The following is a 219527-nucleotide window of genomic DNA, read 5'->3' as shown; positions in this document are numbered from 1 at the left end:
CTACAATTCTCAAATATATCATCAATAATCAAATTCTTAAGCCAGTATAAAATAGACAGAACCCCAAAGGTGATTTACTCATGTATAGGCCCTGACAAGTTTTCTCATAAAAATTAAATTATATACTTGCTTTTAAAAAATTTAAAGACACTTAGCTTGTATGGATTATACATTCAAGATATTTTATTATGCATATATTACATAATGACTGCAGCAATAAATTAATAATCTATTGTTATGCATCCCTCATGCTGTGCCGTTAGATTCTGTGAACTGTAACTTAGTTTGTATATTTGGATTAGTATTTACATATCTCCTCACCGGTCACTAAGTAGTAAATACTGCTTTATTCTTCTGTTGTGCTTTCCTGGAAACCCCAGGGCTTAGCAGGAGAATTTCATTTACTGTTGATTTTTAAAAATCTTTTTCTAATATCATACAGTAACTATTCTTAACAAATAGGATACAAATACTTGGATTAGGTCATTATGGTGATAACAAGCAATAGTGATAATATGAGCTACTCTCTGCCAACAATAGAGCAAACATTTCATATTCATGTCATTCAACCATCATAATAATCATGCAAGGTTTGCTTACAACATAGGAACTTAGTAGTTCTTCCAAATGTTTTTAGTAATGAGACAGAAAGTGGACCCAGGTCCAAATCCAAATGTCATGACTAAGAAACAGGAAAGACTGCTTCCAAACAGGGATACCATAGTAGAATGACATAGAATACTGTCAAGCTCAAGAAGAAAATTCTGATTCAACACTATTTAGAACAGGGAACCCCCTTCATTTACAGTTCCTATCTAGCTGAAACCTTTCTGTACATTAACTTTAGTGTTAAAGCCACTGATTTCAATGACTTACAAACACCAGGGAAGAATGACAAGCTACTACGGAGGTGTAGTGGTATTATGTTCCCTGAAATATTGTGTGTTCCCCAAAATAAACTTATCTGGGGTCAGAGAACAGGACAGCCACAATATTAAACATGAGGATAGGCAGTGGTAGCACATGCCTTTAATCCCAGAACTCTGGGAGGCAGAACCAGGCAGATCTCTGTGAGTTCAACTCCACATTGGAAACACCTAGGCATGGCAACACAAGCCTTTAATCTCAGAAATCAAGCCTTTAATCCAAGGAAGTGATGGCAGAAAGTCGAAAGATATATAAGGTGTGAAGACCAGAAACTAGAAGCATTTGACTAGTTAAGCATTTTGGCTGGTTAAGCTTTTAGGCTTTGGAGCAGCACAGTTCAGCTATGATTCATTCTGGATTAAGACTCAGAAGCTTGCAGTCTGAGGAAACAAGACCAGCTGAGGAACTGGCCAGGTGAGGAAACTGTGGCTTGTTCTGCTTCTCTGATCTTTCAGCATTCACCCCACTAACTGGCCTCAGGTTTGAGTTAATTAATAAGACCTTTTAAGATTCCAACAACACGGAGGGGAAGATCAGCGCTGACAGTGGGCTATTTTTTTTCTTCTATTGCTTTTCATTGCACTAACACTTAAATTGTTAATTTAAAGCCACTTAATTGTGTCTTTATTGATTTGAGGTATAACTATAATGCGACAAGATGCTCTTTAAAATGAAAAACCTTACATATCTATACTGGTTCAATAATGAGAATACCTCTCATGGCAAATTATTTTTGTCTACTTAAATAGTTCTTATAAGATCTTGAATTTAATAGCAAGTACTGTTTATCATCTCCGTGGAATTCATATTCCCTAACACCAAATTTAAAGAAAATTTCCCAAAACCCTAGGTGGGAACTGGGCAAGGTTGAACGACAACACCAAGAAAATTAGTTCTAGTCCAATAACACCTTTTCTTGTTATAACGAGCAAGGGCAACCTTTGGCTTCTTGTAAGGGCAAGGCCAAAGAGCCTTGCCTATAGGAAGGGATGCAAAAAATAGCACAAAGTGGGGCTGCTTCTTGCTGTCTCCAGGCACTTTCATTTTTCTTTGTGATCTCCAGCCGTACAGGTGGGCAGTCAGGGCCGGTCTTGCCCGCTGCTGCCACTGGGCTCCAGACTGACCAGCGAGCCTCTGCGCACAAAAGCTCCTCGCTTGACAGTAAAGCACAGAAGTTGCACACTCTGGTGTACATCTCGAGCAGGATATTCCGAATTTGGAATCCGGAAGGAAGCAACACACTCCAAGAGGCTGGACTGTCAGAGCCCTTAGTCCGAGTTGGGAAAGGGGCCAGGCACCCTTTAAAGGGGCCTGCTTCCTCTCTGTGCTCGAAGGCGAAGCCCGGGACCTCGGTGCTGGGAACCGGGGTGGGGGCCGAACCCTCACACAGCCAGCAGCTCAGGGTCCTTCCAGCCGCAGTACCAAGGGGACCCGAGTCCCGCACTTCCCGCCTAAAGCTACTTTGTCCGCAGACCTGACCGCTGACGCCCGATCCTCCACTCCGGCGGCTGAGAATCAACCCGCGCGTCCCCAGACAAGGTGCCCACCTCACTCACCTAGAAGAACCATCCGCAACAACTTGGCAGAGTCGGCTTCCAGGCGCTTCAAGTGCGGCCACAAATTCAAACCCAAGCCAGATCCCTCAGCTGCCCTTATCATTGGCTGCCGTCCTGGTGACGTCACCACGTTGGACGTTGCCCCGGCGTCTCGTAGTTTGGCGCCAGAGGCTGGGCCTCACAGGCAGGAGGGGGGGGGAGGAGAAGCTGCTTTGCTGGGCGTCGCCGTGGCAACGTGCGCGGTCGTTTCCGGGAGCCCTGGCTGAGGTGGGCGGAGCTAGGGCGGAGGTGCAAGTGGGAAACAGTCACCTGGGATCCTTAGTGTGGTCGCAGACCTTGGGTGTGGTGCGTTCTGGCCTTGGGTCCGGTGTTTCTCTTGAGGGGAAAGGCGGGGTCTGTGGGCATGTTTAAGGGCTTGGGTTATTTTCTTTTTCCCTTTCTGATTTTCAGGCTTCCAAGGATTAGGTTGCTATGGGAGGTATCGGGCCTCCACCTGAATTAATTTTAAGTTCAAGTTTGTGGCTCCAAATCCCCAGTCTCCTTGTCAGGGCTTCCCGGCCTGTTCCTGTTATGGCTGACTGAAAATATTTGGTATTTGGCGGCTTTTTACGTGCTCCAAGGATGACAGGACAAAATAAAATCCCTTAGTGATACTGGCTTAGTACATTATTCAATCAGGTGATTATTGTTTTCAGATTGTACTATTTATGAATGTATACTAGAGAAAGAAAAATGCATGGAAACATGGGAAATATTTTTCTTAAGATAACTCATTCTTTTCATTTGGCAAGCCTTCTATCAGTGAGTTGACATCCTCAGCCCTTCAGATAAATTTAGTATTCTGATCTTAATTTCATTGCTGTTATTTATATGACTGTCCATTTATTTAGCAATTATTACTTGAAGGTTTTAGGAACACATTAGTACACAATGAATCAAACCCTGCTCTCCTGGAGTTTAGATTCCAGTTGATGGAATATCACTGCAAAATTATGAATGTTTCAGTGTAGTGCTCCCTCCCTCCATCCATCCATCCATTTTTTATTTTGAGACAGACTCTTGCTAGGTAGTGTTGGCTGGCCTGGAACTTGCTATATAGATAAGGAACTCACTCAGCCAGGGTGTGGTGGCACGCGCCTTTAATCCCAGCACTCGGGAGGCAAAGCTAGGTGGATCTCTGTGAGTTCGAGGCCAGCCTGGGCTACCAAGTCAGTTCCAGGAAAGGCGCAAAGCTACATAGAGAAACCCTGTCTTGGGGGAAAAAAAAAAAAAAAGGCATGGGCCACCATACCCAGCTATGCAGGGTATTAGAGGAATTTTGTGTTGAAAACTCAATGGACATTTCCTATTTCTATTGAAGAAAATCAGGAGCATTGCAAACTTTATATCATGCATGTTCTCTGAATGTTCTGAGTCCTAGATAGTCCAGCAATAAAGTGACTACTTATTTCTGGTTGAATTAAATGTGCCAACTAATGACGTCACTTGTGTTGTACTGGGTTTGGCAATAAAATTGAGAAGAGTTAATTTTATTTTAAATATTCCCTTACTATATAGTACTTGACCTTTGGTGTCCCAGGCATATTTTTAACTACTTACATACTACTTCACTTTATTCTCAAAACAGTCAATAAGATGTAGACATGTTGTTTTGATTTTATTTTGAGAAAACTGAAGTTTTAGAAAAATATAAGAAAGTATTTGTCTTGTTAAATGAATTCAAAATTTAGCCATATAAAATGCTTTCTATGTCAAGTGACTATAAAGTGATATTTTAATCTAATTTGAAAATATGTTTATCTTGCCATCTTGCAAAATTATGTTGGTAAATGAATAAGATGCACAAATTTCATATATCTGTCTTTGTTTTTCACATCCAAACTGTGTAGGCTATACATTTAATTTCAGCTCCGAATTGCACTTGCTTTATAATAGTTTTCCAATTATGAAAACTATGCTCTTGAGGAATCATGCATTTGATTAAAACAGAACTTTTGGCAATAGAATCAATGCCATTGTTGTGCGGCTGGCAACTCTTGAGTTTGGCAGAAGTAATATCAGGACGAGAGAAACTCATGCTTTCCAACGAAATGAAAGGGGGGAAACAAAACTTTCCAAACGCACAGAGCTAAGAAGGTTGAAATTTTCATCTTTGGTTAGAAATTGGACGTTGTATGGAGCCATTACAAAATTAATGTGTTTTTATAGTCGACCAAAGAGCAAAGTGAAAGTTAGATTTAAACTTGCGTCCGACATTAAACCACTTTGTTTTTAAACCGTTAAAGGTGTATTTAAACTTGGCAATGGTGAGATCTTACTTTCCTAGGAAGTCTTTTGGAAACCTTTGACCCACAGCACCCTCTCACAGCAGGTGCTGGGAGCAGCGGAACGAAAGGCGGACAGACCTCTGTTGCCCAGACGGACTTGAGCCCATCAGTCCGTTCTTACAAGTTTCCCCCACCCCGACCTAGGTGCTTGCAAGTTCAGGTTCTTCTGCTTCGTGCCGTGGCTGGCCCATCTTAGAGGCTGACTGAGGACTCTACTTTCCTCAGGTGAGGGGAAGGTTGTGAGTGGCTAGTTCGGGGTTGGAGACAGTGCTCTCGGTGTAGGGGTTGTGGGGAGCGGACCCCTACCCTGAAAGGAAGTAGAATCCCCTCCCCCAACTTCCCCGGGTCTACTTGTCAGTCTGACTTTGAAGATTCCCAGCCTTCCCAATGCTCCCTTTGAAGATTGCCCTGGACAGACTGGAATCCTCTCTGTTCCACTTTTCTCTAAGGTCCTGTCAGCCTGCAGGTCCTGTTTCCAGCATTAGAATTACATTTGTAACATTTCCTCTTAGGGCAGACTAATCATAGTAATGGTCAGCAGTCCGAGTTTGTATTCCCACAATTAAAAGAGTAACCTGGCCAATTTTGTGGTCTCCACAGTTTAAGGGAACATTGCCTGTGTGGAAAAGTTAAAAGGTTTACCTACCACACATTGCAGGCTACTTTAGAGGCTAGGTTTACTGACTGGCAGTAAATTACAATCTTAATTACAATGCGGGAGGGATCTGGTTTCTTTGGTAGGAGACTAGGCTACAAAGACAGAATTCCCTTTACAGTTTGCACTCAATAATTTTAAGGGCACCATCCCAACAGTGTGATACTACAAATAATCTAAAGACTACAAAGACTATGAACAATCCTTTATTTGTAACGCCTTCTCCATGTTTGCCTGGGTTATAAGCTAGTTTAGTTCATTAAAAAAAAAAAGCCAATGCAAATAATTTCTCTGCCTCCCGAGTGCTGGGATTAAAGGCCTGCGCCACCACTGCCGGGCTTGTTTGAGTTTTTGAGTTGTTTGTTTTTTTGTTGGCAGCAGTGCTTTTTAAAAAAAGAAGTCATAATCTGCACGTGGGGCTGGGGCTATGGCTCAGTGGTTAAATGTGTGTACCCTGGAAGACCTTAGTTCAGTTCTCAGCCCTCACATCGTTCTACTCACTACTGCCTGTAACTCCAGCTTTGGCCATACAATGCCTCTGGCCTCTACTGGTACCTGCATTCATGTGTACCCTCAAAGACAAAAATAAGTTAAAACTGTCAGGACATAGAGTATAGGTTTTTAATTACTCCAGATTTCATTCTTTTGCTTGATGCATTTAGTGCCTTTTATTGGTGATCCAACAACACTGTTACTTCCAAGTAGAGCAAAGCCAATATATAGGAGGCAGTTTCCTCTAAAAATATAATTTGTGAGATACTACATGTACATAGTCAATGTAGTGTACCATTCAATTAAATGAGTTCATTAAAATAGTTCCACTGGGTTGTGTTTATAACACGGAAGGTAAAGATCTGAGGCTCTGAAGATAGACCATTGAATTATAGTTACAGTTATGGCTCTGGCTAAGTGGCAATCAGTTTAGTTCCTTCGATGTAGGAATGATTACCCTTAACTCCAATAATTATGATAAAGATTTCAAGAGGTAGAACATGGATTTTGCTTAGAATTGTTGGCACTTAGTGCTGAATAAAAATTAGCTATTATTTTGAAAAAAAAAAGATACATTAAACTAAAGGGTAGTTGTGCATTTTTTTAAAGTTATCTGTAGAACTTAAAGAATAATTAACAAGTTGGTTAATTTGTCAATGCTTATGGTCTAGAAATTCACTTTAGAGTTTCATTTCTACTCTCTGCCACCTTTATCCTTTCACTATTTCTCATTGGCACATAAGTCAGTGGATTACTTCTAAAGCAAATTTGATGTGTTATCTTTTAACACCGTATTAATGTTCTATTTATATAACATGTATATACATTTGTATTCTCTTTTGTTTTATTCAGTACATTTGAATTATTTTACTTTCTATTGCGAAAGGAAAGGGAGACATTTATATGGGTTTTGGGGATTTGTTTCTTCAAGTAATTTGAAGATGTGAATTAGTGGGTGCAATCAGACTGGACTGATAAAAACGTTTATATTGTGAAGTCTGGCATGTATCCACTGGTCTGTGTGGTCTCCTTCTCCCTCCACTGAACACATGTTAAGCACTTACCATTCATTTGTTTTTTGTGGATGTGGGATCATAGGACTTCTTTTTTTTTTTTTCTTTTTTCTTTTTTTTTTTGGTTTTTCGAGACAGGGTATCTCTGTAGCTTTGTGCCTTTCCTGGAACTCACTTGGTAGCCCAGGCTGGCCTGGAACTCACAGAGATCCGCCTGGCTCTGCCTCCCGAGTGCTGGGATTAAAGGCGTGCGCCACCAGCACCTGGCTTGACTTATTCTTAAATAACTCTTAATTCATGAGGAAGGAAGAGAAGTGCCAGTTGGGTATTTACTATGGAAGTATTACAAACATTGTTTGAAGCCAATTGGGTGAAACACCAATGCTTTCAGTGTTTCTCTGTTAATATGTTGATGTAAGTATCCTTTTCCCCTTCTTCATTAGAAGAATTTCAGATTGCAGAAGAAGACGAGAAAGTTTGAGAAACTCATTGGTTATCCTATCTATTTGCTTGGTTTTAGGTCACAGGGCATATACATTCCAAAATAGGGATCTGGGAGGCAGTCTAGAGTTAGAGAGTGGGCTTAGTGTACACAGTCCCTGTGTTCAGTATCTAACAGCCAAGAAGCAACACATACACACACACACACACACACACACACACACACACACACACATTCACCCCAGACAAACCAACCCACAATGGTAGCTATGAAATTCTAAAGTATACTAAGGTGTCATGGCATTAGCTTTAATTGCAGTATTTGGGAGGCCAAGGTAGATAGGAAGTGTGAGATTATCCTGGTTTCCATAGCAAGACCTATCTCAGTTAGAAAAAAGGAATGAAAATTTATCTCAGGGTTTGGTTGTTTATGTGGTATGAGTAAGCTGGGTTTGATCTTCAGGACAGTAGGGGGAAAAATGACGACTCCAACGTGCCCAGTTGAGTGTGAGCTTGTAGCTTAATTCAGTGTGTGCTGCAGGGATGCAGGTAGTGCTGTACATCTAGTCTGAGACTCTTGGCAATCTGCAAGATGTTCACAAAGTGATCACGTTTTCTTGTCTGGTGTCCGTGTGTACTCTTTTACACTCCCTGTGTTCTCCAAGCTGAGTTGAACATGTTAATTTGGCACCATGAGAACAATAAATAGAACATGAAATAAAGGATGAACCGAACCTAAAATAAAATATTTATATTCTCTTTCGAGCTCTAGCTTACTCTTTAGACAAGATTGAGTGAGCCCTAGGTGCTCTGGCCATAGACCAAGTTTAATTTTTTTTTAAAGATTTATTTATTTATTATGTATACAGTGTTGTTTGCTTGTATCCCTGTAGGTCAGAAGAGGGAGCCAGATCTCATTATAGATGGTTGTGAGCCACCATGTGGGTTCTGGGAATTGAACTCAGGACCTCTGGAAGAACAGCCAGTGCTCTTAACCTCTGAGCCATTTCTCCAGTCCCCACCCCCCAGTTTAATTTTAAAATAAATGTTTTAAATTTTTGACTCTACTCTTTAGAGCTAATTAAATTAATAAATATATTACAGAAAATTAGTTACTAATTTTCATATTGATGAGGGTTAAAATAGATGATTTTAGAGTTCATAAAGCCACTCCAAAATTTTAATTAAATTAATTAATTAATTAAGTTGTTTTGCAGTTCCGATTGTCCTCCTCAGACATTCCTCCTGCTCGAGTTCTGGAATTGTAGATGTAGTCTTCATGCCTAGTGAGAAATTATATTTGAATTATGTTTGTGTGTTCACTTAGGTTTCTTGTTTCATGTCAGCCATCTTGTTTAGATGATGAGGCTTAAATTTTTTATTTTTGTATTAAACATTTCATGTTAATGAGCTTTCTCCCAAGTATTGTGTTTTTAAAAGAAAAAAAAAATTAGAAACTGGGCTAGAGAGATAGCTCAGCAGTTAAGAGCACTGGCTGCTCTTCCAGAGGACCAGGGTTCAATTCCCAGCACCCACATGGCAGCTCAAAACTGTCTATAACTCCTGATCCAGGCAATCTGACATCATCACACAAACATACAAGCATGGAAAACATCAATACACATGAAAAAGATTAGAAGCCCCAAATCATTATATTTTAACTTTCTCTTCTAGATTTGTTGATCTACAGAATGCTTCGATACTTGTATTTTTGTAGAACGCACAAAGGACTGTTTTACTGCTGGGTGGAGTCTGGTGCATTTAATTTGGGTGTCTGTCCTCAAGCAATGCACACTACAGCAGCAGTGCATACTGAATGTGAATCCCTGGGAAAGACAGCTCTGTTTGGCACTAGGGAGGTACATAGATCTGCAGAGAAAGATACGGAAGCCATGGCTAAACTACATATTCCAGTAATGGTGGATGAAGTTGTTCATTGCTTGACACCACAAAAGGGACAGGTGAGTTGACTTTTTAAAATCATTTTAACTTTTTATTGAATTGCAATTCACTGTTTGAAAATATGTAATTGTGTGTTCTTTAGTATATTGATATGCTTGTGAAGTGACCACTATCATTTAGGTTGGGAGCCTTTTAGGACATGGATAATCCTCATAATATATCCATTGGCTGTTGGTTTCTTATTTGCTTTTGTCTGGACCTTGAAAACCACTAAGCTATTTTATGTCATTTTGGATTTGCCTAAAGTGTGATTTATGCTTACATTCTTTTACTTAGTGTGTTTTAAAGACTAACCCATGTTGTAGCATGTGCTTTTAAAAATTTTATCCATATGTATGTATACATGCATGTGATTTTAGGCATCAAATCCAGAGTGTCACACACATTAGTCAGTGCTTTCTCACTGAGCTCCAACCACAGTCCCACTTCGTTCCTTTGTACTGCAGCTTTCTCCATGGTATGGGAGAAATAATACGTTTTGTTTAGCCATTTGTCTTTGGATCTGTTTACTATTTTGTGGTTATCATGGAAGTGAGTTTTATGAACATTTGTGCCCAAGATTTTGTGTAGCAGTATGATTTCAGTTCTCTTATGTATACACCAATAGACAGAATGCTTTAGTGATTGGCAGTTTAGAATCTGAGGAATTATTTACCTGAGTTGATTAGTGTTACCAAATCACAGCTGTCAGAATGATACACACTTGCTGAGAGGTTGAGTATGAAAACTCAATTCCAGAACAGTTTCTTGAGAATTTTAAAATCTTTTTAGGAGTGATTAGAGACAAAATCAGTATCTGAATCCCTGTTCCTAGTTCCTTCACTCTATATTTCGAGTACACATCTGTGTTATTCAGATATCTCCAGAGATTCCAAACCAATTGTGTGTGTGTGTGTGTATAATAATGCCATCAATTTGCAGAAGATGTGTTCGAGACTTGTTGTATGCTTGGAAATGTGGTGTCAGACTATATAAAACTATATAAAATTTCTTTCTATATATAATTTCTGTCTATATATGTATATAGTATGTGTGTATATCTGTATCTAATAATTCTTACTACAGATTTTGGCAACTTAGGCAATCATGTTTTGTCTTTCCTTATTAAGTCATGATTTTTTATCCCTTCACTTAATTTTTGACTTTCCTTTGGCATGTCTGAATTGCCAGTATCACAATACTCAAATTTAGAAGCCATTATTTAGTACATCAAAGTTTTCTTAATTATAAGCAGTGTAGATAATGAAGGTTGATGATAAACAATCAACAGGTAGCCTGTATAATGTGGATACACTGGACAGAAAGATAATTCATGTCTTAGACAGGATGAGAAGAGTAGGCTGGCATGAGATTTTCATCATTCTATTTAATGGCTGGTGAATTTAAAACTTAATAATCCTGACATCTGGAAAAAGGTTTCTGTGTAACTGAAATGATAGAAAGTGAAATGGCAGATAAGTGAAGACTGATATGTGTTTGTCTTTGTGGATGTACGTGCATGTGGAGTAGGGGAGGGAAGAGGGTAGGAGAGAAAGGGAGAGTGCTAAGGGGAGAGGGACAGAGACAAGGGGGGGCGTGGAAGACAGACAGATATTAAAGAATTGACATATACAAATTATAGAGTACTTTATCTACAGGCGTGGTTGACAGGCTGGAGACCTAGGGAAGAAACTGCTTGAGTACAATAGAACTGAAGTATTTCGTATTTAGTAGAATCACTCTTCTATGAAGGGTTTTCTTTTCTGTCAATATTATTTTTGCTTTGCTTAGAGCTTGTCAATTCAAATATTACTATTTTTCTAAAACCACCTTCATAGAAATTTCTAGACTAATGTTTGATGACATTTTGTACACTTTGACCTGATTATATTCATGAAATTAACTATCATCCCTATCTTACTAACAGTTTTGTAGGCAGGATTAACTGAAATTTTGTATGAAATATATTAATATATAGGGAGATTACATAAATCTTACACATATAGTATTCAAAAAGAAAAAAGTATAACCTGATAATTTTGTATATTGATTAAAGGTAAAATTTCCTATCATAGTAAAATCATCCATTGTCAGCTTATAATATTGATAATGTCTTTTATGTATTGACTTCAGAAATGCTATCTCTTATCTTTGTTACTGAATCTATCAATTAATCTATCTATCTATCTATCTATCTATCTATCTCTTTATCTCTATCTCTATCAAATTAGTCCTTTCATTTTAAAAGCACTCGTAGGGCTGGGCCTACTGGCTTATTCCTTTAATCCCAGCATTTGGGAGGTAGAACCAGGTAGATCTCTGTGAGTTTGTGGCCAGCCAGGTCTCCATAGTGAGACCCTGTTTCAGTAATAACAGTAATCAAATGGGAAGAAAATCACACATTGCCTCTTCCAGTATATGGGAGACATGTTGATTTGTGGTTAAGAGCAAAGATCCTAGAATTAAGTCTCACTTGGACAGTACATGCGTAAACAGAAATCCTTGCTTTATTTAATTTATTTTTCTAGAGATTTCTTTAAGTGGGATCAAGTAAACTAGACAAATTGGATATTGCTCACTTAACAGTGATAGGGGTTATATATGTTTTATCATGAAAGTATTTTTTGCCTCACCCCAGGCAATATATAATTAACACAATTTATCTGGCCTTTTCAAAAGAGTTCATGTGTGTAAGGCCTTTGATGAATGCTGTCAGGTAGTAGGGACTCTAAATAGATGTAAATGTAGATTTAAATACATTCACAAAGGGTGAAACTTAGTGTTGCATAAAACTTCATCACCCCATACAGACTGATAATGGAAAGATAACAAAACCCATGTTAAAGTGCAAGTTATGCATCATCTTACCTAAAGGGCTGGAAAGTAATTCTAAATATACGTAAAATATTAAAATACATATGTTGTGTTTTATGCACACATATACACAATCAAAAGTATAAGGTGTAAGATGAATCTTAAAAGATCTTGTTAATAAAACACCCGGAGCTAGGTATTGGGTGAATGCTCAAAGATCAGAGAAGTAGAACAAGCCTCACCAACTTCTCAGCCAATCCGGTTTCCTCAAACTGGAAGCCTCTGAGTCCTCACCTGAAAGGAGTTCCTGGTCCTCATGCTTTACATACCTTTCTGCTCCCTGCCACTTCTTGGGATTAAAGGTGTGTCTCACTATGCCTGGCTGTTTTCAGTGTGGCCTTGAACTCACCGAGATCTGGATGGATCTCTGCCTCCCAAGTGATAGGATTAAAGGTGTGTGTGCCACCATTTTCTGGCCTCTGTGTCTATCTAGTGGCTGTTCTGTTCTCTGATCCCAGATAAGTTCATTAGGGTGCACAATATATTGGAGGACACAATATCACCACATTACGTGGGAACTGTGTCTGAGTAGCTTCTAATTGATTTCTGGACCTCAACAATGAAAGCACATTTTGTCAATTTGCTGATCTCTCCTGGGAGTACTAACATTTTTTTTTTTTTTTTTGTAATTACCCATATAGTAGAAAAAGAAACAAAAAGAACCCCTACTGTCTTCCCTAGTAAATCTTTACTATATTTCCTTTTTTTTCTGAAATCAAGTGGAACAAATGTAGGTGATTTACAACTTGACCTACACTGTTGTTTCATTTTGTTCAGATTCTTGGGAAAAATCTAGTCCTAGTTTATTTGGACATTTTCATTGTTCTCATTTCAGTTTGACACTCCAGGAACTTTTAATGGAAAGCTTAATTTTATGAATGTTATTTCTGAATATTTTCAAGTGAGGCATACATAGAGATAATGTTATTTTTACCTTTCCAGCTGTCTGGCAGGCGGCGTTATTCACCATTCCCTTAATCCTCAAGTAATAAAGAACTGGTGACAGTCCTTGGACACGAAAGGTCTTCATTTCATCCAGAATCCTTTATTTGCTCCTCTCTTTCCGGTGCCTCTCCCCAAATCATTTTACTTTGTGAACTATGAGTCAGACATTCACTTGTACCTTGCACCTACTTAATTATTTTTTCCACATCTCCTTCAGTGGTGAATTTAGAAATGAAACTTTTGATCATAACAGGAACTTACAAAAACACCTTGTTTTAAAGTCTAGTGTAACAAGTCTTTCTCTGTACTTCCAGTCAGCTCTCAAATGGAGACTTATTAATTCTGAAAGCTTGGCCTATAACTTAGACTTGTTTCTATCTAGCTGTTATAACTTAAATTAACCCATTTATATTAACCTACATTCTATCCCTTGGCGTTACCTCTCTTCCATCTTGCACCTCCTGTTTCCTTTCCAGGTCTCCTGGTGTCTCCTGTGCACCTAGATTCCTCCTCTTCTCTTCCTGGAAATCCTGCCTGCTTATACCTCCTGCCTAGCTATTGGCTGTTCAGCTTTTTATTACACCAATCACAGCAAATACATCTTCACACGGTGTACAAATATCCCACAACAGTTTAGGGAATGTTACAGTTCCTTCTTTTTATTTAATGTTTAAAAGGTTGTAACCTAAAGAAGCTATTGAGTTTAGAAATTTGTTTAGAATTGTGGCTATTTTTGCAAAATATAATGAATATATTTAATAGTGTGAATTTTAAGAAAAAGAACTGCTTGTCTTCTACTGCTTAAGTTTTGTCTATTCATTTATTTGATTCTGGAAATTAATCCCAGGGCCTGATACTTTCTAGGTGAACACCACTACTTTTTGTAAGGATATAGTAGTTACCTAGAAATATTTTTCCTGTTTCAGAAATATCTTATTCTAGGCTACATTGATCAATTTTTTATTATCTGAAATCTGTAAATAGTATTGTCTTACCTACTTGGTAATAGGATAGCAAATTAGAGGTTATTAGGAACTTAGAAGTCCTTGATTACTAGTAGTCTTAATTTGGTTTGGCATCTTATGACTTCTGTCAGAGCTTTTATTTAATTTTTAAAATATTGAATTAACAATGATACTTAGAAACATCGTGTAACTGCTTACTAGAATGTCATTTTTTAAAGTATGTATATGTTGATGTAAAGATAATTTATGATGGTTTTCCATTTTATAAACAATGAATAATTGGTTTTATATGATAATTGGAGACATTGGTTTTTCTTTAAAATTTCTACATTTTTATTCTGGGTAAAATTATTCTACTTATTTATTTAATGTATCCATTAACAAATTTATATTAATATTTATAATGTTTATTAAAAGTTTATTTTGATGATCAGAAATGAAAATCTGATGCAGAATAAGTTTTGGTAATCTTCAGATTTTATTTATTTTTAATCTATCTATTATATAACTATCTATCTTCCTATATATAAATGTATATATATATGTTTATTGTTAAGTGAGCTACTGGGCTATGGCCATGGTGTTAGTATTTTTGTTTTTATAATTTAATTTGTTTTTTGAAAATTTCATACATGTATACAATGAATCTTGATCATACCTAGCATTTACTTCCCCTCTTCAATTCTCTCCAGGACCTTGCTATCATCTTTGTCCACTTTTTTGACCTCCTTTTATAAATGTTTATTTATTTGCTCACTAAGTCCATTTAGTGCTGCTAATATGTATATGAGCATAGGGCCATTTAGTGGGATATGTGACTCTCCCTTTTTCAATAGCTTTCTACTGCCAACAGCTCCTCGGCTAGGAATGGGGCCTTAGGAGCCCCTCTGCATTCTATGTTAGAATTTTGAACTGGCTTGATGTTTAGTAGATAACCATTGCTGCTGGAAGTTCATGTATACAGTAGCCAGGTCCTTTTCCAGGATAGCATTTCACATCATTCCTCTCATCCATCAGCTTTTATGTTCTTCCAGCTTATTTTTCTTTAAAGTACCTAAGTCTTAAGTAGGGGATGTTGCTGTAGATGTTCCAGATAGGTGGAACACACTACATAGTAATGCATCTTTGAATTAACTGATACTCACTGCAATAAGAAGTTTCTTTAACAAGGCTGGAACAGCACAGATCTTTGGATATAAACACAGTGTATTTAGGAGGCAGTTAGATGACATGACACTTTACAAAAACAATGTCTATAGGTTTTCCTCTTTGAGTATGACTTTCCTAGCCATGGATTTTGGACATTTTTATAGTACCAGACATGACTAATCCTCTCTAGAGCAGGTTTCAAGACCAATTTATAGAGTGTTTGATTAACCCCACCAACTGTGTTACTACTGTTGTACCAGTGGACACATCTGTAAACATCATTGGTCTACGTATGAAAAGTTGGTGTTGATAATACATCCCCAGGATAAAGAATTTTAGTATAAAGGAAAATGTATTAGTCAGGGTCCTCTTGAATAACAGAATTTATAGAAGGAATCTCTATATTTAGAAAGGGGGTTTATCAGAATGACTTACAGACTATAAACCAGCTAATCCAACAATGGCTAGATATGAACAGGAAGTCCAAAAATCCAGTACTTGCTCAGTCCACTAGACTGGATGCCTCAGGTGGTCTTCATTATATGCTGGAATCCTGAAGAAGTAGGCTCTCATGCCAGTGAAAAAATGGACTTGCTAGCAAGGCAAGGACAAGCAGGCTAAGAACAAAAGCCGCCTTCTTGCATGACCTTAGATAGGCTTCCAGAAAGGAGGTGTGGTCCAGATCAAAGATCTGACTTCTTGCCTCAAGATCCAGATTAGAAGTGGATCTTCCTACTTCAAATTAAGAAAAAAAAAAAATCCCTTGCTGTGGAATGTCATTCAGTATGCTTTAAATGTGTGTTGCTCTGATTGGTTGACAAATAAAATACTCTTTGGTCAGTAGCCAGGCAGGAAATATAAGCAGGATAAGTAGATAAGGAGAATTCTGGGAAGAGGAAGAGCTGAGTGAGGAGTCACCAGACAGACACAGAGGAAGCAAGATGACAAGACAGAACTGAGAAAAGTTACCAAGCCACGTGGCTAAACATAGATAAGAATTATGGTTTAATTTAAGTATAAGAGCTAGTCCAGCTGGGTGGTGGTGGCGCACACCTGTAATCCCAACACTTGGGAGGCAGAGGCAGGTGGATCTCTGTCAGTTCGAGGCCACCCTGGTCTACAGAGCTCCAAAGCTACGAAGAAACCCTGTCTCAAAAAACCAAAAAAAAAAAAAAAAGCTAGTCCAGCAATAAGCCTGAGCTAATGGCCAAACACTTATAATTAATATAAGCTCCTGAGTGATTATTTTATAAGTGGGCCATGAGACTGTGGGAGCTTGGCAGGACCCGAGAAACATCCGACTACAATCCCTCACTGGAGTGTCCTTTATTTTTGGATTTTAGTTAATCCAGATGCAGTCAGGTTGACAACTATGAATATCTGTCACAGAAAAGGAATAATTAAAAAAAAAAAAAAACTTTAAAATTATAGCTTATTTAGAGTTTTCACAGTTATGAGGTTTTACAATAATTTTTTCTTTACCAGTTAATGTAAACAAATGTATTTGATATCCTTAAATATCAATGAGTGGTAAAACTGTTTACATTGGATTTAACAATTACTTTTTAGATACAACACCAAAGGCATGGGCAATAACAAAAAGAAGTCGTCATTTGAACTTAAATAAAATTATAATTTCTTCTCCATGAAAGAAACTGCCAGGAAATGTAATGACATGCGACATACTGGGAGAAAGTATTTGCAAAAGATATCTATGGTAAAAGTCTGTGTTCCCCAAAACATGCAACACATCCTCAAAACTCAGCAAGGGGGCAGCCTAGGACCTCAATGTACATGTCATCAGAGAAAACAGATCATAAATAAGCCTGTGAATAGGTAGTCCCACACCATATATCATCAAGGAAAGGCTAAATAAAATAGTAGTGAGAGCCACGCAGTTGTAGTGCATGCCTTTAATCCCAGGACTCAGGAGGCAGAGGCAGGCAGATCTCTGTGAGTTCGAGGCCAGCCTGGGCTACAGAGTGAGTTCCAGGACAGGCTCCAAAGTTACACAGAGAAACCCTGTCTCGAAAAACCAAAATAGATAGATAGATAGATAGATAGATAGATAAATAAATAAAAAAAATAAAACCAGTAGGGAGATACCACTGCATCCCTGCTTTTGAAGTAGTAACTATTAACACGATGTTGAGTATCAGGGACTCTAGTGCTTTGGAAATTTACAAAGATAATTGTACTCTTGCTATACAATTTGGTGGTCACTCTTATTGGTATTTTCCCTAAAGAATAAAAACAAGGTCACATAGAAATCTGCACAATGGTATTTGTAGCCGCTTTATCCATAGCTACCCAAATTCTAAGGAACAAAATATCCATCAATAAGTTATTCAGTATACTGTGCTACATCTAGATAATATAATATTTTTCAGTGCTAAAAGTAATAATGAAGTAATGAAGAGAAGAAACTCAAGTTCATGTTACTCCATATAGGAACTAATCAGATAACATTAGGTAATCCTAATGTAATCTGTGTTTGTTGTGTGAGAAATACATTTACAATGTAAATTCATCAGTTGTAATGAATGTACCAATCTGTGCAGCTGCTATTGGGATTACCTATACATTATGAAGATAGAGAATGTGTGTTTTCCTCTTAATTTTCCTGTGGATACAAAATTGCTTGGAAAATGTGTTTAAAAATCAGTGGTCTGAACAGAACAAATGATAATGGTGAGAAAACTGATATCCTTCTATTCTAAAAGTCATATATATGTTCTTAAGTCGATTATTTAAGGGCCATTCTGTTTCAGTAGAGATTTCCCAAGAAAATAGAAGTCTGTTTTCTATGGGAAGCCCATAGAAAAGAAGAAAGAAACAAGTGAGGTTGTTCTGTCCTCAGACATTTATGAGTCATCCTGGAGACTGGTTACTGTCTATTTAGGTCAACACTGGACCCTGATCAATAGTCTAATCATAGCTTGTGCATGAGGCGAGCTGCAGTGGTCCTCTCCTCCCCGTTCTTCTGATTTCCATATTGTGTTTGTGAAGAGTGGTAGGAAGTGTACCATGACCTTTTGAGTTTTCATAACATTTTACTTTACTTTCTTCTACTGCCTTCTCATAACAAAACTACCAGGCTTTGAGTAGCATACTTAAAATGTTATTTTATAATGAACAAAGTTGCAGAACCTACAGTGACTCATCTTGTAATGTTCTCTGGACCCTCTTTGTCTTTTTTCTTTTGTGATTGAGTGTTAGTGACTTTCTCCTTTACGTAAAACAAATGCCATGCATTTAAAGATTTTTTGTTTTGCTTCCTGAATCCTGTTTCAGAAAGTATTTACATGCAGTTTTGTAGCTACTTATTTTGTCTCTCATTCAAAAACTGGCTTAGTTAGTCTTCAATATTTGGAAAGTCATTGTAGTACATTATACAAATTTAAGCATTTATTTTTCTTTGTTTTTTATATTGTATATATCTATTAAATTTCCAGGCAAAGTAATTTTTATACATTTTTAAATTCACAGTATAAATTGTAGATACTGAATATATTTATAAAGATGGAATATTTTTCACTTGTGGCCAACATATGCTGTTAAGACTATTATTAATAATAGTATAGTATCATATAAGATCTTACTATTGCAGAGCACATTCACATATTATTGTCTGTGCTTTTTATTAACACTGATTGCAGAAGCATTTTGTAAAAATTATATGAATTGTAGAAAGGGAGCTACCGTTTTCTGTGCTTCTGTTGGTTTAGAACTGTATAGTAGTAAATGATATCACTTGGATGTCAGTACTTCTGTTTGACTACACGGTGTGCTGTTTTTCCCCCCACTATGAGTATTAGTCCTTAAATTCTAATGGTCTGCTTATAATATTTTCAGGGCCTGTGTCATGTTCCTTAGTCACTTAAGACAGCCAATTTGACCCAATATCTCTTGAGAAGAGCTTACCGACCTACTGAGCGTGTGAGAAAATGGCTGCGCAGTTGTTTGAAGCCAGTTTTGTCTTGCTTTCAGAGCCCTCCTAGAGAATTCTAGGCCTGCCTCATTGGTCAGCTCGCTAGGTTTTTCAGGTCTGAACTCTAGATTGATCTCTTGTGAGGAAACCTTTTATTTGTAATGACAAATTAAGATGAGAAATTGTTTAAGGAAAGTTTTATAAAAATTAATGCAGTACTGTAACAGGTTGAGAAATGAAGATAAAAAGTGTGATGTGGGCAGGACACTTTAAAAGAATGATTTGAAGGAACAATATTAATAGTTTGAGGGGGAAGCTACTTTATGAATTTCTGTTACCTTCTTTTCTTTGATTGTGTGTGTGTATATGTGAATCTATCATAGTTCTGTGGTCAATTTTACTGTTAGTTTGTTGAAGAAATAATGGAGCAATTAAACTTGGTCTTCTATCTCACCCACTTTTAAATAAATAATATGCATATTTTAATATTTTGAATTATTCGTATTAAACCGACATTTTATCTCCTAGGAGAAAAGTGTGGTTTTTTTTTTTTTTTTTTCTAAATTAAAGTGATCAGTAGAAGCTTACTGAACAAATGGTAGAACACATACTTTTACAAGGTCTATCCAAACAGCGAGGTAAATAAATGAAGTACTTGACTACTTTTATGAGCTAAAATGAATCAGTTTGTTCATTGGGACTTTATTATATTTACTTAGAGTGCTATATAACCCAGGGTGTCCTTGAACTTATTATGTTGCTGAGATAACTTTGAACTTCTGATCTTCCTGCTTCCAACTCTGAAGTGCTGGAACCACAGCTGTGTGCTACCATGCCAGGTTTATGTTGTACTGGTGATTGACCTTAGGGTATGGCCTCATGCATGCTACTCAAATGCTTACCAATTTATTCTGATACCTGACCCACCCTCTAGGGAATTTATAACTTAAATGTAGACTGGGAACTTAATGTAAATATAAGAAATGTTTCAGGTTTTTATTTAGTAACAACATGTAGTAGTAGCTTTTGCTAAAATTAAAACTTCTCCAGAGGAACTTTCACTTAAAGGTATGGTTTGGAGGCACATGCTGTGAATTCAAGAGCAGGCAAGTTCCCCATTCAGATGTTAATAGTGTTTGGAGTTGGTGCTTCTGGAGGTAATTAGAATGAGATGGAATCAATGATAACATTAGTGTCTTTATGAGAAAAGAGAGAGCCAAGCTAATATGCTTGCTGTGTGTCACCATGGTTTTGTTAATACCTCAGGTAAAATAAAATTTATTTATATTGTCCTTACTAATTAGTGTTTCTACAATATTTATAATTAACCTTTTCCTTGCTGTTGTTACCATTTCATACCTAATGCTGAAACAATTGCTTTCTGGTCTAATGGTTTTTTATGTTTTATCTAAAACTGTATCTGTAAAATGATCTTAATTTATTTGAAAGAAGATTTACAGTTATTACTATTAAACCTGGCAGATTTATCTACATAAACAGATACTAATGAAATTGTTCAGATAGTTCAGTTTGCCACCTTCTTACATAGAAAGTAGCTCATCTCTGGCTACTATTTGGATTTTGGTGTATTTCGTATTATAAATTTTCCCTTTATTGCCTTGGGCTAATGTTCATTCTATTAGCTCATGACCTTTCAGAGCCTGTCTTGTATTTTGTCTGATTTAAGTGACTAGGAGGACTCACTGGAGTTATGAATGGGATTTCTTAATTACATTTTTTCTTATCCACTAGGTGAATTATATTTCCTACCTAGTAGGGAAGAAGGAAGGACCTCCTTGTATGCAAGCTTCTGGTGAATGCTATGTGGGACTTTTCTTATGTTGCAGTTTTAATCAAGGAATAAGTCTTGCTTTCATATTTATATATTAATGGTATTGCGAAGCTTAGATTAAAAGTAGATTGAGTAGAAATATAATTAACCCATTTTCTCTACTACTTTTAGTTACTACTTTGATATGTTAGGACAGTACTTACATGTTGGAAAGTTAGATGCAGATTTGATGGTGTAAAGGTGTTGGAGACTTTAAGATTTGTTAACCTAGTAGAGGTCCTTGAGTTACTGAGGCCTAGCCCCCAAAAGGATTAAGGTAGTTCTTTGTGGGAACTTGAGGGGAAAGTCTGGCTCATCTCTCTATGATTAAACGATTAAGAAGAGAATAATTGTTACCTAAAGATTATATTTGAAGTAAAGACTCTTTTTCTTTGTAGAATACTGCTACAAAAAGACTGTGCACATAGTTTAAGTATCTAAATCTAGAGTCGATGGAGAAGTTGCCAGGGTGATCATCAGCTTGTGAACTCATGTACATTCTCATATATAAATGACATGCCAGTCAGTACTCAGGAGGCTAGGGATGGAATATTGCTTGAGGCCAGGAATTTGACACCAACCTGGGTAATACAGTAAGACCTAGACCTAGTCTCAAGAACTAGACAGATAGATAAGCAGATCGATAGAAAGAATAGGAGTAATACAGACTGTGCCACTTTGAAAGCCTTAATTTATATACTAGGTGTATTTAAATGTCTACTTGGCCTTGCAGTTCAGTAGATGAGAATGCTCCCTGTCTTGGTTTCTCTTCCCAATGCTTTGAAAAGCAACAAGGGGAGAAAAGGCCTGTTTGGCTCACAGTTCCAGATTATAGACCATCATTACAGGGAGTCAAGGTGGTGGGAACTTAAAGGAGCTGTCACCTCATACCCACACACAAGGGCAGGGAGTTCACAGTTCCCTTCTCACTGAGTCTAATATCTCCTTCATATGGAATGATGCCATGTATAGTGGTGGGTCCTCCCGCCTGAATTCACATTGTCAAGATGATCTTGACTCTGGCCAGGGAAACAAGTAGGCTAACTGCAGATCTTCACCTCTCCTTCAGCTCCTCCAAAACCAGTCCCCCAGTCATATCCCAGCTCTGTAGCAGACTACTTGCAGCAGCCTCCCTTCTTACCCTATGCTTCCTTCTCTGGTGGATCACACAGATCTTTCTCTCTAAACTTCCTTCACCCCATTTATTTATTTATCCCAGCTCCCAACTCCAACAGACATTCCCCAGGAACCAGCAGAATACTCTGGCTGGCAAAGTAGGTGATCTAAATGCAGATCTTCACCTCTCTCTCAATTCCTTCAAGTTCAGCCCCCCAGTCTTATCCCTACCTCTGTAGCAGACCACCTGCTGTAGCCTTTACTCACTATCTGTTCCCATTCCCAGGGGACGAAACAGATCCTGGTGGAACATCCTGCTTCCCTCTCTTCTGTGGACCCCCTCAAGCCCTTTCATTACTAGCCTATCCCTATCTCTAAGTCTCTGCTTCAATACTTAGAAACATTTTACCTAGACCCCCAATGCCCAAGCCTATCAATATCCCAGAAAAATTTCCTACCAAGCAACATATAGTCACCAAAGTCTCCTAAGAATCAAGGGAACAGAAACTTAGGAAAAAACACCCACCCAACAAAGACAAGACCAAATATCAACACCTAGAATTACAATCTTCTAAAACCCAGGTACTTAGATACTAGCATAAAAAACAATAGCAGCCAAGACAATATATCTCCATAAGAGCCTGGTAACCCTCCCACAGCAGGCCCTGAGCAACATAGCTGAAATGCAAGAAAAAGACCTTAAAATAACCTTTATGGACATGATAGTGGTCCTTAAAGAAGATAATGAACAAATCCCTTAAAGAAATATATGAAAACACACAAACAGTGGAAGGATGAATAAAACAGTTCAAGACCTAAAAGTGGAAGTAAAATCAATAAAGAGAACCCAAACTGAAAGAAATGGAAATTTAGGAGCTTGAACAGGAACCTCAGAGGCAAGCTTCACTAACAGAGTACAAGATAGGGGAGAGACAATCTCAGGCATTGAAGGCAAGATAGAAGAAATGGAAATGAAAGAAAATTCAGTAAAAGAAAATGTTAGATCCCAAAATGTCCTGACACAATACATGCAGAAAATCTGGGGTAGTATAAAAAGACCAAAGCTAAGAAAAATAGGAATAGAGTAAGGAGAAGAAATCTAGATCAAAGGCACAGAAAATATTTTCAACAAAATCATAGAAGAAAGCATCCCTACCCTAATGAAGGTGATAGATGTCAAGATACAAAAAGCATACAGAACACGAAATAGACTGAACCAGAAAAGAAAGCCCCCTTGGAACATAAGAAACAGAACACCAAACATATAAAACAGAGAAAGAATATAAAAAACTGCAAGACAAAAAATACCAAATAACATCTAAAGGCTGACCTATTAGAATAACATCTGACCTTTCAGTGGAGACTCTAAAATCCAGAAGAGCCTAAACTTACGTTCTGTAGATTCTAAGAGACTACAGAAGCCAACCCACATTACTATACCCAACAGAATTTTCAATCACAATGGGTGGAGAAAATAAGACATTTCACCATAAAACCATATTTAAGACTATCTATCTACAAATCCAGCCCTTCAGAAGGCACTAGACAAACAACCCAGATGGTTGCTAAGTTTTTTTCCTACAAACTGATGATAAGGGTCTTTTGCTAAAGACAACACCTACACAACTTATTGAACATGGGGAAGTCATTGTGGTGCCTACATAGAAACCTCTATGCTCTAGTGTCTTTGGTGCAGGAAGATACTGTGCACACTAACAAAGAAGAAATGTAAACACCATAAACACTTAATGTGTAATAATGTTCTGTCTGCCAGATATGCTAGTGCAATGGTGGCACAAAGTTTGTGGAAGTAACCAACCACTGTCTGATTTGTCAGAAAATCCACTCCATGAGATAACATTTTCTTGATTAATGATTGATGTGGAAAGGCCCAGCTCACTGCTGACTGGTCTCAGCCTACTGTTGGTAGTGCCTTCCCTGAGCATGTGGTTTTGGGTTGTATAAGAAAGCTAACGAAGCAGGCCATGGAGACAAGCCAGTCATCAGTGTTTGTCCATGTTTTCTATATCTGTTCCTGCCTTGGCTTTCCCTTAAGATGTAGGATGAAATAAACTCTTTGCCCCTCTCTGCCACCCACCAAGTTGCTTTTGATCATAGTGTTTATTACAGCAACAGAAGAGGAAACTAGGACATCAGGTGATTTTAAATTATGTCAGGGTTGACTCTTAAAACTCAGCATTATAGTCCTGATACAATTGACTACACTAGTAATATTAATTGAAAAAGTAAGTATTATGAAAGGAATATTATTCATATTAGAGATTACTATTACATCAAGTTAGGAGCATTAGAAAATACAATATTTGAAGCTGACACTTGTAAATGACTTATTTTCTTGAGGACTTAGGCATTTTATTAATGTAAGCTTCATGAAGAGGCATGATGTATAATGGAAATGGTAACCTGACCTGGCCTTTACCTGTGTACTGTCACCATTGATACGACCTTGAAAATGCTACTTTATTTGTGCACATCTTAGTTCTTAATATGGAAAATGAAAAATTTGAAACTATATCCTTCTCAGAGGCCTTTAGAATAACAACAGATTATTTGTAATGTTTACAATAGACTTTATAAATACGCTGAATAACTTTCTGGAAGCACTTTCTACTTCTCAGTGTACACCAAAGTTAGTCTTGGGGAACTAACTTTGGCCTCTGGTTCAGTAAGACCATTGGATAATACCAGCCAGCAGAAGACATGCTGTTTATGATAATGTGAAGTAACACTAATGAGTCCATGATGCCTTCCTTATGTTGCTTTGAATTGGAGTTCTCTCTTGAAGACTGTATGTACCACTATAGGAAAGACCTTAGTATGGAGAATACTCCATGTCTAGATTATGTTAATCACTTCTTTTGTTTTGGAGACTTTGAAATGTCAATGTCTTTTCCCAGTAGACCTCCAGTGTACTATCCCACCACTTCTCTAGTCTGTCCACATCTTAGTAACTAACTACTTAAACTGTCTTCATATAACCAAGTTTGTGCATGTACCATCCTCTTTTTCCAGGACTTTTGACTGAATATATTTGATTCTCTTGGAGTGGCTTGTCACTTTTCTGTCCAGAGTCCTTATTGACTTTAGTGTGTCATCAGAAGTCTGTTTAAACTGGAAATATTCTTGGAAGAGTGCTGGGGGATGTCTTTTGGTATGCTGTGAATATGTGTTGTTCCCATTGCTTAATAAATAAGCTGCTTTGGCCTATGGCAAGGAAGCTTAGAGGCAGGTGGGAAATCGAAGGAGACAGGAAAGAGAAAGGTGGAGTCTGGGGAGATGCCAGCCTGCTGCCCAAGGAGCACCATCCAGCAGACTGGTAATGCCATAGCCAAGTGGCAATACAGTGATTAATATAAATGAGTTAATTTAAGATATAAGAGTTAGCTAGTCAGAAGTTTGAGCCATAGGCCTTCCAGTTGGTAAATAATACAAGCCTCTGTGTAATTATTTATAAGCAGCTTTGGGACCCCAGTGGGAGAGATTCATTCCAACTGTGGGAGCTGGCAGGACCAGAGAAACTTCTGGCTACAGAAGGGACTGACTCCTATCCAATATTTGGATTATCAGTAATCACGATTAGCTTTTAGTGTATTTTATTTATAGGCATGCATAGATGAATATATGCATGTACCTTTTCTCACCTTATGATTAATGAGAGCTCAGTAATAGCTGACTCATTTTATTACTTAAGTCATCCTCTCGCAGATTAGTATCTGGCCAATCAACTCAAGATTCATGGAGGGTTTTTAATTTTTATTTATTTGTTTTTTGCTGTTGCTCTTTCTGTTTTTGCCTTTTCCTTTGCAGCAATGAGGACTCTTGGAGGAGTTTTAAGATAAGGGATGGCATTGTTCAATTTCCATTCCTGTATGTCACTTAAATGGCAGAAGTTGGTTCTGTCTTCCATCATGTTGTTTTCTAGGATCAAACTCAGTCATCAGGTGGACAGGCTTGGTGGTAAGTGCCATTACCAGCTGAGCCATTTTACCAGCTCATGACTTGATGTTTTGAAATGGAGAGATAATCTTGGTATAGATTTGCCGGCTATGCACAGTAATTGTAGTACTATAAAATTCATGTATTAAGTATCACACCACATGCATAAATATATACCATTATTACAGATCAATTAAATGCATTTCATGCTATGAATAATACTGTCTGACTTCAGACTTAATTGTTTCTGTTCCCTTCCTTCATAAATAGACACTACAACTCATATAGAATTTAGGCCATTTATTTTGTGGCTGTGCATTTATGCTCTCCAGTGTATCAAGTATTCTTTTACCTCATGTGATGGTTTGAAAGAAAATGGACCCCAAAGGGAGTAGCACTATTAGGAGGTATGGTCTTGTTGGAGGAAGAGTATTACTGTGGAGGTGATTTTTGGTCTTTTTTGCTCAAGCTTCCCTCAGTGTGACTGTCAGTTGACTTCTTGTTGCCTGCAAGCCAAGATGTAGCCAGCACCATGTCTTCCTGCATGCCTCCATGCTCCTTGCCATGCTCCCCACCATGATGATAATGGACTGAATCTCAGAAACTGTAAGTGAACCATGCCAATTAAATGTTTTCTTCATAAGAATCACTGAGGTCATGGTATCTCTTCACAGCAATAGAAACCCTAAGACCTGTTATATACCAGTGGCATCCTATTGGTGAAATTATTAAGGCCACTCCACGTAGTTGAAAGGGAGGTTTATTTTGTGGGGTAACTTACAAATGAAGGGATAGGTTGTAGGGTCTGGCAAAGGTATGGCGCAGTCTGGCGGTGATCTCTGGAGAACTCTGCTCGGTCTGCTCGGTCTACCTCCTGTGTCCAGGGTCCCAGAACCAAGAGAGAGCCCTCCTCTTGATCCTGGGTCTTCAGCTCCCTCCTCCGCCCCACCTTGTGGGCGTGACCATTCCCGAAGTGACCATTCCCGAAGCCTCAATGGGGGTTGGAACTTCCAGGCCAATGCTGGATGGCTATCCACTACAGCATCCTCAGGTTCTTTTGTTACACACAGCCCAAACACATTTTCAGAATGTCCCCATTGAGCTTTGTGAGGTAGATGAAGGAAGGCACAGAGCACTGTGTGGGTTAGACCTATGGAGAAGGTTTGTGTTTTGTGGTGACTAGTGTGATAGAAATATGAAGCTGAGAATTTTATGGCAACTATATTTGAAGGAAGAATCCTGAATATGAAGTAGTCTACAGTTGCATAAAATGAGTGTGGTATGAGGAGTGAGGTTTTCTTTCCCTCTCCCTACTTGTCCACATTGCCTTTTGTCCTAAGTTACCCTCCTTGGAGTCATGTGGTTCCCTGGTTATGGTAAAAATTAGTGGCTTAACTGAGAATTCTTGGTTGGATTTGGTAAACAGTGTGATTTAAGAATAAATTTTCTTTTCACTAATTAGCATGTCTTTAATCTCTATTGTATTTCCATGCATTTTTCCTTCATTTAAATGCAGGCACAAAAGCCTACCATTTCCCATGTGAATGTTTATTTCTCTATTTTTTTCTTGCTATAAATAAATCTGTTTCATGAGCAAAATCAAACACACTGATTCCAGTGTGGTTGGTAAAGATGATGATGCCATCTTTTTTTCAACATGATAAACATTCTTTAAAAATTAAAATTTTATTCCAAGTGTGTGTGTGTGTGTGTGTGTGTGTATTTGTGTGTATTTATGTATGTGTGTATGTGTTCATATATCATGACATATATAAGGGCAGTCTGAGGACAACGTTGTGGAATTAGTTGATTCTCCTCTTCCCCATTTACATGGGTTTCAATAATTAATTCAGGTCACTTGGCTTCAAATGATAAGTGCTATAGCTGCTGAGCCATCCCACCAGCCCCCAATCATCTTTAGCTAATTTAAAATATTTTGTTGTTTTGAAAGAACCATCTCATTGGTAGCAGTTTACTTCATGTGACCTAAATCAATACAAGTATCACTTTTAAAATACAAATGCTATAAAATCTAGCCTAATGGGGCTAGATACTGTACTTTATTTAAATTAGGTTCCCCCTATAACATGGAACAGGATACTTGATTTGAAAGAACAATTTGGAATGGTAAAAGAATTGGTCATTTATCCTAAGATTTAAACAAGGACTCATTTTTTTAGCTTCATTTGTAAAATAAAACCCATAATAAAGATTAGTAGTTCCTTAAGTATGCAGTCTGCATGAAATATATTCTGTTTTAATCTCTTTCCTAGAAGAAATGCCTCTGCATTGGAAATCACTGTGGAAAGCATTGTTATGCTCCTTGGATTACTGAGTAGGGAAGCCAGAGTTGTTAAAATGAAATCTCCTTTTTATTCTCTAAAGGTCATAGCAAAAGATATGGTCTTGAAATAGAACACTGTAATACTGGTCACATAACTCATTTAGATAGTTCTGTGTAATTGTATCACAATTATATGTATGGGTGGCATGTCTTCATTAAGTTACTTTTCTTCCATATTAAAATGTATATTATTATGTGAGAAAAATTACATATTTCACAAAATCCAATTTATTCTTGTTCTTTAGCATTAGAACATTAGTCAATGTTAAAGAAGTAGAAAACATCATTTTCTTTTATCATATTCTTAAAAATAAACAGTTCTATCAATTATATTAATTGATGTAATCCTGTAAGTTAATTAATTTTAATGCTTTTTCCCCTTCTGCTGTATGAAGGTTCAAGTCCAGTTTTTGTATAGGTTATGCAAAAGATTTTCCATGCAGCTATATCTCTCCTGGTTCAGCTGCCTTTAAATTCACCCAGTGCAAGATTCTCCTGTAAGATTTTCATAAATTATAATTGAGTTTATATTTACCATTGAAAGGAGTTTTTTAGTGATCTGAGGATTCACTTTGGTGCCCATATGGAATATTTCAGCATTTTCTTTATCTCTGGTACATGATTTGGTTGTTCTGAACAGGATCATGAAAAGCTCTGTCAGAGCTTAGAAACTTGTGTTTGTGCTGGTGAGATGGCTCAGTGGCTAACAACACCTGTTTTGGAAGCCCAGTGTCCTGAGTACAATCCCCAACACCCATTTATAGGTAGAGGAAGTGAAGCTACTCCACATTGTTGTCCTCTGGACTCCATACATGTAGCAGGACATATCACTCACACTCCATCCGGCATGTAAAGACACACAAAAATTAGTAAAAATGAATAATTAGATAGATGGATAAATGAACGTACATTCTGTCTCTGCTGCTGTATATAGTAATCTGATTAGATTTACTTAAATCGGAAGCTCTAAATTAATATTTCTTCATAAGGATTGTTATGCTTGAAGAGAGGCATTTTTTAACTCAATGCTCATCTCAAATTTGTAAACTGAGAGACTTCTTATAATGACAATGCATATGGAATTTAATTACAGTTTATTATAAGTAAGTCCTACTAAATAAAAAGTTTTAATTAGTGATAATTTTAAAATCATGTCATGAAGAATGCCATCCTACCTGGGGGTATTACTTAAAATTAATCTAACACAAAAACAAAATTAAGATGTGAGAATGTACCAATTTTGTAGCTTTTTCTTTTAAAGAATATTTTAGAATATTTACAATATCTCTTGAAGTAACTGGGTTTGAAATGGTGTTTGAAAAGCTTAAAGTAAAGCTGGGAGGTGGTGGCACATGCCTTTAATCTCAGCACTTGGGAGGTAGAGGCAGGTGGATCTCTGTGAGTTCAAGGCCAGCCAGTGAAATCCAGGACAGGCATCAAAACTACACAGAGAAACCTTGTCCCCAAAAACCAAAAAGAAAAGAAAAAAAAAAAACAAACAAAAAACAAAGCAAAGTAGCTGTAGATTGTTTTAGGAAAAAACGCCTTAAATGGCTGGAAATACAGTGCCTTGACCTTGGGGATGGGTGTTCTGATGCAGGTACAACATTATAAGGCAGTCTCAGGCCCTCTGTAGTCATGTAAGTATAGCTCCCAGAGTTTAATCTGTCAGAGGAATATTTTGAGAAGGTTCGGAGAGTAGTGTAAGTATGGGGAGAGATTGGTGGGTTTAAAAAGTTGAAAAAATTTTTTATTAACACATCATGGTAACTATTTTGCAAGAATCTGTCCTTTTATTTCTATCTCCTGTTGTAGATTTATAATTTAATCAGTATAATTAATTAAATATTTGTATAAATGATGTTTGACTTTTATGGGTGAGTCAAAATTCTCATGCTGTCTCTTGGAGGACAGCTGCCGTGCCACTATAGTTCTTAGGAAGCTGAGGAAAGGCCTTCTAAAAAAGGAAGCCAGGGCATTACTTTACCGTTTAATCTCAGTCTAAATCCGTTCATAATAATTACAAGACGGAACGAAGAATCCAAACTGGGCACCAGTTGCTATGCCATCACTGATGCCTCCGTCACCACTTCTTTGTCCCCAAGGAGGATGGGGCACCCGAACCAACCACCAGCCACGTTTCCTCCCATGGCTCACTGCATGTTTTTCCGCTTTTTATTCCTGTCACATACCCTCTAATAAAACTCTGCCCTGAGCTGGTTCAGTGGTTAAGAGCATGGATTGTTCCTCTAGAGGACCCAGGTTCAATTCCCAGCACCCATAAGGCAGCTCACACCCATCCAGTACTCTTCTGGAAAAACAACAAGGAAATTAAAATAAAAGTAAATTATATATTAAAAAAAAAAAGAAGCCAGTGGTGACACATGCCTTTAATCCCAGCACTCAGGAGGCAGAAGCAGGCGGATCTCTCCAGGATAGCAAGGACTAAACAGAGAAACCCTGTCTTGAAAAAACGAAAACAAAAATAAAAAAAAAAACCTCTGCTCTTTGGGCCAAGCAGCTGCTTCCAATTGGCTAACCAACAGATGATAGAATTCCCATAACAGCCTTCTGTATCTCCTCCCTCCCTCCCTTCCCTTCCTTCCTTCCTTCCTTCCTTCCTTCCTTCCTTCCTTCCTCCCTCCCTCCCTCCCTCCCTCCCTCCCTCCCTCCCTCCCTCCCTTTTTGTGTGGTGATGGACATTTAACCTGAAGGGCCTGTGTACTTTAAGTGAATCCTCAATCACTGAACTGTCTCCCATAAGGTAGAAGAGAGTTCCTCCTAAGGTCTCCAGCCCTTCATGGGAGATGTTGATCTTTTAGTTTCAAACAGACTACATGAATACATCTATAGCTCACAGTGACTTGCCACCATGAGAGTCACTTATGAAAATCATCTGATTAAGCTGCTTCTGAGTTCCTGATTCAGAAACTCTGGGGTAATTAAATCTTTGTTATAACATTTAAATCTGAGAGTGCAGATAGAAAAGTTGTACATACTGAATTCAAAGTAAACTTTCAACTGTAATGACTGTAATTAAAGAATGGATGTGCCGTTATGAGAGTGGCTAACAAGACTCTCAGTTTAATATGTGTATTTTGGCCAGTCTTGTGAGCTGAGAGTCAAGGAACAGGAACGGACTATTCTGATGAAGGGAATCACATGTAAAATGGCCCCATGTGGCAAAAGGCAGGGCACTTTTGAGAAACTGAAAAACCAATGTGGTTTAAATGTACACAGCAAAGAAGAGATGGAGGAAGGTCAGAACATACAATGCCTGAGGTCACATTATTTATTTATTGAAAGGTGACAGTTTGCACTGGAGTAGTAGGCCTTTTAAATGGCAAGAGATGGGAAGATTTGAAAGGATGCAAAAGAAACTGCATGTGGGGAGGAGATGATAAATGAGGAAAAGTGTTATTAAGTTTAAGGTACTTTAGGCCTTATTATTCATGGGATGAATGGGTGGAAATGTTTTTATTTTTTAATTTATTTTACTTTGTATTTTGTTGGGGATGGGATCTCCTATATTGCTTTAGACATCATTTTAGCTTTATGGATACCCTCATTAGAGTTTCAGGAGTCAGATATATAATTAGGACCTAGATGAGAAATCTTATCACAAGACAGTTTGTCAGAGTGGATTTTTATTACCATAATGCATGTGATACATTCCTTCACAAACCTTAGGCTAAAAAAACAGAGTCCACTGAAGCAAAACTCATTTCAAATTAGCACATATTATTTATGTATATTTCTCCAAAACAAAGAGAATGCTCGATTCCCAGCAGTAATTTTGAATGTTGCTCTTATTCCCTTCCTTATCTTCTATCTTTAAGAAGTGCTGTGTTTTTTTCTTCTCGTTCCTTCCTTCTCTCCCTGCCTCTTTTCCTCTTTCTTCTTTTCCTTTTGTAAAACTCCTAGAGATGTTACCCCTACTCACATCGAATCATTCTCCTTCTAGTCTTTGTTCTGTATTATTTTAATTGGCACTAATTAATTGTGCCCTCTTTGACAACATTGGGATTTCCTTGCATTGGAGGATAAGAGCAATCAGGGGACCCAAGCCAGATACGCTCTAGATGACTTAAGGACAAAAGAGTCAGAGAACACTGCTGACAGGGTACAGTAATGATTTCTGTCATGTAACTGAGTTGAAATTTTTCTTCTCATTTAGTAGATGAAATCATATTCTGATTGTTAATGACCGGGTTGAGGAGGGTAAGCCAATTTGGGATATTAAAATCTGTTGACTTCTGACTGGAAATTCTGAACTGACTTTTTTTTTTATTTTTTATTTTTAAAGATTCATTTATTTATTATGTATACACTATTCCATCTACACATATCTCTGCAGGCCAGAAGACGGCACCAGATCTCATTACAGATGGTTGTGGGCCACCGTGTGGTTGCTGGGAATTGAACTCAGGACCTTCGGAAGAGCAAATAGTGCTCTTAACCTCTGAGCTGACTTTTATGTTGGTCCGCAGCAGATTTCTATGCAAAACCTCTACTGACATTTCAGTTCCAGGTTAGGTTCTTCTGTAGCAGGACCTGATATGCTATTATCATCTTTCCTACTGCTGCGATAATTCAATTGAAATGAGGTCCCTAATGCACTCCAACCTCCAGAAGCCTGGGAGGCAAGTTAAACACTATGTCTCCAGTAAGTACTAGCTTACTGTTTAAGTAATGGTATTCAGTAAATACTTTTTAATTAATTCAGACAGGTATTCTCATTAGGCTCATTAGGTTACATTAGTATATAGCAACATTTCTTGCTTAGCTTATTGTCAAAATATATACACATAGTCATTAGCAAATAGCATAAAGTCTCTAAACTCAAGATCCTTCTCTGAGGTTATGACTTTCAACTCTGTGTCACTTAATGTCTATAAAAAACTCAGGGGGAGACAAAGTGGATGAAGGACTACAGAGTTCTTGTACTGTATCAGGCTGATGTTCCTGAATTGTTTCCCCTGAACTATGCTTCATTGTTACGCTATAGCTCACACTGATGGCCACTAAAGCTAATGCAACTCTTGAACCCACTGTTGTGTTTACTGCTTTTATCACAAGGCATAACCATTTTGTGTCGTATGCTTTGAGTAATAATCATACCATTGATTAGTCATACCATTGATTTTGATTATACTTTTTAAAATTTGCCTGACTTCATTGCCATCTCTTTCTTTTTTGCCATTCTCATTTCTTTACCATTTTACTTTGTACTAAACTATCCTTGAATATTATCTCAATTTTCAAGAAAGATTTCTACTACCAAAAAATTGATATGAATTATGAGGAAATAAGTATTTTTATCTAGTCTTAGACATGTTTTAGTATCATCAGAATGGTGAGGAGGGTTTACGTTTTTGAACCTGATGTTGCGATATCCTTTTTTTCCCTTTAAAAAATTACCAATAATAAGTTTTAACGATAATGCTGCCAGACAACATGGAAATGTCCAAAATGATAGAGTGACCTATATCTCTTCCTTAACATTAGTAGCTCAAAGATAAAAAGCTAATTCACATCAAGAAATTACCTTACCCATGTCAATTTATAAAAACTTCTCTACCCTTGGTACAAGTTATTTCTAAAAATAATTTAAAATTTTATGATTGCTATAGAAGTAAGAATACTTTACTTTGGGCATTATTACTTTATTATCAAGAATGTTAGGCATACATGTGACATGTAGACATACCTGCAAGTAAAACATCCATACACATAACAAAATAAATAAATAAAACTAAACACAAAGAGGGTGTTAGATACTAGTTCTGAAATTTTAATGTCTTTTATTCTTTGAGCTTTTAATTTCATATTAAGGAATTCATGTTGATAAAATGACTTTTACAATGTTAAGGGAATTTCAAATCTGCTTTAATAGGTAAAAGATCACAATTTATTTGAATGTAAAAATATAAAGTAATATAACATGTTATAATTAATAATTTATAGTTTGAATCTTAACCATCTTCAACATTTTTCATTGAATATGTTGTATTTTCATTGCTGATTTTGTTTTTTGTTTTGATTATATTGTTGGAATGTTCATTTGCATACATTTTTCTTTTTGTAAAAATCTAGATACTGGAAAATAGTCATATGACATAAAATTAAATTGTTTGTAGATTTAGTGTTAACCTTACTTCTCACCTGATTTTCTAGATTCTCCAATATGTTAAATTGTGGCTTCTCCAGTACCTTATATTTCCAAAAACCAGGATCCTTTTTATTTTCCTTTTAGACAGTGAACATTTCTTCTTCTTCTTTTTTAACCAAGGTGTCTTCAGTCTATTCTCTCAACTCCAAAGCATTTTAAAACCTCGAAAATAATTTCCTATATATTTTTGTGCTTTTATAAAGTGAATTTGGTGAAATCACATTTTATAGAAAAAGCAGATAATACTATAAAGCAGGAAATGGTTGGAGATTCAATTAGGCAGAGAAAGAGAGATGCCAATATGGAGAAGAAATGACTCTAAGGGTGTTTGGAAAAGACATAGGGAAATATATTTTATGTCTGATTAAAATACATATATAACACGTTTTTGTAAATGTGTATACACACACAGTTTGAATTAAGTTGTACTACTTAGAGTCATGATTCTCTCCATAAGAGCCGTAGAGTATCTGTTTTTCTTTTTTCTTTAAAACTTTTTTTTTCATTGTACATACCAACCACAGTTCCTCCCTCCCCTCCTTATATTCCCCCTCCCTCCCCTCACCCCAGCTGCTGTCCAGTCCTCAGAGAGGGTAAAGCATCCCATCCTGTGAGAAGTCAACAAAGTCTGGCATATCAAGTTGAGGCAGAACCAAGCCCCTCCCCCCTGTATCAAGGCTGAGCGAAGTATCTCTCCATAAGGAATAGGCTCCAAAAAATCAGTTCTTGCACTAGGGATAAATCCTGTTTCCATTGCCAGTGACCTCACAAACTGCCCAAGCCACAAGACTGTCACCCATAGTCAGAGCACCTAGTTCAGTACCATGCAGGCTCGATAGCTGTTGTTGACCTAGCGTCCCTGAGCTCCCACTATCTCAGGTCAGTTATCTGTGGTTTTCTCCATCATGATCTTGACTATCCTTGCTCATAAAATTCACTTCCCTCTCTTCAACTGGACTCCCAGAGCTCTGCCTGGTGCTTGGCTGTGGATCTCTGCATCTGCTTCTATCAAGCTCTGTGGTAATAATTAGGTTAGCTACCAATCTGATTTCAGGAGAATGCCAGTTCAAGCACCCTCTCCACTATTGCTAGGAGTCTTAGCTGGGGTCATCCTTGTGGATTCTTGATAATTTCCCTTAGCATCAGATTTCTTCCTAACTCCATAATAGCTCCCTCTATCAAGATATCTCTTTCCTTGCTCTCCCTGTCTGTCCTCCCCCAACTAGACCATCCAGTTTTATCAGGTTCTCCTCCCCATCCCTTTCCACCTCTCCCCTCCCCCTCCCCTGTTTACCCAGGAGATCTTATCTATTACCCCTTCCTAGGGCAATTCATGTATGTCCCTCTTAGGGTCCTTCATGTTATCTAGCTTCTCTGAGATTGTGGATGGTAGCCTGTTTATCCTTTGCTTAATGCTTAATATCCACTTATGAGTGAGTACATAAGGTGTTGTGTTTGTCTTTCTGGGTCAGGGTTACCTAGCATCTTAAAAACAAAAATAAAAACAAAAAATTCACTGTCAGAATTGGAAACTACTCCCAGAATTTTTGGTCAAAGGAGTTGAAATGATTCCCCAAATAATATAAACTATTCCCTTTGCCCTTTTGCCTTCCAGAACTTGAGTGTAGGATCCTATTGCTGAAGACTCCACACATGTTTGACATAGGACTTGGAGGAATCCTGCTGTAATTGCTTTGGAAACTTCCTCCCTGAAGAATGGCTCTCATAGTATTGAATAGTGCTATGCAAAATGCCAAAGGAGAAAAGCAATCATCTATATTCCCCCCCTACCCCCCTTAAGCCTATGAAACAAGGCAAAATATCTTCAAGGGTATAATAGTGGCACTTTTATCTTGGGAGTGCCAACATCTAATTAATTGGACTTAAGGCCACTCCATTGGAAAAAATTCATGTCTAGTTTTATAAAACTAGCCAGCTCCTGTTGCTGGTGAGACCAAAGATCCCGGCAGAGAACTGAACATGGCCACTTTTCTTAATTGATATAATTTCTAGCTGCATTCCAAATATTATCCTTTTACCTACAGATGAGTTTAGATCTCATATGCTTCTTTTTGTAGCAGATAGGGACAATTACAGAACTACCACTCTTCAAAATGACCATTGTGTGCCCAACCCTGGTTGATACAACCACAATACAAATCCTATATCTAAAGCTCAAGGAATATCACAGGAAAGAGGATGGAAGGATTGAAAGAGCCAGAGAATCAGGACATCTGATGTGAGATATAGTCTTCTCTATATGACAGGGAAGCTACATCCATGAAATCTCAGCAATATACTCACCTAAACAAGACATGTGTAATGACTCCATTTCGCATGCCAATGTGAATGGGAGATACCTTACAAGGACCTATCCCTAGATGAAGAGTTACAGGTAACTAATGGATACTGGGAATGGAAGAATCAGGCTTGTCCAGGGCCTAGTCCTGATAGGTTATTCATTCTCTAGTAGTCAGCCCTAAGTACCTTCACCTATGAGCAAAATAGAAAGGACTGAGCAGGACACACAGACACATAGACATGCTTGAACATACACACATGTATATGTGTAATTAGGAAGGGATTGTGAGTGTGCGAGGGAGTAGGATGAGTTGGAGGGGGGAAGGGTGGGTTGTCAGTGATTTAACTAATATGGTACTCATGTGTGATATTCTCAAAGGAAAATAAAACTGACTGACCGACCAACCAACCAACCAACCAACCAACCAACCAACCAACTAACCAGCCAGCCAACCAACCAACCAGCCAGCCAGCCAGCCAGCCAGCCAGCCAGCCAGCCAGCCAAATGAAACCCTTAAGTTAAAACAAGACCAAACTCCCATTTATTGGTTGATCTTTTTTATTTTCTTTAAGGAATCATTTAAAACATTTAGATTACTTCTAGCATAGTAATCTTGGATCGTACTGAGAATAAACTAAATGTTAAATCAATATATGAAAAATTACAGTTGATAGTTTTAGGCTTTTGCTCATGTTTAAATTTTATTTCCACTGCTATTTTAAGAAGCCAGTTATTTTATACTATTTTTAATACGATGACTAGGTAACATTAAATAAACCCTTTAATATTATGCTATTTATACCCTCTATGTAACTTTAAAACAACTAGTAGTTTTATAGTTGTATTTGCAAAACTTAATACTAAGCAATGAGGTTTTTATTGTTTTGTTAACAAATCAAACATCTCAAGCTATTTTTGACTGATGAAACTTTCTGGAAAGTTGTTTCATACCCTCCTGGTCATCTAAATTTATCACAGTGCTTTAACTGAGAAGGCTGGCGAACCCTTTTTCCTTTTGATCTTGTGTCCTGGCGGGTGCTTGGATATTTCTTGTGTAGGAAAAGTTTTGGTGCATGAGTCAGTGCACTGAGTCATAGGCAGCATGAAGCCTCTAGTGTTCTATACTAACTAATTGGAAACAGTTTCAAAATTAATTAAGGCACAGTTGTCAGCTCAGTGTTACTGATTGACATCCCACCTAAGTATTTTGTCTTTTGGCAACTTGCTTAATTGTTCTTTGAAATTTAGTGTTTTGTTTTGCTTCATGGATTTTAAAAAATGTGTTTAATGTACCTATACTTACCATGTGGCTTTCTTCAGTGCCCTTTATGATGCTTGTGTTGTTCACATTTAATTTTTTGATGCTTTTTTTCCCTTAAAAATACTCAATACAATTCATTTTCTTTCATCTTGTTAATTTATCAGTCTATAAGAGAAATCTTTTGTGCACCACAGAAACTAGTTCATACAATAATAGTATATTGATTTGTCTTACAAGAGTCCACTCTCCAACTATCACTGTGTATTTTATTTGATAAGACTAAATGGATTACTATGATTCCTTTACATTATGGTGATTTAATAAAGTCATTAAAAATGACATGTGTTTGAAAGAGTATTTCTTCATTTGCATTGCATTTGTTTGAAGGAAGGTATTTTGTGTACTTATAAGATTTCATGAAGAGGACTGAGTAGCAACAACAGGAAGGTATTTTGGCAAAGGGGAGCAAGTAACTTCTGGCAAGATGATACAATACTAGAGTGAATTACTGAGGGAAATATGAATAAAGAGAAGAAAACTCACAAGTCAGGGCCTAGAAGTTTTCAGGTACTTTATACATCATTTCTGTAGCTCTTCCCACTATCTCTCAGTGATGGAAATTATGTGCCCAATATAAAATACAATACTCAACTCTTAGCAAGTTAATGCGTTAGCACATCTATTTAAACACTTTTAGCAGTCTATTATAACATTTAGTGTGTAGTTCAAGCCAATTCCTAGCATTTTATCAAAGGAAAATTTTGGAAGAACATTGCTCTTGAAATACAATATACTAAGACTAATTCTCTCTCCTCCCTCTCAGTGTCTTTGTGGACTGCCCCCCCCCCCCCCAACTCTCCTTTTTTGTGCTGGAGATCAAAGCCATGGGAATGCTAGGAAATTTTCTCCCACCAAGCCTTATCTTCAGCTATTTATTTATTTATTTATTTCCAGATTTATTAAACTCTATGTAACCCAGGCTAGCCCAGGCAGGTTTTTCTTTTTCTTTTTCATTTGTCTTTGTTAAGAAATTTTCTACTCACTCCACATGCTATCTGCAGACCCCCCCTCCTCCCTTCTCTCACCCTCCAGCCTTCTTTCCCAAGCCACCTCGCATCCCCACATCCCCCAATTCGAGGTCTCCCATGGGAAGTCAGCAGAGCCCAGCACACTGAGCCTAGGCAGGTCCAAGCCCCTTCCCACTGCACCAAGGCTGTGCAAGGCATTACACCACAGGCACTGGATTCCAGAAGCCTGCCCGTAGACCAGGAACAGATCCCGATCCCCCTGCCTGGGTGCCCCACAAATGGTTCGAGCCAAACAACCGTCTTCTGTATCCAGAGGGCCTAGTCCAGTCCCATGCGGGCTCCACAGCCACCAGTCCACAGTTCCTGGGCTTCCACTAGTGTGGCCGGTCATCTCCAGGCAGGTTTTTCACTCTCCCTACTTGTGCTTCTGTATACTGGATAATATCATTACAGCTGTGTGCTACCGTGCTTTTTTTTGACTATAATGATCTTATTATATTCATTTGCAACTATTTTTGAAGTAGTCATTTGAAATTAAGATAATTTCACAATTGGTGACATATCACAAATTAATTGGTAGGCAGCATCTTCATGGCCTTTAATATTAATGCTGGAATATATTTTACAACTATCTCATCATAATATTTTCAAGTTACAGATTAGCCTCAACTAAATAATTCTGTATCATTTGTCTTGGTATATATTTTTTCTTCATTTATTAGCAAAATTGCTGTTTTAAACTTAATAACTATGTGTGCTGGCTAGCTTTATGTCATCTTGACACAAACTAGAATCATCTAAGAGGAGGAAGCTACAATTGAGAAAATGCCTTTATGAGATTGGTCTGTAGGCCTGCTTGTAGGGTATTTTTTAAATTAATGATTGACGTGGGAGGGCCCAGGCCATTGTGGGTGGTGCCACCCTTGGGCTGGACATCTTGGGTGCTCTAAGACAGCTAACTGAGAAGCCATGGAAGAAAAGCCAGTAAGCAATATTCTTCCATGGACTCTGAATCAGCTCCTGCCTCCAGATTCCTGCCATTTTGAGTTCCTGCCTTGGCCGCCCTTAACGATGCACTGTGATATGGAAATATAGTAGAAACAAATCACTTCCTCCCCAAGTTGCTTTTGGTCATGATGTTTTATCACTGTAATAGAAAACCTAACTAATATACTAGGTCTCTGGAGTTTTTCTTTCTTTTTTAAGATAGTAAACAATTTGAGAATTTTGTTTGAAATATAAATTGTAAAGGACAAATAATCCATTTCTGGCATATTGTAACATCTAAAGATCAAGAAAGGTGATACCAGGCAGAATAGCCTGTCCTGTGGACTAGAGTAGATCCACATATTTTCTTTCACTAAAAGGCAGTCTTTTAATGTTAATCCTGTGTTTGCAAATGTCCGTAAGGTCTCTGAATTGCCATCCTGAAATATGCCAAAGAAGTATTTGTCTGTGTGAGTCCATGGTGGCTCATGGAGAATACAAGTGGGATCATTGGTTTTATCTCACTGCACTGTTTCTAATGGATTTCCCAAACTGAATTGGTAAATGTCTATTTCAGATTTATCTGTTTCCAACAGGGCAATTGGTTTCTCTACAGAAGAATCTATATGAGATTGCAGTGTAACAAAACAGTGAATAGAGAGCATTTAAGTAGATTGACATTTTTCAAATTCAGTCAATGGAGAAAAATGAAAGGCAAGAAAACATCTCTGAGTTACTGTGCAATTAGAAACAACTTGTTGCTTCCTTCAGGCAGACCCATCATTCTGATAGGGACATTGAGAACTGTAAGTTTTACTCTGGACATACCAGTTAGTGTCAGTGTGCTCTCCTTACTTTCTCACAAGACACAGACTGGAGAGCCAGCCTTAGTCAGGGTGCATCTCTCAGGCAGACAGTCCTAAAGTCCTGGCCAGATTGGACTTGAAGCATTTGGTTACTCCCTCATGCCCCCTCACTTACAGTCTTCCATAATACCCTTCCTGCTTGATTGCTGGAACAATGCTAAGACCATTTTAAAGATACTTTCTGAGATGATATAAAAGTGATTTTTATTTGACTTAGTCTCAGTGGTTTTTTGATTTGTTTGTTTTGTTTTTTGAGACAGAGTTTCTATGTATAATAGTCTTGGCTGTCCTGAAACTCACTTTGTAGACCAGGCTGGCCTCAAACTCACAGAGATCCACCTGTCTTTGCCTCTTGAGTGTTGGGATTAAAGGCATGCACCACCACTGCCATCAGCCTCAATTGTATTCTTAATTATTCCTCTGTCTTCTCTTTCCCTGTGTTGCCTGTTTTCATAGTTTGTTTGTTTGTTTGTTTGTTTGTTTTTTCTCTACATTTTTCTAGTTGGGCCAAGACACAGATAGATTTCTGTTGAAGCTATCAGGAGAACAAAGGAGTTGACTTGAAATCTTCATATTCTTCTTTGGGTAAACACAAATAAGCATGTCTATTATTTTTTATTGCTAAGGGGAAGGAAACAGGAAAAAAACAATAAAAGGCAAGGTGGTGACAACGTTATGTTTTAAAGGGTGAGATGCTTTTTTAAAATGAATGTATGCTTTCCCAGAGCAGGGAAAAGGTAGTCAGAAGTCTCATTCAGTTCAAGAACATGGGGATATGTTCCTATCACTGCTTGTTATTGGCAATTTGGAAATCCTGCCCATTAGGCTGGGAATGTTGAAAGCATCAATTACTGCTGTTTATTTAACTTGGGACTCTAGTTTTGTTTTCCAATGGGGCATTTTTTTTTTTTTTTTTTTTAAATCATAGGTAGTCTCTGATAGTGACGTGTGGTATGTGCTGAAATCCTCCCACACTGTGTTTCAGGAGAGGATAATCAGCCTTTGTAAACCACTGCCAGAAACTTTTTCCCCACTTCAAGTTTCTGACCTCGGTTGGATTAGAAGGAGGAATTTCCCATATGTTCAGGTGGAAGAGCAGTGATCAAAAATTAGGTAGTACTAGAAGATTCCCTGCTGAGATATGCTTTTTGTGAAATTCATTGAAATGAATTGTTTTCTTATGACAAATATTTGGAACTGATGTTTAAAACAAGCATTTAGTCCTGAATTAAATCCAGATTTATAGCTCTAAATATATTGTATAATTTGTTTTTGGGTTAAACTTGATTCAAAATCCTGTTGGCATTTTTTGACTATTGAATATCTTACCTCTTCTGTATCCCCTATACATGTCCTTTCTCATAACATGATTACTTGCAAGGACATTTTACTTGTTCACTTAAAAGTACATCTTTCTACTTTTTTGTTTTATGTATACTGACCTTAGACCTAGTAATCTCACTTTCTAGCTTAATGGTTTATAATTTGTATAAAATGTTTAAGTTCCTGTATACCACTAGTTTCTTTCTATGTCTTCAACCTCCTCTTCTGTCACCATATCTTGTTTGCCAATACATCATACAGATGATGCAGTTTTAGAAGGCAATGGGCTTGCATCTTGTTAAGAGACTACAGAAGAGTTTGATGCTTGGGACAAATGTGAAGAACATTGGAGTTACTTGCAAAGTACTTCTACCCTTGAATAAAGAAAGTATGGGGGAACTTACTCATATTTGTATTATGTTATATATATTACATTGTCTTGTATGCTCATTTTAAAGTGTGCGTTTATGAGCATTTTCAGTGGAAAAACAATTCACATGATTAAAAAGAAAGATGGTGGACAGATTTTTCAGCATGTTCAACTTAAAATCTTAGATCACATCTTCTTAGAGGAAAGATAAAGTCTGGTGTAGAGTGCCATGTCTGTTAATACAGTATCTTGAACATTGGGATGCAAGGATTCTGAGTTTAACCCAGTGTGCACTACACGGGTACATATCAGTACCCTTTGAACAAAGGAGAAAAAAACACGTTTCATAGGGCTTAGTGTCATAATAGGCATTATGAAAAAATGACTCAATGCTGGTTCTTCCCAACATGTCTCCAAAGAGGTTTAGCTGAAAGAAAAAGAAAGAACAGCTCTGAGGTCACGTTAGCAGTATCACAAAGGGGCAGTAGCACCCCTTCATGAATGTGTAGTGCTTGCTTTCATTGTACTTGCCCTACCTACTTCATAGTTCTTTCAGGGCTCGGGGCCTTGGCTTCTGCTTCTGCCATGCACTGCATTGTTTATTGCAGTGTTTAAGTATGGTATCATTGTACAACCTGAAAATTATATTTCAGTTCACAGCTGGAAAACATAGTCCGTTATGGTAGGAGTCCGAGGTGGCTTGCCACATTACATCATGGTATAGTTAGGAAGAAGAAAGCTGAATCCTGGTGCTCAGTCTCCATTTGCTCCTCCCTCTATCTCTCTTTCCTTCCCTCCCTCCTCACACTCCCCACTCTCCCCCTCCTCCTAACTCTCAGTCTTGCCCCTCTTCTATTTATTCATTGACAATTTCATATATGTATAAAGTGTATCTTGATTATACCTACCTCCTCATTACATAATTTTAGTAATCTCTTGAGTAGATTCAGTAATCTAAATATTTCTTTTATTTTTTAATCATAAAATAATTAAAATAATTTCTCCTTCCTTTTCTTCCTCTTAAGTCTTTCATATACTCCTCCTTGCACTTTCATATTCATGGTCTCTTAATAAATTGTTGTTACATGCACATATGTATGTACATATATATTCCTAAATATGTAAATACAACCTACTCTGTCTGTATAATGTTTTTTTGTCTGTATGTTTTCAGATAACCTCAACCCTACACAAGGAACTACCAGCAGCTAAGGAGTGACATGCTTTTGTACATATTTCTTGTAAAATACCTATAAAATCAACAGTGCTGTTGCCAACATCTCCTTTTTATAAACACTGACACATGAACTTCCCATATTTCTTAAGGGATTGCTAAATTCTTTTGTTCTTGTGGTAGCAGTAAGAAGAGGAAAATGTTTGTTATGCAGGGATTTGCATTAGGGTTAAGAGCTGAGAAGGCCCAGGTTCAGTGTGATATAGCAACTGCTGCAGTTTTCATATAGCTGTGGAAGAAGCCACAGGGTTTGCTGATTAGGGAGCCCTTGTAAAAGTCAGTAACCACCACTGGGACTGTAGAAATCTCCAATATTCTGTTTGTCTATTAATATCTTGAACTATAACAAACTCTCAAATTTTGAGCCTCTGCAAATGGGGCGTAGCCATTCTTTTTAATAAACCTTGATGGCATTCTCCAAGGAAATCTTAGAAATAGAAAACCTGAGTTTGAATTTGTTTACGACAGTGGAGCCTATTGAAAACACCAAAAGCAATGATGTAATTACTTTTAGATGAAAAGACAAAAATTGCAGAAAAGTTTAGTGTGAAAATGGAAAAAAAAGTTATGATTTGTATTATGTAGTCAAAGAAGCAGCGACTCATCATTTTTGAGTGTGATAATGAGGAAAGAAATATTCATGTGGGTGTTTGATGATTAATAGTTGATGTGTGTTAAATGCTCAAAGGAAAAAAAGTATGGTAAAAATTCCAAATATTATTATTTTATTCCCAGAATGCTGTCAGGCTTCATGGCTGCTTTCCCATGTGCCCATCTTTCTGCACCTGTTCCTAGAACTTCTATCCACAGCAGCATGGCTTTCACTGTCACTGAAAATCTGTTCCCAAAATTTGTCTTCTGAGTCTCTCCACATGCTCTTACCCTGGGTTATCTAACTCTTTACAGATCTTTTTAAATATAGGACACAGTTTCTTAAAGAATTAAATATACTTCTGTACCTTCAATAACTTGTCAAATAATTCTCTATATACATTTCCCTAGAATTAATTTCCCTGAGTTGTTTATACCCTGAAAATATACCATGCAACATTTTAGTAAACCTTGGTGAGCTGCTTTCATAATGATTGCTCCTTTCCCCCGTTATCTTCTTTTTTGTTATCTTCTGCTTTTTCCCTGTTATCTACTCGCATGAGCAAAGGTAAAGTTGTCTTTACCTATGCTCATGCAAGTAGAAACCTTAATTTGCAAATCCACTACAACTGAACAATTATCTGTTTTTTTATTAAAGAGAATTATAAAGTTGACACATTTTATAAATTTTAATTTATCTGCGGGAGAATTCTTTTGTTTGTTTTGAAAAACTAAACCAGCACTTTTTGCTCTAAAATTAGTAGAATTAAATTTAAGCAAAATTAACCTGGGTGGTTTTGGTTCACGCCTTTAATCCCAGCACTCAGGAGGCAGAGGTAGGCGGATCTCTGTGAGTTCGAGGCCATCCTGGTCTACAGAGCAAGATCCAGGACAGGCACCAAAACAACACAGAGAAACCCTGTCTTGAAAAAACAAAATAGAACAAAACAAAAAATAAGCAAAATTAAATATGAACTTAGAAGTTGAAATTCATAAGAAAATGCCAGCTTCAAAAATACTACCTATGTAGGTCCTTAACATGAATGTTAATTATATTTGGAACTCTCACTATATGTCTGCTGCTTTTTCATGAATATTCATATATCATGCTTTGTTATTATAAAATTGAAATATACATTTAAAAAGTGCTTAGCTGTGTGTAATTCCTTATTCATGAGGGAGTATTGTCAGAATGGCCTGATCTTTTCACTGGATGTCATAAAAAAGAAACACTGAGCAATTGTTTTGGGTGATTGATTACACAGAACCAGTGCTTGAAGTCTCAGGAAATACATTGATTGAAGGTTTTTGTACAGTAAGTCAACTGACATTGTGATACAGTCCATAACTTTCAAATTTAGCCATATATAAATCTCACTTTAAAAGTTACTTTATGATATCTCAGTATGCTATTTTTAATTCCTTAGATTTTTTGTTTTTAACTTTCAAAAAATATTTAAAATTTTAATTTCATATTTAAATAAGTATGAAATTACATGGCTTCCCCTTCTCTCTTCTCCTTTCAACCCCTTACATGTCCCCTTTCCTCTCTCTCATTAATGGACTTTATTTCTTTAGTTTTTATTGTCACACTCACGCAGGCACACGCATATAGTCAATACATATTTAAATATATATATAAATAAATATATAGATATATTCAAACATACATAAATAGATATTGCTGAGTCTATTTAGTGTTGCTTGTGTTTATATGTTTTCAGTGATGAAAACTTGGTATTAATTAATTTTAGTGTTTCGGATCTGAGATTTAAGCATTGGACTTGTGCTTGCTGTTCAGGTGCCCTATCTCTGAGGAACACTTACAACTACTTAAATATTTGCTTTGAAAATGATAGTTTAATTGGCCAGTTGTGGTGATATGTTATTTGTGCTCTAACAAATAAAGCTTGCCTGGAAATCGAGGAAATAACCAGCCATTGTAAGTAAACACAAAAGTCATGCGATGTTAGCACACGCCTTTAATCCCATCACTTGGGAGGCAGGGATCTGTCTAGATCTCTGTAAGTTCAAGGCAACAGTGGGAACAGAGCCAGGTGTGGTGGTACATGCCTTAAATTCCAACACTAGTTAACCTTGGACTTCTAGCGGTCTGTACAGACAGGAAGTGACAGAGCTGGGCAGGGAGAGGAAGTGATGTAGCTGGACAAAGAGAGCAAATCAGATGGCAGAACAGCAAGGCATATAGGTGGGGGTAGACAGGAAGTATCTCACTTTTGGAAGCTGTGGAGTTGGTGAGGTGAGGTTAGTATGTGGCTCTTCCTATTCCTCTAATCTGTCAAGTGTTCAGCCCTATATCTGGCTCTGTGTTTTCTATTAATAAGAGCATTTATAAATTCGGATGGGGGAATTTAGCTCAGTGGTAGAGCACTTGCCTAGCAAGCGCAAGGCCCTGGGTTTGATCCTCAGCTTAAGAAAAAAAAAATTCGTCTACGGCCAATCAGAAATACATTCATTTCTATGTTTGGCTGTGTATATCTAGCATAGAATGATTAAAGATAACATCATTTCACTTTTGATGTTAAGCTGTTTAAAATTTACTCTCATAGGTGCTTATTAATATAAATGTCACGATCAATATGAATTAATAGTGACATATATATATGCCTGTGCTTAAAAGTTTTTTATTTCCCCTTGGAATTGTCTTGAATATTCAATAATCTGGTAGCTCCTTTGTACTATTATTCTCCTGTTGATAGAATGTTGACATTTCTTATCTGTCAGAGGACAGGGAAGCCTGTTAGGGATCGTAAAGTAAACTTTATGATTAAAATTGAAGGAAAGAGAAAAATTAGAAAATGTAGGCTATTGTTTTTGCCCTTGGTTGCTTCCTAGGAGGTTGAAGGTAAGTCCCTATTGCTTACATCACATACTTTGGACACAAGACTTACAAGATTCAAGGTGTATCTAACTTGAAAGCCTCCTTCCTCTCTGGGGTCTCGCTTTCATTGAAGCTTCTCTTTGCAGCAAATAGAGACCATTGTTGAAAACCACACCTAGGCTAAGGGAACATTGGAGATCAGGAGGTGCAAAAACTAAGAACCAGAGGACCAGTGTGCCTGCTGTGAGATTGTGTTTTCCAGAAATGGCTGTGTTACCACAACAAAATGGCTGCCTAAATAAAACCTGAACAATGATAACACCAATAGAAATGCTAAGGTGGAAGGAAAATATCATGGGGTCTCAACCCTAGATTAAGATACAAGCAACTAATGACTGCTGAGAGAGGGATGAGTCCCCCAATTGGTTATCCAATACCAAGTGGTCAACTTCGAAACCATACACACACAAGTACTAAATAGACTCAAGACTATATTACACATTTATGTTTATACACACATACATATGCATAAGGATAATAATAAAAAGATGTCATCAATTTTAGAGTTGGAGGGAGTTGGAGGGAGGGGAGGGAAGGTGGACATGATGTAGTTATAGATAGCTTTATTGAATTTTTTTGAAAAGTAAATTATTATTATACAATTCCAAGATAAATAAGACCCTCTGACTCAGAATATATTCAGTAAACATTGCCTGTTATGTCAATGTGGGGATAGTTGGGAAATGATTACCAAAATTCTAAATTTTTAAATGATATATTCAAAAGGGAAGGTATTAATTTGGTAAATTTCTGACTATTCTTTCATAAATATAAAAGTTCAAGCTTGGATGGTTTACCAAAAATATATATCAAAAATTAAATTTCATATGTTCTTATTTTTGAAACTTCTGTTTACATAATCACATGTTCATTTATTTAGAAGCACATACTAGGCAAATACTGTGGAGTTACTTACACTCTCAGTACTCATTTGTAAATTAATGTATTTGGTATGTCTTTTAAGAAATGTAACACACTGATAATGTCAGAAACAAATATATATTCTGAAAATATTTTAAGTAACCACTATGTTTTATAAATAATAATTGTAATTTATTTTAGAGGGAAAAAAATGACCAAACTCTACCTTCTGAGTCTAACTTTCTGGCAGTGATTGGAGCTCTCTGCTGAGGTTTAGTAGACACAAGTGTTTTTCAAGTGCTTGGCCTAGGGAAAAAAAAGGGGTGGGCTTCTTGAATTAGGAATGAAACAAATATCTTCAAATTGGAAACATTTGCTGGCAAAGCAGATGTTTCATTTGAGACAAGTGTTTTAGAGTGTGTGAAGATGCCAAGCAAAATGTCTATGTGCGTAAAAAGCTATATTTAACATGAAATATGGCAATGTAGGCCCAACACTTGAGTTGTATGTATTAAGTATGAAAAAGTGATTGGTTTTTATTTATTTAGTTAGTTAGTTAGTTTTGTAATTCTCTTGGTCTCAATGATTTCCTCATCTGACGTGATTTAAAAGTGATGAAGGCTGTTGGAATTTGGATTTCTTAGCCTCCTTTGGTCTTGAGAGAGAACATGGAAGGTTACAACTTTTCAGCTTCTCTTTTATCCTTCTCTACCATCAATCCATCCTCCCCACTGTCCTCTTTGTGTGTGTGTGGGCTCTGCAGATAAACAGAGATGTATGAAAAACAGAAACGGAGTCCAGCACTGTGTGATGTACCTGTGATTCTAGTTACATGGGAGGCAGGGGCAGATGGATCTTGAGTTGGAGGCTAGCCTGGGAAACATAGTGAGCTGCCTTTTCAAACCACAAAATGGTGATTAACCTTTTATCACTATATAGTAAGCACATTGAAGGGATTTAAAGAAACATCAGTATAAGGAAAGACTCTGCTCATTTTCTGAGTGGGTTTGTATATATGTACATGAGTATAATCATGGCTGTCTGTGCTTGTGCATGAGGATACTGGAGACCATTGCTGTTCTTTGGTGATCACTCTCCACCTTTAGGAGAAAGGGTCTTACTGAAATTGACAGTCAGTGACTGCGTAGACTGAGGGCCAGAGAGCTCTCAGAATAGGCCTGTGTCTCCAAACCCATTGTAAGTTGACAGGTCCCAGCACACATGAACAATTTATGTGGGTGCTGGAAATAGAAAATCTGAGTATACAAACAGGAACTTCAGAGGCAAGTATAACCAGCAGAATGCAAGAGATGGAACAGAGGATCTCTGGTGTTGAAGATACTTTAGAAGAAATAGATTCATCAGTCAAAAAAAACACTAAAACCAACAAAGTCATGACCCAAAATGTCCAAGAAATTTGGGACACCATGAAAAGACCAAACCTACAAATAATAGGGATAGAGGAAGGAGAAGAATACCAACTCAAAGGCACAGAAAATATATTTAACAAGATCATAGAAGAAAACTTTCCCAACTTAAAGAAGGAAATGCCGATGAAGATACAAGAAGCCTATAGAAAACCAAACAGACTAGACCCCCCAAAAAAGTCCCCTTGCCACATAATAATTAAACAACTAAACATACAGAATAAAGAAAGAATATTAAGGGGAGCAAAGGAAAAAGGCCAAGTGACTTATAAAGGCAAACCCATCAGAATAACACCTGATATCTTATGGAGACTTTGAAAGGCAGAAGGACCTGGACAGATATAATGCAGACACTAAGAGACCATGGATGCCAGCCTAGACTAATATACCCAGCAAAACTTTCAATCATCATAGATGGAGTGAACAAGACCTTCCAAGACAAAGCCACATTTAAACAATACTTATCCACAAACCCAGCCCTACAGAAAGCACTAGAAGGAAAATTCCAACCTAAGGAAGGCAGATACACCCATGAAAACACAGGCAATAGATAACACCACAGCAGTAAACCCCAAAGAAGAGAAGTACACACACACTACCACCAAAAAATGAAAATAACAACAGGAACGAACAATCACTGGTCATTAATATCCCTTAATATCAATGGACTTAATTCACCTATAAAAAGACACAGACTAACAGAATGGATACAAAAACAGGACCCATCTTTCTGCTGCATACAAGAAACACACCTCAAATTCAAAGACAGACAACTCCTAAGAATAAAAGGCTGGGAAAAGATGTTCCAATCAAATGGTCTTAAGCAAGCTGGTGTAGCTATCCTAATATCCAGCAAAATAGACTTCAAACTAAAATCAATACAAACAGATGATGAAGGACATTACATACTCATTGGAGGAAAGATCCACCAAGATGAAGTCTCAATTCTGAACATTTATGCCCCAAACACAAGGGCACCCACATATGTAAAAGAAATATTACTAAAGCTTAAATCACATATAAAACCCCACACATTAATAGTGGGAGACATCAACACCCCACTTTCATCTCTGGACAGATCGGCCAAATTGAAACTTAACAGAGACATAATGGACTTAACTGATATTATGGCTCAAATGGACTTAATCGATATCTAAAGAACATTCCACCCAAACAAAAAAGAATATACCTTCTTCTCAGCACCCCATGGAACCTTCTCTAAAATCAACCACATACTTGGCCACAAAGCAAATCTCAACAGATACAAAACAATTGGAATAACCTCCTGTGTTCTATCAGACCACCATGGTTTAAAGTTAGATTTCAACAACAGGAAAAACTACAGAAATCCTACAATCTCATGGAAACTGAATAATGCTCAACTGAATCACCAATGGGTAAAGGAAGAAATAAAGACAGAAATGAAAGACTTCCTAGAGATCAATGAAAATGAATACACCACATACCCAAACTTATGGGATACTATGAAAGCAGTGCTAAGAGGGAAATTCATAGCACTGAATGCCTACATAAAGAAGCTGGAGGAATCTCACGCTAGTGACTTGACAGCACACCTGAAAGCCCTTGAAGAGGAAGAAGCAAAGTCTCCCAGGAGGAACACACGCCAGGAAATTATCAAATTGAGAGCTGAAATCAATAAAATAGAAATAAAGAGAACAATACAAAGGATTAATGAAATAAAGAGTTGGTTCATTGAGAAGATCAACAAGATAGACAAGCCCTTATCCAAACTAACCAAAAGACAGAGAGAGAGCATCCAAATTAACAAAATCAGAAATGAAAAGGGGGACATAACAACAGACAATGAGGAAATCCAGAGAATCATCAGGTCATACTTCAAAAACCTCTACTCCACAAAACTGGAAAATCTAAAAGAAATGGGTAATTTTCTGGATAGGTACCACATACCTAAGTTAAATCAAGACCAGATAAACCATTTAAATAGTCCAATAACCCCTAAGGAAATAGAATCAGTCATTAAAAGTCTCCCAACCAAAAAAAGCCCTGGACCTAATGGTTTCACTGTAGAATTCTACCAGATCTTCAAAGAAGACTTAATACCAATACTCTTTAAATTGTTCCACACAATAGAAGCAGAAATTATATTACCAAACTCCTTCTATGAGGCTACAATTACCCTGATCCCTAAACCAAACAAAGATGCAACAAAGAAAGAGAACTACAGACCGATCTCCCTCATGAACATTGCTGCAAAAATACTCAATAAAGTTCTGGCAAACAGACTCCAAGAACACATCAAAACAATTATCCACCATGATCAAGTAGGCTTCATCCCAAGATGCAAGGCTGGTGCAACATACGAAAGTCCGTCAATGTAATACACCATATAAACAAACTCAAAGAAAGAAAACCACATAATCATCTCACTAGATGCAGAAAAGGCATTTGACAAAATCCAACACCCCTTCATGATAAAGGTCTTGGAGCGATCGGGAATACAGGGAACATACCTAAACATAATAAAGGCAATCTACAGCAAGCCAACAGCCAACATCGAGTTAAATGGAGAGAAACTCAAAGCAATACCACTAAAATCAGGAACAAGGCAAGGCTGTCCCCTCTCCCCCTACTTATTCAATATAGTACTTGAAGTTCTAGCCAGAGCTATAAGATAACACAAAGAGATTAAGGGGATACAAACTGGAAAGGAAGAAGTCAAGCTCTCCCTATTTGCAGATGACATGTTAATATACATGAGTGACCCCAAAAATTCAACCAAGGAATTGATACAGCTAATAAAAAAACTTCAGCAACATTGAAGGATACAAGATCAACTCAAAGAAATCAGTAGCCCTCCTATATACAGTAGACAAACAGGCTGAGAAGGAAATCAGAGATACATCACCCTTTACAATAGCCACAAATGATATAAAATACCTTGGGGTTACGCTAACTAAGCACGTGAAGGACCTATATGACAAGAACTTTAAGTCCCTGAAAAAAGAAATTGAAGAAGATGTCAGAAAATGAAAAGATCTCCCATGCTCATGGATAGGCAGGATTAACATAGTAAAAATGGCGATCTTACCAAAAGCAATCTACAGATTCAACACAATTCCCATCAAATTACCAACACAATTCTTCACAGATCTGGAAAGATTAATACTCAACTCATATAGAACAACAAAAAACCCAGGATAGCCAAAAGAATCCTGTACAATGAAACAACCTCTGGAGGCATCACAATCCCCAACCTCAAGCTCTACTATAGAGCTACTCTAGTAAAAACAGCTTGGTACTGGCATAAAAACAGACATGTGGACCAATGGAATCAAATTGAAGACCCTGACATTAACCCGCACACCTATGAACATATAATTTTTGACAAAGAAGCCAAAAATGTACAATGGAAAAAAGAAAGCATCTTCAACAAATGGTGCTGGCATAACTGGATGTGAATGTGTAGAAGGCTGCAAATAGATCCATATCTGTCACTGCACAAAACTTAAATCCAAGTGGTCCAAAGTCCTCAACATAAATCCAGCTACTCTGAACCTGATAGTAAAGAAAGTAGGAAGTACTCTTGAACACATTGGTACCAGAGATCAATTTCTAAATATAACACCAGTAGCACAGACACTGAGAGAAACAATCAATCAATGGGACCTGTTGAAACTGAGAAGATTTTGTAGAGCAAAGGACACAGTCAACAAGACAAAGCGACAGCCTACAGAATGGGAAAAGGTCTTCACCAACCCCACATCTGACAGAGGGCTGATATCCAGAATATATAAAGAACTCAAGAAATTAGACATCAAAATGCCCAACAGTCCAATTAAGAAATGGGCTATAGAACTAAACAGAGAATTCTCCACAGAGGAAGTTCAAATGGCTGAAAGACATTTAAGGAATTGTTCAACATCCCTAATTATCTGGGAAATGCAAATCAACACGACTCTGAGATACCACCTTACACCTGTCAGAATGGCTAAGATCAAAAGCACAGAAGACAGCTTATGCTGGAGAGGATGTGGAGCAAGTGGAACTCTCCTCCACTGTTGATGGGAATGCAAGCTTGTACAGCCACTTTGGAAATCAAATATGGCGCTTCCTTAGAAAATTGTGAATTCATCTTCCCCAAGACCCAGCTATAGCACTCTTGGGCATATACCCAAGGAATGCTCAATCATACCACAATGGCATTTGCTCAGCTATGTTTGTATCAGCTTTGTAATAGCCAGCACCTGGAAACAACCTAGAGGCCCTTCAACTGAAGAATGGATAAAGAAAATATGGTACATATACACAATGGAGTACTAGTCAGCAGAGAAAAACAATGACATCATGAGGTTTGCAGGCAAATGGATGAATTTAGAAAAAATCATCCTGAGTGAGGTAACCCAGATTCAGAATGACAAACACGGTATGTACTCACTCATTGGAGGATACTAGATGTAAAACAAAGATGACTAGACTGCTACACGACTCCAGGGAGGCTACCTAGAAAACTGGACCCTAGGAGAGACCCAGGGATCACCCAATGACAGAGAAATGGATGAGATCTACACGAACAACCTGGACGACAGTGGGAGTAATGAAGGGCAAGATTTGAGGGAAAGAAAGCTTAGGGGAGCAGGAGATGCCAGCTGGATCAAGTACAGAAAGGGAGAATGAGGAATAACAGACCATGATAAATGAAGACCACATGAGAACAGGAATAGGCAGAGTGCTGGAGAGGTCCCCAGAAATCCACAATGTTATATCCTCTGTAGTCTGCGTGAAATGGTCGAGGGAAAGCCTGATCTGATCTAGTCTGGTGATCAGATGACTAAACACCCTAACAGTAGTTTTGGAACTCTCATCCAATAACTGATGGAAGTGGATGCAGAGATCCTCAGCCAGGCACCAGGTGGAGCTCCAGGTGTCCAACTCTCGAGAGAAAAGGGTCTGCAAGAGAGTGAGTTGTTAAATCCAAGACTGCAAAAAGCACAGGGACAAATAGCCAAACGAATGGAAGCACATGAATTATGAACCAAAGGCTGTGGAGCCCCCAGCTGGATCAGGCCCTCTGGATAAGTGAGACAATTGAATAGCTTGATCTGCTTGGCAGGCACCCAGTCTGTGGGACCAGAATCTGTCCTTAGTGCATGAGCTGGCTGTTTGAAACCTTGGGCTTACACAGGGATACTTTGCTCAGTCTGGAAGGAGGTGACAGGACCTTTCTGTACTGAATCCACCAAGTTAAAATGAATCCCCAGGGGTGCCTGGATTCTGGAGGCCATGGGAATGGAGGGGAGGGGCTGGGGGGAATTGGGGGTGGCGGTGGGAGGGGAGAAGACAGGGGAACCCATGGCTGATGTATAAAATTTAAAACACATAATAATAGAGAAAAAATTACAAAACAAAAAACAAACAAAAAATATTAAGATCTCAAAACCAAACAAAAACTGAAATTAAAATTTTTAAATTTGAAAAAAAATAAAAAACTCAGGTGCTAATTCTTTTATCATTTTGACAAAAACTTAATATTGTCTCCATGAATACTTTCAAATTATATCCATTGCAAACAATTAAAGCACAATGTATAAACCTTTGTATATTTTCTCTATTAGTATTAGAAAAATTCTCATGAGTCATAGTGTTTTTCATTTATTTGAAGATACAGTTTTGCATTGTATTTTATACTAATGTAGACATTCTTTATTCCATAATTACATTGATATTTGTTTATTTTTCTTCTGTACTTTAAGTATTTCACCTTTGTGGAGAGAGAGAGAGAAAAAATACACTTTGAGAGTGGTAGCTGAGTATAGGAGAAAGGAAAATCAATCTCTCTCTCTCTCTCTCTCTCTCTCTCTCTCTCTCTCTCTCTCTCTCTGTGTGTGTGTGTGTGTGTGTATGTGTGTGTGTGTATTTAAATGTATTATTATAACTTGGTCAGTCTTTCCAATGTTATTTGCATGCATGTTTTCAGGGCTGACCATTTATTATTGGTTAACCAGCTAGTGTTCCTTAGTTGCCTGTAGTTCTTTATGTAGGATTGAGACCCTATGAGCTTTTCCCCCATCTATGTTATCATGTCTCTTGGTGTCATCTTTGTTCAGCTCATGTTCAGGCAGCCATGTTGGTGAGAATTTCTGGGTGTAACTTCTGATGTTCTTAAGGGACACAATCTCACAGTTAACTCTCTGTTCTTTGACTCCTCCAATCTTTCTGACCACTCTTCTTCAATAATCCCTGAGCCTTAGGTATAGGAGTTGTGTTTTAGATATATCAGTTGGATTTGGGCCCCATAATTCTGTATTTTGATTTTGGTTTGTTCTTATGGAATGGTCTCTTTTCCAAAGAGAAGTTTCCTTGAGGAAGGAGGAGTACCACTCTTATCTGCAAATTTCTGATACCATTCTTTTGAATTTCTTTTCTGGAAGATGTTCAAGGCCATTCTTGTTGGTCTTCATTTCTACAGGATTAGTGTTTTCTGTGCTCTCACATGTTGTCTTTCCTTAATTAATTTTGTTAGCATTTAAAAATTGTCATTTACTTTTTTGTTTTGTTTTGTTTGGTTGGTTTTGTTTTTGTTTCTTCTTCTAAATTTTGTTTTGTTTTGAGGGGGATATTGCAAGGGTTGAGGGTGGATGTGAGGGGGCAGGAAGATAAATGGCATCAGGGAGATCAGTGGAATTGGAAAGCATGATGTGAACGCCACAAAGAGTCAATAGAAGTTAAAAGAATTGAAAAATGTAAAAAAAAAAAAATGAAAATAATCTTAACACAATCTTATCTAGTTACCTTTTAAATGTGAAGACACTCAAAGATATAGCATACAAATCAGAAATCACTAATATTACTGCCAGAATTTGATTCATTAGACGATGCAGATACATGGATGACTTTTTCTCTCTGTATATGTTTTTTTCCTGCTGGGAATTAAAACCAATTGTCTTGCATGTTACACATACATGTGTTCTACCATTTCCAACCCCTAGAAAGATATTTAATGCTCTGACAAACTCTTAAACAAGTGCATAAATTCATTTTAATTTTTAGCAATAAAAGTTAAACTTTGATCTTTTTGGATTTATTTAGTATGGAAATATGTCATCTCAGATGTTGTTCATTTACTGAGATTCTGTTCCTATTAAGAGTTAATGCTGTAGTGGTATTTAGCAAATGCTTAAAAAATTATTCTATAGCAGAGTGTAGAGCTACATATTAGGTGTGTACTTCAGGTGTACAGGACCCTGTGTTTAATCCCCATGCTAAATAAGATTCATGTTCACAGTTATTCTGTAATTGGTGTGTTGTATATGTGTGAGATGGTGCATTTGCCTCTGCATACACATATGGAGGCCATGTTGACATTGTCTTCCTCTGTTGATGTCTGCCTTATTTTTTTGAGACAGGATATCTCACTGAATCTTCCCAATGGTTCTTTTCATCTATACTGGCTGGCCAATGAGCTCCCAGAATCTCCCTGTCTTTGACTCACTACCTTACAAGAGTTAGAGGGTTACACAGCTGCACTCAGTTTTTGTGTGGGTGGTTAAAATCTAAACTTGATCCTCATGTTTGGACAGAAAGATCTTTGCCTACTGATCTATTGCCCTGGCTCCCCAGTGTTAACCTTCTAGGTTATTTCCTTACCAGTAAGTAGTTACGTGATAATTTCACAGAAGAAACAGAGTAATATATGAGGTCTCCTCTGAAGTTTTGGTCAGCTACTTTGTTTCAGGGTCCTGCTACCTCCATACTCACTATGCCTGGTAAATTTTCATTTTACACTATAGTGTTTAATAGTCCGCTCTTATAATTTCCTGATGCTCAGTGTAAATTAGATAATTATGGATGCCAGTTCTTCGGTTTCTATTTTTAATAATGAAAAAATCCTTTCTATATAAAAAATTCATTTTATATAGAATAATCATTTCTTAAAAGAAACTGCTCATTTATTTAAATGATAGTATTAAATGTACACATTTATTTCTTATCAATTCATTTATCTTACCTAATTTTTACTGTTAAATTTGTGATATAGAATTTACCATAATTTGTTTAATGTGTAATTTAGGTATATAGCTTATTTTATTATTGACTTATTTCCAAGATACCATTTCAGCTCATAATAAAACAAATACACATGACATTATAAACTGAAACACTGTACCAATAAATATATTGTTGAATTTTTATATTCCTCAGAAGCACAAAGGAAATGGTAAATAATTTAGTGTTGGTTCATAATTCTAAGTTTCATATCTTTCTTTAACATTTGATTTGGAAATTTGGGGCATATAAAATGTTGCAAAGCCAATGATAACTTCAAGTACAAAATGAAATTTTTGTCTGTTTAATTTAATAGTATTCTCTCCTGTGCACCATTATTTTTTATTTCACAAAGAAAGCCTACAGAATAGCATAATAGATAAGCACAGGAGTATACCTAAAGTCAGTGTCAAATATTGTTTTTGAAGAAAGATGCCATGAAAAACCTCTGAAGAATCTTCCAAAAACTTTAATTTAAATTTCATACAGTTTTATGGATGAACTACTTATATGGATTCCTTGAGTTCTTATTTTGACAAATACAAGCATATTAGTGTTCATTTTCTCAGCCTCAATTAGCCATGGAACAAGTGAGAGGACATGACAGAGTTTAAGATCCGATTTCATTAGGGATCCAGTTGAATGTAACCCTGATAAACAGGAACAAGGGCAAGCTTCTGTGAGGGAATACTTTGTATTTGATGGTTCCCTGTGGTGATTAGCTTGCCAGAACATTAAACTTCACTTCCCAGTTTATAAACTATCACTAGATACCGTACAAGAGTGATTTATGATTTGTTCAAATAACACTTTGACAGAAACTTCAGTAAAGTAGAAGACCCAAATTGATCACAATGAGCTGTGTTGTCAACGTAAAGGCACTTAGTTATAAAATCATTACTGATAGTGTTCTTTGAAACAAAGTGTATATATAGTGTCCATGATTTACAATGTCGCTTTTCAGGGTTTTTACTAGAATACTGTGAAATTGGTCTGTTTTCTGAGATAATGCTATTGATCTGCCCTTAAATGTTGATTTTACTTTATCTACTGATTCATTTTTTTCATGACCAACTATAATTCAAAATTAATTTAGTGCCATATATACTGGTGATTTTAAGATTACTTCTCCCAGAGAGTGACTTGCCCCTTCTGGTTCCTCCTGTGTGACTGCTCACATTCATTCAGAACAGGCACAAGTGGCTTTTTTTTTTTTATTATTTATCTTAGAACATTGATGAAATGTCTTGCTTGTGTAGGCCTACTTTTTAATCCTATGGCTAGCAACATAGCAAACTTATAGTTTCATAAATAGTGAATGAAGATCAACTGTTATGTTCATGAGTTACAGCAGAACCAACCTTTCAAACCTTTATCAGTCTTAATTACTCAGCTCATTATGTCTCAGAGACACTAAGTATCTTCCCTAACTTTTGTGATGATTAAATTATAATATTCCAACCACAAAATTAGATATTTTGACTTTCAATCCCTCTTTCCCCCTTGATGCCTCATTTATATCTTGTTTAATAGTCATATAATGTTTGTAAAGCATAAAATTGCTGCTACTAAAACTAGACATTTTGTTGAAATTGTCTCATTTTCACTGTTTTAATTATTAAGAAAACACTATCTTGATTGATTTCTCCCTTTACTAACTTATTAAACTTTATTTTCTCAACTTTTACTTTGAAACATCTGCTCTATGCAAGAGCATCCTGATGCTGCAGTGTGCAATATTAGTGTGCAGTATTACATACTTTGGGTCACATCATTGTATAAGTTTAGGAGTATTGAAAGTCCTAATCATCCTACCTAATATACATACATATGCGTGTTCACCTATGGATGGGACATTGATATTTGGATATAGTAATCTCTGTGTGTGTGTGTGTGTGTGTGTGTGTGTGTGTGTGTGTGTGTGTTGGAAAATTTTCACCATCATTTATTTTTAATTTAATGCTAATATTAGAAGTTAATCTTCTAGGAGGGGTGGGGATATAGCTCAGTTAATAGAATATAGCTAAGCTTCCAGCTACAATAGACTTTTTCTAACCTATGCAAAGTGCAGGGTTTAATACACAGTATCACATAATCCTGACTAGAGCATGCATACTTGCAGTCCCAGTAACTCAGAATGTGGAGATAGTAGATCAGAAGTTCAAGGTACTCCTCAATACTACGAGCAATCTACATGCTTGATAATTTTTAAAGAAAACACACCTAACTTCTCTGTATTTATATATGTTTATAAAATTTTATGTGATATGAATTTCTTGATGATGTAGGTAAAACTATTACTTTTACATAAAAACAGAAAAATAGCAGTGATAGGGTGAGAAGTCAGTAAAGTACTTGCCTTATAAGCATGTGGTCTTGAGTTTGATTTCTGATACCCTCCGCAAACCTGGGCATGGTGGTGTGCACTGGTAATACCAACACTGAGAGCATGAGAACAGAGGATTACTTCTGGCTCACTAAGCAGCCAGCCTAGCCTCATTGGTGCGGCCACTGGCAAATGCAAGGCATATCACATAAAGTTGTCATTCAGCCTACACACACACACACACACACACACACACACACACACACACACACACACACACGTTCCTGAGAGAATAACATTTTCTTTTTCTGGCCAGAGACTTGTATGAAAGATGCTTACTGTGACTACCCACACCATAGTATTTTTAGCGATTTGCATTAGCTCTCCTGTTCTCTGTACAAAGAAGGTAAGCCAGTTGTGTGAATGTGGTTGAAATCTAAACCATGTTACAGATAAGAGTAGAAACTATAGATCACAATGAAGAATGAATTGTCTAATAATTTAGTAAAATATAATTGAAGAACATATTTTTTAAATTGGCAAAATTATCTGGTTTGCTACAACAAATAACGATTTCATTGTAAATAGGGTACACTTGAAGCTACCAGATGAAATGTTTGGAGAATTTGTGTATTATGAGTCATCATTTTGACACTGACACTCTTGCTAAAATGGGAAAAGGGATAAATTTATGAAATGCATTGATTGTTTTGTTTGTAATATAAATTATGTTCTTTTTGTTTGTTTGTTAGTTTTTGAGATAGGGTTTCTCTGTTTAACAGACCAAGCTGTCCTGGAACTCACTTTGTAGAACAGGCTATCCTTGATTTCACAAGATCTGCCTGCCTCTGCATCCTGTTATATTCTTCTGAGAGATTTTCCCCTTCTTTATAAGGCTGTGTGATAGTTACAAATGAAACAAAATAAGTGCTTACCAGATAGCCATGATTCAGGAGCGATGATGTAGTAGTATCCATTGTGGCTGGCTTCCTCACGATCCACTGATCTGTAAATTGTATCTACTTATGATTTTCTGTGTTGGTCTCCATTTGCTTCAAAGAGAGGCTTCTTTGATGAGGGGTGATAGTTAAACTTATTTTTGTGTATAAGGATATATATGATTTAGAATGTAGGTAGGAACTGTGCCTATCTAGCAAAATTTGGATTAGTGGATTCTCTTCTTAGACCAATGACCTCATTTGCCCTGGGAAACTGGCAATATTTCTAGTACCAGGGATGAATTCACTCCTGTTGAGTGAGCCTTGAGTCTGGTTAGACAGCTGTTGGCTGCTACCGATATGTGAGTGCCCCTTGTTACACCTTTAGGGGTATTTTGCCATTTGGTCATTTTTGTTGCTCATAGCTATCACTGCTGGGTAGGACTACTGATTGTTCCCCTCCCTTGGCCATTGCATTGTATTTTCTGCTTTAATGGAAACAAGACTCTGAGAAGGAGACTTTCAAGTTAGTTCCACCTTGAATGATCCAAGTCCTGTGACATAGGTGTGTGGCATCTTAAAATATTAGGAGCTTATTTTCAGCCTCTGAGAGGCAACCAAGGGCAAAAGCAATAGTCTTTATTGTTTTGGGAATCACATGGACTACACTGACTTACCATTTGAAAGGAAATTTCTCATGCTTGATACTAGGGTTTTGTTAGTCTATGCTTCTTGGGGAATGTATTGTCAGCCTAAGTAGAATAAATCCCTATAAGGTTTTTTTTTTTTTTTTTTTTTTTTTGTGTGTGTGTGTGTGTGTGTGTGTGTGTGTGTGTGTGTACATTTCTGTGTATTGTGTATAATTATAGGTAAATATTAAATAATAAAATTCCTTGAGGAATTATGAAAAATAAAAACATTTTCTACTTCATATCACCTGTATCATATTATTAACCTGTCATCTGTCCTCCATGGTTCCTTTATATTTTCCTGATTTTGGTGGATGCTCCATTATATACTCACATCTGAGGATTTTGAGCTAGGGATGATAGATGAGAAAGAATATTCAGTATCAGTCTTTCTTGATATGAGTTACTTCACTCAATATAATCTTTTCTAGGTTTATCCATTTACCCACCAAGTTTATGATTTTATTTGCTTCACTGCTATATAGTATTCCATTGTGTGTATGTAATGCATTTCATTATCTATTTATCTGGCAGAGGGCAGTTGGGTTGTTTCCATTATTGAGCTATTGTGAATAGAGTAGCAATGAGTGTTGCTGAGCAAGTATCTGTAAATTAAGATATCAAGTCCTTTGGATGTTGCTAAGTAGTGCTATAGCTGGGTCATATGGGAATTTTAGTTTTAGACATGGAGAATTCTCTGTGCAGATTTCCCGAGTAGCTGAGCCACTTTGTAGTCCACCAACAGTGAACACAGGTCTTTTTTTTCTATCCTAGCATTTGTTGTTAGTTGTTCTTTGGCCTTAGCCAGAATAGGGTAAGATGAAATCTCAAAGTTGTTTTAGTTTGCATTTTTCTAACTTCTAAGGATGATGAACAGTTTTTGAGGTATTTCTTAGCCATTTTTATTACTTCTATTGAGAGCTTCCTATTTAGATCCCTAGCACATTTTTTAATTGGGTCATTTGTTTCCTTGACTTATTTTATTTTTTTGATTGATTTGTATATTCTGGATATTAGTTTTCTGGCAGCTGTTTATCTGACAATGTCTTTCACATTCTGGGAGTTCCTTCGTCATTGGATTGTTTCCTTATTTGAACAGAAGCATTCTAGTTTTATGATGTCATGTTGTTGATTGTGAGATTTAATTCCTGAGCAAATGGGAGTCCTATTCAGAAAGTCTTTTTCAACTCTTATGTTTTGTAGACGTCTGCCTTTGTTTTCTTCCAGCAGTTTTAGCATTGCAGGTGTCAAATTGAGGTCTTAGACCCACTAGGCCTGATCTTTGTGCAGGTTGTTAGATTTGATTCTATTTTCATTGTTCTGCTTGTGATCATCTCTTATTTCAGTTCCATTTGATGAAGATGCTGTTTTTTCACCAGTATGTATTTATGGCATCTTTGTCAAACTTCAAGTGGCTGTAATCAAGTATCCATGTCTGGCTTGCTGTTTTACTCATTAGTCTCCATGTCTGATTTGTGCCACTACTAATTTGTTTGTATTTCTGTAGCTCTGTAATACATCTTGAATTATGGGATGTCAGTCTCTGAAGTGTTAGTCTTTTGCTCAGTATTTCTTTAGTATTCTTGGGTCTTTCCTAATTCTATATGAATTTTCAGGTTTTTTTCTTTTTCTGTGAAGAATATTGGTGGTATTTTATTGGGATTACATTGAATATGTAAAATGTTTTTTTTAAGTTGCTTATTTTCACAATAGTCCACCAATCCATGAACATGGGACATCTTTCCATTTTCTAGCATATGTCCCAATATTCTTCTTCAGAGATTTGAAGTTTTAACTGAACATGATTTCTACCTTCTTGGACAGGCTTATTCTAATATAGTTTTTTGTCCTTTATGCAATTATAAATAGGATTGTGTCCATGATCTCTTTCACAGTGTGTTTGCTGTTGGTGTAGAAAGCCAGCTGATTTTGTACCCGACTATTTTGCTGAAATTGTTGATTATTCCTAGAATTTTTCAGGTTGATTTTTTGCAATACCTTATGTATAATATCATATCATCTGCAAATAGTGTTAATTTGACTTTTCTTTTTCTATTTGTATCTCTTTCATTTCCTTCTCTTGCCTTATTGCTCCAGGGAGTGCTGCCTGCACTATGTTGAAAGGGACTAGTGGATAGCCCTTCTTGTTCCCTATTTTAATGGGATTTTTTTATCTTTAAGTCCATTTATATGATTCATTATACTTACTGATTACCTATGCTAAAACAATGGTGTATTTCTAGTATAAAGCCAATTTGATCATGTGCCTATGTTAGGTTTCCTAGGAGATATCCATCTAAGGCCTGTAAACATAAAGGATGGCAATGAGAGTAGGGAACTGTGGGAGTGGAAAGGAGAGCCTTCCCAGTCAAAGGTGGCTCTTGAACCAAGCAAGTTCTAAGTCCTCCAGTCTGGACCTGGGCTCGTGTAGAAGGGGATGGAAAGGGAAGAAGCAGCTTACCTGTCATAGTGGTCACATAACAAAGAAGGGTCACTAGGTTTGGAAGTAGGCTCATGCATTGGCCTTCTCAGTAGGATGTGGGGAGAGACAAGGAAGAGAAGAAATAACTGACCAAGCAAAGGTGGCTCAGCATTATCAGCAGCAAGTCTGGAACTGGCCACACACATTATTTTTATCAGAGTGTCTGAATAACCTTGTCAGAAAGCCCATTTTTCACCAATTACATCTGAGATTCTCTTCTGTATTTCATGTTGCAAATGTGTGCTTTGTCACTCCAGGGCCCTGGTCCTCCCTGAGGCTGCTTCATAGTGTGTGTGTTTGTAATCAAAGTAATTCAGCATTTTTACATGCATCGAGGTTTTTAGGATGTGTTTTGAAAGTGTAATTAGAGTATGATTTTCTTAAGTGTTGTTAGAAAATAAGCTTCTTTGCTAATCTGATGCATTACTGAACTATTATAGCTGTAATTTTTCATTTTTTAGTATTCTTTTCAAAATCTTTCCCCAGAAGTGTCCCTCACATTACTGCTTCAAGTTTACAACACAAAAATGATTAGATTTACACAGCTAAATTCCTTTTGTAAGATTCTTTTTTTATATTTTTTATTAAATTGCCAGTGAAAAGAGCCTTTCACTAGAGTTAAAGAATACACACATAAAGGTTGAGAACTGCTGCTCTAGAGGAGTAACATCATCTCTGATCTAGAATGACTGAACTGGTTTGCCAGATCAGAGTATAGCTGTGTAATTACTGTTGTTAACACTACTCTTCCTACATAGCTGATTGAATGCCTGTAAGTTATTTATTATTATTATTATTATTATTATTATTATTATTATAATTTCTTTGGTTTTTTGAGACATGGTCCACAGCGAAATTCTTAAGATGCTTTGCTTTTTCTATCAGGATACCTGCATCTTCTCATGCTTTCTATTTTCTTCTGGTGTAAAAAGATTATCCCATTTCCATTTTTATTTTTAAAGTTGGGTCATCATTTTGTTATGTCTAGAACTGAAGATATTCCTCTTTCAACTTCCCAAGTACTGGGTACTGAGATTACAGATGCCTGTCACTATGCCTACCTTAAGGCATAGAGAGCAATTATGAAAGGAACAGAGAAGAAACAATTTTCTTAGCTAGAGACATGGCTTAGTGGGTAAAGTGCTTGTTGCACAGACATGAGGACTTGAGTACAAATTCTGTTACCGGGACATAAAAGCATGGGATGGTGCAGCATTCCTTTATCCCCAGTAACTAAGTTAGAGATGGCTAGGTTCTAGGGGCTGGATGCCGAGGCACTCTAGCCAAAACACTAAGGTCCAGACCAGTCTCATGAACTGAGGCAGAGAAAACACCCAAAGTTGACTTCTGCCCTGTACATACACATGTATGCTTGGCTGAGCACACCCGCACATAAGCACATACATCTCCCTCACACAAGACATGTTTATCTCTTTTCTGCTCCTGTCCTAATTGTGCCTCCAAGTCTTATTTTCTGCAGGTACCTCATTATACACTTTTGTGAGATGAGAATTTTTTTGAGGATTTATAAGAATTATATGAACTATTAAAATATAGAGACTCTTGTATCTCTCTTGTGCTCTATGGGTCCGGTGAGTTCTCTCCAGGAGGGTATGTTAGGTAGCCCAATCTTGTGAGGGGATTTCTTTTGAGTAATGACAGCTTTGCTTAGTTCAAGATAGAAACAATTATTCCTTAACCAGACAGAAGTGTTCTGTAATATTTAATTGTGAAATAAGTCATTTTTATAATCTTTCAGTACCCCGATGCCATACTTTATGACTAGTTTTCATTTCTCAAAGTTTCCACCCACCACATCCAATTAGTCTATTCTTGATATAAAAGCAAAGTAAATCATAGTATAGGTTCAGGAAACAATAGTGTTTATATAATATGTACCTGACATTCACTGTGATTAGACATTTTTTTAACCCTTTCTTAACTTTTTTTAATCCTCTGGAGACCATTACTAATTAAGACATGCCAGAATTTGAGAATTATTTGGTTACATGTGGTTTTATACTCACTTTTCAATGAATAAATAATAGAAATGAAATGTTAGGGGTTGTTCTTGACATGAAGGAAACATACACTTTGCTATGTTCTTGTAATAAGCCTTCCTCCCATCAGACTATTCAACATCTTCTTGCATGCTATCTAGTTACTGTAGAAATAGAAACATCTAAACCATGATTTCTTGCATCTTACTATCTATTTAATGCTATTGTGTCTTAAGAATTATTTGGGAAGGGCTTATACTTCTAAAATTCCTAAATGCTTGCCTGACATGCAGGAGGCCGTGGGTTCTTTCCTCACCATTACTGATAAGAATAATGCTCAAAGTGCTCCATTTTTAGCAAAAATAATGTAAATTCTTTGCTTCAGTCTTTCAATAGCAACATAATTTGACGTGATACCATCTTTTCAACATATTTCCTAAGTTTTCTGGTTCAAAATGCTAACATATGGACTAAGGAGGGAATAAGTTTCAGTAAACTGCAAAACATTTGAAAATACCTGAAGATAGTTCATTTTTTCTGTTTCTCTTTTTTCCTTTCTGATATTATAGATTCAATTTTATTGATGTTAGAATTATTTCTTTGCATGCTCAAATCCCCACATCAGACTGGAGAGCCTGTACACAATATTTGTATTGCCTCCTATGGCTCTTTCAGTGCAAATTACTCAATTAATGTACAGAATGTGGATGAATGCCTTACAAAATGTGTCTGTTTCCTAAAAATTCTCTAAAGTTCAGTATGTGTTTTATGTATTTCAGTAAGTCAGGTTAGAATTTATTGTTGACAAGTGAAATGTAACTGTAAATATTTTAAGGCACTTTATTTCTTTTTGAGGGGGTACATGTCTCATTTTAATTTATTTATTCATCTATTTTTTCTTTATTATTATGTGTTTTAAATTTTATACATCAGCCATGGGTTCCCCTGTCCTACCCCCTCCCGCCCCCACCCCCACCTTCCCCCCACCACCTCCCCTCCATTCCCATGTCCTCCAGGATCAAGGCACCCCTGGGGATTCATGTAAACCTGCTGGATTCAGTACAGGCAGGTCCTGTCACCTCCTTCCAGACTGAGCTAAGTGTCCCTGTGTAAGTCCAAGGTTTCAAACAGCCAGCTCATGCACTAAGGACAGATCCTGGTCCCACAGACTGGGTGCCTCCCAAGCAGATCAAGCTATTCAATTGTCTCACTTATCCAGAGGGCCTGATCCAGCTGGGGGCTTCACAACCTTTGGTTCATAATTCATGTGCTTCCATTCATTTGGCTATTTGTCCCTGTGCTTTTTGCAATCTTGGATTCAACAATTCACGCTCTTGCAGACCCTCCTCTTTCTCGAGAGTTGGACACCTGGAGCTCCACCTGGTGCCTGGCTGAGGATCTCTGCATCCACTTCCATCAGTTATTGGATGAAAGTTTCAGCTCAACTGGTAGGGTGTTTGGCAATCTGATCACCAGACTAGGTCAGATCAGGCTTTCTATCAACCATTTCACGCAGACTACAGAGGATATATCATTGTGGATTTCTGGGGACCTCTCCAGCACTCTGCCTATTCCTGTTCTCATGTGGTCTTCATTTATCATGGTCTGTTATTCCTTGTTCTCCCTTTCTGTTCTTGATCCAGCTGGGATCTCCTGTTCCCCTAAGCTTTCTTTCCCTCGAACCTTGACCTTCATTACTCCCACTGTCGTCCAGGTTGTTCATGTAGATCTCATCCATTTCTCTGTCATTGGATGATCCTTGGGTCTCTCCTAGGGTCCAGTTTTCTAGGTAGCCTCCCTGGAGTCGTGTAGCAGTCTAGTCATCTTTGTTTTACATCTAGTATCCTCCAATGAGTGAGTACATACCGTGTTTGTCATTCTGAGTCTGGGTTACCTCACTCAGGATGATTTTTTCTAAATCCATCCATTTGCCTGCAAACCTCATGATGTCATTGTTTGTCTCTGCTGGGTAGTACTCCACTGTGTATATGTACCATATTTTCTTTATCCATTCTTCAGTTGAAGGGCATCTAGGTTGTTTCCAGGTTCTGGCTATTACAAACAATGCTGATATGAACATAGCTGAGCAAATGCCCTTGTGGTATGATTGAGCATTCCTTGGGTATATGCCCAAGAGTGGTATAGCTGGGTCTTGTGGGAGATGGATTCCCAATTTTCTAAGGAAATGCCATATTGATTTCCAAAGTGGCTGTACAAGCTTGCATTCCCACCAGCAGTGGAGGAGAGTTCCCCTTGCTCCACATCCTCTCCAGCATAAGCTGTCTTCTGTGCTTTTGATCTTAGCCATTCTGACAGGTGTAAGGTGGTATCATAGAGTCGTGTTGATTTGCATTTCCCAGATAATTAGGGATGTTGAGCAATTCCTTAAATGTCTTTCAGCCTTTTGAACTTCCTCTGTGGAGAATTCTCTGTTTAGTTCTATAGCCCATTTCTTAATTGGACTGTTGGGCATTTTGATGTCTAATTTCTTGAGTTCTTTATATATTCTGGATATCAGCCCTCTGTCAGATGTGGGGTTGGTGAAGACCTTTTCCCATTCTATAGGCTGTCGCTTTGTCTTGTTGACCATGTCCTTTGCTCTACAAAATCTTCTCAGTTTCAACAGGTCCCATTGATTGATTGTTTCTCTCAGTGTCTGTGCTACTGGTGTTATATTTAGAAAGTGATCTCTGGTGCCAATCTATTCAAGAGTACTTCCTACTTTCTCTACTATCAGGTTCAGAGTAGCTGGATTTATGTTGAGGACTTTGGACCACTTGGATTTAAGTTTTGTGCATAGTAACAGATATGAATCTATTTGCAGCCTTCTACACATTGATATCCAGTTATGCCAGCACCATTTGTTGAAGATGCTTTCTTTTTTCCATTGTACATTTTTGGCTTCTTTGTCAAAAATTATATGTTCATAGGTGTGCGGGTTAATGTCAGGGTCTTCAATTTGATTCCATTGGTCCACATGTCTGTTTTTATGCCAGTACCAAGCTGTTTTTATTAGAGTAGCTCTATAGTAGAGCTTGAGGTTGGGGATTGTGATGCCTCCAGAGGTTGTTTCATTGTACAGGATTCTTTTGGCTATCCTGGGTTTTTTGTTGTTCCATATGAACTTGAGTATTAATCTTTCCAGATCTGTGAAGAATTGTGTTGGTAATTTGATGGGAATTGTGTTGAATCTGTAGATTGCTTTTGGTAAGATCGCCATTTTTACTATGTTAATCCTGCCTATCCATGAGCATGGGAGATCTTTTCATTTTCTGACATCTTCTTCAATTTCTTTTTTCAGGGACTTAAAGTTCTTGTCATATAGGTCCTTCACGTGCTTAGTTAGCGTAACCCCAAGGTATTTTATATCATTTGTGGCTATTGTAAAGGGTGATGTATCTCTGATTTCCTTCTCAGCCTGTTTGTCTACTGTATATAGTAGGCTACTGATTTTTTTGAGTTGATCTTGTATCCTTCAATGTTGCTGAAGGTTTTTATTAGCTGTATCAATTCCTTGGTTGAATTTTTGGGGTCACTCATGTATACTAGCATGTCATTTGAAATAGGGAGAGCTTGACTTCTTCCTTTCCAATTTGTATCCCCTTAATCTCTTTATGTTGTCATATAGCTCTGGCTGGAAGTTCAAGTGCTATATTGAATAAGTAGGGGGAGAGGGGACAGTCTTGCCTTGTTCCTGATTTTAGTGGTATTGCTTTGAGTTTCTCTCAGATTAATTTGATTTTGGCTGTTGGCTTGCTGTAAATTGCCTTTACTGTGTTTAGGTATGTTCCCTGTATTCCTGATCGCTCCAAGACCTTTATCATGAAGGGGTGTTGGATTTTGTCAAATGCCTTTTCTGCATCTAGTGAGATGATCATGTGGTTTTTTTTTCTTTGAGTTTGTTTATATGGTGTATTACATTGACAGACTTTCGTATTTTGAACCAGCCTTGCATCCCTGGGATGAAGCCTACTTGGTCATGGTGGATAATTGTTTTGATGTGTTCTTGGAGTCTGTTTGCCAGAACTTTATTGAGTATTTTTGCAGCAATGTTCATGAGGGAGATCGGTCTGTAGTTCTCTTTCTTTGTTGCATCTTTGTTTGGTTTAAGGATCAGGGTAATTGTAGTCTCATAGAAGGAGTTTGGTAATATACCTTCTGCTTCTATTGCGTGGAACAATTTAAAGAGTATTGGTATTAAGTCTTCTTTGAAGATCTGGTAGAATTCTGCAGTGAAACCATCAGGTCCAGGGCTTTTTTTGGTTGGGAGACTTTTAATGACTGTTTCTATTTCCTTAGGGGTTATTGGACTATTTAAATGGTTTATCTGGTCTTGATTTAACTTAGGTATATGGTACCTATCCAGAAAATTACCCATTTCTTTTAGATTTTCCAGTTTTGTGGAGTAGAGGTTTTTGAAGTATGACCTGATGATTCTCTGGATTTCCTCATTGTCTGTTGTTATGTCCCCCTTTTCATTTCTGATTTTGTTAATTTGGATGCTCTCTCTCTGTCTTTTGGTTAGTTTGGATAAGGGCTTGTCTATCTTGTTGATCTTCTCAATGAACCAACTCTTTATTTCATTAATCCTTTGTATTGTTCTCTTTATTTCTATTTTATTGATTTCAGCTCTCAATTTGATAATTTCCTGGCGTGTGTTCCTCCTGGGAGACTTTGCTTCTTCCTCTTCAAGGGCTTTCAGGTGTGCTGTCAAGTCACTAGCATGAGATTTCTCCAGCTTCTTTATGTGGGCATTCAGTGCTATGAATTTCCCTCTTAGCACTGCTTTCATAGTATCCCATAAGTTTGGTTATGTGGTGTGTTCATTTTCATTGATCTCTAGGAAGTCTTTCATTTCTGTCTTTCTTTCTTTACCCCTTGGTGATTCAGTTGAGCATTATTCAGTTTCCATGAGATTGTAGGATTTCTGTAGTTTTTCCTGTTGTTGAAATCTAACTTTAAACCATGGTGGTCTGATAGAACACAGGAGGTTATTCCAATTGTTTTGTATCTGTTGAGATTTGCTTTGTGGCCAAGTATGTGGTTGATTTTAGAGAAGGTTCCATGCGGTGCTGAGAAGAAGGTATATTCTTTTTTGTGGAATGTTCTGTAGATATTAAGTCCATTTGAGCCATAACATAAGTCCATTATGTCTCTGTTAAGTTTCAATTTGGCCTATCTGTCCAGAAGTGAAAGTGGGGTGTTGATGTCTCCCACTATTAATGTGTGGGGTTTTATATGTGATTTAAACTTTAGTAATGTTTCTTTTACATATGTGGGTACCCTTGTGTTTGGGGCATAAATGTTCAGAATTGAGACTTCATCTTGGTGGACCTTTCCTCCGATGAGTATGTAATGTCCTTCATCATCTGTTTGTATTGATTTTAGTTTGAAGTCTATTTTGCTGGATATTAGGATGGTTACACCAGCTTGCTTCTTAAGACCATTTGATTGGAACATCTTTTCCCAGCCTTTTATTCTTAGGAGTTGTCTGTCTTTGAATTTGAGGTGTGTTTCTTGTATGCAGCAGAAAGATGGGTCCTGTTTTTGTATCCATTCTGTTAGTCTGTGTCTTTTTATAGGTGAATTAAGTCTGTTCATATTAAGGGATATTAATGACCAGTGATTGTTCGTTCCTGTTGTTATTTTCATTTTTTGGTGGTAGTGTGTGTGTACTTCTCTTCTTTGGGGTTTACTGCTGTGGTGTTATCTATTGCCTGTGTTTTCATGGGTGTATCTGCCTTCCTTAGGTTGGAATTTTCCTTCTAGTGCTTTCTGTAGGGCTGGGTTTGTGGATAAGTATTGTTTAAATGTGGCTTTGTCTTGGAAGGTCTTGTTCACTCCCTCTATGATGATTGAAAGTTTTGCTGGGTATATTAGTCTAGGCTGGCATCCATGGTCTCTTAGTGTCTACATTATATCTGTCCAGGTCCTTCTGGCTTTCAAAGTCAACATTGAGAAATCGGATGTTATTCTGATAGGTTTGCCTTTATAAGTCACTTGGCCTTTTTCCTTTGCTGCCCTTAATATTCTTTCTTCATTCATCTATTTATTTCATATCCCAGCTGCCATCTCCCCCCAATACTGCCCTCCCAGTCCTGCTTCCTGTCCCTTCCACTCCTGTGCCTCAATCCCCTCCTCTTCTGGCTCCATAAAGGAAAGTGCAGGCCTCCTATTAGGTCAATCAAACATGGCATATCAAGTTGCAGTAAGACTAAGCACTTCACCATGTGTTAAGCCTGGGCAAGGATCCAGTATGAGGAATAGGGTCTCAAAAGCCAGCAAAAGAGTCAGAGACAGCCCCTGTTTCCACTGTTAGGAGTCCATAGAGGACCAGGCTACAAAACTGTACCATATATGCAGAGTACCTAGGTCAGTCTCATACAGGCTTCGTAGTTGTAAGTTCAGTCTCTGCAAGCCTGTATAAGCCCAGGTTAGTTGATTGTATGAGCCTTCCCATGGTGCCCTTGACCAATATTCTGGTTCTTATACACCTTTCTCCTCTCATGGAACTAGAAAATATCATCCTGAGTGAGGTAACCCAGACCAATAAAGACTAACATGAATGAGTACTCATAAGTGGATATTAGCTGTAAAATAAAGGATAACTTTATTACCATCCACAGACCTAGAGAGACTAGGATACAAGGAGTTTTCAAGGGGGGACACCCATATCTCCCTGGGAAAGGGAAATAGAAGAGATTTCATGAATAGACTTAGGGCAGGTAAAGAAGAGAACATGAGCAATCAGGTTGGGAGTCCCAGAGGGGGAGAGCGCTGAGGGGGCATTTTGGGGTTGTTCGGAAGCCTGGCTCATGGAATCCCCCAGAAGTCTATGGCAATGAGCCCAGGTTAGACTTCCAGCAATAGTAGATAAGTAGCCTGAACTAGACATTTCCTATAAACACATTGGTACCTAACTCAATTGTAGTCAGAGAGGCATCATCCAGCAACCGTTGGTGGCATATGCAGAGACCCACAGCCAAATATTAGGCAGAGTTCAGGCATCCAGCACTTTATAAATTTCTTTTAAAAAAGTCAAAATTAAAAATTATCAGGAAAATAATTCTTAGGAAGAACGTGAAGCCAGGCCATATTCTTTCCAAATTCAGATGGTAACTTACTATTAAAAATCTTGCACAGATTGGAAATGACTAATCAACATTAGGAAAATGTAATTGGGAGATCTGCCCTCATGCTGTTCATGGCTAAAAATTTCTTCATGCCCAATTTTAGCAATGGTGTTCCAATGTGAATTTTTTAATGATTAGAGCTGCTGTATTGAAAAGAAATCATTTTATCAATTTCCTAGTCTCTGTTGATGATTTCAGGTATACTGGTCTCTTATCACTTTCCATCTTCAGTAAGGAGCATTACCATAGTCTCAGAGACTTCCAGACATAAGAAGCATGCAAATATAGGGGCTAAGGATAGTCCAGAAAAATGAAAATTTGTATGAGTAGAGAATAATATTAAATTTATTTGGGATTATTAGATTTATCCATACATGATTTTGTGGTTTTAATGTTTTATTTTAATTTTGGTTACTATTTTTAAATAATAAAAAAAAAACCTTAAAGCCATAACTTGTGAGTACATCTGTCTTAATCAGATCCTGTGACAAAAGGAAGCAATATTTATACCAGGCATCATGCAAAACAGTTGTTTGTTCTTGGAATCTTTTCAGCCAGCCTATCTTCATAAACAGTCAGAACAAATGAAATGATAAAATAGTAGTTGCTTTTAAGTATCATGAAGACCTATGAAGCAGAGCTCATACTTATTCCCATGTCTTTAATCCTAAGACTGGGGAGGCACAGGCAGGTGTCTCTTGAGTTCAAGGCCAGCCTGCTCTATAGAGAGAGTTCCAGAACAGCCAGAACTACCCAGAGAAATCCTGTGTTGAACAATGAAATGAAATGAAAGAAAGAAAAAGAAAAAAATCATTTGCATTTCAGTGATATCATATAACTTTAATAGGGGAATATTATTGGATGACAGATTTAATATTAACATTGCCTTTAACCAGCTTCCTCTGGACCTTCCTCTCTCTTCATAAATTGAAGGATTTGAATATTCAGTCATATCACTTTTTGCTCTGAAATTTTTCTTTCCCATATCCAAATCAGATGTACAGCTGTGGTTCAATTGTTAATTCACTGCAAAGAAATAGGTGGAGCAGGATAATTTCTTTGATTTTAGGTGATTATGGAGATAAAATATTAATTATTATATCAAAAACAGTTAATTGAAAGCAAAAATACTTTTTTCATTTTAAATGTAAAGATTACCAACCAACAAACAAAACATGTTGTTACAGAATTAAACATTACAATGAATTATAAATTATTATTGGTCTCCAAGAGTTCTCTTTTTTAATGAATCAATTTACTTGTCGATAACAGTTTGATGGTCTGGAGCAGTGGACGGCTTTTGCTGTACTCTTAGAGTAATGAGGCCTCCATTTGGGCAGCTCTTTCTTGACTGATGCATGCTCCTTAGCATCTCCCAATTCTGTGAGGTGACCGTGGGATCCTAAGCTCTTTTGTTCACATCATATCAACAAGGACACATTAATGTACTATTGATCTGTCCTCATTCCACCAAATAAGTGGGAAGTAGTTTATTTCTTCTTTAAACCATTTTTATTTTTATTCTGAGAAGAAACTGTCTTCCATCCTCCTCACATGCCCCCTCATCTTGAAGTGTGCATGTGCTTGCATGCCATTACTCATGTCATGCCCCAGTGCATTTTTCTGAGTCCTTTTGTTCTTTTTATACATACTCATCAAAACCAGAAGTGATGCTTCTGTGTGCCATAGAGGGACACAAACATCCCAAGAACTACTGGCACTCCATAACCGACAGGTCACCCTTTCAGTCGTAATCTACAGTACTGCTCTCATTGTATACGAGTCAACTCATGACTTGTCCATCTTTTCTCTTTCCTCTATCCAATGTCAGAGAAGTGTCTCTTCCTAAGTTCTCTGCTGCTTAACCAGCGTTTCCCATTTATTTTTGCCAAAAGATGCAGTGCTTCTTTGCAATAAAATGCTTTTGGTGGTCTCCAAACGATAGGAAATATAAAACATTTTTTTCTTTTTGCTCTGTGCCAACCCCGCCCCCCACCAGGAATATATTCTAAAAAAACACCTGCCTAAAAAGAGAAGGAGGAGTGCAGGAGATAACTAAGCACGCCTCAGAACTCATCCTGGCACAAGGATTGGGAAGGAGGGAAGGAGGAAGAAGACTTAGAACCTGAGAGGAGAGGAAGAGAAGGAGCAGGTTGAAAGACATTTTCCCTACGACCTAATGGATCCCAGTGGGGATGGCTGATGCACAGTTAGACTTCATTGTCTGACGTCTATAGTGCCATCTCTGCTGTGATTCATGTTAGCTATTCACAGTTTTATTTGTTCTCCTCCTCGGTCCCTCCCTGTCCTTTTAATTTGTTTAGGAAGAACACTGGAGGAGTTGGTGCTGATCAAAGAGCCTTGGTGTCATCTCAGTTGCTGACATCATCTTTTGCCTTTTTCTTTTGTAAAAACCTGACTATTTCCACTTGTCCATTTTCCTTCACTGTGTTTTCCTTAAAGCAGGCAGGATAACCCTCATGCTTGGTAAACTGTAAAATCACTTCGATTTCTTCCTGGAGAAACTCCTGGAGCTCAGAGAACTAAGATGGTGTAGTCAGGGCTATGTAGTTAATAAGTGAATTATCCAGAACAAATTCAATATTAACAGTAAGTTTGATTTTTTTTTTAAATTAAGTAAGTTGTAGTAGGTAACATGAGATTACATTTGTGACATATTTATAGAGGAGGCTTATGAAAAGAGTCCTTTGAAACATGTTGATTTGTTTTGTAAATTACTAAGACAAGGATGCATCAATGATAGTTTCCTACTATATTATCAACTTGTGAGAATGAAAAATGTTGCCTAATGTCATATTAACTGTCCATGAGAATGAAAAAAGTATGCATATTCTAATTTTAAAAGTGAAAAGTGATGGCTCAGGTCACCCATTCCCCCAGGATGTGTGCTAGTGTTCACTTCTTGTTTCATAAATCCCATTTATCTCCCACTTTTTGCCTGCTGTGTTACATTTGTCTAGTAATGAATGATTTTTCTTCTCATGCAGAAACTTTCTTGATTGATAGTACATCTCAAGGAGAGAGATGACTCAGCGGTTAAGAGCACTGACTGATGTTCTAGAGGACCCAGGTTCAATTCCCAGGCCATATGGTGTCCAATCGTACAAGTACAAACAAACAAACAAACAAACAAAGAAAACAAAAAAGGAAGATAGTACATCTCCAAGAACATAATCATGATATATTTAAAAATTAATAGTGTAAATATATTTTAACTCTGGTTGATAATTCTCATTGTATCCAACATTACTACATTGTCTTTATTTTACATTACCAGTACTTTATTGAAATAGTCCATTAAACTAAACACATGACTTTGGGAGGGAGTTCAGATTTGCCTAACTTCCAAATCAGTACTAACCAACGCTCACTGTTTCTTATGGTCTAGATCTGGGGTCTTGCTCAACTGTAATTTTACAATTCTGTTTACAGTGTGGCCAAGTAAGATGACTAAGAAGATTGAGATCTAGTTCCTACATTGTATTTCTGGGAAGAACCACACATTTAAAGATATGCATCTAAATATATTCTAGTCTTCTGGTAGAATTATTGGCAAATCTTTCACTCTCCAAAGAGTCATGGTTTGGATGAGAAATAATATTCGATTTAGGCAGTATGGAATGGCATATTCTTTGTATTTTCTTTCTAAAAATTATTTCTTTCATTTTTGAGATTATAGTATAACTAAGTCATTCCTTCTTTCTCTTCTCTCCCTCCAAACTTTGCAGTATACCTCTCCTTGCTCTCCTTCAAATTCATGGCCTCCTTTTTTCATTAATTGATATTACATATATATTTATATACATGAATATAAACTGCTCAGTCTGTATAGTTTCTTTTGTCTTCTATTCTTGCTTTTGAACAATAGAGACATTTAAAGTATTAGAATTGTATAACTTTGGTGGTTATTTTCAAAGATATGTACCTAATTTAATGACAAGCTTAAAATTTGTCTCAGGTATTTAGACATAAGAAGCCTTTGACTTTTTTGTCTTGTATCTGTTAAGTTTTTTATTTTTCAGATTGTATTTTATTTGTTTTGTGACTGTTTTTAGGAATATCTATTCTCATTACCACTTTCATGAATATATCTAGATTTCATTGCAAGAATTTAATGAAATCAGTATGATGTGAGCCACTCCAATTTTAAGCCATCTCCAATAATGCACCATTATTAGAAATAGTACTAGTTTTACTAGCTATAAAGCACTAAAGCTTGCATCATGGCAGAGTGGCCAGTTTGACCTCATGGGGAATATTAATATAACTTGGTTTTCTAGTATATTTTATTGATATCTTGATGAGGTTTCCTTTTTTAAAACACTTAAAGCTCAAAATAAAGCCAAGTCTCATTTCTGAAAATTTGAATTCAAGGCAAACAATACTATTTTTATATTTGTTCCTATCTCTAAAGTTGTCTACTTCTGCAAATTGAAGGAGTTAAAAACAATGTCTTTATGTTCATACTAAAGAGTAATTTTCTTTTTCTATGTTGGTAAGGTTTTTCTAGATATGACATTTGGTTCAGGAGGACACACAGAAGCCATTCTGCAGAAGGAACCCGACATTACTGTCTATGCTTTAGACCGAGACCCGACAGCTTATGCACTTGCTGAACAGCTCTCAGAAGTGTATCCGTAAGTAATGCTGTATTTAACTTGGGTGCCCACTTTTACCAGGTTTGGTTTATCTCCCTGGAATTCATTCTACCTTGAATATTGTACTATTTTTTCCTAATTGGCTATTTCACTGTTCACAAACACCCCTGCAGAAGAAAGAATTAATGTAAACAATGTCTACAGTGCCACATAAATTAATGACATTAGTGCACATATACTTTCTAAATCTGTGGGAATAAAATGCAAAGCAATGACTCCAGTAATTAAGATTAAATATATGTTGAAATTTTCCAGAAACATTGTTTTGATAGTTATTATACTGTCAGGAAATCATTCTTATTAGCTGTATTTAGTGATGTTTACTTCTAGTATGTACTGCTCACCAAGCAGAGGCACATGGATCTCAATCTTGAGACCAGAAATGTAAGGCCTACCTGGGCAAGATATCAAGACATCTTCTCAAAATATTACACAATGAAATACAATGAAAAACTTTAGTAGTTACTTTCTAGAAATTAAGCTGAATAAAGTAGGATATCTCACGGAGTATTTATATCTGACAATAATACACTTGTTTTCTCTCAATTTTCGAAATTCGCATGCAGACAGTGATTTATTCTTTTGCTAGAGCTAGTGAGCTCTTACACTGCCACTTTTAAAATAAATAAATAGGATCACAGAGATGGTTCATCAGGTAAGTGTTCATGCTTCCAAGCCTGACTACCTGAGTTCAGTCCATGAGTCTCTTGTGGTGGGAGGACAGAGCCAAAGTCTGCATGTTGTTCGGTGATCTCTGATCTCCCCATACTGCAATGGCTTGAATACTCACATGTACCCACACTCGTGGGCAAACACACACACATACACACACACACACACACACACACACACACACACACACACACTAAATATTGTCTTAATAAGCAATCATTAGAGAATCGTGTGAATCATATAGTAAAATCTACATCATATGGTGTTTATAATATTTTATTCTAGAAGAGAAAGTGTCATGGAACTTAGGTGACTCTTTCCCAGTTTAAGGACTATTTTCAGGAATAGAGATTTTTATTCTCTCATACTCAGCACCTGGAATCAGAAAAACAGACTGGAATTTGACTTTATCTGAACTCATTATTACTTACCACTGTCTAACAATGAAATGGTATCTTTGGTCAAATAGCACAGTATGGCCACAGGGAAGTTCATCCAGAGTCTAAGAGTAGAATCATTCCACATTAAGATGGAGAATTTTTCCCATGCTTTCAACAGATTGTGCCGATCTAAAGAGGAAGATTCATGCTCTCAATGAAATTTTCAGTAATGAACATTCTTCTGAAAGTTCGTCAGCTTGATCTCATTTTCTCATTTTTTTCTAGAAATAATATGAAAATGTGGTTCAGCAACATGGTGCTTTAAAAAAATTTTAAGTCTTTCTCATTTCTTCAATGTAACATAGATGTATTTATTTTAAGTACATTTTATTTTAGCAAGCATAGTATTTTTTATTTTGTAGATGTGGAAGCTATTAGTGTTAGACATATAAAAGTTTGAAAGAAATAAAAATCATCTAGCTGTTTTTATTAAAAATTTCTAGTTAAGCAAAAGAATATAAGGGAAATAATTTACATTTATTTGATTATTCCTTCGTGCATATGTGTGCCACAGTGCGCTTGTAGAGTTCAGAGAACAACCTATGGGAGTTCTCTCTTTTAACAATGTGAGGCCTCTTGTAAAGGATCCATTTTCAGTTCCTGGACCCATGTAGGGCAGCCCACAGCCACCTCCAACACAGGCTCCAGAGGATCCGATACTTCTCTATTCTGCTGAGAGCTGCACTCACTCATGTACCTGACTCCCACCCCTGTACATATTCACACACACACACATACACACACACACACACACCCATGCACATCATTAAAAATAAAAACCCAACAACTGATATGATAAAATAGCTACCTGTAAATTTAAATATCCATGTAAATTTAAATACCTGTTATAGGAAATGATATTAAAACTCTATTCACAAGAGGTCCTAAAAGTAAATAAAACTGTTAATAATAAGTTAATCAATTTTTCTCTTTCAGATAAAGTGTAACTTTATTAAATGCAGTACAAGATCTGAAGGAAGGGAAACATATTTGTTTGGGGTGGAAGAAATTGTTCTTTGTGAAAACCTTTTTTTTTCCCTGAAAAATATTTAGCTGTGAAATGCACCTCCAGAAAGCACCTCAATTTCATCTTAACTGATATTTTGTTTTTTATTTGAATGATGTGATATTTTATTTATAATAGATAGAAAGGACATCTTTTTGAATAAAAAGCAGATGAAGCTTCTATTGCCAGAAGTCAGGTAATACTGTGAAATGATGATAATTAATCAGTATGGCATTGTCATGAGAATAGGCCCAGTGAGATTTCAGAGATTCTGGAAACAGATTCCACTAAGTAAAATAATTTAAAGAATGACAAAAATACCTATACTTATTATTAATAGAATAGCACATTATTAATAAATAGGACTGATGTGCCTTTCAACTTTATAGAAAAAAATGGACCTCTATGTTTATATTACATTAAAAAGTGACTTCCAACATAGAGAAAATGTGTGAAAAAATGGTAATAAAGTTTCTAATAGTAAACTGAAGGAACAACATAGTTAATTTCAGTTTGAGAAATTTCCCTAATCACACTCACAGATCTATACATCATAATTTAGAAATCATAAAACAAAATCCTGATTATAAAATGATACACCAATTTTTAAACAGTAAATTTGAGAATGAAGTATGGTATATATTAATATAGAATGAGTATTTAAAAATTGGTAAGAAGAGCACAAAATCCAACTGTCAAAATGGATGTAAAAATTCTTGTTAGATTTCTTCACAGAACACTTTGAAAAGATGATCCAACTTAGTAGTGGTAATGAAGGTCATGAAATTATAATGGTACACTTTGAGAAGTATCATTTTGCTAATGAAGATATAGGGAACAAATACATAATAATTTTAAAGGCTATTTATGATATTAATATAAATATATACTTTTTGTCTAAATAAAAGAGGCAGTGCCAAACAAGATACCTCCTTGGGCTTAAACATTGTATATAAACACACACACACACACACACACACACACACACACACACATATATTCTGCATAGGTCCTTATTGAGGACTTGGTGACAGGAGGCTTTGGAGAAGAAAACAGCAGTTAAAAGAAGTTATATTTGTATGACCACATCTATGCATATTTGTGTAAATTATTATATATAGTGTATTATTGTATAGTATATATATATATACACACATACATATATAGATACTTTATTATATCAGTACTATAAAATGGGCACAAGAAAAATTTGAATGAAAGTCATTTCTGGGAATACTGGATATTTAATGAAATATCTTCTTGAAACCAGGAATTTGTGTTAGAGAACACAATGAAATGATTAGTTTGTTACTTTAATATGAACATCTTTTGAGAAAATAATTACTTTTCTTCATGTATTTATGTTGCTGTTATTTTAAAATGCTTTACACTTCTGAAATTTTTCATATTATTTACCCTGTCAAAACTAAGTTAGGAACCAGCATTTTTCTGAAAACTGAACAATTCAGGCAAACACTGACTTTTCTGTTAACCAATTTTAGCTCTTTCAGAAAAGAAGACATGTTAGATTTCCTGCTGTTTGAAAACTCTACCTTTCCCCGCTGCCTCTAAAGACTATGCCATGGAAACACATTTAAATTGGAGCATCAGGGCATGCAGTTTAGTCTTAGCTTACTGGAAGATGGATGCTCAAGGCAATTTAAAAACATATAGGATCCTTTCTAATGACTTGAGGAATAATATACATTCCATATAATAATTTCAGAAGAGGGAAATAGAAATTATGCAGATTTCATTATTGGATTTTTTAAAGCAGATTTTTAAAAGCTAGGCATTTATTGCTTTCAGCATTTATCTGTGTGATGCAATATATCCATAATTATGTATGTATTATCTTTACATTAGATGTTTGACATTTACCTTTTCTTCTTATTAAGCTAAATAAATTTCTCAAATTTTGTCAGATTTGCATATGAAGTCAAAAAAGGGAAAAAGTCTTTAATTCATGGCTTCATGTTGCTTCATATGCACTTTCCACCAAATGACAGTGACTAGAAGTAATTTACTTATATTCTCTGGCAAAGCCAAACAGGTGAGTCTGATTTTTGCATAGCAGCTCAGGTTATGTTCTCCAGGAAGCAGAAAATGAGTATGCCAACACTTTCTAAAAAAACTCTGTTTATTCCATCGGGCCCCTGGGCTATAGGATGGTACTCACTGCATTCAGGGCAGGTTCTCCCCCATTATTTAATAAACTACCTAGAAATGTGCCTCACTAACTTAGATGATCCTCAATTCCATTAAGTTGGTAAGATTAGCCATCTTACATGATATCGCTAGACAATGGTAGTTCCTAGTCTTCTAACTTTCCAATTTTTTCTCTATTAACTTAAACAGCATGTACAGTTTTTTTTTTTTTGTTTTTTTTTTGTTGTTGTTGTTGTTGTTGTTGTTTTCGAGACAGGGTTTCCCTGGAGCCTGTCCTGGACTAGCTCTCTAGACCAGGCTAGTCTCAAACTCACAGAGATCCGCCTGCCTCTGCCTACCGAGTGCTGGGACTAAAGGCGTGAGCCACCACCGCCTGGAACAGTTTTGAAAATATTATTAAAATAGTTCCCTGATTTAAGTACACTCGTGCCTTTCCATTGCTCCTTTTTTTTTTGTTTTGTTTTTTGTTTTTTTTTTGTTTGTTTGTTTGTTTTTTGGTTTTTTTTTTTGGTTTTTTGAGACAGGGTTTCTCTGTGTAGCTTTGCGCCTTTCCTGGAACTCACTTGATAGCCCAGTCTGGCCTCAAACTCACAGAGATCCTCCTGTCTCTGCCTCCCGAGTGGTGGAATTAAAGGCGTGCACCACCACTGCCTGGCTCCATTGTTTAAAGTACAAGATCTTGAACAAGATCATACATGGTCTGCCCTAGCTTAACTCTTTTGCATGTCTCTTCTTTTCTATCTGTTGTGATGACTTGTTTCATAGTTCCTTTCAATGTGCTATTCTCTTTACTATTAGGGATCCTTGAATATTCTGTTCTCACCACTTATAAACAAACATTCTCTCCTGTTGTAAATTTCCTACTTCCTTCACCAAGATAACATTCATCTGGTCATGGCTGGAATTCATTTCCTCCGGAAATCATCACAGATGTTCTAGACTAGAATAATACTGAAACCATGTTACCTTAGAACATACTGTCTTATTAACTGTCATGATCACAACCAAAATTAAATATTTGTGAAATTATCTGATTCCTATCTGTTTTGTAATACTGTAAGCTTAGTAATGATATAAGATACATGTCTTAATTTCTTTATAGCTCTCAGGACTTAGAAATTTCATGAAAACTAGTTAGTATGATACATGCTTATGAAATAAACATATTCATTAAGCCTTGGGAAATTTAAACCAGAGTTCAGTGGTTTTACTTTCCCAAAAAATAACACCATCCTGTAATGTTGATTACCATGGGCAAAGGTTATATTTACAACATTCTTTTTTTTTTAGCCAACTCTGTGTTATCAAAAATATGTGAAAAGATAATAGACCACCATCTGTAGTTCAAAGATTTGTCATATAGTTGGCTGTGCAGGATTGTGGGGAGGTTCTGGAAGGAGTTGGGGAAGGAGAAACATGATCAAAATACATTATGTGAAAAAATTTTAGGTTAAAAATATTTATAAAACAAAAAATGTACATTTTGAACAAATTCATAGAATGTAGCCAAATATGTGAATGAATTTAAGAAAATTGTTTCATTAGAGGTAATCTTAATTTAACTTTATGTAATAATTAATATTCCTATTCTCTTCCATTCCATTTCAGAAAATGCTGATTAAGAATGGGTCTTAATCATGGGAAAATAATGGCTTATTAAAAAGACATACTGAGTAGCTTTCTGGGCCTGATTGTCTCAGGATTTATAACGGCAGATATTGTATTCATTTCTTTTGTGTCACTGTCATGAAATGCATGACAGAAACAAGAGGCTAGATTTGTTTTGACTCATGATTCTGGCACATTTAGTCCACGGTGTAGTGGCTAAGTTCTTGGCATCAGAATTTAGGCTCAGCAACATTCCAAGAAGCAGAGAGAGAGGCCAGAACTACAGTTTGGCTAACTCCTTCAAATGCTTGCTCATGGTGATCCACTTCTGTCACTTTGGCCCTACCTTCTGAAGGAAATAAGCTTCCCAATACAGTACTACCAGATGAAGCCTAAGTCTTCAACCCCTGAGCCTGGAAGGGATAGTTCAGACTGTATCAGGTACCATTGTTACCTCTATTTAAAGATGAGAAACTTTGAAACAAAAGGTTAAGTTCCTGACTCACTTTTTCTCTTTAGTAGATGATAGAGCTAGGACTATAAAGAAGGTGCAGTCTTGCCCTGGAGTTATACATGACGAAGGAAAAGAGATATATGTTAAATTTGGAAAGATTTGAGGTTTGTGTGACAAAATTTTACTGCTATACACAGAAGGATGAACAGGGAGTAGATAAATGATATGGACTGCTTGAGCTCATAAACCGGTGAACAAATGTATGTTTCCAAGATCAAGTCCTTTTCCCAAGAGGAAGAACATGAAGTGGAAGATTCTGGGTAAAATTTCTGAAAGGCTTGTGTTTGCCTTTCAATTAGAAGCTAGCAAACTATTCCACATGACTTGGTGATATAATAGGGTTGGACTACTTTTTTTATACTTGCTAAGTCATATGACTAAGAATTCATTCAAGTTACCAAAAAGAAAAAAAATTACATCTCATCATTTTTAAATTAATTTTATGATTTTGAATAGGGATGCATTGATAGCTACTTTGGTATAAATTTGTTAGAACTTTTAGAGTTCCATTAAAAATGGGAAGATAGAGACCATTAACTGAAAGTAGACTTTTTTATTGTTTTTTTTTTTGTTGTTGTCCTTTGTTTTTTGAGGTAGGATTTCTTTGTGTATGCTTGGCTGTCCTAGAACTAGCTCTGTAGCCGAGGGTGGCCTCAAACCCACAAAGATCCACCTGCCTCTGCCTTCAGAGTACTGACACTAAAGCCATGCGCCACTACGGCCCAGCAAAAGTAGAAGTTCTAATGGGTGATTAAAAAATGAAAATCTTTTCAGTCTGTTGTATGGTTGTTAGTTACCTTTCTGTCTCTATGACCAATGTATCCAAACAGAATAATTTAGAAGGAGAAGAATAATAAAAAGCCCACAAAAAACAAACAAACAAACAAACAAAAAACAGAAACTAAACCATGGCATTCATTTTGTGTTGGCCAACTTCTAACATTCAGCCTACCCTGGAGTGTGTTGATATACCCACTGGAAAAAAAACGCATGTTCCCTTTGCCAGGAGGTAAGAATTGCAAATAGCTTTTTGGTTGGGGTTAGAAGAGATAGCCCAAACCTAAAAAGACAAATACATGTTTTCTCCTCTATTGTGAATGTTATTTACATTCATAGGTATTTTGTCTTTATGTATATCTGTGTGAAGGTGTACAGTAGTAAGCTGCCATGTGGGTGCTGGGAACTGAACCCATGTTTTCTGGAAGATCAGCATGCTCTTAACTACTGAGCCATCACTCCAGCCCCTGGATATTAATTTTTAAGCTTTCAGTTATGTGTTCTACAATCCAAATAAGCACAGAGAGTATCTACCTAGTAAGGGAGTGGGGTAGGGGCAGAGTGGAGAGGATTCCCAAAGGAAGAGAAAATAGATGATAGTGTTATGGACAGATAAGGGTGAAACCAGAATAGGAGGATTAAATAGGAAGAGTGATGGAAGAGAGGGGTAAGGGATGGACTGTAGGGAGAGACAATTAACAAACACTAAAGACCATTTGAAAAACTATGTCAAAACCTACTACTGTAGAAGCTTCCTAAAATACATGCATATAAGAAAAGAATCTAAATTAAGCCTCCATATAGTAGGGTATATAATACACCACCAAGGAATGCACCTCTAGTGCCAGGAATAGGTTACATCTTGTTGAGTCATTGGCCAAAGATGTCCCATGGAGCCCCCCAAATACCACAGGCTATTGCCAAGGCTATTGGTTGCTTTCTACAACATGATGATAAAGCCCTGTTGCTGAAGACAATACTTACTATGTTATCCAACAGAGTGATGTTAAGCTGATGCCTAACTAGAAGCTTGAGCCCAATGACTAGCTTTCATGGTACTAGAAGGAACATTTCATGCTACCAGAGGAGAAAAGTAGTCATCAATATCACTCAGCTACAAGTTCTGCAACCTAAAGCAGCGACCTGCCCGCAAGGTATACTGGTGTAGTGGTGGCACAAATGTTATGGGAGTAGTCAGTTACTTTTTTATTGTATTTAAGGCCCACTCTGTGAGGTAGAACCCATGCCTGACACTGTTTAAGTGGCCAAGAACCTGAGACTCAGTATGTCCTGGACTGAGAGGTTTATTTACTTCCTGAATCTCATGGTCCTTCCTTTCCCTCCTCCTAGGAAGTAATATCTCAGTTCAGAAAAAAGTTGCTACACAATATTCCTTCCCTTTCTCTGGCTCTTAAATAATTGCTGTCCATTCTTCCTGGATGTTCTCTGAGCCGTGGAAGGGATGATTTGATTCCTCTTTCTATGAGTCTACAATTACCCTGATCCCTAAACCAAACAAAGATGCAACAAAGAAAGAGAACTACAGACCAATCTCCCTCATGAACATTGATGCAAAAATACTCAATAAAATACTGGCAAATAGACTCCAAGAACACATCAAAACAATTATCTACCATGATCAAGTAGGCTTCATCCCAGGGATGCAAGGGTGGTTCAACATACGAAAGTCCATCAATGTAATACACCATATAAACAAACTTAAAGAAAAAAACCACATGATCATCTCACTAGACGCAGAAAAGGCATTTGACAAAATCCAACACCCCTTCATGATAAAGGTCTTGGAGCGATCAGGAATACAGGGAATATACCTAAACACAGTAAAGGCAATTTACAGCAAGCCAACAGCCAACATCAAAATAATTTTTGAGAAACTCAAAGCAATACCACTAAAATCAGGAACAAGGCAAGGCTGTCCCCTCTCCCCATACTTATTCAATATAGTACTTGAAATTCTAGCCACAGCTATAAGACAACATAAGGCGATTAAGGGGATACAAACTGGAAAGGAAGAAGTCAGATTTGCAGATGACATGATAGTATACATTAGTGACTCCAAAAATTCAACCAAGGAACTGATACAGCTAATAGAACCCTTTAGCAACATGGCAGGGTACAAGATCAACTCAAAAAAATCAGTAGCCCTCCTATATACAGTAGACAAACAGGCTGAGAAGGAAATCAGAGATATATCACCCTGTCTTTGGTAGCACTGGGCATAACATTGGCTTTTCATTCTTAGTAAAGGGTTTGAATTTCTTAAGGTCAGTGATGACATACTTTTAAGTGTTTTTTTTGTTGTTGTTGTTGTTGTTTTGTTTTGTTTTGTTTTTTTAAATGCATTTATTTTATTTTTTTCATATGGATATTGTGTTTTAATTTTACATATTAGCCATGGGTTCCCCTGTCCCCCAGCCCCTCCCCTCCATTCCCATCTCCTCCAGGGCAAAGACTCCCCTGGGGATTCAGCTCAACCTGGTAGATTCAGTCCAGGCAGGTCCAGTCCCCTCTTTCCAGGCTAAGCAAAGTGTCCCCACATAAGCCCCAGGTTCCAAACAGCCAGCTCATGCACTAAGGACCAGTCCAGGTCCCACTGCCTGGGTGCCTCCCAAACAGGTCAAGCTATTCAATTGTCTCATTTATCCAGAGGGCCTGATCCAGTTGGGGGCTCCACAGCTTTTGTTTTTTTAATTTTATAATTTAATTTAATTTTATATATCAGCCATGGATTCCCCTGTCCTCCCTCCTCCCCCCCCCCCCCCCAACTCACTCCCCATTTCCATCTTCTCCAGGGCAAGGACTCCCCTGGGGATTCAGCTCAACCTGGTAGATTTGGTGGAGGCAGGTCCAGTCTCCTCCTCCCATGCTGAGCAAAGTGCCCCTGCATAGCACTTTGCTTCTTCCTATTCCCATGGGGGTCTTCATTTATGCTGGTCCCATTTTCCTTGTTCTCTCTCTCTGTTCTTGATCCAGCTGGGATCTTCCACTCCCCTAAGCTCTCTTTCCCTCAATCCTTGCCCTTCATTATTCCCCACCCCCATGTCCAGTTTGCTGATGTAGATCTCATCCATTACTCTGTTGTTGGGGGATCCATGTGTCTTTCTTAGGGTCCTATTTTCTCGGTAGCCTCCCTCGAGTTGTGACTAGCAGTCTAGTCATCCTCTGTTTTACATCTAGTATCCTCCTATGAGTGAGTACATACCATGTTTGTCTTTCTGAGTCTGGGTTACCTCACTCAGGATGATTTTTTTTCTAGATCCATCCATTTGCCTTCAAAAGTCATGGTGTCATCGTTTTTCTCTGCTGAGTAGTACTCCATTGTATATAAGTACCACAGTTATTTATCCATTCTTCATTTGAAGGGCATCTAGGTTGTTTCCAGGTTCTAGCTATTACAAACTATGCTGCTATGAACATAGCTGAGCATGTGCCCTTGTGGTATGATTGAGCATTCCTTGGGTATATGCCCAAGAGTGGTACAGCTGGGTCTTGGGGAAAATTGGTTCCCAGTTTTCTAAGGAAGCGCCATATTGTTTTCCAAAGTGGCTGTACTAGCTTGCCAACAGTGGAGGAGAGTTCCCCCTTGCTTCACATCCTCTCCAGCATAAGCTGTCTTCAGTGGTTTTGATCTTAGCCATTCAGACAGGTGAAAGGTGGTGTCTCAGAGTCATTTTGATTTTCATTTCCCTGATGATTAGGGATGCTGAGCAATGTCTTTCAGCCATTTGTGCTTCCTCTGTTGAGAATTCTCTGTTTAGCTCTATAGCCCATTTCTTAATTGGACTGTTGGGAATTTTGATGTCTAATTTCTTGAGTTCTTTATATATTCTGGAAATCAGCCCTCTGTCAGATGTGGGGTTGGTGAAGATCTTTTCCCATTCTGTAGACTGTCACTTTGTCTTGTTGACCATGTCCTTTGCTCTACAAAAGCTTCTCAATTTCAACAGGTCCCATTGATTGATTGTTTCTCTCACTGTCTGTGCTACTGGTGTTATATTTGGAAAGTGATCTCCGGTGTCAATGCATTCAAGAGTACTTCCTACTTGCTCTTCTATCAGGGTCAGAGTAACTGGATTTATGTTGAGATCTTTGATCTACTTGGACTTAAGTTTTGTGCATAGTGATCTAATTGCAGCCTTCTACACATTGACATCCAGTTATGCCAGCACCATTTGTTGATGATGCTTTCTTTTTTCATTGTACATTTTTGGCTTCTTTGTCAAAAATTATATGTTCATAGGTGTGCGGATTAATGTCAGGGTCTTCAATTCCATTCCATTGGTCCACGTGTTGGTTTTTATGCCAGTACCAAGCTGTTTTTACTAGAGTAGCTCTATAGTAGAGCTTGAGGTTGGGGATTGTGATGCCTCCAGAGGTTGTTTTATTGCACAGGACTCATTTGGCTATCCTGTTTTTTTTTTTTTTTGTTTTTCAGTATGAAATTGAGTGTTGTTCTTTTCATGTCTCTGAAGAATTGTGTTGGTATTTTGATGGGGATTGCTTTGAATCTGTAGATAGCTTTTGGCAAGATTGCCATTTTTACTGTGTTAATCCTGCCTATCCATGAGCATGGGAGTTATTTCCATTTTTTGACTTCTTCAATGTCTTTTTTCAGGGACTTAAAGTTCTTTTTTGTTGTTGTTGTTGTTTTGTTTGCTTGTTTGTTTGTTTTTTGTTTTTTGAGACAGGTTTTCTCTGTGTAGCTTTGTGCCTTTCCTGGTACTCACTTGGTAGCCCAGGCTGGCCTGGAACTCACAGAGATCCTCCTGGCTCTGCCTTCTGAGTGCTGGGATTAAAGGCGTGTGCCACCACTGTCCGGCTAAAGTTCTTGTCATATAGGTCCTTCACTTGCTTAGTTAGAGTTACTCCAAGGTATTATAAAGGGTGATGTATCTCTGATTTCCTTCTCAGCCTGTTTGTCAATTGTATATAGGAGGGCTACTGATTTTTTTGAGTTAATCTTGTATCCTGCTATGTTGCTGAAGGTTTTTATAAGCTGTATGAATTCCTAGGTCGAATTTTGGGGTCACTCATGTATACTATCATGTCATCTGCAAATAGGGAGAGCTTGACTTCTTCCTTTCCAATTTGTATCCCCTTAATCTCCTTATGTTGTCTTATTGCTCTGGCTAGAACTTCAAGTACTATTGAATAACTATGGGGAGAGCAGACAGAATGTTTGGCTAATTCTTTGTTTTTTTAATTTTTAATTTATTATGTATACAGTGTTCTGCCTTCATGTTTGCCTGCAGTCTAGAAGAGGGCACCGGATATCATTGTAGATGGTTGTGAGCCACCATGTGCATGCTGGGACTTGAACTCAGGACCTCTGGCAGAGCATCCAGTGCTCTTAACCTCTGAGCCATCTCTCCACCCCATTAGTCTAATTCTTGACTCACATTTATTGTACATATTACAATGATGAATATTTTGCTCATTATTAAATACAAGAGAGCATGCTTTGCTTATTGCAGATAAATTATGGGTTTTATTTTCTAACAAATGCAAATTTCATTGTAGACTTACATTTTAATACATCTACACTGGTTCCCAATTAGTGTTATAGATTTATTCATTGAATAGTGCCTTAAAAGTTTAGAAACTGATTCATGGAATTTAACATGCATATTTAAAATGCAAATTATATTTATATTATAACTATGAGAAAATGAATTACCTCCTCACCAAATTGAGATAATCCATTTTCATTGCCTACGTCATTTTAACATACCCATATGGTAGAAGATTAGAATAGCAGCAGCTTGCTCGTTATAACACTTGCTATACCTAGAAAGACTTCATTTTATCTTGGGTAAACAGTATATATTTAGAGGCATATTTTATTACATGAGAAGATTTTAGTAGAACTCTTTATGTTTTCACTTCTAAGCTATTAAAAGAATGAAAACAATAGTTATATTTTCTCAAACATCATAGGCTAATTAAATTAAAATGAGTGTACTCTAATTGTATGTGCAATCCTCTTGTTCTTTCTACTCCCAGTTTTTGCCTGATATTTAAAGTAAAACTGGAACCAACAGCTGCTAGATTGGATTATCTAGTTTAGTATTGTGGCTGGGTTTTTTTTTTCTTCTCTCTGGGAAACCAGAATGTATGTTTAATGCACTGTTCAGTGTCCATTTTATTGCCTGCTCACTATTTGCTCATCGCATTGGCCTAGGGAATGTTCACAAGCCCAAGATCAGATGATCATAGGACAGGGAGAGCTCATTATCTAATAGATGAGTAAACTTTTATAAGGCTCATAGTGTCAATCTATGTGGGGAGAAGTCCCAAGAATATTCTAAAGCTAAATATAATGTATACTCTCATTTTCTCCAGTACTTATTTAGTTCATTTCAAGCAACTGTGTTTTGGGGCACATATTAAAGCATCTTTTGGGCTTTCACCTAGAGAAAAAGAGCAACATAATCCCTTCTTACTGCATCAGGAAATACAAATATTAAATAAGTTTTTACAAGAGAGTAACAGGCTTTAGGGCCCAGAAATCTTATGTGTTAAGGGAATAGTATAGAGTTGGTTGATAATGGAGCACCCGTATCATTGCAACAAATGTTCATGAAATAAGTCCTTTTTTTAGATGTCGTATTGTGAACATTTCATTGTGTAAGTAAAATATTCAATAACTAGATACCATTTGTCCATTAAATATGTCACTGATTTCTTTAAATTAATGTTGAAATAATATTCTGTACAACATACTTTATGTATTATAAAATCTACAGAGATTTTTCCATGGTGCAGTGATGTTTTCAGAGTGAGATGAAATATTTCCACTGACCAGAGGAGTCCACTGAATCTGGCCTATGTTTTTTCAAGAAAGTCCTCTGAATTCATTGCAGTCCCTTCATCATCCTTATAATACAATAAACTACGTTCACATTTTTTGATAACATTGCATCCTAACTCTCACTGTCTACATTCTGTCCATTTACTCCATCTATCTTTCAAAAACAGTTGTCATGCCTTCTGTGAGATTATCCAGAAAATTCCAGTTTAATTTAAATGTCCCTCCACTATTCTGTTTCATAAATTATGCAACATTTATTCAAGATCTTACAGTACTCTTTTTAATTTCATATGTTATATGATCTTTAAAGTATGGCTGTGTCTTAAATGACTTCTAACTTCAAAACTTTGTATAATCTATGGCATATAGTACTTGCTCATTATCAAATGTGTGTCTATCTGGATGAGACAATGAATGATGATTTCTATTTTTGATATCTAACTTGTACAAGTAGACTAACGTGCACTAAGTTTACCTTGTCTTCCATTTCACGATGTAATAGAACTCTCCTAAATCTTCAAAGTGTAGGTTTCTCTAGAAAGAAAAAGGGGCTAACATCAGATACAATTTTTCATTAAATATTCATTTAGAAGTATTATATGACACACTTGTTAGTATTGCCTGCATTCCAAAGGTCCCAAACTGTGGTCAATACTACAAACTAGTATTTTGATGGTCAATACTACAAATTAATATTTTGGAGAAACTAGTTATCACTGCTCTTTTGCCTTATGCTTTTTTTAAATGGAGACTCTTGTCTATGCGTATCTTTTTGTATGTATGTATGTATGTATGTGTGTATATTCATTAGAAAATGTTTTAGAACATATTATAAAGAAATTTTATTTTAATCCCCAGTACTGCTAATCTTTTATATTTTTACATAATTGAAAAACATTAAAATTTAACATATCAAATTCCTATAGATAAAATTAATAAGTTATTTGAAATAAAAAGAAAGTCAATATTATATGGTACTTTATTATCACTTAGTAATTTAAATATGACAGAATTAATAAAGTTATTTATAAAGCACATTTCATATTAACATTCTAACATAATTTCAGCAAGTATATTTACATGATTATATTATGCTCAATGTGTAGGCTCAGCATTGGGTTTTCTGCATTAAAACGTTGTAATGATATTGGTTAATTACTATACTTTAGGAAGTTTTCTAACCTTACTTTTAATGGGAATGAAAGGGTTTATTTGTAAGAGGTAGAGCTACTGAGAAAATTTTATCTTTTTCTCCTGATATCTCAACACCAATTCCCATGTTAGAGGCATCCCCAGAAAGTTTGTCAAAGGATTTCCACCCACACTGTGAATACCTAACAAGGCTTGACCTATTTTTTTCCCTTATTAATGTAGCCGAGCCACATCATTGGGGAAAAATAGAATAAGAGCTATCCTGAGCTTGAAATCTTACGTTTATTTAATGTATCCAAGGAATTGGAGTGTAAACCACAGTCAATCTTTACTTCTAAGTGAACCATCTAAATATAACACACCAAGAACTCACGTCTGGCTTAATCACTGTGTGATGCCAGACTTAGTGGTCTTTTCCCTTACTTCATCTTACATAAAGCCCCAGTGCCTTGTGACACAGTGGATCATACCCTCCTTCTTTCATATCTCTATTATCTGTCTTTCTTCCTGAACCACATTTCTATACTCCTTACTGGCCACTTTTTTTTTTCTCTTCTCCTTCTATTTTTTTCTTTGGGGCTCATTTTACAGGACTATTTCCCTCAGTAATCTTTCCAATCCTCAGCATTATAATGTATCTAAACATTGATGATTATCATCCCCTTCCCCAACACTGCCCATAATAAATGCCCTGCATTCTTTTATCTCCTTCTTATGTTCAGTTGCTATGTTCTCAATAAAATGCAGACTCACTGTTAACTTTGTTCTATGTACCCATATGAATAATAACAAATCCTAGGATAGATGTCTTTGGTATGAATTGTACTACCAAGCAATAGCTAAAATAATAATATATCAAATAATTATCAAAACTTCATTAGATCATCATGTTGACTGTGTGAGACATAGAATTAATATTCTTTTTTGGGTTTAAAGTAAGAGTATAAAGATCCATATTCATACATCAAATTTTTTTCTATGATGGAACTTAAAACTTGAATTGTGGCCTAGAGAATGTAGCTATTTGCTAGCATTCATGCCTAGCAAGCCCGAGACCTAGGGTTTGATCTCAGCACTGTGGACAGAACCGAACTAAAATCTTAAATTTATGCTTAAGAGTTCAGTAGCTCATGCTGCAGCCAGTACTTTATCTTTGTTCTTGTCCTGTGTTCCTCTTACTCCCTCTTCTCTTCTAAAACAAAAGCTATGTTCTATCATGTCTTAGTTTTTCAAAATTGTACTTAACTAATAACAATCAGAAATTGAAGGGATAGAGGAAAGGAAAAAGAAGATAGCTAAAAGTTAGAGACACATAGATATAATGAAACCTATGTGAAATATTAGATAAAGGAGAACTCTTCAAAGTAGCCAGTGTTCTAACTCAAAAGAAGGAAGGAAGCAAAAACTTTGCACATTGGAAATGGAACATTTACTTTTTGTTTTGTTTTGTTTTTCGAGACAGGATTTCTCTGTGTAGCTTTGTGCCTTTTCCTGGAACTCACTTCGTAGCCCAGGCTGGCCTGGAACTCACAGAGATCCTCCTGGCTCTGCCTCCCTAGTGCTGGGATTAAAGGCGTATGCCACCACCGCCCAGCAAAATATTTACTTTTAAGGTGCTTATATTAACAAAAATAAATCATACACTAGGGAAAATTTATTAAATACTATTTTATTCTTGGGAACATGATTATTTTCACTGATCAACATGTCTTTTGTTAGGCACTGTTCATCATCTTTGAATAGTCAGTGAAAAAAATCAAAAAAAGCCCTGTTTCTACCCAATGAAAGTGATTCCTAGGTATTTGAACCCAAAGCACTTGAGAAAGTGTTACCTGCTGTAGGAAACAAAGCCAAGAGAGGCTGATAATATGTCTGAGGGATGTAGAGACAAGCTAGCCAGTGTTTACAATAGGTTAAATAGTCTCAGAAAATGTTCACCCTTGAAAACATATATACTAGTAACAATATATAGACTGAATTAGTTAGATTTAGAATGTATATGTGTATACTCACACATATATGCACACCATATCTGTGTATGTGTGTGTGTGTGTGTGTGTGTGTGTGTGTGTGTATATATATATATATATATATAAAACAGCAATTAATGAAAAAGAGTCATGGAATTGGAAGAGAACAAGGAAATATTATATTTTCAGGGAAGAATGGGAATAGAGAAATGGTGTAAATTATAATCTCAAAAAGAAAGAAAAATATGTCAGCAAATACAAGGCATTTTAGCATAGACTTAGGAAATGTAAGGGATTACCTAGTATTAATTTTAAAATTATGGCACTGGAGGCAGGGTAAAGACATGACACGTAACCAAATTTTTAGCTTGCATTCTAATTGAAATGGGAAATTATTGCAGATCTTAGGAATCTATGACGTTATCTGACTTCTTTTAAAATATTACTCTGGCTTCTATGTAAAGAAGTCTCATGGGGCCAAAGGCAGAACAGGGAGACATAATCTTGACTGGAAATTTAAGACTGTCAAAACTATGCATTTGATAAAAGAGCTGTGCATATGTTTGCATGTTTTTAGCACACCCTCATTTGTCAGTTGTTTGTAAGTATTCAGGTTTTCTTTTCAATTACTATTTTTAGGTTGATTTCCTCTCGTGCTTGGTGCCATTTCTATTGTGGAGTATGAGCTCCTTAAACACAAGACTGGCATTGATATCTTTCGTCTGTGTTCAAATTCTATTTCTTGAATTAAATTAGAATAGCCTTAATACTCTGCATGAACAAAGATCATAGAAACAGTAAGTCAAAGAATGGGCTTCAAATAGCAAACTTTAATTCTAATTCAGAGGGAATAATTCCTAGAATGAAGTAAACCCTTGCTTTAAAAGCAGATTACTTTGCCTTGAGGTAGTTTCCTTTATTCTGTGTTATCTTATCTACAATTGACTCTAACATTTACCAATGACTTCCCTTTGCTTAAACTATAAAACTCCAGTTTTCCTTTATATAGATTTCTGCATTTTCTTTGATTTTAAATAATTACAAATATTAACATTTGGTTGATTTTGTTTAAATGGTAGCACAAATATTAGCATGTTGAAGAATTGGAAAGAAGGACCTTAGAATTCATCTGCTCTGTTGTAGCTGGAAAATTTCTACGGTCCTGCCAAGTCCCTGCAGTCCCAAGGCCCACTTGTAAAATAATCACTCAGAAGCTTATATTAATTATAACTGCTTGGCCATTAGCTCAGGCTTATTACTGACTAGCTCTTACACTTAAATTAACCCATCATAATTCTTATTTATGTTTAGCCTCGTGGCTTGGTACCTGTTCTCAGTTCTGCCTTGTTATCTTGCTTCCTCTGTGTCTGGCTGGTGACTCCTCACTCAGCCCTTCCTCTTCCCAGAATTCTCCTCATTTGCTTGTCCCACCTATACTTCCTGCCTGCCTATCAACATTTTATTTGTGGACCAACCAAAGCAACACACATCCACAGCATACAAAACAACATTCCACAGCACTCTGTGCTTTTGTCAAGGGTTCAGCCAGGAGTCTTAGAGGGTTTGTATTGTTGCTCTCAGGGAGGCCATCCTATGCTACTGTGGTTCAATAATCCTATAGAGCAGCCTAACCTCTGCAAGACATGGCTGGCTGCACTTCCTCAGTTTTTCCCATTCTTTTCCAGGCATCTTTTCACTTTTGTAATTTCTGTAGTATAAGTTTTTGTTATTAAATGAATACTTTATGTTTTGAAAGATAATTGTGTAAGTTAAAATTTATGACCCAGTTGGCACTATCATCACCTTAATAAATTTGCAGACAAAATACCTGGATGTCAACACCAGTTTCAGATGATTAGAGTCAGCTCCATGTTTTCTCTTGCTGGAACATTTTCTCTTAGCAACAAAAAGACATTTGTTTTTGTTAAAATTATCAAAGTTGAAAAATACCTGAAAATCAGATATGTTATTTGCCTGTATTTCTTTCATTTAAGCTCTTTTTGTGTTTATACCTGATTTGACTACGTGATATTATTTAATAAAATTGTATTAGTTGGGGGAGTTGAGAGGTGGTCCAGCAGTTAAGAGCACTTGGTGATCTTGCAAAAGACCTAGATTTGGTTCCCAGCACACATACATCCTGGTTCACAACCATCCCTAACTCCAGTTACTTGGCATTCAATTTTCTCTTCTGATCTCTGAGGGTATCAGGCATGCATATGGCATGCATACATGTGTATAGACAAAACAATCATGGATGTAATCTAAAATTTTTTAACTATATTATTTGCGAGAAAACCATTTTATTCTGTTTTTCTTTTTCCCCCCCTTTTGCTAGTGTTAACAGTATTCTACTCCCTAAGCTAAAATGTTAGTATAAAAGCTTAGTTCAAATTAAGCATTACATTTTAGAATCTCTGCTGACCTTTGAAAGCCCTTCCTGACTATTCAGTATACCCCTGTGTGTGTGCATGTTAATATAGACTAGAAGCTGGAGTTTGACACTGGCTGTTGTCTTCCTCTATATATTTTCAAGACAGAGTTTCTCTTTTTTTTTATTTTGGTTTTTCGAGATAGGGTTTCTCTGAGTCGTTTTGGAGCCTTTCCTGGACCTTGCTCTGTAAAACAGGCTGGCCTAGAACTCAACAGAGATCCGCCTAGCTCTGCTTCCTGAGTGCTGCGATTAAAGGCATGTGCCACCACCACCAGCTCTCTCCCTTATATTTTGAGACAGAGTTTCTCATTCAACCTGAAGCTCATTAATTTGGCTAAACTTATTGACCAGTGAGTTCCAGAAATCACCCTGTCTCTGCTTCCCTGGTGTAGGACCTTAGACATACTGTCTTGTACAATACTTACAAGGGTGCTTTGGGTCTAAACTCAGTCCTCATACCCCTATGGCAAGCACTTTACCTGCTGAATCTCTTTCTATGTCTGTAAACTGCAGTGAGGCCACCTCTCATTTAGATACTACTGATTTATATTTTTTCTCTTTATTTGATTAGTCTAGATAGAGCTTTCTTATTTTTGTTATTGTTCTGTCAAGAAATTTGCTTTGTTCCACTAATTTTTAAGTTGTTTTTTATGTTCTATTTTGTGAATCTGGTCACAGTTCCCTCAATGTTGGGATTAGGGTATACACAGCCATGCCCAGCAGCAGTTGGATTTGTTCAATAAGGTAAGTGCTTTCATGTTTACCTCCACACGTAGTATAGGCTGTATTTACTGTATAATATACACTGTATGGATTCCTTGTGCGCATGATGATTTCCATCTGCTGCTGGCTTTCTTCTCCCTGACACACCTCCTTTCATCTTCTCTCCTTCTCAGTTCATTTGGTAAAAAAGATCTCTCAATCGTTGCGTATTCTGCAGTGAGTTTATCTGTGATGTGTTTTGAAAGATCCTCTCACCAAGTATAAGATTCTGGGTTGACAGGTTTTTTTCTTCCATCCTTCCAACATGTTTTTCCAACTGTCTTGTAGATTACATTATATCTGACAAGAAACATTTCATTATTTTTATATTTGTTATACTATACATAATGCACTTTAAGATTTTTGTTTATGACTATTTATTTAATGTCATTATGATAAGCCCTGGTAGAGTTTTCTTTCTGTCTCCTGTGCCAACATCTGTAAGTTGAGCACCTTTGGCTGTCATCCAGAAGTGTCACCCATTTCCTTTAGGTGTTTACTGTATATGTTTGGTAGCTTCACATTGTCTTTTCATTCATCAGTGTCTTCCTTTTCACATCTCTCCTGGATGTGCAGTATGTTGGGATGTTTTCTTTTCCTGTGTCTTGTTCAATAATTTTTTCTTTTATATTGTGTAATCTCTAGCGTATTTTATCATATAATATTCATCTCAAAATTATGATTATCAACCTTAGTATCATGACTTTTTAAATAATCTCCATCACTTTAATTAAAGCAGTATTTCTTCTGGTTTCTGGTATAAATGTTGTTCTCGTGTGACTATAGCAGTAACTTTAGTCGTCTTTGGATTCTGTGGGTCCCTGGCTATTGGTTTTAAGTTTTTTCTTCATTCTAAGCTGTCACTGACAACTTCTTTCTGTCCCTAGAGTTTCTTTGTTAGATGTCTATCATGAACTTTGTTGTGTTGTTTACATTTTTCTGGTGTTATGTGTCTCTTGCATGTTGTTCTGGTAAGTATGTAAGGTACTTTGAAAAAGTTTGGTACTTTTGAGTCTTGATTTAGGCTTCTTAGGGTAAAAGAGCACCCTTTAATCTAGAACTAGTTTTGCTCAATATTTGCCTTAAGACTTGATAAAATTCAAGTTTTCCTACCATAATTCTTGAGGAAATGAATACACACAACTATATGTGTATCTGGGCTTAATTCACATTATCAACCAACCCTAAGCAGCCCGTAAGTGAGTCTCTAGAACGTTCTTGTTTGTTTCTTGTTGAATATCCTTTTTTCCTCATGGACAGAAAAGCTTCTTTCACTCTTATTTTTTTCAGTCAGGGTTTTACCTTACAGTCTATGCTGACCTCAGACTTCAGAGTCCCAGTTGTGCAATTTCCCTTACTTGTATACCTGCCCAGTCTCTACAATAACAGAAATTGTCGAAAAAAAATTTTATGTCTGACCTCATGGAATTCCCCTTTACTAGAGATGCCCATTCTGTTATGGTAATCTTTCAGTGTAAAATCCTTTATCTTATGCATTCTATTTTCCTTTTTTTATTTTTGAGATTACAATATAATTACATCACTTCTCTCTTTTCATTCCTATCTTCAAATTTTCCCATATACCTTCTCATTGCTCTCTTTCAAATTCATTAACTGTTGTCACATGAATATATGTATATGTGTGATATATACATAAATAGATATGTTTGTATATATCACACATATACATACATTTAGAAATATATATTTTTCTAAATACACAAATACAACCTGCTAAATCTATATAATGTGCTTGTTTTCAGGGTTGACAACTTGGTATTGGATAACTAATTGGTGAGCCCCTCCCTGGGAAAGACTTTTTTCCACTCTCATCATCCCTTAGTTGCCTATAGTTCTTTGTGTAGGATTGAGGTCTCCTAGCCTTCCCTCTTCCTTGGCAGCATGTCCACTATTACTGTCCTTGTTCAGCTCCTGTTTGGGCAGACATTTTTGGTGATATTTTGTGGGTGTAACTTTGACATTCCTAGGAGACACAGTCTCACAGAAAACTCCATGACCCCCTGGCTCTTAAAATTTTCCCAGCCCCATTTCTACAATGTTCCCTGAACCTTAGGTGAGGGAGTTATTTTGTTGATGTGACCTTTTAGACTGGGCTCCACAATTCTGCATTGTGATTGGTTGTGGTTTTCTGTAATGGTCTCCATCTGTTGCAAAGAGAAGTTTCCTTGATGAAGGGTGAGGACAACACTTACCTATGGGTGTAAGGACAAACATTTAGGGTACAGGTAACAATAACTCTGACTTCTGTTTCTACATTTTGTATGAAGTGCAAAATTCTTCCTTTTATTTTGCCAATTTTAATAGTCTTGTGAGTAGAATTTTAATATTTATTAACAGTTTAAACCACTTGTTTTAAACTGTATTGGGTCTTCACTTGCCTCTCTTTTTTGGTGCAGTTTACTTTTATTTTTGTTTCTTGAGAATGTAAAGCAACACTCAGAAAGAAAAAAAATATGTATTGTTTTTGGGCTCCATGTAATGGAAATTACTTTTTAATGTAATTTATAATTTATTTTAGTAAACTTCACAGTACAAATATATATTTGGTATTTTTATTTTTTCTCATTTTACTACTGCGGTGGTTAGTACCAAGTTCATATAATGTGTCTCTTTTTTTTTTCATATAAAATAAAAGCCTGTTAGTACCTTTAAAGCAGTCTTCAACACAGATAGTGATCGATAATGCCTTTCACACAGGCCTTCCCATCTGCTCTTCTCTGCTTTCATCCCATTATTTCTGCAGTTGAGTTCTAAGAAACACACCACTCTTGGAGGTCAGCTATGAGCAGTAGAAAGACCCTTTTTAATGGCACTCTTACCTGCCTACCATTTGACTGGATTAATGAGAAAGTGTAAGGTAATAAATAGCCTTTAACCAACCATAAACTAAAGAATTAGACTGACCACCCTGCAGAGTAATGTGCAGAACCTTAGGTAAATTAGTCTTCATCAACTTTTTTGCATTTGAAAATAAAGCTAAACTACCTTTATAAGCATTTTCTGAAATTTAATATCTAAAATGTTGAGCCAAAGCTTTATACATGTTGCTCAGTCAATGAACTATACTTTAAATAATGATGATGATGATTATTTCTTGTTCATCCTCATACCTTTAGGTACTTAGGTGCTTACAGTACCCAGTATTATATGTAAATATACCACTTCTTAGATTTTCTACCCTGTTATTGGAAAGTTTAAGCTTCTTAAATCCAACCATTTCCTTGTCATCGCTTGTATTCTGTAGGTGACTTAATTGTGTTTACTAATGGTGAAGTGATTTAAGTCATTAAGTCAGTGATACTCATAGTTATGTACATTATGGTTAATAATTTTGCTTTCTAGCACAAGTGCACAGATAATGTTGCTTTTGATGTTTACTAATTTAGCACTACTCGAATAAGGCATTTTAGGAGTGATATGTTTTAAGAACTGATATTTTTCCTGAAAAAAATAGAGGCAGAATAGCCTAATTTAATAACTTTCTTGACTGTATTCATAAGAGTTAGCAAAATTATTGATTGAAAGACCAAAGCAACCTTCTGTTACTTAATTTTACTTGTTCAAAAGTCATCTTCAGTTGTTTTTCAGCTGTCAGAGAAGCATCTTCTCCCTTGTTGCCAGTGACCTTTGACTTGTCAGGAGCACTCTAAACATTATTATCTCTGCATTACTAATAAAATACATCAGGTCAGCCACCTTGTCAATTTCAGCTTTCACTTTCCTAGCCCACTGGCATTTTTTGTAGTTGGAGGTTTAAGGGAAGAATTTCAGGGATACCTGCTGATATTTTTGGAAAAGAATGATTCTTGAATCAATTCCATCAGATTTGTGTTTGTCTTTCCTCTTTTAACAGAGCATTCATTTCCTTAGTCACCTCACAATGTATACCTTATTCTGTGAGGGTCTGTGACTGTCCAGCCTCCCATTTCCTTGTTGGTACTGCATATATATTTTAGTCTTGGAGATAATTATTGCTTTTCTCCTTTGCATCACACACTTGCCACAACGGACAAGAATTATCCCTGTGAGGACCAACCTACTGCTGAAGGAGAAACTCCCTGTTTTTGATAGAATTTTTTTTCATTCTTCACAAATAACCCTCTTAGCAGTAAATGTTATAATTAGTAAAGTTTCTGGCTTTGGGTTAACCAAGGATTTTAACTAACTTCAAATTTACAGACTTCTCTATTAAACAAATGTCTGGGACAGTGAGATGACTCAGCACATAAAGGCTTTTGCCACCAAGCCTGATGACTAGTTCTGTCACCTGTTCTGTGGTATTTTGTTTGTGTTCTGACAAATAAAGATTGCCTGGAGATCAGAGTGGGAGCTACCCCTAGTTAACCATAGATGGCAGGCATTGGTGGTTCATGCCTTTAATCCCAGCACTTGGGAGGCTCAGCTTTTAATCCCAGCACAATCGGGAGGTGGAGGCAGGATCTTGGTCCCTTTTGGTCCAAGGATTAAGAGAGGTAAGAAGTCTCTGGTGACTGTGGCCCTGCTTCTCTGATCTTTCAGTTTTTACCCCATTGTCTGACACCTGGTTTTTATTGATATAACTAATTAGGATCATGCCTCAGTCACCCAGACCCACATGATGCTAGGAGATCACCACCACCAGTAAGTCGTCCTCTGATTTCACATGTTAGTCATTGCATGTTTTCAACTCCTCCCAAAAGACTAAAGTAACTAAGAAGTGTAAATACAAAAATAGCTACACATCAAATTTACTTTTGGCAAAGCCATCAGTTTTCTATAAACCAGTCTTTACTATAGGTGTTTAAGATTACCAATGGCTTGTATTAATCGAGGTGGGACAGCCTGCTCACTGTGAGTGCACCATTCATGTCTGGGGTCCTGGACTATGCAATGGCTTGTATTAATTGAGGTGGGACAACCTGCTCACTGTGAGTGCACCATTCATGTCTGGGGTCCTGGACTATGCAATGGCTTGTATTAATCGAGGTGGGACAGCCTGCTCACTGTGAGTGCACCATTCATGTCTGGGGTCCTGGACTATGCAATGGCTTGTATTAATTGAGGTGGGACAGCCTGCTCACTGTGAGTGCACCATTCATGTCTGGGGTCCTGGACTATGCAATGGCTTGTATTAATTGAGGTGGGACAGCCTGCTCACTGTGAGTGCACCATTCATGTCTGGGGTCCTGGACTATGCAATGGCTTGTATTAATTGAGGTGGGACAGCCTGCTCACTATGAGTGCACCATTCATGTCTGGGGTCCTGGACTATGCAATGGCTTGTATTAATTGAGGTGGGACAGCCTGCTCACTGTGAGTGCACCGTTCATTTCTGGGTCCTGGACTATGGAAGTGGAGAAAGGGAGTTGAGCAGTAGCATGCATTCACTACTCTTGGTTTGTTGTTGTTGTTTGCTTGTTTGTTTTATTTATTTTTTTGGTTTTTTTTATTGTAGATATGATGTGACCAATTGTTTCTTTCTTACTTTCTCCTCCACGATAGACTGTATCTTGAATTCAAAGGCAAAATAAACCTTTACTTCCTTAAATGGGGGTAAATTGTCTGAAAAGAAAAGAAAACTCTGAGCAGTCCACGTTCTCTGTGTGTATGTGTGTGTGTAAGTGTGTGTGTGTACATTCATGTCAGGCTTTCCTAACAATTCTGTGCCATCTACGTTGTGTGTGTGCATGCACATGTGTACATTCATTCATGTCAGGTTTTCCTCCTAACAACTCTCACAACCCTAAATGTTTGGAATACACTGAGTTCCAGGTTCTCCACAAAGCAATATTGGTATTATATCACTAACCAGTCCTCATACTTTATTTCTATGACAAGCTGCTCTCTTGGTGCCTGGTTTTCTTACTGTTCTACCTCGGCCATTCACTTATATAGAAATACCCAGGCTCTAAAATTCCAGTCTAAAATATTTCTTTCGCATTTCTTCTTCCTGTTCTTTTAGATTTACCAAAATACTCATCCTCTATAGTCAAGGTCCTTGAGGACATCCAACATCTGTTCAGTCTTCAGTTACTATAGTATTTTTTTCCTCTCCATCACTTCCCCGTTTCTGCTGTTGCTTACCTTTTAACCCTACTGTATTTTGTATGCCAACGTGAGTGTATTAATGAAGAAAAACATCCAAATTGAGTAAGTATAAACTATATATTATTAGGAAGTGCTAAGGAGATTATAGAGTAAGGAAAGGGAATGGGCCATACTACCTTGGGAGGGTGGGGGCTAGCATTGTAACCTACAAGGAAAGCATCTCTAGTTTGAAAGAGATTTTTATTATTACCAATATTATTTCTACTTCCATTCACCTATGCAGGTATTTCATTCTACATTTTCATCAAATTGCTAATTCCCTTTCCCTTTCCTTTCCTCCTCCTCAAAAAAAAAAAAAAAATGACTTTACCACCTACTTACTTCACAGAGAGTTGAGATCCAACAAGATATGAATGGTCCTATATATTCATTCATATGATATTCTTCCTCTTCCCCCCACTCGTCCCTCACTCATCTCCCCCCAAACCCCGCCTGTGCATTGTTCTCTAGGCTCTGGCCTCAGAGTCTTCACCTTCTCATTAGTGATACTTCCCAGTTTCCACTAATGTACTCCTGGTTGTGATGTGTTTCAAGCCTTTGCCCTTGGCCTTTTTTGTCTAGATATCCTTTTCCAAATTTGATACATTGGTAGTTGAGGCTATTGCTTTATTGGTCACTCTAGAATTTATATACTCAGCCCTAACCTTTTCTCTAAGCTCAGATCAGATTTAGTTTAATTAGCTGCTTAAAAATTGCTATTTAACATGTTCCAAATGAAAAGATGTTTTGTTCCTCAGCAAAGCATCCCTTCTTTCCTACCTCACTAATAGATACCTTGTTGCTTCTGGCATCCTGTCCTCTGCTCACTCCAAACCCCAGCTTCTCAGTATGCATTCTGTAAGCTTAGGGAGAGGCTCAAGATGTTGCCAGCTTTGTTTTATTCCAGAAATCTGATTTTGGTTTGCTTTTTTGAGCTTGTTTTTCTATTCAACTTCATCTTCCTTGAAGTTTCTTCCAGTGTCTTAGGTATAGTGTCTATTCTGTATTGCGGATTTATCGGGTTTCTAGTCCATATCAAGTACTTGTTTGTGTTTTGCTATTTTTTTTTTTTTTTTTGGTTTTTTTGGTTTTTCAAGACAGAGTTTCTCTGTGTAGCTTTGTGCCTTTCCTGGAACTCACTCTGTAGCCCAGGTTGGTCTCAAACTCACAGAGATCCACCTGGTTCTGCCTCCCTAGTGCTGGGATTAAAGGCATGCACCACCACTGCCCCGCTTGCTACTACTTCTTAAAAAATTCTTCCCTGCATGACTCCTGCATTTTCATTTGGAATCAAATATTTACTGTTTTAGTTAAAAGCTATTTCTGCATATTATGGCTGAAATAGCCACTTTCCTGATTTCCCCCCTCTCATTGTAATCCATTTATCCTTTTTTTTTTTTTTTTCTTTCAGACAGAGTTTCTCTATATAGCCTTGGCCAGCATGGAACTCTCTCTGTAGACCAGGCTGGCCTCAAACCCATCCACCTGTCTCTGCCTCCCATGTGCTGGGATTAAAGTCTTGTGCCACCATGCTCATCTTCTTTATGGTTTTTAAATTTTAAATGTTTGAGAATTTTTACATGAGTAATGTATTTACATAATTTCCACTGCTTCTTCTCCCCCTTCAACTCCTCCTGTACTCCCAAATACTTGGTTTCTTCTTTAGTTATTGTTTTAAAGACACACACACACACACACACACACAGACAGAGAGAGAGAGAGAGAGAGAGAGAGAGAGAGAGAGAGAGAGAGAGGAGAGAGGGAGAGGGAGGAGTGAGTCCATTTAGTAAATCTCATTTGTTCAAATGTTTAGAAATGATCCCTTGGAATCAGATAACCTGTGGGGGCTCAGAGAAAACTGGTTGTTCTTCCCTCTGAAGCCATTGACTGCCTGGAGCTTTTTATCCACCACATTTTCTTTATTCACCTCCGTTTGGACACCTAAATTTGTTTCTTAGCTCTGTTTTTGTGCATATTATGTTGTTTAACAACTTCCTCTGGGATGAAAACTTTCCATTCTTCAGGGAAGCTCATTACATCAGGAAGTAAACAACTCAGAATAGCTTCATGTAGGCCCTGAAACTGATCAGATTTACTAGACCCTTTCCTTCTCAAGAGTATATGAGCAATAAAGACTCCTAAGAGTCACTTTCAGACCAAGCAGCCTGGAAGAAACAGAGAGCCACCAAGAAGTGGCAAATTAAGAAGCTTGAAAGAACAGAGGCCATCTGAACTTCCTAAAGCAAGAAGACTGACAATAAGATGCATGGAAGGGGTTCTGACCAACTGGGCCACCAGGATAACATCCAAGCCACTGAGCTGCCTGCAGGTTGTGCAGTGTGCTCCAGGTTTCCAGCTATGATGAGCTGTCATGCATGCTGGGTTGGGCTTTGATGATGCAGCTGTGAGTGTCTGCAACTGTAAGTAGCCCCTCACCTACATTCCTATAAGTAACCCTAATAAAACTAATTGGTTCACCAAGTTGGACTTTGGTTGTATTGATACTTTGGTCTGTCATCAGTTCCCTGTCTGGGGAGAGTAGAGGTTACTTCCAGTCTCCACAAGAATAGTGTTATACAAGAGTATTAAAGTTTCTCTGTGACTTTTTGATATAAAGTCTTTTGGGTAAATCCCAGGAGTGTTGTAGTTGAGTCATATAGGATGTTATTATCAGTTGCTTCTTTTGTTTATTTGTTTAGGTTTTGTTGCTTTTGTTTATTTGACATTGACTCCATACCAATATCCATACTGGCTGAAGTATTTTACATTCCTATCAACAGTATGTATAGAGTTCCTTATTGCCTACATCCTGACTGTCCTTGGTACTTGTTTTCTTAATGTCAAATTGGGGTGAGATGTAATCTCAGTGAAGTTTTAACTTACAATTCTCTGGTGGCTAGTGAGGTTGAACTTTTTTTTTCTTGTTTATTGGTGATTATGTTTGATCATTTGAGGACACTGTTCTTTTCAGCTGCTGATCGATTTGTCTGATTTCTTGTTTAGGTTTTGTTTTATTTGTTTCATTTTTTGTTCTTTAATTATCATACATAATAATCCTCTGTAAAATACAGTTAGCAAAACTTTTCCTATTATGCAGATTGTACCTTCACTTGACGGTTTCCTTTGCTGGAAACCATCAAGGTCTCACCAGTTATTGACATCATTTCCTGAGACTATAACTCTATTCAGAAGGTCTTTAACTTTACTAGTATCTTAGAAGTATTTTTCCTCCAAAGGCTTCAGAGTTTGGGATCACACACTAGGGTCTTTCTAGCTCTGTTATTTCTTTTGTTAATATGTTTTGAATTTGTAATCTTTTCCAATTTTGACTTTATCAGACATAGTAGTAACTACTACTTTGTTTCATCTGTCCTTTCATTCTTAGGCCCTGCACATCTCTTCCACTGAGGCGCCTTTCTTGCAAAAAAATAGTTGGATCTTTTTTTTTTAAAATAAATCAAACTAGTCTGTGTCTTTTAATTGAAGAATTAAGACCATTTGCAATTAGTGTAATTACTCAGAAGTGTTTGCAGATTCCTGTAATTTTGTTATTTTCATGTTTGGTTCAGCTATTGTTTGGCCTTTTCTTTCTTAGTGGTTTGTTGATTTACTGAATTAGATGTTACTGACTTTTCCCATAGTTCTCTTTTGTTCATATTTTCCTTTCATAAAATTAATTCAATTTTTCTACAGTCATACTTGAATCTGTTCTTACTCCACTTCTATATGTATGATTACTTTGGGTAGCTTCTGCAGTAGCCTTTTGGTGGTCATGGATTCCTTAGTTTGTATATTTCTTGAAATGTCTTTATGTAGCTTCTCAAAAGACAGTTTTTAAAGGTATTTTTAAAGGATAGCTTTGTGGGTATGGTATTGGCAACAGTTATTTACTTTCAGAGCTTGAAATATATCATTAATGCTTTCTTGGATTTTAATGTTTGTTTCAAGGTGTCTAATGGTTTTCCTTTTATGAGTGAGTTGGCATTTTTCCCTTGCAGCATTTCATGTTGTTTCTTTGTTGTTTTAGTGCCCTGAAGATAATATTGGAGTTGAAGGGCTGTATGCTGGTCATGTCTATTTGGTGTTCTACATGTCTCCCTAGATTTTGGAAATTTTCTGATATAATTTCATTGGCAAATTTTTCTTTACCTTTAGTTCCTATTTCAGTTCATTTTTCTCTAGTGTGACATCTTAAATCTGTTTTCTTGATCATGTCCCAGAACATAAAAGTTTTGGTAGTGGTTGTGCGTGTGTAATTTATTTTTGATACGTTTTAGGCCTCCTGAAGGCCTCTCTGCTGTCACAACGAACCAAAACAGACACAGTTGGAAAGCTCAGATTTGATGAGTAAAGTGTTCCCGGACAGTTCCCTGGCCTCACAGAGAGGAGACAGGAATGCGAGACCAGAAGATCCACCAGTCTGTTTTCCCGGGATGCTGCTTATATATCCCCTGTGGGAGTCATCCTGAGCCTCTCTGGGGGAAGAACTGTGTTTGGTGGGCTCTGAAGGGGTGAGTTTGGGGAGGAGCTGTGTGAGGTGGAGCTCCTACCCAAACATTCCAGACTCTGGGTATATGGATGCCAGGGTGCCAGAGGTTGAGGTGGAGCTCCCATCCAAACAATTTTCTTTACTGATATCTTAATGTTATATTTCCTTGACCTTGTCTTCTGGCTCAGATATTTTCTTCTCTTAGTGGTATTTTCTACTTTGTTTTTATTTGATTTATTGAATTTTACCCTTCAATATATGCTTTTTAAAAAAAATTCAGAAATCTTAATTTCCTTCTGCTTTTCTCATCCATGTTTCTGATTTTTGTCATTTAGACTGCTGAATTTCTTATCAAATCCAGCATTAATTTCCTTCTTTCATTCAGATGCTTGTTTATATCCAATTTGAAGACATTAACATTTTTATAACAATCCTTTTGAACGTATTGCCTTGCACTTACTCCTTTTAGTGTCTTTGGATTCAGTAAATAGAGAGTTATGATACTGGAAAGGAGCTGTGTTGCCTTACATATTTCTTGTGTTTGTTTCCTTTTTCTTGGGGTGGGGGGATACTGGGGATTTATGTTTCTGGACTGTGATTTATACATCTATTGAACTGTATATCTTCTCTGAGTTTATTTGATACTGTTAGTAAGACGCCTTCTGTGAAAGTCCCAACCATCAGTCTTCTCCAAGAATAGAAAATAGGATAGAGTAACAGGTATAAAAATCAAACAAAATGCAAATGTATACTTAAAATTGATTAAAAACTATTAATCTATTTCCAATGAGCATAGTACAGAAAATGTAAAAAACAGTGTAAAAGGGCTAGAGAAGTGGTAGTTAAGAACACTGCCTTCTAGAGGACCAATTTCCAACATCCACATGGCAGTTCAGAACAGCCAATAAGTTTAGTTCTTGGGAATCCAGTTCCTTCCTCTGGAGTCAGAGCACACACATGGCATACAGGCAAAGCAACCTACACATAAAATAAAAATTATAAATCTTTTTACAAAGTCTAGTATTTTGTGAAGCTAAAATTTATTTAGAGTCAAAGTAAAAGTAATGGATGGAATTAAGGAAGAGGGTAGGAATAAAGACAAGGACAGATGGTTGAGTAAGGGAAATGAAAGAACAGTAGAAAAAAGAGAAACAGTTAAGACATAATACATTCAATGAAGAAAAGATATATAAACAAAATTTGTACCAATAAAATTAAAATATAAAATCATAAAATATTTTACTTGAGTATTTCATATATGAGTACATTAAATTTACATAACTTTTATCCTACCCTATTCTTCTGACTCCTGTATCTCCCTAACTATCCCTCTCTTTAGTTCATGACTTGTAGATTTATTTTGTTGTTTGAGTGTGTATGTATATATGTATATATATATATATATATATATATATATATATGTGTGTGTGTGTGTGTGTGTGTGCATATCTATACATATATATGTATACATACACATACACACATACATATTTTATATTAATCAGTGTTTCCTCTTACTTGAATGTGTTTAGGGATGGCCACTTAGAATTGAATTCTCATTTCTGAAAATCAAAACAAAGAAGATAAAAAACCTAGTTCTTTTTCCTTCAATCACCATTGACCAACTGGCTGTAGTTCTTCATCTAGTGGTGGTACCTTATGAAATTTTTCTCCCATCTATATTGGCATGTTGCTTGGTGTGGTCTTTCCAGGTCTTATAAGATAGTCATATTGTTCATGGAAACCACATCCCTTTCATGTTCACAAGAAATTTCATGTAACTGTCATCCCACTTCTCTGGCTCTTAAAATATTTCTACCCCCTCTTCCATGTTTTTCCCCAAGTCTTATGTAGGGGTTGTATAATAAATGTTCTTTTTGGGGTTACATTCCCCACAGTCACTTATTCTCTGCATTTTAACAGATTTTTGATTCTCTCTGCTTTTCTCCATTTGCTGCAACCAGAAGCTTCTTTGAGACGTGCAGCCTGCAGGTTGAGAATTTAGAAGACAGCAGGAAACTATATTACATAGTAATGTGGCATCAGTGGGTTCTTCTATAGGAATTGCATTCTTGGCTAGGTTTTCAGTAGCAGCCATGCATACCCACTCATTGAGCAGCCATTAGGTCCAATTACACCTAACTCTTGGTGTTCCTCCCAAGATATAAGTGCCACCGTCGCACCTGCCATTGTTCTAGCTCCCGGGTTTTCTTTCTGGGTAGGGCTATTGACAACTCTGCTCCCTTGGCAGCTTGTGTAACATCTTCTGACACACAAGAGCTAGTCTTTAGGAAGGATGCTACCAGGTTCAAGACTTGTTTAAGACTTGTGTCTGAAGTGTGTGTTATGTTTAGCAGTAGGGTCTTATCTAGATGTTCTGACAGGCAACCAAGTATAATATCTATAATCTGTATTGTGGGGGAGTGTCTTGGAAACCTCTCCCACTCAACTAACAACTCAAAGGGAGGAATCCCTTTGCCCAACTCTGATTTTTTTTTAAATCTACGTCTCCTGAGTATATTTTTCTCCCTAGTGTGCAGTAATGGCATTAAAATTCTCTCTCACTCTTACTTTCTCTCTCCCTTCCCCCTCTCTCTCCCTCGCTCTTTCTCTCCCTCTTTCCCTGTGTGTGTATGTGTATGCAACCTGTATATTTTTAAGTAAGCTTATAAGCAATAGGTCTCCTTGGCTTTTCCAAACATCCTTTGTATTATTTATTCCACTTACTTTCCTTTCCTGTATATTAACCTTATACTTCCTAGTTAAGTCCCCCCCAAGTCCCCCTCTTTCCCAATCATAGCAACTTTGTCTGTTATTCCTCTTTCTGGTGCGCTTTCTCACCACCATCCCAATGGTTCCTGTCTTCCTTCTTGACTCTTAGGATTGCTCTAGATTATGCACACAAATCTAAAGATTCGGATATGGGATTCACATATAAGAACAAACATTCTGCATTGGCTTTCTGTATCTGTGATTGATTCATTCATATATTTTCCAGTTGCACCCATTTACATCCAGATTTCATTGTTTTGTTTTTCTTTAAAACTGAATAGAATTCCATTGTGTGTTTATAACTCATTTTCATTATCCCATTCATCATTGATGGACATCTAGGCTATCCATCTTCTTTCTATTGTGAATAGAGTGGCAAAGAACATGGGCAAGCAAGTATCTCTGGAGTACAATGTTGAGTTCATGGGGTGTATACCAAGGAGTGGTATAATTGGTGGTGGTGGATCTATTTTCAGCACTTTGAGGATGCTCCACACCGATGTCCATAGTAGCTGCACCAGTTTGCAGTCCCGCCAAGAGTAAATGAATGTTCCATTTACCCACATCCTCACCATCATTTATTGCCAGTTAATCTTAATGATGCTTATTGGTCTAAGATGAAATCTCAAAGTGGTTTTAATTTTCATCTCATTAATTGCTAAGGATTTTGAACATTTTTTTAGATACTTCTTAACCATATTTATGAAAGGTGTCATTTTTATGGTAAAAAACCAATAATAATTTAGTAATGCAAAAATATAAAGAAACTAAGAAAAATACATTTTATTATATAAAATAATGCTTGTTAAGTGTGATATTAAGAACAGAAAGTTAAACACATATTGCATCTATATGGATGGATAAATGATAAGGCAAATTAAATGAAAAGAAAAAATACCTTTATTTTTCTTTTTTTGGCAAAACAATAAGTCACATGTTCAAACAATTTGCTATTGATGGTGTAATCAGGCCAATGTCTCTTCAGTAACAGCGGGACATTCTTTCCCCATCGTGTGAACACTGTAGAGTACTTGTATTTGTGCTACCAATAAATAATGATGCACAAAGCAATCAATGAATGCTTAGAGGGTTTGTGTAATATCATCTGTCATTCATTCTCAATATAATTCCAGATCCTGTGGATGGATATTAGATCTTAAGAAAACAACATTTGATTAGCTTGATGAGAATAAAAATGAACGTAGAACCATACCTGAAAGCAGACCTGAAACATATATGCTGCAGGAATATAAATTTGCAGCTGAAAACAGTCAACTCTAAAATACTACTAATTCCTTCCTTTCTTTTCCTTGGTTAAAGAAATGAAAAGCCAAAACACACTGAACATATTAAAAATGTATAATATTCCTGGAGGTTGTACAGTAGAGGAATCCGGTGGAGCTGGTCTACGTCTAAGACTAAAGCTGTAGGTTCTATGGAATGCATAGTTGGAGAAGTGGGATATCCTAAACCTTTTGGAATCAGAAGAATGAATGAAAAAATGAGTCCCAGACACCAGACATTAAGCTACAGTGCGTGTTTTTGGCATCTTTGTCAAATATCAGATGGTTATATTTATAAGTACTCAAGTTTGGGTCTTCTGTTCTGTTCCATTGATCTACATGGCAGTTTTTGCACCAGTATCATGTTAGTTTATTACTAGGAATCTATAATATAATTTTAAATACCATTGAAAAATCTATCTAGTAATATTTGTTTTGTTCACAATTGCTGTAACTACATGGTATCTTTTCATATGAAATTTAGGATGTCTGTGTTTTTGCTATTTCTGTGAAGAATGTCATGGAATTGCATTGAATCTATAGATTGCTTTTAGTAAGAGAGTCATTTTCAAAATACCAGGTTACTCAACCATAATCGTGGGAAATCTTCCATCTTCCTCAATTTCTTCAGAGACTTAAAATTTTCATTGTAGGGCTCTTTAACCTCTTTAGTTAGACTTATTCCTGGATATGTATTTATTTGCTTCATTATGAGTCTTACTTATTTAAATTAAATTGGAGCGTGTCCATGATCTTTTTCATCATGTTTGTTATTAGTGTATAAAGAGGCTGTGAAAAATCATAAAAACATTTTAAAATAAAAATACATCAAGACAGTAATACTTAACATATAGTGTCTTAGCTAGGACACTACTCTCCCCACCCTGCTGCCCTGCTGCCATTGATGACTAATTTAGAAATTTCCTTACAATGGGATCTCATGGAGGCATTTCCTCAACTGAGTCTCCTTCCTCTTTGATGACTTTGCCTTGTGTCAAGTTGTCTCAGAAAACCAACCAGTGCCTATAGTAAAAACAAAAAGTCAAAAAGTTGCCAAAAATGAAAGAAAAGGACCTGAAACAGTATTCCATTTACTTCTTCTTGGTCATGCAATATGAGCATCTGCAGAGTATGCGGGTTATTCAGTTGAAGTTGTACTAGTTTGCATTTCCTTCTGTTTGAACTGGTAGTGTTTCCAAACTTGTCAAGGGTCAAAGATCAGACAGGGCTGCCCTTTCTCCAGATCCTGTAGGCATGTACAGCCTGAAGCACGTGAGTTGTATATGGCCCTGGTGTCTATGAATTCTGTTCAAACCAAAATTTTAAACTTAAAACAGTGTGACTTGGGGTTTTGTTTTTTGTTGTCTTTTTTGTTTGTTGATTTTGTCATTGGATTGTACTGTGTGGCAGTGTGAACTTCATAGATGACAACATAGTGTCACAAGAGCAGAAGGTTGAACGCTGTTGCTACGATGCTACTTTCTTAGCCTGCTGTGAACCTTTGCTGGCTGTGCCTGTTTTTACAGCCTAATGGCCATACTGATTCTCTTATGCTTCAGTGATCCCCTAGGTTTTGTTCTCTGGAAAGGCTGATGTCCAAGACAAAGTTTGGCAGCAGTCAGAGCACTGAGGCCTGTGGTGGAGTTCCACTCTGTGCTTTTGTGTCTCACTCAGCAGCAAGCACTGTGAGAGACAGGAGCTGGCAGGAACCTTGCTTCAGAGTTAATTCCTTAGGCAATGAACTACATGACAGATATGTCACTCTGCAGGTCCAGCCACCCTCTGACCTCAGGCTTGGGGCTATGATTACCAGCAGTTATGCTTTAGTGGTGAGGTCTGTCCCATGCTACTCAGGGCAAGGTGACTAAGTACTATGCTCCTTCTGATTCTCCTGCTGCCTGAACTCAGTGTGTCAGCTTCGGGCCATTTCCCAGCTGTCCTGCCACCTTCCTTATTACAGTTGGAACTCTTCCCGTCTTTCTGTATCTGTCATAGTCTATACCTTGTTATTCTGAGTCTTTTCATTCACTATGTCAGAGAGTAGCAGCTTCTAACCCATTTTCCTTGAGTAGCCACCTTTGTTCTTCTACAGTATTCTCTACCTAGTCGTCCTGTCTCCTATTAATGCTGAAAATGACATCCATGAAGTGATCTTTCTAGGCTGTGTTTGATGACCCCACTTGCTTGCTCTAAACTCTGTAATGGTTACGGTCTTACAGAAAATGAATTGTTTCCTGTGACTCTCAATTCCCTACCATGTACAGCTTCATTTTTTTTTCTTTGCCCCTTGATCACTGTGATTATTGGCTTCTTTGTTATTCCTGGCATGAAAGTACAAAGGGGACTATGAGATGAGAGAACAGACCTAAAGGCACACAAAATGGGGATGGGGTAATTAAATACATGTGACAGTAAAGCTAAGAGAAGGATAAATAAGGGAAAGAAAAGAGCCCACCAAGGATGGCGAGGAAGATGGAGGACAGTGGAGGTGAACAGGAAAGAATGAGAGTAAAGCACAGTGGCACATGTGGGTGCATGTGCCATGATGAAACCTATTAGTATGCATGCTTATTTTAAAAGGTAACAAAACTCAGGTATGTAGAACAAGGTGTATATACTGTTGGGCATACCTCTCAATTAAGTCTGTGCATTACATGCCTTTTCTGTCTGGAATGTTCTTTTCTCACCTGTTTATGGAGTCTTGCTATGTTGCTAAAACTGCTGGGTTGCTAAGAGCTTTCTCTGAGTAGCCAGTACTATATATGGGCAAGAGCCATCATATCCAGCACCTTCTCAAAAATCTGTTTGACCATCACACACTCAATTTATCCTACCATCCACCCTGTTAAAATGACAGTTGAGATTTTGGTCTATCCACCTTATATTACTCTGCATTTCGGATTTTATATGCCATCCATTGAAGTACATAATTTAAATAATTTTTAACGCATACCTAGCCCCAACCCTATTAGCATTCCAACTCCACAATGGCAATCATCTTTATTTCCTAATAACTCTCAGTAGCCTTGCATAGTACATGGAGGGCTGCATTCAGTAAGCACTGTCCTGGAGACGTTACACAGATATTTCATTTCACTTAAGTCTCTGAATGTTCATTGAAGAGCTAGGAGTCATTCAGGAGATCTAAGTAGGCTAAAGTCACTGTCTAGAGAGATGAGAAAATGGGATCTGTATGGTGAAACTCAATTCCTGCCCTTACTCTCCTTGAAACAAGAGTGTGAAGTCAAGGAACAGAGTAGTGCCTATGTATGCTTGGATTTATGTTTTATGGTTAACACACACACACACACACACACACACACACACACACACACGAATAAAATACTTGTGTAGAAACATTTATGTAGAAATGTTAACTAAATAATACTGTGACTTATTTTCTCATAGAAATTGTTTTATCAATGACTTCCATCACTTTTGGCATTAGTTAAATAAGTATTATTGCCAAGAAAATGATTTTTCTCTGTCCTGTATGAACACATATTCTATCCAGTTCACATCATGAACTGTCATGGAGAGATTACTGTCCTGAGAGTGCACTGTTTAGTTAGTAGGTGGCTGAATCCTCAAAAGATTTAATTGCATCCCCTTTATCATGATACAGATTATATATCCTGGTTTTTTTTTTTTCAGTACAAATTATCATTTGTGATTGAAACAGATCTTTCAAGGTTTTTCAACTAATAGTTTCAAGTCTAGTTCTAAGCACAATTGTTATTTAAATAACAAATTACTATGTATATTTAAGCAACAACCTTTTTGAAAAACAACTGATATCCTTACAGATATAGCAACCTATCTTTTGAATTCTCTGCACATTTCATACCTTACTACTTCATGTACCAAATTAGACTATTATCATACCTATCTAGGTGTATTTAGCAGGATAAAAATTGTTTCATCTTTGAGGTGTGTGAGTATTTCTATCAATACAATACCAGCATTGGATAACTCAGTTAAATATCTCTTCAGAAAAGGAGTAAAATACAGTATTTTATTATTTGAAATGTGAGAATCTGGGACTCTTAAACCACCAGATACTATTTTGGTATAATCTATCACCTTTGTTAATGTTTTATTGGACATAAATCTTATTGTATCAGGTTGCATAGCGACACTATGGTTCACCAGCCTTTCTATTTTTATAACTTTATTTAAAACTGACATGTAGCTTGCTGTACTGAAACTTCAAGCGAGCCAGTTATTGGAGTGTAACAAAGTTTTGACGTCAGAGGAGCTATTTATTCTACTGGAAGCCATTAGCAATGCATTACTCTTTGGCACTGCTGTTTTTTGCGGAAGCATGGTTAAAATTTTATGACTGATTTTGACCAATTACATTTTTTTCCTTCTTAGAACTAAGAAGATTATGTATAACACACAATTATATTTTGCATATGTATAACATACATTCTTAAATATATATGTACATATATGGAAATTATACATATTGAAAAATTCTTTCTAAATAGCTGTGTATTATAATTTTATTTTTTATTTCAAGCCTAATTAGTACTTTATAAAAGAGTTAGGTGATAATATTATTGGATATGATTTGCTGAATAGTCCTGCAATTTTTGCTAGTGTTATTGCTGTTAGTATTAATTTTAAAGTACTCCTTTAATTTTGTTAGTTTACCATTAGCAATAAATTATTTGGAAGTTTGTGGGTGTGGTGATGTTACTACAGATATAATAAGACCAAGTACAGACAGGTTTACCTTTGTTGTAGCTCCATCTGTATGTCTTTGACTCTGCTTAAGTACAGAGATGTGCATAAGGTAGCCATGCATGGGGTTGAAGTCCCTTGACTTCCTAGCTTTCCAGATGCAAACTTACCTTGATATCTGTCAGAGCATTTTAAATTAGATCTGATGGGACCACCATTTGGAATTAAGTAGAAGAAAACATTTTTTTTTTTTTTATCAAGTAAATAGGATACTTGCTCTTAAAGCCTTATGTCATAGCTTTGTCAGACCTTAATTGTAAAATAACGTCATGGCATCACCTGAATAAATGCTGTGTTTAAGGAGATAAAATCAAATCTCTAAATTTCCAGTGTGACACTAGGAATTTACAAACATTACATTTTCTTCCTATTTGTGAGATCAAGCTCTCAGTAGTGCAGGCTAATCTGGACTTTACTAGGAAGCCAAGGTTGGCCTGCAGTTTGTGATCTTCTTGTTTTAGTCTCCATTGGGGCTAAGGTCTCCATGATCCATTGATCTTTATAAACAGTTGTGGTTTTCTGTAATCTGAAATTTGCTGGAAAGAGAAGCTCCTTTGATGAGGGGTGAGAGCTACCTTTAACTGTGGATGTGAAGATAGGCTTTGGCATGTAGGAAGAATTTATGTTGGCCTAGTAGAGTGGCTGTAGTAGGTTCTCTTCTGAGATCCATAACCTATCTAGCCCTGGGTAGTTGGCTAGGCTTCTACTGCCATGATTTACCTCCTTTTGAGTGGGCCTTAGTATTTTAGATATTCTTCAGCTCTGTTCCTGACATTTTATAGTTTCACATACAGAGAAATTATTATCTCACATACAGAAATTATTTGCCCAAGTCCATAGAATTTCTGGATGCTGTGATACCTACCTTAGAGATCCCAGATCCTTCAATTAGTATTTTTTGGGAATCTCATTTGAGTATGAATGAAATCACCAAAGTTATTGAACTAAATGATAGAAAAATTTGAATGATTCAGTTTAATAATTTTATAATTCAAGTCTCAGATTGTATTATAGCTTCTTTGAAGTTCAGATACATGATCTCTTTATAGAGATTATTAAACCAGTATTGCACTAATCTAGTAAATTTAATTAAAGACTAATATTTGGATTATTTCTATTTTTACTATGTTTATTTATTTATTTGTGTGTGATAGTGGGTACCATGTTTTCTGTGGAACCATTTCTCTTCATCTTCCATGTGACTCCCAGGATCAAGCTCAGGTTTCCAGCTTGGTGGCAAACTGCTCACTGAGCCATCTTCCAGCTTTGACTGTTTCTCTTCTTAAGCATACAATAGGCTTATGGCCAGGCAAGTGGTTTCTCTAACCCTCCCAGTGCACAGGTCTCTGTAATTCATTGTCTTTGCTGCTCTCTGTTCCCTGAGTAGATGCTAGAAGTAGAGCCCTGGGTAGATTGGCCCCACCATCTTCTTCCTGTTGAAAAAGAGTGTATGCAGTTAACATGTCTTACTCAGTTAATGTTACCTGACTGGAACTTTTAGTCTTAATGCTACTACCTGTGTGACCTTGAGCAGAATTTTATTCACTTATTATTAAATATTTATTAAGGACTCATTCTCTTTCCTTTGGGTCTGCTAGCCTGTCTGCTTCAAACATAAGTAAGAAAAAGTGTTTTTGTTTTGTTTTCTTAGTACAATTAGTTGTTATAATTGTGATGTGAGGGAAAATGTTTATATAATGTATACAGCTATGATGAAAATGAAAATATGATTATCATAGTTAATTATTTGTGAATCATGAACTTGTGTGTAGTGTTAGTCACTGTGAGATTTTCAAGAACGGGCAATATATCTTTCTTTGTTATGGTATATGGTATGGAAGTATTCACAAAGTCTGCAGTTGATTTGCTGATTTTCTTAAGCATCTGAAAACAATTTATATATATACAGATGAATACAGTGTGAAAATATAAAACTACAAGTGTAGATGGTTTGGTCCTTTATTTCTTTTAATTGTATTACATCTATATTTGGGGTTATGTGGAACATTCCTATTAGATTTCCTGAAAGTTACTGTGGTCTTTGATAAAATCTTGAGCTTCTTGTGGGCTTTTATTCTTTTCATTTTTATTAGTTTTTTAAGAATTTCATGTAATACGTTTTAATCATATTCACCCCCACAACTTTTCTCAGATTCTCCCTGCCTTCTCTAATTACCAAACTTTGTGTGAGGTGTTTTTTTTTTTTTTTTTTCCCAATAAAGACCAATTTGTGTGGCACAAATATTTTCAGATGTGTGGCTTTCTACTGAAGGGTGGTCAACTTACTTCTCTCTCTTATTTTTTGTGCCTTGGCCAGTTGGGGGAGGGCAGCTCTGTGTTCACCATTTACTAAAAACAGAAGCCCTGATGAGGGTTGAGAAATGCATTGATCTATGGTTACAACGATGAATCATTAAGAATGAGTTTAATACTATGTTTATTTTAAAAAATAATAGTTACATGTTATTGATTATGGCCTCTGACCTATCTAGCCATAGATTCCTGGCCCAATAATGGTGCCAGGGTGCAGTTTCATCTTGTGGAAAAAGACTTAAATTAAATCAGAAAGTGGTTGGTCACTCCCATGACACTTTTGTCACTATTGCACTGTAGACCTGTCTTGCCAGGCCAGTCGTGACTATAGCGTGTAGGGTGCACAGCTGGATACAATTGATCATTACTTTTCTCCTCCAATGGTATGCATACCATCTTTGAGCACTGTGAAAGTTACCCAGTAGGAATATAGCTGCCAGGTCAGGACCTGCTTGATTTCTCTGTGTTCTATGACTCAAGTATGTGGTGCCTTCAGCAATAGGGTTTTATCATCAAGTTTGGGATGAGCATTGGTAGTCTCTTATATCTAGTAGGGATATTGTTGCCCTGATATAATGTAGTTGCATTTTAACTTCATGTGTGTGTGTGTGTGTGTGTGTGTGTGTGTGTGTGTGTGTGTATGTGTGTAAGCTTCTACAGTAGTGGTTTCATATGACTTTTTCAAATACCTTTAGTATATTGAGCACCCCCATATTCCCTCCTCTGTCCTGCCTTCTACCCCCCCCCACCCTAATTTAACCCTTCCTGTTACATTGTTCCATTTTAAGCCTTTGCACCAGGATGTTCTAGCTACCCTCTCTTGAAAGCCCCTCCCAAAGCCCCTTAGTAGTTTTCTGACCCTTGTGTATATTCTAAATGAAGTACATATAGCTGAAGATTCAAAGAACATCCACAAAGCTGAATAGAGACCTACCACATGATCCAGATATACTACCCTTAAGCAATACCCAAAGGACTCAATATCCTACTATAGAGATATCTAGTCATCCATGTTCTTTGATGCTGTACTCACAATAACCAGATGGGAATAGCATATCTGTCAACTGATAAATATATAATGAAAATGTGGTGTATTTACATAATGTAATATTCAGCAGTTACAAAAAGTAAATTATGAAATTTGCAGGTAAATGAATGGAGCTGGAAACAATCATTCTGAGTGACATAACCCAGACACCAGACCCTGAAATCAAATGTCACATTCTACTTTTAGTTTTCCTTTTTTTTTTTTGAGAAAGGTTGAGACAGGGTCTCATTTGGTAGCTGTGGCTGTCATGGAACTCACTCTGTAGACCAGACTAGCCTCAAACTCACAGAAATCTGTCTGCTTCTGCCTCACAAAGACTGGGATTAAAGATGTGCATTTGCTGTTTTGAATTAAGGGTTTGTAGCCCATATTGACCTTAAATTTGTGATCTTTCTGCCTCCTGCCTCAGTTTTTGAACCAGGTTCTAGTTATGCACTGCCACACCCAATTCTTCTTATATTTTCAGTATTCTCAACAGAGCTATTTGCAGTGTAATATAAAACATAAAAAAATTTCATACAATCAACTAAACCTATTATGACTAGTTACTTGTTCTGTTTGGATAAATCTAGACCCACTGCCTTCAGACTTTTGAATGATTAATTTCATGTCATATGCAACATATTTAAAGTTGGATAATATATATATATATACATATATATATGCTTTACTCATATTTAGCAGACTTTGAATAACTATAGTAATAAATGTTCATTACTGCAGTTAACTCCTTTTCCTAGTTACTTTTCTATTGCTGTGATAAAAGCCCACATGACCAAGGGAACTCCTAGAAGAAAGAACTTGGACTTAGAATTTCAGAGAGTTAGAATCATTGATAGCTGAACAAAGACATCTCATGGTGGGGGGAACAACTAGGAGTCGCACTTACCTATAAAGTTGAAGCAGACAGAGACACAGGACTAGTGCAGGTCATTTGAAACCTCAAAGCCCACTCCCTGTAACACACCTCCTCCAACGAAACTCCACAGTTCCACCAGCTAAGGACCAAGTATTCAAACATAGGAGCCTAAGGGAGCCATTCTCATTCAAAGCCCCAAAACATTGAATGTTACTAATATACGAACTGGCTTATAGGCTGTAAAATAATGAAAAATAGAAGCCTGATGCCTCACCACTGCCAAAATGTCAGATCCTGAAGGCTATCCTTGCATTGCGCTTCATGTAGCCTAATAACTGGTACCCTTCTTTGCATGATAATATAATTCTGATATAAATTCACTGTTGGTTTGAGAAATTATTTGGTTTTCATATCTATTTACATATTCTGTTAGAATAGAGAAAGATGGATGGTAGTCATAGGACGAAAATTCAGCAACCATACTTTACAGGAACCTCTTTCAGAGATGGCACTGGAAAATAGTGTGGCTAAAACAAATTTTCTTCTGAAACACATCTAGATAATTTAATTTGCATTTTCAGAGGAATGAATTTGTCTTACTCCCACTGAACTTTAAAAATAAAGAAGTCAAATCTCAGTAGAACTCATATTGCCTATTTTAAATTTTAAGAAATTTTTTTTCAAGAGGTCAGAAGACCTGCAGTTTTATTCCATTAGATTAAAGCCATTAACTATTTGTGATAATCGTCACATGTATTTTGCAGTACCCACACTAGATTGTGAGCTAATGAGAACCACCAGCACAAGGAATGGGTTGTAGGTTTTCTTTTCTTCTCTGGATGCCTGGTTGTGGTACTGCTAGTAGTTCACAGCAGCATTGCTCCTGCATTCAAAACTTCAAGGGAAATGTGGTCTCTCTTTGGAGTATCTCATTGGTTAACAAATAATCATTTTGTATTTTTTGTAGAGAGAGAAAGAGACCTGCCCTGGGACTCACTGCATAGCTTATGCTCATGTTGAATTAATAGCATCTTTCTTTCCTGCCTTATATCCCCTAGTGCTAGGGTTACAGACATGTACATCATGCCTGGTCATAGATTAATTTTTTTAAAGAAAGAATGTAGACACAGACTAGAATAAAAATATGCATATTGATTTTAAAATCCCAGATGTCATGTGCTATAATTTTGATCTTTTCATTTGAAAGTTAGACTTCCATTATGTCTCCCTTTCATATTTAAACATTTAATACTAAATGTATGTTGTCTTTTTCTTTATTTAACTGCCATTTTAAAGACCAACTGTAGTTGTTTAAATGAGAATATCTGCTATAGGACCATATGTTTGAACGATTGGTCCCCAGTTGGTGGCAGTTTGGAGAGGTTATGGGAATCTTAGGTCATGGATTCTGGATGGAGGAAGTGTGCTACAGGAGGCAAGCTTGGAAAGTTCATGACTCTCCCACTTTCAGCCCCGCTCTCTGCTTCTCATATGTAGTTGATATGTGATCTTTCAGCTTCCTACTCATGTGGCCCCTCCCTCTCTTCCATTGTGGACATCTAGATGCCTGGAACAATAGCCAAAATAAACTCATATTGAAATTGCTTTCAGTTATGGTATTTTCTTACAGCAGCAGTCAGTAAAGTGTTTGGACCAAACTTCAATCCCATAACTCACATACAAAACCTGGACATGGGGATGCACACTTGAAGTTCCAAGGTGGAAAAGTAAGAGAGAGCCCTGCTATCAAGCCAATCTAGCCTGTCTCAAAAACAAAACAAACAAACAAATAAAACACTAACAACAACAAAACACACACAGTGCCTAAAAGTATATAGGACATCTGGGCTGCCATCTGGCTTCCACATGTACTTACTCACATGTGCAAATAAACCTCCATGTTTATGTGCACCTGTACACATGAGCATTCATATGTACACATATAAAATATTTTTATTGAACAGTCAATATATTTAAGTGCTAATGGATGTGTTTATATATATATATATATATATATATATATATATATATATATACACACACACACACACACACACATATATAAATATATTTGTACTGTATAACATGGTGAATAGGACCTTAAGGGACATACGTACTAGCAACAGAAGCAGTAAGATACATATGTAAATCTTAAGGAACTCCGTGAAGTACAATGTACTGAGTACCAAATGAATCCTCAGTAAGCTTAAGAGTTGCTAAAATAAGAAATTACCACCGACCATTAGAGTGGTACAGCCTTTTATATTTAATCTTCATGGCCAATCGACTGGAATGGGACTCACTGAGGAGGCACACCATTGGGTGTGTCTGTAAGGAATTTTCCATGGAAAATTAACTGAGGAGGGATGACCCACCATACATGTATGGAGGACCATCCCCTGCACTGAGTAAAAGTGGGGAAAGGGTGCAAGAAAGACCAAGGAGCACCAACATCCATGTCTCTGCTTCCTGACTATGGAGAACATGTGACCAGCTGTTTCTGGTCAGGCCCCCAAGCCCACAATGCTTTGTGCCACCATGCCTTCCCCCAAATTAGAGACTGTCAGCTAAAATCAATCCTTCTTTAAATTGCCTTCATCAGGTATCTTGTCAAGACAGTGAGGAATGTAACAGAGAGCACTCAGAAGACAAGGCCATTGCTGAGATAAAACTGGCCATGTCATCTGTAGCTCTTCAAAAACGCTCTACATGAGGAATATGAAAGAATTTTGAGATTTGGTTTGGAATATCCCTGGAGTTCTTTAAGCAGGTCTTAATGAGTTATTTGGTGGGAGTGTTGAAGAGCAGAATTCTGAATGAAAGTCCACCAATGATGACTGTGTTTGAGTATTCAGAGAAGAATAAAACCTGTTTTAGGAATTAGACTTAAGGCTGGTTTGTTTCACCTGGCTGTTGTCTCCCCGCGTGGAGAAAAGATCAAGGGAGCTAAATTCAAAATAATGGACTAAGTTGTTTGCTGGAGGAAATTTCGAGACAGTGAGACTTCCAGGTTGTGCCGTGGTTATTATTTGATGGAGTTAATCAGATATTCAGTGGGAAAGATCAGAAATATATTGGAAGTGTGTAATTTTGTGAGGAGTGGGTGGTGAGTGAATTTATGTTTACAGATAAAATGGATGCCCACAAAGCAGCTGAACTTGTAAAGATGTTGCATCATTAGAGAAACCTCAGCCTCTTCACTGAGTCTTTGTATTTTAATGGTGCTCTACAGGTAAGACTTATTGAAGGCTCCAGCTTGTATAAATGCAAATTGATTTGAAAGGAGAGAGCCCGAATGGAGAATACTGATGAACAAGTTCTCTGCTCTAAAGCAGCCACCTATAGAAAAAGTTTTTCCCAGGTTTGTCAGCCAATGTGTAGAAACATCATGACAGCTGTGACAGAAAGGAGATAGACTACATATTGAATGGTTGTCAGAACTCATCAACATCTCCATGTTGCATGTTTTTCAAGCATGCAAAATTCAAGAATTATGTGCCTATGAAGGCTTGGTCTGAATATTCTAGAAATTGGCTGAAACCAGCTGATGTATGGCAGGGTGGGCTTCTCTTGAAAAAAGCAATTGCGAAGACATTGCATGAAACTATAGAGACATCGGGATGTTGGGGGTCCAGAATCATGAGAAGTCCACTAAGAAAGTGGTGCACAGCATGGAGCTGGCTCAAGAGAGAGACTCTATGTGTGATACAAGTGTCAGAAATAGAGAGGTAGTGATCTGAAAACACACTGGAGCCCAAATGATGCTATCACAAGCCCCAGGTGGAGAAGGTGGGGTTAATGTTTGCCCTTCTGAGTCTGGATCTGCCCTTTCCTTACCATCCTCCCAGCCCTTCAATTATGAATAGAATGTTTCTGTGTGCTATTACTGGAGGTATGCAATGTTAGGATTTTTTTCTTTTCTTCTTTTATTTTTATTTTTTAATTCACAAGGCCTCTCAATTAAGAGATTACTATGAGTCTCAGAAGAGACTTTCGACTTTACGCTTTTGAAAACTGAAAGACCATAAGGACTTTTAAAATTGAACTGAATGCATTGTGTTTTAAAGATAGACATCAGCCTTTGAGGACCAGGCATGGAATGTGATGGTTTAACTATTGGGTTGACAAACTATCAACTTTGTGTTGGTTAACCGTCATTGTCACATTGACTGGGTTTGGAATCACCTATGAGGTACACCACTCTGCATGTCAGTGTGGGCATTTCCAGAGGAGGTTAACTGAGGGAAAACTCACCCTGAATGTAAGTAATGCCACTCAATGCATTGGAGTCCCAGGCTATGTAAAAAAAAAGGGGGGGGCGAGAAGCAGGAAAGCCCAAGGAGTGCCAGCATTCATCTTTCTTTGCAGACTCTTAAGTGAATGTGACTTGTGCCTCACGGTTCTGCCTCCACTGCCCCAGCCGTTCTCACCGTCTCTCCTACCCCACTGTGATACACTATATCCTCAAACTCTCAGCCGGAGTAAACCCTTCCTTACGTTGCTTTGTCACACTAACAGGAAGAGTAACTCATCCAAGGCTCTAATGTGCTATCAGCACAGAGGAAATGGGCATTTTTTGTCAAAATTATGAGTTATCTGTTCAGGATTTGAACGTCTTATTAAGAGTCAAGTGGGCTATCAAGTAAAACAACGCAGAACAGTTATCTCAAAGAAAGTGTCTGTTATTTCTTGCTGATTTTCTCATTTCTTTCCTAATAGTTGATATTAAAGAATTTAAAGGAAAAGAAAAGGACAGTGTTGGGTAGGTAGAGAAGGAAAACATAAATCGGATAATGGTGGGGTCTGATCAAACTGTATTGTAGGAAAGTGCAGAACTATTTTTTTTTAAGTAAATAAACTTACATGAGTGAGACCATGTTAAGGAGATCATTTCTGGCCTACATATTAGAGGAGGTTGAATCTCTGTTTTGTGTTGCTTTTGGAATCAGATATCTAGGGACTGGAGAGGTGGCTTAGCAGTTAAGAACACTGACAGTTCTTCCAGAGGACCTGTGCCCGGAGCCATCCATGGCAGTGGATGGGTCCTGTAGAGGGTGTAAGGAGTCAGCAGGGAAGGAAGTGAGCCAGGCCATGGTGGTTGGGAGAATCTCCCAGCCTGACTGACTAGCAGCCAGAGTGTTTCTTTATTTATACAGAATTTAGTAAGCAGGGATACATTCATGATGTTCCAAAACATAGATCATATCATTTTTTTGTTTTGGACATGTGTTTTCACTTCCTTTTGCTCATCTTTTAGTCATCATTAATAAATTATGACAGAACAGAATTCTCATTATCAATCATTTTCCCTCAAGTTTTGACATCATTAAGAAACAGAGTTATCATTCTTACACATTAATCCCATAACCCAATTTTTGAGAATCTAGAGGCATATGACAGTCTCTTCTCAGGCTGGTAGCTTTGGTTGCTTCAATGGCACTAGACCAAAACAAAATCTTCAACAACCCTGGGCATTTTGTCATGTCCCAAGCAGTGTCCAGGCTTAGTGGTCAGAGTGTCTAGGAAAAATCCTCAGGCCAAAGCTGCTGCAGTCATTTTTAAAATCTTGGCATAATACAATGTTCATATTTATATTTTTATAGAATTTGTCTATATGTCTAATCTATCATTCTTTTGTTCCTTGGTCGTACGTTTCCATAGTGGCTCTGCATGAGCTAACTTTTCTAAGATAGGTAGATCCTGATAACTCATACTTTATCATCTTTCCACTCCATACATGGCTCATCAATATGTCTCTGTGTAGGGCAGAGTTGTACGCCATGTAATTGTCTGAGTGTACAGTGGGAGGAGGTTTGTAATCTGACCTGTGACTAACTCCTCTAGCCCACTGAGTCTTGTTGACCTTTTTGAGTTTACTTTGTTTTGAATATCTCGTTCCTGTATAAGTACAGGAACAGATGTTTCAAGAATGTTTCATAGCCTCATGAAGAGACCTCTGGCTTCTTTATTTGTCACAACCTCCATGGCATAAAGAAGACTTTCAAGTAGATAAGGATATTTCCCTAAAAGCAGGAGGGTGGCGGAGAATAGTCACCCCCCCCCCCCCGCCTTCCCCACAGCCTACCCCCCCATTCGCCTCTCCTCCAGGGCAAAGACTCCCCTGGGGATTCAGCTCAACCTGGTAGATTCAGTCCAGGCAGGTCCAGTCCCCTCCTCCCAGGCTGAGCAAAGTATCCCTGCATAAGCCCCAGGTTCCAAACAGCCAGCTCATGCACTAAGGACAGGTCCAGGTCCCACTGCCTGGGTGCCTCCCAAACAGTTCAAGCTATTCAATTGTCTCTCTTATCCAGATGGCCTGATTCAGTTGGGGGCTCCTCAGCTATTGGTTCATAATTCATGTGTTTCCATTAGTTTGGCTGTTTGTACCTGTGCTTTTTCCAAACTTGGTCTCGACAATTCTCACTCATACAAAACCTCCTCTTTCTCACTGATTGGACTCCTGGAGCTCCACCTGGGGCCTGGCCATGGCTCTTTGCATCTGCTTCCCTCAGTGATTGGATGAGTTCTAGTACGACAGTTATGTACTCACTCATAGGAGGATGCTAGATGTAAAACAAAGATGACTAGACTGCTGCTCACAACTCCAGGGAGGCTGCCTAGTAAAGAGGACCCTAGGAAAGACACAGGGATCGCCCAATGACAGAGAAATGGATGAGATCTACATGAACAACCTGGACATGAGGGGGTGTAATGAAGGGCAATGTTCGAGGGAAAGAGAGCTTAGGGGAGCGGGAGATCCCAGCTAGATCAAGAACAGAGAGGGAGAACAAGGAATAACAGACCATGATAAATGAAAACATGAGAATAGGAAGAAGCAACATGCTAGAGAGGTCCCCAGAAATCCACTATGATACCTCCACTGTAGACTACTGGCAATGGTCAAGAGAAAGCCCGAACTGACCTACTCTGGTGATCTGATGGCCAAACACTCTATCTTTATTCTTGATGGTTTCCTTCTAATTCCTAATTCTCTCATTCTTGTTTCCTTTCAACTCTCATTCTTGATGTTTTCCTTCTAACCTATTTTAACTCTATTCTTTCCCTTGCATGTTATGTACCCCAGTAGACTCTTTCAGACAATATAAAAATTACAATGTGGTTATATTCTGTTTTTCAAATGAATGATTATAATGAATACAAGTAAAAATCAGCATGTTTTGTAATTGTATGTGTGTGTGTGTGTGTGTGTGTGTGTGTGTGTGTGTGTGTACATACATAAGCAGCTTTAATAACTTTCACTAAGACTCTGATATCCTAAGGCAACTACAAAGGCTTTCTCCTGCAGTTGGAAGTTTTCTCCGGGTCCCACCAGCCGCCTCAGTCCCCAGGCCCACTTATAAAATAATCACTCAGAAGCTTATTAATTAAACTGCTTGGCTATTAGCTCAGACCTACCACTGACTAGCTCTTACATCTAAACTCAGCCCATTTCTGTTACTCTATATGTTGCCACGTGTTCCTTGGCTTTACCTGTATGTTGTTACATGCTGCTCCCTGGATGGCGGGCTGGCATCTCCTGACTCAGCCTTCCTCTTCCCAGAATTCTCCTTCTCTGCTTATCCCACCTATACTTCCTGCCTGGCTACTAGCCAATCAGTGTTTCATTAAACCAGTGTACAAAAGCACTATTCCACAGTATTCTCCATCCACACACTATCCTCAACCTAGAGAGATCTTTTTTTATATGTATTTGTCTTGATTTTATCTGCTTGTATTTTTGTTGTGTTTGTTATTTTGTCCATTGGATAAATTAGCATTTATAACATTGCCTTTTTTTTTGGTTTTTGTTTTGTTTTGTTCTTAAGCTAGTTAATTTTTTCTTTTGATTAAAAATAGGGTTTTTTTCTCATAGTATATATCCTGATTATGGTTTCCCCTACATCCACTCCTCCCAGTTCCTTCCCTACTCCCCTCTCATCTGCATCCATTCCCTTTCTCTCTTTAAAAAAACAAAACAAACAAACAAACAAAAAACATGCTTCTAAGGGATTGCTTCTAAGGGATAATAAAATAAATTATAATAAGATAAAACAAAACAAAGACCACTGATTTCCACAACCAAAAGTCCAATAAAAACACTAAATTGAAAGCCATCTTATATACACAAATAACCTAGAATGGACCTGTTCAGGCTCTGTGCATGCTGCCTCAATCTCTTAGAGTTCATATGTATGTTAATCATGTTCATTTAGAAGGCCTTGTTTTCTTGGTGTCCTCCATTCCCTTTGGCTCTCACACTCTTTCTGCTTTCTCTTCTGTAGGGTTCCCTGAGCCTTGAGGGGAGAGATTTGATGAAGACATCCCATTTAGGGCTGAGTGTTCCAAGGTCTCTCACTCAGCATAATTTCTGGCTGTGGGTCTCTGTATTTGTTCCCTTCTGCTTCAGGAGTAAACTTTTCTGATGATGGCTGAGCAAGGCATTGATCTATGAGAATAGAATAATGTCATTAGGAGTCATTAATTGCTGCATTCTTTTAGTGTAACAGTATTATTTAGGTTTATTCTTTTCCTGAGCTATCTAGTCTCTGGTTCTTTGTGACCCAAGAAGTGTCAGGTGTTGGTTCCATGTCATGGAATAAACCTTCACTCAAATCAAATATTGGTTGATTACTCACATAAGTTTTGTATCACCATTGCCCCAGCATTTCTTGCAGATAGGACACCATTGTAGACCAAAGGTTTGTGGCTGAGTTTATACTTACGTTTTTCTTTTGGTAGCCTGCAGAATATTTTCCTGTAACAAAGATGCTAGCATGTACACGTGAAGGCTCTCTGCAGGCACCAGCTTGACTTCCCCATGCTCAATGAGCTGTGCAGGTGTTATCTTAAGCAATGGGACCTTACCATCAGTTTGTAGAGAGCAACATATAGTCTTGACAAGAGTTTGGGTTGTTGGTTCCCATGGAACCTCTCTGGCCAATGACTCAATTAGATGTAACCAAATCTCCATACTAGAAAACTTCATTTGGTGACAAGAGATGTAAAGTGGGAGCTCTTCCCTCCACCCCCATTATTTGACAGTTTCATTTAGATTGCCTTCCTATATTTTTAGGAAACTTCCAGTGTATTAGGTTTCCATGGTACTCCTCAAATGGCCCTTAATATTAGCTGTCTCTCCCATATTGACCCCCCACTTCCTCCTCTCTTCTCCCTGCTCCCCACTTGACCCTCTAGTTCCTGTCCTTCCCACCCCCATCCATTCTTAACTGTTTAATTCTATTCCCTTTCATAATGGGGTTTAACTGCCCCCACACACAAAGTCTCTTACTGTATACCTTGATCTTCCCATTCAAGACTCCCCATCCAGTATGCCTGCCTGGTGATTTGAGATGAAAAAGCTGTCTCGTTTTTATTTTCTGAAAGATTTTATTATAATATCAATGTTATTTTGTTTATATAATATTAGAGTTACTTAAATAGCTAAATATTTAAATATTTGGGTGAATACATGGTGGAGCCACCTGTGCATGTCTTTTTCTCTGTGGGAGACTTTATAATTACAGATTAAATTTCTAACTGATTTCAGGACTGTATTTTACATTTATTATGTCAGGTTTAAAAAGTTATAGTTTCCCAAGAATATTTTCATTCACTCTAAATCTCTAATTTACTAGTATAACATTGTTAAATATTTCCTCTTGTGATATATTTGATGTCTTTTTGGGTCTAAAGTGGTATTTCCCTCTTCATCTCTCATATTGGTAAACATCCTTATGGGTTGCTAATCAATTTTCTTAAAGTCTTTTAAAAGAACATATTTTAACTCATTGTATAAAATGCTTCTTTCCATTTTTAAATTTTGCTTCTTTTATTTATTTAATTCTTTTAATATTTTCTTTTATTTTTGCTTTCTTTTATTATGGGATTTGAATGTGCTGTTGTGTTAAATTATGAAAATAAATTTATTGTCCACTACTTCCCCTTTATAGTATGTGCACACATGTGGAGTTTTTCCAGAGCATGGCATTAGCAGCATACTCTAAGTCTTAGTGCTTTGCCTTTGCACTGGGATGTTTTGTTATTGCTTTGTTTAATTCATTCCTTATGTCCTTTTATGATTCATTTTGTTTATTGATATTTAGAAGTATATAACTGTTAAAACATTTTCCGGCTTTCAAGTTATCTCTTTGTTTCTGGCTGCCAGTTAAATCCTGTGGCTTGGTCTGTGGCTATAATTCTACCACCCAAGAGAAAAGAATATTTGAGTATAATTGCCACAATAGTTGGGATGTTATTTGTTTTTGTGTGCATGTACATCCATACATAGACACCTTTAGTAGACCTTTAATAAGTCCCTCCTATCCTAAGACAACTATGAATGAAGGCTTTCTGCTGTCATGTGCTCTATCTTCAACCTAGAGAGATCATTGTTTATATTTATTTGACTCAATTTGATCTGCTAGTAACTTTTGTGTTGTTATTTTGTATATATGTATACATGAAGAAAGAGAACCTTTTCCTAAGTTCCTAGGAAATATTTCTTATATCTTACTGGTCAAAATTGTATGCATGTTGATCTCCCTAAACAAATTGTGGTGGCCATGAGGATGATGTGTGTAAAGCAATTAACAGAAATCTACCCCCAAGAACATATATATATATATATATATATATATATATAAATATGTATATGTATATGAATATATAAACATGTACATGTATATAAATATATATATATATATGTATTTGTGTGTGTGTGTTATGTATGATATGTAATTTAAGACATATACACAGGGTGTGGTTTAGTATATAGAAATTTATGTAAAAATATAAATGAGTTGAATGCTTTTTATTTTTTGATATTAACTCTATTTTTAATTACACATATGTGTTTTTGTAGGGTTATGGATACTTGAATGTGTATATGAGTGCAGGTGCCCACAGAGGCCAGAAGAAGGTGTCAGACCACTTTGGGCTGCAGTTAAAGATGGTTGTGAGCTGCTCTGTGGGTGCTGTAAATCAAACTTGGATCCTCAGCAAAAACAAGTGGTCTTAACCACTGAGCCATCTCTCCAATCCCACACAAAATGTAGCTCACTCACCCCCATTCCCAACAGTGCATTTGTGTGTGGGGGGGTGCAGGGTGAAGAAGTAGAGAGAATATTGGTGGGGGTTGGATTACTTCAAGGAATTTGCTCACGTAACTATGAGGTCTGTCAGGTCTGTTGTGTGTGAAATCTGTTTGGCAGCAGGCTGGAAAGTCTCAGGTAGAAAGTAATGTTAGCCTTAAGGCAAAATACCTTCATCCCCTGAGAAACATGATTCTTTGCTTTTAAGACATTGTAGCTGAGTGGTTGGGGCACACTTTCATTCTTAAAGTCAATGTTCTTTACCTAAAACTCAGTCATTGAAAAGTATCTGATAGCAATACTCATACTACTGTCTGTTTAAATAGCCGGCCTGTCACATATATCATGAAATTGATGGCAGTTGTTTAAAAATCTGTAGCTGAACTTTTGAGGTCCTATTGGAATGAAGAGTTTGGCAACTTGGCAGAGGCTAAAAGTGTCCCTAGAGTAGGCAGAGCTTCATGTGTGGGAAGGCTGCTGTGCAACATGGGTTCGGAACTTGAGTCACATATGCTGATACGAAAGAGAAAAGTTACAGAAGGGACTGCTTAATTGAAAAGTACTAATGATTTTTTCCTTGGTTTTTGCTTTTTATTTTATTTGGGCTTTCATGTGGTTTGGAAGATTTAATGTATAGGGTAACCCATGTTTTCACTCTGAGCTACCTCTCCAACTCTAACTAATAATAATATTCAATATATTATTGAATTATGAATCTAATATGAATTAGATTACTGGTGCTTACTGTAAATTGTTTCAGTATTATAAGTTCCTTGACATCTGGTGTAAATAACATATTGTAAAACAAAATTTTACTCACATGGAGTTCAGTAGATAATAAGCATATTTTTCTACATTTACATTAAACATTGAATAGTAATTGAGATATGATAGCATCAGGATTCCTTAGAGAAGCAAAGTACATAGTATTTGAATTAATGATATTGGATTATATTTATATCTCTGTGTAGATACATGCATATTGTTTCTTACATTTAAATACATGGTAATTACTTTAGTACATAAAAAAAAAAACACTTGTTTCTTAAATGTCCTAGCCACAAATTTCCCTTGCTACTGTTCTCTTGAAGGTAGGATTCACTGGTTGAACATCTTCTGTTCTTTGCGAAGGGATCTCTTTTTCTGCTTCTACTTGATCAACAGGTTCAGTTTCCTGTGATTTTGTGCAGTTGTTCAAACAAGCCAATCACATTCTTCTGTAGCAACAAGGAATCACTTTTGACAACATACAGTCTTCTTCCTATATACTTGTTCACTTTTCTCCTGCATGAACCCACACATGCTCTAGCATGGCTTTGTTTCCTTGTATACAAAACTGTGAGTAGAAGTGACTAACTTACTTTACAATCTCACCCATATCCAGTGACGAGTGTTGATTGTTTGGCTATCTGTATAGCCTAAGGTTGGGATCCAGAGGTGATTCAAACAGAATTCTTCCCTTTTCTTAGCTCCCATTCATGATATTGGAGTAGGGAAAGATTAAAATATCAGCTGTTGGCATACATGACTTATGAAATGTGTTCCAATCCTGAAATTTCATTTATTGTTTTTGCTTTTCCAATACTATTTTGTTAGCATTTATATTTTCCAAAACTGGGGCAGGGGCATTTATTTATCTCTCTATCATTAGCTCCAGCCACATTGTTCTGTAAATTTTTTCCTCCTAGCTGCTAACTCAAGCAACATGATTTACCAGTTTTCCATCCCCTTGCTATATTCACCAAATAGCATAATCACTGGCCACGACAGATATGCATTAAATATTTGGCATGCAATCCAAAAGAGTAATCCAGAAATCACTCTTTCATCCAGAATTGAGAAAAATTACCAGTGAGCTGTGAATGTCCCCTTAAATGGCCTAAGACCTCAGTAAATGCCCTAAATGTAAATTGCCAAATGTTAAAATACAAGCTTATTCCATTCCACTTGAGAGGTAGAGTAAAAGCTTCTGTATGTTGCCCAGTTTCTCTTTCCTCTCTCTTCTTCCAAAAGGAATTTTAGTTGTCTTAAGGTCTGAAGAAACCACCAGCTGAAGACAGCAGCTCACTTTGTATAGGAAGGAGAATTGGGATAGCAACATAGTAACCTAAAAGTCTTCCTGTCTGTTGATTCTGAATGCTTCATGCACAATTTGAAATTCTTGCTAGAAGCGGAAACAGTGCTTCTTCAGCTGTTTAGCCTTGTCTTTATTTTATTCCTCAAGTATATGGTTATATAATGTCCCTATCCTAAGTACAGAATAAACATTCACAGCAGTAAAATACTGGGAGTGAACACATTTAACAAATTTTTCTTAGTTCTTTTCATTGATTAGATTTATTTTTAATAGGTACATTAAGAACTACACATGTAAGTGGGGTAGTATGGAATGCCTGCATTGTGCAGTGTTTAAATCTAGATACAATAGCACATTGAAAATTCTTATCTTCTCTTTACCTGTGATTTTTTTCTTCTTTCCCCAACTCTCTTCTCATCACTACAAGAAACCATACTACCCTCAACTTTGAGATAAGTATATTAATATTATGAGTGCAAGTTACATATTGCCTGTATTCCTGTGCATTCTTAATTCACTTAACGTAATGATCTCCAGTTCCATGTAACTGGATTTCATTCCCTTTATATGACTGAATAGTATTCATGATGTGTATACATGTTTTATTTATATTCTTTTTGTTTTTATGCCTACTGTATTTGGATTTCCTTCGAAGTTAAGTAACTCTTTTGTAAGAATGTCATGTGGTACTTTTTCTTACTCATAAATTTAAAAAATTTTCTTAGAGAAAAGAGTGAAAAACTTAGTTTGACAAAGGAATATTTCTGACTTATAAATATATACTTTCTCAAAGTATATGCTAAGTAAGTACATGACACTTAGTGTATTTACTTCAGGTAAATCGTTCCCTGACAGGATGTGCCCCCTTCCATTGGCCAGAAACTTGAAGAAAAACTAATATAGCGGGTCTTCTCTCTGTCTGTTGGGTTTATTTACAGGAAACAAATCCAAGCTATGTTGGGACAATTCAGCGAGGCAGAGGCTTTGTTAATAAAAGCTGGAGTGCAGCCAGGGACTGTTGATGGAGTTCTTTTGGATCTGGGGTGTTCCTCCATGCAACTTGATGCTCCTGAGCGAGGTTTCTCCCTTCGGAGGGATGGCCCCTTGGACATGAGGATGGATGGAGACAGGTGGGTATTGAAAAAGCATTTCTTCTTACCACAAGAAAATCAATTCCTTAGAAACATTCTGAATTTAATTTCCTTGAAGACTGAAAAATTCCCAGCACACTCCCACATCCAGAGCTGTCCATATATAGTAAATCAGCTGTGTTTGGTACTCATTAGTATTTCTTTGGCTTGGTATTCTAAAAGGAAAATATTTACTGTGAGAAGGTATTCAGAACGGGGAAATCAACTTTTATGTTTTTTTTTTTCACTGACAATATGGCTTTTTAGTAGTAATTTGGAAAATTTTGATGCTGAAAACAATAGCTTCATTTTTGTGCATGTCCAGTTCTGTCTCTGTAAGAAGCAAGAGGAGCTGTATTTAATTGATATTCTTTTATAATGCTGCAAAACCAAATCTTGAAGGATGCCCATGGTCAGCAATTCTGTTTTTGTTCTGTCCCTTATGCAGTCACCCTAGTTGTACCTTCTCCAAAAGATCTGCAATGCATGGCACTGCATCTCACACCACTACATAGCCGCCGTACATCTCTACAGGGAGTATCACCAGTGACTCCTTCGTTCTTCAGCGCTGTAGAAATACTAATGCTTGTTTACCAGTTCAAATAGACACACAATCCATTTAATAGCATTATGTTGTACTATAGGAAAGAGTAGGAAAATTTCCTTTTTTCTACATAAATTTTCAAAGCTTAAATTAGGACCTGGCAGTGGTACCAAGCCAGAGTAACCTATGTCTGCAAGGCTTACCCTTACTTTTCATGTGCACATTGTGTCGTGCCATGAATATTCTGTGCTAAATACTCATCTGTAGTCTCCTACCTTGATATATGATGTGACTGCTTAATTTGCATTGTGACATATTTACTAGAATCTTATTGATTCTTAATCCTTTGCCGCCTTCTGCTTGCATTATTGGCATTCATAGAATGAAGAATATCGCAATAAAATAAAATAATAACATCCTTTAACAACTTGTGATTAATAGTGAAGGTCAGATATTCTCAACTTTCGAAATTAAGGTGGTTATATAGAAATAAAATGTTGAATAAATTTATACTCTTGCTGTGTAAGATACTTTATGTAATACAATGAACAAAACTTCTAATTAATAGTGAATTACCATATTCTTAATGTAAAATCTTCTTGGGCAGTTTTTAATTTGTAAATCTGCATCCATGAGTTTCTCCTCAAGAACTGCAATGTAGCACGAATTGTTAGAAGGTCTTATTAAATCAAACCCGGAGCCAGGTATTCGGTTAAATCTGGAAGATCAGAGAAGCAGAACAAGCCACAGCCTTCTCACCTCACCAATTCCTCAGCCAATCCTGTTTCCTCAGACTAGAAGCCTCTGAGTCCTCATCTGAATGAATCTCAGCTGAACTGCTGCTCAAAAGCCTAAAAGCTTAACCAGTTCTAGTTCTTGGTTTTTATACCTCATATACCTTTCTGCCATCACTTCCTGGGTTTAAAGGCTCTTGTTACCACACCTAGCTGTTTCCAGTGTGGCTTTGAACTCACAGAGATTCAGACGTATTTCTGCCTCTGGAATGCTAGGATTAAAGGTGTGAGTGCCACCATTTTCTGTCTAGCCTCCATGTCTGTCTAGTGGCTGTTCTGTTCTCTGACCCCAGATAGATTTATTAAGGTGTACAATATTTTGGGGAACAAAATATCACCACACTTCAAAATAAAATTATTCCTGAGAATTAAGCCCTTAAGTCAATACCTTATGTTTCAACTTATATTTGAAATAATATATATATTTAAAATTTGAAGATCTTCCAGGTAAACAATATGAATTATAACCTGTTTGAGATATTGAGAATATGGAATTTGATTCACAAGTAGAAGGGTAGGCCATGGGAAAAAATACATATGTATATGTGTGTGTGTGTGTGTGCGTGCACACACACACACAGAGTTGTGATCTGTCAGTCCCCAAAGAGTGATCGATCCCTAGGATAAAAACACACAGGAGACATTTTCACACTGGAGTCTCAACTCTATGCTGACCCCAATTACAACAACCACTGCTTTTAGATTATATTATCTTCTCATGTAACAGAGATGAGTTCCAAGCATCAATGACTTGAAAGGAGGCTAGTTCAGTGAGCAGATATCCTCTTTATTGAGAGATAATAAATTGGCACTCAAGTTAAGCCTTTCTCTTATGATGTTAAGTTACAATAAGTCAGGGAAATCTTTCGGCTGACAAGGGTAAACCTCATGTTTTCTTAGAGTAGCAGTTCTTCCTGGTCATCATATCAATGCCCATTCTAATGCAGATTTCTAGCCTGCTAGCCCTCAGAGTTATATTCCTTTTGTCTTCTAGCATTATAGAAACTTCTATACAACTATTTCATATTAATGTAACAGTAAAATAATACCATACCTGGTGTCCATTGGATACCACCTGATCAAAATGCTACTTTAATTTTTGTGCTTAAAAGTATGTTTTGAAAACTAAATCCTTCATCCTATCTTATAATTGCCTTGATAGAACTAAGGGTCTGAATTTACCATCATTAACAATAATTGTCCCAGTGAGCAGTGGCTTGGGTAACTGAATTCATAGGTATGTAAGATAAAGCAGGGTTTTGTCTTTTATGCTCAAAATGATGACTGGCAAATATATAAATTGGAAAAATCCGGAGGACATGAACGTTTATTGCCCAGTCCTTATGTTGTCTGTATTTACTATTTCATTTGTGCCTCCTTTCCCAACAATTCTGATCATTGAGATAAGCATTATTATATTCATTTCCCAGATTAAAATTGAGAGTCTATTGCATTCAAAACTTTATCCAATGTAACAAGGCTTTAATTCTTATACAGGCCATACAACTGTAAAAGAAAGGATCTTCATTTCATAAGCTAAAAAAGCAACCCACTGAGATCAAGTTAAGGCTACCATATAAGACATTGGTTGGTACAAGATATCAAAAGAAAATGAGACTGTCAATTTGAGGGGGTGGGAGGAGCTGGAGGGAGAAAAGGTGGAGTGATATAATTTATTTCATATATAATATAATTATATTTTATTTATTTAATTATAATGTAACCATATTTCAATTCAAAGCATACATAAGTAAATAAAAGTAAGCCAAAACCAAAAAATTAAATAAAACTACCATACATAGAACAAGATGTTTCCTCCTCCTTAAAACAATCAGAAAGATTTCAAAGACAGACTGACAGACAAACAGACATGCAAAATGGAATATAAGTCAAGGATGAAAATTACTCCTGAATGCACAAGCATGTTAAAAAAGTAATAATTTTCAAAAAGAATTTTAGATGTTTTTGCAACCCCACTCTGGCTTAAATCTCAGGTCTTAATGCCCCCTTATCTTTGGAACTCATAACTATTCACAGTATGAAACTAATAATCAAACATATTTATGTGGGAGTATTAACTGTACTACTAGCAGATGTTCCTAATAAGTCGAGTCATGACTAGCTCATCCGTTGGAATACTTTGACCCATTTCTCTAAATGGAAATAAACTAGAATGCTCTGACAGTGAATGCTATTTTATGCTAGTATAATTTGGTCTATGTGGTCAGAACTTAGATTTTCTTTTTGTGCTCATCTTGAAAGTAATATGTAGCCTTCTTCAATCAGAACTGTTTGTTTTGAAGCTTTAATCCATGATGACCTTTGCCACTGATGACTGAGCTAATATCAAATATCCAATACATGCTCAATTAACATTAGGTCTTTTTAGTTCTTGTGAGGGGAACCTGCCCAGTGTCTTCTTCTGTAGATTTTCTAAGTTGGATTTTGTTGTTATTGTTCCACACGTGGGTTCTTTGCTGGCATAGATTGATTTACTCACTAGCATTCAACTTGGTCAACTATCATTTGTCAGCATCATGTCTCCTACTCAAGAAAGGAGTAATTCATTTAGTAATGTAAATTTTGAACAAGTTAAATCTAAACATTCCTCTATCATTTTATCTTAAGAGAAAGCCACAAGATCAATATTAATTTTTTATGAATGAAAGTTAAAGGTTAACAAAATACTGTAACTTCCCATTACCTTGACCTCAATGAATATTTCAGGTTCCTCTTGCCTTAATGATTCCTATATAAAACAAAAACTCTCTTTCATTTGTGTCTGTTTGAGAATTTCTTCCAGACAATGTGTTGAGAATTCCCAGTACTCTGAAATATCAACTCTTGTCAATAAAAATGGTGTCAGGAAACTGATTGGCTCTTTTTTATACAGGTATCCTGACATGCCCACTGCTGCTGATGTTGTGAATGCTTTAGATCAACAAGCACTTGCATCCATCCTAAGAGCATATGGAGAGGAGAAGCATGCCAAGAAAATTGCTTCTGCCATCATTCAAGCACGCAGCATATACCCTATCTCTAGAACCCAGCAGCTTGCCAGCATTGTTGCAGGTACCCTCATTAATTCTCCTTAATCTCTAAGAGTAAAAAATTAAATTAACATCTGTTACATATATATGTATGTGTGTTTGTACTATAAGTGTGTGTGTGAGTGTGTGTGAGTGTGTGTGTGTGTGTGTGTGTGTGTGTGTGTGTGTGTGTGTGTGTGTGTTCCTCCCTGTCTGGCTCCCAGAAGGATTCATTTGTACGTGAAATCATTCAGAACAGCGTTCTTTATAGCCTTCTCAAATGTCTGGTTTCTTTTGGTGTTGTTTGTTTGTTTGTTTGTTTGTTTGTATTAAGCTTTCTCTCCAACAACTTTAATACCATTCACAATTTTTAAAGATTATGTGCCATAGGTGGCTGATTAATATAATAGAAATTTCATAAGTGGCAATTTATCATTTGTGCTGACCAAGGTGAAAGATGGAATGACAAGGTTTAAGGAATGGCTTGATCCATCCCAGTGGCTGATAAACATCCCATATGAGATTTGAAATTACCTCTCATAGTTTCATATTTCTACGTTTTCATATTTCAGGCAAAAGGAGAATTGCATTGCCTGACTGCTAAAATAAAACTCAGTGACTCATACATCTATTCTAAACAATCAGCTAACAAAGGGTATGTGATGTATAGGTTATTCCACTTTGTGGATGCTAACTAAATCAGCATAGGGACTTATTGAAACATTTCATCTTTTCTGCTGTTCGCCACCATGAACCTCTTGAACTGGATTCTAGCAAGGAGGAGCTTTTTTGTACCGTTTACATTTGAAGCCAATGCTGTTTCACAGCTATGTTTTAATGAAAGTTTCTCAAAGTAAAAATATAACTCCTGTAGTTACTTAACAGAATTACAGTGGTAAATTATTCATCTTGTTGGACCAACAAAAACACTATATCATTTTTATATACCAAAAATATATTAAGATGTTTTCATTGTTTCTTATTAAATTATGTAAGTAACAAGTAAGTAAAGTACCCAGTATTGGCTAAGGCTATCATAATACTAGATGGAGTTTAAGGAATAAAACTTAATTATAAATTCACTCAAATCATTAAGCTGTCTTATAATAATTGCTTATGGCATAATTAAATATAATTAAATAATATATTTTATTTAATGTGATAAAGTATAAAGAATTGACTAAGTTTTTAATATTTCAAGCTGCCTTTGTCAGGCCCTTCACAACTTAATACCTTTTGTTGATGTTGGAGTAGAATTCATGTGGGTTTTGTAAACGGAAAGTATTTTACAATTTTTCCCCCGCAAGAAAAAGAGTTTATACTAGCATATTATCAAGCAATAGATTCACCTTCTCTTTATATACATTGCCCTTCTTGTTCTTTACTCACCAGGAACTCTGCTTGTCCTTGCTGTCTTTAAGAAGTACTACATGCCATATTCTGTGAGAAATCATATTATTTATTCATAAGAAAATGCAGTTTTGTCTGGTACTGAATGAGGGTTTGTAGCTAACGAGCACCCTAGAGATTGTTCTGTTGAAACCTTTATCCAGTAACTTGTGTACCAATTCTAAAGAGGACCAGTGGTTTGTTCAAGACCACAGCCTGATTAAGGACAGTTAGTACTCATTAAAATTTAGGAGATGATGAATTTGAGACATAATTGGGAGTATAGATTTAAGAAATTAAATTAGCTGTTTTGTTTCTGGATCTTAATCTGTGAAATTGGGGATATACTAATCTGGTATAAGATAGAAATTATGTGAACATATACCACAGGAACAATGTAACTAATCCTAGGAATATTGTAATACATTGGGGCTATGTTAACAGTGAAGTAAAAGTGAGAATATTCACATATAGGCAAGGAAAAAATTGTGAATGTCTGTTTTTATGTCTTTAATATCAGTCAATAGAAATACAACTTTATTGAGAGCAATATAAGTTTTTGAAAAAGAGAAAGACATGATATTTCAGAAAAGAGAAAACTATGACCTACCAGAATTGAACCAGAAGACCAGAAAGCTTAATAGATCAATAGCAAGCAATGAAATTGGAGTTTTCTAACTAAAACAGCTCAAGTACATATGTATTCTCTACTGAGTCCTATGAAATCTTTGAAGAACTCAGCAACTCTCCACAAAACTCTCCATAAAATAGAAATAACACCAAGCTCATTTTATGAAGCTAGTATTATCCTAATACCAAAGCTGAATACGGATACAAGAACAGCAACAAATTATGAGCCACTCTCCCTGATCATGCTTGCCACGTGATTTTTTATTATTCTTTATGTTTTTAGATTGTAATATAATTATATACTTTCTTCCCTCTAAGCCCTCCCATATATCCTTTCTTGATCTCTTTCAAACTCATGGCTCCTTTTTCCATTAATTGTTGCTCGTGTGTGTGTGTGTGTGTGTGTGTGTGTGTGTGTTTCTAAGTACATAACTACAACCTACTCAATATGTATAATGTTACTTGCATGCATGTTTTCAGGGATGACAATTTGATATTGAATAACCAGTTGCTGTCCTATCCTTGGGGATGATGTTTCCCACACCCAGTATTCCTTAGTTGTCTGTAGTGTTTTGGTATAAGGTTGAGGCCTCCTGGGCTTTCTTCCTCCACATTAGCATGTATGCTGTTGTCCTTATTCAGATCATGTTTAGGCAGTCATGTTGGTAAGACTATATGGGTGTAGCACTTCTGTTATTACTAGGAGACACAATCTTACTGCAAACACCCTTTTCCTCTGCCTCTTAAAATCACTCAACCCCCCTCTTCCACAAGGATCACTGAGCCTTAAATGTGGAGTTGTATTGTAGATATATCCATTAGAGCTGGGCTCACAACTCTGCATTTTGAGTAGTTGTGTTTTTCTTTAATGGTCTTTGCTTGTTGCAAAAAGAATTTTCCTTGACGAGGTCTGAGGACAACCTTTTTGTGGGGATAAGGACATATATTTAGAATGTATAGGGGATTATGCTCATTTAGTAAAGTGGTAGTTGTAGGTTCTCAGATCCAGGACTTCACCAGCCCTGTTTAGTTGGCTAGGTTTCCAATGAAGAATTTGCAAACCAAATTCAACAACACATTCAACTTTGTAGTTGTAACATAAAGTCTTGCTTCAATCAAAAGAGCTCCATGTTCATAGCATTTACTACTGTCATTAGGGAACTGAGTTAAACATTACATAAAATGATGAAATATTGATTATGAAAGAAAATACATTCGGAGTAGGCTGTTTCTTCACAGAATTGTTTCCTTGGCTATGCAGAAGCCTTTTTATTTCATGTAATCCAGTTTATCAATTCTTGACACTATTTCTGAGCATGGCTGAGTCTTTTTCAGAAAGTCAATTCTTACCAGGACCAAATGGGCTTTATTTCAAAGATGCAAGGATTGCTCAACAACACAAATCAATCAATATAATGCATCTTATGACTACACTCAATGACTGAAATCACATAAATATCTCAATAGATGCAGAAAGGTCGTTGATGAAAACTAACATCCCTATTGATAAAAGCCCTAAAGAAAATAATAATAGAAGAAACATAGCTCAACATAGTAAGAGTATATATACCACATCTATAGTCAGCATTTACTCAGAGGAGAAAACTTGTGAACATTTTCACTACAATGAGGAATCAGACAAGGATGTCTTCTTTCTCCACTAATCCAGTGTTGTCACTGAAATTTTAGTAATAATACAAAAGAAATAATTAAAGGCATATAAGTAGGAAAGGAAGAAGTAAATTGTTCTTGTTAAAGATGATATGATCCTATATGTAAAAATTTGAATATCCTACCAGAAAACTCTGAGCTGATTAACAAAATGACAGTATACAGTATTAACATATAAACCAATTGCCTATATACTGATAACAAATCATCTGAGGAAGAAGTGAAGAAAATGAGCACTTCGATAATAACTACAAAAAAATGAAATAAAACAGGGTTGGAGAAAGTACTTGCTCAGTTTGTAAAGTACTTGCTGCACAGTATGAAGACATATTTGATCCCAGAATTCACTTAAAAATGATTAGCATGATGGCACACATGTGTTATCCCAATACTGGGAAGGTGGAGTCAGGTGGAACCCTGATTAGCCTGCCTAGCCAGCTAGGCAGGATTGAGACCTTGTTTAAGGAAAAAAAAAAAAGCAGTGGGGTGGACAGGATGCTGTAAAGGTGGCTCAATAGCTAAGGGTACTTTCTCATCTTGCAGAGGACTCAGGTTTATTTCTCATCATCCCTGTAGTAGACAGATTCACAGAGTCTCACAAATAGACATGTAAGTAAAAAATGAATTCTTTAAAAAAAATAATAACTAGTGGGGACAGCACCTGAAGAATGGCACCTGAAGTTGACCTCTGGCATCTCACACTCATGGACTGGCAAAATTAACATTGTCAAAACTACGGTGCTTCTAAAAGTCATGTTATGTTGCTAATTCTTACAAGTTGAAACATTCCCTCCTAGAAGAATGGAAAGCCATAAGACTCAGGGAGCTACAAAACTCACAAGATTCCGGAATCTTATGAAACTTACCAGGCTTAGGAGGCTCAGAGGGTTACAAGATTTCCAGGGCACTCTCGCAATTATAAAAGCAGTGACTAACTATTGAATAGAAAAGATTCTACATGGAGCTTCCTACAGTTAGTCAGGTACCTGCTGTGGGATGTTTTGTATGCTTTGAATATGTTTTGCTCTTATTGGTTGATAAATAAAATGCTGATTGGCCAGTAGCCAGTCAGGAAGTATACGTAGGATAAACAGACAAGGAAAATTCTGGGAAGAGGAAGGCTGAGTCAGGAAATGCCAGCCTGCCATCCAGGGAGCAGCATGTAATTGCACACAGGTAAAGCCACTGAACACATGGCAACATATAGATGAGCAGAAATGGGCTGAGTTTAAGTGTAAGAGCTAGTCAGTGGTAGGCCTGAGCTAATGGCTGAGTAGTTTTAATTAATATAAGCAAGTCTCTGTGTGTTTACTTGGGTCCAAGCAGCTACAGGACCAGCAGGTGAGGGAGATTTGTCCTGACCTTGGGGCCACAGGGGCCAGGCAGGACCAGAAAAACTTCAGCTACAGGTAGCTACAGGTTTGCAGTTTTCATGAGTTGTCACCATTATTAGGGTTTATGATAATGATGCTGCTTTGAGGGCTCCTGTAAATAATGCTAATAAACTCATGTCATCAGGCTACATTTGGGTAGAATAAACACTAGTTTATTTAGTCTTTTATTGTTACCCTACATCAAGTGAGTAGATGTGTTTTCATGTATCGTCAAGAACAGTCATATAACAGTGATCTACAAAGTCAGTGCAAGCCAACCAAATTTTCAGTGACATTTTTCACTGAACTTGAGAAATCAATCCTAAACTTCACATAGAAGCACAAAATATCCCAGATAATCAAAACAATCCTGAGCAAAAAATAATAATACTGGAGCTACCGCAATTTCTGATCGCAAATTATACTATAGAACTGTAGTAGAAAAAAAAAAAAAATAGCACGGTGATGTCTCAAAAGTGAACATGAAAATTAATGGAATAAGATAGGGGATCCCTCTCCTATCTCTGATTTGTACATAAAATGAATAAAAAAAACCTTAATAAAAAAAGAAAGAAAGATAGCATATCCAAGAATATACACAATACCTTTGGCTCAACTGATTTCTGACAGCTATCAAAGACATTCTTTATAGAAGAAATAGCATCTTCCAAAAACAGTGCTATGAAAACGATGTCCACATGTAGAAGAATGAGACTAGATCCACCTCTCATCTTTCTTAAAATTCAATTGATATGGATCAAAGACCATAATGTAAGACTTGAGACTTTAAAATGGTTGGAGTTAATTAGAGAGAAAACATTTGACGATAGAGGGTTGAGAATTGACTTTCTAAAAAAGATTCAACTATGCTCAGAAATAATGTCAAGAATTGATAAATTGGATTACATGAACTTAAAAGCCTTCTCCACAGCCAGGGAAACAATGTTGTAAAGAAACAGCCTACTCTGTCTTTTCTATCATAGTAAATATTTAGTAATTTTATGTAATATTTCATTCAGTTCCCTAATGACAGTAGTAAATGCTATGAACATGGAGCTCTTTGATTGAAGCACGACTTTAGGTTAACACTACAAAGTAGAATACCTCAAAACAGTTTCTTGAACAGAAAAAAGGGGCTTGTTTGTAAGCTGACAAGTGAGAATGTGTTATGAGAGCTGCTTCTTGAAGGAAGCAGCGACAGGATGACACCTGCATCACTTCCTAGAGCTGTCATTACAAAGTTCCGCTGCCTGGGGGGCTTCAACCAATAGAAATGAGTTTTTCCCGTTTCAAGACTTGAGCTGAAATGGAGATAGTAGCAGGACACTGACCAAGATTCTTCCTTAACTTTTCCTAGAACTTACTGGTTGCCAGCAGAACATGGCATGTTCTGTGTCTTGTAGAAGTCCCTGTCTCTGACTCCACAATCATTTGACATTGTCCCTCTGCTTCTGTTTTTGTTCTGAATTTCCTACTTTTATTAGACACCACTCATCTGTGTTTCAGGACCCATATGTATCCAGTATGTACTTGACTTAACTTTCTAACATCTACAAAGATCCTTTTTCCTTGGCAGAGCACAATCACAGGTTCTGGGTAGATACAAATAACGGGAGACAGATACTCTTCCAAACAGTGTCATTCCTAAGCAACAATTCTATTCAAGAAACAAGTATTTTTGTCAAGCTAAGTGTATAAAAGGTTTATTTAAGTGCCTTTCTGCTTCTAATAAATACACATTAATGTCTTTAAACCTGCATACACACACACACACACACACACACACACACACACACACACACACACAGACATAAATACATATACACATGATATATTGGGATATAGCCTATTCAATTCCTGACACATCTTAAACCTATGTTTTTATGGAAATATAAATCACTTCCTTTTCTTTTCAAAAACTTACAATCCAAGAGGCTAAGGAATACCAAGAACCACTCCTGGAGTCATAATATCCATCAGATCAATGTGCAGTAGAGCCTATGCCCTTTTTGTTTGTTCGTTTGTTTTTTGGGTTTTGTTTTTATTTTTTAAGACAGAGTTTCTCTGTGTAGCCTTGGCTCTCCTGGAACTCACTCTGTAGCCCAGGCTGGCCTCGAACTCACAGAGACTCGCCTGCCTCTGCCTCCCAAGTGCTGGGATTAAAAGTGTGTGCCACCACTGCCTGGCAAGCCTATGCCTTTTTCCGGCACTAGAACTATCATGGAGGTTCCCAAAGTCACAAGCCATGCTGTGAGTTGGAACTCTCCTTATCACCATTGTTATATATTTTATAAATCATAAAATATAATTTATAATCATTTTACAATTTCCCAAATTGCCTCTGGAACTTGACTGTTGATGTTCTTATACATATTTTGAAAAATACCCATGTGTTTTAATATATTTAACATACATATAATAAGTATTGTGAACAGTTTATACAGTATTCCCTCCAAAAATAATTTATAAATAATAATTCATATTTAAGCATAACTTTTATTCTCATATACTTATAAATGAAGAAGTAAGTCATAAAGTTTAAGAATTAAAAATGACTATAAGTCATTTACTAAAGAAGTAGCCTGTTGGTCACCTCTGCTAAGTTATTGTGTGGCTGTAGCCTTTGTATTCCAGGCATAATGACATTCTTGCAGTCTGTCGGACATATATTTATCTTCCCACAGGCCTTAAACACACTTGCAGCCAGAATTGTGGCCTTCCTGCCCCTTCTCTCATGTCCACTTCCTCTGATTAATTCTGGCTTATCCTGTGGGAGTACTTGAAATAGCTAAGATGTTTGCCCATGTGCCTCTGTAGTTCTGCGTGGACAAAAGTTCATGGTACAGATATGGTACATCTGCTTTTTTACGTTGTCTTCTACAGTTGGATTGTTCAATATAGTTGTCAATAGTTACATTAGTCATGCATTTGACATGTGGCTACTCCAAAACAAGAATATAGTATTTGCATGTTCACACACACACGCACACGCACACGCACATGCACACATGCATATATGTACTAAAATTAAAGAAAAAGAAGCCATGGATTTGAGAGAACTAGAAGGGTACAAGAGAGGGATTTAAGAAGGAAAGGCTAATGGGCACTGATATAATTATATTTTAATTTCAAAACATAAAAAAAATACAAAATCAGTGCCATAAATGTAAAATATTTCCATATTTTAAGACTGTACAAATATAAAATAATTTTGTCTTAATTATATGCTGAAATGGCAATATAAATGGCATCAGTGTTATCTATGGTTTTACAAAAATTAACTTTCCCTCTTTAGTATTTTTAAATGTAGAAAAGCTTTACATACTATGTGTAATACCACATTTTATTTTATTGGACATGTGCAGTAGCCTTAGGTACCCTGAGACAATAGATAGCATTGTCTTATCTTGGTGTTTGAACCTTGGGAGACATTTTCTAATGTTAAGGCATGAAATTAACAAATGCACATTAAATCAGGGAATATTGACTCTAAAATAACATCACATGATTAAAAACAAAAGGATTCCTGATTTCATGTGTCATAAGAATGTAAATGCTCTAACAACACTGAAATAGCATTTGCTGGCAAGCTAAAAAAAAAACCCACAATGCTTCTCAGTGTTTTGATTTTTTCACTTTTAGGATAAAATTATTTATATTCCTATGTTTCTAATAAAATACTGAAGAAAAATAACTCTCAGACAAAATATTTTATTGATATAGAACCTTTAAAATGACAGATAACATACAATAAACACACTCTTTATGGAGGAAAACACTTAATTTGGAAAGAAGTGACTGTATCTAGAATTTTGCAGAATGTCTGTAATTTTACTTAGTCTTAAAAAGAAGGTAGATTGTCAATCTGGTTCCTTTTGAGAAATTTATGTCCAACCAACCAAGGCTGGTTGTCATCGTTTTGTCCTGGAGCTCTCCAAATTCTAGTGTCTTTTCTCTTCTTTGGCCACAACTGGTGATCACTAATTAAATGCTAATCTTGTGGAAGAAAAGACTTAGTTCAAGACCTTGTCCTCCATCTTGCTTCCTACATAAACTAAAACAGCTCTAGACCTATTCTTTCTTATCTTGGAATAGAAATGAATAGCAGCTATGATGACAAGTTGGCATTATTTTTGCTAAGCAGACATAATCATACTAATTATATTTTACTTAAACCAATATAAGTATTCATTTCTAGTCTAAAACCTTTTGCCAAATTCAAAATACACCTAAAGAACTATATGTTCTCAAGTTAGACAGTTGATCTATCCATAGTCAGAACTTGGTAGGTGATTCATCACACTATTTGAATAGAAAAAATAAAGGCAGTGAAGCTTTGTTTGTTCTTATGATTCATGTAGATTAAATGTATATGCTTATTACCTGACTAGAATTTTATGTAACCTTTATTCTGACTCATAAACTAGATTCAAGGACAGGGCTTAATGTAAGCTTGTTGGACAAATAAATCCATGAGATTTTGTGTACATTTATAACCAAAGTAAAATGAGAATTCAAGGAGAAATTATAGATGCCTAGGTGTTAACTGAGAATCATTTGTAAGGAGTCATAGACCATCAAAGGGATCAAGAAGCTTAAGGAAAGGTAACAAAAACCTCCTTAAACCGGGCTGTAGATCACAGTGCCACACAAGATGGAGGACCTGAGATTGAGCCCTAGATCTGATGTAAAAAGAAATAGCCAGGATGCTGACATATAATTGTGATTCCTGTGCTGAAATTACAGGGAGAAGCAGGCAGATCTTAGTGGTTCTCTGGCTAGCCAGTCTAGCCTAATTGGTGAGCTGTAGGCCAGTGAGAGACCTTGTTTCAAAACAAACCAAAACCAAAACCAAACAAGGCAGATGACACCTGAGTAACAACATTGAGGATGATCTTTAGCCTCCATACACATTCATACAGACATATGTGCATACACAGAGAGAGGGGTGGGGGCAGGCAGGCATCCTCAAACCTATTCTTTGTCTGTATTTGCTCTGTAAACTTGAGTGAGTGATGAATCTTCTTAGGCCTGAATTATCTTTTTTTGAGGATGAAAAATGACCTGCCAATGAGATGGCATCTAAGAATATTTTCTGTGAGAGTTAAGGTCCAGGTGTACTTATACACATTTCCTGCCCTTTCTATCCAAATCCAGGGTAAGTCAGAGAGCAAACGAATGCACTGCACAGAACTCCTGTGTGGCCTTTTACCAACCTGTACTTTGCTAAGCAGTATGATCTGTGATAAGTTGATCACTTTATTTCAACCTTTCTTCCTGTAGGGATGATATGACTTTTAGGAAAAAGAAAAATAATCATCTTTTCCTGCATTGGGACATGTAAAGCATATCTTTCCACAGAAATAAATTTACTGCTGAAATGTCAATTGATACTTTAAGTAACAAGAGTTGCTATAGTAATACAGTGCTTATTAGGATGAAGTTAGAAAATAAGGTAATTTACATTAATGACATATGCCCTTACTTATTTTTGAAATCATCTTTTATTAGCAGTGTTTTAAGGCAAAGGGAGATTTTCAAAAATAAATAAGACATTTATCAAAAAATAATTGTTGCCATCAGACTTTAATATGAACATAATTTTTTCCTAAAGCAGTTAGTCAAGGTAGTTTTTTATCACTATATTGTATGCTTCCTCTTTCTTTTAAAAAAGTGTTCTTTATACTAACATTGAACAAGAAATAAAGTATTTGGTTGTTTCATTACCATATAGATTTAAAAAATGGTATTGGTAAACCCACAATTGAATTTTGATGTTATGCTAACATGTCATGGCTGTACCTCATATCTGTGATTATACATTGTTATTCTTACATGTGAAATTTATTGAATTAAAACTATTGCTTACCATATTTGTTAATGTACTATTTTTGAAACTGGATTATCAAATAGCATTTCATGAATAAACAGATTTCCTATACAAAAAGTCCAGCTTTGAGGAGAATGAAAGGTAGGAAGAAAACCTAAAAATCTTCCTTCTTCAAAAGAAAATATAGCTTCTGGCTGGAGAGACAACTCACTGCTCTTGCAGAAGATCCAAGTTCAGTTCCCAGCACCCACGTGGGGGAAATCACAATTTCCTTTAACTTCAGCTCCAGGTGATCCAGCATATTCTTCTGGCCTCCACACCTGCACACATGGCATACACTTGCACAGACACACGCACACATATTGAATAATGTTTAGCTAGTCTTAATCATTAGTTCTAACCAGGAAGGAGAGATGTTCCAAAACCAGCTGACCAAGACCAAGCACTAGTTTAATGGTGGTAATAATAATGATAAGTAATACTAATGTTTATTAGGCAAATGCTAGGAACTAAAATTATTCTTATAAATAAACTCACAGATCCTTACAACAGCCCACAAGACCTGTGTGTTATTCCCATTTGTAGACCTCAGCTGCTCATAGTGAAATCATGTTATCGTCAGAATTAACCTGGTAGAAATTAGAGATTAGATGAGACTTTAAAGAAGTTTAAAAAGAACCTCACTGAGTAAAGCCAATTTTATCCAGAATCGTTCTGTTTCACAGATTTTAATTAACAGTTTGAAATTTGTAATATTACTTGAATTTCAGACTGGTGAAAATTGAACACTGTATTAAAGGATCCCAGGCGAAAGGACACGAGTTGCGTCACAGAGACTTATTAAATGTGATGGAAACGCAACAGATGAATACCGGCAAACAGGTGCAAGAGCTCAATTAATTTTTAAACCCTATGACTCAGGAAGATTGCAATGCATCGTGTTGACAGCCGCAGCACATTGCTAATTTCATCCACGAGCTTAAAAATCTCAATACATTAGAGCATGTCAATGTATTAAATTTTAAAAGTGTGAGTAGTACTAGGGTATCCTAAAACTAAAAATGTTAATTTCTCTATGGGACTTGAAATCATTTATCTAGTGAAAAGATGGTGGTTTTTTTTATTACTATATTCTGACTGCTTTCATGTACAAATTGAGTTCCATTATTATGTGTTATGTAGACTGCTGTTACTAAGTACAGCTTTGTAAATCAGAAAAACAAAAAACAAAACAACAACAACAAATCCAACTAACAGTTCATGAAGTATCCAGCTTCTTTGGTGACGTGTGAAAAAGTTTGCAACCCATGCAGTGGTGGTATTAGGTGCCAAGGGAATGCTGAAGTCTTTTTGCATGACATGATTGAAAATGATAAATTAGGAACTAAAAGTTGAGCTAACATAGTTTGCTTTCACCAGGAATTAACCTTATGTGGGTTCTGGGACCATTTCAGCATGTGATGGAGATGAGGGTTGGTCATCTCCACATAACCTTGCACACATGAACAGCCTTGGGAAGAGATGAGTACCACTTTTTGTACACCACTATCTCTGACTCAGATTGGTAAGATATCTCTTACCCAGTGGGTTTTCCTCTTTGTCACCTATCACTAACCTGTCTGTGTGCCTGGGATTGGTAAATAAGAGTTAGTTCCTGGGCTTTTTACAACTTAGTATGAGCTGAAACCTATAGTGCAGAGTACTAGGTTGAAATATGTGGTGAAAAAATAGGGCATCTTGGTGAGTATTAAGGGTAAGTAGATAAAAAACTTCAAGAAGAAAGAAAAGGCATCCTTAGTCAAAGGAAGGGGTTTTGCAGGGGCTGGAGAAGAAAGCCAGGCATGCTACCCTCTTGCTGTTAAAAATCATGTGTTTATGATGAATGTGAAACAACAAGTGTTTGGAAAACATTTTATCTTCTCTGTCAAGATTTCTGAAGAAGCATTAAAGAAAATAAAAGGAGCTGGGCTTAATTCTTTCAAGATTTTTGCCAGAAAAAAAAAAAACTATTCTGTTTTGTATATAAACTTACTTTTCCCTATTTTTGGCTTAACTGGAGCATATTTAACAATCCTATTTAAAACATAAAAACAACTGTAATGTACTTCCTTGCTAACAGGTGAATTGAGTACATTTTGATTCTTAATCAGATACGTGTAATCTGCACCTACCCAAACATCTAGATAATGGCACCAGTCACATCTGTTCCTTTTATAACCCCACTATCAAGGAAGCGAATGAAAAGGGGAGACAAGTGTGCAGTCTAATAACCTGAGCTAACAATACATTATTTTCAATAGAATGAAAAGAACAAAAACCAAAGAGATTCATTTCCATCCCCAGGTTATGAGACCAGGGAAGTTGCTGCTTTCACCAGATGCACAGTCTTTAGGGTTGACAATGCACATCTCCCCCAGGGACATGCAGAGAGAAAGCCAAACTCTTGCAACTTGATGCAGAGCGATTTGACATCCATTAAAACATCTCTCAATAACAAGCTATTCAGGTGTAGAGTAAAGATTCTATACTTTTTTTTCCCCCCAGAAAATGAGATTGTTGCATAAAACACCTGACATGGAATCAGAGCCTGTGTAAACCATGCTGAACCTGGTGCTATCATTTCGGCTTCCTTCCTCCTAGCCAGGAAAGAGGAGATGAGGAGATTTGCTGAACATACCATCTTAAAATTCCTGCCTTATTTTGAGCACATTTAAGTCCAAGATGATCCTAAAGACAATGAATTATATTCAAACTGCTATGGCAAACTTTAACAACAACAAACAGCACTGATCTGGACTTCTCTAAGTGTCCAATAAACTGCTCAGAAATCTTCATTTTATTTTAGAGTATTTAGATACACTATTTTTTACCATCAAGGTAGATTAGTGGTGTTTAAAGTCATGCAGTTCATCTGCATACAATACGTGCAAACTTTGGAGGCAACATTTGACCCTTCGGTTCTTTTGTTTGTTTGTTTTTTGTTTTGTTTGTTGTGGTTTAGCTTTAATCGAATATAAGGATTATTGCTTCTTATCTCATAATTTGAGTAAGGATTTATTGATATAATTAAAGTACATAAACATGATTAACAGAAAGTCTGCTTTCAGCGTTTCCCAATAGTATTACCTGTAAAATAAATGATATGGAGTAATTAGTTTTTGAAAATAAAAGCAGCTGGAGAGATGGCTTGGTGGATTAAGTGTTTGCCATGCAAACCAAGTACTGGAGTTTGGCTCCCCAATATCCACATAAAAGCCAGGTGTCTCCATCCTGAAGGCAGAGACAGAATCAAGGCCAAGATGACTAGTTAGACTAGCCTGAACTGGTGAGCTTCGTGTTCAGGAAGAGACCCTGCCTTAATATAAAGAGTGAAAAGTTCTTGAGGAAAACACTTAATTTCAGCTCCTCCACTTAATGCTTACACACAGGTGCATACAAACATGTACACACACACACACACACACACACACACACACACACACACACACACATTCACAGAGTCTCCTATATATGTGAACACACATGTATACCCTTGAAGAACACTGAGTAATAAAGAACTTTTAAATAGTTATACTTGAGACTTTACCATGGTCATTGTGACTTTGCAGAGGAAAGTGGCATCTTGCATTTTTTATACACATGTGAGAGAAACATTCTGTTGTTTGGGTGGGATTTGAGGGTGTTACATTTTACTATGCCACTTTCCTGAAAACATCAGTTTAGAAAATGTAGGTAGACAACTAGGAATCTTCTTTCTCTTTTTGTTCTGTGTTAGTGTGTACCATGTCTTTGGTAGCACTCAGCATAACATTGGCTTTTCATTCTTAGTAAAGGGTTTGAATTTCTTAAGGTCAGTGATGATATACTTTTAAGTGTTTTAATCCTCGATATTTAGCCTATAAAAGATTTTAAATATTGGCTAAATGAATGATTAGTGTATTGTTAAGTGTATGCATTTATATGGTTTTACAGAATATTTTTTTGTGACATTCTGGACTGTAATTGTTTTAGTCTAGAGATTTTCTACTAGTAATTTTAGATGCACATCACCTAATAGTCAGACTACATAAATGGACCAGCAGAGCAAGACTGTGAAGACAAAGGTGGATTAAAATGACTCACAATCTATTTTATTGTTGTGGAACTATGCTTAAGAAAGAAGATACCTGTGTAAAAAGATATCCTATGAAAGCTACAGAAAAAAATATATAATTAAAAAATAAAAATGTTGTACTCTTAAAATAACAGAATATAAGTTGTATAATTTATATTGCAAGAGAAATCTAGAAGTTTAATTATGGAAAATAATTTACTGGCCAGATGGTTGAAACATAATCTGGATGGTTTATGTTAATGAAGCTCAGGTTCTTCTTCATAGCACCAGTTACTAAATAGTCAACATCAAGTGTAATAAGAATTCGAAATCCTCATCTTTTAAATTTGTATAAGCAATACTTTGTAAATTTGGTGATATATCATTAATTTGTGCATTAGAGACATTTTGTACTTTCTTTTGGATGCTGACCTCTCCTATTATACTATAATAAGTGTTTGGCAAATCCTTAATGTCTAATACCCACTCTGTTTTACAACTGAGAATAAGAGAAAAGTAAATGTATGAATGGTATCCACCAGGGACTTTTTTTTCCTAAATGTACACTAAATACTCCTTGAATGCTTCTAATATTTCATATTCACAATAATCCATGTTCCAGAGTTATAAATGTGACATCTTACCACTGATTGACAAACTCAGTGTATTACTTCACACCCACAGAAGTTAGGACCATTTCTGTTATCCAATGCTGTCTTTCTAGAAGCGTGACCATTCCTATGCTTTTCCTTGGTAAGATGTGTTTGTGTAAATGGTATACTTACAGATGCTTGACCATGACCTAGATGACCACAGCTATTAAGCTATAGTGACAACATGTAAAATATTAACAGAAATACTGTGTTCTTTAGATGGATTAGTTTAATATTAAGGTAATGTTAATTATTATTCAAGTTAGCCTAGAAAGTTACTGCAGTCCTAATTATACTACTGTTTCTGTATATGCTTCATTAATTATTTATTTAATTTGGAGTGACAAATGCAAGAGAAATATCCAACACAACTTTGAAAAGAAGGTTAATTATGGACTAGTACAATTACCAGTAGGTTACCCCAAGTGACAAAAGCTAGCATAAGGAAGTAATAATGAGTATTTAAAATAGTTTTCTATTGGTAAAAAATAGAGAAATGCATAAATGTGCAACAGTTGAGAGTGCTGGAGTACTTTCATCTGTAACTTGAAATGTAATTTATCATCAGAATGATGTGGTAAATCAATAGGAGAAATGTAGCATTTATAAAACAGCAGTATGCTAAACCTCATACTATAACAAAAGTTATTTTTCATGTGAATCAAATACTTAAGCATATAAACAAAACCAGAAATATATATCCAGAATAAAGCTGATAATGTTGGAGAGGAATAAGTGTTCTTCATTGTGGTATAACCTAAATAAACCAATAAATCAATGGGGAAAAATGGGGTGACGTGAGGGGGTGGGGTTTGGTGGCATGATGAGATAATTCAGTGGATGAGAGTGTTTGCTTTGCAAACTTGGGAACTTGAATCTGAATCTTCAGCAACCACTTAAAAAGTCAGGCCTGGCTAGCCTGCAATTATTGTGGAGTGAAGACCATGGACATTCTCTGTCAAGGCAGCCTAGCCCAGAAATGCTCTGAGACATTGTCTTGAGGCATGTGAGACAGAGAGCTAAAGGGGAAGACATCTTGTGCCCTCCTTTAGCTTCCTCATGAGCATGCACAAGCACTCACTCATTACTGCATACACAAATATAAATACTGCCACCCCATGCCAACACACACACAAATCACCACTCATAGAATTTTCTGGGTTGGGATTTAGTCCACACACCATGAAAACCTTGACTTCTGTATAGTAGAAAATCTACAAAATTGAGGTCATAGTCTAAAAAAATAATTTATATATGGGAGAATAAGGGTTATTATTATTTTATAAACAAGCCTTCCAAATCAATAAAGGAAAAAAGTAATATCACATTAAGGACATGAACATAAGATTTATTCAAGCAATTTACAGCCAGAATCAAATGGCTATTAGATTTGAAAAGATGCCCAAACCTACTAATTGCCAAAGAATGCAAATTAAAACAACAGCACACTTTCATTTGCCTGCTATTAGACTAGTCAGGGCTGAGAAGTGATCATTCCTCATACTGGCAAGGATGTGGGAAGATTGACTCTATAATATACTATTGATGTAAGTAAATTGGTGCAATCTACTTAGAGGGTAAATTTAGAAGTATTGATTTAATTGTCTCACTTATCCAGAGGGCCTGATCCAGCTGGGGGCTCCACAGCCTTTGCGGGACCTGTCCTTAGTGCATGAGCTGGCTGTTTGGAACCTTGGGCTTACACAGGGGCACATTGCTCAGCCTGAAAGGAGGGGACTGGGCCTTCCTGTACTGAATCCACCAGGTTTAAATGAATCCCCAGGGGAGTCTTGGCCCTGGAGGAGATGGGAATGGAGGGGAGGCTATGGGAGAAAGGTGGGGGTGGGTGTGGGAGGATGGAGGACAGGGGAACCCATGGCTGATGTGTAAAATTAAAACACAAATATAATAATAAAAAATTATACTAAAAAAAACTGATACAAAAAAAAAGTATTGGTTTAAATTTAAATGGCAAAAATACCCCTTGACCTAAACAGTTCCAGTTCTGTGGACATCCAAGGTTCTCATACAGGGCTAAAGATTTTGCTCAGATTTTGAGTGCCATTATGCTCTGTACAGCTTTTGTGCTGTATAGAAACCTAAAGTGTGTAATTTACATATTTACTACAGGTCCTCTGTGATAACAATAGGGAATATCTTACATGTTCCTGTTATAGTGGCAACATGAACTTCACCTGAGTAAAACCACTTTTATCTTATTTACAATTGTATTCTGAACTACTGGTATGTTCTTATTAATATAAATACTTGATAAGTGAACAAACAAAATAAATCATAGACCATTTATATAGCTGAAGTTATTTTTCAAAGTAAGGTAAGTTAAACAAAGCATGTAATAAACTATTTTGCTACTCATTCTCTTATATATACATATGCATAAGTTCATATAAGTGTGATTATATATATGTATCAAGACACAAGAAAGAGTGCTTTGGGTTGATTTCTGGAAATAACAATATTGACAGTTTATTTCATGTACAACAGTGTTTCCTTTAGCTTTTACATTTTAAACAGTGGCTATGTTTATGCTGTTTAAATTGCATAAGATCTTAATGACTTTTAAATGTAAATTTCTAATTTTTTTTTGCAAAATAATTATGTGAACATTGCAAACACATACATTGTCAACATACAAGTATCATACAGTAAGAGTTTGCAGTTTTGCATTTCCTGAAGTGCAAATTATCTGCAGGTGCTCCATTGCATGTGCAAATGCTCGATGAATTAAGGACAAGCACAGTCATTATGCAATATAATTAAATCCATGCAATCACGTGTGTTGAGACAATGAAATTGCTAGCAAATTTGAGAGCTCAATTGCCCCATTAACATCATAATTTTGTGCCCACAATCACATTTGACACAGTCGTCTGGATCTCTATCATTATTTTAATAGTTGTCATGCTTTTTGTGACTAATAATGTTTTGCTTTTCATTTGGTCACTCATTCCTATCAAAGTCCTACTATTTATAATTCACTGAATGATATAAAGAAAACCTGGGCTGGAGAGATGGCTCAGCCGTTAAAGGCTAGGCTCACAACCAAAAATATAAGAAAACCTAATAGTCTTGGAATTTTATTCACTCATTCATTCATTTGTTTCTTCACATTCATTATGTATTCATTATCTCATCAATATACATTTATTAAGTAAACACTTGGCTGCATGCCAGACATGTCTGGCATGAACTCACAGGCACTATGGAAGCACACATAAGACCTACAAAGGTACAAGCTAGGTGGGGTCCCAGCAATGAGATGGAGAAGTAGACAGAGTCCACAAAAGACATTGCCAGTTGATACCCACTGTCAAAGAGAAAATCAGTTTTCTCTAATGGAGTGTCAATGGGTATATTAACCACACTCCTCAGAGTAGGTCCAAGCCCATGAGTAGGTGACCAACATCAAATTAACTCTGTCTTTTGTTTGTTTGTTTATTTGTTTGGGGTTTTTTTGAGAATCACTTGGTAGCCCAGGCCTCGAACTCACAGAGATCCACCTGGCTCTGCCTCCCAAGTGCTGGGATTAAAGATGTGCGCCACCAACACCCAGCAACTCTGTCATTTTGTGGGCTTTTTGCTTCATTTGGTTTGGTTTGAGCAATTTTTGGCTTATGGTTTGTTTTGATTTTCATTTTTATAATGTTTTGTTTGGTTGGTTTTGAGAGACAGAGAAACATAAGATTGGGTGAGTAGAGGAGTAGGGAAGATCTGGGAGTAGTTAGGGGAAGGATAATCATGATTAAAATATATTATATAAAAAAGAATTAAGTTTTCTTAAAAAAAAAAAAAAAAAGGTTTGTTCCTTGACCTAAAAGGAAAACAAAAACAAAAACAAAAACAACGCTCTTTTCAAGTAGTGGCATGTAGGCAATGAACCCTAAACATGACTCATTCAGTCTAGAGTAGAGCTAGTCATTTCCATTTTTGTCAGAAGTACTATAGGTAACTGATAATGTGCCAAAAGTTAAGAATTACAGGCTTATCTCTCAAAGGTTAGGGGTTTAGGAGTAAACAGGAAACTGTTCCTGTTCTCAGGAACATTAGAGACAAATTAATGAGTTGGGCAAATAAGGGGGTAATTGTGAAGAGTTTGTTGTGATGAGTTCTACCTGGGTTAAGGATACCTTTTCCCCACATAAAACTAATATTCATTGTCCTATTTCAGCCAAGTCTGTTAATGGATTATAAAATACAAAAAGAGAATTTTCTGCCTTCAAAAACCAAACCACCCAAATTGTGGTTGAGACCATATTTTCTGTCTTAGTTACTCTATTCCATAATTGAATGAATTAGGTATACTAGACTCTGTGATTAACCTCAGGGAATGGAAAAGCAGACAGACAAATTCTGCTTCTGATCAAAAGCCTGTGGGAGATTAAGAAGAGGTGAAGGGTTGCAAAACTGAGCTCCTTTAAGGCACAGACACGTCTCACTTTTATCAATGTTTTCTTCCCTATGGCTTAATCCAGAGCCCAGCATCTGAATCTGGTATGGGTTTTGAATCCTTTTTTTTTTGTAAGTCAGTGTTTCTACCTAAGCTCTGATATCCATGGGAAGTCTGTCCTAGTACTCTAACCAATGACTCCAACAAGGAAACCCATTTGACGGCTTTTACAATGACAGGGTGTTTTCTTGTTTCTCAGCTTAACAATTAAAAACAACAACAACAACAAAAAAAAAAAAAACCTTGACTAATCCTTCATGTTGTGTGGACTTTTTCTTTTCTATTTTTTTTAATTTGTATTATTGCTAGTTGTCGCTTTGTTCATACTGCTTTGAACTCCATTCTCGTGTGTGTGTGTGTGTGTGTGTGTGTGTGTGTGTGTGTGTATACACATGTGTGCTTGCTTATATGTAGAATCTAGAGATTTATGTCTTCCTCAGTTGCTCTTCTTCTTGCTTTTTGAGACAGGGTCTCTCAGTGGACCTGAAGAACATTGATTTGACTAAGCTATCTGGCCAGTGAAGCCCTGGCTTCCAACTGTCTCTAGCTCTGAATTGCTAGGACAACAATCTTGCACCACTGTGCCAGGCTCTTACTGGACACTCAGTGTCTGAACTCAGGTCTCATTCCTGCACAGCAAGCTTTTCATTGACTGAGCCATATTCCCAACCCCCCTTTTTTTCCCTTTTAATTTTATTTTATACAATCTGAATTATCTACCTTTCTTAATTTCTGTAATCTACAAAAACAAAGCACTGGTACTAATGAAAAGAAACCTTGGAAATTTCTTTATCCAAAATAAAGGAGGATGTGTGACAGGTACTCTGAGCAACACCAAAATGCTTCCCAGAACCCAACACATCTTGTTCTCTAACGATAGGACAGGAAGTCATTGGACCATATTTAACAATCTTCTCTAGGAAATCCATTGAATACAGTCCACATCAGAATTCCATAAACAATAGTCACCAAGGCCCAGAATGAAAACTTATTGGATAATATCCTAGATACAATTGAAAGATTTTGTGTTCATTTTCTGTGACTGCATGGCATTGCAAAGGTCAAATGGGACCTTCCCAAAGTAAAACTTGGCTCATTACAGGGGTCTCCATTTGTTTCTCTGCAGTGTGGATCTATCTAATGTGAATATAGACTTTATCAACTTGAAATTGTGTTATATAGGACATTAACATAATTTTACTTTATGTTATTATTTTGAAATAAAAATAGATTTCTTCAGAGTAAAAGAATTGTTGAAGATCCTCATAGTTTTACAGCTACCTGACTGTCAAAATTATAAACTGTGTCTATTTTGATGCATAGAAAGGTGCCATTTATCTGGAAAATGGAAATGTCTTTCATATTTTAGGATTATTCTAGAAATTAGTTGATAATTCCTATTATTTTGTTATAAAACATTCTTTTGTTTTCAAGAACATATTCACTGACAGTAGCCAGAAAACATATATTATGCTCTTTGCTTTTCTCTATTTGATGAATTTAGTGATAAAGTCATTTGTGGATAATTTAGTAGTATGTTTAAAACTATATCCTCAAATGAATATCTTTGAAATGAAAATTCTGTTATAAAATATCAAGTTAAGTGATTACTATGTATAACCATGCTCTTAATTTCTGCAAAATCTTAAATATAATGGTAAGAAAACATTTTAAGCATTTAAAAGCATCCTGCAATATTTTTTAATTCATTGGCTGTATTATTTTACACTAAAATGCATGTCTTGAAACTATTTTACATGGCATTTCTCTTTTGAACATTGATATTGTATTCTGTAAAGTCAGAAGTAGCTAGGAATCCATTCTTGTTCAAGCTTCCTCCCAGTCTGAGCCTCAAATAATAACTCATTACATTTTGTTTAGATCCTTAGAATTCTGTAAAACACATTTCTTAGTGATCAAACTATTTTTCTTAAAAATGTGAGAAATCAGTTAACAAATTGAAAGAAATTGACCTACCTTTTCTGTTTAGACAATGACATCTTGTTTCTGAGAGACTCATCAGGTTGGAGGATAAATTTCTAGAGTCTAACCTTTTCTAGCATGTAGGTTTTACAAGGGACAAAGGGAGCTCATTGTAACAATTGTTTATTTAGATACCCACGTTATTCATGCTTGGGTATGTTACTTTCCTCTTCTCTGTTGTAGTTCCCAGAGAAAGTTCATATACAGCACTGGTTGTACCCATGCTATGTAAACAGCATGAAATCTGATCTAAGCATACATATCCTCTTGTGATTTGCCTTTTTTTTTTTTTTGCAAGAAACATACCTAAGATAATAAAATACTTTTATTCCAATCATTCTCTCGATATTCATTCGTAAGAAATCGAGAATGGAAATATAATTTCTCAGGAATATTTACTAATAACATGCTCTTAAAAGTAGAATTCTCATATAAATTCATTGACATTTGTAAGATACATTAACATCGTATTTCCTAATGTAAGCTTGTGTGAAATTCATCACTTCTACTCATCCCAATCCTTGAACTGTAGAACAAGTTTGGTCTTACGTGCATGCTGCAGAGTATTATGAAGACAGTATCTTCTGTCATTCTGTAGTGTGCTTCTTTTCTGTTCAAGTCTCATTAGATTTGTGATCTGATTTTTTTTTCCCTTCCTGTGGATTTTTTAGTACCTCTTGAAGCAAAGCTTTTTATGTTTTAATAGACTTCCAACTTATCACACTTTCCTTCTTATCATTCATGGTGTGTGTGTGTGTGTGTGTGTGTGTGTGTGTGTGTGTGTGTATTTAAACAGTATTTTTATTCTTTGAGAATTTCATGACTAACTCCTCTGCCTTCTCATCCTTTTCCACCAAACACTGAGCATTCTTCTCCTTTGCCCCCAGAAGGCTAGTTTCTGTTGGCCAAGGAGTCTTGGGAGTGGGGCCTGCCCTGGCCTGTGTCAACCTACTAGGGATCAGATCCTTAAAGAAACCCAACTCTGCCTCTTCCAACAGTGCTCACAGGCCAGTAGCTTCTCAGCAAGGGGTAGGACTTGATGCTCACCTGGCCTCCTCTGTGCTGGGATTTTGTTTGACCTGAGCTTGCATGGGTCTTATGTATGCTGCCATAATCACTGCTGAGGTAGGAAAACAGTTTCCTTGAAGTCAAATACCACTACCACTACCACCTCCCCCTCCTTTTCCTCCTCCAGAAGATCCTTGTGCCTTGAGAGGAGGAGTGTGGGATGTAGGTCCTATTTAAGGCTGAGCTCTCCCAGGCTCTTATTCTCTGTTCATTGACCCTTTGAGGATCTGTTATTTTCTTTGTTGCTTTTATGACTTTTCTTACTGTCTTTAGCTTGTAGCAGTTCACTTATGATGCACTAAGATGTGGTTTTCTTTATTTTATTTGCAGCACATTACATTTTTTATTACTGTAAGTTAATGGTTTTTGCAAAGTTGTTAAATCTTATATTAATATCTTCAAAATGTTGTCTACTCCTTCTATTTCTCTTTTTTTGTTTGACTACAGTTGTTGTTGAATTATAAAAGATAATAATGACATGTAGTTTAATCCATAAAGAAAAATTAAAATAAGAGGGAATTATAAATGAAATGTCACAATTTCTCAGAAAATTTAGTTTTTTAAACATGGGTAAATAGGACATTTACATAGCAAATGTTAATGTTACTTGTCTTCTTTCCTTATTCTTACAAAATCTCTCTAGGTGCCTTTCCTCCCTCAGCTGTCTATGCAAGAAAAGACTTGCTGCAAAGATCTACCCACATTGCTACCAAGACTTTCCAAGCTCTTCGCATCTTTGTGAACAATGAGCTCAATGAACTCTACATGGGACTGAAAACAGCCCAGAAATTTCTGAAAACTGGTGGTCGTCTTGTGGCCCTCTCCTTCCATTCTTTAGAAGATCGCATTGTCAAACGATTTTTGCTTGGGATAAGTATGACAGAAAGGTTTAACCTAAGCATTAGACAGAAGGTGAAGCAGGGTTCCCTCCTGGATTCAGACCCTGAGATTGAGGGGAGCAGTGCTGTCAAAGCTCCTCTGATGTGGGAGCTGATTCACAAGAAGGCACTTACTCCAGAAGATCAAGATGTCCAAGATAACCCCAGAGGGCGCTCAGCCAAGCTCAGGGCAGCTATCAAGTTATGAGGATCTTATTATCTGATCCTCAATTTTTCCTTCTATACTATAAATTGTTTTCTAATTTAAAATAGTGTTTCTCAACAGTTTAATGCAATGTAAAGTATGGGGCAGTCTAGAAATTAGTGGTATTTAGTATTTTTTTTTTATCTAAAGATAGTGTAGGAAGTTTTAACATGACATAAAAACTTCCACTCAGAGAGCAGAGTCTCAATACTGGAAAACTTGTTGATTTCTACATTGTATTTGAATTATAAAATTCATTTCTCCTTATAATGAGGAAATGGAAAAACTGACATTGTATTAATCTAGATTTGTAAACTAAAGCTTCAAAGAGAAAGATAATCATATCTGTATGCTCTAAATTCCAAATTGAGATACTCACATTTGCAACAGACTTTCTATGGCTCAAATAATTCATGATGATTATGGGAACAAAGTATAGTTTCACTTACTGTAGCTTTATCAAACGTAAGCTTTTTACAAATTTTAATTTTCTAGTATTATGTAAAATATGCCACACTGATGATTTTCACTAGTGAATTCCTAGTTCATTGCTTTGAGGGCATTTCTCAGTATGATCCATGTTTCATGTTTTGCAAAGTAAATACATTTCCCTAACAGCCCTCATAGAAAATTTGAAGTACAGAGCCTCTATTTGATATCAGTTGTATCTGTTGCAATAATGTACAATAACTTCAGTGAGCAATGTAATCCCTCATTTGCATCTTGAGATTTTTTTTAAATTAATTTGTAGATATTATACAAAGTAATAAGTTTCATTATGGCATTTCCATAAAAATAAAGCATGGTACTGATTCTCATCACCCCCACTACTCTTCTCTTTCCCTCCCCTAATTCCCTCCTTCGTTATTGGTCTCTCCCTTCCCTACAATTTTCTCCTACTCTGTGTCATGTCACAGGTACTCTGTTATCCTCTGAGATAGCTCCTCCCCTCTCTTAGCCCTCTTTCTACTTATGTATACGTAGAATATCCATGTATATATTTATACATATATGTACACACATGTAAGTTTAAATCTAGTTTCTTTCTGCATGTGAGAAGAGACATGCAATATTTGTCCTTCTGAATCTGGCTGTTTTTGCTTGACATAATGATATCCAATTTTACCCCCTTTTTTGAAGATGAACAATAAAAGAACATCATTTTATATGACTGAATAAAATTCCACTGATTATAAGTGCTGTATTTTATATTTGTGTGTGTGTGTGTGTGTGTGTGTGTGTGTGTGTGTGTATGTGTGTGTGTGTGTGTGTATTTGTGTGTACAGGTGCTCATACATGTGTTTGTTTATGTGTAGGTCAGAGATCAATGGCAGGTGTCTTCCTCATTCATTTTTTTATCTTATTTATTTTAGATAGGGTCTCTTAATTAGCTTCGCGTTCACTGATTGCTTTCACTGTATTGCCAGTTACCTCCAGGGATCTACCAATTCCCACCTTCTCATACTGGAATCACAGATGTTGCCATTGTAACCCAGTAGTTAAGGAAATGATACCAAAAACTGACAATGGATTCTATGAAATTAAAATCAATAAAAAGAGACTGTGACTGTGATGAATAAATGGGCTAATGAATAGATAATTCTTAAAAGATGAAGTATAAATGTGCAGTATTCATATAAATGGTTAGCATCTTTATCCATGAGGAAATAGAAGTTGAAACTGCATTGAGAGTCTGTTTCATCCATTCACAGAAAACGAATTCTGGCATGGATGAAAATAAAAGGAAATGCTTATATATTCCTAGTGAAAGTGTGACTTAGTCTAGTCACTATGGAGATCCATATGAAATTTCATCAAAAAAACAAAAGCTAAAGATAATCTGGTAAGAATGGATAGTACATTTAACCTTAGCCAAGGAAGAGGGATAGAAGATGGTATAAAGGAAGAAAAGTGAGAACTGGAACAAGGTCGGCTAAGCAGAGTAGTTGTGAGAGTAGAATAGAAGAAGTTATATGGAAATATAACTCATAGTTAGAGTTTTATTCCTGTGAAGAGACGCTATGACCATTTCCTCTTACAAAGGAAAACATTTCATTGGGACTTGCTTATAGTTCAGACATTTAGTCTAGTATGGTCATGGTGGGGAGCATGGTGACATGCAGGTAGACATGTGCTGGAGAGGTTTCTGAGAGTTATACATCTGGATCCACAGACATCAGGAAGAGCGAGCCACTAAGCCTGGCTTGAGCTTCTGAAACTTCAGTGCCCACCCCATAGTGACACACTTTCTCCAACAAGGCCACACTTTCAAAAATGCTACTTCGTAAGAGTCTATGGGGGCCATTTTCTTTTTTCCTTAATTTTACTTTTTTATTAAGGAATTTTTTTATTCAGTTTACATACCAACCATAGATCTCCCTCTCTTCCCTCCTCCTGCCCCCTCCCAGTCTTTCCCCCCAACCCCTCCTCCAGTTCCCTCCAGAAAGGTACGGCCTCCCATGGGGAGTCAGCAGAGCCTGGTACTTTCAGTAGAAGCAGGTCCAAGACCCTCCTCCCTGCATCAAGGCTATGCAAGGTGTCCCACCATAGGTATTGAACTCCAAAAGCCAGCTCATACACCAGGAGTGGACTCTGATCCTACTGTCAGGGGGCCTCTTAAGCAAATCAAGCTTCACAACTATCTCGCTATGCAGAGGGCCTAGTCCAGTCCCATAGAGTCTCCAAGACTGTTAGTCTAAAGTTCATGAGTTTCCACTATCTTGGTTTGGTTGTCTCTGTATGTTTTCCCATCAAGATCTTGATGCCTCTTGCTCATAGACTCCCTCTTCCCTCTCTTCAACTGGACTCATGCAGGTCTACCTGGTGCTTGGCTGTGAATCTTTGTACCTGCTTCCACCAGTTACTGGATGAAGGCTTTATGATGACAGTTAGGGTATTCACTGATCCGATTACTGGGGTAAGCTAGTTCAGGCATCTATCCACTATTGCTAGTAGTCTGAGCTGGGGTCATCCTTGTGGATTCCTGGGAATTTCCCTAGCACCTGATTTCTCCCTATCCCCATGATGTCTCCTTCTTTCATGGTATCTCTCTCATTGCTCTCTATGGGGGCCATATTCATAAACATAACCACAATAACCTATACTAAAGACTTTTGAAAAAGACAAGGAAACCTACTACTGTAGGTGCTTCCTACTATGAGTGTAAATACTTCCAAAGTAATACACATACATGAATTTAAGGGGAGCTGCTTTATGTGGTGTGGGAGAAATGTATCCCTGACACCATAGGCTATCAAAAAGCTCAGTGCCATGTATGAGTCATGTCCCTTTGAATAGTTGATTGGTGGGAGTACTATTGCTTCCCAAACAATAGAGGCTATTGCCATTGCTCTTGATTAACCTCTAGATCTTGAAAGGAACATCCTATTGTTGAAGATACCACATTACCTAAGTCATAGGACATGGAGAAGTCAAACTGATATTGACATGGAAGCTTCATTCCTACTGACTAGTTTTCATGCTGTTGGGAGGTACTATTTGGGCTTCTGGTGGAGAAAGGTGATCAACAGTCTGAACTATGTGAGCTGCGATAATTACTAGACTGATAAAATATGCTCTCTGGTGCAATAATTGTATGAAGGCTCTGGGAGTAATGAATTACTTTCTGATTAGACTTAATACCTACTCCACTAGATAGAACCCATGTCTACGACTGTTAATTGATCCAGGAATCCATGACTGGGTAGGTCATAAACCCTAGGAGAAAGCCTACCACTATTCTATTAAATTGACACAGAATAAACTGCCCCCCTAAATACTTGTCAACCACCACTTCACTAAAGTAGCAAAGTGCCCAACTACATTCTAAACATGTGTCCCTAAATGCCCACAGACAAATGTAATCCTCACCCCTAATCAAGGAAACTTCTCTTTGCAACAGGTGGACACCACAAAACAAATCAACCAATCAAAATGCAGTGTTGTAAAGCTCAGTCCCAGTGGATAAATGTACAAAACTTCTCCTGTTTTTAACCCACTGAGTTGCTGACAACTTGGTACAACCACCATGGGAATATAACACACTAACAGGAAAATATTGTATAATATGTATAAGAAAGATCCTTCAATAAACACAGCATTTATTTTTAAAATCACACACACACACACACACACACATACACCTATGTACCATATTCTGTTACTAGGCTTTTGTTGCAGGATTCATAATAAAATACATGAATGTATTTATGAATGTATAATGAAATACATGAATGTATTTTAAAACCTTAACTCTAGAGAATATACATAGGGACTCCAGTAGCACAGTCAGTTACTCGGAGGTACTTACACAAAAATAAAAACTAGTCTTTACAATTGAAATTCAGGCTTTGCCAACTGAATGTCTTTGCTGACTGCTTTCTCAGATTTGTTGGGCATAGACTCCATTTAATATAGCAAATGAAAATGGGTAGAAAGTTGCAGTTTATGACTTGCATAATGATAGTGAATCATAACATTTTGTGGCTATATAGTTTGTTTTTATTTTATAAATTATTCATTACATTCTCTTTGGAGATGCATTTTTTAAGTATCTTTTGTATTTTATATAGCATTTGTATATAATTTGTATAAGTTCATTTATATATGTTATATATGTGTGTATTATATATGTATAGTATCTACTTATAGCGAGTAGTTTATAAGTGAATACATTATGCCAATTAAGTGTTTGTAATTAATGTATTTGTAAAAATCACTTGAAATAATGCAAGTGTTTGAAAACGTATTTCCTTCAGTCTCTGCAGAATGTTATATATTTCCAAAGTATTTAAAAAATCATATTATTTTTGTTTTGAAATAATAAACAGATAATTATTGTTCTGTACACTTTTAAGGATAATTCCAAATTCCTTCCCCAAAAATTATGATAATATTCTTAATGGTAATTAAACACACACATGCACGCGCGCACACACACACACTCACTCATTACTTCTCATTCAGTGAGCATGTAGAAAAAGCTAACCACTTAGGAAAAATGTCTAAACTTACACTTCTTCTTTTTTTGCTCACTGCTGCCATTATCATATAAAAATATGCCAAATCAGCCAGGCAGTGGTGGCGCACGCCTTTAATCCCAGCACTTGGGAGGCAGAGGCAGGTGGATCTTTGTGAGTTCGAGGCCAACATGGTCTATCAAATGAGATCCAGGAAAGGTGCAAAGCTACACAGAGAAACCCTGTCTCAAAAAAAAAAAAAAAAAAAAAAGGCAAATCAGATGATATTAACTCATATTGTAACTTAACTCTGGGCAAATAAATATGAAGAGAAATTGGAAAACTAGGTTATACATTTTTATGATTGCTGAAATATTTTAGTAGATATTTTGTATATTCAGCATTCTACAGTTGAACAAGATAATTATTCAAATAAGAAGGATGTTTTGTGAATTCTTGATAAATATAAATTGGTGACAGAAATCCCATATTAGAACTTTTTTTTTCAGAACTACAATGCCATGTGCTTAATATCAAAAGGAGCATTGTTTGCAAATCCACGCATATCTCAAGAGCCTGGGTTATGCAACCAAAATATTTTTATTTTCAAATTGTATATTTTGTCTAGTTTTATTTGTTGGTTGATGCTATTTTCGGCTCATGTTTAGTAATACAAAGTGATCTGACAGAATTTTTAGAGAATGTGTAAATATAAATTATTTTTTTAAAGTCTCATTGCATTACACTATAAATTTTTAAAATTAAAGATTTAATAGAATGATTTATGCAAGGTAACAGTGGACGTAGTTCATATTACTTACCACAAAGTTCTTCAAAAACTTTGGTCACTTTTCATCTCAGAAATCCAATCAAGTTATTAGACAAAAATGCAGAAAAATGTAATGTTTTGATGTATGAAGTAAAAGAATTGTCCCTTTGGTAACAGTGTATCCCCTTATGCAATATGTTGCTTTAATTACTGAACAAATCATTTACCTGTAACAGTATGTTATGTTTCTGATTACTGAAATGATTATATACAAAACTAAATTCAAACAGGGGCATGAGATATCTGTGATCCTTGAGTAACTGTGTCCCTTGATCTCCATCTTATATTTACCAATTAATTCTGCTCTACTCAAGTGAGGGCTTATATCTAAAAAATTAGCATGAGCCCCATCATTCTCTCAAGGAATGTGTTACTGGTACTAACATTAGGAATATCGTAAATAAATAACAACTATTGATGATAGAGAAAATAAAAACATGAATTTTAATTTCAGGTCTACATGTGATTGCTGAATATGTGAATTTAGGTATGCTATTTGGTTTCTAGAATTCTTGTTTATTTCACTTTAAAACAAGAATGTTATTTAGACTTTTTAATGAAGTTACTATGAGTGAAACTGAGGATAATATGTATGCATGAAATCACAACTAAGAATGAAAATCAGATAATGAATGTGTCTAGAAATATAGTGAATACTCAGTGGTGCAGTTATTTTGCTGACAAAGATTTATCAAACTCTGCTTTATGTTTGTGCACACCGTGATTAAGGATGTGTCTACTTTATCCTGGAAGCTGGGAGTATAGCCCCTGTGTCTCTCACAGCAGCTGATGGAGGTGTAATCCATTTATTTGGAAATTTTATTCCCAGTTACTGTTTATTTAAGGCCCTTGGTGTTTGTCATACCTTGAGAAGGTATTTAAGAGATACAGCTGTTGTCTTTGTGGAATTTCTGTTTATGAAAAAACAAGATGCCATTAAAAGAGCCAGCTCTTAAAGTTGTTTGACATTTCTTTAGATTGGAAAAAGTAACCTTGTATTCCTCCATATCAGTGCCTATGCTGCTAGAAGCCTAGGTAGGATGCTTCAGCATATTCTATTAAGAAAGAAAGGATAAATTATTTTTGAGATATTAAGAGGAAGATTGTTACAGGGCTATAAAACACAAGCACAGAAAGACAAATGTGATACTTTTCCCACATGAGGAAACTAGAATTGTTAAAAATAAAAAGATAGCCTGACAGCAATGAAGCAGTTGGTAAAGCCAAAAGAAGTAGGGGAAAGAAGACAGTTAGGGGAGTGGTTATGGAATTGTCATTGGGAAACACATTGATACAATTTTAATAGAGCTTTAACACCTGTGTAAGTGTCTACTTCAAAAAACCAGAGAAGACCAAGAGAGCAGTTGAATGAGTATGTTGTGAACTTTATAGGGGCAGTAACTAGTGAAAGGGCTATTGATACTTTTAGTGAACTGATTATCTTTGATTTCACAGACCCAGAAAGATAGTTTATTAGAATGGAACACCTCTAAGCCCTGCCCCTTTCTTCATCTAAGTGTTTGTAATCTCACCTCGCATATTTTGTACCCACCCATAATTTATAACAAAACTAATCCTTGCTTTTCTCCCCACATTTTACCTTTATTATTATTATTATTATTATTATTATTATTATTATTATTATTATTATTTAAACTGCTTGACCATTAGCTCAGGCCTACCATTGTCTAGCTCTTACTCTTATATTTAGGCCATTTCTGTTAGTCTATACTTTGCCACATGGCTTGTGGCTTACCGGTGCCTTACATCTTGTCATGGCAGTGGCTGGCAGCATCTCTCTCCCCAGCCTTCCACCTCCCAGAATTCTCTTCTCTCTAGTCCCACCTATACTTCCTGCCTGGCCACTGGCCAATCACTGTTTTATTTACTTTAACCAATCAGAGCAACACATTTGACATACAGAACATCCCACAGCACTTCCCCTTTTCTTTTTTTTTTAAAGCAAGGTTTTAATTTCTATATAGTAAAATTTTAGATAATAAAACAATTATCAAGCAAGAATTATAGTTACAATATTAAAGAAGATATCCTGTCTATCTTATATTTGTGAGTTTAAGGTTTTATATCTAACTTATCTTTGATCATAATTGAAGAAATTATAACTATCTAGTCTTCAACCACATCAAAGACCTCAGAAGGATATATTACCTGAGAACCGGGAGAAAGATGCAAGCATTTTTTAGGAGTCTTGCAAGAGTAGACAGAGACAGCTGGCAGCCTGGACAGTCACCTAAAGTTTCTTTGTAAAGTTGGGGCATTTGTCTTCAGCCCACAGGGCTAGAGTCTCTTGGTCACCTTTTTCAGTGTCCTGTAGAATGTCTGGCAGTTTCCTCTGCAAAGCAGGAACCTGAAGGACCATTTTGTCAAGCAAAGTTCAGTGGTCACCTTTCTATAGTTCCTGCATGTCCAATTATTCAAGCAGTCTAGGCAAGAATAGTTTCTTGCCCAAATGACTGTTTTTGCCAGTGTGACGATAAATTCCATATGAAGTGTCTTCGATGCCCATCCTCTTCTCTGAAGTAAATTGGTGCTGCCAGGAGCCGACATGTCTCACTGTCCAAAAAGTCTAAATTATAAAAATATTTTAAATGACATATTCTGTAGACCTTTGAAGTGTTTGAAGATTACCTGTCTATCTGAAATATATCTATGTATACCTAGAGAACTTAACTAACATGGCTACAAGTATGATTATCATAGATGACTAATTATTAATCTATTTTTAATTATCTATTAAAATTTTAAATGAGCTGTATAAACATAATACCTTAAACAAGAGTAGAAATATACATACAGTATAACAAAATTAACTTTGTTTGTATCAATAGACTAAAATCTATACCAATGTAAAACATTTTAAACAAGTTGTTGCTCTTTAGAAGTAAGTTCCTTAATCTACCTTTCATCCTATTATATCTATATCTTATCCCCTTTTCTTCTTTAGAAAGAGATCGTACTTATAATCAACCTGCTTTAAATAAAAATATTGTTGTTTTTTTTTTCTGTCCCACACAAGAGGGCTCTTCTGATTTGGGATACAAATATCACTTAACCTTTTTTTTTTTTTTTTTTTTTTTAGCAGTATGTCTGGGTTTAGAAAAAGAGTGAGCCAATTCCATCTCCAAAACCAGCTTGATAATTTTGGGAAATTGGGCGTAGTTTTTCTTACTACTTCCTGCTGGATGGGGGGTGCTGTATCTTATGGGGACACAAAGAAAATTTAGGATTATGGAGTAGTCAGTGAGGGTGAACTTCTGAGCCAGTTGCCTTGAAACCATTCTGGATGTTGGATCATCTGGGCCATGGTGTCATCGGAGACCTTTCAGGTGGTCTTGGCTGATGAAACCTGATGTATCTTTATCTGTAACAAATCCACAGCCTCTGACTTTCTGTGGAAACAAAAGCAGAGACTCTTTTCCAAAGCAACATATCCTTATAACCAAATTTTGAAGTCAAGGTACCTTTAAAAATTACATATTTGTTTAACTCAACAGCTTTTATGATCAAATCTTTTTCTGTAGTTAAAAATCTCAAAGACAACATAAACCAGATTCTCTGTGTAATATCCATCTTTGTAAGACTGAAATGGCAGCTATGGCTGCTGACTCCACCCACCTCAGCTTCCCAACATGGAGGTGGTACAGTTTACTGCCAGCTCTGGGTCTGGAGCCATGTGTACCATCAACTATTAGAAGCAGTTCTATCAAAGCAGTGCAGAGCCCAAAAACCTTTTTTTTTTTTCTTCTTTAAACTAGCAAAGGCTAAATTCACCATGCAGCATAGTAAAGTGCCTCTTGTAGACTCCTCATTCCTGCCACACTGCAGGTCAGACACACACGCCAGGAACCCACCATAGTAGCTCAAACAGGCAGGCTGCCACTAACTTGAGAGAGACAACTAGGAAGCTGTTTTTAGCTCCGTTTTAGAATCTTTTTTCTCAGGTTTTAGGTGGAAACTCTTGTCAACACATTGGGCGCCATTTGTAGTTGGAGAGCTTCTCTCCAGGTTCCATCAAGCCCTGGCGGTCCCATAATCTACATATAAAATAATCATACAGACACTTATATTATTTAAACTGCTTGACCATTAGCTCAGGCCTACCATTGTCTAGCTCTTACTCTTATATTTAGCCCATTTCTGTTAGTCTATACTTTGCCACATGGCTTGTGGCTTACCGGTGCCTTACATCTTGTCATGGCGGTAGCTGGCAGCATCTCCCACGTTTCACCTTTTTTCCAAGATTTGGTTCAATCAATTTTGCTTGCCTCCTCAGTATCTACTTCTTCAGAGTACAGTCTTAAAATGGCCATATGCTAAAACCAAGCGATAAGGAATACAGGGAACATACCTAAAGATAATAAAGGCAATCTACAGCAAGCCAACAGCCAACATCAATTTAAATGGAGAGAAACTCAAAGCAATACCACTAAATCAAGAACAAGGCAAGGCTGTCCCCTCTCCCCATACTTATTCAATATAGTACTTGAAGTTCTAGCCACAGCTATAAGACAACATAAGGAGATTAAGGGGTTACAAATTGGAAAGTAAGAAGTCAAGTTCCCTGTTTGCAGATGACATGATAGTATACATGAGTGACCCCAAAAATTCAACCAAGAAACTGATACAGCTAATAAAAACTTTCAGCAACATAGCAGGATACAAGATCAACTCAAAAAAATCAGTAGCCCTCCTATATACAATAGACAAATAGGCTGAGAAGGAAGCCAGAGATACATCACCCTTTACAATAGCCACAAATGATATAAAATACCTTGGGGTTACGCTAACTAAGCATGTGAAGGACCTATATGACAAGAACTTTAAGTCCCTGAAAAAAGAAATTGAAGAAGATGTCAGAAAATGGAAAGACCTCCCATGCTCATGGATAGGCAGGAATAACATAGTAAAAATGGTGATCTTACCAAAAGCAATCTACATCCCTACTAGTTAAGAATAACTAATTTGCAATGAGAACATTAGAAGTCACATACAAGAGTACCTGACCCAACTTGTTCTTGTCTCTAACCATGACTTGGCTCTACAACACATTTTTGATTTCTATGCACTAATAATTCTTACTTACTCTTTATTTCTGGTCTTGCTTCTTTGAAAAATCAAATCGTGCCTGGGGTGATAGCCAGAGAAGCAACTGCCCCTGGGTCCCACCACTGGACACAGGCCATTCCCCGAAAACCTGACCAATTTGGCCCCAGTTTCCAGCCAAATGGCGGGCCCTGGGGGAAGGCTCCCCTTTTCCAAGACTGCAGACAGCATTCTCCATACCCTGCCCCCACACCCATCTGCTGGAGACCCCAGCCACTTCCTGAGAATCAGAGACCAGCGCCCAGCTTCCATCCTGCCCTGGAACACCCATCTGGACCAGAGACCAGAGGAACTCCCAACTGGACAAGAGGAGCTCCCATCTGGACAAAATAAGGAGATCCCAGGGACTTCCCGAGACTGAGAGTTGAGCCCCCCAGCTCCTATCCGGCCAGCACTCACATCTGGACCAGCACTCCCATCTGGACCAGTGCCCCCATCTGGACCAGAGAGAGGCTCCCTAAAACTGTCAGTTCTCTCTGGACCAAGTACACTGATAAGACCAAGAACGAACCCAAGAGGAGATGGGCAGACGCCAAGGCAGAAGTACATACAACAAAATAAAGATCAATACAGCATCACCAGAACCTAGCCCTTCTCCAACAGCTAGACCTGAACATCACAGAATGGAAGAAGAAGAAGAAAACAACCTTATAAGTAACATCATGAAAAGGCTAGAGCCTTATATAGAAGAAATCAAAAATAAAGTAGAGGAACAGACAAACAAAAAAATGGGAAGAATGCTATAAAAAACTAGAGGAAAGGACAATTAAAGCAGAAGAAAACAATAAGTCCCTGAAAGAAAATCATGAAAAAGCAAGAGCGACAGTCCAAGACCTGAAGAGGGAAATAGAAAAAATGAAGAAGATGATAGCAGAAGGAATGTTGGAAATAGAAAAATCTGAGTAAACTAACAGGAACTTCAGAGGCAAGTATAACCAACAGAATGCAAGAGATGGAAGAGAGGATCTCTGGTGTTGAAGATACGGTAGAAGAAATAGATTCAACAGTCAAAGAAAACACTAAAACCAACAAAGTCATGACCCAAAAGGTGCAAGAAATTTGCAACACCATGAAAAGACCAAACCTACAAATAATAGGGATAGAGGAAGGAGAAGAATACCAACTCAAAGGCACAGAAAATATATTTAAAAGACCATAGAAGAAAACTTTCCCAACTTAAAGAAGGAAATGCCTATGAAGATACAAGAAGCCTATAGAACACCAAACAGACTAGACCCCCCAAAAAAGTCCCCTTGCCACATAATAATTAAACAACTAAACATACAGAATAAAGAAAGAATATTAAGGGCAGCAAAGGAAAAAGGCCAAGTGACTTATAAAGGCAAACCCATCAGAATAACACCTGATATCTTATGGAGACTTTGAAAGGCAGAAGGACCTGGACAGATATAATGCAGACACTAAGAGACTATGGATGCTAGCCTAGACTAATATATGAAGGAAAACTTTCAATCATCATAGATGGAGTGAACAAGACCTTCCAAGACAAAGCCACATTTAAACAATACTTATCCACAAACCCAGCCCTACCGAAATCACTAGAAGGAAAATTACAACTTAAGGAAGGCAGATACACCCATGAAAACACAGGCAATAGATAACACCACAGCAGTAAACCCCAAAGAAGAGAAGTACACACAAACTACCACCAAAAAATGAAAATAACAACAGGAATGAACAATCACTGGTCATTGATATCCCTTAATGTCTATGGAATTAATTCACCTATAAAAAGACACAGACTAACAGAATGGATACAAAAACAGGACCCATCTTTCTGCTGCATACAAGAAACACACCTCAAATTCAAAGACAGACACCTCCTAAAAATAAAAGGCTGGGAAAAGACTTTCCAATCAAATGGTCTTAAGAAGCAAGCTGGTGTAGCCATCCTAATATCCAGCAAAATAGACTTCAAACTAAAATCAATCTAAAGAGATGATAAAGGACATTACATACTCATCGCAGGAAAGATCCACCAAGATGAAGTTTCAATTCTGAACATTTATGCCCCCAACACAAGGGCACCCACATATGTAAAAGAAACATTACTAAAGCTTAAATCACATATAAAACCCCACACATTAATAGTGGGAGACTTCAACACCCCACTTTCACCTCTGAACAGATCGGCCAAATTGAAACTTAACAGAGACATAATGGACTTAACTGATATTATGGCTCAAATGGACTTAATTGATATCTACAGAACATTCCACCCACCCAAACAAAAAAGAATATACCTTCTTCTCAGCACCCCATGTAACCTTCTCTAAAATCGACCACATACTTGGCCACAAAGCAAATCTCAACAGATACAAAACAACTGGAATAACTTCCTGTGTTTTATCGCACCACCATGGTTTAAAGTTAGATTTCAACAACAGAAAAAACTACAGAAATCCTACAATCTCATGGAAACTGAATAATGCTCAACTGAATCACCAATGGGTTAAGGAAGAAAGAAAGAAAGAAATGAAAGACTTCCTAGAGATCAATGAAAATGAATACACCACATACCCAAACTTACGGGATACTATGAAGGCAGTGCTAAGAGGGAAATTCATAGCACTGAATGCACACATAAAAAAGCTGGAACACCCCTTCATGATAAAGGTCTTGGAGTGATCAGGAATACAGGGAACATACATAAACATAATAAAGGCAATCTACAGCAAGCCAACAGCCAACATCAAATTAAATGGAGAGAAACTCAAAGCAATACCACTAAAATCAGGAACAAGGCAAGGCTGTCCCCTCTCCCCATACTTATTCAATATAGTACTTGAAGTTCTAGCCACAGCTATAAGACAACATAAAGAGATTAAGGGGATACAAATTGGAAAGTAAGAAGTCAAGTTTTCCCTATTTGCAGATGACATGTTAGATACATGAGTGACCCCAAAAATTCAACCAAGGAACTGATACAGCTAATAAAAACTTTCAGCAACATAGCAGGATACAAGATCAACTCAAAAATATCAGTAGCTCTCCTATATACAATAGACAAACAGGCTGAGAAGGGAATCAGAGATACATCACCCTTTACAATAGCCACGAATGATATAAAATACCTGGGGATTACTCTAACTAAGCATGTGAAGGACAAGAACTTTAAGTCCCTGAAAAAAGAAATTGAAGAAGATGTCAGAAAATGGAAAGATCTCCATGCTCATAGATAGGCAGGATTAACATAGTAAAAATGGTGATCTTACCAAAAGCAATCTACAGATTCAACACAATCCCCATCAAATTACCAACACAATTCTTCACAGATCTGGAAAGAATATTACTCAACTTTATATGGAAAAACAAAAAACCCAGGATAGCCAAAAGAATCCTGTACAATAAAACAACCTCTGGAGGCATTACGATCCCCGGCCTCAAGCTCTACTATAAAGCTACTGTAATAAAAACCGCTTGGTACTGGCATAAAATCCAACATGTGGACCAATGGAATCGAATTGAAGACCCTGACATTAACCCGCACATCTATGAACATATAATTTTTGACAAAGAAGCCAAAAATGTACAATGGAAAAAAGAAAGCATCTTCAACAAATGGTGCTGGCATAACTGTATGTGAATGTGCAGAAGGCTGCAAATAGATCCTTATTTGTCACCGTGCACAAACTTAAATCCAAGTGGATCAAAGACCTCAACATAAATCCAGCTACTCTGAACCTGATAGTAGAGAAAGTAGGAAGTACTCTTGAATGCATTGGCACCGGAGATCACTTTCTAAATATAACACCAGTAGCACAGACACTGAGAGAAACAATCAATCAATGGGACCTGTTGAAACTGAGAAGATTTTGTAGAGCAAAGGACACGGTCAACAAGACAAAACGACAGCTTACAGAATGGGAAAAGGTCTTCACCAACCCCACATCTGACAGAGGGCTGATATCCAGAATATATAAAGAACTCAAGAAATTAGACATCAAAATGCCCAACAGTCCAATTAAGAAATGGGGTATAGAACTAAACAGAGAATTCTCCACAGAGGAAGTTCAAATGGCTGAAAGACATTTAAGGAATTGCTCAACATCCCTAATTATCCAGGAAATACAAATCAAAACGACTCTATGATACCACCTTACACCTGTCAGAATGGCTAAGATCAAAAGCACAGAAGACAGCTTATGCTGGAGAGGATGTGGAGCAAGGGGAACTCTCCTCCACTGCTGGTGGGAATGCAAGCTTGTACAGCCACTTTGGAAATCAATATGGTGTTTCCTTAGAAAATTGGGAATCCATCTCCCCCAAGACCCAGCTATAGCACTCTTGGGCATATACCCAAGGAATGCTCAATCATACCACAAGGGCATTTGCTAAGCTATGTTCATATCAGCATTGTTTGTAATAGCCAGAACCTGGAAACAATCTAGATGCCCTTCAACTGAAGAATGGATAAAGAAAATATGGTACATATACATAGTGGAGTACTACCCAGCAGAGAAAAAGAATGACATAATGAGGTTTGCAGGCAAATGGATGTATCTAGAAAAAATCATCCTGAGTGAGGTAGCCCAGCCTCAGAAAGACAAACATGGTATGTACTCACTCATAGGAGGACACTAGATGTAAAGCAGACATGACTAGACTGCTAAACAACTCCAGGGAGGCTACCTAGAAACCACGACCCTAGCAAAGACCCAGGGATCACCCAGTGACAGAGAAATGGGTGAGATCTACATGAACAACCTGGACGACAGTGGGAGTAATGAAGGGCAAGATTTGAGGGAAAGAAAGCTTAGGGGAGCAGGAGATCTCAGCTGGATCAAGAACAGAAAGGGAGAATGAGGAATAACAGACCATGATAAATGAAGACCACATGAGAACAGGAATAGGCAGAGTGCTGGAGAGGTCCCCAAAAATCCACATCCTCTATAGACTGCTGGCAATGGTCGAGAGAAAGCCTGATCTGACCTAGTCCAGTGATCAGATGGCTGAGCACCCTAATAGTTGTGCTGGACTCTCATCCAATAACTGATGGAAGTGGATGCAGAGATCCTCAGCCAGGCCACAGGTAGAGCTCCAGGTGTCCAACTGTCAAGAAACAGGAGGGACTGCAAGAGAGTGAATCGTTGAATCCAAGATTGCCAAAAGCCCAGGGACAAATAGCCAATGGAAAGAAAGCACATGAATTATGAACCAATGGCTGTGGAGCTCCCAGCTAGATCAGGCCCTCTGGATAAGTGAGACAACTGAATAGCTTGATCTGTTTGGGAGGCACCCAGTCTGTGGGACCAGGACCTGTCCTTAGTGTATGAGCTGGCTGTTTGGAACCCTGGGCTTACACAGGGACACATGCTCAGCCTGGAAGGAGGGGACAGGACCTGCCTGTACTGAATCCACCAGTTTTAAATGAATCCCCAGGGGTGTCTTGGTTCTGGAGGACTTGGGAATGGAGGGGAGGGCCTGTGGGGTAGGTGGTGGTGGGAGAGGGGAGGACAGGGGAACCCATGGCTGATGTAAAAATTAAAGCACATAATAATAATAAAAAATATAATACAATTAATTAAATGTTATTTTAAGTAAAATTAAAAAAAAGAAAAATCAAATCACTTCATGTTGGATTTCCATTATTTTAAAACAAACCAGTAATAAATTTAAGTAGATGATTTTTAAGGATTATTTCATTTGAATTTAATTATTTAAATAAAATCCTTTAACTTGTTAACTGATCATATAAGTGATTTTTTCATGATTTTTATAAATATTTGTGAGTTGTGTAATATGTACAATTGAACAGTGAACATTCTACTTCCTAAGCAATAAAATATGCTCCTCAAACTTTCTAGTTAAGTTTAACATATCTTTGTCACTCATCTCCCTAACCACATCTGGTAACATACATTTGAAAAAACATCAGACTTTCAAAACTCTAACTTAAATGATGGCCAACATCTTACACTTCTGAAGCAATGTTTTCTAAGAATAAAAATGTAACATTCTCTTCCTGGATGTATATGAATTCTTTATGCTGCTGTTTTCTTTTGAATGACACTGTACCTACTTCTGACTCTGTAAAGTAATTGTTTGCTCAAAGAAATCCTTTTGATGATTAAAACCATGTTTAAGATCCAACCAGATGGCTTCCATATTTACACACACACACACACACACACACACACACACACACACACACACACATCCACACACATTTTTCCCCATGGGAGGAGAAAGTGTCAGGAGTGAGATAAAAAGAAACCTCCAGTGACCATTGAAATCATCTAATTCTATAATTGGTCATTGCTTCTTTAAGAAAAATCAGCATCTGTCTTGAAACAAAGACTGAACATCCGCTGGTAGGGAAGTCTCTTGAATTTCAAAATCCCTTTGAAATCATGTCCCATTAACCAGTTTAGATTTCTCTTCTTTAAAGTATCTAACATTTCTAATGATCCCCAGATCTCCAGTTCTCTACATTTCTTTAGCTTAGAGAGTATTTCCTTCATTTTCAAATGCAAACTAGTGGAGAAGGCCTAGCAGCTTTTGGGTGTGGGGAGAAGGGAATCATAGCTGATGTACATTGGATATTTATTTGGCAGATCTGCCCAGTTATGAACATCTCACATTGCTCTCCTGATAAATCTGGTTGCTTTTTCTAGGATGCTATAGTGTTGCCCTATACCTAGCTTTTCTTTAACTTTTAATTTTTAACGTTATGTTTTTTTACAGCTTATCTTTTATTGGGGGATATATAGGAATCATAACTACACATCAACTCACTACTGTACTCAACTATAACTATTGTATTTATTGGCTAGGTGGGAAGGGTAAAGGAGTGAAAAGAAGTGTGCTTTTAGTTCTTCAGGAATAACATTATAGAACAGTAGGAGAAAAGTAAACTTGGAAATGTTAGAACATAATGGAGTACATTCTGTAACAAAGCTTGAAGTACTGTGGGACCTTGAAGGTTAGAAGAAGTGCAGTTTTCTTACAAGCATAATTGAATTTACAGCAGTTGTTTATGATAAAAGCTTCAGGAATTTTGAAATAAACATCATTTGTAGCTGAAAGTTTTTCTTATCCTATCCGGCTCCTGTGGCCTGTAGCCTCTCAGACCAAAGTAAACACACACAGGCTTATATTAATTAAAACTGAACAGCCAAGCCAGACGGTGATGGCATACTCCTTTAATCCCAGCACTCAGGAGGCAAAGCTAGGTGGATCTCTGTGAGTTCGAGGCCTGCCTGGTCTACAAAGCGAGTTCCAGGAAAGGCACAAAGCTACACAGAGAAACCCTATCTCGGGGAGGGTGGGGAGAGAAAAGAAAAGAAAAAAAAAAAAGAACGAAACAAAACAAAATAGCACAGCCATTAGCTCAGGCCTACCACTGACTAGCTCTGACACTTAAACTCAGCCTACTTTTGTTAATCTGTATTTTGCCAGGTGTTCCATGGATTTACCTGTGTGCCATTACATGCTGCTCCCTGGATGGTAGACTGGCATTTCCTTACTCAGTCTTCCTCATTCCAGAATTCTCCTTGTCTGTTTATCCCACCTATACTTCCTGCCTGGCTACTGGCCAATCAGCATTTTATTTATCAACCATTCAAAGCAACACATTCACAGCATACATAGTGATATCCACAGCACATCAATAATTTGGTTTCTTGAGATATAATCAATAATCACTATCAGGTAGATTTTTTTCTGTAATGTCATTGGGAGTCTTTGTCTTTTGCTGATATTTATTCTGTTTACTTATACCCAAATTTTTCCATTTCCAGAATGATATCCAAAGAATGACTCTTCAACCCCCTTTTGAGTTCTACAATATAAGCACAGAATCATATTATAAAGAATACTAATCTTCACAGAATAGATTATTTGAATAGCAGTAATTATGAAATGATAAATTTTCTGAATGTCATTTCCTCCTAGAATTGAGATTCTTGCTATTTTTTCAAAACAAAGTGTCCTTTGAAAAAATCTAATTAAAATTACAGCTTCTTAAAAGAAAAAAATCACACATACATACTTTTTAAAAATGTAACATCATGGGTTTTATGGAGATGCCTAAGTTCTCTCATGGGCCCAAAGATGTCAACATTATAGGAATGTCACTCTCACCAAGTCATCTTTCTCAGATATAATGTTATGGTATGTCAAAAGATAAGGCTAAGCATTTCTCTCTGGTTCCTTTCTATCCAAGTGTTACAAGGTCCATACAGTCTCAAAGGATCTCAGTTTTGATATCAGTCAAAATATCAGTATTCTAGTAAGGTTGCCCTGGGTTGCTAGAGTGATTTTGTACATACACATGCAAACACACACACACACACACACACACACACACACACACACACACACACACACACACACCATCTCCACCCCCAGAGGATTGAGTAGACTGGCACTGTCCAGTGGAAATATAGAAAACTATAAATCCAAGCCACATTGTAATTTAAAAGTTTTGAGAATTTCATGATGAAAAACAAAATATAAGACATTGACTGATTTTAATGGTATAGTCTATTTAAATTGGTGTATTTAAAATATTTGTACATGCAATAAATATTTGTGTTTTGTTCCTCAGATTCTATTTTTTTCTTTTATTTTGACATATTATTCATGTACAGTCTGGTGTACAATTTCAAAGCTTGATCTCAATGAGTTTATAACATTCATGTATATATTTCTTTCATCATCATAAAAAGCATTTCAGAACCCCACATCTTCTCTATCCCCTTCTCAGCCAATAATTCACCTGTTCCTAAGGCCCAGTATAATTAATATCCTTAAGCACACAGCCTCTAGGGTAGATGACCTCAGCTTAAATTGCAGTTGGGCCAAATTTGAAAATTTCAAGGAATTGTTGGAGACCTCCCATTCATACTCTTTCTCCACATTATGTCTGGCCATGGGTCTCTGTATCTGTTCTCATCTGCTGCCAGAGGAAGCCTCCCAGATGGCTAATGGATAAGGCACTGATCTATGGATATAGCAGAATATCATTAAGAATAAGTTTATTGATACATTTTTTTTTTTTAGATCAGTTGTATTTGGTTCACACGATGCCTTTGGGCTATCTAGTTTCTGACTCTCGGTTACCCAAGCAATGTTGGTATGGATTCCTTCTCGTGGAGTTAGCCTTCATCCAAATCAGAAATTGGTTGGCTACTCGCATAAGTTCTGTGCCATGATTGCCCTAGCATATTTGGCAGGCAGGATAGATTGTAGGTCAGATATTTTGTGGCTGGATCAGTGTCCATATTTCTCTTTTGGTAGCCTGCAGAGTATGTTCCTACACCGAAGAAACTAGAATTAAGGGGAGAGGCTTCATGTGGACACCAGCTGAGCTACTCCATGTTCAATGAAATCAAGGGGATTCAAATTGGATAAGAAGTCAAAATATCATTATTTGTAGATGATATGATAGTATATATAAGTGACCCTAAAAATTCCACTGTGGGACTCCTACATATTCAGCAAAATAAATGAATCAAAATTAACTAAACAAAAACCAGTAGCCCTTCTAAACACCAATGACAAATGGACTGAGGAAGAAACCAGGGGACCAACACCTTTTACAACTGCCTCAAATAATATAAAATATCTTGGGGTAACTCTAGCCAAACAAGTGAAAGAGTTGTATAATAAAAATATCAACTTTTTGAAGAAAGAGATTGAAGATGATGTCAGAACATGGAAAGATCTTCCATACTTATGGATCAGTAGGATTAATGTAGTAAATATGACCATCGAATTCTAATACAATCTTTTACAGACTTTGAAAGGGCAATTCTCAACTTCATATGGAAAAACAAAAAACTGAGCATAGCTCAAACAATCCTGTACAATAAAAGAACTAGGGGAGGTATCACAATTTCTAATTTCAAACTGTACTACAGAGCTATAGTAATAATAATATTAAAAAAACAGTATGGTATTGATTCAAAACACACACTTTGATAAATTGAATTGAATGGAAGACACAGACATAAATCCACATAAATATGAGCAACTTAATTTTGATAAAGAAGCAAGATACACTCTGGAAAAAAGAAATCATCTTCAACAAATGGTGCTGGCAAAACTGTGTGTTTGCATATGGAAGAATAAAAATAAATTCATACTCATCACCTTGCACAAAATGCAAGTCCAAGTGGATCAAAGACCTCAACATAAAACCAGATATACTGAACCTTATAGAAGAATAAGTGGATAATAACCTTGAATGCGTTGACACAGGAGACAACTTCCTGAACAAAACACTGATAGAACAGCCACTAAGATCAACAATTAATAAATGGGACTTCACGAAATGGAAAAGCTTCTGTAAGGCAAATGATACCATCAATAGGACAAAGCAGCAGCCTATAGAAACAACAAATTTGATGGAGGACTAGTATCCAGAATATATTAAGAACTCAAGAAACTAGATATCAAAAAACCTAAACAATCCAATTTTAAAATGGGGTACAGATATAAATAAAGAATTCCCAATACAGGAAGCTCAAATGGCTGTGGAACAGTTAAAAGAAGATTCAACATCCTTAACCATCAGGGAAATGCAAATCAAAATGACTTTGAGATTCCATCTTATACCCATCAGAATGGCTCATATCAATAACGCAGTGACAGCTCATGCTGGTGAGAATGTGCAGCAAAGGGAACAGTCCTGCATTGCTGGTAGGAGTGCAAATATGTACAGCCACTATGGAAGTCAATATTGCAAGTTGTCAGAAGATTGAGAATTTATCTACCCCAAGATCTAGCTATACTATCTTGGGCATTTACCCAAAGGACACTCTATGCTACCACAAGGACATTTGCTCAACCATGTTCACTGTGGCTTTATTCATAATAACCAGAAACTGAACAAAACAACAACTAGATGATCCCCAACAGAATAACAGATAAAGAAAATGTGGTACATTTACACAATAAATTACTACACACAGCTGTTAAAAATAATAAAATCATGAAATTTTCAGACAAATAGGTGGAACTAGAAAAAAAAAATCATCCTATGTGACATAATCAAGACCCAGAAAGAAAATATAGCATGTGTTTGCTTATAAGTAGATGTTAGCCATTAAGTAAATGATATCCAAACTGCAATCCATAGATCCAAAGAGGTTAAGTAAAGAGGAAGAATCTAGGTGAGGATACATGTATATCCCTAAGAGGGTGGAATAGAATATATTTTACAGTTAGACTGCAGGCATTTGGGGACCAGAGCTGGGGGATCAGGTGTGGAGAAAGATGGAGTGGAGGGAGAGAGTGAGGAGAAAAAAATGGCTAGAATTCCAGGCATTTGGGGGTGGTGTGGAAACTTCCTGGAATACATGAAGATTATCCTAATGAGGATTCCTAATAATGGGGAATATAGAGTCTCAACTAGCCATCTTTTGTCACCAGGCAGGGCTTCCAGTGGCAGAGTTGTGTTGCATTCAATTGAGTTGTTGGCCAAATGACCAAGGCTATTTCTCTTAAAGAGAGGGCTGCTCTTTGAAAACTGACAGCATGGCCCCATTGCCAAGAACAACATCCACAGAACATAGAAGAAATATAAAATGAGATGTTTCACATTTTTTTCACTGAAGTCTTAAAAATCTTCTATATGACTTACAATTAGGTCTTATCTCAGTTTAACTTCACTTAAAGAACACAGTACTGTAGGTATGTGCAGCTTTGTATAGACATGGTCATAGATTTTGTTGCATTTTTTTTTTGGTTATGTTTTGTTTAGTATTTGAGACAAAACCCCTACTACAGAATTATACACTCAGCTCTTTCATATCTTAGCTTTCAGTTTTTCTGATGGGGTCTTGCTGAATTAAATAGTTTGACCTTAAACTTACTCTATAGCCCAGACAAGTCTTGAACTAGCAGTCCTCCTGCCTCAGCCTCCGAGTACCTATGATTATAGGCCATTTCCAGGCTCCTCTAGCTGTGATAAAGTTTTCACTAACTTTAAAATATACTTCCTTACAATAATTCAAGGATGCCACAGATAATTCTGGGAAATACAAGCCTGGCTTGAAAAAGATGTATAATATTTTGATGTGTCATACACATGGAAGAAAATAGGACGATCATGCTCTGCAGTGGAAAGCAGTCGACGTAGTCCATGAATACACTATAGCCTTTAGTCTGTCAAGAGCCAAAGGATATCCCTGCCTTAAAGCAGATAGACAAAACAAAATCAAATCTTCACTTAAGACCAGGCCAGAGCTGGCTTTCAGATCAAAATTAAAAGACAAGTATACACTGTGGTTAAATCCAACATCATAACCAGGAATGTGACCCCCAGGATGTAAGAAGCCAGGAATCGCATTTAGAAGGACGGACAGGAATTTAAAACAAATGTGTGTGTGTGTGTGTGTGTGTGTGTGTGTGTGTGTGTGTGTGTGTGTGTGTGTGTGTGTGTGTGTGTGTGTGTGTGTGTGTGTGTGTGTGTGTATACATCTGTCCTTGTGCATCTAAGCACAGGGACATGTGTGCATGGAGATCATGAATTCTCCTGCTCCATTACTAGGCATTATTTCATTGCCTCACTGAACCTGGAACTCAGCATTTTTGCCTAAACTGGCTGGCCATCAAGCCTCAGCATTCCTGCTGACTCTGTTCCATGCTTCCTAGAGCACTTGAGTTTCAGGAATCTTTGCATCCACATCTGGGTTTTACAAGGATTCTGGGGACCTGAACTCAGATCTCATGCTTGTATAATTGTGATCACCCACTGAGCCATGTTTCTAACCCTGTTTCATGTTTCAGTTCTTCACTTCTCATCAAGTACCAAATTCCCTCTCTCTCCCTCCCTCCTTCTGTCTCTCTTTCTCTATCTCATATATGTGTGTATGTCTTTGTGTGTGTGTGTATATATATACATATATGCATATATGTGTGTATATATTGAGTGTGTGTTTATACATGTGTACTATTCAGACATTGTATTATATTTAATGAGATAATCTTAACAAATAACAAGAGTATAGCTCATTTAGAGTATCTAATGTCTATTTCATAAATCATGTCTTCAGCATGATTGCTCAGCTAGGCTGTCCTTTATATCTACTTTAATTATTGAATAGAACTTTTCTTGTCCTGAATTAAAAGATGGTCCCCAAATCCTTTGAGTCACCCATTTTTTAATGCAGTGAGCTCTTCTCTATTGTTTTAAGTGGCATCTTTTGGAACAGACACATCATCCTTTGAGGAAAGGGCGCATTGCATTGTGAAGCTTTGTAAAAGCTGTACTTGGAATCTTGAATATTTTGCTCACAGTTTTTTTTTTTAATTCAGTGTTAGATGTTAATAAGATTTTTAATAGTGACTACAATATCACAGTGTCCATTGCATTACTCATTGAAAAATGCAATAGCTCAATTTTATAGTTGTTTCTTATATGCAGTCTAGAGAACTGCTCAGGGACTTGATAAAAAAGAAGATTCCAAATCTTATAAAAATGAGTCTATAATGATCATTTTGTTTCTCTAATAGGGTTTAAAATAATTGTAATTAAGAATAGACCAAAGTAACTCCAAAATATATTATGAATTTAAAGACCTTCTAAGATCAACAGGATCTCAACCTTCCCCAAACTTTGCAAAATTGAGAATACATGTGTCCCTTACTTCCAACTTCTGTATTCAACATTAGCCCAGCATTTGAGAGATAGTTAATAGACTTGCCAAGTAGAAACAAAATGTATTTCACTTTTTCATTAAAGGTATATCCAGTTATTAACCAGCTTCTGTATGTTCAGTATGTATCAACTTGTGTTCCCTCATGACTCAAGTAACTTTGGAGATATGATAATTATGCAATAACTGGTGTCCCAAAGGCTAAGGGAAGAACTTAACCAGAAGATAAGGCTGGTTCAAATCTGAATGCTCTCTTGGATTACATTTAATGAACTTTAGATTGGCAAATGTGTTCTCAGCTCTGCTGACAAATGCCTCTGTAACTCAAACAAAATGGTTTTAGAAATAAAATGCTAACCAAACATGCGTAATGCATGCTTGAGTTTAAACCCCTCCACATCCCTCCCTGGATTTTCCCACATCTTTTGAAAACTAAACCTTCATCTCTCCAAATCAAGTTGATGTTGTTAAGAGCCAACCTTGCTGCTTTCCTGGGACAGGGAGTCTTGCTAACCATGTTGCTGCACACTGAGGCCCGTGTATGTGCCTTCAACAACCATCCCTACTATAGGTTATTCCCTCCAGATGATCAAGTAAGGCATAAATACTACTAAAAGCCCATTTTTGATCAATGGACTAGTTTCTAGAATCCAGGTCAAGTACTTACAATGGCTGTGCTGATGTTTAAATTCACCTCTCCTTACACAGCTCCTTCACTAAGAGTCAGGCTTCCATCTCAAGATTATGATGCTCTGAAGCTTCAACTTCATCCTTCCTATTTTCTTCCATGTAGGCATTGTTCTTAATAAACTCTTATGTGTTTAATACTTGGTATCTGCTTCTCAGGAGATTTTGGGTGACATATTGTCTTAGTTAGGGTTTCTGTTGCTGTGAGGAGACACCATGATCCACAGAAACTCTTATAAAGGAAAAACATTTAATTGTGTGGCTTACAGTTTAGAGATTCAATCCATTGTCATCATGGTGGGACATAATGGTATGCAGGTAAACATGGTGCTGGGGAAGTAGGTGTGGGGAAAAAAGAAAGTAGGAATAAGGTTAAAGTGATTGTGCAGTATGATCTAAGGTTCTAGAAACTTCTGAGCAGGGAAGAAAGTATATTACATGAATGCAGGATTAAGCAAGATTTGACATGCAACCATGAACAGTCATATTCTGGGACAATGGTGAAAGGGTTGTTTCTGTAGTTCTACTCAAGCCCTATGTGCATGAAAAAAAGTGGTGACTGGTTTCAGCAGAAAGTGAAAGGGTCATTTATGTTGATGCTTCATTTCTTTTTTCTTTTCTTTTTTTTTTTTTTGGTGTTTCAAGACAGGATTTCTCTGCATAGGCCTGGCTGTCCTGGGATTAAAGGCATGTACCACCATGTCCAGCTGTTGCTCCATTTCTTAAAAATGCCTGGTAAAAGTCTTGATGTCTTGACAAACATCATTCTGAATAATATCATGAAAATATAGGAGAAAGAGATACACGTGGAAACCTGTGGTAGAGCTATAGTTTACTACTAATTTGAAAAGTGTGCTTTTGGATTTTAATCAATATGCAATTATATTCTGCTCTAATAGAGGTTCACAATGACTAGCATAAAAACAAGAGATTCCTTTGTCCATTTTTCTATTGCACATAATTATAATATACCATTACAGAGAGGGCAACTTATAAGGGGAAGAAATTTATTTCAGCTCACATTTTGGCACAAGGTTAAGAGGTTGGTGGTGGCATTCTTGCTGGCAGAGTGCCAAAGTGGTGCAGTTAACAAGAAACAGGGAAGACATATGTCTTCTTGTTTTCCAGTTTTCCTCCCATTTTTAGCCATGGACACTTTACTCTGTAGACCTTTCTAATCATAATTACCTTGCAAGGCACCACATGTAAGTACCATAGTTGGTTTACATTTCCATACAAATGGAATTGAAACATAATTCAAATTTCACATGAATTTTAGAAGAGGCAAATCGTGTCAAATTATGGTGCCTTTGGGTTGGGAAGTAAATGGCTACTGGACTTGGATAAGACAGTGACATGGGTTTAAAGAAGACAGAGTGCTTTTGGAGATGAAAGATGAAAGAGAACTTTATCTTGTCAATATGTAAAATAATAAAATAGTAATAAGATAGTGATTAATGTATCAAAATACAATGACAACTGAGACTTTTACTGTTTTGGAGTTGTGACTGAGGATAATGGGAGAAAGTTGCTTCCATATTTGGTTTTTGGTTGTTTGGTTGGTTTGTTGGTTGGTTGTCTTTGGTTTTTTGTTTTTGTTTTTTCTTTTTTGAGACAGGGTCTGGCTATGTAACTCTGGCTGGCTTAACTTGCTATAAAGACTGTGCTGGCCTCAAACTCACAGAGATCCACTTGCTAGCCTTCTGCCTGAGTGTTGGGATTGAATGTTTGAATAACCATGGCCAATGCTCTATATTTTAAAGAAATCTGCTGGACATATGACTAGCAATGTAAAAGATAGCAAAGGATCCATGCTACAAGGGCTATACAACTTATACTATGTTGAGCAGGATATGAGATGAAAGCTGAGGGAAGTATCTGTGTCTGAGATCTGGAAGAGTTTCACCATGCAACCTGTGAAGAAACCTGTAAGCAGTTCTAGAGAACAGCAGAACATCAGTGAAGAGGATATTGCTTCCCTCAGTCTCTTTTCCCTCCTGTGTTCTAACTGAATGTTGCTAACACTGAGAGCAAAGGGAGTGGGAATGTTATGCTGGAGAAGTGAAGTGGGCTTTGTCATTTTCTCAATGTTAGTCCTGTAAGATTCTTGAGTCACATCACATCACACTGAGGACAGGAGAAGGCTAAAAGTGGATGAGAGATTGGATGTTGTTTTAGATTTTTTTCTTAAATAGAAGACAGCACTAGTCTATTATTCCCCAGAAATGGCTAACAAAGCTATAGACTTTGTTTGAGGACAGAGAAGAGAGAGTCGGTAGAATGGCTGGAGGGTAGCGATGAAAAAAAAAAAAAAAAAACAAACCCTGACTTTATTGTATTGTTCTTGGCTGAGCTTGTTCAACAAATAGACGCAAGATAGGTCAGGGCAATAAATATTTTTGCTCATACAGTGACATAAAGCTGAAGAGAAATACGTGAGTGGTGCTATAATTGGGTGATTCTCTTTTCCAATTTTACAGAACTTATTTTAAAATCAGAATTCAGTTTCTACTACCTTCAGGTATGCTCCGAGAATATACAACTGTGCTGCTTAAAGAAATTGAAAACCCCTATGGGAGAGAGCAGGAACCATGGAACTGAAATTTCAAGGGGCTGAAATTTGTAGTCATCAAGATAGAAGTGCCTGAGATGACATAAGTACCTGTTCCTGGGCCACCCTAGTGCATCTGCCTGCCACTCCACAGAGACAAGACTGCACACCATCATCTTGCTTTGCCTTGGCTTGTAGGAACTATTCTCAGGACTAAGTAGTCATGTAAATTCCTCCCCAGTTCACTGTCCCAAAGCTGGCATTTTTGAAAAACATTGTCAAAATCCTCACTTTTTAACAATAACAGACTTTTATAGGCTCTGAAGATCTAAGGGCCTGGAAGGGAACTTGCATTTGTAGAAGGCCACCTGTATGCTGATTTGAAACTCTTTTCTGATCTTCATAGACTCTGCAAAGCGTAGCTTTCTTGGTCTTGGAAAAAATCCAACTAAAAGTTCACTAACTTCCTGGAGATTTGGTTTCTTCATTTTTTTTTTCTAGAAAAGACACACTTAACAGGTTTGTGAGAAAATCAAATAAAAGAGTGGAAGGCTCTGGAGATTTGAATTCCCCATGCCTTCAGCTCAGTAATCTTTTTCCTAGCATACTTTTTTCTCAACTACACCATATAGTTTCCCCTCTATACAATTGTACGTCCTCCTCTAGATACAAGCAATGTTATGCTTCCATCTCTTTTCCTGTTCTTACCTTTTAGGTGTCAACTCAAATATTACCATTTCAGAAATACGTTTTCTCATTTCTACCCAGTGCTCCTTCTGCTGCATATTTGCATAGAATAATCTTGCTCCTGTGTCTCATATCACAACCTAAGTATTTTGTGCATTTATCTTCCACCTTCTCCAAGGGGTTCCAAGATATTTGAGATAATACTTTGCCAATCTTATTGACTGAAGTAGTCAAAGAGAATGATTTCTGGCATACTAAAGTAGACACTGAGAAGATATCTGTTGAATGAATGATATGAGAATTGTGTGAATGAAAGTTTCTAAGAAGCTTAGACTGAACATTCTGAAATAACAAAACAATAAAGAAATATTGTAGAAGAATTGCTTGACTATATTTTTATGAAGGCACCAAGAAAAATCTCTATGCAAAAAGAGGTCCCAAAAGCTGGCACATCTAAAAACAAAGAGAACCAAGAGCTGTAGTTGGACAAAACAGTAGCCCCATGTTCTCTGACACCAAACACGGCCCCTGTGAAGGCATGGAATAAATTTTCATTTGGCAGAATGTTTTCAGACCAGTTGAACCATGCCAAGCCAAAGGCCCGGGCACAAAACCAGTATTTAAATATCATTTTTCAGGGTAAGTTGGAATGATCTTACAGACTAAATAACAGTGTTTTTTGGATATTTACAGCTAACCTGCAATTAATATTTTTCTTCATTTTAAAATTAATCAGTGACCCAAATGGCACTGTACTTGAGCCATACTGTGCTCCTGAAAAAAGAGAGAGAGAGAGAGAGAGAGAGAGAGAGAGAGAGAGAGAGAGAGAGAGAGAGAGACATTCTTTGGAGTTGCTGTGGCTATGTGCACTGGATTCAGGGCTCATTTCTTGGGGATACTAGATACATTTAGTATGACACTTGGGTCTAAATCTATGAACATGGTCCAAACCTTCACAATTGCCAATAGCAATTTTTCTCTACTATACACAGATTGATCCTTCTAATTGCATTTCTTGCTTTCAGCAAGCAAAACACTGCCTTTTGCTTTTGAAAGGATATACTACTTGCAGGAATGATATGACAGACCGGAAGAAACAGTCTTTCGATTTACATTTGATTCCTCCATTTTAAAATTTCCAAATTAAATTTCAAAAATTGCTCTGAATGTCAATATCTTGATTGATAAATGGAAAATGAAAGCCCTTGAGTTTGAGGTTTAAGGGGGACACTGATATTGATTGTCCCTTTAAGTAAGAACACATCTTTAAATACTACTTTTGGGTTTAGTGTATCATCTTTCCAAAGCCTTGGCCACTTTTTTGTCATGAATCAAAGGACAAGAATGAATAAAGGAAAAAAGAGCAATATATACATACCAGAGGCTATGAACAGCATTTGGGCTCTCATGACCTTTTTCTTTTCTGATATTATACCAAGAATATGCTATGTTCTATGGGAAAAGGGAGTATCCAGATTTAACTAAGGTTGATAAGCATCAAACCTCACCAGAAAGAAATCACATGACCTTTCTGGAACACAGGAGAAATCCTAGATAGTAAAACCACATAAAATATGTGTTATTAGTTTAAATATGGAAACTACATATCAAGGAAATTGAGTCATCAGATAATAGAGTGTTGTAATTCCTGGTGTCCCTGGACTAAATAAACTTGATCATTGTGATTGAGCAATCAATGTAGTCTTCAGTTTGATTTGCAAGAATTTTATTGAGAATTTTTGCAACTATTTGATTAGATAAATTAGTTTAATGCTTTTCTTTTTTCTTCTTTTCTTATATCTTTAGTCAATTTTGGTATCAGAAATGGTGGCTTCATGAAATGAGTTTGGCATTGTTATTTGCCTTTTTATTTCAGGTAATAGTTCAAGGAACACTGACATTAACTCTTCATTAAAGGCTTTGTAGAGCAGGTGGCATTTATGTCTTTAGGAGTGAGTGAAGGTGTGGGAGGGTGTAACAACAATTAAAGAAAAAGAGGCCATGAATTTGTAAGAGAGCAGGGTAGGGGTTGGTGGATATGTGAGAAGATTTGGAAGGAGGAGAGGAAAAGTAGAAATGACATAATTATAATCTCAAATTTGGCAATGAATTTATTGCAATTCTAGGCTTTTATTTATAGGAAACTTTTATTTACTGCCTTAATGTTGTTGCTTGTCATAGATCTATATTCTTGATTTAACTCTGTTAGGCTGTGTTTGTCCAGGAATTTATTTATCCATCTCTTCTAAATTCTGCAGTTAATGGGAATACAGATTATCAAAGTAGTGTCCATTGTCCTTTGGATTTTACCAGAATCTGTTGTACCTTCTCACTTATCATCTCTAATTTTTTCAACTTAGGTCTTCTCTCTCTTCTCTTCATTGTATTGGCCAGGATCTTATCAGTCTTTTCCAGATTTTAAAGAAACAACTCTTCATTTGCTGTGTTGTTCTTTGAATCTCATATTTGTAATTTCCTTCTCCCTACCACTTTGGTGATGGTTTGTCTTGTTTTTCTAATCATCAGGTATGTCAGTAGGTTATTTATTAGAGATTTTTGCCTCCCACCTTAATGTAGGTGCCCATAGCTATAAATGTTCTCCAAATATAACCTCCCATATGCTCCAAAGGATCTGGTAAATCAGGTTTTTATTTTGATTTTCTTCTCAAAATCTTTTGACTTTTTCCATAATTTCTTCAGACTCTTGGTTATTCATGAGTATATTGTTCAAGTTTCCATATGGTTGTCTACATTCTATAGTTTCTCTTGCTATTGATTTCTAGTTTTATTTTATAATGATCTGATAAACTAAAAGAAATTACTTCAGCTCTTTTGCTGGGCAGTCTTTTAAGATGGTATTCATGTTCTAGAATATGGACCATTTTTCAACAGGTTCTATGGACTGCTTAGAATAATGTATATTCCTTAGGTGTTGGCTGTAGTATTATGTTGATACATATAAATTCCATTTGCAATCGGTGAAATTTATTTGTTAATATTTAGTTTGAAAGACTTACCTAGATATTATAATGAGTTACTGAGATAACTCACTTTCACTGTGTCATGAAACATTTGCCTCTTTAAGTCAATGAATATTTGTTACATGAAATTGGCAGCCTTATATATTCTTGGTGACTTGTTCCTTCCTTAACATAGAGTGGTCTTTAAAATCTTTTCTGAATAAATTTGAAGTCTTCTAAATGTCAGAGTAACTATGCCAGCTTCTTTAAATTTTATCTTTTTGATAGACTTCCATTCTTTGGCTCTTAGATTGTAGATATTTTTATCACTGAGGTTTGTCTTTTTGAAGACAACAATTATTAGATCTGATCTAATAATCTAATCATCTAGTCTGTGTCTGCTTTTTAGTGCCTTGAGCCTATTTATTATTGTTATTGACAGGTATTTGATAATATCATAATTTTGCTTGGTTGTTTAGGCTATTCTTTTTTCTTTCATTTTTTCCATATTCACATTAGAGAACTGCTACTTTATCTATTGGACCTGATGGGTTTCTTCCCAGCTCACCTGAGCTCATCTGTTCTCATGGAATTTATTTCTTCAGGTGTACATCTTACTTTCTTCTATGTATAGTTCTCATTTACTTATTTCTGTAGTGTTGGTCATAAACTGCCTCAGTTTGTGTTTGTCTTAAAATATTACTATTTGTCTATAACATTTTAAAGATAGCTTTGCTTGATACAGCTATCTTAATTGTCACTTTTTTCTTTTGGCCTTGAAATACATTGTTCCATGTTTTCCTAGATTTGGGGAATTTTCTCCTATGATTTCTATTGAAAACGTTAGCTATTCTTTTAGTAGGAAGTTCTCCTTCTTGTATACTTATAACTCATACATTTAAACTTTTCATGGTGTAGTGGCTCGAATAAAAATGGCCCCCACAGGCTCACAGAGGGTGGTGCTATATGAGGTGTAGCCTTGTTGGAATAGGTATGGCTTTGTTGGATGAAGTACATCACTGGGAGTGGGCTTTGAGGTCTCAGAAGCTCAAGCTAAGCCTAGTGGCTCAATGTCTCTTTCTGCTGCCTGCTGACCCTGATATAGAGCTCTCAACTACCTCTCCCGTACCATGTCTGCCTGCATGCCACCATACTTCCCACCATGACAATAATGGACTAAACCTATGAACTGTAAGCAGCCTCAATGAAATGTTTCCGTTATAAGAATTGTCATGGTCATGGTGCCTTATCACAGCAATAAAACCCTAACTAAAACTTGTGCTATCCTAAAGATTTTTCATGTTCCTTTCTTGGGGTTTTTAAAATTAAGCATTGACACTGATTAAGACAATCAGCTTTTCTACAATATCTTTGAGCCCTAAAATTCTGTTCACCACATGACCCATTCTATTGGCTGAGCTTTCTATCATACTATGGCAAGAAACTAATGAAACTCAGTGGTTCTCACACAAAAAGAAGACATGAAAGTTGGACAGAGACCTTTTGTGAAGAAAGCTGCCAGAGAGAGTGGATGTAGATGAAAGAGGAGAATGTGGCTGAACAAAACTCATTATATAAATTTATGAGATTGTCAAGTTATAAAAATTTGGAAAACACAGAAGAAATACTTGAATAGATATTTCTCTAGAGATTACATACAAAGGGCCAACAAGTTCCTAAAAATATTCAACATTACTAATTATTAAGAAATGCAAATCAAAGCATCATGAGATATATACACTTTATAATAACCATTATAGTGGGAAGTATGGAAATAAACAAGAATACAATCATAAAGCAAAACATTAAATAACTGGTATTGCCAATGTGATGAAAATGAAAACTTGTGTACTTTAGATGGAAATATAAAGTGGTATAGACACTGTAAAACACCATATTAAAGTTCCTTAGACAATTGAACACCGTTTCCATGTGACCTATCAATCCTACTTCTGAATATAAATAAAAAATAAATTTGAGTTATTTGTACACTCATACTATTTTTAGCATTATTCAAAAAATTTTAAGGGGTAGAACAATCTAAATATTGATTAGAGAATGAATGGATAAATAAAATGTGGTATACATTTCAAAATGCAAGTCAAGCTTTAAAACAAGGGAAAGTATATTAAAAACATCACCAACATTAATACAAAGCAATGATAATTACTTATTCAGGTGGATCTGAATCAGGAATTTTCAAGTGACTAGGTTGGACAGTTCTGACTTAAAGTTTTTCAACACTTGTTGTTAGGGACCAAGTAGAGTCACTTACAGACAGTCACTGGGCTGGTGATAGAGTAAAGGCATTAAGTGTTATGACTGGCAAATCAATGATGACAATTTTCAGGCAGCCTGACCACTTGGGTTGCTCCTTGGGTTACCTAAGAGCTTTCAAAATATGGGAACTGGCTTTTCAAAACAAGTGATCCTTGAGACCAAAGCAGAAGCTTTCACTGATTTCATGAATGAGCCTGTGAAATTACATAGCATTACTTCTGCCATACTCTCTTTATTACTTCGGGTCTGCCCTGTAGAAAGAAACCATACAAATGTGTGTAGACTCAGATGTGAGGGTTTCTGGGCATCATCTTGAAAGTTGTCTAATACCATATTGTCCTCTGTCTTATAGATAGTATCCTTTGAGAACTCTTTCTTGAATTTCTCTCCCAAATCACCTCGCTGTTATCCACCTCACCCCTATTACACATGCATATGTATCTATGCATTTATATGTATGTACTTAGTGTATTAGTTTACTTTCTTCTTGTTGTGATGAAATACCAAATAAAAGCAAATAGGGAAGGAAGGGTTTATTCTGGTGGACAGTTTGAGAGTGTAATTCATCATGGTGGGAGGGCATGTTGATGAGAACAGCTCTAGCTGAGACAGTAAGAGTGTGAGGTGACCACTCATACTGAATTAACAGTCAGGAAGCACACCAAAATGAGTCCTGGTGCTTTACTTACCTTTTCCATATTTTTTTCAATTTGGAACACCAGCCGATGGAATGGTGTTACACACATGCTTCCCACTGCATTTCATTCTCTCTAGAAGTAACCTCACAATCATGACCAGAGGTTTGGTGGTTCTAAGTCTCATTAATGTGACAGTCAAGATTTCCCATCACATTCAGTATTAAACATGTAGAATATTACAATCACCTGTTTATGCATCTAACTTTCACCTTAAACTGAGAACATTAGGAGTAGTGTTGCATGCCCTGTTTCTAAACCTAATGCTTTTGCCAAAAATTAATGAAGGAAGCGGGGGTGGGGGGACAAGGCAATAAGGGAAAGAAGGAACAATCTTGATTAATTAGACACAGTTGGTCACAATGCTCTATGACACACAAGAGTTCTAATTCTGTTAATTAGCAGATGATTAACAAAGAAAATATCTTCAAAGTGGCAGTTTGGTAGGAGAAGAAAATCAGCAAAGCCTTCATTTACAGCCTGGGTGCTACGGAACGTGTACATACTTTGGCAGCGTCCGTTTGTACTGCTCTGACAAGCATGTTCAGTCATATTTGTGTCTCACTTTCTTTAGTTTTTAGCGAATATTTAACTCACGTATCCTGGCACACACAGAGGAGGAATGGAAGTTATAAAGCAGACTGTGGTCTTACAGATGACAGAGAAGAACTGTTCTCAATGCTAAAAACTTTATAAAATCCCCATGTTTCTCTCAGTTATAAGTAGACCCTGCTGGGAGGTCCACAGTTTCTGAAAATACTTGCAGGGTTTTTTTTTTCTTATGACAATATTCCCCACTAAAAGAGAATTATACGCATACATATATTGGTGATTCTCCATCTTTTTTAATTATACCACCACTGTTCTGTCCTGGAAACGGTTCCTATGCTTTCCCACCATTGTTAGTTTGTGCTGGTTTCTTCACAGAGCTATGAAAAAAATCATGTGTTACTTACATTTATGATTGTGCCGTGTATGTAATAGACACATATTAAAGTTTATACCAAGTGAATTAAACCCTGTATCCTAAAGCACATACTTATGCTTATTTATTGATTTCCTACTTCCTACTATGCACAGCACTGACTATGATCAATGAAAAGAGTGAGGTGATCTTATGGGCCTGTCAGAACTGAATACAATTTAATTCAAATTTAGGGACTTTCCCAAGATTGGAAAAAGCACAGGGACAAATAGTCAAATGAATGGAAGCACATGAATTATGAACCCCAGCTGGATCAGGCCATCTGGATAAGTGAGACAATTGAATAGCTTGAACTGTTTGGGAGGCATCCAGGCTGTGGGACCAGGACCTATCCTTAGTGCATGAGCTGGCTGTTTGGAACCTTGGGCTTACGCAGGGACACTTTGCTCAGCCTGGAAGGAGGGGACTGGACCTGCCTGTACTGAATCCACCAGGTTTAAATGAATCCCCAGGGGAGTCTTGGCCCTGGAGGAGATGGGAATGGAGGGGAGGGGATGGGGAGAAAGTGGGGGTGGGGGCGGGAGTGGGGAGGACAGGGGAACCCATGGCTGATGTGTAAAATTAAAACAAAAATATAATAATAATAATAATAATAATAATAATAATAATAATAATAATGGAAAAAATTTAGGGGCTTTCTTTCCTCAGTGCATACAGTATTTTCTGACATCATCTAGCAAAGTATCTTTGGCATTCCTTTCTGATTCAGATGGAGCTTGACTCTGTTTTTAGAGTTTGGGATTTCCTGTGCTTTGACCTTAGTGAAGAGGGGACCTGACATCTATCTATAAGGGTGGGATGCCTGCCAGCAAACTCTCACTTGGTATTCCTTCAATATCAAACTAGGAGGTAGGATGGAGAGTTGAAAGGGCTAGTAATGTTAGATCTGTTTTATGAGGAAGGGAGAGTGGATTCATATACAGCCCCAGAAACAGAGTCACTGAAATGGATGGGCCAACATGTTGTTCAGTATCCCACTCCACCAAGTTCAGGACTAAGGGCTCCCATCTGCTGAGGGCAGTGAGTAAACAATATGTGGTGAGACCTCTTGAGAAGATAGATGACCTCATCTTGAAGGTTGATACCTCACCCAAAGTGATGTTCCTTTTCCTTGAATAGTCTATATGCAGTGACTGGTCCAAGCCCAGGACACAGACAATTCTGCATGGCCATGCCTAATGCAGAGCTGCTGGGAGGACCAACTGGGCCCTTACTGTGAAGGCTTCAGCATCCACCTCCCCTCTCTTCCATTCTTCTCACATCACTCCCTCCTCGGGTGTTGATTTGGAGTGTAACCTCAGTAATCTAACTGTTCCCTTTCTGAAGAACATTATCTCTAATGAGTCACTGTAGTTAGGGTTTCTGCTGTGTGGTAGACTCATAAAAATACATTTTAAATTTGTGCTTCGTGTAAGTATTATATATTTTTATAAAAGAAACATCAATTCAGCAAAAAAAATTTGAGCTAACACTAGCAAAGCACAATCTAGACATCAAATAGAAATATAATTCACCTGTTTAGTACTTATCACATTATCCTAGAATGCAGTACTAGGACTTAGTACTGAAGGTCCCATATTAGAGCTCAGTACTTATGAGTGTAAATTATTTCCAATATATTAGGGTAATGGATTTTATTCTTTTATAACTGCAGATACTATAAGAGGAAACTGTCCTTCCATCTTTTGGAAGACAACTTCCGAAAACTCACTTGTGTTACATTTGCATGAAGCTTCTATCATCATCTACTTCTAAAGTCCATATATTAAAACAAGTTAGCTTATTTATTGATTGATTGATTGATTGATTGATTGTGTTAGGGACTAAATCTGGGTTTCTCACAGGTGACTGAGTTACATCTCTGACCCTAATTGACACTTAAAAAATTGTCTTGAATTGCTTGACAGTTCCTATACATACATAATAAAATTTAGTCATTTTTCTCCCACAAATTCTGCCCTTTCATTCTCTCCCTCTCATGCTAGACCCCTTCTTCTAAACTTTGCTCTATTCTTTGTATTCACTGAGTTTAATTAGTTCTTCCCTGAGCATTGGTGGGAGGAAATTTACTAGAGCCCCACCCCTGAAGAAAATCTACCCTCCTCCTGCCGCTTCTCCAGCAACCATTGATGCCGACAGTCTTTCCGGCTTACTTTCGAGGTCTCATTTCAGACTATGTTAGTCTTTTGACTGTATATTATAGTTTCTGATTTTTCCACAACTTTTGCTTTTTTGATGTCTGCCTCTCTATTTGTTTTTCTTGTGATTTTCTTTCTTTTGTCTTGATTTTTTTTTTTAAATTTGCCTGATTGTTTTCTAAAAAAAGCTTGTCAATTGAATGGGCGGTGAGGTGAGGAGGAGCTGGGATTGGAGAAACTATGATCAGAATATATTGTATGAAAAGAAATTATCTTCAATAAAAAGAAAAGAAATAAGAAACAGGCCTGTAAATGGCCAAAGAAATACACTGTAATACACCAAAAATCAGCCACTGTTGAAAATAAGAAAAACAAAGAAGAGAAAGTGTTATATAAAGTTATTGCACTAGAATGTTCATAATGCTGAGCTTCCATATGACTAGATAGGAAGTAAATATTTTAGATTTATAATTTTTTTTGAGAATTTAATGTGTGAAAATTGCATCATATCATCCTAACCCATTCCATCTTCTCCATTCAACTCCTTCTGTATCTCCATGATGCCCTTCAAACAAACTCATGGCATATGTATAAATGATAAGTAAAGACAAAGAATCCATGAACTTTGCAATCTTAAAATCAGTGAAGCTACAATCATGCATGAGGATGTAGGCATGAGTATGTTCTCATAAAAACAACTAAAAGACCAAACAAAAGGTATCTTGAGCTGTCCTTTTCGAGTTCATTACTTTGCACAGCTTTGATGCAGGCGGGGACAGGCTTGGATCTGACTCAACTTAATGTACCAGGCTTTGCTAACTTGCCATGGGAATCCTTACCTTTTCAGAGGAGGGAATGTGGGTGGACTTGTGGGGGAGGCAGGGGGAAGAGGAAATAGAGGGGAATCTGTGGTTGACATGTAAAATGAATAAAAAATTCCTTAATAAAGGAAAAAATAATAAAAATATATATTCCCATCAAAAATGCATAGTTTTCAAGTAATTAATGTAAGTTTACTTATATTTTACATACATTTAAAATCAAATGAGAATTCAGTATTACATTAGTATTACATCATTAAACACCAGCATGAATCTATTTATTAATAATTAAATGTAAGCGTTTTTTTTTTTTTTAAATTACATATCATCTTCACAAACATAGGAATATAAAAATCCATGGTGGTTATAAGCCATTCTGAAAGGTCTTTTCTAAATGTTTCTTGGTTTAGTATCATCAGGGAGAATGACAAGTTGCTATGTTTCTCAAACTGCTTGGCAAGAGGGTGCTTTAAGTTCTAAACTAAATATTTGTGTAATACAACACAGAGAGTAAGAATTGCTTGAGCTTTTAAGATAGGACATAAAACCAAAGAAATTCCTGCAGTTAAAATATTTTTGCCTCATCTTAAATCAGGCTTTCTTCTTCTGCTCCTCAGCATCTTCCTTCTGTAGAAAACCTAGAAGCAAAACCATCCAGATTTGGCCTGCATGGAGGTGATCACAATTTCTTATGGCTTCTCAGCCATCGTCTAGTAGCAAGTTCTGTTTGCAGACTGCATAGGTCAAGTTGATTCTCCCCTCCTGTAGCAGTGTTGTAACAAACAACTTTATTAATATTCTACCTAAAGCCTACTAATGTTTTTAGGCTTTAAGCTTACATGGCTACTCTCAAACTCATCAACATGGAGGAATGATAGAGTACTTAAGATCGACCTCCCACTTAGATATGGGCTGTGGAAATACATACACAGTAAGCTGGCTTCACCCAATCATGCATTTATAAAGGTGCTTTTTGGGAAATGAAAGGAGAGCTGATATGGATAAAATAAGAAAGTTTAGACTATTTAAATTTACCACTCAGTTTAACTTACATTCTCTCCATTTCTCAGGATCAAGGGTTACACAGTTTCCTGACATTTCTTCCTACAGCGTTCTTGCTCAGTAGGCTTTTTAGAACTGGGGTGGGGGTGGTTTATATTAACCAGATTAGTGAATATGGATGAAATCAAAGTTTTATCTTCTCTTGTGGGTGGGCTTGGTAAAGGGAATGAAAATGTTTGTTAAATTTAGAAGGCTCTTATAATGCTTACTAACCGCAACAATGTGTTTTCATAATACTAAAATTGGAAGACAAGCATATTGCCCCTAAGCCGCTACATTCAACATTGAACTGAACAGAATTGAAAACACTTGAGAGCAGTGACTTGCTTGAAGTCCTATTAACTGCAAGATTTCAAATGGAACAGGGGCATAAAAATCTATGTAAAGAATAAAAATTAGTGTATGTGAACAGCTGTCAAGAGGAAATCACTGCCAATAAATGTTTTAAAAATAGCTACAAGTTTTCATTAGAGTATAGATTTTTTTTTACTTGGCATCTATTTCCTCAAATAAATGACATGCCCAGTTGTGCATGTTTTCATTTTAATGTTGACAAAAAGTCTACTGATATTGGTGAATGTGAGACAACCACATTTGAGGACTTAATGTAATGAAATGCCCAAGTTAAGGAATTGGTTATCTTACCTGGAATGGCTACTTTCCAAGAATGACAATCAGCTGAATAATATTCTGTCTACAAAAATTACCCTTGGATATTCTTTTATGGCTTTTAAAGGTCATTTTTAGCCACTAAAATCCCTTAAGAGATAATCTCTTGTTTCATAATTTGGATGAGAAGGAACCTTCCCTGTCCTGTCATATTGGCTGGATTTGTGTGTTTGTTTTTCTTTTTGTTGACCACACTGTCTTGATCTCTGCTCTTTTACTGAGCAATGGTTTTGATAATTTCAGTCTCATGTACTTAGCTTATTTTTCTAATCTTTTCCTTTTAATGAAGATTAGAAACTGCCATATACCAGTGAAGCTCATAAAAGGCAGACAGTACCACACATAGAGATAAATAGCTGGATACTGTCAGAATGTCCTGTAAGCTTTCATTTGACCGTTCCTGAACCTGGAGAGACGCTCATTCTTCTACTATAGCTTGAATGTGAGATGTATCCTGAAGCTCATGTGTTTGAACACTTTCTCCCCAGCTGGTGGCAGTTTGGAAAAGTTGTGGAACTTTTAGGAGGTGAATCCTTGCTGGAAGAAGGGGATCACTCTGTGGGGAAGGGGTTTTGAGGTTTTAGACCTCTGTCCCCACCTTGTGCTATTTACCTTTTGTTTTCTGAGTGTGGCTGCAATGTGACCAGACAGCTTCCTGGCTTCTGACACCATGGCTTCCTTGCCTGCTGGCTTGTCTTCACTACCATGGTGGACTGTATCCTTCTGGAGTTGTAAGCCCAAATAAGCCCTTTCTCCTTTAAGTTGTTATATCCACAGATGAGAGGGAGTTATAGCAACGGAAAGAATAACTAAGACATTTGTATATCATGAAGACAATAATTTTTTCCTGGTTGCCTAAGAGATATGAGGAAAATCCTGATCCTTTGTAACTCATACACTTTTGAGGCCCAGCTACTTCTGGAGGAGAGATCCTAAGATTTCTTAGAGAAGTTACTACTGCAACAACTTTATCTTATTTCTTGTGTCATTCAAGGTCTCCATGAGAAATAATATGTAATTTAAAATTATCCAGTACATTGTAATTTGACTGTTTTTCCCTTGAGGATGAATGTGTAATAAACATACAGGACTCTTACCAGAAAACATCTAGTTCATTTGCATGAAGCCTTCCCAAGCCTACCCAAAAACACTTTGGTTGTTTCCAGAACATTTAAGAAATAGTCTTTAAAAAGTTCTGAATGAATAGGGGCCTGGAGAGATAGCTCAGTGGTTAAGAGTACCAACTGCTCTTCCAGAGGTCCTGAGTTCAATTCCCAGCAACCACATGGTGGCTCACAACAATCTAGTATGAGATCCGGCGCCCTCTTCTGGCCTGCAGGGACACATGCAGGCAGAACACTATACATAATAAAGAAATAAATCTTTAAAGAAAGTTCTGAATAGACCCGATTCTTTGCCTGTTTTAAGGAGCATTACAACTATATAATAGCTAACCAAGCCATGACTTGGAATGCCATCTTGCTTCATTTCTTTCTCTCAATAGTAGCAACAAATTACTTTAAACTTCAGGCTTTGTTTATGAAGATTATGTTAATCTTTCCCATCTCTTAACCAATATTGCTCTTGTTTATTCCTTATTGTAGCCATAGTAATCCTAGTCACCAATCCCATGCCAACTTTTAGCCCCTAGTACTCTTTAACTTTATTTAAGATCCTTACTACTTATTTATTAAATCTCCATGTCACCTTTCGTAACCCTTCCTACCCTGAGGTTTGGTGGCATTCAAGTATTTGGCATTTCTTGCAACTAGGCATTTGTATCTATCACTTGTCCTGCCTGGAATGTTTTTCTCCATTATTTCCTAACTTCTTTCTTTTCATCATAAAAAATTTAATTTAAATGGTTAAATGATGTTATAAGATACATGAACAAACCAAAGTATTTCTTCCTGCTCTCTGCTCATACAGTCAACACTGATGACTAAAGAAATATGGGGTTTTCTTTATCTAAAAAAATCTTCATTTCTCTCCAGTGGACACTAGCTTGATGATGTCATAACACAGCCTGGAGATACTCTTAATTCTCACAGTTTGAAGGATCATGTCCCCTTCCCTACTTCAGAGGTCAGTGACAATACAAGTTTAAACCAACGTTCCCATAGCCTATTTCTTTGAGTCAGGTATTTTGCAAACTATTCACTAACATAAGCAGCCTGGGAAATGACTCAAAGGGTAAAATGCTTGCTGTCTGAGCCTGAAGACCTGAGTTTGGTTCACGATCCCACAGTGAAAGCACAGAACCAATTCCTGAAAGCTGTCTTCTGCCCGCCACAATACACACACACACACACACACACACACACACACACACACACACACACTTTAAGAAATTAAAGACAAAACCAAAATCCATAAGTAACAAAACCAAAGGTGGGAAATTTTACTGCAGACATTCTCAGGAGTTTTAGGAGCTATGTCAGGATCAGGGATAATGCCCATATGTATTTTATTACATCATAGAGTCTTCTCCAGGTAGCTTATAGACTGAGTAAGTTCTCTTTCTGTGCTCTTGAAGCCGTGAGATATAGAGTTATGATTCCTCTTACACTGTGTCATCAAATATCTGTATTTGGAGGGTATGGTGCAACTTGTTCTTTGAAGATTTCCAGGAAAGTCAGAATGAGGCTTGAGAGAGAGCTTCAACAGAAAAGTGGTAGTCACAGTTGATGCAGTCATCTTGAAACCACAGGGATACCATGAAACACTCTTATTTTTCATGCAGAGAAACTGAGGTCTAGAAAGGGGTAAGTCATCACCACATTAACCACAAAGAACCCGCATAGTTCAGGTATCAAAACCAAAGCATATGTTTCCTAGATGTCCTGTTGTAGGCATCCTGTGTTGTTTAACACAGTAACTGTACTTCATAAGGTAATTGCATACTATAGAGTGACTGGGGGACTGGGAATTAAGATTTTGAGTACAACATGAAAAGGGTATGTACAACTCATGGGACAAGGTGATAAAAAGTATATCCATTTCACCATATTTCTACTTTGGTGAATTCCTCTGTCCCCAACAAACAACACTACCATATGACTTAATTATACTAGGATTCTATATCCTCTCATGGGGATGCCTGTACATCCATCCATATTCATTGTTGAACTATATCCACAATAGCTAGGAAATGGAAGCAGTTTGGATGTTCATCAACTGATGAATATAATGAAAATGTGGTACATGTAAACAATGGCATTTTATTCAATTGTAAAGGAAAATAAAATCTGCAGGGAAATATATGGAATTAGAAAAACTATACTGAATAAAGTAGGCAAGCCCCAGAAGGACACCAGCAAAAGATGTCATGTTCTCTCTTATGTGGATCCTAGCTTTGACTTTTTAGTTCTGTTTGTTTAACACAGAGCACCTGGGGAAAGCCAGAAAATTATGAGGTGGAAATGGGATGTGTATGCCTTGAGTAAGGAAAGATATTAGGGTATAAATAAAAGGAAAAAATATGGGGACTACTGTGTGTAGAGAAGTTAAGCAGGAAGGTTGGTGAAGCATGGAAATTGCAGAGATGAAGGAACAGGATGAGCCAGGGGGTATAATCAAGCCATATGGAAGCCTACTTCCTTTGTAACTCAAATAAATATATACCAAAAAGGAAATGAAGTTAGCCTGTGTGACTGGATGCTACTCCTCCAAGAAAGAGAGGATCACTGAACATGGTACCCAGGTTCAGGCATGAGATGCCCCACAGATGTGGATCAAGTGGGATTCAGGCACTTCCAGAAAGATGTATGGAAACCAAAGTTCATTGTTTGTCATCCTAATTTCCAAATAACACCTTCAATTCACACAGTTCAAAAACTCTTGAGATATGGCTGGGCATGAATTCTGGTTCATTGGCTACTTGATAATTCCAGGATAAACTAACTTTCCACAGGTTAGGTTCTTCATGTATAAACCTGTCAATAAAAACACCTCAAAGGCTATTTATGAGGCATGTTCTATTATAAATACCAGACCAACATTAATTATGATCATCAATTTCATTTTCTTTTTTCAAATTAAAATGTTTTTGGTTGTTTTACATTCTAACACAGTTTCCTCTCCCTCCTCTCCTCTCGTTCCCTCACTCCACCTCCTCTCTGGCCCACTCAATCCACTCCTCCTCTGTTTCTGTTCAGAAAGGGGCAGGCCTCCCATGGGTATCAACAAAGCACAGCATATAAAGTTGCAGTAAGACTAAGCACCTCCCCTTGTATTTAGACTGGACAAGGCAATTCAGTATGAGTAATAGATCCCCCAAAGTCAGCCAAAGCATTAGGTGCAGCCACTGCTCCTATTTTAAAGAGTCCCACAAATAGACCAAAATACACAAATGTTACATATATAGAGACGGTTTAAGTCAGGTCCATGAAGGCTCCCTGGTTATCAGTTCAGACTCTGTGAGCTTCTATGAGTTAGGTTAGTTGTTTCTGTGGGGTTTCTTGTGATGGATGTCCTTGACTCCTCTGGCTCCTACAATCATTCCTCCCTCTCTTCAGCAGAATTCTCCAAGCTCAGCCTAATGTTCAATTGTAGGTCTCTGCATCTGTTTCCATAGTTAATGGATGAAGGCTCTGTGATAACAATTGGGGTAGTTCAAAATCGGATCACAGGAATTGGCCAGTTCAGGCTACATATTCACCTTTGCTAGGAGTCTTACATCAACTTCATTTTCAAGATCAAAGTCACAAAATAATGTTCAATTTATATTCAAGTCTATGTGGACTTTTGGATCTAGAATAAGGGTTATCAAGTAGCCAAACCAGAATTTATGCCTAGCCATATTTCAAGACTTCTTGAGTTGTGTGCCTTTGAAGATGTCATTTGGAAGTCTTTTCATATATTTCTCATTTTTCAGAATGACATTTCTTCTTGTATTTTCTATTTATAATCACTTCTCTACACGAAATTCTTCCCAAGCCCCTTCTAAACTAAACTCCAACTATGTTCAGAATTTTCATCTGACTACAAGGAAATACTCATCCCAATCCATTAACTGAGATGACAAAGGATGAGCCTTGGCTTCCATACTTCTTTTTTTTTTCTTTATTACTATGTGTTTTAAATTTTATACATCAGCCATGGGTTCCCCTGGCCTTCCCCCTCCTGCTCCCACACCCACCTTCCTCCCAGACTCTCCCCTCCATTCCCATGTCCTCCAGGATCAAGGCACCCCTGGGGATTCATTTAAACCTGGTGGATTCAGTACAGGCAGGTCCTGTCACGTCCTTCCAGACTGAGCTAAGTGTCCCTGTGTAAGCCCAAGGTTTCAAACAGCCAGCTCATACACTAAGGACAGATCCTGGTCCCACAGACTGGGTGCCTGCCAAGCAGATCAAGCTATTCAATTGTCTCACTTATCCAGAGGGCCTGATCCAGCTGGGGGCTTCACAACCTTTGGTTCATAATTCATGTGCTTCCATTCATTTGGCTATTTGTCCCTGTGCTTTTTGCAATCTTGGATTCAACAATTCACGCTCTTGCAGACCCTCCTCTCTCTCGAGAGTTGGACATCTGGAGCTCCACCTGGGGCCTGGCTGAGGATCTCTGCATCCACTTCCATCAGTTATTGGATGAGAGTTCCAGCACAACAGTTAGGGTGCTTAGGCATCTGATCACCGGAGTAGGTCAGATCAGGCTTTCTCTCGACCATTGCCAGCAGTCTATAGAGGATGTAAAATTGTGGATTTTTGGGGACCTCTCCAGCACTCTGCCTATTCCTGTTCTCATGTGGTCTTCATTTATCATGGTCTGTTATTCCTCGTTCTCCCTTTCTGTTCTTGATCCAGCTGGGATCTCCTGCTCCCCTAAGCTTTCTTTCCCTCAGATCTTGCCCTTCATTACTCCCACTGTCGTCCAGGTTGTTCATGTAGATCTCATCCATTTCTCTGTCATTGGGTGATCCTTGGGTCTTTCCTAGGGTCCAGTTTTCTAGGTAGCCTCCCTGGAGTTGTCATCTTTGTTTTACTTCTAGTATCCTCCTATGAGTGAGTACATACCATGTTTGTCTTTCTGAGTCTGGGTTACCTCACTCAGGATGATTTTTTTCTAGTTCCATCCATTTGCCTGCAAACCTCATGATGTCATTGTTTTTCTCTGCTGAGTAGTACTCCATTGTGTATATGTACCATATTTTATTTATCCATTCTTCAGTTGACGTTCATCTAGGTTGTTTCCAGGTTCTGGCTATTACAAACAATGCTGATATGAACATAGCTTAGCAAATGCCCTTGTGGTATGATTGAGCATTCCTTGGGTATATGCCCAATAGTGCTATAGCTGGGTCTTGGGGGAGATGGATTCCCAATTTTCTAAGGAAACACCATATTGATTTCCAAAGTGGCTGTACAAGCTTGCATTCCCACCAGCAGTGGAGGAGAGTTCCCCTTGCTCCACATCCTCTCCAGCATAAGCTGTCTTCTGTGCTTTTGATCTTAGCCATTCTGACAGGTGTAAGGTGGTATCATAGAGTCGTTTTGATTTGTATTTCCTGGATAATTAGGGATGTTGAGCAATTCCTTAAATGTCTTTCAGCCATTTGAACTTCCTCTGTGGAGAATTCTCTGTTTAGTTTTATAGCCCATTTCTTAATTGGACTGTTGGGCATTTTGATGTCTAATTTCTTGAGTTCTTTATATATTCTGGATATCAGCCCTCTGTCAGATGTGGGGTTGGTGAAGACCTTTTCCCATTCTGTAAGCTGTCGCTTTGTCTTGTTGACCATGTCCTTTGCTCTACAAAATCTTCTCAGTTTCAACAGGTCCCATTGATTGATTGTTTCTCTCAGTGTCTGTGCTACTGGTGTTATATTTAGAAAGTGATCTCCGGTGCCAATGCATTCAAGAGTACTTCCTACTTTCTCTACTATCAGGTTCAGAGTAGCTGGATTTATGTTGAGGTCTTTGATCCACTTGGATTTAAGTTTGTGCACGGTGACAGATAAGGATCTATTTGCAGCCTTCTACACATTCACATCCAGTTATGCCAGCACCATTTATTGAAGATGCTTTCTTTTTTCCATTGTACATTTTTGGCTTCTTTGTCAAACATTATGTGTTCATAGGTGTGCAGGTTAATGTCAGGGTCTTCAATTCGATTCCATTGGTCCACATGTTGGTTTTTATGCCAGTACCAAGCTGTTTTTATTACAGTAGCTCTATAGTAGAGCTTGAGGTTGGGGATTGTGATGCCTCCAGAGGTTGTTTTATTGTACAGGATTCTTTTGGCTATCCTGGGTTTTTTGTTTTTCCATATGAAGTTGAGTATTATTCTTTCCAGATCTGTGAAGAAGTGTATTGGTAATTTGATGGGAATTGTGTTGAATTTGTATATTGCTTTTGGTAAAATTGCCATTTTTACTATGTTAATCCTGCCTATCCATGAGCATGGGATGTCTTTCAATTTTCTGACATCTTCTTCAATTTCTTTTTTCAGGGACTTAAAGTTCTTGTCATATAGGTCCTTCACATGCTTAGTTAGCATAACCCCAAGGTATTTTATATCATTTGTGGCTATTGTAAAGGGCAATGTATCTCTGATTTCCTTCTCAGCCTGTTTGTCTATTGTATATAGGAGGGCTACTGATTTTTTGAGTTGATCTTGTATCCTTCAATGTTGCTGAAAGTTTTTATTAGCTGTATCAGTTCCTTGGTTGAATTTTTGGGGTCCCTCATGTGTACTAACATGTCATCTGCAAATAGGGAGAGCTTGACTTCTTCCTTTCCAATTTGTATCCCCTTAATCTCTTTATGTTGTTTTATAGCTCTGGCTAGAACTTCAAGTACTATATTGAATAAGTATGGGGACAGGGGACAGCCTTGCCTTGTTCCTGATTTTAGTGGTATTGCTTTGAGTTTCTCTCCATTTAATTTGATGTTGGCTGTTGGCTTTCTGTTGATTGCCTTTATTATGTTTAGGTATGTTCCCTGTATTCTGGATCACTCCAAGACATTTATCATGAAGGGGTGTTGGATTTTGTCAAATGCCTTTTCTGCATCTTGTGAGATGATCATGTGGTTTTTTTCTTTGAGTTTGTTTATATGGTGTATTACATTGACGGACTTTCATGTGTTGGACCACCCTTGCATCCCTGGGATGAAGCCTACTTGATCATGGTGGATAATTGTTTTGATATGTTCTTGGAGTCTGTTTGCCAGAATTTTATTGAGTATTTTTGCATCAATGTCCATGAGGGAGATCGGTCTGTAGTTCTCTTTCTTTGTTGCATCTTTGTTTGGTTTAGGGATCAGGGTAATTGTAGCCTCACAGAAGGAGTTTGGTAATATACCTTCTGCTTCTATTGTATGGAACAATTTAAAGAATATTGGTATTAAGTCTTCTTTGAAGATCTGGTAGAATTCTGCAGTGCAACTATCAGGTCCAGGGCTTTTTTTGGTTGGGAGACTTTTAATGACTGATTTTATTTCCTAAGGCGATATTGGACTATTTAAATGGTTTATCTGGTCTTGATTTAACTTAGGTATGTGGTAGCTATCCAGAAAATTATCCATTTCTTTTAGATTTTCCAGTTTTGTGGAGTAGAGGTTTTTGAAGTATAACCTGATGATTCTCTGGATTTCCTCATTGTCTGTTGTTATGTCCCCCTTTTCATTTCCAGTTTTGTTAATTTGGATGTTCTCTCTCTGTCTTTTGGTTAGTTTGGATAAGGGCTTGTCTATCTTGTTGATCTTCTCAAAGAACCAACTCTTTGTTTCATTAGTCCTTTGTATTGTTCTCTTTATTTCTATTTTATTGACTTCAGCTCTCAATTTGATAATTTCCTGGCGTCTGTTCCTCCTGGGAGACTTTGCTTCTTCCTGTTCCAGGGCTTTCAGGTATGCTATCAAGTCACTAGCGTGAGATTTCTCCAGCTTCTTTATGTGTGCATTCAGTACTATGAATTTCCCTCTTAGCTCTGCTTTCATAGTATCCCCTAAGTTTGGGTATGTGGTGTGTTCATTTTCATTGATCTCTAGGAAGTCTTTCATTTCTGTCTTTATTTCTTCCTTTACCCATTGATGATTCAGTTGAGCATTATTCAGTTTCCATGAGATTGTAGGATTTCTGCAGTTTTTTTCTGTTGGTGATATCTAACTTTAAGCCATGGTGGTCTGATAGAACACAGGAGGTTATTCCAATTGTTTTGTATCTGTTGAGATTTGCTTTGTGGCCAAGTATGTGGTCGATTTTAGAGAAGGTTACATGGGGTGCTGAGAAGAAGGTATATTCTTTTTTGTTTGGGTGGAATGTTCTGTAGATATCGATTAAGTCCATTTGAGCCATAACATCAGTTAAGTCCATTATGTCTCTTTTAAGTTTCAATTTGTCCAATCTGTCCAGAGGTGAAAGTGGGGTGTTGAAGTCTCCCACTATTAATGTGTGGGGTTTTATATGTGATTTAAGCTTTAGTAATGTTTCTTTTACATATGTGGGTGCCCTTGTGTTTGGGGCATAAATGTTCAGAATTGAGACTTATCTTGGTGGATCTTTCCTGCGATGAGTATGTAATGTCCTTCATCATCTCTTTGGATTGATTTTAGTTTGAAGTCTATTTTGCTGGATATTAGGATGGCTACACCAGCTTGCTTCTTAAGACCATTTGATTGGAAAGTCTTTTCCCAGCCTTTTATTTTTAGGAGGTGTCTGTCTTTGAATTTGAGGTGTGTTTCTTGTATGCACCAGAAAGATGGGTCCTGTTTTTGTATCCATTCTGTTAGTCTGTGTCTTTTTATAGGTGAATTAAGTCCATTGATATTAAGGGATATTAATGTCCAGTTATTGTTCGTTCCTGTTGTTATTTTCATTTTTTGGTGGTAGTGTGTGTGTACTTCTCTTCTTTGGGGTTTACTGCTGTGGTGTTATCTATTGCCTGTGTTTTCATGGGTGTATCTGCCTTCCTTAGGTTGGAATTTTCCTTCTAGTGCTTTCTGTAGGGCTGGGTTTGTGGATAAGTATTGTTTAAATGTGGCTTTGTCTTGGAAGGACTTGATCACTCCATCTATGATGATTGAAAGTTTTACTGTGTATATTAGTCTAGGCTGGCATCCATGGTCTCTTATTGTCTACATTATGTCTGTCCAGGTCCTTCTGGCTTTCAAAGTTTCCATCGAGAAATCAGGTGTTATTCTGATGGGTTTGCCTTTATAAGTCATTTGGCCTTTTTCCTTTGCTCCCCTTAATATTCTTTCTTTATTCTGTATGTTTAGTTGTTTAATTATTATGTGGCAAGGCGACTTTTTGGGGGGGTCTAGTCTGTTCGGTGTTCTATAGGCTTCTTGTATCTTCATAGGCATTTCCTTCTTTAAGTTGGGAAAGTTTTCTTCTATGATCTTGTTAAATGTATTTTCTGTGCCTTTGAGTTGGTATTCTTCTCCTTCCTCTATCCCTATTATTCGTAGGTTTGGTCTTTTCATGGTGTCCCAAATTTCTTGGACATTTTGGGTCATGACTTTGTTGGTTTTAGTGTTTTCTTTGACTGATGAATCTATTTCTTCTACCGTATCTTCAACACCAGAGATCCTCTCTTCCATCTCTTGCATTCTGTTGGTTATACTTGCCTCTGAAGTTCCTGTTTGTTTACTCAGATTTTCTATTTCCAACATTCCTTCTGCTAGTGTCTTCTTCATTTTTTCTATTTCCCTCTTCAGGTCTTGGATTGTCTCCCTTGCTTTTTCATGATTTTCTTTCAGGGACTTATTGTTTTCTTCTGCTTTAATTGTCCTTTCCTCTAGTTTTTTATAGCATTCTTCTCATTTTTTGTCTGTTCCTCTACTCTATTTTTGATTTCTTCTATATAAGGCTCTAGCCTCTTCATGATGTTACTTATAAGGTTGTTTTCTTCTTCTTCTTCCATTCTGTGATGTTCAGGTCTAGCTGTTGGAGAAGGGCTAGGTTCTGGTGATGCTGTATTGCTCTTTATTTTGTTGTATGTATTTCTGCCTTGACGTCTGCCCATCTCCTCTTGTTCTTGGTCTTATCAGTGTACTTGGTCCAGAGATAGCTGACAGATTTAGGGAGCCTCTCCCTGGTCCAGATGGGAGCACTGGTCCAGATGAGAGTGCTGGCTTGATAGGAGCTGGGGGGCTCAACTCTGAGTCTCGGGAAGTCCCTGGGGTCTCCTTATTTTGTCCAGATGGGAGCTCCTCTTATCCGGATGGGAGTTCCTCTGGTCTCTGGTCCATATGGGAGTTCCAGGGCAGGATGGAAGTTGGGGGCTGGTCTCTGATTCTCAGGAAGTGGCTGGGGTCTCCAGCAGATGGGTGTGGGGGCAGGGTGTGGAGACTGCAGTGTCTGCCTGCAGTCTTGGAAAAGGGGAGCCTTCCTGCAGGGATCACCAATTGGCAGGAAACTGTGGCCAAGTTGGTCTGGCCCTCCAGGGGTGGCCTGTGTCCAGTGGTGGGACCCAGGCGCAGTTGCCTCTCTGGCTATAACCCCAGGCACTCACCTCTTGTCCAGATGGGAGTTCTGGGGCGGACCAGATCTGGGGGTTGGTCTTTGAGTCTCAGAAAGTGGCTGGGGTCTCCAGCAGATGGGTGTGGGGGCAGGGTGTGGAGACTGCAGTGTCTGCCTGCAGTCTTGGAAAAGGGGAGCCTTCCTGCAGGGCCTGCTGATTGGCAGGAAACTGTGGCCAAGTTGGTCAGGTCCTCCAGGGGTGGCCTGTGTCCAGTGGTGGGACCCAGGCGCAGTTGCCTCTCTGACTATAACCCAGGCACTCACCTCTGGTCCAATGGCTTCCATACTTCTTGCTGGCTAATGCCTGAATCGTACTTGATGCACACTTGTGGGCTATCTCCTGCTTGAGCCTGAGTACCATGTTCAGTAATCCACTCTTTCATGGATCGTCAGTATCAAGTCATACAGGGTTATTACTACATTTTTTTTTGAGCTGAGGATTGAACTCAGGGCCTTGCGCTTGCTAGGCAAGCGCCTCACCACTGAACTAAATCCCCAACCCAATAGATTATTTTATAACACATTGGTAAGAAATTTTCCTTATATTAATCTTTCTTCTTTATACAGTAGCAAAATACCTGGAAACCCTGACTTTTCTCCTTTGCTTGCTTCTCTCCACCTCCTGCTGCTTTTCTGATTCCTCTTTTCCTCTTGCTCATCCATCCTTTCTTCTTCACATAACTATCTCAATGTTTTAAATTTAAACATTAGCTTGTGGCTTGCTTCTTGTGTATATTGTCAAAACCTTGAGAAATATATAAGTAATATATTTTAAATTGTATGAGGAATTTAAAATGCATTTGAAAAATATACTGAGAGCTGTGTAATCCTCCCATGAAAAAATATGAATACTTATTTTGAAAGAATAAGTACTTTATTTGTATTTGAATAAGTATTGAATTGAATTTGTATTATAATAGATAAGTTGAACAGTTTCCTCCAAGATTGAAACATTCCATTCTGCAGGAAAGCTTCTTAAGACAGAAAGTAAATAACTCAAAATAGCTTTGATTTTTTTTGCCACTGTATGAAAAATAAATAAATAAAAAGAAAATTTCTTACAGATGCATTATTAAAACCAACTAGATTCACTAGGTCCCTCCATCCCAAGAAGTTACTCACAGACAAAACAAGCTAAGCTATAAAGAAGACCCTTGAGACTAAGATCAGCTTCCTATAAGCAGAAACCAGCCCAGCTTCCTGGAAGAGGATTTGACTAGCTGAGTCACATGGAAAGGTTATTCTCCAACCTGCTGAGCTGTTGGCAGGTTGTCCACTGTGCTCTAGGTTTCCAGATTTTGTCAGCTGTCACCATGATAAGGTGGGTCAGCTGTCTTTGAATTATTTCTGCTCTTGTAAGCAACCATTTTCTTGAATTCCAGTAAGTAACCAGTAAAACTCCCTGGTTCATCAAATTGGACTTGGATGGCATCTGTACTTTGGTCTGTCATGGACTGTCTATCTAGGGTAAACAAACATGTGTTTTGAGTCTCCCCAGGAAAAGTTTTGTCACACAACAACTCACATAACAAAGAAAATATTTTACAGCAGTTCATGATTCTGAGAACCCTATTTGTGTGTGTGTGTGTGTGTGTGTGTGTGTGTGTGTGTGTGTGTGTGTGTGTTTATCTGTTTTTCAAGACAGGGTTTCTCTGTGTAGTTTTGGTATCTATCCTGGACCTTGTTCTTTAGACCAGGCTGGCTTTGAACTCACAGAGATCCTCCTGCCTCTGCCTTCCATGAGCTGGGATTAAAGGCATGTGCCACCACTGCCCAGCTTGAGAACCATATATTACTATATTTGGATCCCACTGTAACAACAACAATGATAACAGAATAACAACAAACTGGGTAGATTTTAAACAGCAGAAACATCTGCTTCTGGTTCTAGAAATTTGAAAGTCCAGCTTCAAGGTTCTGGCAATTCAGTTTCTGGTGAAGAAATGCTTCTTAGCTCCTCAGTGTTACTATGTCTTCACATGGGTGGAATGGACAAGGCAGTTCTCTGGGACCTTTTGTATAAGGGGATCAATCCATTTTATGAGTTGTCTTTCCTCATAACCAAATCACACCCCAATGGCCATACCTGGACACGAACACATTGGTGATTAACCATTGACATACAAACTCTGGGGCTTTGCAAACATAGAGATTATAACATACCCTCTGAAGCTTGATCAATCCAGATTGAACATCTCTTCTATGAAGTGTAAGTGATCAGTAGGGCAAACTGGAATTGCAGAGGTGATGGAGAAAATGTAGAGGAGTAAATCCTCAGATCCTTGGTATACAAATATCTCTCCAGACAACAAACAAACAAGCTGAATAATCTATCTTCCCCTTTATTTAGGCTGAACAATATAGCATTGCTCTTTAAAATGTAGACTTCAATAAAAATTATGATTATATAAAATGTAATATTTGTCAGGCTATCTACAGAGAAGTTAATTAGGTCTTCTGCTGTGGGATGTCTTTCTGTACTCTCTGAATATGTGTTGCTATGATTGGTTGATAGATAAAGCTGCATTGGCCTATGGCAGGGCAGCATAAGGTTAGGGGGTACATTCTAACTGAAGACGAGAGGAAGAAGGGTGGGGTTGGGGAGACAACCAACCCACCATTCAAGGAACAACATGTAATGAGACACAGGTAAAGCCACAGAACATGTGACAATATATAGATTAAAAATTATGGGTTGAGATAGTTGTAAGAGCTAGCTAGCAAGAAGCCTGAGGCAATAGGCCATAAATTTGTGATTAATTTTAAGCTCCTGTGTGATTATTATGTAAGCTGCAGGACTTCAGGGCTGGGTGGGACTGGAGAAACTTCCAGCCTCTGTCTTCTGAAGTTCACAAATGATACTGGATGTTCACAATTGAAAAATTTATTTTTTCTTTTTTATTCATATTTTTATTTATTTTATATCCTGACCACATTTCCCCCCACCTCCTCATGTTTCATTTCCACTGCCTTCCCTCTGTGGCCACCTTCCATTCCTCCTCTGTTTCTGTTCATAAAAGGGCAGGTCTTCCATGGGTGTCAATAAAGCCTGGAATATCAAATTGAAGAAAGACTATGCTCCT

The 219527-nt window shown here is 37.0% G+C and overlaps 1 protein-coding gene across 8 annotated transcripts; it reads left to right on the top strand.

Annotated features, from left to right (window-relative positions):
* Positions 1-2666: 2666 nt before the first annotated feature.
* On the top strand, positions 2667-166077 carry Mettl15 (methyltransferase like 15). 8 transcript variants are annotated; one of them, XR_004944801.1, is made up of 9 exons: positions 2667-2750; positions 2934-3161; positions 4855-5035; positions 9086-9372; positions 77903-78039; positions 136102-136293; positions 140525-140703; positions 152324-152435; positions 164462-164523. XR_004944801.1 is itself a non-coding variant. In XM_036185999.1 (8 exons), exons 4-8 carry the CDS (start codon positions 9103-9105, stop codon positions 164902-164904), a joined length of 1221 nt encoding a protein of 406 aa, XP_036041892.1. In that variant the 5' UTR covers positions 2667-2750; positions 2934-3161; positions 4855-5035; positions 9086-9102; the 3' UTR covers positions 164905-166077. The 8 variants fall into 8 exon arrangements, 7 of the variants coding, with proteins under 7 accessions (XP_036041892.1, XP_036041894.1, XP_036041897.1 ...); XM_036185999.1 differs by lacking the exon at positions 152324-152435 and having other exon boundaries at positions 164462-166077; XM_036186001.1 differs by lacking the exon at positions 152324-152435 and having other exon boundaries at positions 4852-5035; positions 164462-166077.
* The last annotated feature ends 53450 nt before the right edge of the window (positions 166078-219527 follow it).

This window comes from Onychomys torridus, chromosome 4, assembly GCF_903995425.1.
Source record: "Onychomys torridus chromosome 4, mOncTor1.1, whole genome shotgun sequence".
Classification (NCBI taxonomy): domain Eukaryota; kingdom Metazoa; phylum Chordata; class Mammalia; order Rodentia; family Cricetidae; genus Onychomys; species Onychomys torridus.
This window is presented reverse-complemented; position numbering and strand designations above follow the sequence as displayed.

Coding starts and splice junctions, on each gene's coding strand:
- Mettl15 (XM_036186005.1), top strand. CDS start 9,103: ATGCTTCGATACTTGTATTTTTGTAGAACGCACAAAGGACTGTTTTAC. Junction 136,294..140,524: donor ATGAGGATGGATGGAGACAG/GTGGGTATTGAA, acceptor TTTTTTATACAG/GTATCCTGACATGCCCACTG. Junction 140,704..164,461: donor GCTTGCCAGCATTGTTGCAG/GTACCCTCATTA, acceptor AAATCTCTCTAG/GTGCCTTTCCTCCCTCAGCT.